The following is a 288,358-nucleotide window of genomic DNA, read 5'->3' on the forward strand; positions in this document are numbered from 1 at the left end:
AAATAAAAAACAAAAAATAAAATTCCTTTAATATCCCCATCCCAAATCATTTAATCGAATGTAGGGTTAGAACCCCATTTTCGTTCTTCCCTCCTCTTAGCCCTCACACCCAACCATCCACCTACGGTGGCCAGCATCTCTGGCATTCAATGGCGATACACACCGACCAACGATGATTAACAACGACCAACGACAGCGAATTTGCAGCGGCGACCATCCCTCACACCCAACCGACCACCTGCGGCGGTCAGCACCTCCAGCATTCGTCGACGACACACACCGACTAACTGCGACTAACGGCGAGTTTGCAGCGGCGGCCAGCATTTTTTGCGGTTTACCTCACTTCCAGGCTTTGCGGCAAGCAAGTTTGCAATGGCGGCCAGCACCTTCGGCAACGACTAGCGTTTTTTGCAATTTGCATTTTGCAACACTTCCAAGCTTTACGATAGGTGAGTTTGTAGCACTTCTTGGTAAAAATTAGAGTAATTTTTTTGATCAATTAGGTAAAATTAATGTCTATTGAAGTTTTTTATAGATCAATCTTGGTTGCATAGCAATTTAACATTCTAGAGTGAATGCTCATATTTCTCCCCTTTTATTTTGGTGCGAGGGGAATCTATCTCTATGAATCTTGATTTTAGGTCAAGGATTTTTGCATTTTAGGACTTAACATTCTAGAGTATTTTTCTGTATTTTTTGCAATTTTTTGTTTTATTTCTTTGTTTTTTTATTTTTATTTTTATTTTTTTTTGTGTTTTTTCTGTATTTATTAGAATTTTTTGTATTTTATTTTTATATTTTTTATGTATTTTGTAATGTATTATTTTTATTTATACGGTTCTATTTTTTGTATTTTTATTTAATTTTATACTATTTTTTATTATTTATAAAATATTTTTTATTTTTAATTTATTTATGACATCATGGGTCGAACCGTTTGACCTCGATGGTTAAACCGTTTAACCGGAAACCGGTCCCCTAACCGGTTTTGTTTCCGATTCGTTTTTAAAAACCATGGTTCCTTCGGCGTGACATCAGGCAAGTTCCTAGGCTTCGTCATTACATAGCGAGGTATAGAGGCCAACCTAGAAAAGATCTGAGCTATGCTCAACATGGAACCACCTCGGACGATCAAGGAGACCCAAAGGCTTACTAGTCGAGTGGCTGCACTCAACCACTTCATGTCGAAGTCAGCTAACTACTGTTTATCCTTCTTCCGGGCCATCAAGAAATTGAAGGACTTACAGTGGACGGAAGAGTGCCAGCGCGCCTTTGAAAAACCAAAGTCATACCTCGCCTCGCCTCCCCTCCTCACTTGGCCACTTCCAAGAGATGTGTTGTACTTGAATCTCTCGGCCGGGGGACGAGGCCATCAGTTCAATGTTGATAAGGGAAGATGGAGTGCATAGACTGATCTACTACATCAGCAAGGTCCTCTACGATGCTGAGACCTAGTACCCCGAAGTGGAGAAACTAGCCTTTGCCCTAGTGGTCTCGACTAGAAAGCTCAAGCTGTACTTTCAAGCCCACACCATCACGGTCCTGACTAACCAACCCCTTAAAGTCGTCCTCACCAAGACAGAGGCCTCAGGACGATTGATCAAGTGGGCCATCGAACTGTCAAAATTTGACTTGTAGTACCAACCGAGGCCTAGAAGAGGAGGAAAGGCCTCGGCCAGCTGATGAACCTCAACCTACCTGGAAGTTGTTCGTTGACGGATCATCCAACTCTAAGGGAAGTGAAGCCGGCCTCATACTCCTCACTCCAAACAACGCCGAAGTGGAATACGCGTTGAGGTTCGATTTCTAGACCTCCAACAATGAAGCCGAGTACGAATCCCTCCTCACCAACCTATAGTTCGTGAAGGACCTGCAGCCCTCGACCGCACAATCCGTGTGGAAAAGCTAGCTCATCCTAGCATCGAAGAAGTCCAAATGCTCCCAATACAGGCCAGGCTTTGTTGTATGGACCCCATCATCGCCTTCCTCTTGATCGAGCGGCTGCTTGCTGACAGAAACCAAACCAGATGAGTTTGACGGTAAGCCGCCTACTACACCTTGCTTGAAGGAAAGTTGTATAGAATATCTTTTACCTTGCCCTACCTCTGATGCCTCCGCCAAGAGGAGGACAAGTACGTGCTCCGAGAGATTTTTCCATCAAATTAATATTATGTTGTGTTTGGTTTGATAGAGAATAAGAGAAGAGTAAAAAGTTGTAAGATTTTTCCATTAACTTTCTATGTTCCTCACTTATTTCTCTATCAAACCAAACATAACTTTGGTTACCACAATATAGTAGAAATGATCCATGTAACTAACACCCTTGATTTATTCTTCTCTTCTATTTCAATTCTCATTTCACAACCTACCAGCTATTTAATTCATCCACCAACATATTTTTCACTAACCGTTTAATATGAGTTGATTAACTAATAAGTTTACTTTTGAAATTTTAATTGATGAAATTAACAAATGATAAATTCAAAATTAGGTTTATGAATAACTATATCAAAAACAATAAATTTTAAAATAATATGACAATAAGTATGACTAAAACAAAATGTAATAATGAGTAAAAAAAGAATGTAATAATAATAATAATAATAAAAATAATAAAAATAATAATGATAATAATAATAATTATTATCATTATTATTTTTATTATTATTATTATTATTATTATTATTATTATTATTATTATTATTATTATAATTCCATTACCTTGGTTGAATAGTTTATAACAAAGGAGAAATTAAGAAAAATGTCATCTAGATGGGAAAAATGGAGGACTATACCCGAAGTCTTATTTGATAGGTGAATACCATTTTAACTAAAAGGAAAATTCTATGAAACACTTATTGTGCTAATTATGTTGTATGAAGCATAAAGTGTTCGCCTAAATCAAAAAGCAATACATCCAATAAATGATTGTAGCAAAAATGCAAATACTTAGATAAGTGAGATAAAACCACAATGGAGAAAATGAAATAAAGTAAAAACATTAATTCCTTTCTTATCTACAAATATAAGAAGGGGGGTTGTTTTATAGATGATGGAAAAGTCAGGATAAGACATAAGAGAGAGAAGTAAATGGAAGTTTTATAAACACTTTTTTTAAGTCATCTGTTCTATCAAACCCGACCAACTCAAGCTCGACTAAGCCTGGCCCAACCAATCCAAGCCGAGCTTTGGTTCTTGTTGTGTTGGGTGAGGTGAGGTTCGGGTTGGACCTGGGTATAAATTTGAAATTGGCCTTAAGTTGGCTCAAGTTTAAACCGGAGATTTGCATGGCCCGGGTTCACACTCAAATCGACCCAACCTGCCCGCTTTTCACGGTTGCACTCCTACCACCGGGGCAGTATAGATGTATCGAAAGTTTTACTTGAAAGATTAGAGAAAGATGGTCGAGGTTACTGCTGCTACTGCTTCCTTCACCTCCACTCCTTCAGTTTCTCTGCCATGGAGAACTCTGAGGAGAACAACATCACTACCAAGAACAATAATACCATGGAAAGCCACCGCTGCTTCTTCTTCTTCTTCTTCTTCCCAGAAACAAACTGGTAGTGGGTTTTTATTGCCCCAAGGCTTCAATAAGAACACCAACTGCTGTGGCAACAACGACGACATGAGAAAGAGCAAGAGCAAACGACGGATATTCTTTTTGGACGTGAATCCTCTCTGCTATACAGGAAGTAAGCCCAGCTTACGCTCTTTCGCTCATTGGATCTCTCTCCTCTTCTCCGAAGTCAGCCACCGAGACCCAGTTATAGCTGTAAGATCTTGTTCCGTCTTTCTTTTTTTTCCTGAATTTGGATTGTTAATCATTTATTCCCAGACATCAATGTAATTGCTTGTTTATAGAAGAAATTATATTGAGCTGTTTTGCCCCTAATTGGACTTGAGCTTGTACTTGAATTGATTGATGGACTGCCCTATGAATGAGAATGAAGGATATCTGATTAGTTCAGGACCTTAGGAGCAATCACAATAATTGTTGACGGAATCTTAGAAGACCTATTTTGGTGCATTTGGCCTTTTTTGCTTCTGACTTGTCTAGAATGCGATCAGAGAATAAAGCCCTTTTTTGAGAGGTGAAAATGAAAATTTTATTAATCTGGAAAGAAAAAGCTAAGGAAGAGATTCCCTTAAAACAGCAGCATCGAGATTACCCAGCACAAACATCACAAGAGAACACCAGAGAACGGTCAAAAGACAACATTTTCATCCCAAATGATTATATCCCAATGGCTTCAAAATTGACTAAAGTTAAAACCTTTGAACAGAACAGGCTGTGGATTGGAAGCCCATTTCACCAAAACCCTCTTTACTTTGCCACAAATCCTCTCAACTGGCAGTGATTGATTACGGAAAGTCCTGCCATTTCTTTCTTTCCAAACTGACCACCAGATTGCTCCAAAGGACCTTTCTCCTCTTTGAAAGGCTGCCCAAGCTCCAGGATGAGAACAGAGATTCCAGATCTTGGGGAACATCCAAAGAGACCCCAAAGAGACCAAACTACAGCAGAGAACTTGCAGCGTACGAGAGTATGGTTCACATTCTCTGCTGCTGACCCACATAAGCAACAATGGTTAACAATGATCATCCCTTTTGACTGAAGCAGTTCAATTGTTTGAGCTCTTCCCCTCATAGCCAACCACATTAAAAATATCACCTTAGAAGAGATCTTCAATTTCCACATCCAGCCCCAGGCCACATGCTGATTTGAGGATCCAACCAGATTTTTAAACATTGATTCTACTGTAAAACAATTTGAACTCTCGCTTAACCACACTAATCTGTCTTCAAGGTTGGGTTGGGGTGTTACTCCTTCTAGCAGAAGCAACAAGTTTGAGTGGTCCTCCAAATCCCAGTCATTTACTTCTGTGCACAAACTAGGGATCCAAACCTGTTGTTCACCTAAAACCTCATAACAACCTCTGATCTTGGAAGATTTATTAGCTGCTAAGGCATAGATGCCTGGAAAAGCTTGGCTTAGGGGTAGAGAGCCACACCACCTGCCTTCCCAAAAGAGGACATTCTCTGCATTTCCTATTTTGAAGGTAACAAATTTGAAAAACTCCCTATTCTGCATGATTCCTTTCCACAAACTTGTGCCATAGGACTCATTTACAGGATTTGTTTCCCACCCATAGTTTTCAAGGTGCCAAGGCAAGGCTAGGCGACAAGGGTGTGCCTTGTTGCCTAGGCAATGGATTTTTTTAAGTGAAAAACATGTATCCTACAGTAATTCCCTAGGTTCTATAACTACATTTCCTTAATAATTATCCATAAACTACATAGTATAAACTTGATGTTGAAGTATAGAGAATCAACATATTCCAACAATCATATTCATGAGAAGTAAAAGAAGAAAGAAAAGAAATTTCAAAAAATATTGGGGCTGAACCCCTATTTCTGTTATAGGAAAAGAAGAAAAAAAATTATTGGTTCAGGTTTTGAAGTCTTTGAGGGTTCAATACAGCATTTAGCAATGTTTGTAAATGAATATTTTAGTTCAATAATGTTTATTTTATAATTATAACCTTAAAAAACTAAGAATATAAAAGTTTTTTATGACAACTGTACAAAACTGCTTGGTGATTAGGCGAGGCAAGCCCCCAAGGCCGCCTTGTCATCTAGGCATCGCCTTGACAACTATGTCCCCACCCCAAGTCATTTTCTCCATACTTTACAACTTATAATGGATCACTAGAAATCCTGCTTTTCAAGAGCAAACCTCCACAGCCACTTTCAAATAAGAGCTCTGTTAATCTATTTCAAAGGTCTTACACCTAAACCACCTTGGTTTTTTGGCTTACAAACTACTGTCCAGGCAACCAAATGAAACTTCTTCTCTTCCTCTCGACCATCCCAAAGGAAATCTCTTCGAAGTTTTTCTAAAGAAGCTAGAACTGAAGCATGACCCATAAAGAGTGACATAAAATAGGTAGGCAGATTTGAAAGAATGCTTTGAATCAATGTTATCTTCCCACCCTTTGAAAGATAAAGCTTTTTCCAGTCTGCCCGTTTTTGTTGGACACTCTCAATCACCAGATCCCAAATCTCTTTGGATTTGTAGTTTGTTCCCAAAAGGCTGCCCTAGGAATTTGGAAGGGAGGGAGCTGACCCTACAACCTAAGACTTCTGCAATATTTGTGATGTTTGGGACCTCCCCCACAGGTATCAATTCACTTTTCTGGAGGTTGATCTTCAATCCTGAAACAACTTCAAAACAAATCAGCAAACATCTCAAGAAAAGCAAGTCCATGGCTGCCGGCCTTGAAAAAATCAAGGAATCATTGGCAAATTGAAGTAAAGTCATAGGTTCACTGTTTGTTGCAACCTTAGAACCTTCCAAATGTCACCCTCCACAGCTTTACTTATTAAACCAGCTTAATCCTCATCACTTAGGTCACTTATTGAGGGATAAACACTTTCAGTGATTTTTTTTCCATAAAGATTCCTCATCTCCTCTCCTAACCTCTGCAAGCAACATGACTTTGCTTGAGAATCACATGAATCATCACCAAAGCTTGGTTCCGGTGGCGGAGACGAAACTCTGGCAATGGATCGTAGCTTTAGCTTCTTGTGGAAAATGTTTTGATGGGAGTTTTCTCAAAGAAGGCGGATAGGGAGAAGAAGATGGGAGGCTGATAACTGGTACAACAGGGGAGATTTGGATGCGAAGATGAGGACAAATTTTTTGTTTAGTAAGGCGGCGTTGGTAGGAGTGTGGTTGGAGTTTGGAAAATTGGAGGTGAAGAAGATAAATGAAAAGTTGGTAGTTGTCACGAACACAACTGGAGTGGAAGCAAAAAGAGCTTTTTTACTCAATTGCTTAGTTGGAAGATTTAGATGGGGGGGGGGAGTTAGAGAAGTTGAAGCATGGGCCAATCGTTCTTGCAAAGAAATGGGAGGGGTTAGAGTGAAGAAAATGGCTGATGAGCTCTTCCTCTTCATCATATCGTCGAGGACCGAAGCAAAGTGGGTCCTCAAGAATGAACCTTGGCAGATGGGTAGGAACCCTTTATTGCTTGACTAGTGGGGGGCTAGCACGGAGTGCTTCTACCCGGAATTTGAGACTGATCTGGGCAATGCCGAGCCGACTTGGATCAAAATATTTGGCCTCCTGTTGATTTTCCGGTGCCCAAGCATCATGAAAGCCATTGGAGATCTTTGTGGAGGATTCATTGAAACTGGCGATTCGCCCACAGAGCTCATTACGTGAGATGTAAATCAGTCCTCTAATATCAAGTTTAAATTCAGTGATTAGCAGAATAAAACAGATCTGAATAACTGTATAAGAGAAGAAGATGGCGAAGAGAAGAAGGAGTCGAATTAATTCTCCATTCTCCTCTAACCCTATTTTATTAAGATCTAAAAAATTAATGATGACTAGTATGCCCTTAAGTGGGCGGCCAGCTTGGCAGTTACATAAAGGAAATAAACAAGAATAAATAACAGGCCCATTAAGTGTGGCCCATCAACATAAAATAAAAGATATTACAAGAGAGGTTGTTAGGGCCCATTTAGCCCAGTCTCTTTACACTCCCTCTCAAGCTGAGCATAGATGTCAATCATGCCCAGTTTGCTTATATAGTGTGTCAATTTCCCCCTTGGAACTCCCTTGGTTAAGATATCAGCCAGTTGCTCTTCTGATGTGATGAATGGTAAACAAACTTTTCCTGAAAATACTCTTTCTCTTATGAAATGCCTATCAACCTCAATGTGCTTAGTTCTGTCATGTTGAACAGGATTATATGCAATGTTGATAGCAGCTTGGTTGTCACAATAGAGCATCATTGGTTTCTCATAGTCCACCCCCAATTTCTCTAGAAGGGATCGTAGCCATAGTAATTCTGACACACCGTGAGCCATTGCCCTGTATTCTGCTTCAACTGAGTATCTAGCAACTACTGGTTGTTTCTTACTCCTCCAAGACACAATATTCCTAGCAATCAGAGCACAATAACCAGAGGTGGACCTTCTGTCATCAATACATCCTGCCCAATCTGCATCAGTAAAGGCTTCCAACTTCATGTGACCATGCTTAACAAACAGAATACCTTTCCCTGGAGTACCTTTCAAGTAGCACAGAACCCTTTCTGCAGCAGCTAGATGAGTATCTCTGGGAGAATGCATAAACTGACTAATAACACTTACTGCATAGGAAATATCCGACCGAGTCATGCAAAGGTATAACAACTTCCCAAGCAGTCTCTGAAACATTCCCTTATCAGGCAAAGGTTTACCATCCGTGGCAGAAAGCTTATGATTAGGATCAATGGGAGTGGAGATGGGTTTAGCGCCAAGTTTACCAGTTTCAGCAAGAAGATCAAGGACATATTTGCGCTGAGATATGAAGATATCATCCTTAGGTCGAGCAACTTCAATGCCCAAGAAATACCGAAGATCTCCCAAGTCTTTGATTTCAAATTCAGAGTTGAGAAATCCTTTTAGTTTGCTGGCCTCTTCAATGTCATTACCCGTGACCACAATGTCATCAACATAAACAATCAAGAAGGTCACCAAAGAGTCATTTTTCTTCAAGAATAGTGTATGATCAGATTGTGTTTGAATGTAGCCAAATGAGACAAGAGTAGCCCGAAATCTCTCAAACCAAGCCCGAGGAGATTGTTTGAGACCATAAATAGATCTGTGTAGTTTATACACTTTGCGTTTCATTTCTTTCCCATACACTCCTGGAGGTAGAGACATATAGACCTCTTCATGCAGGTCTCCATTCAGGAAGGCATTTTTAACATCAAACTGGTGTAGGGGCTAGTCAAAAGTAGCTGCTAGAGAACGTAAAACCCTGACTGAAGTCATCTTAGCAACAGGAGCAAATTTCTCAAGATAGTCAATACCATACATTTGGGTGTAACCCTTAGCAACCAACCGAGCCTTAAATCTCTCAACAGAGCCATCGGAGTGATACTTAATGGTAAACACCCATTTACAACCCACTAGCTCCTTCGCTTCTGGCAAGTCCACAATATCCCAGGTATGGTTCTTATGCAATGCATCAAGTTCAGTCATCATAGCATCCCTCCATTCAGCTTAAGATAATGCTTTCGGTACAGACCTGGGTATCATATGGGAAGACACAAAGGCAAGAAAGGAGTAGTAGGAAGGGGAGAGAAGGCTGTAAGATAAGTGTTTGGAGATACAATGGGTTGTACACTTCCGCTTGCCCTTGCGAAAAGCAATTGGAAGGTCAAGGTCTGGGACAGTCAGAGATGGGTCAGTAGAGGGCTGACCTGTTTCCTCAGGAATGATGGGAGCGGCAAGACACTCTTCTGAAGGAGTGGAAACAACCTGCACATGTCTGAATCTCTGCCTTTGGTACCACCTTTGGAGAGTAAGAGCAGAAGGAGGAGGAGGAGTAGTTGGGATATCCGAGGTAGGTCTAGTGGAAGAGGTGGACACCCCATGATCGGACTCGCAGGGGATGGGAAGAGGAACGACTGGAGACACAGCAAAGGGCTCATCAGATTTCTCTCGCTCAAGAGATACTAAAGAAGGGAGTCAACTCGGCAAAGGTGACATCCCGAGATACAAAACGGGTGCCACGAACTGGATCAAAACAGCAATAACCCTTCTGTGGCGGGTGCCACGAACTGGATCAAAACAGCAATAACCCTTCTGTGTGGAGGCATATCCTAGAAACACACACTTATGAGCCTTAGGTTCAAACTTGTGCCTTTGGTGACTATGAATATGCACATAGCAAGTACACCCAAACACACGAAGAGGAAGAGAAAAGAGATCCTCATCCGGGAAGAGAAGACTAAAAGGAGTTTTAAAGCCAACGACCCGGGAGGGCATACGGTTGATCAGAAAGGTAGCAGTAAGAACAACATCTCCCCAAAACTTTACAGGAACATGGGATGCAAACAAGAGGGATCTGGCAACCTCAACCACATGCATGCTCTTTCTTTCCGCCACCCCGTTTTGTTGTGGAGTATTGGAACAAGAACTGTGATGAATAACCCCAAAAGTTTCAAGATAGGTGGAGAGGGTTCTTTCAAAATACTCCTTAGCATTGTCAGAGCGGAATATTTTGATACGAGTATTAAACTGGGTGAGGATGAATTCATGAAAATTTTTCACAATAGCTGGTACTTCATCCTTGGATTTCATGAGATAAATCCAAGTGTAACGTGAATAATCATCAATAAAAAGGATAAAGTACCTGTGACCCCCCATGGTTGGCATGTGATATGGCCCCCACACATCAGAGTGAACAATATGGAAAGGAGAAAGTGATTTTTTATTGCTAATTGAATAGGAATGTCTACAATGCTTTGCCAGCTCACATGATTCACAATGAAGACTCAATAAAGACACTCCTTTAAACATATCTGGGAACAGATGACTCAAAGCAGAAAAAGACAAGTAACCAAACCGAAAATGACATAATAAAATTTTGTTAACAGACTTTGACACGACTGACTCAAAGGCAACTCCATAAGGTGGTCCTAAAGCTTGATCTGGTGTGTTCAGCAAGTATATTCCGTTCGCCTCATGGCCACTCCCAATCATCCTCTGAGACTGCAGGTCCTGAAAAACACAATGAGTGGGAAAGAAAGTTATGCTGCAATTCATGGACTTTGTTAAGCTACTAACAGATAAGAGGTTTGTGTTAAGCTTAGGGACATGAAGAACAAAAGATAAGAACAGGGTGTTAGAGGTCTTTATATCACCTTTACCAGAGATGGGGGCAAGGGACCCATCGGCAAGGGATATTTTCTCTTTCCCAGAGAGAAGGTGATATGAGCAAAAAAGGTTAGATAGACTGGTCATATGGTCTGATGCACCGGAATCAATAATCCAAGGGATTTTATGATTACCTGAAGCTGAAGCATGATTTGTAGAAGCACGAGTACCTGAGTGAGCAAAAGCCGATGAGGATGATGTACTGTTGGAAGGGTGAGCTGAAGAAACTGTATCTTCTAGGTGATTTAGGAGTCTCCCATACTTCTCAAAATCCAGCTTCATTGCAACCAATTGTTCAATGGTTGATTTCTCTTCACTCTCCTTACTTCCCCCTTTAGGTACTGTAGCAGCATTAGCAGTCTTGGGTTTTCCCACTTGACTGCCCTTCTTAGGGTTATTATTGTTCTTAAACCTATCAAGGAGAAGTCCAGGATGAAGCTTCCAACATGTGTCCTTTGTATGTCGTGGTTTCTTTTAGTATTCATACACCTGTTCTCTCTTCTCAGTAGGGCCCTTTGGTTTCATTCCCGCATGTGCAAAATGTTCTATAGGTGGATTCTGCAATTGAACCTGCCGCCTACTCTCCTCACTACTTATCATAGCATATGCCTGTGAAAGAGTAACCTCATCCCTGGCCAAAATATTCTGTCTGATAATATCAAACTCAGGGTTGAGTCTAGTGAGAAACTCAAACACCCTATTTCTCTCCACTAGCTCTCTATACATCTCAGCATCCTTTTTACTCTCCCATACCACTGTCTCCATAACATCAATTTCCTGCCATAGGGATTTTAGTATAGAGTAGTAGATTGCCACACTCTTCTCCCCCTGTCTCAGGTTTTTCACATCACTTTTCAATTTGTACGCTTTGGCTACATTCAGTTTCTGTGAGTAGGTCTCAGTTACACTGGCCCATATCTCCTTGGCCGAAGACATCCAGAGATAGTGCTGGCTTATATGGGGTTGCATAGAGTTAACCAACCGTCCTATAAAAGTGTAGTTCTCTTGCATCCATTTTTCAAATTCAGGGTCTGTCTCTTCGGGTTTCACCTTACTACCTGTGAGATACCCGAGTTTTCCTCTACTACAAACATAGATTTTTATAGACTGTGCCCAAGCAAGATAGTTCGTCCCATCTAGCTTAATTGTGGTCACACCAGACAAAACGGAATCTACTGAGGCAGGTCCAGAAACCGGCACCTACTTGAACTCACTTCCGTATGTCTCCATTAATCAAATGGAAATCAAAGAACAAAAAATTTTGACTATGTAAACTTACTTGAAGCCAAACCAGAACTTGGGTGCTTGAAAAACTAGGGTTTTGCTCCGTCCAACAGATGGGAGGAAGAGAGAAGATGCTGTCACACCTACCAGACTAACCCAAACTCTTCCAAACCTGAACCGCCCTCTTTTAGCAGTCACAAGACACCTTCCAAGCACAGAGTGCCACACCCGAGCTTCACCTTTCCTAGTAACCTCGAAAATCTCTAGTCGGCTAGGGTTTCGGGCAACAACAGAACAACAACACTTCTTGGCAAAATCTAGCCAGAACTAAACTCTCCAAACCCTTCTACCAACTAGGCAAGTGATTCTCTATATTATAGAGAACGTATCTCTCCATACACTCTCTTGATTTTAGAGTGTACAGGAACGAAGAAAAAGAAGGAAGAGGAACTAAACCTGCTCTGATACCAAGATGTAAATCAGTCCTCTAATATCAAGTTTAAATTCAGTGATTAGCAGAATAAAACAGATCTGAATAACTGTATAAGAGAAGAAGATGGCGAAGAGAAGAGGTAAGAGAAGGAGTCGAATTAATTCTCCATTCTCCTCTAACCCTATTTTATTAAGATCTAAAAAATTAATGATGACTAGTATGCCCTTAAGTGGGCGGCCAGCTTGACAGTTACATAAAGGAAATAAACAAGAATAAATAATAGGCCCATTAAGTGTGGCCCATCAACATAAAATAAAAGATATTACAAGAGAGGCTGTTAGGGCCCATTCGGCCCAGTCTCTTTACAACGTGCGAGTGGGTTAGGATGAAAGTGGGAAGGGGCAGCGATATCCCTGAGAAGGTGGAGATTGTGGTGGGAGAGGTGGCTTTCTCAGTTTGCATCTGGTCAGAGGTGCTCCCGTCAACTCATAGGTGGAGAGAAGAGAGTTTGGGGACTGGAGTTAGCTTAAAAAAGGGAGGAGGCGGTTCAGAGGTCTCAAGAACAGTGGTCCTTGAGGAGGAAGGGGAGAGTTTCTTCTCAAAAGAAAACTAGAGGGGTTCTACGTTGAGCTTCCCGTTGGATCAGGCGATACAGGCGTAGTAGGCTTAGCCTTGGGTCACTAGAAGGGGAGAGGAAGAGGGAAGAGCGAATAGTGTTCGAGACCGTCCAATTTTGAATAATGTGGATGGCTAGGATGAAAGAGAAAAGGTTCCTTTTGAGGCACGTGTTCAAACTTCAAATTTTAAATGGAGAAAGGGGACAAGAGCTAACGCTCGAGAAACTAAAGGAAGTAATTAAAGAATGTATTTTGGAATTTCAAGGAGCCTCGAGTTTGGACAGTCAACCAAGAAAAGATCAGGAAACGGGTTTGTCTCAGGTGGGAGAGATGGAGTGGGCGACAGACACCCAAACCCGGAAGAAAGATCCGACTTCATACCCAGGTCGGTTGGGCCTAGGAAAAAAAGCTGTAAGCGAACCCTATGCTCTTGCTCATGGCTCAACTCGAGACAGACTAACTCTATTTGGACTTGGGTGGTTGAACCTCTCTCCAAATCAAGCGATGGGTGTTCGCCGACCTCTGTCTAGCCAGAACACCAGGGCGCCAGCAGCGGTGGAAAGAAATCTCAGGGCTGGAGGCGAGAAGAGTTCCCACACACACTTGCCATCATAACCGCTTGCAACTGGTCAGAAGGAGATAGGGGAGGCTTGATGATGACTGTATGGAGGTGACTCCGGTAGCTGTGGTCAGTGACAAGAAAGTTTTCCCCCCTCAAGATGGCACAATTCTTGTAATATCTGTTTTGGACAATGGCCTGGAAAGAAATCAAGAGATTGCGACATTTGAAGGCACAATCTCCCAAGGAAAGAGCAAACGGAAAAGGATGGAATCGATGGTCCCAGGAGGTAAGTTGATGAATAGCACCTCCTCTTCCTCTTCTTGGGTTACTTCTAAACTGCTGGGACTAGGTAAATTTCTGGGAGTTTCAATGGAAGGTTTAGAGGATGAAACAATAAAATATCTGGAAGGGGTGGAACAAAGAATTCTTATAGAGAGAGGGAAGCTTGCAGCCAAGAAAAGTGGGAATTCTTAAAAAAAGAGTAGGGAACTGATGAAGCTCACATGGGGGTTGAACGACAGGGTTAGGAGTAGTGAGGGGGTGTCGAGGGGAAATAAGTAGAGAGGTGAAGTAGGAGTGGGCGGGAGTTTTCTGTTATCTGTTTTTAATATTATGGAGATGAAACTTCTATCATGGAATGTCAGAGGTTTGGGGTCAGGAAGAAGGAGAATGGTGATCTGCGATGCTCTCAAGAGGTTCAATTCACAGTGTGTCCTGTTACAAGAGATAAAGCTAGAGTGTGTGGATGCAGTAGTAATCTGGAGTATTAGGGGAGGTGGGCAGGTTAGATGGAGAGAAAAGCCAGCTGTAGGTAGCTTTGGAGGCCTAGTAATTCTCTAGGATCCTCAGTTTGCTAATTTGGTGGCTTGTAAAATTGGCCTGTTTTCAATTTCTGCTGTTTTGGAGCTTGGCAGGGGGCAGATATGCCAAGTTATTAATGTATATGAGCCGACTGATTCAAACATCTGCTTTCTGGGAGGAGTTAGCTGAGTTGAGAGGTACCCTAACCTGTCCTTGGGTTATTGGGGGAGATTTCAATGTGACTTTCTCAATAGATGAAAAAAACTCACTGACCAGAAGAACAAGATCCATGAATGTGTTTGCTGAATCTATTAATTCCTTTGACCTGATGGACCTTCCTTTAGTGGCAGCAAAGTATACCTGGACAAACAACCAAGAGAATCCTACTTTGGTAAGGCTGGATTGCTTTCTTGTGTCCTCTAATTGAGAAGAAACTTTCCGGAACTTTAGACAAATTGCACTACTCAAATCCTTATCTGGTCCCATCCCAATCCAGCTGGTGTGTGGTGGGAGAGAGAGAATTAAGAATCCTTTTAAGCTTGACAATGCATGGTTTCAAGATGAGGGTTTCATTCCTATGCTGAAATCCCACAAAATGGCAAATGCTCGGAACAGGTCTTCTTTAATAAGTAAGCTGGAATGGGATGGAAACTTGGGAGAGTCGACTACTGAAGTTAAGCAGATTGCTACAGGCTTCTACAAGAGGCTGTATAAAGAGAACTGGTCTAGATTAGAAGACCCTTTCCATCGGATCTTCCCTTCAAGCACCCGAATGATGATCTAAATCAGTGGTTGGAGAGATCCTTCACAGAGGAGGAAGTTAAGGCTGCAATTGGTATGTTGGAGAATGAGAAATGTCCGGGTCCTGATGGGCTGACAATTCTCTTCTACACAAGTTGCTGGGAGTTTGCTAAGCAAGATGTGATGAATGTTTTTCAGTTCTTCTATGAGAATGCTTCTCCGTAAAGGAGCCTGAATGCCACCTTTATTACTCTAATTCCAAAGGTAGAGGGAGTTATAAGTATAAAAAAATTCAGACCTATAAGCTTTTTGAATAGTTTCTACAAAATCTTGGCAACAGTGTTGGCTGAAAGAATGAAAGGAGTTATGAGTAGTGTGATTTCAAGCAATCAGAGTGCCTTTGTTCCCGGAAGGCAGATGCTAGATTCAGTCCTTATTGTCAATTAACTTATTGATTCTAGAAGAAGGGAAGACTCCCCTGGCCTGATTTGTAAATTAGATATTGAGAAAGCTTATGATCATGTGAATTGGAGGTGTTTGGACTTGGTGCTGGAAAAGATGAGTTTTGGTCAAAAGTGGAGAAATTGGATCAAAGTCTGCATTTCTTCCCCCAACTTTTCTATTCAGGTAAATGGTCAGGCCGCAGTTTTTTTTGAAAGCTCTAGAGGGCTAAGATAGGATGGTCCCCTCTCCCCTCTCCTTTTCATTTGCCTCATGGAAATTCTTACCCAATTTGCCAGAAGGGCTGCTGAGGCTAGACTTTGGGAGGGTTTTGCAATTGCTATGAGTGAGGAAAAAGTTAATATTCTCCAATTTGCAGATGACACACTTTGTTTTCTTGATGCTGTTCCTGAGCAGTTAGAGGTGTTACTTGGAATTCTGTGTTGTTTTGAAGTGATTTCAGGTCTAAAGGTCAATCTGAGTAAAAGCATGATTAGTCCGGTGGGTCATGTTGCAAATTTGGAGGACTGTGCTAGAGTGTTGGCTTATAAAGTGGATCCCCTTCTTGTTAAGTATTTGGGCCTCCCTTTGGGGGCAAAATGTACTTCGGCTGCATTGTGGGACCCTGTGGTTGATAGGTTAGAGAGGAAGCTTTCTTCATGGAAAGCTAAATATTTACCAGTGGGGGGCAGAGTGACTCATTAAAAGCACATTATCTAATCTACCCACCTATTTTCTTTCCCTCTTCCCACTCCCAGCTAAGACTGCCAAAAAGATTGAAAGTCTTCAAAGAAACTTCTTCTGGAGAGGTTGAGAAGAAGAAAAGAAAATCCACCTCACTAAGTGGGATCAAGTTTGTCTTCCTATTGAAGAAGGGGCGACTGGGAATCCGGAAATTAAAAGTGTTCAATACAGCTCTCCTTAGCAAGTGATCTGGAGATTTGGTACTGAAAGGAACACTTGGTGGAGAAGCCTTATTGCAGCCAAGTTTGGTGTAAATTGGGGAGATTGGCACTCTCAAGATCCCCCTCCCAAATTGGGGTTGCTCTGTCTGGAAAGGAATAATGAAGTGCCTTCCCTATTTTTGTGAAGGGGTGACATTAAGATAGGGAGAGGGGACAGGGTAAAATTCTGGAAAGACCCATGGTGTTCGGACAGCTCCTTGGTGGAGGCCTTCCCTCTTCTCTTTCAATGTGCATCCAACCAACTGATTCTTACATTTTATCTGAAGACTCTATTAGTTTGGGTTCCTCTTTTTAGAAGAGATCTGTTTGATTAGGAGTTAGGTGAAGTAGTGGAGCTGCTGAATCTGTTACAGAGACGGTAAATTGTCTGCAGCAAGGAAGATGAGTGGTTTTGGAAATGGAATGGTGATGGATGCTTCACAGTTAGATCTTTGGCCTTAAAGTTAAGCAGATCTGGTTTTTCAGATTTCCCCTGGAAGCAGATTTGGAATCCTATCTCCCCATCAAAAGTGAATTTTCTGGTCTGGGCAATGACTTTGGACAAGTGTCTTACAAGGTCAAACTTGGAGAGAAGGGGATTGCAGATTCTGGATCAGTCTTGTGGGCTCTGTGTAGAGAACACTGATGTGCGCCCCACAGCAGTGGTCCCCACTGTGTTCGTAGGACAGCATGTGTAGTTATTTGTTTCAGTTATGGTAGTGTCAGTTTGGGTTAGTTTGTTAATTCAGTTGTTATTTATTTCAGTTTTTATTTACTTTATTTATCATGTAAGTACTAAGGGCAGATCTGTCCTTTCCATTATGTACTGAACATAACCTATAAATAATAAGAGAGTGGCGGCGGCAGACATGTTAGAATCTGTCCCTCCTTTCAACCCCTTGTGTTCTCCTGTTTCTCTTCTATTCCTTCTCCTTTCTCTCACTTTTTCTTCTGTTTTGTAAACCTAAAACCTATTAGGATTCAAGACTGATTACAGTCTTGATCTTCTACTTGGTATCAGAGCCTATCTAGGGCTTCTCATGTGTGTCTAGTCCAGCCGACCACATGAGGACTAGCTAGGGCTGGAAGCTTATGAAGAAGTATTCGGCGGCTGAATCTTGGAGATTACCAGGAGAGATTCGCAGCAGTTGAGGACTTGCCGTGGCTTGCAAAGAGTTGGTAATCAGGAAGAAGCAGCGAAGGTTAGGGTTCAGGTAACCCTGGAAGGCAGTAAACCGAAATCCATAAGTAAGTCTTTTCTTATTGAGTTTTAGAGACTGCAATCAGTCGAGATAGGTTGGACCTATCTAGAAGGAGAGGCCGAACTGTTTTAAGTTTGTTTCTAGGGTTTGACTGTTGGGCCGAACTCCCCCCCTCTCAGAGGTGATCAGTTTTAGGGTTTCATATTGACCCTACGACAAGTCCCACTTGTGCGGACTGCTTGGAGAGTGCAGCTGAGCACTTATTTCAGACCTACAGTTGAAACCCTAATTCTGCTCTCGCAGCAGTGGGTCCCACAGTAGTGATTTCAGAAAATAGCATCTCAGATTGACAGGCTGCCTGGTACTGTGCATGCCGATTGTTTTCAGATCATATTTGAGTTGATTTCTTGCATATACTGTGATAGGCGATTGATTTCAGATCAGATTTCATATCAGATTTGTGTTGGTTTCAAATCAGATTTCAGACCTGCTTGATTTTACTCAGTTTTCTGGTATAGTGGCTCTAACAGTTTGTAGCCACTGATTCTTGATCAAAGATGGAGTTTAAGGGACAGGGAGAAAGTAGTTTTGGAAACAACAGTTATGGTAGTGTATCTGAAACCGGGTTTCAGATTACAACTATGAGATTTGATAGGTCAAATTACTTGGAGTGGGCTCAATCAGCCAAGATGGCTATTGGAGGAAGGGGAAAACTGGGTTACCTCTTGGGAGATGTGAAAGAACCTTCCAAGGGGGACCCAACATACACCAAGTGGGTTCAAGAGAACTATTTGGTTATGGCATGGTTGTGTAATTCTATGCAGCCACATATCAGCCGAAATTACTTGTGGGCAAAGACAACCAAAGAGATATGGGATGTTGTGAAAGAAACTTATTCCCAACCCCTTAATGTTGTCAGAGCCTATGAACTGAAGTGTGAGGTGAACAGCCTTAAACAAGGAGAGAAGCCAATTTCTGTCTACTTCTCTACCTTGAAATCCTTGTGGCATGAGATTGACCATCTAGAGACCCTTGAGTGGGAGAGTCCCAAAGATGCACAGACTCACAGAAAGCAAGTCGAGACGAATAGGGTATTTGAGTTTCTGGCTGGTTTGAATTCAGAATATGACATTGTGCGACAACGGATATTGACAAGAGATAATGTGACCCTTTCTCAAGCATACTCCCTGGTGCATAGTGAAGAGACTAGGAGGAAAGTCATGATGCAGCCTTAGCCACCTTTCCCAGCCCTGTCAGCTATTAAACCCAAGTTGGGAGTTCAACTCAGCCATCTCAGTCACCATCAGCTCCTGCCACATCTGCATTTGCACATTCAGGTACTCGAGCCCCAGCTTACCATGCTTCAGCTCCAGGTAATACTGACCACTACTAGGTAATAGATTCAGGTGCATCCGACCATATGACTAGCTTGCCATCATTGTTCACTTCTTATCACTTGTCCTCTAGCCGAGATGGAGTATCCATTGCTGATGGCTCTCTTGTTCCCATTTCGGGCAAGGGGGACATCAAGCTATCAGATACTATCTCTTTATCTTCTGTCTTGCATGTTCCTAAGCTTGATACTAACCTGCTTTCAGTTAGTAGTATTACCAAATACATGAACTGATCAATAACCTTTTTTCCTGACCGATGTGTTTTTCAAGATTTGGAGACGAGGAAGGTGATTGGGACTGGTCGTGAGACGAACGAGATCTATCTTCTTGGAGAGAGTTCTCGTCGGTAGGAGTCAGTGGATAAGAAGTCTTTTGTTTCCCAGTCTGTGAGTCCGGTTATGCTTTGGCATAACCGATTAGGTCATTTGCCTTTTAAGTCTTTGAAGAGTCTGTTTCCTGCTTTATTTGAGTCTATTGAGTTATCAAAGTTGAGGTGTGAGAGTTGTGAGTTTGCCAAACATTATAGAACCTCTTATTCTTTAAGTAATAAAAGGAGTAATTCCTCTTTTGATATTGTGCATACTGATGTTTGGGGGTCATATCATATCTCTTCTATGGGTGGGTACAGATATTTTCTACTGTTTGTTGATGACCATACCCGCTTTTCTTGGGTCTATCTTATGCGTTCTCGGGATGAGGTTCCTGCTCTGACCCAAAACTTCCATCAGATGATTCTCATTCAGTTTGGGGCCAAAATCAAAGTCCTTAGATCTGATAATGCAAAGGAATACTTTGCTCAGCCATTGACCTCCTACCTTCTTAGCCATGGAGTTATTCACCAGAGCACTTGCCCTTATACACCACAGCAGAACGGCGTTGCCGAAAGGAAGAATAGGCATATCTTGGAGGTGGCTAGAAGCATTATGTTTACCTCCAATGTACCTATTCTCTTCTGGGGTGATGCTATCCTCACGACAGTTTATCTCATTAATCGAGTTCCTTCTCGGGTTCTTGATATGAAAACCCCTTTTTCCCTTCTATACCCAGACGAGGAGTTGTTCATTGTTCCCCTTAAAACCTTTGGTTGTACCTGTTTCGTTCAGTTTCTCGGGCCTCATCATTCCAAGTTTGAACCTAAGGCCTCCAAATGCATTTTCCTCGGTTATGCACAAACTCAAAAGGGTTATTGCTGCTATGATCCGGTTTCAGGGAAAAGGTTTGTCTCCATGGATGTCACCTTCTTTGAGGAGACACCCTATTATCCTAGGGTTTCTCCTCAGGGGGAGAGCAGTGAGAGTGGGGCTGTTTTGAGTTTCTTTCCTCAGGGGGAGAGCAGTGAGAGTGGAAGTGGGGCTGTTCCTTTACCTATTCCACTGGGTAATGAAGGCTGTAGTGGTGAGGGTGGTCAGAGGGAGCAGGAGTTGAGAGTCTATCACAGGCGATGCAGGCAAGTTGATCCTAGTCATCGGCAGTCTTGGCCAGCTCCAGTTCCTTATGCGGCTCCAGATCCAGAGCCTACTAAGACACCTCCCACTGTTGCCACTTCCCCTCTTGTGGATAACCTTGATCTCCCTATTGCCATTCGCAAAGGGAAACGACATTGCACCACTTCTACAGCTCACAACATCTCACAGTTCTTATCCTATGATCGTCTATCTCCATCGTACCGGTCCTATCTCACTTCCATTGCCGATGTCCCTATTCCAAGAACAGTGCAAGAAGCCTTATCAGTTCCAGAATGGAAAGATGCAATGCAAGTCGAAATGGATGCCCTGTTGAAGAATAATACTTGGGCACTGGTTGACCCACCAAAAGGAAAGAAACCGGTGGGATGCAGATGGGTGTTCACTGTGAAGTATAATGCTGATGGCTCTATTGAAAGGTACAAAGCCCGGCTGGTCGCAAAGGGGTTCACTCAGACTTATGGTATAGACTACTTGGAGACCTTTGCCCCAATAGCCAAGATGACCACCATCCGAGTTCTGTTATCCCTTGCAGCAAATCATTCTTAGCCCTTGTTCCAGATGGATGTTAAAAATGCCTTTCTGAATGGAGACTTACAGGAAGAGGTCTACATGCAGTTGCCTCCTGGATTCTATGATACAGAGACAGGTAAGAAGGTTTGCCGACTGAACAAGGCATTGTATGGTTTGAAGCAGTCACCTAGAGCCTGGTTTGATAGGTTCAGATTAGCCATTGGAAAGTTTGGTTGTGTACAGGCCCAGTCAGATCATACACTATTCATCAAGAGGGTGGAGTCCTCTTTGACACTACTTGCAGTATATGTTGATGATATTGTGGTGACAGGAAATGACAGCTATGAGATTGAGTCCCTCAAACAGCTCCTTCATCAAGAGTTTGAGGTGAAAGATCTTGGTGCACTACGGTATTTTTTGGGTATTGAGGTTGCTAGATCTAAGCAGGGGATTTTTATCTCTCAGAGAAAATATGTTCTGGATCTGTTGGCGGAAACTGGAAAGTTGGGTGTTAAGCCTGCTGATACACCCATTAAACAAAATCACAAGATTAATGCAGAGGGCGGGGAGCCTCTTGAAGACAAAGTTATGTTCCAACAGTTGGTTGGAAAGCTCCTATATCTCTACCTCACTCGGCCAGATATCAGTTATGCAGTTAGTGTTGTTAGATAGTACATGCACTCCCCTAGAACTTCTCATCTTCTTGCAGTAGAGAGAATATTAGCATACTTGAAGAGATGCCCGGGTAGAGGTATACTGCTCAAGAACAATAATCACATGAGGGTGGAGGTCTATACAGATGTCGTTTGGGCTGGGAGTGTTGATGACAAAAGGTCTACCTCTGGATATTGTGCCCTTGTGGGAGGTAATCTTGTCTCTTGGAGGAGTAAGAAGCAGAGTGTTGTTTCCCGCTCCAGTGCTGAAGCGGAATACAGGTCAATGGCTAACGGAGTGGCTGAAATCTTATGGCTGAGGTCACTACTTGAAGAGGTGGGTATTGACTATGAAAAGCCCTTAATGCTGTATTATGATAATCAGGCAGCTATTAATATAGCCCACAACCCAGTGCAGCATGACAGAACTAAACATATCGAAATTGATCGACATTTTGTGCGAGAGAGGGTCACATCACAAGAAGTGTGTCTTCCGTACATCACATCTAATATGCAGCTCGCGGATATCTTCACCAAGGCTGTACCAAGGAAGAAGTTAGAGACAGACCTATCCAAGTTGGGAATGATAGATATCTACTCCCAACTTGAGGGGGAGTGTAGAGAACACTGATGTGGGCCTCACAGCAGTGGTCCCTACTGTGTTCGTAGGACAGCATGTGTAGTTATTTGTTTCAGTTATAGTAGTGTCAGTTTGGGTCAGTTTGTTAATTCAGTTGTTATTTATTTCAGTTTTTATTTACTTTATTTATCATGTAAGTACTAAGGGCAGATCTGTCCTTTCCATTATGTACTGAACATAACCTATAAATAATAAGAGAGTGGCGGCGGCAGACCTGTTAGAATCTGTCCCTCCTTTCAACCCCATTTTGGTTCCATTCACCAAAATGGAAAGATTCACTGCTGATAGGCATACTCCCATCCACTTTTTCCATTTGGTCCCGAAACCCATTAGGAGATATTGCACAAAACTCCATTGGATGTGGTCATGAGCTTTCTCCATGCCTAATTTACAAATAATACCTGGCGACTCAGCTTTGAACCTTGAGTCAATACATTCATTTGCAATCAAAGAACCATCCAAGATCTGCCTCCCATCTACAAAAGCTCATTGGGATGGGGAAATAATGGAACCAAATACTTTTCTTAGCCTGTTTGCAACGACTTTGGATATCACCTTGTAGATACTTCCATTGAGGATATGAAAGTATTCATTGTTGCCTCGGCTAGAAATTCACTGGCATGGAAGTGATGAAACACCGCCATCAAATCCTGCTTAATGAAACCCCAACACTTCTTATAGAAAGCAATGGGAAAAACATCTAGCCCCGATGCCTTATCCCTGACCAATTCTTCAATTGCCTGACAGATCTCACCTTCCTCAAAATGAAGGCTATCCAGCTCTGGTCTAACCACATTGTGAGCTGCAAACATGGATTTGTAAAATTTAACTGTAGCCTCTCATGCCTCCTTTCCATCCTTTTCTCAATTACAATTTGAGAAATGGCATTGGTTCTCTGCCTGTCACTTGCTATCTTATGGAAAAAGGCAGTACTGTTGTCTCTTCAGCCACTGAAACCTTGACCTTTACCTCCATCAAATCTCTTCCATATATATGCTGTATTTTTTTTTTTTTGATAAAAGATAAGGTAAATTTTTATTCAAATGAGCCAAAAATGGCAGATTACAACCAATGCCCCTAAGACAAGGAGCCGAAACTCACTTTAACAACTACAATACACCATAGCTCAAGAAAATTCCTAGATCTCAGCTGAGAACAGAGGACTGAAGCTTGAAGGTCCTTCGCCGCAGCCACCCAGGAAACTAGCTTGCCAAAAGCAAATGCAATCAAGCAATCTATGCTAGAGGCCTTATTTTGAAAGATCCTTCTGTTTCTTTCCGTCCAGACTGTGCATAAGATGGCTGCAGGCAGGACACTCCAAATGCATTCCACCAATTTTGAACCACCCTTCAGCTCCCAACTCCATATCATGTCCAGCACTGAATAAGGCATACACTATTGCAGCCCTAACCCCGATAAAAAGTGGTTCCATATTGCAGCTGTAACCGAACAGTGAATGAACAGGTGCATGCCATCTTCATCCACTTCCATATATATGCTGTATTCATTCCTTGCCAACTCTCTCAATGACTTTTCTTCCCCTGATAAATCTCCAACTTCCTCTTTCTCATCAAAAGACTAAATCTTTTCAAGGTAAGCCTTTTTCCTTGTCTGAATGCACCCCATCTCTTCCCTGTACCAGGCCTTTATTTGCTGCTTTAGGTACTTCAATTTGCCCCAAAAACGTAAGGCAAAGGGGGCCTTCCTTGGGAGCTTCTCTCCACCAAGCCTCCAGTTTTTCATTAAAACCAGGGACTTCAAAGAGCATCAGTTCCAATCTGAAAGGTGTATCCCTTTCTCTGCACATCACCCACCTTTAAAAAGATCGATCTGTGATCTGAAGTTGGCCCAGGGAGGGCTTGGTGGGAATGGGATAAAGAGCCATACATATCTTTCCACTTGCTATCTACCAGGAATCTGTCAGTTTGTTGATTGTTTCCTGCTATTGTGGTTTTTTCTCTCTGGTCTAATGCTTTCTCTTTTGGGGGCTGGGACATATCCCCTTTTCTCTAGTCTAGGTGTTGTGTTTCCAGATGGGTTTCTTCCTTATGCTGTTGGTAAAATGTTTGGAGTAGCTTTCTTTTTGGTATGGTGTTTATTGTATATAGTGTGATGTGAAATTGGTAGGATTTGCTGACCTTTTCCTTTATGTTCATGAATGTGTTCTTGGTAAGTCTGTTGTTAATGATAGGTGCTCCCAATAGGTACCTGAATTAGCTTGAATTGGGATCGCAGACATGGCAAATTTTGGATTTTGTCCTGAAGTAGCTGCAAATTTGGTAAGGATGTCTTTAACCTTCAAACAGGCTGGATTTGTAGTTTCAGCAAATATAAGACAATTGCAAGCAAATTGCAATATTGAAATTTTTGGACTTCCTTCCCCTGCTTTACAGCCAATGGAATTTCCTGTCTCTAATGATTCTTTCTCAAGCTTTTTTGCTAGGGCTTCCACATAGAGGACAAATATGTAGGAGACTGTTCTAATGCATTCCATAACCCACTCAACCCATCTCTCATGAAACCTAAATTTCCTTAGAATTCTTTTTATGAATTCCCATCATAGGCTTTCTCCATATCAATTTTGCAGGCCAACATGCCAGTTTTTCCTTTTTTCCTTCTCATTGAATGTATCACCTCATGAACAATTAGGATGTTATCATTTATTTGTTTGTTAGGCACAAAGGTGCTTTGATATAGAGAAATAATTTTATCTAAGAAAGCCTTGGTTATGTTGACCAAGATTTTTGAAATAATTTTGTAGATAACATTGCACAAACTTATGGCTCTGTAGTTATTAATTGTTTCTGGGTTCCCATTTTTTAGGATGAGAGCTATAAAAGTTTTATTCCATATACAGCACAACTTCCCTAAGTGAAAGAAAGCTCTATCTTCCTTACATATTAATTCTTTAATGATGTTCGAATTTTGTTTTTTCAAAAACAAAGCATTTAAGCCATCTCGACCAGGAGCTTTAAGGTCATTAATTGATTGGAGGGTCTCAAAGATTTCTACTTCCGAAACCTCCCTAATGGTTCAATTATTCTGGTCCTCTATAATGTAGTTATTGATTTTCTCAATAAATTCATCAATCCCACTCGTTCCTTTAGTCTGAAATCTTTGCTTAAATTTATCACTAAGGTAATTTGATATCCCATCCTGATCCTCAATCCTCTCACCCTCCTCGTTTTTGATAGATACATTTTTTTTTTATGAATGAAGTAATTAACTTATTAATTAATCACATAAAGTAAGAGTTACAAGCATCCCAAGAAGAGGCACGAGGTGCAACCTTTTCAGAAAAACTAAATAAGGATTCTCAAATACAATCTGAATAAGTTACAAGGTCGTCCAATACAGACAGTCCCTAGAAACCCCTTGTTTGGCTAAAGAATCAACTATAGCATTTGTCGATCTGCTCACCCACTGAATACCAACTGTCATATTGCTAGTCAGCCAATTCACTTTTTTAAGGAGATCTCTATAACCCCAAATGGCAGAATCCGGTTTCAGGAGCCACCACCTGTGAATCGTCTTCAATTAATAAATGCTCCACCCCAAGCTGGTTTGTGATCTGAATCCCTTGTACAGCAGCTAGTATCTCTGCTCTTGTAGAGTCTCCCACTCCCACTGGTCCTGAGAATAAGGAGATAATGTTGCTATCCTTATTTCTTAGGACCCCTCCTATACCCGAAGGTCCTGGATTACCCTGGCTACTCCCATCAAAGTTCAGCTTAATGACTCCTTCTGGAGGGGGTGTCCAATCTACCGCTCTTCTAATCCTCCTAGTAGAGGTATTAGCCACTGCTAGCCAATTTCTCCAAAGATCATCATAGGAAAAGTCAGTTAATAGTTCTAAGGTTTTCACCCAATGGATTGTCCTTGTCAAAGTGCAATCCTTCACCTCAAATAGATTCATTTCCTTTCCTAAGAAGATTTTGCATTCCTTTCTTCCCAGATAGCCCACAAAAGATCTTCTCTGATACATTTCCACATATTTCTCCCTTGTCGTGTGTGCCACCCAAAAATAGATGGATTAAACAACATACTCACATCGGATGGAAGGTTCCACCTATGTCCAAACAAAACAAAGATCCAATTCCATAATGCTACAACAAAGGAACAAAATACCAATAAGTGTTGACAATCCTCATTCTGAGCTTTACAAAGAACACACCAGTTAGGGGAAAGACATAAGTAAGGTTTCTTCTTTTGCAAATTTTCCAAAGTATTGATTTTACCATAGTAAACTTTCCATCATAAGGCAACAATTTTAGGGCGGGGGGGGGGGGGGGGGGGGTAGGTCTAGCCCAAATTTCTTTAAGAGGAAACTCCCTAGGAGCTGAGTTGAAGCAAAGGGGTTTGAAGAAAGATGCACAAGAAAAGGAGCCTTTTGGGTTAGGGGTCCAAACTCTTTTATCAGGTTTAATAGGATCCAAGCAAGAGTAGTAATTCAGAAACTTTGATGACATTCCCACAAACGACTTGCTTAGAAAGTGGGAGGTGGCTGATTCTTCTCTTCCAAGAGTTGTTATTAGGCCAGTTTGGGTCCCACCTCCTAGTGGGTTTTTTAAACTGAATTTCGATGGTAGTAGTGAGGAGAATCCGGGCCCTTTAGGTATTGGAGGTGTTTTTTGGAATGAGGAGGGAGGAGTTATTGCCCTTTACTCAAGACCAATAGGTGTGGGAGACTCCTTGAGGGCAGAAACCCTGGTTGTGATGGAAGGGATCCAAAAAGCAAAGGAGCTTGATGTAACCGGTTCCCACAGATGACGCCAATTGATGTAACCGGTTCCGGTCATGTATCATTTTTTCGTGATGTGTCAATTTTTTAGCTAAGTACCTCATCATCTAGTCTGCTCTCATGTGGTCGGTGACTCAGAGGCTGAAGTGGAGCTCCCTGGTGGCGAGCTACCTTGATGCCGAGCTCCCTGGTGGTGAGCTACCTTGATGAGCTGCCTGGTGGTGAGCTACCTTGATGGGCCGCCTAGAGGTGAGCTACCTTGATGGGTTGCCTGGAGGTGAGCTACCGGGTGGGCTACTTGGCTTTCTAGATGAACTTCTTGGTGGTGAACTACCTGGTGGCTAACTACCCTGTGGTGAGCTACCTTGATGAGCTGCTTGGAGGTGATAAGAGAATGAGAGAGCTAGAGAGCAGAGGTTACCCATCCCCTTTCTTTATCATGCCTTTGCTCCTGGGGGGTGAGGTCTTTATATATTGGAGTCCTCATGGGTTAGGTGGAGCAGTTCCTGGATCCCAGCTGTGATGGGACTGGCTTGCGTGTTAGGTTGGTGAAATGCCATCAAACGGTAAAAATGTCCCTTCCCGTCAGAACTAGGGAGTGGGTGAGTTGATATAGTCGTTACAAGTCACAACCCGTAAAATGCAGGGTACAGAGGTGTGTTCCTCGAGGTTGTTAGGTTGGCGCCTGTGTCAGGCTGCTAGGTCGGTGCCTGGGCCAAGCCACCAGGTCGGTGCCTAGGCCAGGCCGCCAGCTCGTGCCAGGGCTAGGTCGCACCAGGGCCAGGCTGCCAGCTCGTGCCAAGGCCAGGCTGCCAGCTCGTGCCAAGGCCAGGTCACGCCAGGTGGGACACCATCAACTCAGCAAAGGCAAGTTGTTGTCAAAGTGGTCCCGGGTGTCGCCTAGTTGTTCTGAGGTGCTAGGCTACAAGATGGCGAGTTGCCTAGTGGCAAGCTGCCTGTGGCAAGCTCGAGCTGTCTAGCTGTCAAGGGGCTGCACTTAGTTGGCATGAGGTGCCAGGTGTCACGATGTCATTGGAGGGCCAAATCCACCCTCATCAGAGCTCAATATAAGAAAGTTGATCATATAAGGGGATTTGAAGTTGGTAGTTATCTGGCCGCAGAAAGACGAGACTGGCTAGTGGAAATTTGGAGGAAGTTTAAGTTTTTAACTCAGGATATATAGATCAAGTTGCAGTGGGTTAAAAGGAGTGCAAATGCCTTTGCCGATGTTTTGGCAAAGCAAGGGATCAACTCTTCTGGGATGTTCTGTAATTGTTGTTCCTTATTGTCATCTCGGAGAGAGTTAAGAGAGTTTATCTCTCTCCCAGATGTTCTCTTGTATCTTCTTCATTATTAATGAAATTTCAGGTTATTGATAAAAAAAAAAAGAGTAGTAATTCAGAAACACAAGCAGACCTCTCATCCTTTAACCCCCTATGAAAGCCAAAGTCCCAAGATAACAACAAAGGGAGAACCAGATTAGGAAAAAACTTAGAAATTGCATCTTATTTATAAAGTGAAAGAGAGTAGAGAGAGGGGAAGAGAGCTTTGAGGGATTGGTTACCCACCCAAACATCTTCCCAGAACCGAACTGAAAAACCAGAGCAAGCTTCGTACCTGATTAGGCTGCGGAAACGGGGAAGAATGCTATGAATAGCCTTCCAAGGTGTTGTGAGAGTTGCCTGACGAGATACCCCAGCATCCCAACCATCTTCTCCGTAGCCATGAATGCTAGCCACCACCTCATGCCATAAGGTGGCTGCAGTATGAAAGAATTTATTGTTTCTCTCCCCCAGCTTAACCCAGTTAATTCTTGACTTTTGAGCCCAATAAGCTTCTTCTATAGCAAGAATATTATTTAATTGTTTCTGGAAGGCACTCTCTAAATTCAAGAGAGATCTATTATCATTCTCCTCTACCAACCGTTTCTGAACATCCTCGAGGGAGTGGAGAATATTTTGTTTGTTTTTGAATATGTTGCCAAAAGTGCTTTTTGTTCCATTTTTCCAGGTTAGTCACTACATTGTTTCTCTTTTTAACAAACTGCATTGCTCTAGATCCCGAGACATCTAGATTCCATGCTTGATTGGTTACCTCATATAAGTTGGGGTCTAGGCACCACATCAATTCAAACCTGAAAGGTTTTGGTCCGTTAACTTGGGGGGAGTCTGTATGAAGAATAAGAAGGGTGTGATCAGATGCCAAGAATTGCAAATTTTGAAGGAGGGTGTTTGGAAATAGTCTCCTCCATTCATTATTAACAAGGGCCCAATCTATAAGCTCCCAAATGGTTTTATTTTTCAAAGTGTGTTGTGAATCCTTTATCTCTAAATCCATTAAGCCACACTCAGAAATGAGATTATTGAAATCCCTCGTCTGGCTTGCATTGACCTCCCTACCCCTTTTATTTTCTCTTAATCTGAATGAGTTGAAGTCCCCTATTAGACAACAAGGCTCATTTATAGTTTCTGCTATATCTTTGATCCAATCCCAAACTTGCCTTTGCTCTATTTTATTGGGGATGCATAAACAAAAGTGCACAACCAAAATTTATTTGAAGAGATTTCGTTGATAGTAACATGCACTAACCTTTCATTAGAGAAGATAATTTTCTGGGGGCGTATGGGTCTTATGGGACAAGAATATTTGCAAGGTCCTATGTTGATTCAGTGTCCATTTTGTGCATCCATTTTTCAGAACTATTTTCACATTTATTTTCCAAGTCAAAATTCATAAAAATATTGCACTTCTTGAGGTATTTTGCAATATGCAAACACTTAAGGTTGTTCTGTTGCACACCACTAGTGAATGATTTACTTTGCTTTCTTCCTACTGAATTTCTTATTTTCAGGTTCTTGATGGGGAAAGAGGGAATGAGTATAGGAGAAAGTTATTACCTTCATATAAAGCACATAGGAGGAAATTCTCCAGACAGTTATCCACAACACAACGTTTTTCAAGGTTTCATATTGGAAGTTCACATCATGTTATCATAGACGTCCTTGAGAAGTGCAATGTCCCGGTGGGTGAATGTTTCATTGTTTCTTTTCTTTTTAATGTAATTTTTCTTTATGGTTCTGTAAATTGAAGCAGCTTTAGCAAAATTACTTCAATGTCCAATCATTGTTGTTTAGACAACAGGGTACCCATGGAGGGTTGCCTCACTTATGTGCCTAGCTATTTTGTATGTGGTGCTATAAAATATTTTTAAATTTATTTTTGAGAGTATAATAATAAAATAGACGTTATAGCACTAAATTATTCATTTTGTGGGTTTACATACTAGCTTCTTTGTATTATTTATATACTAAATTCTCTCCCTCCTTTATATAGTAATTCTTATCATTTATCAAAAAATACTAGTTTTTTATTATTTTCTTTTTTATAGGATTTAATCAACACTCATGTTTTTTGATGAGTAGAATGTTGTTAACATTAATCAACACTCATGTATGCTATCTTGAATCTTTGAAGATTTTAAAACCTGAACCAATGAGGAAGAAAGAATTTAAACTTTTGTGCCATCAATGGTTCTTTTAATGTGAAGTTTATAGTTCTTTTGTGAAGATTATTGATAATCATTAGTGGAGGATGATTGCTTATTGCAATGGAACCTAGGGAATTACTCTATACTCAGGTTTTTTTGTATAAAAAGTTCATTTTCTAGGTGACTAGGCAACAAGGCACCCCCTGTCACCTAACCTCACCTTGGCACCTTGAAAAGTATGTCTTGTGATAGTTTTCTGATTTAGGATTCATGTTCTGGAATATTAAGCCTACACATCAGTGTAAAAATAGAAATTCATTATCAGTTTCAGCTCATTTGTGTCCATGATGTAAGGGATGTATAATTGCTAAAACACCTTCCACCAACCTCATATAAGAAGACACAGATACCCTTAGCATTCCTATCTTTTTTTTTTATTGGTTACTGTGACTTTATTTATTAATTTGTGAAAATAACGTATGGTATATACAGGAAGTATTTGTTTCATCCCACTTTTTAATCTAGTATTGCTTTCTAATCCATGGACCTTCCCTTCTAATCTACATAACAGTAATGTTCATTTTCCCTAGGATTGATCTCTTGAAACAATTGTGTTATGTTGGTCCCTTGTTTAGCCAATACATCAGCAATGCTATTTCATGAATTTTAAATTCAAGTGAAACTAGCTCCTACCTCCCTAGCTAGATGTCTGATTTGATAAACCCAAATAGTTTGGATTAAGGCTGAGCTAAGTTGAGTTAAACTGAAACTTGAATTACTTTGATGACCTTACCAAGTGGCACTACTATATTTCTAAATGAAATAATATAGCAACTAGATAGATATAAATTTATTTTGTCAAGAGTACAAATGCAAAAGACATAAGAACAGGAGGATATAAATATGAGGGCACAAATGCAAAGGGAAAAATGTTTTCACCTGCATCTAGATATTTCAATAAAGACTGTTTTTCAATAACTTTTTGACAGCTAAATTGAGAACATTTGTTGACTAAAAATAAAAGAGGGAAGACCTCATTCTTAAGCTACGGTTATGATGTGCTAGGACAAACTAGATTTGGATGCCTCCCATAAACAGTTCCACAATATCCTTGGGCTTCAGCGTTGGTGGTGGAAAACTAACCTTAATAAAAAGTTACCCTTACCAAGCCTCCCAATATCTTTCTCTTGATGTACCCCATTCCTGCTAAGGTGGCTACTAAACTGGACAAGTTGCAAAAGAAGTTCTTATGGAAAGGAACAATGGAAAGAAAACAATAAAATTCACCAAGTGTACTGGGCAAGAATATATCTCCAGAACCTATTGGCAGCTTGGACCTGCAAAGGCTGAAGGATGTGAATATTGCTCTCCTAAGCAAATTGGTGGTGATAGCTGGTGGCACCAACTGATTACAGCAAAATATGTTCTCAGCACAGGGGTTGGGACACTAGACCAGTCATGGATGAATACTGCTTTTGGCTCCAGAGCCCAGATTGTGATTTTGGCCGGGCTGCTGGTTTGGAGACAGGTTACTAGCTGAATCTTCATGCCTTTATACCATTGCAGAAAACAAGGAAGCTATAGTTAATCAGATGTGGCCAGGTATTGTGTGGTCGTCCAAATTCAGGAGAAATCTCAAAGATTGGTAGATTGGGCACTTGGTGGATATGCTCAGTCTCCTTGTGAAACATCATCAGCCACACTTAAATACATAAAACAGCAGAATTTGAAGATGGGACAAGACTGTCATTTTCTTTGTAAAATCTCATAAGCCATCAAGCACCTTCTTAGTTGGTTTCACCTATAAAATTATTTGGGTGCCTAAAGTTCCCTTTGCGGTGGCATTAATATTGTTTACTGCTGCCCTTGGAAAGTGCCTAACCAGGGACAAACTCATCAGCAAAGCTATTAATCTCCCCTCCACGAGCTGCATTTTCTGTAATTATGATTTGGAGATGGCTAACCACCTGTTTGCACATTGCTCCTTTCATCAACAAATCTGAGCTCATTTTCTAAGCTGCCTCAATGTGAGTTGGGTTTTCCCTAAAACAACTTGTGATTCCTTAGCCAGCTTGGATATAGGTGGACTGAATTGAAAAGTCAAAATGATATGGTACATTATTCTGGATGGAAAGAAACAGTAGGATCTTTGAATCCAAAGAAGTGCTGTTGGAAAGATCTTGTACTGGGTCTCAGTTTTCTACAATGCTCCTAGTCCTGTTTCTGTTAGCACCTGATCTCCTTTCCACTGTAATTAGTATACTTTATGTAATCATTTTGTGAGACCTTCTGAGCTGTCAGTTACTCATTATAGGGCTTTTTTCTGTCTCATACTTCACTATGTAATCAATCATATCTTACCTTCTCAAAAAAAGAAAAAAAAAAGAAAATGAAAATGAAAATGCTAAACTTGGTGCTCAACTTTAATAATTTGTAGGGAGATAATCCAGAAATTCTGGATTTCACCAATAAGGTCTCTATAGAGGTTCACCCCACCAGAAGAAAAGCATGTATTTCAAACCACAATCAAAAACATAAGCTTGGAGAAATGTTCTTGAATTCACTCACAGAGGTTTATCTCATAGATTTAGCCTTCTATAAAAAATATAAAAAAATCACATAGATTAGCCTCCACTCAAAGAAGAATAGGGATGGACCACCAGCCCATGGTTCATGGCTTTGGTTATGATTGATATCTCTCAAATTTAGAAAGCTATTAAATATGTGACAATGTGAACACTCAAACTTTAGAATCTCCTACAATTTACTGAAGCAAATTGAACTAAGGTGGTGTTTGATAACAATTTTCAGACCTCTGAAGTCTGAAAATGTTGCTTTTCAGACGCCACCTATGTTTGGGTTGAGTCTGAAAGTTCAGATCTGAAATGCATTTTTAGATCTGAATTTGTAAGAGGCAGGCCAATGACTTAATGCACTCAGACGTTTTTCAGACTGCGTTAAAAGACAAAAATGCCCATCAATTTCCCTCATCCTCTCCCTCTCTCTCCCATTGTCTTCCAGCCATTGCCCCTGCAACTCTCAGCAGCGGCGTTTCCCTCTCCCTCTCCTTCTCCTTCTCCCCTCTCTTTCTCTCTCTCTCTCTCTCTCTCTCTCTCTCTCCCTCTCCCCTTGTCTTCCCGCCACCACCGCTGCAACTCTCAGCAGCGGCGTTTCCCTCTTCCTCTCCTTCTCCCTGTCCCCCTCTCTCTTCCCTTGTCTTCCCGCCACCGCCGCTGCAACTCTCAGAAGTGGCGTTTCCCTCTCTCTCTCTCTCTCTCTCTCTCTCTCTCTCTCTCTCTTTCTCTCCTTGTCTTCTCACCACTGCCGCTGCAAAGAGTTGTAGCGCTATTCGATTTTCCTCACCCTCTCCCTCTCTTACTCTCTCTCTCTCTCCCCCCGTCTTCCCATCATTGTCACTGCAACTCTCATTAGCGGCGTTCCGGTTCCCTCTCCCTCTCCCTCTCCCTCTCTCTCTCCCCCTCCCTGTCTTCCCACCACCGCCGCTGCAACTAGCAAAAGCAGCGTTCGAATTTTATTCTTAATAATTTATTATTATTTTAAGTCTTAATGATTTATTTTTAATTTATAAATTTATACGTATGTCCAATTTTATTCTTATTTTATTAAATTATTTTTTATAATTTTTATTTGTATTAATTATTAATTATTTGAATTTTTTAATCATTAAATAGTTTAATAGGTTTAATTTAATAATTTGATAATTATTAAATATTTTTTCATTGCTTCATGGACTTAATTACTATTTTCGTTATTATTTTAACTTTTAATAATTTATTTTTAATTTATAAATTTATATATATTTAAATTTTATTCTTATTTTAATAATTTTTAAATTTTTTACAATTTATCATAATTTTTTCATATTTTTCAATATTGTTTTGAATGTAATAAATTATATTTTACGAAATAGTACAAATTGAACTCAAAATTACCAAATAGTATGTTCTAGGGGTAAAATAGTAAAATTAAGGAATTTCAGATGCTGAAGGTTTGATCCAACACAAACAACCTTCTCCGTTCAGAGCCTCTAAAAAGTCGAAAAGCATCTATGTCTCTTTTCAGATTTCAGATGCCATTAATATCTTTTTAACTTTTCAGATTTATCAAACGCCACCTAAGAAATTTCAAGATTAAGATAGAAGGTAAAGGTTCTTACACTAAGTGGTTTGGAACATAGTAGGATACCAAAAGTAAAGGTTCCCTTAGTATACCCAATGCTCTACCACATTTTGAGATCATGCCCCTGATTTTTGTGTTTTTAGAATCTCTGGATATGTAATTTGACATACCTTCCAAGTGCCAAAACCAAAGCACTTCTGCATGTTTTAACATAGGGATGATTTTTCTTCACACTATTTGGCATTGATTTTTTTCATCCTTCATGGGGGTATTGCCTTGCATTGCAACCTGGGTGACCAGGGTTCTAATCTTGGAAACAGCCTCTCTGTATGTGCAGGGGTAAGGCTGTATACATCTGTCCCTCCCCAGACCCCACATTGGTGGGAGCCTCGTACTCTCTGTATGGGAGTATTGCCTTGCATTGTAAATGTAACATGTCTTGATAAACATGATAAATACCCCTGCACTAACATATAGCTACAAGCATAAAACTATGTGGAGACAATCTGTGATTCTCTCCATTAGTAGGCTAAAAAGTTGTCAATAGGAATAGGAATGCAGGTCTTGGTTTTACATGCTGAATTTTTTATGGCTAACAGTTTTAGTTTAACCTATTCAAGGATGTAACTGCAAAGTAATGCAGGTCTTAAAAATTGAAGACCATGAAGCAGATGATGTAGTAGCTGCTTTAGTAGAACAGGTTTTGCAAAGAGGATTCCGAGTTGTTATTGGATCTCCTGATAAAGATTTCAAGCAGTTGATATCTGAGGATGTGCAAATTGTGATACCCATGCCAGAATTTGGTAGATGGTCCTTCTACACATTAAAGCATTACATAGCTCAATATAATTGTGATCCAAGCTGTGATTTGAGTCTTCGTGAGTACAAAATCCTTTACCTTATTTGTAATGATGAAAGTATTTTGTTAAATATGTCCTTAATGTAATACTATTATCTTTTTTTTTATCAAAAACTGATGGGCTTCATTAAATAAAAAACACTTAAATACAAAGAGTGGAGGGGAGATCAGTTTTCTTAGCCCCCCCCCCCCCCCAAGAGATGAAAACAAAAATTACAATATAGCCCAGAACAAATTGTTTCTGCCCACTCCTTATCCACAAAAAGAAATTATACTTAAAATAAAGTGATTGCAAGAACTTCATTATAGTTGTTGGATACTTGATTAGGGTGTCATGGGTAGATTTTAATATTAAAAATATTTAAGCTTTTGTCTAGACCAAATTATTTCAAACAAAATAATATTGTTTTTTGTCCCAGACAAAACAAAATGTAGTTGTAGGAAAAGGAGAGAAAAGCAAGGTTTCAGGTCAAAAACTTGTATTTCTCAATCAAACTTGACTGAATCATCACAATCACTGGGGTAAAATTACAAGACCTGAGGTCTTGTAATTTCAATCAAATTCTCATAGCTTTTACTATAGCCTTATGAAAGGTTTACAAACCCACTCTCTACAAGACATTTCTTCAGGTCATTGCGGACTTGGTGTTAAAAAATTGAATTCAAAAGAAATGAAGAACTATATTTTTGAAAAATCTAGAATTTTCTAGTTTTTTTTGTGATCAACTCCTTTAGCTAGAGTATCTGCCTAGTAATTTTTGTGATCTTTTAATGCAAGTGAACAACATTCATGTTTGGCCAAATCAAGCTTCTACAAGACAATACTGCATCCCTAGGAGAGAATGCTACTCTGCTCCAGTGTAGCCTATGGTTGCACAAGATGTTTCATTCAAGCTAGAAAAACCATGTGGTAGACCTTCAAAGCAACACAAGGTTCTTCTTTGAATTGCCCTTTTTTTGTTCTTTTAAAGCCCACAGAAGGAACAGTTCACATCTTTTCAAGAAGTTCCGTTCCTTGGAAGTGGTGTTTAGAGGAACTGGGACCAAGTTGGTGAATGGGCCTCTTTTAAGGAGTTACAATTGCATTAGTATCTTCTGTTTTCTTTTTTCCCTTCTTTCCCTGTCTACATTTTCATTAGCTGAAGTGTTATTCTTGATGGGAGTAAAAGCAAGTGTATGCTAAACATAGGATAAAAATAACCATCATAGTTTTCAAGGCGTCTAGGCAATTCTGGGCAACACTAGGGCGCCTAGTCGCCCAGGCGATAAAAATTTTATAATATAAAAAACTGACATTTGGTTACTAGTTTTATATACCATTCAGCATGTATGTTAATTGAAAAAATAGCAATTCTCTTTATAACATTAAATTTCCTCTAAAAATGTGGCAAATCATCACGTTTAAAAGATAAAAATCATTTACATATATTAATTTCATTATTTTCAAAAATAATACTACTATAATAAGTATTTAATAGAGCAAATTCATATTAATTAGTAGCTAAAGAAGGTTATTATGATAAATATTCAAGATGGAAAGTAAAATAGAAAAAAAAAACAAGGATGGAGTTTTTGTTTTATTTAATTAGAGAGAGAGAATAGAAAAAAAAAAACTTTATTATTCTATTGTTTCTTTCCTCTTTCTTTTCTTTCGTTTTTTTCTCTCCTCAAAACCCTTTGATCTTTTAAATTTTGATAGTAAAACATTAAAACAAAGTATAATTGATATATATATATATAGCATATAATAAAATGTATTAACACATACATTAATAAGATGCAGCAATATAAAAGGTGCCTGCCTTGTCACTTTTGTTGCCTAGGCAGGCGCTTAGTCGCCTAGGAGGGTGCCTAGTTGCTAAAAGTCAAGGCGTTTGGGTTAGGTGCCCAGCCAAGGGCACCTAGTCGCCTACATTAATAGCATATAATAAAATGTATTAACACATACATTAATAAGATGCAGCAATATAAAAGGTGCCTGCCTTGTCACTTTTGTTGCCTAGGCAGGCGCTTAGTCGCCTAGGAGGGTGCCTAGTTGCTAAAAGTCAAGGCGTTTGGGTAAGGTGCCCAGCCAAGGGCACCTAGTCGCCTAGGCGACGCCTTGACAACTATGATAATCATCAAATTGTGAAATGTCTCCTTAAGATAACTAAGTTAGGAACTTTGTTTCTTAATCAAGGAGGTGAGACTTCGAATTTTCCAGGCTTAATGTGAAAACAGAGATTAAGTAATATTTGAAGTGCTAGCATTGTTGCCGAGGCTCAAGACTACAATGGCCTTTCCAAATAGCTACTTCATGGTGGAGTTGGTAGCTTCTGCTTGAACAAAATAATTGTTGGGTTTTGGAGGTCCCTAGGCATCTTGCTAGCTTATTTGTTGGGTTTTGGAGGTCCCTAGGCATCTTGCTAGCTTCTGCTTGAACAAAATAATTGTTAAGGGCCTGGACATATTTTATAACACAGTACAGTGTAGGGGGCTAATAGTCATGTTGATAATTTTGGCAAGTTTTAACAATCAAGAAAAAAGAACTCCACATTGGCAAGATCTGGTGTAAATAGACAACTATTGAGCATGATGAATTATTTCTCATTCTTTCTCAAATACAGTTGTGGTGAGAAATAAGGTTACACATCTATCTTATTAAAATTTTCAGGCTGCAGTATCTCCTTTTTGCATCTATTATGTTCTTTTCCCTTCCAATTGTAAATCTTGTCTGGTTACATCTTGCATATAGTTCAAATTTATTTAAAGGAAATATACATTGATGATCTCCTTGAGGCATTTCCTGATGTCATTTTACTTATTTCCCAGTATTTGTGCAAAGTTGAAAAAAATTCCATGTCACATAAACCTTTTTTATCTATGATATGTCTTGTAGCTGTCATACAACTAGTTCGTACAAGAGAAGAGAACACAGTTCTGAGGTGTAAAACAGAACCAATCGACCCTCAGACACCTGATAAGCTCAGGGCTGATTCTTCTTCATTGTACCCTTAGAGGGATGAACTGGGCAGTCTAGGATGATACAACCATGTTGTTTGCAGTAAGTTCATACATTCTTCGTCTTGCAATGTAAGGCTATATGTCCAAACCCCTTACATTCATAACATTGAGTCTTAGAAAAATCCTTTCCACCAGATTTCTTACTTCCGTGCGCAATGAAAGCAATTTCAACCCCTAAATCAAGTTGCCTCTCCTCTATGTTTGTAGCAGTCATGAGTTTGGTTTCTTCCCTCAACTCTCCCATCACAGAGTCTAAATCCGGAAGGGTAACTCTACTCAAGATGTTAGACTTGATTATTTCATATTCAGGTCTCAGTCTCATAATGAACTAGTTCACATTTCTATTCTCAAAATGCTTTTGTAAATACTTAACACACTCTAGGGGATCAGAGGGATTAGTGTTAACTAGTTCATATTCTGCCCACAAATCAATGACGCCTACATAGTACTCTTGTATCTTTCTATCCCCCTGGCAATAGGCAAAGATCTCAAACTCAATATGATATTGTATTGGCATGTTGGACTGATGATAAACCTACTTCAAATAGGAATACATCTCATAGGTTGTTCACAGTCTTCTCATGGGAATAGAAAAGTGAGGTATAATGGAGCTTAGAATCCAGGAGACTAATTTCCCATTGTCAAGTTTCCATTGTTGAAAAGTCTTTGCTTCAGCTTTGTGAATAATCTTATTCAGTTCAGGTTTGAAGTATGAAAAGAAGAGGAAGGAGAAGAAGAAGAAGAAGAGAAGAGAAAGAGGAGAAGAAGGGTTCGGCAGTAGAGGAAAATTCACCCCTCTAGCCGGCCCACTTTGTATTTATAATGAATAAGTTAAGGTACAAAAAAGACAGTATTGTCCCTTACAAGTGATGGGACACAACTTAAACTTGAATAAAACAGACCTTTCACTTCTAACAAGATAAACCAAAAGACCAAAATACCCCTGTACTGCCGACTCTTAACACTCCCCCTCAAGCTAGAGAGTATATGTCATATAGTCCCAGCTTGTCACATATGTAATCTACTCTGCCCCAAGACAAACCCTTTGTAAAGAGATTTGCCCACTGGTTTCCTAAGCTCACATGATATGTAGTTATCACTCCACTAATCACTTGTTCCCTTACAAAGTGGCAATTTTCTTCAATATGCTTTGTTCTCTCATGGAAGACTGGATTAGAAGACATGTGTACAACAGCTTGATTATCACAGTATAATCTCATGGGTTTGTCAACTGAGAATCACATCTCTTGTAGCAAATTGTTCAACCATACTAGTTCACATGTAGTATGAGTCATAGCCCTATACTCAGCTTCTACACTGCTCCTTGCCACCACTGTTTGTTTCTTGCTCGTCCAAGTTACCATATTGCCACCAAGGAAGGTACAATATCCTATAGTTGATCTCTTGTCTGATACAGAACCAACCCAATCAGCATCTGTATACCCTTCTATCTCCAGATTTCCTCCACTTTTGTAAAGTAGACCACGACCTGGAGCACCCTTCAAATACCTAACAATTCTTGGAACTGCTTCCCAATGTGGAATCCGAGGATGTTGCATAAACTGACTCTCCATACTTACAGCAAATGATATATCTGGCCGTGTGATAGTCAGATAGTTCAGTTTTCCCACCAATCTCCTATACCTTCCAGGATCATCAAATTCTTCACCTGCATCCACACTCAGCTTAGCATTTAGTTCCATAGGTGTCTCGATTGGTTTAGCACCTAACGGCCCTGTTTCTTCAAGTAGGTCAAGGACATATTTCCTATGACATAAGTTAATTCCATGCCTTGACCTTGCAACTTCTATTCCGAGGAAGTACTTCAGGTTACCCAGATTTTTTGTGTTGTAGTGATCCTGAAGGAAGTTATTCAACCTGTCAATCCCATTACTGTCACTCCCAGTTATGACAATATCGTCCACATACACCACTAGCAAGATTTTCCCATCTTTTGAGTCATGGTTGAACACGGAATGAATGACCTGACACTGTTTCATCCCAAAGTTTTTCACTACTTCACTGAATCTACCAAACCATATACGTGGAGATTGTTTCAGCCCATAAATTGCCTTTTTAAGTCTACAAACCTTACCATCCTCCCCCTGAGCAACAAACCCTGGTGGTTGCTCCATATATACCTCCTCAATTAGATCACCGTGCAAGAAGGCATTCTTGATGTCAAGTTGCAATAGAGGTCAGTCATACATTGCTGCTAATGAAATCAATACCCGAACTAAGCCAATTTTAGCCACAGGAGAAAATGTCTCCATATAGTCCACACCATACAACTCAGAATATCCCTTGGCCACTAACCTGGCCTTTAATCGTTCTACACTACCATCTGGAAGATACTTCACTATGTAGACCCACTTACACCCAACAACATGCTTACCAGGAGGGAGAGTAGTAAATTCCCACATGTGATTGTGTTGTAAAGCAAACAATTCCTCTTCCATTGCTTGTCGCCACCCTAGAGAGGTAAGAGCTTCCTAGACAGTTTTGGGAGTGGAAACAAAGGATAGCAAGGATATAAAATGGCGATGGGAAGCAGAAAGATGAGCAACTGGAACATAATGAGAAATAGGATGAGATGTACAACTACGTTTACCTTTCCGCAATGCAATAGGAAGATCAAGGTTCGAAGGAGGAGGTGCAACCACAGGATCTGTCAACGATGACTGAATTGGAGGAGGGGTCGGTGCTCTTTTGTGAGTATACACTTGTCGGATTGGTGGCCGCTTAGTAGTAACCTGCACGGGAGAGGAAGGAGAACGAACAAGAACCACAGGAGGGGGATCCGCAATTAGAGCAGGAACCACGGAGAGGGGGTCCTCAACTGGAACAGGAAGGGGAACCACGAGGGAAGGAGAAGGGACCTCAGTACTCGAGAAAAATGGGACTGATTCAAAGAAAGTGACATCCAAACACACAAATGACTTATGAGAGTTAGGGTTATAGCACTTATACCCTTTTTGAGTCCTGGGGAGTATCCAAGGAAGATGCATTTAGTAGCACGTGCATCTAACTTGTCTAAACCAGGCCCCAAATTTTGAACAAAACAAACACACCCAAAGACTCTTGGGATAAGAGGAAACGGAGACAGAGTGGGAAACAAGACTAAGAAAGGGGATTGACTTCCAAGGATAGACATGGGCATTCGATTGATGAGGAAACATGATGTTAGGACAACATCACTCTAAAAACACTTTGGAACATTCATATTAAGCATATTGGATCGCGCAGTTTCAAGTAGATGTCAATTTTTCCGTTCAGCCACACTGTTCTATTGTGGGGTGTAGGAACAAGAAGTTTGATGAATTATCCCATGGTGCTCTAAGTATTGTTGAAATGGTGTTGAGGTGTACTCTTTTGCATTATCGGAGCGAAGAATTTTAATCTGAACTCCAAATTGGGTACGTATTTCAGCATAAATTTTTTGAAAAATAGAGAACAATTCACTGCAATCTTTCATAAAATAGAGCCATGTCATCCTTGAAAAGTCATCAACAAAAATTACAAAATACTTATAACCATTGTATGACACTACTTTATTTGGATCCCAAACATCAGAATGAACTAAAGAAAAAGGACTCAAGACATGGCTATCAACTCTTGGACTAAAAGACCCTGTGGTATTTCCCAAGCTGGCACGACTCACAATCCAACGATGAAAGATGACTTAAGGACAGAACCAGCAACTTTAGAGCCTTGAGAGATGGATGACCAAGTCTGCAATGCCATTGTAGAGGAGTAAGAGACAACTAAAATGCTACTGGCGGGCCACCACCATCAAGGTAATACAATCCACCTGCCTCAAGAAGAGGGACAAAAGGTTATAGAACAATTAAGTGATTTGGTTAATCTACTAATAGACATAAAGTTAAACGGGAACTTGGGAACATATGAAACAAATGATAAAAATAAGGAGGTAAGATCAACATCACCAACACCACAAATGGGAGATGTAGAACCATTAGCAAGGGTAACTGTTTGGGATGTGGAAGACTGAGAAAGTGAAGAAAATACATTTGGAGTCCCAAACATATGATCCGAGGCTCCAGAGTCAATGATCCAGTGTGAAGGTTTGGAAGCCAAGCAAGCCATACTTGAATGGGCAAGAGTAGTTGTGCTCTGTTGAGAGGATGTCTGAAGGAACTTCTCATATACCTCACGTGGTACACTCACCATCTCCTTCCCAGAAGCATCAGTAGATGTGGAGGGAGTCTGATCAGTTTGCTGATTTTCACTAACTGTACCACTGCCACTAGTCACAGCATGGTTAGCCCAAGTGTTGGGTGGACCATGTAAATCATAGCAGAAATTAACAGTGTGCCCCTCTAATCCACAATATGTGCATTTTCTAGGTGCATTACTTCTTCCTCTACCACGACCTCCCCCTAAATCTCGACCACCATTGCAGCCACCAGAACGATTAAACATAGGACTACCTTGGTTTCCTGGAAACCCATGGCCACCACCTCTATTTCCATGACCTCCCCCTCTAGTCACCACAAAACCAGATCTGCCCGAGAGAGAAGAAGACTCTATAGACTCAATAGATATCCTCCGAAGACGAGCAAACACTTCTTCAAGTGAGAGAAGAGCAGACCCCCCCCCCCCAGTATTTGTGCTCGAATAGGTTCATATTCAGCCTTCAGACCCACTAGGAACCTTGTCACATCAAGTTGCTCTCGCTGTTGTTGCTGAACCTAAACATCCGGAGTCGGAGGATGATATACATTAAGCTCATTTCGGATTTTTCTCATGCTTGCATAGTATTCCTCCAAGCTTTGGTTACCATGCTTCAAATTAAAGTACTCTTGGTACAGCTGATATACCCTAGTAGTATTATCTTGGCCGGAGTAAAGTTTCTTAGCATGGTCCCAGATTTCTTTAGCTGAATCTTGGAACATAAAATTCACACTGATTTTAGGTTCCATGCTATTCCACAACCAAGTCATGATTTGTGCATCCTCCTGTTTCCAATCACTGAACCCTAGAGAATTAGAGGAGGGTTTCTCCTCTCTCACATGTTTTGCCTTTTTCTTGGCTTTTAAAAACACCTCCACAGATTTGGCCCATGGCACATAATTCTCACCATTCAACTTAATAGATGTCATTTGAATTAGGTAATTTGGAGAAATCATAACACTGTTTTATTGTCATTCCCATCTCCAGTTGATGCCATCATAACTAATTCATCTCACTTCACAAAGGAATCACTGTTATAAACAAAGTATTCACCTTCAACTATTCAGCACCACGCCACAGACTACTCAACAGAATATAATTATGACCATACTACTGCTGTCATGAATTCAGCATTCAAAAAACCCTACTTTCAACTCACATATCCAGGTATAAACAGAAGTAAAAGAGGCTTATATGCATACCTATCGATTCACACCACCACATGAATGAAACCTAGACAAAAGATAGCAGCCGCAGTCCACTACTGGGCGAATAAATATTTCTTTTCATACCTGTCCACAACCAGCCCTCTTCGTATCATAGAATAGAGGGAATCTAGTACACCACTACAACGATCACCACCACAGAAACTGGAGGCATATTTACCTCCAAGAACAAAAAACGACCACTCCTTTTAGGCCCCTTGTCAAACTTCCAATCTGTCTAGAAGATATTTAATAAAAAACTGATATGGCTGGCGGCGAAGAAGGAGAAGAAGAAGAAGAAGAAGAAGAAGAAGAGAAAGAGGAGAAGGTCTCGGCAGTAGAGGAAAAAGTCACCCCTCTAGCCGACCCACTTTGTATTTATAATGAATAAGTTGAGGTACAAAAAAGACAGTATTGTCCCTTACAAGTGATGGGGCACATAAACTTGAATAAAACAGACCTTTCACTTCTAACAAGATAAACCAAAAGACCAAAATACCCCTGTGCTGTTGACTCTTAACAAGCTTCATCCGGCCCGGTAATTGTACCATCCAGATAACCTTCCAGACCCTTTCCCTCAACAAAGAAATCAAAATGGAACTTCCACATTCTGTAGTTAGTTCCATCAAACTTCACAGGTATGACATCAACCTTATCAGCCTTTTAGGTCAATAATTTCCAGTCCAGAACGACAATAGGAATGAGTTCAAGTCCGAGTAGAAGCACCGATAAGCTGTTCTTTGAGTAAAGCTGATTAGAAAGCCTTCTAAACACTAGAAAAAGTGTTCAATAGCCAAATAAAAGTGATTGTCGAAAATAATAATCCAAACAACTAGGTTTTAGGACTGACAGTCCAACAAAATGGAAGTTTGCAGGCCTGCTGAGCCAAAGAAGGGATCAAAACCCTTCTAGAACGAAGTAAATCTTCAAACTAATCAATGGAACATCTAAAGTAGGTCAGGGCGACACAAACTTTAGAATACAAGGCTGAACACAACAACCAAATGGAAGAAAACACAAAAAAACTCACCCGGTATGCGTTTTTTTTATCCCAAAAAAGTGAGCCCTCTTGTTTAGACCAGAACTCAGGAAAAATCCAATCTTCACGAGATTTTACAGGTGTAACAAAGAGGTTAGGGTGACCCAAGATGCAAAATCTCAGCCCCAACAGATAAGTCAATCAAGAGAGAAAGCAAGAACACTGATTCGGAGAGCATTTTTCCCAGAAAACGCAGTACACCTTGTACTGACCGAAACAGTCCCAAAGAGAAGCCTTTAGTAACTCCAACAGGCCAATTTGAACACTCAAATAACAGTCTTAACAACCAAGAATGAAACCTTGCTCTGATACCATGTCATACAACCAGTTCTTACAAGAGAATAGAACACAGTTCTGGGGTGTGAAACAAAATCAATCGACTCCACCCCAAGAGTGATGCAGTAGGGCTGGAACAAACTAACACAAGACAGAAAGAGAGAGGAGAAAGGGTAGAGAAAGAGAAAAGAGAAAAGAGAGAGAAATCCCAAGGAATCACTCCAAGGGGTCCTAGAATCACTCTAGGGTTTGTAGGAATCGCTCCATACAGCAAGAGAGCTCTTAAGAAATCTTCATTCATTCATTCGCCTCAAAAGGAAGAGAATACATCTATTTATAGAGTGACTTGTGTGGCCCGGAACACTGTTCACCATAATTACAAAAAGTCACTCTGTCTTGTGCAACAAGAAGCACAATAACTTTCTATCTACTAATGAAAATAAACTGAAAATTGAAAGACAAGCACTACTAAGCTATAGGAACAAGATGCTATAGCCCAAGTCCACATTGGGCTGGTCAAAATGACGAAAATACCCCTGACCAGATCAGTCCATGTCCCAAGAGTCTTCTCCATGCCAAATCAGAACCTGTTTGTTGGCCTTATTCTTACGAGAATAGGCCTTATAATGCATAGACCGATCCCCATCAAAGAGCCAGCCATTATATATATGAAATATTAGATATTTACAGAGAAGTACTTACAGGACTAAAGAAGAAAATAAATACGGAAGGAAAATACAGTACAACAGGTCAATTTCACTTACTGAACTGAAGATACAAAATTTCTATGTATTGCTTTCACTATTTTTGAACTTAGTCAAAAGTCAAAACGAAGTGCTATTGCTTTCTGCAATTTAATATGGTTGCAATCTGACACAGGAAAAAGAACTTGTAGATCATGTTTACAACTTACCAGAAGTGCCCATAAGATTCATTGGTTTAAGCATAAATTATATTTCTAGTTTACTATTCTGAGTGAAACTGAAAATCTGTAGGATGCATTATTGGTGATGAAGTAGATGGTGTTCCTGGAATTCAACATGTAGCTCCTGGTTTTGGTCGAAAGACGGCCCTGAAGCTCTTAAAGAAGCATGGTTCATTAGAAAATTTACTAAATGCAGCTGCAGTTAGAACTGTGGGAAAACAATATGCACAAGATGCTCTTACTAAGAATGCTGATTACCTGCGAAGAAATTATCAAATTCTTAGCTTTAGGAGGTAAGGATTTTCTCTGTATAATTGACACTACAACTTTTTAATGTGCAATTGGTAATCAGAATCCATGATTAACCATGAGACAGGGATGTTGATGTTCATCTTGAGGAGGAATGGTTATCTGAGAGAGATACTTGTAATGACATGGATGTTTTATCTAGCTTTGTCAAATCATTGGGAGATGAGAAACTTCATCACCAAAATGCTGCAGCTGCTGGGTGTTAGGCTCTACTACCTCGGACTTGTTTAAGAGGATGGCTGAGTATGTATTGATCAAAAAAAGGATGGCTGAGTATGCATGCTTTTTTGGAGATAATTCTTTGTTAATGATATATTGGTTCAATTTACATTGTATTTATGGGATTTTCTAGTTTTGTGTGCCTTCATCTTTTTTATCATTTCAATGGTCTAATACCCATCACCTGGAAGCACATGAACCTGCAAGCATCCATGCACACAGAGAACACACACATACAGAGATGAATTGGTCCATTACAACTTTACAAGTGTCAAAGAAAATGAGGGTAGGTTATAAATTAAGCAAGTAGGTAGAAACTTTAGGTTGAGTGTTTTATTGGTGCAATTTTGAGAATGGAATATCTTAGTAAAATATAGAATGAAATTTCTATGCTTATTTAGTTAATATGTAGGGTGCATGTTGAAGATGCCCTTGTTTTGTCTTTATTTTATTTGTTGTATATTGCCTTTATTGTGTGCTTACAGGGTGCATAATTGAAGATATACTTGCTTCTCTTTTTTTATTGTTTTTCTCTTTTTGGTATTGTCAAGTAAACTTGTTTTGTCTGGACTCCTGTGAAATCCTTAAATTAGAAAAATTACAGCCTTTCCTAGTTAGAGCATGAAGCATCTTCAACTACAATAGCATAACAATATGCAGGAAGCTTAATTGATAAACAGTTATTTAGAGAATAGAGAGCATATTCAAATTTGAGTTATTCCAAGTGATACAAAGGAATATTATTAAGAACATGGCCACCAGTTTTCTTGCTTTTATCCCAAAGAAAAATGTGATTAGCCCCTGATGACTTTAGGTCCATAAGTTTGACTTGAAGCATGTAAAAATTTGTATGCATAGTTATCTTTAAGAATTTAGTAGTGATGTTATACCAAGTTATTTCTTTCAAATCCTTGTATCACAGTAGTGTTATTTATACATGCATTCACATTATCCTGTCTAATATTTTTCTTCTACTTGTTAAAATTAACCTAGAGAATGAAAATTTTTTCCAATGCAAACTAATAAAGAAAATGTTAATCCCTCATTTCAATGCAACTATTTGCAAAATAAACAGGCAGGATGAATTATAATCCCCAAAATAGTTTGGAGAGGGTCATTTTCGTTTCCATTTTTATATTTGAAAGTTGGTCTACTTGGCGTTATTACTGGGATAACTTGAAGTATTTATCATGCTACCTTACAGAATTTCTCATGTATATAGCATCTGTAAAGTGTCTCAGAGAATGAGGGTTAGCAGTTATGATGCGTAACCCTAGGTTCTTTATGGTCTTTCCTGATTGAGAGACTATATTGTCTTCAGGAAAAAAAAAAAAGAGATTTATGGACCATTTGTTAACACAAACTTCAGTACTGAAACTACAGCCCAGTGCCCCAACCACAAAGAGTTGTAGCTGCTTTAGTAGTCAGTGCTTATGGAAATGGATATACTGCCTGGAAGAAGTTAAGGTGGCCTCGTATATCTGTCAACAGTAAGTAAATGTACCTGTTCTGTTATATTTTTCCTATTATATTACCTGTGCTTTCTGTAGATGATATTTCCTGCTAATGAATTCTTATGTCTTGATAGAAGGCCACAGGGGATGCTGGAGAAGGCAAGCAATATGATGCAGTCAAAGTTATTCGGTCACTGAAGATCAAATATTTTGCTAAGATTAGAACGAAGGGCCAATTCACCTTTAACTTACTGCATCCCATTTGCAAGAAAAACCGCAACACCCAATTAATATGCAGTAATGCCTGCTTGTTTAATGTATCAAATCTCAATGCATATTTCTCATAATAGAAAAGCTTTTTCCTCTCTCTCTCATTTTTTCTCAATTTTCAAAGGGAGTTGGACAATTATTCTTGTTTCCAGAGGTCTCTTAGGAGGAAGTTTACGACATTTGCATGGTATTCATTATTACTGCATGGTGCGTATAAAACGACAACTGGTTAAAAATAGGAATGTAACTATGGTTCTCTTGCACATGCTGACAGACGTGCAAGAAATGTGAGGTGGTGAGTCAAATTGCGAGGGTCCAAGCTCTTCCAAGTGAAGTTGGAGAAGACACTATCCATAGTAGTTCGTTCCCATGAATGTTTTGCTTGAATCAAAATGGACGGTAACTTTAGATGAATTTGGAGCTGGTTATGTTGTATTGATCATGGACATCAACAAAGAGTTTCTTGCAACCTTTCTGTAGCAGACAGCCTTGGATCACCATTTTTTGCTGAACCTTACGTACTTCAGTGGCGCTTATATGATCTTCGCCTGATTTGAGTCAAATTCGCATTGAAACTTTGAAACTGACTGTAGCGGCTTCTGAATTACTTTTGTGGATAGGAATTGCAAATCATATAGAAACATTTACTTAATGAAAACATTCAGTCTGAATTGTCAGGATGTGAAAGGGTTCAATGGCATTTTGTAAAACAGGATTTAAACACTTCCCCATTCCCTAGCAAATTCTACATGTCTGAAATGGTAGTTTGTTTTTTCTAACCCTATTATCAATTCGGGAAAAAAAAATGATCCCAACCCTATACTAGTAGGGACATAAAATCAAAACCCAAAACCAAAACTAATCCAACCATTGTCAAGACGTGTAATGTAGATCTTGACCCTATGTAATTGGGTCAGATGACTCAGATCACTTTGGTTCCATTGTCTATCTTAATAAAATGCAATCTTCTAAGAAATCAGGTGTATTGGTCTCTAGTTCCCCACAAAGTAAAACTTGATCTAACTATCTAAGGTATTTAGGTTGTGGGACCCATTGAATGTGGTTCAGATCTGTTACCAAAACACATATATTACACTTAGATGCAATCGCACAAATAAGTTTCTTTGTCCAGGTCAGAGAAGTCACCACAAATCACAATACAGATGACATTTCTAGTCAGCTTACGTGAAGCTGTGCATGAACGTATCTGTCAGTGGAAAGGCCATTTTAAGGCAAAAACAAATGACATTAGAGACACCATTGATAGATCCGTTAGACAATGAATATAATAAATAATAAAAGCATGCGTATATGGCATTTAATTAAGTAAATTATTTAGGGTCTATGATTGTATAAAGTTAAATAAGTAAATTAAATAAATTATACTATTTAAGATAATTAATTAAATTAATCCAACTGTGTAAATTAAGCAATTGAATAAGTAAATTAAATAAACAAAGTTAATCAATTTAAATAAGTAAATTAAGGCAATTAAGCATGGTTTTAAAAATCATTCACCAAATTGAAAAGTTTAGTAGTTAAACCTTCCAAAATCTTAGTGACCAAGTCAACATTTTTGTTTTGTTTTTTTTTTATTTTTGGAAAATTCTAAGCCAAATATAAAAAAGGAACTGGACAATTGATTGGTTCCTAGCTTGAACAGTTCGACCACCTGGGTCAACAATGAATTTATAACCATGCAATAGGTGAGTTACCTAATTGATTAAGTAAATTAAGCTACGCAAATAGATCAATTAAAGAAATTAAGCTAATTACACTAAATAAGCAAATTAAGCCAACTATGTAAATTAAGCAATTGAATAAGTAAGTTGAATTAAGCCAATTAAGTGAATTAGCCAATTGATTAACTAAATTAAGCTAAGTAAATAGAGTCATTAAATAATCAAAGATAATTAAGACAAATAAGTAAATTATGTTATTGTTAATTAAATAAATTAAAATAAGTAGTTAAAGTAATTAAAGAAACTAAGTAAATTAGTTTAATTAAGAAAATTGAGTTACTAAGTTAATTAAGTGATTGTTAATTTCATATTAGCTAAGCTAATTAAGTTAGTGTTTAAGTAATAATTTACTCTTAATTGTTGTTAATTATTTACTATTTAATTAATTATTATTAATTTAATGACTCTATTTTGGTAAAATCCTTAAGGCACTTTATTTCAAGGTTAATAAAATTTATTTTCTAACTAATAGATCTTTTAACATATAAAGCAGCCTTTTCAAACTTTAGGGTCTAAAGTGACCTTTTCAAACTTGAATAATCCCACATAAGCATGTTTTTATTATTTTATTCATTGTCCAACGGATCCATTGACAGCACTGTAACACCATCTTTTGTTTTTTTTTTTTTTTTTTGCCATAAAAGTGACCTTTCCATCATAGTTTGAGGGCAAAAGTGGAATTTTAATTCTTTAGGGTCTAAAGTGGCTTTTTGCAAAGTTAAAGGGTGTACGCACACACACACACAGTTTCATGCTCTCCTTTTCTTTTCATCCATGATCAAATTTTCGTTTCCAAGAATTACCCCCATCTATTAGGTAATACTTTCTTTGCAAAATTTATGAAACGATGGCTACTTTGTTTTTTCTCCTTCCTCTCTCTCTCTCTCTCCATATGAATTGAGAATCTTCCGCATATGGGGAGGCACCAATGGTTCAAACTGTATGCCGGTTTTTAGTTTTGTGGTTCCTGATGAGCTGCTTTCTCCAAGTAGCAATTTCTATTGAAGACCTACAAGAGAAGAATCATTGTTTAATTGAAAATGTTAGTTATGAAATATTATATAGTATGTTCATATTTTCATTGTTAGCTGAGGGTACACATTGAAGTTTCAGAGCTGAGTTTTCAAGTTGGCTTGGCTTGTTGATGAGATGGATTCTCCTAGTAGCGATTTTCCTTAAAGACCTACAAGAGAAGATTCATTGTTTAGTTGAAAACTGTAGATATGAAATTCTATATAGATATGTTCATATTTGGATTATTAGATGAGGGGTACACCTTCAAATTGTGATTCAACTCCAATAGTGGATTTTGTACATACAGTTGAAATAGTTAGGATAGTAGCCTGTGATTTTCAGCCTCCCAATTAACATTAGTAACGAATGTAATTATTGGGAAGTATTGTCCTGTAGGCTCAACAATAATGGTGTATGGTTTCCACATTTAAGCATGTCTCACCAGTTGTGTCCCATAAATGTGTATTTAAACATTATAGTAATAACAAAAAATGGATGTTTTTTAATAATAAGTAAAATTGTAGCAAACTAATTACCTGAGACTTGAGTTCAGGTAATTTTAATAATAAGTAAAAATGAATATGGTATGTGTGAGAAATTACCAAGACTTGAGTTCATTTGATTCAATGATTTCTGGATTCCAAATGATTTGTGTGTACTTGACAATCCTAAGTGGATGGTCAAAGGGGAAAATAAGTATAAACTAAAAACATATGTGAGAAAAGTGGATTTTGATCTAAAATAATCATTCAAAATCCAACTTTTTTAACTCTGGATGGGGTAGTTTAAGATAGTGGGACAAGTCATATAAAACTTGTTTAAAACTTATGCTAAATACAACTTCACTGTTAGTATCCTCCATGAATGCTGCAAAGACAACAAACAAATAAAAGAGAAGTACAAACAATTTAATACAACCAAACAAGTGAGTTAGAAACAAAAATCGAATAGTGTAGTTTGATGCCATGTAGAGTTTAGTACTCTTCATTAAATAATGGATGAATTTGTAGTTAGTGTTCCTTGCTTATGCCCACATGAGAAATTGTATTGGCACCATGACACTTATTTCTTATGCAACTTGTACCCTTTTTGTTTCTTTTTCTTTTTCTTTTTACAATTTCCATGTCAAAAAATAATTATTTTGAATATTTTTATGTTTATGTATTTCATGTAATATTGTATATTTTTCATTTTATCATTCCCTTCTTTTTTTGAAATTTTAATTCTTGGTTGGAATCGGGAATCGGGAATTGTGAATTTATATCATTTTTTGTATTTTTTGTTTTATCACCTTTGGGTTTCTTTTTTTTTTTTCAATTTCCCAGTAGGAATATAATGATTTTGAATTTCCAAAAGCATTAGTGGATCAAGGTGTGTTGTATTTAGGTCAAGGTGGCAAATTGCAAGGCTGAGCTTCCAAAAGCACGAGGATGATTTATTTTTTATATTTGTTGTTCAATATGAATGTCTTCCCCATTTTTGTTCTTTTTGTGCAAGGATTGGGCACGAAGCTACAGCTTGTCATATTCGTCATAAATTGAACGTGGCTATAGACTCTTGTTCGGATGCTGCTATAAAGAAAAAATTTCAAGCGTTGGTGAATGATCGTATTACAACAGACATTAGGACGCCTCTTTCTGTACGAATGTCATCTACATCCCGTGCTTCTCAGGAGGCACCTGCTGCGGAAGAGCACCCTTCATCAGATACATTATTGTAGACTTCAGAATTGTCGCCGGCGAAGACACCAGCAATTTCATCACCAGAGATCGGAGTTCGTATTACTATGGTGGTCATGAACGGTTACACCACGTCATAGTTAAAGACTCCTCAGCAACTGCCAATAAGCCCAAAGTGGTTACTTGTAAGTTCGTGCATTCACAAATTTTTTATGTTGATGACAGAATTACTCCTAGTCTGATGGAGGCCCATCTCACCATTAGGGGCGGCAGCTCATAGGATGAGGATAAGAGTCTAAGATAAGTCAAGAAAGGATTTTATGAAAGGGGAACAACTATGCATCCCTTGCACTTCCCTCCGCAAAAAGATCATCAAGGATCTACATGGGGGTGGATTAGCGGGACACCTGGGAAGGGATAAGACAATTGAAGCAGTTAAAAGGCGTTACTACTGGCCGAAGGTAAGAAGGGATGTGTCCACTATTGTAAGCAGATGTTATATTTGTCAGATAGCTAAGGGATAAACACAAAATAATGGTCTCTACATGCCCCTACACGTTCCTACTGCTATTTGGGAAGACTTGTTCATGGATTTTATGCTAGGCTTGCCAAAAACCCAAAGGAACATGGACTCCGTCTTTGTGGTGGTTGACAGGTTCTCAAAAATGGTTCACTTCCTCCCATGCAAGAAAACAGCAGATGTATCAGTAACAGCCAAATTATTTTTCAGGGAGATTGTTCGTTTACATGGGGTACCCAAGACCATCACATCAGATCGTGACACAAGGTTCCTAAGTCACTTTTGGATGACCCTGTGGAGGTTATTTGACTCATCACTAAATTTCAGCAGCACAGCCCATCCACAGACAAACGGATAGACAGAAGTGGTAAACCGGACCCTGGGTAATTTAATTCGTAGTATATGTCGGGAGAGGCCAAAACAGTGGGATTTCGCCATAACTCAGGCTGAGTTCGCCTATAATAATGCAGTGCACAGTTCTACAGGTAGATCCCCATTCTCCATCGTGTATATGAAGGTTCCTAATCATGCTTTGGATTTAGTGAAGCTACCTAGAGTCCCCGGTGTCGGTGCATCTGCAAAACAAATGGCGGACCAGATCCAATCCATCCAAGAAGTCGTGAAGCAAAAACTAGAGCAAACCAACGCCAGGTACAAGTTAGCAGCAGACAAACATCGTCGGGCCCAAGTATTTGACGTTGGTGATGAAGTTATGGTATTCTTGAGGAAGGAAAGGATTCCTGTGGAAAAATACAACAAGTTGCAGCCTCGGAAGTACTGTCCATACAAGATCATGAAGAAAATCAACGACAATGCCTATGTCGTGGACCTGCCAGATCATATGGGTATCTCCAAAACCTTCAATGTTGCTAACCTTCACCGCTACCTGCCAGAGATGACACTTGCCTATCCTAGTCATGACTCGGGGTTGAGTTCTTTCCAAGTGGGGGAGAATGATGGAAGCCCATCCCAAGGCCCATCTCACCATTAGGGGCGGCAACTCATAGGATGAGGATAAGAGTTCAAGACTCGTCAAGATTTCCAAGAATTCAAGATAATCCAAGATTCATGCATCAAGGGAGATCAGACGGTGGAGATCAAACCAAGAAGAGTTCGATCCTATTAGATTAGATATTTGGATCTATCCTAGTTGTTCTTTCCTAGTTCTTTTACAATTTCTAAATATATTATAAATACTGCTATTTTCCCAGTTAATAATCATCAATTCAGACTTCAGAATCAATTCAGATTTTCTCTTCAAATTTTCGCCACCTTTTCTCTCTCCTTTAGAGAATTCGGTTTTCTTTGCTAGGAGCTAGCAATCGCCCGGTGCTTGCAAAGCCAGCCCGGTTTTCCATTGCTTCCACGTTGCGTCATTGTCCCTCCAGTTGTAGTTCCGTCAAATCAAGGAAGTTGTAGTCTTATACTAATTCTCCATCCTTAGTTCATGTTGAAACTTCTGCCAACGTTCCTACATCTAGATGTTTTAATGTTTCTTCTTCTGATGTGTTGCCTACTCCCATGGAGAAGGAGTTCAATGCAGGAAATTCAACTACAACAAATGCCGAAGCTTTATTTTCTCTGACAATATCTAATGCTACCAATGTTGCCTTTCAACCTCATAAAGCAATTCGGATTTTCCTCTTCTCTCTACTAACCCACTCAAATCAGTTCACCTTCTCTCTCTCTAACTTTGGACATTCGAATTCCAAAAGAGAACGTAATTCTCGGCAGAATCTCGTCGCAAAAAGGAACTTCTTCCTCTTTCTTTCCTAAACTCATGTATTACTTCGCAGACCGAAACAAAGAGAGTCTGAGAAAACAAAGTGGAGAGGAGAGCGGACCGAATGGAACGGATGGTCTGACTGTTCGAACCAAACGGACAAGGTGGTAGAGGAGACCGGCTAGATGGAGTGCTAGAACCAGAAGGAGGTGGTGAAGACGGGGGTGCTCGATGTCGACGAAGGTGGTGGAGAGGGGGCTGGAGCTGCCAAGGGCAACGAAGAGGCGATAGGAGTTACTGTAGAGGTAGGATTGGGAGGCGGGGGGGAGACAATGGGAGATACAGGAGTCACCGGAGAGGTAGTATTCGTAGAAAGCGGAGAAGTGGGAGAAGGAGAGGCCACAAGGGGTGACGACATTGGCGGATTCTCGCCAAACAAGCTTCTAATCTTGCCTGCAAATGATCTCAATGGAAAAACATAAGCTAACAAGACAACCAGGACGGTGGGTGGGTTTTGTTTTATCCGGCAGCGCGTGTAGGAAAGCCAACGAGTTTCTGTCACTCTGGTAGCCCAACTTCATCTCTAACCATGTAGGGTTTACCTCTGCAAACATCTCTTGATGATGATGCTAATATGCAAATTGACACTGATCTTAGCCTTATACGATCTTCCTCGAAGGCTTTTGTTGATGCTGGTTCTGAAGGCAAATTTCTACTCACTCCTTGAATTTGTAGAAGCGATCTCGCCTTGCATTCACTATGAATTCTTCTACTGCAATTGGGGCTGAGGTGGTAGGCCCTCAAGTGCCACCACCCCAGCCATGAAGCTAATGTCTTGGAATTGCCAGGAAGGGGGGAGTCCCCTGGCAATTCGTCACTTATCTAGACTCCTTCAAACTGAGAAACCAGCTATCTCCTTCATTATGGAAACTCGGTGTAATATGTCTAAATCTAATAAATTACTTCATCAATTCCCCCATTTGGGCCATCATGTAGTTCCTTCTGTCGGTCGCAGTGGTGGAATCTAGTTTCTCTGGACTTCTGATATTTCTATCTCTATTTCTTATTCCACCTCCAACATAGTTGTTGTAGATGTTATAAACTCACCCACTCACTTCCGTTGGAGCATCTTCTTTGTTTATGGTCATCCAGTTCGATCTCAAAGATCAACCATTTGGGATGAGGTGAGACGTCTAGGACATTGTTCTAGTCACCCTTGGGTATTGATGGGTGACCTCAATGCTTTTTGTTCTGAGAATCATAAAGAGGGAGGACGACCTGTTTCAGCTTCGGATATATTTGGGGTTGAACTGTACTCTTTAATTGCTTATTACGGACTTCAAGACTTGGGTTTTCAAGGGCCTAGATTTACTTGGTCCAATCAATGACATATTACTGATTTGATTTCAGAGAGGATCGTTTGTGTTCTAGTCACCAACCAATGGTTACTCTTTTTTACTTCAGCTTGGGTTCGTCATCTACCTGCAGTGGGTTCAAACCACTGTCCACTACTTTCTACTATTCTTTCCCATTGTTGAAGAGATAGACCTTTATAATTTGAATCTTATTGGACTAGGCTGAATGGCTTCCATGACCAAGTGTCAAAGATCTGGACTTCCACTCCTAATGGGTTTTTCGACAAATGTTTATCTTGTAAATCCTCTCTACGCAATTGGGCGATTCAAACTCATGGTCTCTTACAACAGAAAAGAAAATATCTTCTCTCTAGAATTGAGGTTCTTCAATCTTCGGAACGCTCTTCTACTAATTTAGAAGAAGAGAGAGCCTTGCAAAAAGAACTTGATGAAACTCTTGAATTGAAGAGTTAAAGCTTGAAAGACAAAGATCTAAAAAAATGGGTCGAATTTCATTAGACAATTAAGAGCTTGTACAAGGCTGTATATATACAAGAAGAATAATGAAAGAATTAGAAGCAATTACAAGAATAGAAGTAACAAATTAAGGCAAGAGTTTCATTAGGAAACTTCCAAAGAGTAGAGTTTCCTTTTTGCTTTGATTGATATCTCTATGGTAGGAATTCTATGAATAGTACCTGGTGAAGACTAGAGCCCTCTTTGGTAAGGGATCTAGAGCTCTCTTTGGTAGGAGATCTAGAACCCTCTTTAGTAGGACGAGGAAGCCTAGGGCTAGTCGACTCCTCAATACGCCCCCTCAAGTGAAAATGGGCAGGAAGCACATGAAGCTTGGACCTAAGCTAGTCAAACTGTTGAGACGTCAAAGGCTTAGTGAAAATATCCACAACCTAGTCTTCAGTAGGAAGGAACCGCACCACCAAGGATTTTTTAAAAATAAGATCACGAAGAAAGTGAAAATCAACCTCAATGTGTTTAGCGCGAGCATGAAAAATGGGATGAACCGCGAGGTACGTGACCCCAATATTGTCGTAGTAGAGAACCAATGGCGATTGAGTTTTGACACCCAAATTGGAGAGGAGAGAGTTCAGACACAACAGTTCTGTAGCGGCATTAGCTAGAACTCGAAATTCAGCCCCTATGCTAGACCAAGCTATTGTAGGCTACTTCTTAGCGCTCCATGAAACCAAATGAGAACCAAGAAAAATACCATATCCGCCAATAGAACATCTGTCATTAGGGCAACCAGCCCAATTGGCATCGGAGTATGTTGTCAAGGTGTCTGACAAGTTTGCTGCACCCCAATGTTCCTTTGAGTCACCTCAGTATCCTCTTTACTGCACCCCAATGTTCATCAGTAGGAGCTTGTAAAAACTGACAAACTTTATTCACTGCAAAGGCAACATCTGGCCTTGTCAGAGTGACATACTAAAGGGCACCTACAATGCTCTGGTAGTGGGATCAAATAGTGGTTCACCGTTAAACCGAGAGAACCAGGATGAGGTGGCCATTGGACTAGAAACAGGTTTGGCCACAGCAAGGTTAGTCTTCAACAGAAGATCCAAAATATACTTACATTGAGAAAGAAATAATCCGGTGGCATCATGATGAGATTCAATACCAAGAAAGTAGTGCAACGACCCCAAGTCTTTCAAAGCAAAGGTTTGAGATAAAATGCTGATAAGTTGAGAAACATGAGCAGAGGAGGATCTAGTAATAATAATATCATCAATATAAACAATGATGTAAATGAATAGAGAGGGGTCACACTGGGAACCCCAAAAACCGAGATCATATAGATGATTACTCAACCAGGAAAACCAAGCCCGAGGAACCTATTTGAGCCCATAGAGGGCCTTATGAAGTTTGCAAACATGATAGGGATAATTGTTGTCCTCAAAGCCTTTCAGTTGATGCATAAAAATAGTCTCGGTAATAAATCCATTAAGAAAGGCATTATGAACATCCAACTGACAAACGTCCCAACCACAAGAAACTGCAAGTGCAAAGTAGCAGGTTTGACTACAGGATTGAAAGTCTCAATGAAGTCAACGCTCGGAACCTAAGTGAAGCCTTGTGCAACAAGACGGGCTTTGTAACGATCAATGGAACCATCAGGGTGTCGTTTGATTTTGAAAACACACTTGGAGCCAACCACATTCATAGAAGCATAATAGGGAACCAGTTCCCAAGTACCATTTTGAAGCAAGGCATGAAATTCGACAACCATGGCAGCCCACCAGTGAAGAGACTTGGAAGCCTGTCCATAAGAGAAGGGTTCCTCCTCATGAGTATGAACATCATTCAGTAAAGCAGCTGGAAGAGGATGGCGAGTGGCAGTTAATGCCTGAGTCGACCTAGACGCCATAAACCTTGTCATCATTGTATGAGTGCGCACCAGAGGATCTACAACAGGAGTTGTGTTGAACAGTTCCTGAATAGGGTGGGTGCACAGAACTGGCAGGGAATCAGCACTGAGAGAAACTTCTTGTTCTGGCTCAAAGAAAGAAGTAGCAGATGCCTCATTAGTAACAGATATAGATGATATGGGAGAAGAGGATACCTCAGGAGCAGCAGGAGTTGGACACATGTCATCACTAATGGTGCCCAAAGAAGGGAGAAGAACTCTAGTGGGAGTAACAGGGACGGAAAGCGGTGATGACTGTGCTGATCCGGGAAAGGAGTGTTCATCGAAGACAACATGTCTAGCAATTATTTCTTTGTCAATAACAGGATTGTAAAGATATAGGGAGCAGAGCGAAAATCCATCTTGTGTGCATAATAAGACCAAAGAAGAGGGTAACACTTACAACCAAAAACCTATAGTACAGAATAATCAAGAGACTTTCCAAACAAATTCTCATAAGGAGAGAGATTACCAAGGCCCGGAGTTGGCGGTCAATTGATGAGGAAAATGGCAGTTTCAGCAGCATTTGCCCAGAAGGATTAGCGGAGAGAGGAGAACGCCAGTAGAGACAACGTGGACTTAATAACATGTTGATGTTTATGCTCAACACTACCATTATGATCATGCATATGAGGACAACAGAGGCGGTGAATAATACCAGCATTATCAAGATAATGAGAGAAATTGCGAAATTCTCCACCCCAATTACTCTGAAACATCTTAATTTTTGTAGAGAAAAGATTTTTCACATAATTCTTAAAGTTAATAAAAGCATTAAACACATCTAACTTCCTTTCAAGAGGAAAAATTCATGAAAGTCGAAAATATGCATCCATAAATAGAACATAGTATTTGAAGCCCTTATTGGACAAAGTTGGGGCAGGTCCCCATACATCAGAAAACACTAGTTCAAGAGGTGCAGAAAAAGTGGTAGTTGAAGATGGTAGACTTAAACAATGGGCTTTACCCATTTGGCAAGCTTCACACACAAAATGACAACTGAAAGATCCAAAATAAGGTAAACCAAATTTACAAAAATATTTTTCACAACTCGGAGAGATGCATGACCAAGTCGTTGATGCCATTCTGCCATAGAAGTTTCTCGCCTACAAAAGCTGTCAAGTTCTCTATCTTGTGTCGAACTGCTCCAAGAAATTGATAGAGTTCGTCTCTACTGGGTCCTTGGAGTAAAACTCTCCCCGTATGGTCCTTCAAGACAAAGAAATCCAAATGAAATTCAAAAATCATGTTATTATCATTGGTAAATCTACTTAAATATAGCAAATTTTTAGTAAGAGAAAGAACATGAAATATATTCTTCAAGGAAAACTAATTATGATTGCAAACTAGAAAAGTCGACCCTGTATTATTTATAGTCAAACCTATTCCATTACCAATCTTGACTTGATCAGAACCTTAGTATTAAGTTCAAACTTGTAGGTTATCAGCATCCAGTGTCATGTAATGAGTGGTGCCACTATCCGGATACCAGATTTGATCAAATCCGGTTCGAGACATAAAGCCGTTGTCTGAGATGTCACTGTGAAAGGTGATGCATCCAGAAGCGCATCGTTAAACACTCCGGAACACCAATTTAAACATTTATAAATTTACCGTTTCTCACAAAAAAATATAAACGTAGTAAATGGGTGAGAACGGGTCGTATCCATAGGGAAGTAAGGGAAAAATAATTATGTACTTAAATCCGAGAGAAGAAACACAAAGGGGAGTTGTAGAAATATAAAATTAATTAATTAAAAAGAAAAAAATGGAATTCATTAAAACCAAATTCAAAAAGTACTGAGAATAACAAGTGCATAAAAATAAATAAATAAATAATATAAACAAAATAAAAATGTCTAAGAATCCGATCAGATGTAGCAGTTTCCAGTTCTCATTCCACCCTCGAACTTCTCAAGCTAGGCCTTCCGTCTTACCTGGTCGAATTTCAGATCTGCAGAAGAGAATTAAAACACAAATAAAATCTAATAAAAGTAAATTTGCATGAAGGAAAAATAAATTGAAATTAAAGAACATAAAGTAATTCTAAAACTGAAGAAAATATGGTTGGGATTCAAATCCAGAGGTGGCAGTAGTGGTGTTGGCGAACTGCAAGTAGGAACCCCTCTTCTTGCCTGGGCGTCCACCTCTTCCTCTACCCTTGAACTTCTCAAGATCAGTCTTCCTTCTTACCTGGGTGAATTGACCAACCCCTTCTACAGGGCCCCTAGAACCCTTTTTATAGAGAAGGGTGGACACAACTAGAAATAGGGAGAAAGATGGGGGTAGCAGTTGGGATTTAGTAGAGTTAGGGACGCCCTAGGGTTTCTAATGGATGACTTAGATGGTTTTGGGGTGATCCTATGGCTGAAAATGGAAGAAGAGGGCACCCAATATTATGTAGGGCTGAGATTTGGGCGCCCAGAAATGGAGGGTGTAGATTAGAACATCTAGGGTTAAAGGGTTAAGATTAAAAGAATTATATGGTGCCCTAGATTGAATGGTTGGGATATAGGATGGAGGGAGTGGCTGAGATTTAATGGTGATGAGCTGAATGGTGAGGATTAGTAGAATAGGTAGCTCCTAGGGTTAGAATGCTAAAAAAAGAGCACCCTACAATGGATGATGGAGATTAGAAGGGATGGAAGGTGAGGATTTAGCAGTTATGGGTGGCTAGGGTTTGTTAAGAGTGAAAAGAATGGGTTAAAATGCTCCATAGGGTTTGCTAATGAGAGGGGAGCATGGTAATACAGTAGGATGGGCGCCAACTGGGTTTAGTAGATAGAAGGCGCCCTCCTATTCTCAGTTCTTTACAAAAACACCCCCTCTCTCAGCTGGACTTTACACCGGCTTCCCAAAAACTGCATTTCAGCCATGAAAACTTCCCAGTTTTCTACATAATTTGCATAGAGACCCTTAGAGGTCACATAATTGATTTTAACTGGGAAAATGGTGCACTTTGACTACTCTAAGGCCGAAAATGCCCCTGAATTGATGCCCTTAAAGCATCAAAATGCAAGGTTATCAAAAGGCTATAGGATCTATCGGATGCGAAGTGTTCTCTCCTTGATACGAGAGATCAAATCTTTTGTAACACTTCAGTGCTCCATGGCCAAGTTTGTTACAAAGTTGACAAATAATACTATTTCCTCTTCCACGACCTTGTCCATGGCCTGAGGGCTGACCACCATGCCCCCTACCTCTGCCATGATTGTTGCCACCCCTGCCTTCATTATAAGAACTATGAGAGGACTGAAAGTTGTTAGTCAACTTTTTATTATTATTCATTGCAAGATTTGCATTAAGATTTTCACTAGAAAAATTGTGCTATAAAAGCCAGGCTTCATGACTCAGAAGTAACCCAAGAACATCACTAATATTGAGTTGATCTACATCAGCTTGATTTGTAATGAATATAATAAGGGATTCATACTCACTGCCCAAGCCTGATAGAATGTATAAAACCATATCTGCTTTCGCCACTGGTTTTAAGACTGCAGAAAGATTATCTGCAATTGTTTTGGCTTTCTAAACATAATCGCTGATGAGGTTTTGAAGTTAACGTCTAAGTTGATACGTCTCTATATCAGTTTTGCACAAATTCGAGCGCGCACGGACTCCGAGAGAAGAAGAATATAAGGGAAGGGACGAACAGCGGATGAAAGAAGGAAGGAGATTATTATTATTATTATGCTGACTTGATCTTCCAATACAATCATAGCTATTTAAATACTTCCACAAAGCATCCTTCCCTAATTAACTCACTGGTAATAAAAGTAAATCTCTCCTAAAATGTCTCTAGCGGCTCTACGATTGGCAAGGGAATCTTCATTGCTCCTGATTATTAGCTAGCCATCCATGCATAGTCCATTCAGTCATAAATATAATTTCCATCCATCCATTTCACTAGTTTCCTTATGCGGCCTGAGCGTCTGACTTGGGGATCTTCTTGTTGATTGAGTTCCTGAATGATTGGCGTATCAATCTCCTCCTCTAGTGAAGCCACCTTGTCCTCAAGATAGAGGGTCGGATAGAATTGCTTGAGTGACTCGAGAGGTTCCTAGGTAGCGTCATCCGGCGAGGCGTCACTCCATTGCACTAGTGCTTGGTCTTTGGTACGGTTGCCCTTCAGGATCTGTCTTCTGGCGCAAATAGCAACTGGAATCGCAACCGGTTTACTGTCGTGGGCTTCTGGTGGAAGCGACCGCGGGGCCTCTGTGCCATCACCCCAGAACAGTTTTAACACCGAAGCGTGGAAGACAGGATGGATTTTGGAGCCTTTCGGTAATTTCAATCGATAAGCTACTCTACCAATTCGCTCAAGCACCTTGAAGGGACCATAATACTTTTTCGCAAGTTTATGTGAGGAACGTTGCGCTACCGAAGTCTGTCGGTAGGGTTGGAGCTTAACCGAAACTTGGGTGCCGGGTTCCAAGAGTAATTCACGTCGCTTCCGATTGGCTTTTTGCTCCATGCGGTGTTGTGTCTCACGAAGGTTGGCTTTCAAGGTACAAAGTAACTGATCACATTCTTCCATAAGCTCGTCTAAGGCATGAACTGTTGTCGAGTGCTTTACGTACCAAGGAATGACCGGTGGTAGACGACCGTACAAGGCTTGGTATGGTGTCATCTTGATGTCGTTGTGATAGCCGGTGTTATAGCTAAATTCTGACCACCCCAAGAACTCATACCATGTCTTCGGCCGGTCTTGGGCGAACGCCCTTAAGTACTGTTCCAGCCTCCGATTCACGACTTCAGACTGGCCGTCGGTTTGCGGGTGGTAGGCAGTGATGTGGTGTAACGTTGTCCCACTTAACTCAAAAAGCTTGCCCTAGAATTTGCTCATGAAGATGGAGTCACGGTCCGAGACAATAGAGTTGGGAAAACCATGTAACTTGATCACCATGGTAGAGAATAATCCGGCTGCCTTTTCTGCCATTACATTCGTCGGAAGAGCTCTGAAGTGGGCATACTTCGTTAAACGGTCCACCAAGACCATAATGACCGTGCAACCATGCAACAGGGTAGGGCAACCACAAAATCCATTGTTAAGTCATCCCAAACTTGTGCCGGAATTGGAAGGGGTTGGAGTAACTCGGTCGGCGCTTGCGTGGAGGTCTTGATTTGCTGACACACAAGGCACTCCGCAATGAAGGACTCGACATCGCACCGCATCCTGGGCTAGTAAAAATTAGCCGACAACCTGACCAAGGTCCGTTTCACACCGGTGTGCCCGGCCATCGGCATTGCATGGAATTCGTGTAATAAACCAGACTTGAGAGATGATGAGGGACTAATGTAGAGCCTGTCTTTGTAGAAAAGAAGCCCATCTTTGACGGTAAAACTGGGAAGTAGTGAACCAGCCGCCATTTGTTGGTGTAGGTGTACCATATCCAGTAGTGTATGGTTTTCACTTCGCAATGTGTTGAGGAACTCCGGGATGGGGCTGCTTGCGATCATCATCAGTGTGGATGGTCCATCGGTTGAGGGCTCATCTTCGTGAACCCTTGATAGTGCATCAGCAACCTTATTGGCACAACCCGGTTTGTATTCAATTTGGAAGTGGAAACCGAGTAGCTTACGGACATAAGCATGTTGGTCCGGCGCTTGAACCACCTGTTGCAGCAGTTCTTTAAGGCTCCGATGGTTTGTCCTAATAATAAAAAAACGGCCCAACAAGTATTGTCTCCATTTTTGCACATCTTCAACGATCGCATGCAATTCCTTGTGGTACGTTGATGTCGCTCGCATTCTGATTCCCATCTTCTTACTAAAGAAAGTGATCGGACGGTTTTCCTGCATTAATACAGTGCCCACACCAACGTTTGAGGCATCCGTTTCAATGACGAACTGTAGTTCAAAATTTGGGAGTCTTAGAACGAGTGCATTGGACAGAGCATTCTTCAGTGCGATGAATGCTTCCTCGGCTAACTCAGTCCAACAGAACACGTCCTTCTTAAGCAACTCTGTTAACGGTGCCGCGATGCTTGCATAGCCCTAGATAAACCGACGATAATAATCGGTAAGTCCCAAAAATCCACGGAGTTGTTTTAATGTAGTGATAGCCGGCCATTGGAGCATGGCTTCCACCTTCTTGGGATCAGCATGGACACCCCGACTGTCGACAACGTGGCCTAAATAGTCAATTGACTCCCGGCAAAAATGACAATTAGATAGCTTGATGTAGAACTGTTGAGAGGCTAAACAGTCCAAAACTTGTTGGAAATGGAAGACATGAGACTCCTCATCAATGCTATAAATTAGGATGTCATCGAAGAACACCATGATGAACTTTCGCGAGAAAGGGGCTAGTGTCCGGTTCATGGCGGCTTGAAACGTTGAAGGAGTGTTAGATAGTCCAAATGGCATCACCAAGAATTCGTAATGGCCCTCATGAGTCTGGAAAGTCGTTTTGTAAATGTCCTTGTCATGAATCCGGATTTGGTGATAGCCGGCTCGCAAGTCCAATTTAGTAAACACAGTTACCCCTCCAAGCTCATTAAATAGCTCATCAATGGTGGGAATAGGGAATTTTTCTTTGATGGTTGCGGCGTTTAAAGCACAATAATCCACGCAAAATCTGTATGTACCATCTTTCTTCTTGACCAAGAGGACTGGCAACGAAAAAGGACTCTGGCTTGGGCGTATAATCCCCTGGTCTAACATCTCATGCACGAGCTTCTCCATCTCTGTTTTTTGGAATTGCGGGTACCGATAAGGGCGGACGTTCACTGGGAGCAAGCCCAGAAAGAGATGGATGCGGTGAACTTGAAAACGATGAGGGGGTAGGCCGGTGGGTGGTCTGAAAACGTCTTCATAATGCTGCAAAACTTGGAGGACAGACTTCGGCAATTCTTCTGGGAAGGATATATCTGATGCCGCCTTCTCCTGTGTACTGTCCTGTTGCAACTGGTACATCTCATACGCAGCGGCGATCCCGTCATGGGACACCAAAGCTTGTAATTGGTTGAAAGAAAGTCATTTCGGAGCTAGCGTGGCATCTCCTTGTAAGACCACCATTTGACCCTACCATCGAAACTCCATGGAAAGGGCTGCGAAGTCCTGAGCAACAATCCCTAATCCTTGCAACCATTGTATACCCAAGACAGCCCATGGATCGGTAAAACAAACAGGGCTACCGGAAAAGAAAAGCCTTGCATGTGAAGTGGAACCTCTGGGCATTGGCGATCACAAACCAAAAAGTCCCCATTGCCAATATAAACCTTAAATTAGGAAACGGGGGTAGCGTGCAACTGAAGTTTCTCTGCCAATCGGGGTTGAATGAGATTGTGCGTGCTGCCGCTGTCGATGAGGACATGAACTCGATGACTATTAATGTCGCCCCATATCCACAACGAACGAGGGCTGCCTGGGCCGGCCATGGAGTTGAGGCTCGAGATGTCACCAGTTATGACGGGGTCCTCTTCCCTCGTACTACAGTTGTCATCTTGAGCAGCTGGCTCAACCTCCTCGTCTTCGGAGATTAGAAGCATAAAGGATTTGCCGTGACATTTATGATTAGCGGACCACTTTTGATCACAATTAAAGCACAAGCCCCGTTGACGCCGTTCTTGCATCTCACTGGGGGTTAACCTTCGAATGGGTATATTCGGGGAATTGGGTGGTGCTGGACGGTTGGTGTTTTGCCTCGACGGTGGTAGCGCTGGTAAGGCGGGAGGTGGTGGAGTGGGTAGCAACGCCGGCTTTTGGCTCGTGGATGAATCCGTGATAATCGGAGTGGATGTCGTTGTATACTGTATCGGTTGTGAGGACCGTTGCTGCCAGCGTGGGCCTGAAGGGTAGGGCATCTGTGAAGCTTCATATTTATCTTCAAATAAGCAGGCTAAAGAAAAAACCTTGTTCAAGGATTTTGGTCGGGCGATCAACAATTCCCGCTGCAGCAATGGTTTTAGTCCGGATATAAAAAACGAGATTAACAAAGACTCCGAGATACCCGCGGCACGGTTCATAAGTCTCTCGAATTCTGCCTGGTATGCACTCATCGATCCACATTGAATGAGTTTTGAAAGTGCCCCTGATAATCCTCAAACTGAGACGGGCCGAACCGCAACTTGACTTGGTGAAGAAAATCGGTCCAATCACGGAGGAGGTTATTATTGGTCATCCATTGGAACCACTCCGAGGCCATTCCTTCAAGATGGAATGCCACAATCTGAATCCGTTGATCTTCTGCGGTACCGACAAAGTCAAAATATTGTTGAATACGGAAAATCCATGTGAAGGGATCGGTGCCATCGAAACGAGGAACGTTGAGTCGCAACGATCTGTTGGTGTCGTGAGCATTGGTTGAGAGCGGTCGGGATGGATGGTGTGTTGACAGAGGCATGGGCAACCTGCTGGACGAACTGCCGTCGGTGGTTTTTGGTTCCTTACCACGGACTTGAGATTGTAGTTGGTCGATCAATTGTTGCATGGCATCGATCGACACTTTCTGAGATGCGTATTGGTCCTGCATGGACTGTATCTGCACATTGAGCGAATCAAATTGTTGTTTCATAGCAGCCATAAAATTTTCTTGCATGGTTTGAAGGATTTCAGTTTGATCAGACATGGTTTTGGATGTTCGGGTTCACGCCTTCTCAATGAGATCTCCAGTTTGATACATCTCCATATCAGTTTTGCACAACTTCGAGCGCGTGCAGACTCCGGGAGAAGAAGAATAGAAGGGAAGGGACGAACAACGGATGAAAGAGGGAAGGAGATTATTATTATTAAGCTGGCTTGATCTTCCAATACAATCATAGCTATTTAAATACTTCCACAAAGCATCATTCCTTAATTAACTCACTGGTAATAAAAGTAAATCTCTCCTAAAATGTCTCTAACGGCTCTATGATTGACAAGGGAATCTTCATTGCTCCTGATTATTAGCTAACCATCCATGCATAGTCCATTCAATCATAAATATAATTTCCATCCATCCATCCATTTCGCTGGTTTCCTTATGCGGCCTGAGCGTCTGACTTGGGGATCTTCTTGTTGATTGAGTTCTTGAATGATTGGTGTATCATTGAAGTACCCTGGATCGAGAATGAGAAAAGAAAGATCTCTCCAAAGCACTCCAAACTTCAGCGGCTGTAGAGAGTCCAACGACTTGTTCTAGGACTTCTTTAGTTAAAGAAGCTACAAGCCAGCTTAGGACCAACTGATCTAACTGCACCCAGGTGGAAAATTCTGGTTTCAGAATTCTTACTGTTATCAACAGGATCTAGAATCACTTCTGAGGGAGGCTTGGCCGATCCATCAATGAGTCCCATCAACTTGTGGGCTCGAAGTACTGGAAGCAATTGAGCTTTCTAGAGAAGAAAATTTTCACCATTGAGTTTGATTGTCCGATAATGAGAAATATTATGAATAGAACCGATGTTCATTGGTAGGGAAGAATTATGGGAAGAGGTTGAGCTCGAGCTCATTATCTCAGAAGCAATGGAGGTGTTGTAGGCCATGGCTCTTATACCAAGTTAAATCTTGAAAGATAGATTTAAAAGAATGGGTTGAATTTCACTAGACAATTAAGAGCTTTTACAAGGTTGTATATATACAAAAAGAATAATGAAAGAATTAGAAATAATTACAAGAATAGAAATAACAAATTAAGGCAAGAGCTTCATTAGAAAACTTTCAAAGAGGAGAGTTGCATTTTTGCTTTAATTAGTCTCTCTATGGTAGGAACTCTCTGAATAGTAGCTGGTCCAATTTTAGCAGGAAGACTAGAGCCCTCTTTGGTGAAGTATAGTCAGTCAGGGCTGCCGCGGGAGCTCGGAATGGCTGCGCTGTAGGAGCTCGGAACAGTTGGTCTGGCCTCATTCCCCGAGCTAGGTCCTTCATCTTCCGGCTGTCCCCCTGGCTTGAGGATTCGCCCTCCCTCTTCCTCTTCTCGGGTGCACCTTCGCTCTTCTGGTTGATCTCCTCCTCTGTTGCTATAAACCTGTCCGCAAGCTTAAGGAACTCGGCTATGGTCGCGGGCTGGTTGACGACCATGTGCCACTTAAACTCCTTGTATGTTACACCTCTCTTGGCTGTTGCGAGTCGCACCGCAGGGTCTAGACGCGATATCTGCATACATGCGTCGTTAAACCGCTTGACATATCCCCGGATAGACTCTCCTTCCTTCTAGATTATGCCAAGGAGGTTCTCCTCAATTCGTGGGCACCGCTTGCTGGTGACGAAGTGGGAGGTGAAAGCTTGTGCGAATTGCGCCCAACTCTTTATCGACCCAGGGGCAAGGTTTCGGTACCACGTGCGAGCCACCCCTTTGAAGGTAGTGGAGAAGGATACACACATGCAGGATTCACAGGCTCTCGCCAGGTGCATCTGGGACTGAAAAGGCGTCAACGTGATCATTTGGGTCGAACGACCCATCATACTTGTCGAGGGGGGGGGGGAGCTTGAAGTCCTTGGGCATTGGAACAACAAGGAATTTGGGAAACAGGGGGGACGGAACAGAAAGGAGGGTAGCCTTTGCTTCACCTGAGATTACCTCCTCCTTACCTTTGAGCTTGGGCAGGTCGCGCGTAGCGGTCCGGCGAGCTCGCCTGCGCCTCCGTTGTCGCGCTGGTGCTGCTCGCCTCAGTGTCGCCGAGCTCAATGAGCTTGGACTGCTGATGGTAGCTTTGGACTGAGGGGCCTTGCCCGTGGTTGGCGGCTAGAGCCTCGAACTGGTTCTCTGTGAGTGGGAGCCCGAATTGGGAGTGTTGGGGCACTGCGGGCTTGACCGGTTGGGTGGCCCTCGACTTGCCTGCAGGCTGCGGCACGGGGGCGGCCGGCCTCTCCCTCCTACCATGGGAAGAGGCTTGGCTCTTGGAGGGATTTTGGACCCGGGAGATCTCCCCTTGGCAAGGGCGCTCGCTCCGGGGGGAAGGCTTGGCTTGCTTTGCGACTGGGTGCCGAGGCGGGAGCTGCTGTGGAGTCTGGTGTAAGGAGGGGAACTGTTGCTGGTACTGGTATTGTGAGACTTGGTGCAACACTTGCTGCTGGTAGAGTTGGAGTTGCTGGAACTACTGCATTTGAGCTTGCATGGATCGCATGCACTGTACTAAGTCTTCCATCTGGTTTTGGTTCATCATTGTACTAAGTCTTCCACCGTGAGAGGCACATTCAAACTAGGTACTCCATCCACAGAGAGGGGGACGGTGAACTGTCCGAGGCAGACAGTGGGGAGCTGGGGTTGCTCCCCGGAGACGTTCGGGTTGGCACCACGCCCATCACTACTGGAAGAAGCCATGAGTGTTGAGTTTTTAGAAGAGAGTTGCAGAAACTAGGGGGAGGCTTTTTGAAGCGTTTCCCACAGACGGCGCCAAATGATGCTGCGCGATCCAGGCACTCCTAGTTGGCCGAAGCTTGGCTCTTAATTGGCGATGGAGGGTACCTGAGAAGGAAGATGAGATGAAGGATTCCTGTGGGTTTTTGCCCAGTGAGAACACTCTGATGCTTAAGTTAGAGTTCTGTAAGGAAAATGGAGAGTATGGGAGAAGCTAAGAGTATGGAAAGCGTAGAGTTAGAGAGATTACCCTGGCCCCTTGGGGGCTATGCTTCTTTTATAACATACCTCTACCAAATCAAGCGTAACCGCCACTGCCATATCGGGTGCAACCGTCACTACCCTCCTGTAACAACTGTTGTTTCCAAGGCTGAGGTGGCGGGCGCAAGCCGTCTCTGCAGGGTGTGTGCCTGTCGGGTGTGAGACACATTTCAGGGGTGGCAGGTACGATGCCACCTTTCACTAGGCAGGGGTGCAGTCCTCTGGTTTGGCATGTGTTATTAGGGAGACGTTTTCTGGACCCTTGGGTTACCTCGGGCCGAGCTGTATTCTGTCGGGCTCACCGGTACTAAGGTACCAGTGATGAGTCGAGCTGCCTTCTACCTGAGGCGCATCCTCCGCGGAGGAGCAAATGGCGCCGGCCCGTGGTGTCCCCAGCTCGGGACACTCAAGTTGGATCGGGGTGCTCCCCTCTTGGAAACGGCTTAGAGTTCAGTGGGAAGAACTCAGGACTTAAGAGCTCGGGCCCTAAGAGGAGCTCGGGCCTTGAGGAGAGTTCGGGCCCTAGGGGCAGTTCGGGGTTCCCTACATGGTGGGAGCCAAGGTTGGCTGGGCGCTAGTCCCCGGCGAGTTGCTTAACCCGGCGAGTGGCTAAGTTGGACTCGACAGGTCCTTCCGTCGAGTCATAGTCGTGTTGTTAGGCTGAGCTGTTCGCCGAGCCAGGTCATGTGCATGTGTCCCTCTGTTATGAGGTCGGGCCAAATCACCCTCCATCAATAATAATAAAATTATTATTATTATTAATTTTCTATTTCTATCCTAATTATGATATATTTAAAACAGTAAAATTCAAATAATTAATATGAAAAAATTATGTGGTTTGTTACTAGAATGTTCGCAATATAAGATTGAAATATATCCCAATTCGTTTTGAGTCCGGTTGTGCTCCTCACACCGACCTCACATCATATTGCATATTCCAAAATCCAAATCAGCTATCCCCTTCCTTTTTTCTTCCTGGAAGGGGGAGGGACTGAGGGAGGCTCGAACTGCGTTCCATCGAACCAGCTTGAACGAAGCAACCCCATCTACATTTCTTTCTCTCCTCTCCTCCACTGTCTATTTTTTTTTTTTTTTTTTTGTTTCTTTTCACCTTCTGGGTTGAAAATTAGGCGTTTTGGGTTGTAGAACCTCCCTCCCCCCACTTGATCAACGTCGTCCACCCTCTCAACCATCAGCAGCAACTGTGAAGAGGAAAAACGTTGGGAAAGGGAGCTCGAACGGTTGTAGGAGCGGCTATTCAAGATTCAGGCGAAACAGAGCTTCTGCGATCCATTTCCAACATAAACGCAGACCCTTTATTGGTCGCTGCAACATCCCTAGAGTTTCAAGGCGAGTCAGAACCACCATTGGTACCAGTCCAGACGCAGGGGTAAGCTCTCTTTATATCATAGGCGTTTTTCTCTCATTCTTTCAACTTCAGCTATCTCCGGTTGAAGCTCAGAACAGAGAGGGTTGGCTTTAGGCAAGAGAGGTACGAAGGGGGAACCCCAGTACCACCCCACACATTGGGTTTCGAGGTTTCGGCTTGAAGAGAAATGAATTCGAACATGGCAATGCAACCCTATGTGTTATCAGTTAATACCTTCAAGGCTTACCTCAGTTTATGTCCTCTCTATTAGGGTTTGTTTGATCCATTCAAGTAATTGTTAGCTCCATGAGAGGTGTAAAAGGGGGAGAACCCCAGTACCACCCCATTCATTGGACTCCAGCCCGAAGCTTGGGTCATGAACAGGGAAAGCTTGATCTGTCTTCCGCCTGGCTTTCTCAGTTAATTCCATGGCAAGGTTGGATTGCATATTTAGTGTTTGATAGTTTTTCTCTTTGAGTTTCTAACGGAGCTTAGTTTCTGTACACAACCATAGGCCAGCGGCTCAAACATGCACCGTTGTTGAATCTGGCACTAAAACACTCTAGATAAAAAAATAGAGAAAAAGGAATCAAAGCAAAATAAAATATATGTACGGTAAGTAGAATGTGAAGTAGGACATTACTTTCCTTGAAAATTCTTTGATATCAAGAAAAAATGTCAATTGAGTCTTCTATTTTGTTTCCTTTCCATCTGAGAGTTTAAGTAGCAGCAAGTATTGCATTATACCTTCCCCCTTTTGATTCAAGAAAGAAAAAGAAGAAAAAAATGAATGTAGACTTAATAGACTTTGATATATGTTTGGAGCTGAGCCGCTGAGGACCTGATTGTCTACTTCTGATGTGTTTAGCTCCGTTTTTTTTTTGAGGGTTAATTTTTTTTTAGGGGGCTCTAATACTGTGTGTACAGCCTCTTTACAGATCTTTATACTTTTGATACTTAATACAATACTTTATCTTACTCACTATTAGCATTGTATTCAGGTACAATCGACCTCCAATGCTCATGTTTTTCAGATTTGATGTTTAGGGTATAAAATTTCTAACATGTAGGATTTAGGGTTTAACATTTTTTTTTGATAAATAAATAGAACCTTTTATTATTTGGAAATATTGGCACATACAAGCAGCCCTTGGAGATGCACAAGCTGCGATCTCTCCACTAAAGAAGAAAACAAAAGCAATAAGTTACAGTTGTGCCCAATACAAAACTTCCCTAGCCGCCCCTTGCTTGGCTAGATAGTTCACCATAGCATTTGTTGATCTCCCCACCCATTTTATTCTTAGGTCCATGTTTCTTGTCAGCACCTTAAACTTTTTAATTTCATTCCTGAAGCACCAAACTACTGACTTTGGGTCCTGCAACCCAGCTTATTACAACCTTTGAGTCATCTTCAACTATTAGCTGTTCCACCCTAATTGAGCTGCAAACTGTACATCTTGTTGGGCAGCAAATAATTCTGCTCTAGTAGAGTCTCCCACTCCTAAAGGACTTGAGAAGATAAGTATCACATTCCCGATTTCATTCTTCAATACCTCACCTAACCCAGAAGGGCCTGGGTTTCCTAGACTGCTTCCGTCAAAATTCAACTTCAAGAAGCCTATAGGAGGTGATGACCAATTTGTTCTCACTTTAGTCTTGAAAGAGGAACAACTTGCCACTGCTGCCCAATTCCTCCAAATGTCATTAAAGGAGAATTGGAGGAACAAGTCCAAAGATTTCAGCCAATGAATCACCCTAACCAAGACACAGTCCTTAATCTCTTGAAGGTTCCTTTCCTTCTCCAAAAAAGTTCTCGCATTCCTTTCTTCCCAAATTGTCCACATCAATGCAGTTCTTGCACACCTCCACATGATTTTACCCCTTTTCTGCTGCCAAACAAAAGTAGAGGGATCAAAAAGCAATCTTAAATTTGCTGGCAAGTTCCAACTGCTCCCAAACAAAGAGAGAAGTCAATCCCATAACTTTGCAGTAAAGGAACAAGAGATTAGCAAATGATAACAGTCTTCACTCTAAGATCTGCAAAGGATGCACCGGTTGGGGGAAATATAGAGAAAATGCCTTCTCTTTTGTAGATTGTCCAAGGTATTTACTTTCCCATAGTACACTTCCCAGCAAAAAGCCAAAATCTTAGGGGGAATAGGTCTGCACTCTGCACCAAACATCCTTAACAGGGAAGGCTTGCTAAGGGTTAGAACAAAGGGATTTGAAAAAAGAAGCACAAGAGAAGAATCCTTTTGATCGAGGTTTAGTGATTTAAAAGGCGTGCCTCAGGTGCGCCTAGGCACACAGGCGAGGCGCATTTCAGGGTATGTGCCTAGGACCTGGTATGCGCCTTGCCTAGGTCCTAGGCGCAGCCCTTGGTGCTCCTTGCACCTCAGCCTAGGCGTGCGCCTTTTGAAAATTTGACGCTTTTTTGTTTTTTTTTGAACATAGCGGCTGGGCCGGGGGCGGAGCCCTCGAACCCCCGTGTCATGCCCCTCGAGGCAAGCCCAAACAAGTCCACCTTAGGTCTTAAATTTTTTAGTATTCACACAAAAAATAATGATTTTATAGTTTTAAATTTTTAATTACTTTTTAAGAAGACATTTTATTAGGATGGATGAATGAACAACATTACCAAATTGGGGGTTCTCGGAGCTTCGGTGAGCGAGCGAACAAAGGCGGCTCGTAGAATCAGGAATGTAATATGTTTTACATTACATTAGCTACTTGAAGTAATGCAATTGAGTGAAAAAAGAGATTAGAGGTTTTACATGCTTGAAAATGTTTTATATGTTTGATTTTATTTTTAAATTCTCATTTGAATATGCTTTACATCTTATATTTATGTATTTTAATTTTAGATAATAGGTTTTTTAAAATTCAAGTTTATATTTTTTATTAATATTATGTTTAATATTTTTTTATTTTTTTTGGCATTTTTTTTTAATTTTTTGACTTTTTTATTGCTTAGCATTTTTTTTTGTATTTTTGCGCCTTGCTTCAAAAAGGCACACGCCTCGCCTTGCGCCTCAGGTGCAAATTGACCCCTACACCTTTTTTGCACCTTGCGCTTTTAAAACACTGTCGATGTGTCCAAATTCTTTTGTCAGGTTCAGTGGGGTTCAAACAAACTTTCTCAAGAAGGCAAAGTAAACTGACTAAGCACCCAATCTCCTCATCCTTAAGCCTCTACGGAACCCAAAATCCTAAGTAGGAGCCCAAGGGGTTTCCATGAGGAGCAAAATTTGGAATCTTTTTTGTACTGAGAAATAGAGAACAAGGAGGGGAAAAGGGTTTATAAGGGGACATCTCCAACCCAAATTTCCTCCCAAAAGAGGACGGAGTTGTCATCACACACATCATACCTGATATAACTGAGGAAGGAACTAAGGAAGAATATTGTGCACTGCCTTCCAAGGGGTTGCTGAAGTTGTCCGTCTTGATACACCAACATCCCATCTATTCTCTGAGCATCCATGTATGCTTCTGATGACCTTATGCCACAACTTGACTCTCTCTAAAGGCCACCTCCACAACCACTTCCCTAGTATGGCTGTATTTTTCTAAATTAAGTTCCCTAAACCAAGCCCCCTTCCTCTTTACTCCTATACACCACCTCTCACTTAATTAAATGATCTTTCCTATTTTCCCCTGGTTCCAAAGAAAGTCTCTAATAAATTTTTCCAAATTCTTAGCTTACCTAGTTAAGATCCTAAAGATAGAGAGATAATATGTTGGAAGGTTTGCAAGTGTAGCTCTTATTAAGGTGATTCTTCCCCCTGAGAAATGTAGTTCTTTTTCCTTGAAGCCAATCTCTCCACAAACTTCTCTATAACTGGGCACCAACACCTACTTTCCTGAGGATTTGCTCTTAGAGGAAGCCCCAAATAGGTCAAAGGCCAAGTAGAGATAGAACACCCTAAGCACTCTGCAATAGCCTCCACTTCTCTTAATTCCAAATTAACCCCTGCAATGCAACTCTTTTCAAAATTGATTTTCAAGTAGGGGTGCAAGTCGAGCGGGCTGGGTCGGGTTTTAGCTCAACCCTAAGAATTGGACCTAAAGCCCGAGCCCTATCCAAGCTTGAGGTCAAGCCTGAATTATTCAACCCAAGACTAGCCCGCACTAAAATATTAGGCACTCGAGTTGGGCCCGGGCTCGTGCTAAACTTGAATTGGTTAATCAGCCCAAAGGCCAAAGCCCCAGATTAAAATTTAATCAGCCTGATGAGTTTTTACTCGCTTTGGGTTTCCTTAATTAATGTTACCAACTTGCCATAATAAGTTTTCACTCGCTTTGGACTTTTGGGCTTTTGGCGGTTTGGCCTTTGGGTTTCCTTAATTAATGTTGCCAACTTACCATAATGGCATTCGAATTAAAAGAATTTGAAACATCAAAGTCTCATAGACACACAAAGAGTGAAAGAGGGAAGTCGTGTTTAGAAAAAGAAAACTTAAGAAACTAATTAATGACTTTGAGTAATGGCATTGACAATTGACACATGGCACCTAATATTAAATTAGTAATTTATTAATTAAACAACTACCATTAAGCCAACATAATAACATATTAACATACGATTCATTGATTCAACTATATACTACATGTACAATACATCGGGCCAGGCTCGGGTTACCCAAGACCTCAACCCAAGGCCAACCTGAAAAAAATAAAAACCCGCCTTTTCAAGCCCAAGCCCAACCCGAGGCCCAGAAAATCTAACCCAACCCGTGAAAAAAATTGGGTTGGGTCGGGCTGGGCTCTGGTTAAGCCTGCCCAAGTTGCACCCCTATTTTCAAGTAAGAAAGACTTTCAAAGTTTCAAATCAACATCTTTAAACTTCTCACCCTCTCAATCTCAGCCCCCTCACAAAAGATTAAGATATCATCCACAAACTGGAGATGGGTAACTGGGGTCTCATTTCTACCAACTCTCCATTCTCTAACTACACCTTCTCTATTAGCCTTAGAGATTAAACAACTAAGCACATCAGCCTTTGTGTTCTCATCTCTTTGCCATTCTTCACAATGACTATTCGTACCCTAGGGTTTAGGTTTGAACATTCCTAATGTTTAATGTTTAGGGTTTTAACATTTCTAATGGTCTATCTCCCATGCATCTTGCTTTGCAATATTACTTTTGGATTTATGGTTTTGGATCTTAAAGGTTATTAATTTCTGATTTTGTTTCACCATTAACTGCTTGTTTAATTCATTCTGAATGCATGTTACAGAAATGGAATTGATTTCTAGTTTTGTTTGATCATTAATTCTGTAATTTTCCAAAACTAGGCTCAAAATCCATTGTGAATGCATAATGATTGGACATATGCAAATTTTTATTGTGTTAATGAACAAATTGACTCCATCAAAGTCCATTAAAATTATCTTGAGTTGGATAGGGTCTGTTTTACCTGAGACAAAATGTTATGACTATACAAATATAAGAAGGAAAATGCCTAAAGATTTCAATCATTAATCTTGAAAAGCCAACTGACATTTATATGTTATTGTTTAACAGCATTAATAAATGTTAAAATCCATTATATTCATAACATTAGCAAATCCCTTTGTATGCTATTGTATTCCATCAAAATCTGTTAAAAACCAAGCTTCCCACCCTTGTATTGGATGCCATGGAAATGAAAGAATTTGCTTCCCCAACAATGCCTTCATAGCAGGAACTAAAGGAGAATTTTCATTTTTTTTTTCAGTATAATTCTTCATTCTCAATTTTTTGCTTTGTTTCTATACATGTTACTGTTTGAAGACCTTTCAAATCTGAAATTATTATTATTATTATTGTTGTTGTTGTTGTTATTATTATTATTATTATTATTATTATTATTAAATTTCTGTATTTATTTTGAGCTGAAATCTGTTATTTTGCCTTGCTTTATTTACATTTGATATATGATCTGTTTGAAGACCCTTCAAATTAATTTCTCATGTGATTCCCTCATGGATTTGCTACTATGAGATAAATTTCTTTAGAGCTGAAATATGTCATTTTGCTTCGTAGCATGGCCTGAATCTTGCTTGTTTGTATTTGCTATATGAGAAATATATATTTTGTGTATGTGTTTGCTGAAGGTCCTTTGTGTTAGGCTAAGGAGAAATATAAAAAGAAGAGATCCACAAATGGAGCAAAGGATTACTTGTTCTGTTATATTTCTTGTGAAGCGGGAGAGTTCAAAACAAAGAAGATGCTTTTTAAACTTACTGACTTAGTTTTTTTTTTTTCACCTTGATATCTGGATGCCCTAAAAAGAATATGGAAGGACTATTTGAATGGATATCTACATTCATTTATGTAGTGTTGAAGTTCTGTAATGCTTGTAGGACAGCATGTTTGGTTTTGTAGCCCTGGGAGACAAAGCATTTCTATTTCAAATATTCTTATGTCTATCTATTTTCTGCCATTATCTTTCATTATTGTTTGAGCACACTGATATTTCTGTTTCCTCTTTACAGATATCCCCTCTACAGCATTATAACAAATAATGGAAGTGGAAATTGACCATTATGAAGTTATAGGGTTACCATCAGGTGAGGAGGGTGCAAAGCTTACAGAAAAAGAAATATCAAAGGCTTATAAGATAAAAGCCCTTGAATTACATCCAGATAAACGTAGGAATGACCCTAATGCTCATGTCAACTTCCAAAAACTCAAATCCTCCTATGAGATTCTCAAAGATGAAAAGGCTCGCAAGCTATTTGATGATCTCCTCCGCATTAAGCGTGACCAAAACCTGCGGCAATCACAGTTGAGTGCCAAACGGCGCAAGATGATGGATGATCTTGAAGAAAGAGAGCGTGCTGCCTTTGCTCCAGATCCTGCTGCAAAAGCCCGAGAAGAAGAAGCGAGAATTGCTAAGCAACTTAAAGAAGAGATTTCCAGAATTCGTGCTATGCACTCTAAAAAGGCAAAAGGGGGAACAGAGGACCTGGATGCTAGGACAATGCGGATGGGATCAGAGAGCATGGCTAATGTTGAAGGTTTAGATAAGGAGAAGGTTTTGAAGGTTTCCTGGGAGAGCTATGGTGAGGATTATAGTGCTGAAAGGTTGAAGGAGATATTTGGGAAATTTGGGAATGTCGATGATGTTGTAATTCGATCAAAGGGGTCAAAGAAGAAAAGGTCTGCACTTGTTGTCATGGGATCTAAAAATTCTGCGGTAAGTTTACAATCCATTCAGAGTTGAATTATGGTACTTATAGTTTGATCTTGGTGCTAATTATGTTTTTCTATTTGTTAGGATGCTGCCACAAGAACTGTGTGTGGAGATCTTTCCAATCCATTACTTGTTCTTCCTCTTCATAAAGCTTCAGCTACTTCCAGTGCTTCTTCTGCCAAAATGCATGAAGAACAACCTGATGATGACAAGTTAAATAACACTGTCGGTGTTGGACATCAGGCATTTGAAGATTCCATACTAATGAAGCTTCGAAAGGTTTGGATTTTGGGACTAAAGACTAAACTATTTCTGGTTCTTTAGTTTCTTTCTGATGTCTTCAGTTCAAGAAAGCAAATCTAGTATGTGGGTTTTGGTTACTATGAAAATTCTTTATTAAAATAAATGCTAAATGGTTCTTAATGTTTCACTTTTTTGTGGTTGTCATTTTTTTTGTTCATTGTCACCATTGACTTCATCCATGCATTATCCCAAGTTCCCAACTATACGGGGTCAGCTACATGAAACCTGTTTTGCATTATATTTTGTTAATGACGTTTCATTTTATTTTATTATTATGATTACAAAATGCTGGTCCTCAGTTGGAAGCATAATTGTATTATTGTAGTACCATCATGGTTTAGTGGGTTGACAAGTTAACAATTAGTATAATCTTTTTGAGCAATGCTAGGATGCTGGGCCTTGTTCATGAAGCCCTTAAATTGTAGAAGGATAAGATTTAGATGGATCTTTTTTTTTGGCAAATACACAGGGTTAGGGGATGTTACCTTTCATCCTTTTGTGGTTAGGGCTCTATGATGCACACTCCTGTTTGTTTTGGAAATTCAGATTTCTGAGGGGTCTTGGACATCATAAAATCGTGGATGCTACCTTTTCTATTGATTTTTTTCAAAGATGTTTCACTTTAGGGTATGGGCTGGAGATCCAAAATACCTTTTCTCTTTTTTGTTTTTTAAGAAACTCTTGGTTCCTCAGTTTACCTGCCAAAGCAACCTGGTGAGGTCCTATTCCACTAAATAAGAGCTTTTGTAGGGAAATGGTATAAATGACATTTAAAAAAAAGAAAAATCCTAATATCAATTGCACATGCTGCACACGCAAGTTTATACATTCTCCTCCAAAAGCAAACCAAAGGAGATTTGGATATGCTAGGTTATCGTACTTTGAACATCTTGTTCTATTATCAAGATGAATCATGTGCATGAACTTCATTTTTTAGAAGTTGTGCCTTTTTATGGTTTTTATAGTTGCATATTTCTCCTTTTTATTTTTTTATTCTTTTTATATTTTTTATGTAGTTTTATGTTGCATATTACATTATGAAATGAAATAGTTAGAACCTCATGTCAGTTATTATATCCACCCTCAGAAAGATACCTTTCTCCTTCCCTACCTTTTCTTTCTAAAGGAAAATCAGAGGCTCCTTGTCTCTTGTGGCTGCTTGATGAATAGAGAAAAAATGATACAACCTAAAATTATCCACATAGAACCTTATTCTAGAGCTAATGCAACTTCAATAATACCAATTCAAACAAGTAGAATGAGCAATTTATTTTAATTGATATGAGAAATCCAAATAAGAAATTAGCATTGAATATTTTCTATGAAGACTGTAATGAGGAGAGAATAGGAAAGCTAAGGGACTTGGTCAATGATTTCCAAAGGATCTCAAGTCTAAAGGTAAATTGGGATTAAAGCTGTGTGGCAGGAATCAATTTGGAAGAGGGTAGCATTCAGCTATGGGTAGAAATCCCAAGTTGTGAGGTGAAAAGTGGCCCCTAGATTACTTTGGCTTACCGTTGGGAGGAAACCCGAGAGCAGAAAGCTTTTGGAAATTGGTCCTAGAAAGATTTGGCAAAAAGTTGGCTATGTGAAAAGGAGCTATATTTCTTTAGTGGGAAGAATAACTCTAGTTAAACCCACTTTAGCAAATCTGCTCATTTACTACCTATCCACCTTTGGGATCCCAACCAAAATAGCTAGACAACTAGAAAAATTATGAGGGACTTCCTTTGGGAGCCAGGGGAGGAAAGAAAGGATCACTTGATAAAATGGGAGCAGGTGTGTAAATCAAAGGAGTAGGGTGGCTTAAGTATTGGGAATCTGATTAAGAGGAATACGGATCTACTAGGAAAGTGGCTTTGAAGATTCCCCCTAGAAGGAGATGGGCTTTGGCACAAAGTCATTGAAAGCATATGTGGTTTAGGGGAGAATGGCTGGGGCGCAAAGCTGGACTCTCACACATTCAAGCAATAACAGAGGTACTCCCTTTATTCTTAAACTCCATTCGATTTGATGTGGGAAGTGAGAATAAAGTTCTCTTTTGGGAGGATCTTTGGGTAGGAAACTTGCCCCCTTGCCAACAATTTCCAATCATATACTCCTTGACAACTTACAAGGTTGAACCTATTTCCAACTTTGGTACAGAAGAAAAACAAACTTCTGAAATAAACACTGTTTAAAATAGTGCAGAAAAGTGATAGAGAACAGCAGAAACACAGAATCAAGAAGAGAGAAGAAGAAGAAGGTGGCGGCAATAAGGGTTCAGAGAGAGATTTTCGAAATCTAATCCTCTGTTACACCCTAACCCCTCTTCATTAACTTAATTTCAGTAATTACAGAGAGGCCCTTAACTGGGTGAATAATTTAAAATAGACATAACATAAGTAAGGCCCATTACAGCAAAGAACATAAAGAAAATAAATAAGAAAATAATTTATGGGCCATTCGGCCCATCTTCTCTAGACTCCCCCTCAAGCTGAGCGTAGATGTCAATCATGCCAAGCTTGCTAGTATCATGCTGAAGTTTGGCCTTGGGGATGCCCTTGGTAAGGAAACCAGTTAATTGTCCTTCAGAAGAGATAAATGGTAGACAAACTTCTCCAAAAGCCACTCTTTCTTGGATAGTGTCTGTCAACTTCAATATGTTTGGTTCTGTCATGTTGCACCGGATTGTGAGCAATGTTGGTGGCAGCCTGATTATCACATATAACACTAATGGCTTATCATACTTAATACACGGTTCCTCCATCAAAGATCGAAGCCAAAGCAGCTTAAAAACTCCATGAGCCAAAGTAGGAGGAGGCATAAGTCAGGGTGCAGAATAAAGAATAAGGTGTACAACAGGAGGAGGCTCCCGTGGTCAATCCAGGAGACAGAAAGGGGGGGGGGGGGGGCAGAAGGAACTGCCAACAAGAGGGGGGTGGAATTCAGTAGCTAGGGCTAGAAAGGTAAGTAGTCAAGGGGAAACAGAGGGGGAGAGTTGGGAGACTGGGAAGGGAAGTGGTGAGATATAATTAAAAAAGGGGGAACTAGACTTAAACAAGATAGTCGACAGAGAGGTTGTAGTAGGGAAGTCCCTTGGTCTGTTCTTTTGGGGAAGAGAGGGTTTTGCTAAAGTTGCTTTCAAACAATTTGAAAAAAGTAAAAAAGGATGGAAAGTTAAAAAGATAGAAGAAAGCAAGAAAGAAAAAAATCTGGAATGAAGAAGAGGGGGAGGAGGACCACGTTGTAATCGTAGAGTGAAGGGGGATACATCAAGGTGTCGTGAAGTTAAGAGGTGGGGGGGAATGAAGCTGTTAAGTTGGAATGTTAGGGGATTGAGGGAAGGGAATAAGAGGTCTCTGGTGAACAATTTAATAAGAAATCAGAAGCCTGATGTAGTCCTCTCTGCAGGAAATGAAGCTGGAGTCCTTTGATATAAGAATAATGAATGAGATTTGGGGGAGGGATGGTGGAGAGTGGGTGGAGTTGAATGCGGTTGGGCTGGCAGGGGGTTTGGTCATCCTGTGGAATCCAAGGGTTTTTTGGAAAGTAGGGGAGTGGGCTGGGATTCATTTGGTGTCAGTCTGCTTGCAAGAGGTTAATGGGGATTGGTCTTGGGGTGTGACAAATGTGTATGGGCCAGATGAGGAAGGGGAGAGAGCAGAGTTTTGGGAGGATCTAAGGGTAAGGCAGAGCTGGGAGGGCCGTGGTGCTTGGGAGGGGATTCCAATATTGTCAGAAAGAGAAGTGAGATGAAAGGGGGGAGGGAGAGGAGAGTTAGTGCGGGGATGAGGAGATTTGAGGATTTTATCAATGACCAAGAGCTGTTTGATCTTCCCCTGGAATGGTGGGAGATTCACTTGGTCGAATGGCCAATGTCCAGCTATCCTTAGATGGCTGGACAGATTTATGCTTTCTAGGGATTGGATTGATCATGTGGGAGAACTGGTGCAGGAACCTTTACTGATGTATATGTCAGATCATAAACCAATTGTATTAAGAAAATTTGTAGAGATTTCAGGTCCGAAGCCTTTCAGACTTGAGAATGTCTGGCTTCTTCAACCAAACTTTGTGGAGTGGGTAGAGGAGAAATGGAGAGTTCTACAGGTGGTGGATTCAGCTGGTTTTAGGGTGGTGAGGAAACTACAACTGCTCAAAGAGGAGCTGAAAGGAAGGAGGCAGGAAGAGTTTGGGGATGAGGAAGGCAGAAAGAAGGAGGTATTGGAGAAGCTTTCCAGATTGGAGAGATTAGAGGAAGAAGTCTTTCCGAGAGAAGCCGAAATGGAGAAGGAAGGGCTGGAAAGAGAATTAGAGAGGTTACTATTGAGAGAAGAAATGAGATGGAGACAGAAATGGAGGACATTATGGGTAAAAGAGGGAGACAAAAGTACAGCCTTCTTCCATGCATTTGCAAGTGGGAGAAGAAGAAGGAACTCGATTACAAGGGTACAGGTAGGGGAGGAAGTGGCTAAGAATTGGTAAGATATTCAAAGGATAGTGGTGGGCTTTTACAAGAAGTTCTATTCAGGGAGGCAATGATGCTGAATCTCTTTGGGAGATGTTGAAACAAAAAATAAAAGAGAGAGAGTGGCTGGGTGGTTGGGGAGGGAGGTTGAAGTAGGTGAATTTAAGGAGGCCTTGAAGAGGATTAATGGAGATAAAGCTTTGGGGCCTGATGGGTCTAATTTTAATTTTATAAAGTAGTTTTGGCATTTCTTGGAGGATCAAGGAATTCTGTGAAAATAAAAATGTAGAAAGGAGAGCCAATGCAACCTTTGTTTCTGTTGAGTGGGCCGACTCGTGTTTGTTTATTTTCTTTTAAATTAAGATGTTGTTGGGCCTTGGGCCCATTAGTTTTTATTTTTAAAGAGCTGTAACTATTTAGTTTGAGTTGCCGCCCTACTAAGGGCATCTTTGTAATATCTCATATTTAAGTTAATTATAAATAGAATGAGGGGCTGGCGGCTAGGGTTATGATACACAATCCTAGTTGACCTTCTTCTCCTTTTCTTCCTTTTCCTCTGTCTATTGCTGAAATCTACAACTTTCTCCTCTTCCTTTCACAAGAAGCTTGGCCAAATCAGCACATAAGGCTTTCTACTTGGTATCAGAGCAGGTTGAAGGTTCTTGAAGTGATTCTCTCATGCAGCCCTAGATCGGCCGACTGCATGGAGATTTAAGAGGCTGATCGAAGCTCTCAGGTAAGCCCAGTTTTTGATTTTCTTGATGGATCTATATGCCCTGTAGCTGGTCTAGGGTTTCTCATCAGAATCAGGAAAAACTGGAGAAAGGGGAAAAGTCATGTTTTTGTTGGACTCTTCAATTTTGACCTAGGTAGTGGCACTCTATTTTTTTAGGGTTCCTTGGAGTTTTTTATAAGGGGCGATTCAAGTCCCACGTGGTTTGGAGGCTTCTAGAGAGGGCGGTTGCCTTTTCTCTCTCTTCTCCCATCCTACAGAAAAGGAATCTTTCGTGGGGAGAAAGTTCAGGACACCAAAGGCGTGTCGTTGGTTCCAGAAGGTGTTTTGTTTGTTTTTGTTGCATTTTTTATTTGTTTTCTATATCCTTTTGAGACGCATGGAGGGACATAGAGTTGAATATAAGCCCGGGAATAAAATGGGACCTGTGGGAGGAGGTGCTGGAGACCCCTTTGGAGCTGGAACCATTACTACAGTTAGGTTGGATGGTACAAACTACTTGAAATGGTCCCAATCTACAAAGATGGCCATTGGGGCTCATGGAAAATTGGGGTATATTACTGGTGAAGAGGTGAAACCCGAAACTGGAAACTTTCAGTGGGTGCAGGAAAATTATATGGTGATGACATGGTTGTGTAATTCCATGTTGCCACATATAAGTAAAATTTTTGTGTAATTCCATGTTGCCACATATAAGTAAAATTTCCAGGGACAGTGTCACTCTCTCCCAAGCATATGCATTTGTGTCAGGAGAGGAGTGCAGGAGAGATGTAATGATGAAGAATCTCATGTCTGATCAATCCGCTATGGTAAGTGCTGTGAAATCTAAACAGAATGGCAATGAAAACAAGAAGGAAGACAAAGGGGACTTAGTTTGTGACTACTGTAAGAAGCCGAAGCATACAAGAAATACTTGTTGGAAGCTTCACCCACATCTTGTGTCGACCAGATTGAAGAATAAGAAAGGAAATGCACACATGGCAGTTACTGGTGACACTTCGGGCCCCCCTACTACAGCTGCCTTGGAGTCCGTTGCAGTTGCTGCAGTAAGGGCCGAGCTTGAGAGGTTTGGGTTACTTTTGAATCAGAGGGATACAGCTAGTTCCAGTTCAGCCGCAAGCGGACAACAAGGTACAGGTAGCACAGGTGGAGCTCACTCTACCTCCCTTGCCCACACAGGTAGTCCACATGTCACTGCAAACTATGTTTCTGCTTCAGGTAAGGAGAGATCTCCTTGGATTATAGACTCTAGAGCCTCAGAGCACGACCCATTGCTCCACCATTTTCTCCTCTTACCAACTCAATTCTGGCAGAGATAGGGTCTCCACAGCTGATGGATCCCATGTTCCTATTGCTGGGAAGGGATTTGTCAAGATTAATGATTCCATTTGGTTACCCTCTGTCCTCCATGTTCGTAGATTGAGCACCAATTTATTATCTGTTAGTTGTTTGACTAAGAATCTGAACTGCTCAGTAATTTTTTCTCCTGAATGTTGTATTTTGTAGGATTTGGATTCAAAGAGGACGATTGGGAGTGGTCGTGAAGTGAATGGAATCTACCTCCTGAATACTCTTCCAATTCACCAAAGTCATCATGTTTGCAAGGACAGTGAGCCAAAACCTGTGGATCAGATTATACTTTGGCATAATCGTCTGGGTCATTTGTCTTTTTCATCTTTAAGTTCTTTGTTTCCAAAACTGTTCGAGTCTGTGAGTCTGTCAAGGTTGAAGTGTGAAGGTTGTGAACTTGGAAAGCATTATAGACACTCTTTTAAACCGAGTAACAAAAGATGTTCTTCTCCTTTTGATGTTATTCATTCGGATGTGTGGGGCCCTTATCATGTTCCTTCTATGGGCGGCTATCGCTATTTTCTCCTGTTTGTGGATGATTTCTCTCGATATTCCTGGATTTACCTGATGAAATCACGCGATGAGGTACCATCCTTGGTGAGGCAATTCCACCAGATGGTATTAACACAGTTTGGAACTAGAATCAGGATGTTTAGATCAGTCTATCCCTCTCCCAGTTCCAGTTCCTGTTTCTACTACTGTGCTTGACCACCATCCGATGTCACCTACCTTGCCACCCCCTTTGTGTTCCGTCTCACAGTATTACTCACGGCAGAGACGTCATAAGGAGGTTGATTCCACTACAGCAGAACTCACACCACTTCCTGTTGATCCCTTGGAGACTCTAGATTCCGCTGATACAGATTCAGGTATTCCTCTTGATCTCACTACTATTTCAGTTCCCATTGGTCCTACTAACACTGTTACAGATAACCTTGATCTCCCTATTGCTCTTAGAAAAGGGAAGAGAAAGTGCACTGTTCATTGCATATCACAATACTTATCTTACAGTGCACTTTCTCCTTTCTATCGTGCTTTTCTCTCTTCTCTTGATTCCGTGTCTATACCCAAGGGTGTTAGTGAGGCTCTCTCCAAACCTAAGTGGAAGACAACTATGCAGGAAGAGATGGAGACTTTGATTAAGAATCAGACATTGGAGATTGTGGACCTACCAGAAGGCAAGGAGACAGTTGGATGTAGATGGGTTTACACAGTAAAGTATAAGGCAGATGGAAGTATAGAGAGGTACAAGGCAAGACTTGTTGCAAAAGGATACACACAGACCTATGGCATTAATCATCTAGAGACTTTTGCACCAGTTGCAAAGATGACCTCTGTTCAGATACTTCTTTCTCTTGCTGCCTCATACTCTTGGCCCTTGTTTCAACTGGATGTGAAGAATGCTTTCCTAAATGGGGATCTGCAAGAAGAGGTGTATATGGATCTTCCAGCTGGTTTTTATGATAATGCTGAAAAGGGAAAGGTATGCAAGCTAAAGAAGTCACTATATGGCTTGAAACAATCTCCCAGAGCATGGTTTGACAGATTCAGAAAGGCCCTGATTGTTTTTGGCTACACTCAAACTCAATCTGATCACACCTTGTTTGTGAAGCGCAGGGGATCCTTGGTGTCAATCCTAATTGTTTATGTGGATGATATTGTTGTCACTGGGAATGATCTGAGTGAGATTGATAGTCTGAAAAGGAACCTGCATAAGGAATTTGAGATTAAGGACCTTGGAGAACTGAGGTACTTCTTAGGCATCGAAGTTGCAAGATCGAAACATGGAATTTTTATCTCTCAAAAGAAGTATGTCTTGGACCTTCTCCAAGAAACAGGGAAACTTGGAACAAAGGCAGCTAGAACCCCCATTGATCAGAACCATAGAATCAATGCATCAGAAGGTGAACCAGTAAAGGACCTTGGGAGGTACCAAAGACTTGTGGGTCGGCTACTATACTTGTGTATGACAAGACCGGACATCTCCTATGCAGTAAGTGTAGTGAGTCAATACATGCATGCTCCACGAGATCAGCACTGAAAGGCAGTTGACAGGATCCTTGCTTATTTGAAGGGACATCCAGGCAGAGGCATATTGTTTACTGATCATGGACAGCTGAAGCTAGAGACCTATACAGATGCGGACTGGGCAGGATGCCTCGATGACAGAAGATCAACTTCAGGAGTGTGTACCCTAGTTGGGGGTAACCTAGTCTCATGGAAGAGTAAAAAACAAACAGTTGTGGCAAGATCAAGTGCAGAAGCCGAATATAGGGCCATGGCACATGGAGTTTCAGAACTTCTCTGGATCCGTTATCTGTTAGAAGAAATCGGTGTTCAGGCAGAAGAACCTATGATGCTATACTGCGATAACCAGGCAGCAATTAATAATGCCCATAATCCAGTCCAGCATGACCAAACTAAGCACATTGAAGTAGATAGAGAAAGGGTAACTTCTGGAGAAGTTTGTCTTCCATATATTTCTTCTGATTTGCAGCTTGCTGATGTCCTCACAAAAGGCATCGCAAAGAATAAGCTAGAGCATGATCTACGCAAGTTGGGGATGTGTGACATCTACTCCCAACTTGAGGGGGAGTGTTGAGTGGGCTGACTCATGTTTGGTTTATTTTCTTTTAAATTAAGATGTTGTTGGGCCTTGGGCCCATTAGTTTTTTTTTTAAAGAGCTGTAACTATTTAGTTTGAGTTGCCACCCTACTAAGGGCATCTTTGTAATATCTCATATTTAAGTTAATTATAAATAGAATGAGGGGCTGGCGGATAGGGTTATGATACACAATCCTAGTTGACCTTCTTCTCCTTTTCTTCCTTTTCTCTGTCTATTGCTGAAATCTACAACTTTCTCCTCTTTCTTTCACAAGAAGCTTGGCCGAATCAGCACATAAGGCTTTCTACTGTTTCACTAATACAAAAAAAGATGGGGGCTGTGAACATAAATGACTTTTGGCCAATAAGTTTAATAAGCAGTCCTATAAGCTCTTGGCCAAAGTCTTGTCACATAGGCCAAGGAAAGTGCTTCATGAAGTAGTGGGTGAAACTCAAATGGCCTTCGTGGAAAGAAGATAAATCCTGGATGGGGTAATGGTGGCAACTGAGTGTAAAGACTCAAGGTTGAGAAGTGGGAGACCTGGACTGGTGTGCAAACTAGACATAGAGAAAGGATATGATCATGTGGAGTGGGGATTCTTGGAAGAGGTTCAAATGAAAAATGGAGGGGTTGGATGTATGGGTGTATCTTATCTCTTTCCTTTTCAATAATTCTCAATGGGGTTTCTTCATAGTTTTTCCAAGCTTCTAGGGGGCTGAGACAAGGGGACCATTATCGCCATTATTGTTTGTTTTGGTAATGGAAGTTCTAAATTTGTTGTTGAAGGGAGTTCAGCAGGGTTGGTTAGAGGGCTTTAGTATTGGGCCAGAGGGGCCATTCATCTCTCATTTACAATTTGCAGATGACACTCTTATCCTTCTAGATGCAGATGTGGACCAAGTGCTGAACTTAAGAGCGTTACTAGCCAATTTTGAATTGCTAACAGGTTTGAAAGTGAATCTGGAGAAAAGTATTCTGATTGCAATCGGAAAGATTAGTCAAAGAGATGACATAGTTTGCAGCAGTTCTAGATTGTCGGATAGGGGAGATTCCCTTTCCATATTTAGGCATCCCAGTTGAGGCCAAATCTGGTTCAATAAGCACATGGAGACCCCTTTATAAAGGGTAGAAATGAGGCTAGAAAAGTAGAAAGCAAGATATCTCTCATTTGGGGGTAGACCCTCATCAGAAGTGTGTTGTTGAGTCTACCTACCTACTACCTCTAATTGTTGAAAATACCAACTGGTGTAGCCAATAAGTTAGAAAAGGTCCAAAGGGATTTCCTTTAGGAAGGGTGCTCTGTCCGGAAGCGTGTCGTTAACCAGTTCGGAACACAAGTTTAATATTTATAAAATTTTTTCGATTCTCAAACAAATAGAAACGTAGTAAATGGGTGAGAACAGGTTGTATCCACAGAGAAGCAAGGGAAAAACTGTTACGTACTTAGATTCGGGAAAGAGAATACAATTGGGAATTGCAGAAAATAATTAAATAAAATTTATTAATGCTGAAATTAAAGATTTGGAATTAAACAAGACAATAACTAAAATTCAGAAATTAACAGAGTATTGAAATTAACAAAAGAAATAAATAAAAGTGATCCGAAATTCGGATCCAGTGGCGATAGTTGCATATTGGCCGGACAGCTTGTAGGAACCCCTCCTACCAAGACCTGGGCGTCCTTCCCCTCTTCAGCCCTCGAACCCCTCGAGACACCTTAGCCTTGAACCGGACGAATTTAGATCTGCAAAACAGAGAAACGAACATGAATTAAATCTAAAAGAGTGCTGAAATAAAAACAACAGAAAACAAAATGAAGAAATTAAAAGAATGGTTGATCAGACCCAGTGGCAGTAGTTGCAGATTGGTTGAACAGCTTGCAGGAACCCCTCCTAACAAGAATTGGGTGTCCCCCTTTCTACAACCCTTGAACTCCTCAAGAAACCTTAGCCTTGTGAACTAGGTGATCTGACCAACCCCTTCTCCAGCGACCCTGAGGTCCTTTTTATAGAGGAGGGTGGACACAACTGGGAATAGAGAGAAAGAGGGGGGCGGCAGCTTGGTTTTAGCAAAGTTATGGGCACCCTAGGGTTTCTAATGGAGGGTTAGGATGATTCTAGGGTGATCCTAGGGCTGAGAAGAAAAGAAGAGGGCGCCCAATATTATGTAGGGCTGAGATTAGGGCACCCAAAAATGAATGGAAAAGATTGAGGTGCCTAGGGTTGAAAGGTGGAGATTAAAAGAGGTAGATGGATGAGATAGAAGATGGAATGGAGGGTTGAGATCTAGTAGTTACGGGTTGAATGGTGAGGATAAACAATTAGGTGGCGGCCTAGGGTTTAAAAGCTACAAAAAGAGTGCCCTAGAATGAATTAGAAGAAGTGGAGGGTGGAGATTAAACAACTAGGGGCGGCTAGGGTTTTCTAAGAGTGAAAAGAGTGGGTTAAAAGGCGCCCTAGGGTTTGCTAAGGCGTGGGGAGCATGCTAATACAGTTGGAGGGGCACCAAACTGGGTTTAGCAGATAGGAGGCGCCCTCCTGCTCTCAGTTTTTCACAAAAACACCCCCTATCTCAGCTGGACTTCACACTAGCTTCCCAAAAACTGCATTTCAGCCATGTAACTTCCCTAGTTTTCCACAGAATTTGCACAGGAACTCTCAGAGGTCACAACGTTGAATTTAACTGGGAACAGGGCATACTTTGACTATTCTAAGGCCGAAAATACCCCTAAAATGATGCCCTTAAGACATCAAAATGCAAAGTTATCACACCCCCCAACTTAACCATTGCTAGTCCCTTAGCAATGTAGCCTTAAAATTACACTGAGCATAGAGATCCTTCACATTCTCAAAATCATCACTGACAGAATTATTCAAGCGTCCTGATTCCAGCATTCTCAAAATTTGTATAGATCGGTATTGGGCTTTAGGGGTAAAATTGGCTTACTTTGAATATTACAGAAACTTAGCTTAAAAATCCTATATACCCTTCCATTTGCAGATTGTCTTGATAATCTGATATTGATTTTAAAATCAGACAGGTATTCTTCTTATCATTTTTTGACAGTGGATTTCTCCCCCTGAACTTGGTTTGCATACTTATTTCTATTGTTACCTTCCACCGTTTGACGCGAATCTCAACACTTGCCTTAGGTGAAGAGACTCGGTTACTAAGTGTTAGGTGATTGTCTTTGGGATTCCCTTTCCCATTTGACTCAAATCTCGACACTTGACTTAGGTGAAGAGACCCAGTTACTAAGTCTAGGGTGTCCGTTGACCTTTTATTCTCTTCTCTTTTTTTTTTGAAACACTATTCAGGGTAGCCCACTGCTTCTAACAATTTGAAGACTTTTTGTCTAATTTCTCAATCTTTCTCTTCTTATCTTGGTAGAGGCAAACTTGGGAGTATTTTCCAATTTCTAAACGGTTTTGACAATATTCAAATTAGACCAATTTTTACTCCTATCACTTGCTACTAATTTCTACAAAATTTGATATTTCTGTATGGGAATCTCTTTTAATGGAAAAGAATTAAAAATTTTTTCAGTGAAATTTTAATTCTACATACTTAAAGGCTTAAGTTCAAAAATTTTTGTTTTTTTTTTTCAATTTTCTCTGTCTTTCCTCACCCCCAACTTTAAATGCCATTGTCCCTAATGGCATGACTAGAATGATGCAAAAAGGATTTGGGCCAAAGGGAACAATCAATAGGGTTTTCTTGAGGGGTTCAAGGTCTGCCACATGGTCTCAAATCAAGAAATAAAAACTCTAAGCAAAAACAACTGAAAACTACATTGGTTTGTCTCCCAACCAACGCTAAGTTTAACGTCTTTAGCCAGACGCAACTGGATCACTCAGACTAAAGGTTTCAACTCCTCTACTCTCAAATACTCCTATGTATGGTTTAAGCCTTTGACCATTGACCTTGAACATGGTTCCATTCTTGGGATCAACTATTCTAACCGCACCATGCTCGAACACTTTATCAACAATAAACGACCCATCCCATTTGGATTTTAATTTACTCGGAAACAACCGTAGCCTAGAATTAAAGAGCCAAACTTTTTGATCAAGTTCAAATGTTTTTCTTGAAATGTTTTTATCGCGAAATGCTTTCATTTTGGCTTTATAAATGCGAGAGCTTTCATAAGCTTCATTGCGAAGTTCTTCAAACTCACTTAATTGCAGAGCCCGGTGAGATCCAGCTTGGGTTAGGTCGAAGTTGAACTTTTTGATGGCCCAATAGGCCCTATGCTCTAATTCTACAGGAAGATGACAAGCTTTACCGAAGACTAGCCTAATAGGAGGCATTCCAATGGGAGTTTTATATGCCGTCCGATAAGCCCAAAGTGCACCATCCAATTTGTCGGGCCAATCTTTTCGGTTCGGCCTACCAAATTTTTGCAGAATATTCTTAATTTCCTGATTGGAAACTTCCACTTGACCATTTGTTTGGGGATGGTAGGGGGTTGCTATCTTATGAGTGATTTCGTATTTGCGAAGCAAAGTACGGAATTGTGCATTAGTGAAATGTGACCCCCCATCACTAATGATTGCTTGCGGACACTCAAACCTAGAGAAAATGTTCTTTTGAACAAATTTCATTACAACTTTGTGGTCATTGGTCCGAATTGCTACTGCCTCAATCCATTTCGACATATAATCAATGGCCACCAAGATGTACTCGTAACCGGATGATGGCGGAAATGGTCTCATGAAATCAATACCCCAAACATCGAAAATTTCTACAGTTAGAATGGGGTTAATTGGCATCATATCTCTATGGGACATATTCTTGATAGCTTGGCATCTTAGGCAATTTCTACTGAAAGCATGGGCATCCTTAAATAAACTTGGCCAATAAAAGCCACTTTGCAGTACTTTGGCCGCCGTTTTTTTCCCCGAAAAGTGCCCCCCACAAGCAAGAGTGTGACAAAAATTAATGATACTTTGGTATTCAGACTCGGGGACGCATCTTCGGATTACTTGATTTGAACAGATCCGGAATAGCTCAAGGTCTTCCCAAAAATAATATTTGAGTTGTGAGAAGAATCTATCCATCTCATTTTTGGACTACCCCAGAATTTTACCCACCGTTAAGTAGTTGACGATATGAGCAAACCACGGGGGTGTACTATAGGAAACCGCCAAGAGGTGTTCATCTGGAAAAGAGTAGTCATGCACAGGTTCACTCTTTTCAATTTGAATTCTGGATAGATGATCAACTACTACATCTGATGAGCCATCTGATGAGCCTAGGTTTGGCCTCTTTCTTAGACAACAAATGTCTTAAGGCCGAGTAGTCAGAGTAGACAACCACTTTGGTGCCCAATAGGTACGGGTGAAATTTTTCCAGAGCAAACACTATAGCTAACAGTTCTCTCTCTGTGGTGGTATAATTCAATTAGCTTCCGAGAGGGTATGACTTGCATAATAGATCACCACAGGACGTTTATCCACCCTTTGTCCCAAAACAGCTCCAATGGCATAGTCGGAGGCATCACACATGATTTCAAAGGGCAAAGACCAGTCAGGAGGTTGCAGAATTGGGACATCTTTTGCTAGAAGGTTGCACAATGGTTTGGAAATTTGGGAGAAGTCCTTAATAAATTGTCGGTAGAAGCCGGCATGGCCAAGAAAAGAACGGATTTGCTTGACAGAAGTGGGGGGTGAAAGTTTAGAAATTAGGTCAGTTTTTGCTTTATCCACCTCAATACCCCGTTCAGAAACTATGTGACCTAAAACAATGCCTTCTTTGACCATAAAATGACTCTTCTCCCAAATGAGGAATTGTTATGGGCCTGGGCGTAGGATCTCGTCACGGGTCGGTCCACGGGCAGAACCTCTAGCTTCCCTATGCCCCTCCCTTTACATGCAGAACCTATTGTGGTGACCTAAGGGGTGATTTGTCCAAGAGATCACCCTAACTCTCCTCACTCTTTTCTTGACTGAAAACTCAATGCCTTTATTCCCAATTCGTAGCTCCTTAAATAAGAGATTACAAGAGGTGACTCCTTGTTGAATTCGACTATTAAGGCTAAGGTAGGATAAAACCAACTTTAAATCAAACTCCTACTCCTACTTCTAATAGATAAACAAACTCCTACTAAGAACAGAACTTAACTCCTATTTCTAATAGATAAAGTAAGAATAGATGAGATAAGATAAGCTGGTGGAGAGCTGGCAAGATAAGTTGTCGTGTGGGCCCTCCTCATTGCTGCTGCCGGCGGCGGTACGTCTTCCCCACAAATGCATCCATAACATCACACCCCTCCTAGGCAACGAGCTTGTCCTCAAGCTCGAGGTTTGGATAGGCGTTGTGAAGATCAGTCCAGGGGATCTAGGTGGCCTCAGCTGATGGTAGGTCGTCCCATTCCACTAGGACCTCGAAAGTACCTTGGTTGACGCGGGACCGCACAAGAGCCTGAGGTTGGAGAATGGGTCTGCCGTCCTTGAAGGGTGGTAGGGGAGGTACCTTACCGGGAGGAGTACCTGTAAATGGCTTGAGTAAGGACACGTGGAAGGTATCATGGAGTCTGTTGTGCTCTGGTAGTTCGAGCTGATATGCAACCTTCCCAATCTATCGTAAAATCTTGAAGGGCCCGTAGAACTTGGGAGCCAATTTAGGGGAAGCTCTGCGTTTGAGGGAATGTTGCCGATAGGGTTGGAGCTTCAGCCACACGAACTGTCCGGGTTCGAAGATTAATTCTCGGTGGCGCTGATCGTAAGCGTTCTTCATGCGTGTCTGAACCTGCTGCAAGCGGAGGGAGACTTCGGCTAGGAGGGCATCGCGATCTTGTAGACTTCGATCAACTTCTTCCAACCGTGTTGAATCGGGTTCGTAAGACAGGCGGGGAGGGTCCCAATCATAGACAACCCGGAAGGGAGTCATGCCAAGAGAGGAGTGATAAGACGTGTTGTAACAGTATTTGGCCCATGGAAGGTAATCCGCCCAACGCCGTGGCTGGTCTCCCACAAAACATCGGAGGTACATCTCTATTGTTCGGTTTACCACCTCCGTTTGCCCGTCAGTCTGCGGGTGGTAGGCGGAGGAGAAGGCTAGGATTGTTCCCTACAGTCGAAATAGCTCCTTCCAGAAGGTGTTAGTAAAAACCGGGTCCATGTCACTGACGATGGATTCGGGTAGTCGTGCAATCGGAAAATATGGGTGAAGAAGACGTGGGCAACTGAACTCGCGCTGTATGGGAGGGAAAGGGGAATGAAATGAGCATACTTGGAAAAACTTTCTACCACCACAAATAAGACCGATTTCCCGCCGACCTTGGGTAGGCCCTCAATGAAGTCCATGGAAATATCGGCCCAAATCTGTGTCAGGAGTGAAAGGGGTTGGAGAACACCTGCTGGGTGCAAGTTTTCCCATTTTTGTTGTTGGCACATAGAGCAATTCTGGATGAAGTCCCGCACCGAAGCCCTCATACCATGCCAATGGAAATCGGCGTGGATGCGGTGCAATGTCTTCTGAACACCTTCATGTGTGGAGTTATGTATACTGGAGATGACGGAGGGAATTAAGGGACAGTCGGCTGGGAGATATATCCGTCCCTTGTATAGTGCCAACCTGTCGTGCATGGACCAGTTTGGGTTGGTCATTCCAGACTGTATTTTCTGGACCAGGTCGTTCCACTCAGGTGATTGCGGCAACGTGTTCCAAATGTCTTCCAGCAGGGTGGCTCGGGGTTGTGAGATCGCATGGAGGGGCATATTGTCTTCTTCTCGGCGAGATAAGGCATCTGCGGCACGGTTTAAGGACCCCGCCTTGTAGTCCACCTGGAAATCAAAACCAAGCAGTTTGTTGACCCAATGCTGTTGCGGCGAAGTGGTAAGCAGTTGTTCCAACAAATATTTGAGGCTGTAGTGGTCCGTCTTGACGACGAAGGACCTTCCCCATAAGTATGGCCTCCAGTGCTGTACTGCCTTAGCCAACCCAATCAGTTCGCGTTTGTAGGCGGGTAATCTAAGATGGCGGTTAGCCAGTTTGCGGTTGAAGAAGGCGACCGGGTGTCCTTGCTGCTGTAGTATGGCGCCAATGCCGGTGCCGGATGCATTGCATTCTACTGTGAACTCGAGGTCAAAGTTCGGCAACTGTAGGACTGGCATGGAGGAGAGGGCTTCTCTTAAACTCGCAAAGGCTGCATCGGCTGTATTATCCCACTGGAAGGCATTTTTCTTGAGCAGATTGGTTAGTGGGGCCGCCAAGAGTCCGTAATTTTGTACGAACTTGCGATAGTAACCCGTCAGCCCTAGGAACCCACGGAGAGCCTTAGCGGATTGTAGTTTGGGCCATTCCTTGATCGCCTGAATCTTGGAGTCATCCACCGTGACTCCTTGCCCGCTGATCACATGTCCTAAGTAAAGGACCCGGCGTTCCCCAAAGGAGCATTTGGATCGCTTAAGAAAGAGTTGGTGTTGTCGCAGGAGTTCAAAAACGGTCCGTAGATGCTGTGCGTGTTCTACCCACGACTTGTTGTAGACTAGAATGCCATCAAAAAATACTAAGACAAATCTGTGGAGGTGGGAGTGAAATACCTCGTTCATCAGGGGCTGGAACGTGGAAGGAGCGTTGCTGAGGCCGAATGGCATAACTAGGAATTCAAAATGGCCATGATGTGTTCAGAAGGCCGTTTTCTCCACATCTTCGGAAGTCATCCGAAACTGGAAGTAACCCGATTGGAGTTCTAATTTTGAGAAGTATCGGGCGCCATGGAGTTCGTCCAATAGCTCATCTACGACGGGGATAGGAAATTTGTCCTTGACCGTCTGGCCGTTAAGCTCTCTGTAGTCCACACAAAATCTCCAAGTTCCATCTTGCCTGGGTACCAACAGAACCGGCGAGGAGAAGGGGGAGCGGCTAGTACGAATGATTCACTGCTGCAACATATCCGCACACTGCCTTTCTATTTCATCCTTCTGTCGGTTGGGTAGCGATAGGGTCGGACAATGACGGGATCTGATCCGGCTATCAGAGGGATCCGATGATCGTAGGCTCTGGATGGTGGGAGCCCCTTGGGTTCCTGGAATATATCTGAAAACTCGGCGAGGAGTCTTTTCATGGCCGTCGGTTCTGTCTGAAGTGCATGGACTTGTGGTGTCCTCTCTTTAACCCTGCAACCGTGCCACGAAACTTGCTTCCCATTTAAGTGGAATGTCATAGTGAGTGCGCTGAAGTCCCATAAAATCGGGCCTAGGGTAATTAACCATTTGACCCCAAGAACAATATCAAACCCATCCAAGGAGAGTACAAATAAATCGGCAGAAAATAGTTCAAAATTGACCTGTATCTGGACGTTCTTACAAATTCCCGGACTGTGAACTCTTTCACCCTTTTGCGACGGCTACCTGTAGTCGTGGCCGGAATTCCATTGGTAGTCTTAACTGACGGGCGACATGTTCGCTTATGAAGTTGTGTGTGCTCCCTGAATCAACAAGAATGCGCACCGGATTACCTGCTATTTGTGCTTGTAACTGCATGGTTTGAGAGGTTTTTATACCGGTGATCGCATGGAGAGAGATCTCCGGCTCGAATACAACGGGTTCTTCTTCCTCCTCTTCTTGCTCATAGACTAGGAGGCAAAAAAGCCTCTTGCACCTATGTCCCGCCGAGTAGAGGTTGTCGCAGTTGAAACATTGGCCTCTCGATCGGTGTTCTGCCGTTTCCGCCCTGGTCAAACGTTTAATAAGGTGGAGCTACCATGTTGCTTTCTGCACTTGTCGCCGATCTAGAGGTGGTGGTTGAGTGGGATCTCGGTTCTCGGCTGGTTGCAGAAGAGGGGGTCACTGTCGCTGATTTTGGGGGTGCCCATGAGTTTGGTGGTCGACCCATATTGTAGGTCCCGCGGCGGAGCTGCAGCTTGCGCTCGAACGCGCGGGCTAAGTTCATGGTTGTAACCAGATTTGGGGGATTCTGCATTTCGACATCCACCCGCAGGGGTTCTGCTAACCCTGCCGTGAACATGTCCACCTGCTGGCCCGGTCGCACTAAGGATGCCCTTGCGAGGAGGGTTTGGAACTGGTGCTGGTATTCTGCCACCGTGCCGGTCTGTTTAAGGTTAATTAGCTCGCCTAGGGGGTTGCTGGTCAGTGGGGGTCCGAACCTAAGAAGGCAGTAAGACTTAAACTGGGGCAATTGAGCCCGGGTTCTTCCTGTTCTAACCGATAGAACCAAAGTTGTGCTTCCTCTGTTAAGTGAAAGGCAGCTAAACTTACCTTATCTTGGTCGTCTGTCCGCTGATTCCGAAAGAACTGCTCGCACCGGTACAGCCAGCCGAAGAGGTCGCCGTTGTCGTTGTACGACGGGTATTCTAGCCTGCTGTACTTGGGGATGATTGCGGCTCCTTGGCTAACGAACTGCTGTTCGCCGGACGACTCTGGCAGGTCTGGTCGGCGGCCGCTAGTGGTTGTACCCCCTTTAGTGTTCCTTTCCTTGTTAGAAAGGAATAACTCCATCAGACGCCGCAACTCCCTTCGTCTTTGATCTCACGTACTTCGGAACTGGTCTCCACGAGTTTGTGCTCGAGGTCGTGGACCCTAGATGGCAGCTGCTCCAGATCTCCCATGAAGGTAGGCTCTGATACCAAGATGTTATGGGCTGCGTAGGATCTCGTCACGGGTCGGTCCACGGGCAGAACCTCTAGCTTCCCTATGCCCCTCCCTTTACGTGCAGAACCTATTGTGGCGGCCTAAGGGGTGATTTGTCCAAGAGATCACCCTAACTCTCCTCACTCTTTTCTTGACTGAAAACTCAATGCCTTTATTCCCAGTTCGTAGCTCCTTAAATAGGAGATTACAAGAGGTGACTCCTTGTTGAATTCGACTATTAAGGCTAAGGCTAGGATAAAACCAACTTTAAATCAAACTCCTACTCCTACTTCTAATAGATAAATAAACTCTTACTAAGAACAGAACTTAACTCCTATTTCTAATAGATAAAGTAAGAATAGATGGGATAAGATAAGCTGGTGGAGAGCTGGCAAGATAAGTTGTCATGTGGGCCCCTCCTCATTGCTGCTGCTGGCGGCGGTACGTCTTCCCCATGAATGCATCCATAACAGGAACAAGTTTGTCTTTATACATCGTTGAAGAACTTTTCGTAAGTGTTCGAGACATGTTTCGAAGGAATCCCCAAAGATAGAAATCATCTATAAATATTTCCAGGAAATCGCCCACCATTTCTGAAAAAATTGTCGTCATACATCTCTGAAAGGTTGCTGGTGCATTACATAATCCAAACGGCATTCGTTGGAAGGTGAATGTTCCATAAGGGTAGGTAAAAGTTGTTTTCTCTTGGTCTTTGGGTAAATGGCCACTTGGTTATACCCAGAATACCCATCTAAGAAGCAGAAATATTTTTGCCCGGCAAGTTTTTCTAGAATTTGGTCAATGACGGGCAAAGAGAAGTGGTCTTTTTTTGTGACTACGTTTTCCTAAAGTCGATGCACACATGCCATCCCGTGTGTGTTTGGTCGGGTCCTAAAAACACATACTTAAGGGAGTTTGGTAAGGGCTTCAGTTCCAGTTGCGGGGGAGATTCAAGAGAAGGCGCAGGTGGTTCACTCTTTAGTTGGGGTAGAGGTTCAATAGTAGGCCAAGATTGAAATGGGTGAGGAGACTTCATTAAGGCAGTAGCTTCTTCCGTCAGGTCATCTACAGTGACCAGGTTGGTTTCTCTGGGGTTTCTCTCTACATCATACAACAATTCCTATTCTGTTCTAGGTAGGTGGAAGGAATTCCAGACTCATATAGGTCTTCACACTTTTCCTCCCTTTAAAGAGTTGAGATTCTTCAGCATTCTTTAAGTATGGGACATGAGAGGTTGTAAGATCTTGGTATTGGGGAAGACCTAGGGATCCGTTTCTAGGGTCTACAACCGGCTGACTAAGCATTGAATCATTTTTCCATTGCAGGTTAGCTTCCATGAGCTGAATTACTTGGCTCTCTAATCTTAGGATTGACTATTGCTGAGCTAAGATCAGCTGTTGGAGCTGCAGAAGCCTATCATCAAGTGAATCGGTTTGATAAGGCTGAGCCGGTTGAGTCCCAGGGTAATCATTGCACTTATAGTGAATTTGGGCTTCAAGCCATTGAGAGTGCACCTCTAGCAAGGTGGTTTCTTGGGCTCGGGCCCAATAAGCGAAATTGGGCTGATTTTCCCACCCAGGGTTATATGGACTAAAGGATGGGTTAGCATTGGGTTGGAAGAATTCGTTAGCTGCATGTACTTGCTCTGGAATGACTAGTTGACATGGACCCGCCGTAGGGCACTAACTAACATGATGGGCCGGGCTTGCACAGATGGAACATGTTGAGCAGAATGACAAGGTTGGGAATGGGCTAAATTGTTGGGCCATCCCATTGATCTCGTCTAGTTGTTGAGACACATGGTTCCAATCTATCTGTGGCTTAGGTTGGAAGTAGTTTCTCACTCCACAAACTCTAGCCATTGAAATTTTTTTTTGAAATTTGAGTTTTAAATTTTTGAATTTTGATTTCAAATTTAAATTCTGAAATTTAAACTCAATTTTGATTTTTTTTTTTATTTTTCTTTTTTTTTGAAATTCGAAATTTAAATTCAAATTCAGATTTTGAAGTTTAAATTCCTGAAATTTAAATTCAAATTTGAATTTTTTATTTTTTTTTTAAATTGCAAGTAAATCAACCACACAACCTAGGGCCAAGTAAGAGGTGGTTCAACCAATGTGAATCCTTTTAGGTTCACTTGGAATTACACCACTTCCTTTGGTTAGCCAAGTAAGAGGTGGGGATGTGGGACTCTTGCTCTCGCAAGGACCTAATTAAGTATCCACAAAACCCGCTTAGGCGTAGCCGTTTAATTAACTATCCACCAACCACCAGTTATGGGAAATAATCACAAGTTTCCCTAAAATTCAGCACACCTTTGAACCAAATGTGAGGCTCCCTAAAGGATCTTGCTATCCAAATTTTAAATTGGGGTTAGGGTGAACCGCACGTGAACGGTGGTGATTTTTGGGCCAAGGAAGGGTGATGAAATCCCCACCTTATCTTATTTAAGTTGGATGCCCTTAAATGGATTAACGGAAAGACAAAATAAATACAATAAATGCAACTAATTACAATGCACGAACAATTATTTCTAAAGTGCAATTCAGCAATTAACATAAAATAATAAATTATTTCTAAAGTGCAATTCATAAAATAATAAAGCAAACTAATTAAGCAAAAGGAACAATTAAAATAATAAAAAGAAAACCTAACACATTCACAACTAACAATGATAATTTCAGCAATTAAATAAACCTATATGATGCATGCTCTAGAATATGAAACCCTAAATGTTGGGATGCAAATGCAAAACTTTTAAAATATGAATTAAATTTTTTTTAGTTTTTATTATTTTTATTTATTTTTTTTAATTCGAAATTTTAAATTTAAATTTCAAAATTTGAAATTCAAATTTAAACTCAAATTCTAAAATTTAAACAATTTCCTATGTAACAATTAATTATTTAATTAAATAACTAAAAAAGAATTAAATAAGGCAACAAATAATTATAACAAAGAGAAAATAAAAGAATTAATTATGCTAAAAAGATTAACAACTACCAAAATAAATTCTAACAAGAAAATTGCTATTCTAAAAATTAAATCGAAAATAAAATTAACAAAAGAAAATTATGTGGCAATAAAAAATAAAATAAAAGAAACGAATTTTTTTATCCGAAAATAAAATAAAAAACAACCTAATAAAACAAAAATTCGAACAAGAAATTAAAATAAAGAAAAGAAATAGATCTAGAAACAAAACGACAAAAAATTAATACTAAAAAAATAAAATAAACTAAATCGGATCTAGAAAAAAATTAATTAAAAATTTGAAAATCACTACTCTACCAAAAAAAAAGAGTTCGAAAATAAAAATAAAAAAATAAAAAAAAAATGGGATGACTACACTTGAAACGCAATCCAATAAATCTTCTCTTCTCTTCTCTCCCGTAGTCCCGCAACACTTCGCTACCCCACCTTTCGCTATTCCGTCTTGTAGAATCAAAGAGAAACAAGAATTAAACTGAGATAACGGATCAAGTAGTAAAACAAAAATAAAAAAAAATGAAACATATTCGGACAAAGCAAATAAATTTTTTTCTCCGTGCTTTCTCGGCAACGGCGCCAAAAAATTGCTCTGTCTGGAAGCGTGTTGTTAACCACTTCAGAACACCAGTTTAATATTTATAAAATTTTTCCAATTCTCAAACAAATACAAATGCAGTAAATGGGTGAGAACGGGTCGTATCCATAGAGAAGCAAGGGAAAAACCGTTATCCGGGAAAGAGAATACAATTGGGAATTGCAGAAAATAATAAAATAAAATTTATTAATGCTGAAATTAAAGATTCGGAATTAAACAAGACAATAACTAATATTCAAAAATTAATAGAGTACTGAAATTAACAAAAGAAATAAATAAAAGTGATCCGAAATTCGGATCCAGTGGTGGTAGCTGCAGATTGGCCGGACAGCTTGTTGGAACCCCTCCTGACAAGACTTGGGCGTCCTTCCCCTCTTCAGCCCTCGAACCCCTTGAGACACCTTAGCCTTGAACCGGACGAATTCAAATCTGCAAAACAGAGAAACGAACTGGAATTAAATCTAAAAGAGTGCTGAAATAAAACAACGGAAAAGAAAATGAAGAAAATAAAAGAATGGTTGATCAGATCCCGTGGCGGTAGTTGCAGATTGGTTGAACAGCTTGTAGGAACCCCTCCTGACAAGAACTGGGCGTCCCCCTTCTACAACCCTTGAACTCCTCAAGAAACCTTAGCCTTGTGAACTGGGTGAATTGACCAACCCCTTCTCCAGGGCCCCTGGGGTCCTTTTTATAGAGGAGGGTGGACACAACTAGGAATAGAGAGAGAGGGGGGCGGCAACTAGGTTTTAGCAAAGTTATGGGCACCCTAGGGTTTCTAATGGAGGGTTAGGATGATTCTGGGGTGATCCTAGGGCTGAGAAGAAAAGAAGAGGGTGCCCAATATTATGTAGGGCTGAGATTTGGGCGCCCATAAATGATTGGAGGAAATTAAGGTGCCTAGGGTTGAAAGGTGGAGATTAAAAGAGGTGGGTGGCACCCTATAGTGGATGGCTGAGATAGAAGATGGAATGGGGGGTTGAGATCTGGTGGTTAGGGGTTGAATGGTGAGGATAAGCAGTTAGGTGGCGCCCTAGGGTTTAAAAGCTACAAAAAGAGTGCCCTAGAATGAGTGGTGGAGATTAGAAGAAGTGGAGGGTGGAGATTAAACAGCTAGGGGTGGCTAGGGTTTTCTAAGAGTGAAAAGAGTGGGTTAAAAGGCGCCCTAGGGTTTGCTAAGGCGTGGGGAGCATGCTAATACAGTTGGAGGGGCGCCAAACTGGGTTTAGCAGATAGGAGGTGCCCTCCTACTCTCAGTTTTTCACAAAAACACCCCCTATCTCAGCAGGACTTCACACTAGCTTCCCAAAAACTGCATTTCAGCCATGTAACTTCCCCAATTTTCCACAGAATTTGCACAGAGACCCTCAGAGATCACAACATTGAATTTAACTGGGAAAATGGCATACTTTGACTATTCTAAAGCCAAAAATACTCTTGAAATGATGCCCTTAAGACATCAAAATGCAGAGTTATCAAAGGAGCAAAGGGATCTAAAAAGTTTCATTTAGTAAAGTGGGAAAAGGTGTGCAACCCTAAAGTAATGGAGGAATTGGGGTTTAGAAGGATAAAGATCTTCAATAAAGCTCTCATGGGCAAGTGGTTGTGAAGGTTTGGATTGGAGGAGTCATTATGGAGAAGAGTGGTGGTGGGGAAGTATAGGGTGGTGAGGTTTGGGTGGAAACCAAGGGAGGTTTCAAACTCCTATGGGGTGAGTGTTGGAAGCCCAAGACTGTATAGGTTGGCTGATCATCAGGTATCGATTGCTCACTGCTATGACATCAGAGGTATCAGGTGGTTTGGAGTCCCAGGTTCAGAAAACCCCTGCTTGATCAAGAGGTGGAGTGTATCCTACTGCTGGACAAGCTAGAATAAACCAAAATTTCTTCAGCTAATGAAGATGGCTTGTGGTGGAAGGAGTGCAGGAACGAAAAGCTCACAGTGAAGTCCTACTTGGTTCTCACGAAAGATGGTGTGATTACTGATCAGTGATCAAATGATTGGAGTGTGGGGAAATCCAGTTCCCCCTGAGAATTGAAGCTTCTGCTTGGCTGGTCGCGCTGGACAGTGTTCTCACAACAGATCACTTGAAAAGTAGAGGTTTCAGCATGGTTGGTTACTGCTATATGTGAAAGTCCGAAGAGGAAACTGCTTTTCACCTGTTCTTTTCATGCAAATTAACAAACTTCATATTATTGATCAAAAAAAAAAAAATAGCAAACTTCATATTGGAGGTATTGCTCCTTCCTATTTGGGATCCCCATTTTCCACCCAGCCTCAACAGCAGAGATATTCTCTGCTTGGCCAAGGTTCAGAGGAAGCAAGAAAGCTAAAATCTAGAGCTGCATCCCATTTGCAGTGTGTTGGTCTCTGTGGTGTGAGAGGAACAGGAGGCTCTTTGAAGGAAAAGAAAAGAGTTTTGAAGTGATTGTTGGCTTCGGTTGGAAAGCATATCACAAGCTGGGTTCTCTCCCTTGAAGAATTTGAGCAAGTCAGCATTTCAGATTTTGCAGAGAACTTCTGGGATCTTCTTGAGATTCAAGTTTGTAATGTGAATGTTTTTAGTCTAGCTTGATGAATTGGTGTGTTGCCTTGACACCTGATCAGATTGTACTTATTTTTTATTTTTAATAAAATTTTCTTCATTACTCTTCAAAAAAAAAATAACTGAACAGAATGGAACAGCAAAACAGGATTCATGTGGCATGCCCCCCATATAGTAGGGACAAGGTTTAGATGACAATGATGATGGGTGGGGTGGAGTGTGGGAGTCAATTGAAGGGTTTGTTGTACTCTCAGGTATATTTCTGGATCCATACCTTTTCTTGATTTATCAGTTATATTCTAAAATAAATTTTTATCAGATTCAGCATCTATTAGTAGCCCTGACAATTGATAAAATGAAGGAAAGTAGACTAACATGGTAAGTTCTTGTGAATTGAAGACCATCTGTGACTGCGACAAAACCAGTATAGGAAAAGTTACCTATTGCATGTTGAAGAGTCTAGAAGAGCTAAGGGACACTGACCATCTCAGCTACTGTGTCATCGGCTAACTGGGAGTGGGCCTAATCCACCATATTCTTCCTTGTGAGAAATCTGACAGCTACCAAGTCATTCTCAACATTTGGTTTGAAGGCAAATCCTTATTTGAGCACAAGAACCATGGACACAAAAGTTCACTTTTGTAAACAAGCACTTTGTACAAATGGGAATCCAATGCAATTTGCCAAGGGACACTGACCATCTTAGCTACTGTGTCATCGGCTAATTGGGAGTGGGCCTAATTCACTGTATTCTTCCTTGTGAGAAATCTGACGGCTACCAAGTCAATCTCAACATTGGTTTGTAGGCAAATCCTTATCTGAGCACAAGAACCATGGACACAAAAGTTCACTTTAAATAAACACTTTGTACAAATGGGAATCCAATGCAATTTGTTTTCAACATGATTTGAAACCTTTACTACCTGCATAATTTATTTCACCAAATTTAAGTTGATTTTCAATGTTGTCTTTTCAAAGAATGTTCATGTCAAGCCATTATTGGAATCTCTGCAATTTATTTCTAATTTTTCTGATGGCTTGAAATCGTGTTGATTAACAGGCTGCAGAAAAGCAGAAAGCAACGTGACAGATCATCAATGAGCACTTTTGAATGTTTGCATGATTCATGAGTTCTTCATATTTAGGTGCTGAGGATGTGTGGTCTTAATGTATTGGTAATTCTCCATCATCTCATTTTTATCTTCATGGATATTTTAGATGGGTTTGTTTAATCTGCTTATGATGGTTTGCAGGGCCCTAGTTTAACTGGTGGTTGCACTTGCTGGGGTAATCAGAAGCAGAAATGGTGGTGGGAATGCCGGAGGGGTGACAATCGTAAGTATGGTGGTGGGAATGCCGGAAGGGTGACAACTGTAAGTTTGTAACTGATTGGAAATTAGGGTTTGTATCAAATTTTGATGTAGCTCACAAATCACTTTGGAGAACGAATGATCAAATGACTTTTTTTGTGTTTTACATAATACATTTTACTGGGGACAGAGCATGGTGCACATGAGCTTCACTGACCGTACCACGGAGAGCCTGTTGTTACTTTTGAACCAGCGCCTCCATTTTAAGAGGATGACCAGTGACTATCTCAACTACTGGGTCATCATCGGCCCCGTCTCTTCCGAAGCAACATGCATCACATAGAATATTTGCCGGTTTCCTAGCGTAGATCTCTGCTTTCACATTTTCTACCACCCCAGTATACGCCAGAGGGATTAGGGGGTGTTTGTCAATGTGTGTAGTTTTGTTTTCTGACAACGTAATTGCCACATCAGCAAGAACGTAAAAACGAAATCATACACATGGATGAACACCCCTTTAGTCTTCTATTGTAATCTTTCTATTTGCCATTCTCCCTGACAAAGGATCCCATAGAATGGGAGGGTTTGCATTAACATATAAAGATGATTTCATCAATAAAACATCTCAGAAAGTAGAATATGAAGCATAATAGTTATGGGTTACCCACCACCTAAAGACAACTTCCAACTATAGAATATTTGCAAAACAATTTGCTTTTGGATTCAAGTGAAGTTGTTAACCCACCACCAAATCTCACAACATTGAGAATTGGTGAGTGGATCTTTACCTATATATCTGTTTCATACAATAAGAAAAAGGAATAAAACAAAACAAAATACATTGCCCATGTATCTATCAAAATCTCAATATTTGTTCAACATTTCAGTTCAGCCAAAACATGAATAATTGGGTCTACATGGGTCACATATGCATTACGGTTCAGCTTCTACAAACAAGACAAATCACTCATAGTTCTTAAATATATATGAAAGTAGGGATGCAACAACACAAGAAATGACTATAAACCTAATTGTCTTCATCCCTTGTAATTGTAGGTTTTGAGGTGCCACCATGGTCCTCATCTGTCTGAGACACTCCGACACCCCTCTCTCTAACTCATGAATGTGTTTAACAATATTCCCGCCATTGTTCACTGGCGAAGTTACTTCACCTTTAGTTACAGTGAGATTTGCCCAATAAAAAAAGTTGCGACGACCATCTATTCTTGCTTATATCTGACTTCGGTTTGACTACTTAGGAATTGGTGGATTACCTTGTTCACATTCCAACTAAATAAATGTCAATACAAACATTAAGGCTTTAAACTTCTAAGCAATGAACTATATTTCGGCATTTACAATACTTCACATCATACTTCAACTGTTTGTAGGAGGAGCAACCTCTTGTTAACTGAGAACTCGTGGCTGTAACACAAACAAGATGTTAATTGCCAATATACATACTATAAAAAATGTGCACACACACATTCCATTTTGGATCGGTGTCATGCAGATCATATACCTGATACAATGACCTTAAATGCAAGATTCAACTTCCGCTGTATACTTCAACGGCATAAATTTACAAACCATTTGTATATCACAAAATACCCATATCCTTAATCAATCAATAATGCATTATATACTATAAATGATCCAATAAAACATTTTTTTAAACTGTTATACACATTCTTTTGCCTAGGGCATTAGCATCCCAGAACAATGTTTCAATAGAACCAAAAGAATGTACATTAGCCAAACAAGAAGCAACTCATTCCATTGATGACCAAATCCACAATCCACCACCAAATTCCAAGGTAAAGCAAATATTCAAATCCAACTGATATGTTTAATGATTTCAGAAAAAAAAAAATAAAAGTAATCTACAAACATTTAAATTACCTCGATGGCGATTCAAAAAAGTTCACACTTCTTGCCTCCTTGTCTGACTACAGGTCCGGAGAAGAATACCCAATAAAGGAGTTCAGTCGATTTTTCAGAGCTAAAGACAAAATGGGAGTGAGTGCAGGTGCACAGCTTGACTATGTTTACCACCGGTGTGCGCCGATGGAGATCTATGGCTTACCGCCAACCCACAACGATCTATTCCTTTCAACTGAGGAATATGCCGTGATAGTGAGGGAAGAGCTCGAGAGAGAAAATGGAATAAGCCACAGTGCGTAGGGATAATATGATGTGGCATTACCCAGGGAAGTCAGCCTTGCGGGAATATTTTCGTTCCATTCAAAAGCGTTGGTGCAAAGCTGTGGACGCTACTCCGTTCAGTGGGGAAGAGAGTGCGCACTGCGCAGGGGAAAGAGGGAAGGGGGAGAGTAGTTCAAGTTTCGTAGGTACATTTTGGAAATTTCTCATTAAGGTTGAGGTGGCGTTACCCAGGGGCAATATGGGTATTTCTTAGAATTATGTTGTCGTGGATGTTTCATAGGTGGGCTCGTAGAGTGACTTCAAATTTGTTAATCTCAAATTATGGCCTTAGGTTGTTTTCATTTACGTACATTGCTTCCATAGGCAAAATTTTTCTACGGTGGCTTGGTCCGTAAATTTTTCTTATTTTTTTGGTAGAATTAAATAAGGGCTATTGATGGGATACATATCTGCATGAGTCCCTATTAACAAGTAGACACGATAGTAGACACGATACTGGTATAGAAAAGGGCCTTGCATACAAAAATGTAATAATCATATTTAATTTCAACATGCAATTTACATTTGTCGTTATTGGATGGGAGGAGACCGCACATGACTGTCACATATTTGCAAAAATCGTACATAATCCAAAATATAATTTCTCATATCTACTATAGGGATGTATGCATACATTGCAATTTTTTCGTGTATTATTTGATTTTGTGCAAAGAATAATATTATTGTTCCATACACATTCTTAGGTAAGTATTATGTTATTGATTCTGCATATCCCAACATGACTAGTTATATGGCACAATTTTGTGATACACGGTACCATTGTCCAATTTTTGGAGGGGAGGACGGCTTATAACCAAAGAAGAATACTTTAGCAATGCCCATGCCTCATTGAGAAGTGTCATCAAGCGGAGTTTCGGTGTGTTGAAGGCTTGATTCCATATGCTAAAGTGTATGTCATGTTTCCACTTAAAACATAGCGACTAATAGTTGTGGTTTGCATGGCAATACACAACTTTATCATGATAACTAGGACATAGACACCCTACTTCACGAGTTTGAGAATGATGAAGAGTTCAAAATTCAACATCCGTCTGAGACAAATGAAGAATATATTGATGAGATTGATATTGGCAATGAGAATTAGCAACAAGAGATGTTGTTGCATAGGCAACAACTTACAGATGCAATATATGCTGACAATAATAAACTACCATTGAGGAGGCGTAGGTCAACATAATCCATGTTGGTGGTTATGATCTTTGTTTTTCTCTGGCTTTGATAAATATTATGCGGAAAAGTACGGACATGCCCACTATAGAATTTTGATTTCCACTACAGATCTACAACATTTCAAAATGTCAATTACCACAACCCCATGCACAAATGCCTGCCCATGAATTGGCATCAATTTCGAGCTAGCATCTACCCCAACTGTACTTTGGGCCTATGAATTCTAGCGCTAGGTTGAACCGTAATTCTCCTAATATTATGCAATGGATAGAGATGTATTTGACTTTATTGTGCGTAGGAACTTTGTGTTTTGGATACTTTATTATATATAGATACTTTGTGCTTTAGATACTTTATTTTAATTTAGTACTTGATAATATATATTCTCTCATTATAGGTCAATCATTAATGACTGATAGGAAATATTATATAGTGTTCATTGATCATTACCCAAGTATATATGATACCTGGGCCAAATGGAGCTTGTTGGTCAACTAGTGTGGTTTAGTGTTTTGCTCATATAAAACATACGAAGAAGTAGATTATCAATTTCGTCATTTCATTTCTTCACATGATTCTTCAACTAACGGGCCATCTAATAGGAATGATGCATCTAGATTAACCTATGTATATTGGGCATCCACGTCTGTTACACTAGTTGATGGGTTTACACTGGCACGATGTACATGTCTAAGTGAGATGCACTTTCACAAACATATGCACGAGGCCTGTAAATGGAGCAAATTCGAATCGAAACAAGCCATCCTCGAATTCGATTCTGATTACCTAATAAGTGATTCAAATTCGATTCGAAATCCAGGGGATATTTAGAAATCCTAACCAAATTCGATTTCGATTAAAATGTCGAATATTCGACTATAACTGATTTTGCAGAGAAAACTATAAATCTAAAAACCAAAATAAAGAGGAGAAACAACCATTGCATGTGGGCACCACAAAAAAAAATAAAAAAAAAAAACTCAAAAAATAAAATCATCATGTGTTAACTATTTGGGTTATGGTTGAGCTGGCCCCGAGTTATACGTGGCACCTTCGTGGCCGCCTTATCACCACGGTTGCGTCAGCATCACGCCACCTTCGCGTCCTACCTTATCTCTTCAGCCACATCGGCACCACATCATGTGGATAAGCGCGACCAAGACAGGAGAACGAATGGGGACAACTCCACTGGGGATTAGGTCTTATCCTGAAGACCTCGGCGGACAACCTCATCCTGACAACCCGGAAGCTTCATCCGACTAGGACACGGACCTTCAGCTATAAAAAGGTACCTCCCGCTCAAGATAAGGGGTCATACTCTGAACCCCCATACTGTTACTCTGCTCGAATCAGCACCGTTCTCTAACTGCTCGGCCCGACCACCCACCTTTATCAACTGACTTGAGCGTCGGAGTATCTACCCGGGGATAATTGCTCGGGCCTCTAACCACTTTCTTGGTTGTAGATCTTGGAGTGCGGCTTCGTCCTTGCAACTCAGTTCCGCCCAATTGGCAGGATTATTTAACTGCTACCGCCCAACTCAGCTTCCCACTTTCTTGTGGTAATTGCACAATAAGTCATTCCTAATTTCTCTCACCACACAATCAAGAAAGATGCCAAGAAAAGCTTTGAAATGTTTAACATGTCGATCTCCATCTTGGAGATCCCGCTCTCACCGTAACCCTCCACTACGAGAATCTCAACCACCCCAGCCTCAAGCCGCGGTCAACTCTGCCCAGTTTCAAGTAATGTAGCAGAAGGTCGACCAAATCTTGGCCATATTGCAGACGTTGGGCTTCGCGGCGCAACCAACACAGACCATCCCTCTTGCCACGATGCACCCTCACCCTAAGGACCCCAAAAAGCATCGGTCGGACAAGGGGAAGGCATGGTCCGATCAAGAAAATCAATAGACATCAAGAAGATTGAGCTCCTTAACCTGGTCCCGCAGACACGACGACCATAACGAAACGCACCAGACCACCCAAGTACCTGCCAAAGAAAGGCTCGGCAAACGGACACCACATCAATCGGTCTCCACCGTTGAGTCAAATTCGGTCAAGGTTCACCCAACGCCGCCCAAGAAGGAAAGAGCCATGCACATTGTGGCCCTGGACAACAGAGACATAGAGATTCGAGAACTCCGACAACGCCTGACCGAGTTGGAGCGTAGCCAAGCCCAAAGAAGTGTGATGCCTCCCATGATCCAACCAGGGGAGTCGAATAGCCAGCCTGCCAAGGAGTCGCCATTCCCCCAAGAAATTGTGGACTAGCTCCCCCCGATCAGCTGGTGAGCACCACAGTTCGAGAGGTATGATGGAAGTGGAGACCCTAGCCACCATCTTGAAGCCTTCAAAGCCCAAATGATACTGCACGACACATTCGAAGGCTTGATGTGTAAAGCCTTCATGGCAACTTTCAAGGGCGTGGCCTTGACATGGTACTCCTCCCTTCCTCCGCTCTCCATCTCTTCTTGGGAGTAGCTAGAGAACCAGTTTCCGGCCCAGTTCACAGCCAGTAGAAAACACTAGAAGACTTCGGTGAGCCTCATGCAAGTGCGGCAAAGGAAAGGAGTCTCTCAGGGAGTATCTTGCCATATTCAACACCAGAGCTCTACAGGTCCGGTCCTTGAACCAATCAGTGACAGTCACCACCATCCAGCACAGCCTCCACCCCTCTCCATTCAACTTCTCGATCTCGAAGAATCCTCCTCAAACCATAGCTGGGCTAAAGAACCACATAGAAATACATCAACTCAGAAGAATCACAAGCACAACATAAAGATGATGAAGAATGGCCTAACAAAAAGAGAAGGGATTCCGAGGAACGTAGGACATAGAGGGCGGACCGAGATGACAAGAGATAGGATCGTCAATCAAACCGAAGACCGAGGACCCCGCCACCGACTTACAGAAATTTCATGACGTTGAATACACCGCGGTCTGAAATCTTGACGCAAATTTGTGACCATAACTACGCCTGATGGCACGAGAAGATGAAGTTCGAGAGCAATAAGAGAAACCGCAACAAATACTATGCATTCCACCGAGACTACGGCCACGACACCGATGACTGTTACAATCTGCCCACCACATTGAGGACCTGCCAGGCACGAATACCTCAGTGAGTTTATCGACAACAAGGACGAGAAAGCAGAGGAACAACGACCAGCACCCAAACCCCCACCCCGGACTCCCCTAGTCGGGGTCATCACCGTGATCTCAGGCAAGATGACTACCAGAGGAGGGAGCAGCTCGGGCCGAGGAAAGTGCCCAACCGCAAAAACCCTAACAACGGAAGGCCCATACCGAGGAGTTGGAATATCGGGAACCTAAGAATGTACTACTAGTGACTCCACATCAATAAAGACAACTTTCTTTTGCACTTAGTTGTTCAACACCCCGCATTGCATGCACCGCACAACACACACCGCCCGACAGATCGCACGATGCACGATGCGCATCACACATCGTCCAGTCGAACTCTTAATGGTTGGAACGCCCAGACATTGACTCGGCCGACCGATAAGCCTACAACGTATAGCAACACGCTAGCCCAGCATCGTATAGCCGACCAATTCAGCTGACTCAACTGTTGACGGCAGAGCCCAAAGCGGGGAAGAATGCTCCCACCTCCAAAGGCTAGAAGGCAGTCACCGAACTCCGCACACCCTGCTGATGAAGCATCATATCAGAGCTAGCTAAAGAACGACTAGACCACAAAGCGTCGAAAGCTCCCCAAGACCTTTAACTGAGCATCTCCCAAGAGATGAGAGCTTAGAAAACACTTCGACCAAGAAAGTCGAAGACAAATGATCTCGACCACTCTCGACCTCGGCCATGATAAGACCAAGGCCTACAACTTGGTTCAACAAAATAAAAAAAAGGAAGCAAAAGTACACAAGCTTAGAACCAAAAAGCATCGTTTCCATTAATTAAAAGTTTGTACAGGGTTTTAGGCTCAGCATACCGATCTGTTTACATCACCAAAAAAAGGAAAAAAGGACAACATCGACGAAGCAAAACAAAAATCATATTAGCAATAGTAGCAGTAGACAGGCACCTTAGTCCTTGGCAGGGCGATCCACGGCCTCCTCAGGCTCCTCGGGCACTTCAACATCAATGGTGTCGCCCTCATTTGGAATATCAGGATCATAAGGGCCCAAGCCTTGCACGGTCTCGATAGTGTCGGGGAATCGCCGTAGAACCTTGTCTCGGCAAAGGTTGAACCTCATCTCGAAGGACCATGCCGCAAAGTCATCCATCTCATTCTGATACTCCTAGGAGGCTTTGAACTGAGCAATTGCCTCCTCCCTTGCCTGAGCCTCCCTCTCATCGGCCTCCTTCTATAGCCTCTCACGCACCTCCTTCAGCTCATTGGTGCGTGCTTTCAGCTTGCAGACCGTCTCAAACTACTCATCTATGTCGCGCTTCAGCTCGACAATTTTAGCTTCTAGCATGGTCGTCCACGCACCTGCCGCCTCGAGCTTGGCCAACCGAGCCTTCAGGTTCGTAACTTCGGTGTGGCTCGACTCATAGAAGCGCCACACCGACCGAAGACGGTCAACTACCGCGATTGCTGAGCAAGCATTCTGTAAAAAGAAGCAAAGTATCAACACAACAACTTTAACCGACAAAAAAAAAACTAAGTGCAAACGAAGACATACCGACACAGCTTGAAGGATGAGCACGCTCTCCGAGGTGCTGCTCTTGGACTCCACTGCCTCCCACCTCATGGCTTGCGTCTAGAGGCCACGGAGAAGTTGCTTGGGCACACCCTCTGTTCTAAGCTCGTTCTCAGTACTGACGTTCCACCGCAGCATATGGATGTGGTCTACCACCCTCTGGCATGTTCCCTCACGGGGAAGGGGGTGAATGGCCTGGGTGCCCTCCTTCGAGTCGACCACCATGACCTCTTCCTCGGCCTGCTGTCGTGCTCTCTTTTGTTGCTGGGGAGTCCTCTCTGCAAACCTCGGTTGTAACACCTCAGATCAGGGCTGGGCCCCTTGAGCAGTTTGGCTACGCCTGTCTTGCCCAACCCTCATCCGACGAAGAATTTCCTTACGGCTTGCCATCTCAGCACCTGCATGTGATAAACAACATATCAGTACCAGTCAAACACCAAGTAAACGAAAAAGAGACCAATAGAACCGAAGCGACAAAACGGACCGGCCTCCTCACTCATCAGCCCAACACAAATCAGCATCGAGAAGGATGTGTAATGCATTACATTGACTTCCCCGATCATTCCTATTGCTGCCCTTTCTTCCTCGGTGAGCCAGGCTAGCTCAGGTTACTTTACCTTCGTCCTCAGCTTCTGGAGCTCGGCTGGCAGAGGCGAGCCTCCGGGACAATGCACAAAGAAGAACTTCTCCTTCCAGTGCTTCACCGAGGACGGGGTCCCAACCAACACCTTAATACGCAGTCGGGCCAAGAAGTAATAGTATCCCTGTTGTTGGTGCTTCAGTTAAAGGAAGTAAGAGCCACCCTTAGGCTAATCTCAATGTCATGAATGAAGCAATAAGATATGAGACTGATCAAGAACCTAAAAGAGTTTGGCATCAGTTGAACGGGCTGTACTCGGTACCACTCGAACACTTTGACAAGATCCTTATACAGAGGGAACCTCGGCCCGAATTCTAGGCTCTTCTCATACACACAGAGCTCACTCGACTGAGCATCTGTGGGCCTCTCAACGGTTCCTAGGCACCTAACTTCGTACCCTTCTAGAATGCAATATAAAGCCCGGATCTGAGCCATGTCCCCGGGTGACAAACAGCACTACATGGTCCCAAATCGGTGACCAGCCTGCAAAGGAAGGTCAACCTTCTTGGTTGATAGCCATGCCTTAGCCTCCTTGGCCTCGGAATCCCTTTCAAAAGAAATCCCCTGAAAGTCCTCGGCCTTGGCCCCCTGGCCATTAGCCTCAAGAACATCGAGCGTGGCAGCCTCGGTGAGAGACCCTATCTCGGACTCAAAATAGGAAATGAAAGAGGAATTGGAAGAGGAAGAGGCAGAAGCAGAGGAAGAAGAGTGGGAAGACGAGGAAGACATCTTACCAAGAAAGGATTAGATTCGTGAAATTGAAGCAAACACCGAGCACCAAAGACTACTTCTCGCTGAGCTCTAAGTGCAACTTCTTTCACAAATGAAAAAGTATGAATGTTCTTCACCCCCATTTTATAGGGCTCCCAATAATCCAGATCAAGGCAAGATCAACAACGTGGATCAAACACAACCCTTTGACAGCTCGGGAAAGACGAAACGACGCCACTAACCTTCGTATGCGTGTAACCTCGGGAAGACGAAACATCGCTTCTGTCAACATGACATGAGCACCGAACCGGCTGGCCCGCCCAAAAACCGATTCAATTCCAAGGTCCTCCGCTCAAAGGCACCCTCAACCTACTTCAAACTTGAGTTCTTCAGCCAAGGACCGAAGAGCTCAACCACGCCACACCGTGGTCGAGCACTACACTCCTCGACTTCAGAACTGGGGGAGTGGTGTTTGGGTTATGGTTGAGATGGCCCCGAATGCCACTTGGCACCTCCGTGGCCGCCTTATCACCACAGCCGTGTCAGTATCACGTCACCTCGACGGACAACCTCATCCCAACAACCCCGGAAGCCTCATCTAACTAGGACACGGACCTTCGATTATAAAAAGGTACCTCCCGCTCAAGGTAAGGGATACAACTCTGAACCCGCATAATGTTACTATGCTCGGACCAGCACCATTCTCTAACTACTCGGCCCCACCACCCACCTTCATCGACTGACTTGAGCGTCGAAGTATCTACTCGGGAATAACTCCTTGGGCCTTTGGTTGCAGATCTTGGAGTGCGGCTTCGTCCTTCCACCTCGGCTCCGCCCAATTGGCATGATTATCTGACTGCAACCTCGGTTCAAGAACTACCTTGGATCGAGAAGCATCATTAGCAATGCACAAAAAAGCCTCAAAAAATCTAAAACAAGAAAGAAAATAGACAAAAAAAGCATAATCTAGAAGAAAGAAGAAGTGGGAGATAGATAGATAGATAGATAGAGATAGAGAGAGAGAGAGGGAATAGTTTTATTAGTGTCGGATGCTCCACACTAATAGTTTTATTAGTGAGAAGAAATGTGACTTCTCAACTGCAAACATTGTTTCCGCCTTTCCCATCCAAACACAAGCATGACTCCGGATCTGCCCACGAGAACCCTACCCACAATACACCACCCCCCGTGAATTGGGAACACCTCCCCATGCATAATGCTATGCAGAGGGTGAGATGTTCTCCATGTGTGGCTGCGATAAACGTGGGCAGGGTTCTTGTGGGCAGGAGATCTGAGCTCCACAGGCATAGATATGCCATCTTGACCTCCTCTTTGATGAGTTCTTTGGTGGCGTTGTCATAATGAAGCACGTGGTCACAACCTCGACTGTTGTCTGGTATCATTTTAAAGGTTCAAGGAGAACACTGCAATGTTGTTTTACTATTTTCAAATTGTTTAAGAAAAAAAATACGAACATGTGATATATTGTGCAAGGAAATTATTTTTTGTTAATTTTCAAACAAGAGTATTTATGTTAATTTGCAAAAGGGTAAAACGGGTATTTGAAAAATTAATGTATGGGTCTAATGCTTTCCATATGGATCATTAATGGAAAGGAGATTTTTGTTGAGTTCTTTAAGGGATGTTTTTGTTAAAATAAAATTGTAAGGGAGATTTTTATGATTGTTAGAAACTTTAGAGATGTTTTTGTATTTTACCCTTTACTAAAAACCCAAAGTAACAAATACCTGAATTCATGCTTAGATTCCATTTAACGAGCATATCTTGCCTAAAAGTTCCAACAATTGTGAAACTAACACCCCTCTATCCTTTCCTTTACAATTAGAATTACATATTTGTCTTTTTCTGTTAATATAATGTAAATACATGCAAAATAATACAAAATACAAGGTTTTACACCGTACTTATTTATATTTATATTTTATACATACCTAAACAGTTACAAATTTGTCTTATAATGATGGATGTACCATGATTATAAAAAAATTGAGGGCCTATTTGGAAGGGCCTCTGTTTATTGAGCGCTTGAGCCACTTCAGAGAAATTACAAAAAATAGCTTACTGAAAAGTCGATTTCTCAGCTCACAGCTCAGTTCATGTTAGGCACTAAGGCCTACAGTGCAACGCCAGAACTCAGTAGCCCCAAACGGGCAAAGAAACGTGCACAATTCAATTCAGTCAGTAAGACATATAGTGATTCTCATCCGGTTTATACTGGTCAATCCAGACGCCACCGTTTGCTCTGTTAGGCTTTTAGGCTTGTTTCGCTCTAATAAAAAAGAAGTCCTCTCTCTCTCTCTCTCTCTCTCTCTCTCTCTCTAGATTCCTTACTTCCTCGCCTGCAGGTCTCCTTCTGAAACCTCCGATAACTAAAGCTGCAAACCTCCTAAACATGGCGGCCTCTGCTCAGTGGCAGCCCGCCGAAGAAGGTCTCAGAGAGATCTGCCACTTACTCGAACAGCAAATTTCTCCTTCCCCTGATCGCCCCCAGATTTGGTTGCAGCTCCAGCAATACAGTCAGCACCCCGATTTCAATAAGTATCTTGCCTTCATCTTTGCCCGTGCGGAGGTACTTTCGGTTATTTGATCATAACCGAAAAAGATTGGGCTTTATTTTGTTTGTATTGTAGTTCTGCTTGTTTGATTGGCATTACATGCAAGTTTATTCTATTTCATTTTTGCTCGAGTTTTTTTGTAGGGTTATGCTTTGGGTGTTGTGTTTTGTTGATGAAACTGAGAATTGGGGGTAGCTATTAGTTGATTGGATGAGTTTTGTTAGTGAATTGGGATCTAGGACTGATAATAGGAATGCCTTCTATTGGATTATAGTGGTTGTTGCTCATAATGTCAGGCTTTCTTTAATTGCACCCTGACATTTGCTTCTAGGTCTTCTGACTTAAGTGTACTGTTTGTTTTAGTAAATTCCAGATTCAAGTTAAATTTGGAATTAAAAGTAAGAAACGGAGGACATATTAATGGGGGGGGGGGGGTGATGGGTAACTTATCGGAAATGTTGCCCTCAGTTGACGCTATACCTTACTGTGTAATGGTATGCAATCCTTTTATGTGTAGGTCATCCTTCACCTTGCCGCTCTGCGTGTTTTGCTAACTGAGGGGGTTTAGGATGTTTTCAAGTAGAACTATCATCTCATTACTTATGGAAATATTTTGCTTTTCCCGTGCACATTCGTGATACTGAAGTTAACTCTGTCGCAATTTGATGTCAACTTAAGCTTGGTTCTCGATTCTCCATATCTTCTCATTCTTTTTCTGTATCATCTTTGTGATGTTTTACTCTTGCAGTATTAATTTACTTTATATCTTACACATATTTCCTATGGTCTTGGATTGTAACATGCTCTATTTGACAATAATGGTTTTTCTCTTGAAGTTGTATGACATATTTTATCTAAACTTTTGTTACTCTTCCAATCCAATTTGTTAGCAAATAGTCCAGAGCATATAAGCAGTCATCATATAGTATTCATACCCCAACATTTCTTTATTATAAACTTAATTTGTATTTTTTTGATAAGCAGCAAAGAGTTCATTAATTTAGAGGCATATAGAAAGAATACAAGGCTGGCTGGAAGACAATCCCAGTCGCCCAAAATAAATCCACTCAGCCCAAAACAATTGATCCCTATGTGCCCCTTGCTTGGCCAAGTGATCTGCCATTCAGTTTGCTGTTCTTCTTATCGAGCTGAAGGTTGCCTCCACCTCCTTAGCTAAAGATTGAATTTCCCTGATGCCTGATTGTCTGTCTATATTCCCAAGCTCTTGGAGTTAAGGTTCAACGTATCGATACACCCCGATGTGTGGAAGGGGTGTATCGGTACTTTCTACCTAGCATAAGCCTTATTTTAGTTTTTTTTTTCAAAAATGGGTCAAGGGTAGGTCTTAGGCCTCTCTACCTGCTGAAATGGGTCAAAAGGACAAAAGACCTGTATTTACTGTTTCAGACTCTCACCGATATGATACGATATGCCTGATATGGGGTGTATCGTGTTAAAATTTTGAACCTTGCTGGAGTATTGTTATTTAACCAAGAAATGATCACCTTGGAATCTCCCTCCACCTCCAATAGTTGTATTCCAAATTTTATGGCTAACCACAACACCTGAATACAGAGCTTTGATAACCCTTGTTGCATCTCTAAATACCCCTCCAACTCTTGCTGGTTTTGGGTTATCTAGCGAAAGTTCCATCAAAGTTTAGCTTTAAGCCCTTGATTTATTGGTGGTTTCCGTTCCATCACAATCTTATCTTTTGTCTTTAAAGAAGTAGCCACTTCTCTCCAAGATCTTACTATTTCGTTGACATTAAATTCCTTGAAAATCTCCATTGTTTTTACCCAGTTGGCAACCTTTAACTTTATGTTCTCTGCTATTTCTTCTACACTCTTTGTTTCTTCTTGAATATTCTTCCATTTTTCTCTTCCCTTATTATCCATAAGACCATTGTTCTTGCTACCTTCTACAATATTCTTCCTATTTTTGTAGGCTGCCTTAGGAAGTTAGGACTAAGCAAACTTGCCGCATCTTGGGGAGCCACCCACCTACACCTGAAGAGAGAGCACATTCACTAGTATTTAGTAAACGGGACCGGATTGGCTGGTCTAACTGGTTGAATGGTGACTTGGGCCTATATCCAGTTCGGTCATGCCCTAGGAACCAGAAAAGGTAGAAAACTGCTCAAAACCGGCTGACCATTTGGTTTAATTGGAAAATCGGTGAACCGGTCTACCATCATCATCCATGCCTTATCCCAACTATATGGGGAAAACTGGTGAATTGGTCCAAGTTTCCTAAAATTGCCCGGGTCTCAAGTGTGTGGAATTTTCAAAATGCAAATGGAAAGATTTGAACCCATGACCTTTTTTTCATGCATATTGTCTTGTTACCATTAATCCATGTCATTATTTGTGTTCATTTATGAATCTTTAATGTACATATTGCATTAATACACATGTATTTTAAAGAATATGTGAGGAGGTTTGCACCCTGGTTAGTTACTTAAAAAAACAAAGAACTAGCCATCTATCCACCACATTCAGGTATAATATTATTCGTATAATATATTATTTATAACATTTATGTGACCCATGGTATATATATATGTATATGCTACATTATCACGGTTCGACCTTTGGTTTGACTACTGTTGAACCTTGGACCCATGAACCTCTCCGCTTTCCGGTTCTATGTCCGGTCTGGTTTTCTGAACATTGCAATTCACAAAGGTACAGGTGTTTAGTAATGGGGAATAGTTTCACTGGCTGCTTTGCAAAGGGGATATATATGAGGAGAAAGACACGTAAAAGGCCTTCTTGTCTATAGCATATTATAGATAGTGATCTTGCCTAGAACCACTTCCCAATAGAAAGCTTGAATCCTAGGATGGACAGGTCTACTCCAAATTTCTTTCACTGGGAAGTTTATCCCCAAGGTATTTGATTGGACTAGAGAATTGAAGAAAGAAGCACAAGAAAATAGACTCATGGGAGAGGGGGACCAAATTCTATTGTCAACAATCTGGCTGTCAAAAAAAAGAAAAAAGCAGAGTCAAGTTTGGACAAAAAGGTGATAAGGGAGTTGCATTGCAAATCTCCAATACCTCTTCAAAACCCAAAATCCCAATTCAACCTAGACAAGGAAACAAACTAGAATTTACAAAAAGAGAGAGAGAGAGAGAGAGAGAGTACAGAAGAGGACATTGTTCTTTGAGTGGAATTGCCAAACCAACGGTCTTCCCAAAACAAAACATTAAAACAACCACCCAAATCATACCTGATAAAGCTTAGAAAGGAAGGAAGAACCTTGTAAATATATATATATATATATATAGGGGGAATTTGCTGAAGAATTAAGAGCCACATTAGCATCCCACCCATTGTCCAAAGCACCATGAATACTCAAAATGACTTTTACGCCAAAGCTTGCATCTTTCTAAAGGTAGGCACCACAACCATTTCCCTAGCGAAGTAGTGTTCTTGTGTAACAAATTCCCTATCCCTAACCCACCTTGCTCTTTGGCCCCACACACCACTTCCCATTGGCCAGATGGTCTTTGCTCCCTTGGTTCCCAAAGAAAATCCCTCATATATTTCTCTAACTTATTTGCTACCTTCGCTGGAATCCTAAAAGTGGACAGGAAATAAATGGGTAAGTTGACCATTGTGGATTTAATCAAAGTTATCTTGCCTCTGAAAAGATATAATTTCTTTTCCACAGCGCCAACTTCTTAGCAAATCTTTCCAGTACTGGTTTCCAAAAATCTTCTGAGCTTGGATTGCCACCAAAAGGAAGCCTGAGGTACTCCAATGCCCAAGTTTTTCTTTCATAGCCCAATAGCTCTGCATAATGCAACTACTCCTCTTCTTGCAAGTTAATTCATGCCACTCCACTCTTCCTTAAGTCCACTCTTAGATTGGAGACCTTTTTAAAAAGAGAAATTATCTCCTTCAGATTCCTGCCCACCTTCACAAAACAGGATCAGGTTGTCTGCAAATTGAAGGTGTGTAACGACAACCTCCTGCCTCCCTACCCTCCAACTTAATTTGTATTTTCAATTACAAGTTGTTTTAACCTCAGTACTTCTAAGAATCATGCATCTCAAGTTGGGTAATATGTACATAATATGTACTTATTTTTGGTATTACATACTATACATTACAGTGAATTGGGGGTGGGGCAGAGCAGGCATGTGATGCCCATTGGCCATACCATTAAGAGCCTGGAGCTTCACGGGTTTGAACCTGCACCTCCTATTTGGAGGGGTACCAAGTAGCCATCTCGACAATGGGGTCATTTATATTATGTAAATAATGTGTACTGGTTGTCTTGCATTGTAATGCCCACTTGTGATTACCATTGCCATGAAGTCTTCTATGGTTGGTTCTGCATTATTGTTGAATTGCTTTGTTGTTCCGCAGGATTTATATAGCCGACCCCATATGGTTGGGATAAGGCTTAGATGTTGATGATCCAATTGTTTGTTTCATTGTATGCTTGGAGAAGAAGTTAGTATTTGGTTTAGGGGATGTTTTTTTTGTTTCATGCTCTTTTTACGTTTGGTTTTGAAGATTTTCCTTTTATTTTCAAACAGGGTACACCAGTGGAAATTCGACAAGCAGCTGGTTTGCTTTTGAAAAATAATTTGAGAACTGCTTTCAAATCCATGGAGCCTTCAAATCAGCAATACATAAAATCAGAATTATTACCTTGCTTAGGAGCAGCAGATAGGCACATCAGGTCTACAGTTGGAACAATTATAAGTGTCATTGTTCAACAAGGGCGGATATTAGGTTGGCCAGACCTCTTGCAAGCCCTCTTACAGTGTTTAGAGAGCAATGACTTAAATCATATGGAAGGTGCTATGGATGCTTTGTACAAGGTATTTATAACTTAATGGTCACTGATATGAGTAACTTATTTATTTTTTTGTTTGAGACGTAACTTTTGTGTTGATGGCGTAAATGAAGTACAAGTTCCTTTAAGTGCTTGTTAAAGCTTCTTGTCTCCTAGTGTACTGGATCACTATGTATTTATCAAAACATAGTAACGTGTGTATGAGCCTGCATTGTGGGCTAACATATAAACATAGGGTGCCAGAAATAAGTTATGGGTAATTACATACAATGAGATATTTGCGCAACTCCATTTAAATTGTCAATAACTAGTGTTATACGGGCAGCAATCTGATATTCGGAAGTGGCATTTTGCAAAATTGATATATGGAATATCCATAATCAGATGAAAAAGGGAGCATCTATTGACATAACATCATCTGTTGCCTATATAATTTTAGCATAATCAATCGAGAAATTCCTAAAATCTTACTACTCTGTTCTGTTCTTTGAAAACTTTATGCTTGCACTTTTTATGTAGATATCATATTCATTTCTGACAAATTAATCATTTGGTGCACCTCAGATTTGTGAAGACATCCCTCAAGAGCTTGATTCAGATGTACCTGGATTAGCTGAACGCCCCATCAATATATTCTTGCCCAGATTGTTCCAGGTGACAGGATAGCTTTTTCTTGCCATGATTGAATGGGCTGGTCTTTTTTCTATGCAATTCCATATGAGTTTGAAGTTGAATGATATATTTTTCTGTGCTATAGTTTATACTGAAAATCATTATTTGGTTTGATTGATTTTCTGTGCTATAGTTTATACTGAAAACCTTTATTTGGTTTGACTGGTGCAGTTTTTCCAATCCCCACATGCCTCACTCAGAAAGCTTTCCTTGGGTTCTGTGAATCAGTTCATTATGTTGATGCTGAAGGCAAGTACATCTGATGTTCTGTTCAATGTTGTAAGATTCAGATCATTCATCAAACTGGAAAGGCCATCTCTTCACAGGTCAAGCAATTCAACCATGAGGTTGACCTAGTGACCCGTAATGTCTAGAGATATAATTATGTATACTATAACATGTATGTCTGTGGTTTAGTGCTTGAAGTGCAAGTCTTGTAAATCATATTTTTGTATATATATATATATATAAGAGTTTTGACCAATCAAAACCCACCCATGAATTTTGATAAATAACACCTAATTGGCTACCACATTTATGATTCTAGTTGACTGGTCAGACGTTTTTCTGACCAGTCAACTAAAAACCAGTCAAAAATAGTGTTGTGGCTTAATGGTAATATTCAATTCTTTGTAAATAGGAGGTTGTGAGTTCAGCTTTCGAGAAAAACTAAAAACCAGATTGCCCTCTCATTACTGAGTTGTGCAGTCCAGTCCAAGTCTTATAACATTGATTCTATTTTCTTCATTTATATTGTTCTGCTGTTGTTGGAAGCACCAGTATTTACTTCTGTTTTTTTTTTTATTTTTTTAAAATTTTTTAACACAGGGTTTATCTCGATCAATGGATCAGTACCTCCAAGGTTTGTTTGTTCTTGCTCTTGATCCTTCTGCGGAGGTGAGAAAATTGGTGAGTATTTCTCAATGCTATTACATGGTCAGGAATGATAGAAAGTTGACTACAAGTATGTACTTTTATCTGAGATGCCTTGCTTTAGAAAGCACATATGTTATGTAGATACTTTTAACATTTTCTCCAAATTGAAAACTCTACACATTTTCGAAACTGTAATTTCGAGTAATACTTTTTGATTACTTTAGTTGCATGATTTCAACTTGGGATAAAGATGAATATTTGATTACTTAAGTACTTGTATTAGATATAACATTAGGGGCTGGTAGATAACATGCACGGTTGATGGGTAGCTTTGCTTCAAAATTCCATAGTAGGTGTTGAATCTAGGGGAAAATCCAGAGAATAGTTGCTGGTTTTCTTCTAGTAGTGGAGAACTACCAGAAAATAACAAAAGAAAAAAAATAGAAATCACTTGTTTCTCCAACCATGATTTCAAGAGGAGAAGAAAAGCAGCTATTAAAGAAGAGCAGAAATTGGTTTTCTCAATTATCACTCTGTTCTTCTGTTCTGCTGTTGCTTCTTTATATCTTTTTCAGAAGGGCTTTAGATATACAAAATTGAAGGTACATGGAGAATCGCTTACTTAGTGTTTTTTTTTTTTTTTGCTTCCTTTATTCCATACTTTAATGTTTTACACCATTAGTTTTTTTTTTTTTTTTTTTGATTAGTAACTTGATCAAAAGATACCAATGTTTTGCAACTTTTTATTAATTTAGGAATTTATGACACTATGGTAGTGTTCTGGCTTTATCAAAATTTTATTACTGTGGTATTTGGCTGCTATTTATTTGCTTACTTTTTTACAGGTTTGTGCTGCCTTTGTTCAGCTAATTGAAGTTCGTCCAGCTTTCCTAGAGGTGTGCTCTTATTTATGTTTCATAGAAACTTGATTCCAATTTTTCTTGTTGTTATGTGTGCAATGACATGATGAGCATGGACAGTGAGGTTGGGAGGAGCCTGAAACTATAAAGGAAAGGAGAAATGAAGAAAATGTGACTTTCAGTCATTCCCAAGGGAATGTCTTATATCCAAGGGTTGCAAGAGGCTCTTGCTGGAGTCTTGGGGGGATAGAGGAAGGGTGGGACTGTGGGAGGGGCAGGAACTAAGTGGTGAAAGGAGGTTGGATCCTTCCTTGCGCGGCATTGGGTTTATATTGGGTTGTGTTTTTGTGGATGTTAGTTTGTTGGTATTTTGAGGTATTTATAATGGAAGTGGTTGAGATTTTAGAGTGATATATGGGACTGTTGTTTCTTCTGACCTCCTTTTCTTCTACTGATACTCCTTGTGTTGTTTTCTTAGACCTTATTCCATTTTAAGTGTATTCAAGATGGCAAGATAGCTAGAAGGATATGGAAACTATTGCAGATGGTTTATTAGAATTACTTCCTTTAGATCTAGATTTAAGTATTATTTCTGTCCCTTCTATTATCGACATTCCATTCTTACAGACTTGGGTCTTCCCATTGCTAATTCTTCTCTTACTCCAGATTTGATATTCCCACTGAATAATGAAAAGAAGTCAGAAAATGTATCTTACACCTTATTTCTAATTTTGTTATTTATGCTAATTTTTCACATTTTTATGAGACTTTCTTTGCAACCATTTCATCTATTACTATTCTAAAAATTGTTTCAGAGGCTTTATCTAAGCTAGAGTGAAAGGCAGCTAGATATAGTGAGATGGAAGCACTTATTAAGAATGAAACTTGGGAGCAGATAGTTCTCCCTAAAGGGAAGGAACTAGTAGGGTGCAGATGGGTTTTTATGGGCAATTAGAAATCAGATGGATCAGTGAAGAGATAAAGCCGGACTTGTGGTAATAGGGACATACTCAAACCTAAGGAATTGATTTTACTGAAGCATTTGCTCCTGTATCTAGAAATGAATTCTATTAGAGTTTTGTTGGTTGTTGCAACTTGTTGTTCTTGGCCTTTATATAAACTTGATGTACAAAGTGCCTTTCTACATGGTGATTTGCAGGTAGAAGTTTAGATGCTCCTTCCTCTAGGCATTAAGGTGGTTCTAGGGAAAGTTTGCAAACTTAGGAAGTCTATTTATGGGTTCAAGCAATCAGCCAAAGCTTGGTTTGATTGGTTCATCAAAGTCATTAAGAGAATTGATATAGTGCTTAATAAAATTTACCTTTACTGATAAAAATAGGTGAACTCACTTTCAGCCCTCATTGTTTATGTTGATGATATTGTGGCATGACTCATGAGGCAATTCAATAACTGAAAACCTTCTTTGCCTGAAAATTTAAAATTTTGGAGATCTTAGATACTTTCTTGGTATTGAGGTTGTAAGGTCAAAGTGGGGTATCTTTATTTCTCAGAGAAAGTACACTCTTGATCTACTTGAGAAGAAATAAGAAAACAAGGGTCAACACTTGCAGGCACAAGACCCAAATCATCACCTTTATAGTAGGGATGGAGACTTAAGTAGCGCTCGGTAGCACTGAATAGACCTCTGAATGCTGAAAATATTGCTTTTTCAATGGCTGGAGGTTGTTTGGTTGCACCTCTGAACTGTTCCTCTGAACATCGAAAATACCTGAATCGTTCAGCGATTGAGCTACCTCTGAGTGCATTCGGAGGTAGCGGACAAAACTTCGCTTCCAACAGTGCTCCTTTGTGAAAATCAAAAACCCAAAATTGCCCAGTAGCAGACAGTGGTGACCGGTCTCCCCACCATTCTCTCTTGCACAATGGCAACAACTGAGCTCTCTCATTTATTTGCTGCATTTTCTGTCAATTAAACAGAAGACAAACCAGCTCACTGCTAGCTCCCCTCCCGTTTTTTTTTTTCCTGTGGCCAGTGGCAACTCTGTTCTTCATTTTCGGGTTCCACTCTCAGTTTTTCTTTCTGCATGGTGGCCACTCTGTTTTGCATTTCGGAAAAAAGAACTACTATGTTATGTGTTTTCTGAAAGGAGGAGCAGAAAAAGAATAAGAAGGTGGAAAATGAGAAAGAGGAGAGATGGGGAAGAAGAGTGGCTGACACTGCTCCGTGTCACCGCTTGTGAAGCAGACTTGGGATGGGTGTGCCCTTCTAGAAAAACAAGTAAAAAGATTTTGTAAGAACTTACCTTATCTGTGCCCCATGTAAAAATAAATCAAAATTTATTTCTCTCCATACCCTATTTTTTATCTTCTTGCCACAGCACTTTTTTGACCATTTAATTTTTTAATATTTATATTTTAAACTTATATTTTACCTTTTTCTCTCCAAAATTCTAATTTTTCTATAAATAAATTAATATGATTTTATAATATTTAATAAAATATTATAATATTTGTTCAATTAATATTATTTTTATAATATTAATCTTTTTATTAATGTTTTTAATCTTGTTTATCATTTTTTAAATTTTATTCTTTCTTAATATTTACTTTTTTTATTATTTATGATATCATAATATTTTAATCATTTTTGCTATTGTTATTTTAAATGACAATTTGAGGGGTAAGTTTGTATAATGCACATTTTTCAGATGTCACAACATTCAGATTGTCGAACAACTCCACTGCATTCAGATGAGTGTGAAAGCGGAAAAGCAAATTTTCCATTGAATGCTTTCAGAGCTTTTCAAAGTTTTTTTTTTTTTTGTTGCTTTTCAGATTTGACTTCAGATTTACTGAAAACCACCTTAGACTTGCTAGAAGATAAAGGGATTTACTAGTGATTAGCGGATTGATTATTATATCTATCTCTAACTTGGACATTGCTTGTATTAGAATATTTTTCTGGTGCAGAGCTTGAATAGTTTGTGGGAGTTGTAATGCGTGTTTTATCTGGAGGGGCTCCTTCTTGCTTGGATGCTTGTTGTATTGTATTATCTCTTTTTGGTTAGCAATAAAATTTTACTTTACCTTTCTTCAATAAAAAAAACATTGCTTGTGCAGTTGGGGTGATAATTCACTATATGCATGCTCCTTGTGTTCCTCATCTAGAAGTTTCTGAAGATATTTAGATATTTGAAAAACTCTCCTAGGAGAAGATTGCTTTTTTCTGATCATGTCATTTAGAGTTAGATGCATGCACTGGTGCTGTTTGGGCTGTTTCTTACAGATGATTGACACTCTTAGGGATGTTAATGAGTTGGGTTTGTCTCAACCTAACCTGACCTGTAGATCAATATTGAGCATACCCCAATCTGAAACTCGTTTTAGACTACCCGACCCTAACCTGACAGGGTCAACTGACATCCCTAGACATTCTACATCCAGATATTGTACCTTTCTGGGAGGAAATTTAGTTACTTGGAGGAGCAGAAAACAGAATGTGGTGTCTAGATCAAGTATTGAAGTTGAATTTTGGTATGGCTAGTGGTATCTTATAATTGATGTGACTGGAATTGTTGGGCAAAGAGATGGGCATTGTCATAAATGAACTGAAGAGACTGTCTTTCATGTAGAGGTAGATTGACACTTAATTAGGGAGGAGGTGGACTTGAAAGAAATCTTTCATATGTTAAAGGACCAAGGACCAAGTAGCTGATTTTCTAACTAAGGGTCTGAGTAATAAGAAGTTAAATCATGTTTTCAGCAAGTTGAGTATGACAGATATCAATGCTTTACTTTAGGGGGGGAGTATAGAGATGTCTAGAGAGTTGAGTGCTTGTGTTTGTCATTTATTTTTAGGAGGGGTGCTATTGTAATTTTCTCTTAGTTAAAGCTTAACTAGCAAACATGTGGGCTGACCAAGGCTAACACCTATGAATTCTCATGAACAGATTTCTCCTTCTCTTCCTCTATCACTTCTCTTCTATTTCTTCTCACATACATGAATCAAATCAAGGGTGATTGCCGCTTGGTTTATCTCTACTAGCATGTTTCAAATTGGAAAGGAAAAATTAACGATAGTAAACCTTTAATCTTCCAGAGTTTACTCACTACCAAATTTTTCAGTCACTAGAGATCCATTTTTCTAGAAAATTGCAGCCTGGGCTCTGTTTGACCAAATTGACCCATTATATATTTCTTGAGCAAAATCTCCCACTCAACTTCTTCACCAATCGTTTCACTCAGTAGACTGCCCTTCCTCTACCTGATTTAATTACAGAAACCAGATTTTCAGAATATAATTCTTATATTAATTATTGGTTTGAGTTAGATTGTCTTTTATTTTTCTGGATTGATTTATTTCTGTTCTATTTTGTGCTGTGCGTTATATGTTGTACTAATCTTCTATCACCAGATTTTCCAGTCACTGGAGACAAATTTTTCTAGTGAACTGTAGTCTAGGCTCTGTTTGTGCAAATTGTCCCATTAGACATTTCCTGTGCAAAACCTTACTTCTCAACTTGTTTAGTAAACACCTATATATATCACTGGACAAGCTTTCCTGTCATTGATATTTAGTAACAACATACAGATCTATGAAGTTTATATCTTGGTCTAATTATCGGTTGGAGACTTGGAGTTAGGCTATGCTTGGTTTATTTTTTGGGATTGATTTATGTCATTTATTTTGTTTTGTATGTTATGTGTAATATTCCTTTATTGCAATTCTTAGTATGATCTTTATTATTTATTGCAGCCCCACTTGAGAAATGTTATCGAATATATGTTGCAAGCCAACAAGGATGATGATGATGAAGTTGCACTTGAAGCTTGTGAATTTTGGTATACCTCTGCTTTTACTTTGGATAAAATTTTCTGGTTGATAATATTTATTTTTATCATGTAGTTGTGCTGTATAGTATGGATGATGATGAACTCAAGGGTGCAGTAGGATGGTTTTGTAGATTTCCTATCAAGTTTATCTTAAAATTACTTTCTGTTTCCAGGGATACAGGATACCCTTATAATATGTGTTGTGCTATCCTGCCCAAGTTATGGCTTCTGTCTATTAAATTATTAAATATGATATTGAGAAGTCAGTTCACGTGGTGCTGTTATAAGATGGGATATGCACTTATTGAATCCTTGTGCCCCTTTGAGAACCTCTATGACTATCAACGATGTCTTCCACAACATAGTTTTAGATGTTGTTGATCTCAGTAAAAAACAATGTTTTAAAACGCGGTGGCGTGATGCTAGGCGTAGTTCAAAATGTAAGAGGCATAAGCCTCCTTAAGAGGGGGAGGAGGAGGAAGAGGGCGGGGGACTTTTTTTTTTTTAATGAAGATATTTTATATTAAGAAGAATGAAGATGCATAACACTAGCTGAAAGGGGGGTTGTTGAAGTGGAGGTGAGCGAGCCAGGACGGAGCAAGACCCTCCCAGAAGAAACAAAAAAGAAAAACAAATTGAGGTGCATTGAAAAGGGGTTGGGGGTGATGCCCCCGGCCAAGGGGGTCCAGGAGCTCCACCCAGTCCCAAACTTTCTTTCCCCTTCTCTTTCCTTCCCTTCCCTTTTCTTTTCTTTCTTTTTCTCTTTTTTTTTTCCTTTTCTTTCCCTTTCCTTTCCTTTCTTTTCTTTTCTTCTTTTTTCTTCTGTCTTTTTGTGTGAGGCGCATGAGGTGTACACCTCAGAGGCATCTATGCTTCTGGCATTCACCTCAGGGCATTTTGGTGGTGCCTCACCTGGAGGCGTGCCTCCAGTTACATGCCTCCCACACCTTTTAAAAGACTGGTAAAAACACTGAAATTGCATTCCTGTAGGTATTGTATTTTTGCAATTCTTTTTTCTGTAATCTGAATCCAGAAATACATTGGCAAGTTATGTTGAATTCCTTTTTGTGGTTTCTGAATGCCATGTAAGCTGCAATTGGTTTTTGTTTTTAAAAGCAAATTGAGGCATTTGCAAACAACTCCTGAACCATCAAGATTGATTCATAAAAGAAGGAAAACCTCAAAGTTGGGCTTTCAAAAACATGTTAATTTCTTGGAATCTACAACAGATATCTTCCATTTGATTTCAACAACACCCTACAGAGAATTAATTTTCATGTTTTTGGGGTGATTTAGATTAAAAAATTGCTGAATACCCCCTTAAAGTTCTCAAGATTAAAAAATAACCTGGAAGATCGTCTTCTTAGGAACAAAGTGAGCTTAGTCACACTTGAAACTAGGGACCTTGGGGGGCAGGGATGCACAATATCAGTCCAAGAGCATTTACAATTTTACATTTGCATATTGAAAAAAGTTAATGGTAGATGAGTTGCCTTGTAAGGGAGCCTTCTTAGCCTACCTAGGTAGCTAGGTAAGATCTCCGTCTCTCTTTCTTCCCCCTTCATTTCTTCCTTTATATATCCCTATCCTTTCCTCCTTCCTCAGTTCTTCCCAGGGGTGGATTCGAGCCAAGCCGAGCTGAATAGGTTGTTATTCGAGCTTGGCTCGCCAAGACAGTATGAGGCTTGAGCTCGGTTCGAGCTAGAGACTTGAGCTCGAGTCAAAAGCTCATAAGCTCGAGCTCGATTGTGAGTCAAAAATTATATATAAAAAATGTATTTTTTATTTGATATTTAAAAATTAATAATTATAATAATTAGTTATTATTATATATAAAAAATATTATGTATGTATGTAGAAGCTTGATTAGGCTTGCGAGCCTCACGAGCTGAGCTGTATTAGGCTCGAGCTCGGATCGATTAGCAAACGAGCCTATAAATGAGGCTCGATCCCGACTCGAAGCTCGGTTTAAACTGAGCTGAGACGAGCTCGAATAGCTCGTGAAAAGCTTGGCTCGTTGCATTCCTCCTGTGTGTTCCTTCTTTTAACACATTGTTTTCCCAATTTAACTAATGCTGGAGTTGGAGATTCTGAACTGATGGAAAAGTGAACTGCTATAGTGTGAAATGGTTTGTAGCTAAAGTAAAACCAGGTTAGCAAAAGTGGAATATTGATATGAGAATCCTCTAATTTCTCATTGATTTATTGGAACTAGGCCATACTAAGGCTATGTTTGGTTAAAATTCTGCTTAAAAAAAATCACTATTTGAAGAATGAGTTTTAAGCCAAAAATGATTCTTTTTTGATGTATTTTTAAACTCAAAAGAATCAGTTCTTAAAAGTTAATATGAGTTTCATCCCTAAAGAACTCTCTGGCAATTTCCTACATCCAAATCACAAAACTCATTAGATTAATTCTCTGAAAGTATTTCAAACATAACCTAAGATGCACTATTTGACATTTCAAACACTCAAAGTTGCTCTGTGCCTTGTTTGAGATACATTTTGTTGCTTTATTTATAATACACTGCTATTAGCTTAGGGATATTTCTGCTGTACTTGGCAAAGTGGGAAGCAGGTTCACTGTCTATCCTCTGGTTCCTGGTGTTAGGTTGAAGGTTTTGTATGTATGGATGGTTCGGCTGATAAGAGTTCTTATTAGCCTGTATTTGAGTTTAAGTTGTTATGTACTGGGCCTGTGCTAATGGGCTTAAGTCTGTTTAGTGTTTTAAGTTGTCTGGGTGTCCCATCACTAATCAGGGGCATCCCAGTCATTTCATGTAACGTTGTACTGTACTTTAATATAAATAATAGTACTGTCGACTGGGGAAGACTAGTTCGACATTTCAGCATCTCTTCTTCTTCTCCTCTTTTCTGCTACTTCGGCTACAGTAGTTTAGCTTTCATGGTATCAGAGCATTAGCTTCTTCCTGGTTTCAGCCGGCGCACACTCTCTTCTCTTGCTGTTTTTTCATCTTCTCTCTTCCTTTTCTGGGTTGCTGCAGTAAAGACCTAGGGGTGTAAGAGAGTAAAGCAAGTTCGAACCTAGGGTTTCTCTTGGTTGTAGGACTCAAGGGAAGTAAGACCCAGAAGTAGATGTCCTACTAGGTTATTTCCAGCAAATAGTAGCTATTTGGCTACTAAGAGAGGTCTGTATAGGACAGACCTAGTTGAGGACTGATTTCAGCAGTCCTAGCACTAGCCGAAAGGGGGGGAGCTTCCTCTACAGTTGCAGCTTCGGTGCTCCAGCAAGACTTGCACAGACTTAGCTTCTTCTACAGAGCCCACTGTTCACTTGCTACTGTTGCAGCCTCGAACTGTTCACTTGCTACTGTACCCGAACTGTTGCAGTTTCAGTTCAGCCCAAGTGAAGTCTATCTAGTGTTCTACCAGCACTGTGAACACTTCTACCAGCATAGCAAAATGGTAAACAGCTCCAAGTTCAGGTTGGTTATCAGTCCGAAATCCCTCACCACTGCTGTGAGATTACCTAGGGAGCTGCCAGCTCCAGATTGTTCAGCACTGTGAACCCTAGTTGAGGACTGATGTCAGCAGTCCTAGTATTGGCCGCAAGGAGGGGCACTCTCTTTACAGTTGCAGTACTCGAAGTTCAAGTGGAGTCTGCATAGCACAATAGTTGAGAATCCTTAGCTTCAGGTCGGTTACCAGTTCAGAACTCCTTGCTTGCTGCTGTAACTGAACTGTTTCAGAATTGTGACAGTCTCGGCAAGTCTGAAACTGTGTCGAGTGCTGTCAGAACCTGCTGTGATCATTTCGGCTAATCAGAATCTGCTCCAGAACTGGTTCAAAATCTTCAGAACTGCTTCGGCTAGTCTTAATCAGTGTCACCTGCACAGTGGCTGCAGTCAAGATGTCTTCAATACCCAGAGAAGTTTCTTCTAGAGATAACAGGCCTATGGCAAGTGGGAATCTTGTCACCAGCAACAATGATGACGACTCACAAAATACACCAACAATGTCTCCTTCTCCTATGGGACAGGTTGCTGATTCCTCTGGAACTGGTACTTTGGGCTTCACTGCTAGCGAGGTAGAGGACCTTAGCAGGGCATTGGCCCGTCTAAGGAATAATTCTTTGCTTCTACATCTCTTGCCAGATCACTTACAACCTCTGCCTTTAGTGCCACTGGATCTATTGACTCTACTTCTTGGGTTATTGATTCCGGTGCAACTGACCACATGACACATATGTCTTCCCTATTCTCTTCATATCATTTGTTGTCTGGTCAGGATAAGATGAGAGTTGCTGATGGGTCTTTCTCCACTATATCTGGAAAGGGAATGGTTGACCTAAGCAAGGACCTCTCTCTAAAATCAGTTTTGCATGTTTCCAGTCTCACCTCAAATCTTTTGTCTGTTTCAAAGCTTACCAAAAATTTGAACTGTAGTATAACTTTTTTTCCTACTCATTGTGTCTTCCAGGACAGATTGACAAGGAGAACGATTGGGTGCGGTCATGAGTATGGAGGACTCTACTATCTTGATGCAGACATCGGTTCAGCCTTACAAGCATCTGCTGGTAGTAGTTCGGAGAGTGTGGAGTCAAAAGCTAAGTTGCATCTTTGGCATGCTAGACTAGGTCATGTGTCTTTCTCCTCATTAGAAATGTTGTTTCCCGAACTGTTTAAGGGCATTTCAAGTCAGAGTTTAACCTATGAAGTATGTCAAGTGTCAAAACAATGTAGAACTGTGTATCCAATTTCCAGTAATGATATTTGTGCTCCTTTTGATTTGGTTCATTCTGATGTCTGGGGCCCTTCACCCATTGTTTCTTTTGATGGCTTTCGGTACTTTATCAGTTTTATTGACCACTACTCTCGATGCACATGGATTTACCTATTAAAAGGACGGGATGAAGTACCACGGATAACTATGGCATTTTGCAAGATGGTTGAAACTCAGTTTAATAAGAAGATTAAGCAATTCAGGTCAGACAATGCTGCTGAATACTTTGAAAAATCCTTGAACTTATTCATGGAAGATGTTGGCATACTACATCAGTCATCCTGTGCTTATACCCCTCAGCAGAATGGGGTTGCTGAGCGCAAGAATAGATATCTATTGGAGACGGCTCGAGCCTTGCTATTCCAGCACAAAGTCCCCAAGCAATACTGGTCTCAAGCGGTTCTTACTGCATCATATCTGATAAATCGGATGCCATCTAAGGTGTTGGGTATGAAAACCCCTTTCTCTGTTTTGTGTCCCACTCTTCCAGATTTTTCCCTTCCTCCTCGGGTCTTTGGCTGTATATGTTTCATACATGTGAAGGATCCAAAGAAGACCAAGTTGGATCCTAAGGCTACAAAGGGAGTATTCCTGGGGTACTCTCCTACACAAAAGGGTTACAAGTGTTATGACCCTGTCTCCAAGAGAAAGTATATCACCAGAGATGTGGTCTTCTTTGAGTCTCAACCCTATTTTCAGTCTTCTCAGAATCCTCTTCAGGGGGAGACTAGTGGGATGGAAGAGGATTCTCATTCTCCTTTTTTTGTTCTCCTATCTACCTCGGATCTTCCATCCTCTCCTCCTACTCCTTGTTATGGCATTCCAGGTCAACCCAGTGAGGCTTCCACTGTGCCGGTTACCTTTCCTGAAGGCTCTAGTAGGCAACAGAAAGAGATACTTACATACAACAGAAGAAAAATGGGCCCTCAATCTCATGACAGCAACCAGTTGGACTCGGATCAATCTGTCTCTACAATCCAAGGTAATTCCAACTCACATACTTCTGATTTGGATCTTCCTATTGCTCTCCGTAAGCCTATTCGCTCTTGCACCACCCGACACCCCATTGCTGATTTTGTTTCTTACTCACATTTATCTCCTGCCTATCACTCCTTTGTGTCTGCTCTTTCCTCTGTGCGTGTTCCTTCTAGGTACTCAGAGGCTGTGTCTAATCCAAGGTGGAAAGAAGCTATGAATGAAGAGATTGAAGCCCTAATGAAAGCAAGAACTTGGGAATTAGTGGATCTGCCAGAGGGGAAGAGCACTGTTGGGTGCAAGTGGGTGTTTACTATAAAGCACATGGAGGACAGGTCTATTGAAAGGTACAAGGCCAGACTTGTGGCATAGGGGTTTACTCAAAAAGAAGGGATTGACTACAAAGAAACCTTTGCCCTAGTAGCAAAGCTCAACACAATTCGGGTTCTTTTGTCACTAGCAGCAAATTTTTCATGGGAACTTCATCAGCTGGATGCGAAGAATGCCTTCTTAAATGGTGACCTTCATGAAGCGGTATTTATGGAACCTCCACCAGGCTATGATTTTGGTAGAAAGGTGTGCTAACTAAGGAAAGCATTATATGGGTTGAAGCAATCTCCCCGTGCATGGTTTGAGAGGCTTTGTGGGGCCATGAAGAAAGTGGGGTACACTCAGAGTGGTGCAGACCATACCTTGTTCATAAGGAGACAGGATAGCAAACTTACTGCACTCATTGTTTATGTGGATGATATGGTAATTACCGGGAATGACTTGGAAGAGATAAGAAGGCTGAAGGAGTTTCTAGCTTCGGAATTTTAGATCAAAGACTTGGGTCATTTGAGATATTTTCTTGGGATTGAAGTTGCCAGGTCAAGAGAGGGAATCTACATATGTTAGCGGAAGTATGTTCTTGACCTCCTAGAGGAAACAGGCATGATGGGGTGCAGGCCAGTAGATACTCCAATAGAACAGAATCATGGCCTGCAGGAATTAGTAGGGGAGGACTACTGTAATAGAGAGAGATACCAAAAATTGGTAGGGAAGCTGATTTTACTTATCCCTCACTCGGCCAGATATTGCTTATGCTGTGCATGTTGTCAGTCAATTTATGCACTCTCCAAAGACCCCTCATATGAAAGCAGTTGAAAGGATTCTCAGGTACTTGAAGACTTGCCCAGGGAAGGGAATTCTCTTCAGGAAAAACAATAGAATTGAAATTGAAGCCTACACTGATGCAGATTGGGCTGGGTCTGTTGGAGCCAGGAAGTCAACCTCGGGTTACTGTACATTTGTGGGAGGAAACCTGGTCACATGGCGCAGTAAGAAGCAGAATGTAGTGGCTAGATCAAGTGCAGTAGTAGAATATCGGGCTATGGCCCATGGGGTTGCTGAACTCTTATGGCTCATAACTCTTCTTAATGAACTTGGCATTTAAGGCTAAAGGTCCTCTCAGGCTATATTGTGACAATAAAGCTGCCATCAACATTGCCAACAATCCCGTGCAACATGACAGGACAAAACATATTGAGATTGATCGGCACTTTGTTAGAGAAAGAATTGTCTCGGGTGAACTCTGTGTGCCTTATATTCCATCTGAGATGCAAATTGCAGATGTATTGACTAAAGGGTTGGTTGCAACAAAGTTCATAGACCTTCTTGGCAAGCTAAACATGATTGACATCCATGCTTAGCTTGAGGGGGAGTGTTAGGTTGAAGGTTTTGTATGTGTGGATGGTTCGGCTGATAAGAGTTCTTATTAGCCTGTATTTGAGTTTAAGTTGTTATGTACTGGGCCTGTGTTAATGGGCCTAAGTCTGTTTAGTGTTTTAAGTAGGTGTCCCATCACTAATCAGGGGCATCCCAGTCATTTCATGTAACATTGTATTGTACTTTAATATAAATAATAGTACTGTTGACTGGGGAAGACTAGTTCGACATTTCAGCATCTCTTCTTCTTCTCCTCTTTTCTGCTACTTCGGCTACAGTAGTTTAGCTTTCACTTGGGATGTGGTGAGAGAATCTCTAGAGTCTTCCATAACTGTGTGAACTCTCTAAAGATGGTTGCATATTGGCTTAAGATAATGGAATCTTTTGGAAATTTATGAGTTGATTCAATCTCAAGAGATTGTTTTTACATGTCCATGTTGATATTTTTAGCAAAAAGTTTCAGCAAAATGGGCCTCTACCTCTTTTCACGCTATTCTGGTTAACTTTGGTGATTATGCAATGGGGGAACCCAATGCACCTTACTTGAGTCCAGGTGCAGCCCCTTTGAGAAGGTGCATGCCAAGTGTGCCATGCAACTCAGCCTAGGCTTGTACCTTTTTTAAAGGTGGTTTTTATTGTGCAGACCTCGCAACTTGATCTGTTCTTTATCTGGCTTGGACAAAGTTTTAGGCCCATGGGCTTGGGCTTAGGTTGACTATTTTTTGGGCCGAGCTTGGGCTTTCTCAAATAATCTCATCCCAATAATATTATATAATAAAAATATAATATATTAATAATATATAATTAATATGTTATAATATATCTGTCCAGATCATAGTTGTCAAGGTGATGTCCAAGCGGACACCTAGGTGACAAGGGGCCCTTGGAGGCTTGCTTGCCTAATTGCCAAGCGGTTTTGTACATTGTGCCATAAAATACTTTTATGTTCATAATTTTTTGAGATTATAATTATAAAATAGACATTATTAAACTAAAATATTCATTTTGTATGTTTATATACTAATTTCTTTTTATTTTTTTCTTATTTGTTAGGGTTTAATCAATACAGACATTGCTAAATGTTGTATTGAACCCTCAAAGACTTCAATACAGACATTGCTAAATGCTGTATTGAACCCTCAAAGACTTCAAAACCTGAACCAATAAGGAAGAAGTTACAAGTTTGTATAATCAACAGATTTTCTTCTTCCACTTCATCATCATCTTCTTCTTCTTTTTCTTCTTCTTCCACCTTTTCTTTTCTTTTTTTCCTATAACAAAAATAGGGGTGCAGCCCCTATATTTTTTGAATATTCTTTTCTTTCTTTTTTTCTTTTCATGAATATGTTGATTGGTTGGAAAGAAAATTGGCCTCTTGGAAAACTAAATACCTGTCTTTGGGGGGGGGGGTAGAATCACCCTTCTAAAGAGCTCCCTATCCCTATCCAACTTGCCATACTATTTCCTTTCTCTATTTCCAATCCCAACAAAATTGACTCAAAGTTTAGAAAGGCTCCAAAGGGATTTCTTGTGGAAAGGCTGGGAGGAGAAGAAGAAAATCCATCTTGTATTGGGGGTGAGGAAGCTGAAAATTTTTAACAGGGCCCTTCTGGGGAAATGGATATGGACATTTGGTAAAGAAAGAGACAGCTGGTGGAGGAAAATTTTAGCAGCCAAGTATGAAACTGACAGTGGGGATTGGCTAACCATTTCTAACCTCACTTCTTTGGGATGTTCTCTTTGGAAGAAAATCATGGAAATCTTTCCTCTTCTAAATAGTGGTCTATCCCTTAAACTGGGTTCTGGACATCGCCTGAAATTCTGGAAAGATAAATAGTGTAATAACAGATCTTTAGAAGAGATGTTCCCATGGCTTTACCAGATTGTAGAGAGTCAAGAGGTAATGATTGCTGACTGCTATGAGCTGAGAGATAATGTTATTTCCTAGAATCCTACTTTCAGAAGGGCTTTCCAAGATTGGGAAGTGGATCAAGTGGTGGATCTGTTTGATCTGCTTTCAAATCAGACCTTAAACTTGCTGGAAGAAGACTCCTGGGTTTGGAAGTGGTCTGCAGATGGTGTATTCTCAGTGAACTCTTTTGCCAAAAAGTTATAAGGGGGGAATAATGAGAATTTCCCGGCTGATTAAATTTGGAGCCAGATTCCCCCTCATAAAATAAACTCTCTACTTTGGGCTGTGGCCTTGGATAGAAACCTCACTAAGCAGAATCTGGTTAGAAGGGGAATGCAAATTCAAAATTTGGGTTGTGTGCTTTGTGGTCAAAATGAAGAGGACAACAACCATCTCTTTATCCATTGTCCTGTTTCAACAGCCTTGTGGGATCATTTCCTTTCTTCTATGGGCCTTTCCTGGGTCATGCCGAATAAAGTGATGCATCTGTTAAGAAGCTGGGAGCTTCAAGGCCTCTCCAAGTTGGCAAAAAGTGTGGTTGGCTATTCCTGCAGCAATGATCAGCACCATCTGGGCAGAAAGAAACAGAAGAATTTTTCAAAACAAGTCCAAGGATGTAGACAGTCTTTTATCTTGTAGTGTGGGGAAACTAGTGTCTTGGTCTGTAGCTGTGAAAGGGCTCCAATCCAGGGCTCTTGGAGCACAATTGAAGTCTAGAAGTTGTTTGAGTTGTAATTTAGTTTTGGGGTTTGTTCCCTGTAATATTGATCCATTTTTGTAGCCCCTCTGTAATCTCTGATGTTTTAATAAATTTACCTTACCTTCAAAAAAAAAGTGTTGATTTTTTATACTTTAACATTGTTAGACAGTTTTGTATGCCCTTAGCTTCAATCAGAATGATGTACTTTATGAATTTATTGTAAATGAATAAAAGTGCATATTTGATTCAAGTCCACCTCCTCCCTTAATGAGACTCGTGTTAGTTTAGAATGTTCACAGCCAGTGGGTCGGTCTGGGGAGACCTATCCTGATAAGGCTGACACTGTGGTGCCACCAAGTCGGTTGGGGTGGCCTGTCTCAGCTGCCAGGGTGAGACCCTAGGCACATATAGTGTAGGATAAATTTAATCTTTGAACTGAACCAGATTTCCAGTATTGCCCTGGACCTTGGGGATTAATGGGCAAAGTTGGAATGTTACACCCGACCCCTAGACTCGATTATGATACTGCATTGGGTGTCGGATTGGGCTGTCTTTGATATACCAATCAGTGAGATCCTTAGCGGGGGTCAAAACCTGGGTATGTTGGGACAGTCTGAGAATTCATTTGAGTGGGTGATCGTAGTGACAGGATCAACCCCTTTGTCGGACAAAGGTAATGATCGGGGATGCACTCTCACTGATGGAAACCAAGACTGCCGGCAGTCGATTTCAATCGTTGAGATTTGTTTTGCAAAGTATATTTTATATGAGATATAAAAGTATATATATTATGGTTTATAAAATGTTTGCAAGAAGGTTTTAATTCCTGGGATCCATATAAGTAGAGAGTGCAACACTGTTCCTTGCAGCCGAGGGAGAGGTCCTCTCTTGTCAGGCAGTGTATGATCATTATGGGCAGAGAGGTTGTGTAAGACCATTGAGGGTAATACCTGATGGGCTAATCTTGCATCTGCCCACAGTCCTTGGGTGTTACAAGGTGGCTTGGCCCAGGGACCACTTAGGGTAAGTGTTGGGCCCATAGAGCCCATTTGATGGGTTTCAGGGGGTGCACTGTCCATAACAGTGTATTCGGCCAGGCCTTGTAACAAAGGCTGGGCCGAACCCATGTGGCTGATGTGTAGATCAATGCTTGGGTCCCACGCCATACAAGGAAGCCCAACTGGGCAGCAGTTAGGAGGGTTAAGTGAGCACATAAGCTTAATGGGCCTAAAGCCCATTTCGAACTAGGCTATTTAATTAGTTAATTATGGGGCGAATTCTGAGATGGATTAGCAGATAGGATAGGGTCTTGACCCTATCCACTCAGAGAGTCCAGATCTGAATGTGATTCAGATCTAGAAACCTCCTAATGAGATTAGGAGAAAGCTAATCTAATCTGCAGATAAGATAAGAGTTTATCCTTATCACCTAAAGAGAGGGCTGATCCAAATATGATTTGGATAAGCAGCTCCTAATTGGATTAGGAGCTGATCTTTTAGGTTAACAAAAGAAGGAGGGGGCGGCAGCCTTTAGATGACACACATAATCAGATCCTCTTCGGAGTTGAAATCACAGAAGAAAGAATTAAGCAACCCTGCAGAATTCTTTCTTGCCGTCTCCTTGTTCTTGCCGCCCTGTTTGCCAGTTCGATCTCCAGTTGTGGGAGAAGTCAAGATTCGATCTTGACATCAGTTATTTGAGAAAGAATTGATAGGAAGTTGTGCTCATGTGCCATCCTGCTATTTCTTGCGAAGGACAGAATTCTTGGAGAAGAATACTGCTGATTCTGTTCCATCCTGCACTGTGCCATTTTCAGTGGGAGCAGTCTTTGGATCCTTCCTTGGGCGTGAGCACCTTCGTTGGGGAATACTATTTCTCCGTATCAGGTATATTCCTCTCCTACTCCTTTTGGTTCAGATCTGGTTCAGTTTATGGTTCAAGAATGATCATTGAAAACATGATTTTCTAAATAGGGAATGCGATTCCCAGTTGAAGGGAGAGAAATTTTTTTTTTTGAAATTCGCCCCCTTTATTCCGCAGATTTGGGCGTCCATACGATGGATATCTCATCCCTTCAAACATGAAGTTTATACTTACGAAAATTATGAATAATTCTTAAGGAAATATGATTGTGGAACCTAGGTAACTTCCCTAGAATATATATTTTTTACTTAGAAAAATCCATCGTCTAGGTGATGCCTAGGTGCCTGCTTACGTGACTAGGCGACAAGGCAACCCCTGTCGTCTAGCCTTGCCTTGGTGCCTTGAAAACTATGGTCCAGATTGGGCTTTGGGCTTGGGCCAGGTTTTGGGCTTTATATAATGGTTTGGCTTGAGCTCAAAACCTAGGCCCAATGGTTGGATGGCTCAGGCTCGGGCCTGATCATTTTCTGTTAATAAAGAGGCAGATCCCACCCAGCTTGGTCTAGCCTATGAACAGGTCTTTTATATATATTGTGGATTCACATTTTTGTGATGGTTCAACTTCTAAATTACCATTTAATACTTTTTGTAGATTAGTAATGGTTTATTGGTTTATCATCAACTTTATAATAGACGATTTGTAGATTAGTAATGGTTTATTGGTTTATCATCAACTTTATAATAGACGAAACCATCGACTTTTCAAATAGCTGAAGCCTTTGTTTGCATCCTTGTCCATGCTCCTTGTGGCAAGCCTAAACAAGTCCAGGCAAGTGTCCCACAAACCACCCCATTTTGCTGGTGTTGTTTAATCATCCTTCTCAATACAAGACATTTTTCATCAAATAACATTTGATTCCTAATCCTAAAATATAATGAACTGCAACTAAAATCACACAACTTATGGTCCCGTTCGTTTACAAATTTCTCACTTACCCAGGTAAGTTCACTTACCTAGGTAAACGTTTCTTGGGTAACACTTACCCGGGTAAGTTCATTTACCCATGTTCTTTTGATTCCCAGGTAAGTAATACAATGACCTTTTTACCCATAAAAAGCTAATGTTAAAAAGGGCAAACTTGTTCCATCATGTTTTATAAACTTTTCCCCCAGGTGGGAAAGTTACTTACCCACTTGGGAGATGGTTAGTTTTACCCAGGTAAATGAAGCTCTCTTTACCGTGGGGCCCAATACTTAATGCAAAGAAGAACACTGTAAAGTTGGTCAATGGGATATTTCCCCATCTTATTTACCGGTAAACAAACGGGGCCTATATGGGATATTTGATTCCTAACCCTTGCTTGGATTTGTTTGGGCTTGTCTCAAGGGGCCTTTATGGAGGCATAGGGTCAATTTCGTAGAATTAGGAATGTAAGATGTTTAACGTCACATTAGCTACTTGACATAATGCAATTTGGAAAGAATAAACTGATTGAAAGTTTCACATGCTTGAATTGTTGAGTGTTTGAATTTGTTTTATATGTTATGCTTATGGAGTTTAATTTGAGCCAATAAGCTTTTTAAAACATTTAACTTCTTTTAAAATTCAAGTTTGCATTTTTCTGAATTAATATTATTTTTATGTTATAGTTTGAATATGTTGAATGTTTTAAAATATTTGTACTTTGCTTCAAAAAGGTGCATGCAAACACCTTGTGCTTTTCTTGCACCTTCTGCTATTAAAAATTTGTCTACTCTTGTGTGTTCTTTGCATAGAGGACCATGCATGTATACTTTCGTTTTAGTTAACACATTATACTTTACCTTTCTCAAAAAAAAGTTAAAATATTGGGGGAATCTAACACTATGAGATTTTTGGGAGTTTTAGAGACTATGTTTTAAAAGCGCAAGGCGCAAAAAAGGCGTAGGGGTCAATTTGCGCCCAAGGCACAAGGCGAGGTGCACGCCTTTTTGAAGCAAGGTGCAAAAATAAAAAAATGCTAAAAAATCAAATAAATGTCAGAAAAAGAAAAAAAATGCAAAAGAATTGAAAAAAAAATAAAAAAATATTAAACATAATATTAATAAAAAATATAAACTTTAAATTTTAAAATAAATGTTTTAAAAAACCTAATATCTAAAATTAAAATACATAAACATAACATGTAAAGCATATTCAAATATGAATTTAAAAATAAAATCAAACATATAAAACATTTTCAAGCATGTAAAACCCACAATCTCTTTTTTTCCTCAATTGCATTACTTAAAGTAGCTAATGTGATGTAAAACATATTACATTCCTGATTCTTCGAGCCACCTTTGTGCCATGCCCCTCGAGGCAAGCACAAACAAGTCCATCTTAGGGTCCTAAATTCTTAGTTCTCGCACAAAAAATAATGATTTTATAATTTTAATTTCTTTTTAAGAAGATATTTTAGTAGGATGAATGAATGAACAACTTTACCAAATAGGGGTTCTCGGAGCATGCCTGGGCTGAGGCGCAAGGCACATTAGGCGCACCAGGCATGCACCTTTTGAAAGGGCTGCACCTAGGACCCAGGCGAGGTGCCTACCCTAAAATGCGCCTCGCCTGTGCGCCTAGGCACGCCTTTTAAATCACTGTTCAGAGATGATAGAGAAGAGGTTATCTTTCAGCGTTATGTACTTCTGAAGTTCGCAACCGTAAGTTGTGGTTCTTCAGGTCCTCAGGTTATCTCCGTCCTTTGTCTATGAGTATTTTGAAGCATAAGGTGACTATTCACAATGATTAACTGGATGATGTCCTCTTGGGGTTTGGAGCCTAGTTATAATATTAGAGAAGTTCTAGGGTTCCTTCGAGGAGGAACATCTTGTTTAGATGGATGCCTAGGCTAGGCATCCTTTTCTATTGGTGGCTTGAGCTGGGGTTCTTTGCTGATGTAGGATTGGTCTGTTCTCCTTCTGAGAGCTGCTGTCCTTTTCTGTTGGTGGCTTTTCCTGCCTTGCCTTTGTATTTTCTGCCTTTCTTGCATCTAATTAGCAGTGAGACACATGCTATTGGAGTCTGGATTGGATGGGTATAGGCTTATCAGCAGTTGGGGGGGAGAAAAGGGGGATAGTATTGGAGATAAGATGAAAGTAACAGGTATAAGTGGATGGGAAAAAGAAGTCCACTAAAAGGGTGTCAAGCTCCTCCTGTTGTGGGTAATAGATGTAACTTCTTCATTATATATTGAAAGAATTTAATGTTACGGAGTCTCATTTAAACTACATATGCTAATTTAAGGGATATTTCACATAATTAGAATCTAGATAGTCCTCCAAAATATAAAATTTATCAAAGATGATAGATAGGATCCTGCACCATCTTCTTTAGTTTCATTACCTTGTGTTGGCTTCTCCCCTTTCTCTCTTCTCTTGGTGAGATGAAGCTTCAATTTTCTGACAGCTCTCTAGGTAACATCTGCAAGTTGGAATTAGTGGGTGACTGATAACAATATATTTTTGGTTGTCTAGGGGGTCAATTTGGGATATGGACTTTACTAAATATGAGGCTCTTGTGTTCCTACTGGTACTAGGGTTTCCAAAATGTAACATATTACTTAATTTGCCATTGAAGGGACACATGACTGACATGATGTCAAAAGTGTCAGGACTGGCCATGGGATGCTACCTTAAAGAGAGCACATGTTTCTTATAAGCATCAAGTAAGAATGGATTGAGGCGATGATACTTGAATTCAGTGGTAAATAGCCTTGTCGTCCAGGTGAAAATAGCTCTTTCCTACACTTCAACCCCTTGTGTACACTATTTTTTGCCTATGTAATTAATATGATCTATACTGTTACCCTTTTTCTAGAAAAGGTATAGGCTTTGAGTTCTGGAACAAATAGATGATTAGGTTCGTTCCATATGGTTTTGCACCATTTGTTTCTTTTTTTTTTGAAGAGTAAAGAAGAAATTTTATTAAAATAAAAGGGAAAGATTCAAGCTGATTGGGTGTCAAGGTCCCACACCACACCAGTTAGTCACTAAGACATGAGTTTACATTACAAGCTGGAATCTCAACAACCTCCCAAAAATTTTCCACCAAATCTGCACTGTTTACTTGCTTAAATCTGGTCGTTCAGTTTTGCACCATTTGTTAAGATCTGGCAGTTCAGTTTTCTCATTTCTCCTGTCTGATTAGGAAAAGGAGATACAAAATAATTTGCATTTGTTCTGCCCAAACTAACAAACTGATTTTCTAGTTTATGTAGACATAGTTTCAACTAGGACGATTTTGAAGGCTATCAAGCTGGTTTTTGTTACTATGAAAAATTTGCCTTCTTTTATTCCAGGTCAGCATACTGCGATGCTCAATTCCAGACAGAATGCTTAGGAGAGTTTCTACCACGTCTAATTCCAGTATTTCTCGCCTCCTGTGCTGGTTTCTGAAAAAAACTGGCCTTTTTTTTTAAATTTCTGGAGTTATTTTTACATTGTTCATAACCACATGTGTAGGTTCTGTTGTCAAACATGGTTTATGCTGATGATGATGAATCACTGGTTGATGCGGAAGTAAGTTTTATTGTTTTAAAGGGTCATTTTTATTGTTCCTAAATCTTTCTGAAAAGACAGTTGTAGAAAGCCATTTTAGTAATCCCTATTACATATGCAGGAAGATGAGTCTTTCCCTGATAGAGATCAGGTCAGTATTTTTGTTAATGAATTCCTGTGTCTTTGGGTTTAAATTCATTCCTCAATGACTATATGCTGATAAGAAAATCCATTTGTTGTAGGATCTGAAGCCTCGTTTTCATTCATCAAGATTTCATGGGGCAGATAACATGGAGGATGATGTATGATCTTTAGCCTACCTTGATACCTTCTCATTCCTTTTATTGTTTCTGATAAGCACCTACCTTCTCATTCATTGGATCCAACCTTATTCATATTGCTTATTGTAATTAAATTTGCATTATGGTTGTTTGGACAACTGTTTGAAATGGGTGATCAATAATTTGTTTTTATGCTTTATTAGCTGTAAGCATAATCGTTGGTTCATGATATTGATTTGCTTTTATTTGGTCATTATGTGATTTGTCATTTCCAGGATGATGACATTGTCAACATTTGGAATCTGAGGAAATGCAGTGCAGCTGCCCTAGATATCCTTTCAAACGTGTTTGGAGATGAGATTCTTCCAACACTGATGCCTCTTGTTCAGGCTAAGCTAGCTACTGCAGATGACAACACCTGGAAGGATAGGGAAGCTGCTGTTCTAGCTATTGGTGCCATAGCTGAGGGTTGCATTAATGGTCTTTACCCTCATTTATCTGAGGTATAGGTTTCAGCTGCTGTTAGAGTCGTATCCAAAGGAGTTCTTTGTATGATTATTATGAAAGGAAGTTGATGCATATATCATGGTTCTTCAGTTAGAATTTTCCATGTACATGTTAATATTTGACAAGTTAATGGATTTTCCTCATGTTTATGTTATATTTAATATGCTTTTCCCATTATTGTGGATGCTTCATTTTTACTTGAACTTCTGAAGTAGTGCAACTCCAAATGGTAGGCTGTATTTTAATTGACTCACTAAAATTCCTGGCACAATCATCTTAGCGCAGAAATTTAAGGTAAGATTAGAGCTTCTAATTTGTGGAACAATGTCTAACCCTTGTGTCAAGTCTATCCTAGTCTTTTTTCAAATTTTCCAAAACAAAGAAGCCTTGATTTCTTTGGTCCTTACTAGAGCAAACCAATGCCTGTCCTTTAATTTCTAGTTTCATAGAGCCTTGAATGACTGGGAAGCTACTGAGATTTCCCATCTTTTGGCTGCTTTAAATGATGTCCTTTTGTCTTCTTCCATCCCAGACAAAATAGTCTGGTCCCTTACCTCACCACAAAATCGTTTTTATCTCCATCTTGTTGCTGGGCCCATGAACATCCCCCTTCAGGTGAAAAGACTCTGGGCATCGTCTGTTCCCATGACAATGTCCTTTTTCTTTTGGGAGGCGGCTTGTGGTAGAATTAATACTTGTGATCTGATTTGAAGGAAAAGAAGCGGTACTCTTTATTTCTCACCTCATGTGTCTATGTTGTGCTTGAGTGATGGTGAATCAGTGAGCCATCTTCTCATCAATTGTGTTATTGCAAGAAATTTGTGGCAGTCTATCCTCAAAGATTTTTCTGGCAGTGGTCCCCCCCTCCCAAAAAAAGTAATGTTACTGATTTTTTGCTTCAGTGACCTAAATGCAAGTTGAGCTTTCATGCATAGTAAACTGCTTGGGTTTTCAGTGGGCCGATTAGCTTGGCAGACTCTTGAGAAGCTGAAACAAGAGCCCTTCTCTTAGTCTAAGGTTTGCCAAATCTCTTGGTTCTAGACCGATGCTGGTGGAAGGTGATTTTAGAAATGTCATTGGTTGGGTTTTCTGTCAATAGACCCAGAGCAGAATACAAAATTCTGGGATGAAGAATGGATGCTTCGACCCTACTCCAAGGGCAACACAATTTAGAGAATTTACAAGGAGGCCCTTGCAGGGCTGAAATGAAAATAATTGTAGGTTTTCAAGACTGCTATTCAGTCTTGATCACTAAGAGATTTCAGGTTCGATGAGAAGAGAAAGTGAAGAAGATGTAGAAGAAAGAGTGATGGAAGAGCAAGAGAACACAGATTTTGAGAACAGAATGTCAATGTTCTGCCGCCGCCACTTTAAGTTAATATATATAGGTTATGCTAGTTACATGAAATGACATATCTGCCCTTGGTGTTTACATCATAACTGCTAACAAATAATAACCAATATAAAACTAAAACTAGAAATAACAGAACAGAAAAATAACCACAGCTGTGACTAGATACATTCTACCCTACGGGCAGAGTGGGACCACAGCTGTGGGGCCCACATCAATGTTCTCTACACTCCCCCTCAAGTTGGGAGTATATGTTCATCATTCCCAACTTGGACAGATCCGCCTCTAGCTTCTTTCTTGATACGGCTTTAGTAAGAATGTCGCCTAGTTGCATACTGGATGTGATGTAAGGGAGGCATACTTCTTGAGATGAGACCCTCTCTCGCACAAAATGGCAGTCAACTTCAATGTGTTTGGTTCTGTCATGCTGTACTGGATTATGTGCTATATTAATGGCAGCTTGATTATCACAGTACAACATCAGGGGCTTCTCATACTCAATACCCAACTCCTCAAGTAGACATCTTAGCCATAGGATTTCAGCCACTCCATTGGCCATGGACCTGTATTCTGCTTCAGCACTTGACCGGGAGACCACACTTTGTTTCTTACTTCTCCAGGAGACAAGGTTTCCTCCCACAAGGGCACAATATCCCGAGGTAGACCTTCTGTCATCAACACTCCCAGCCCAATCTGCATCAGTATAAACCTCCACCTTCATGTGATTGTTGTTCTTGAAAAGTATACCCCTACCTGGGCATCTCTTCAAGTAGGCTAAGATTCTTTCTGCCGCAAGAAGATGTGTGGTTCTAGGAGAATGCATGTACTGGCTGACAACACTAACAACATAAGTAATATCTGGCCGAGTGAAGCAGAGATATAGGAGCTTTCCTACCAGTTGCTGGAACATAACTTTGTCTTCAAGAAGCTCCCCACTCTCGACACTAATCCTGTGATTCTGTTCAATTGGTGTATCTGCAGGCTTGACACCTAACTTTCCAGTTTCTGCCAACAGGTCTAGGACATATTTCCTCTGAGATATAAAGATCCCCTGTTTGGATCTAGCAACCTCAATACCCAAAAAATACCGGAGTACACCAAGGTCCTTCACCTCAAATTCTTGGTGAAGAAGCTGTTTAAGAGACTCAATCTCATGGCTATCATTCCCTGTGACCACAATATCATCAACATATGCTGCCAACAGTGTCAAAGAGGACTCCACCCTCTTGATGAATAGCGTATGATCTGACTGGGCCTGTACATATCCAAACTTCACAAGTGCTAGTCTGAATCTATCGAACCAAGCCCTAGGTGACTGTTTCAAACCATACAAAGCCTTGTTGAGCCGGCAAACCTTCTTACCTACTTTTGCATCATAGAATCCAGGAGGCAAATGCATGTAAACTTCTTTTTGCAGATCTCCATTCAGAAAGGCATTTTTCACGTCCATTTGGTATAAAGGCCAAGTGTGACTTGCTGCAAGGGACAAGAGAACTCGAGTAGTAGTCATCTTGGCTACCGGTGCAAATGTCTCCAAGTAATCTATGCCATAAGTCTGTGTAAACCCTCTTGCAACTAACCGAGCTTTATACTTCTCAATAGATCCATCTGCATTATGCTTCACCATAAATACCCATCTGCATCCAACTGGTTTCTTTCCTTTTGGCAAATCAACTACCTCCCAGGTGTTGTTCTTCAACAGAGCATCCATCTCAACTTGCATTGCATCTTTCCATTCAGGGACGGATAGGGCTTCTTGCACTGTTCTTGGAATAGGGACATTGGAAATGGAGCTAAGGTAGGACCTGTAGGTAGGAGATAGGCGATCATAGGATAAAAAATGGGAAATACAGTGGGCTATGGATGTGGTACAATGTTGTTTCCCTTTACGGACTGCAATTGGAAGGTCAAGATCATCTGTAGGGGAAGTCTCTGTGGGTTCTGGGAGTGAAGTATCTGGACCTGGAGCTGCAGATGAGATTGGAGCTGGTCTGGACTGCTGATGATCAGGATCAACCTGCCTGCACCGCCTGTGATAAACCCTCAACTCCTGATCCCTCTGACCACCCTCACCATTGCAGCTTTCCCTCAACTCTTGATCCCTCTCACCACCCTCACCATTGCAGTTCTCATCACCCAATGGAATAGGTCAAGGAACTGCCCCACTCTCACTGCTCTCCCCCTGAAGACAAGAACTCAAACCCCCACTCTCACTACTCTCCCCCTGAGGGGCAACCCGAGGATAATAGGGTGTCCCCTCAAAGAAAGTGACATCCATGGAGACAAACTTTCTCCCGGAGACAGGATCATAACAGCAATAACCCTTTTGAGTTTGTGCATAACCAAGGAAGATGCATTTGGAGGCTTTGGGTTCGAACTTGGAGGGATGGGGTCCGAGAAGCTGAACAAAGCAAGTGCAACCAAATGCCTTAAGGGGAATAGAAAACAAGTCCTCACGTGGGTGTAGAAGCGAAAAAGGAGATCGCATATCAAGGACCCTGGAAGGGATCCGATTAATAAGGTATACCGCTGTGAGGATAGCGTCCCCCAGAAGCGAATAGGGACATTGGAAGTAAACATGAGGCTTCTAGCCACTTCCAAAATGTGCCTATTCTTCCTCTCGGCAACTCCATTCTGCTGAGGTGTATGAGGGCAAGAGCTCTGGTGGATAACCCCATGATGAAGAAGATAAGATGTCAATGATTTAGCAAAGTATTCCTTTGCGTTATCAGATCGGAGAACTTTGATCTTGGCATCAAACTGGGTTAGGATCATTTGGTGAAAATTTTGGGTCAGGGAAGGTACCTCATCTCGTGAACGCATGAGATAAACCCAAGAAAAGCGGGTATGGTCATCAACAAATAACAAAAAATATCTGTACCCACCCGGATATGATAAGGCCCCCAAACGTCAGTATGCACAATATCAAAAGAATTATCACTCCTTTTATTACTCAATAAATAAGGCTTTCTACAATGCTTAGCAAACTCACAACTTTCACACTGTAGTTGAGACAACTTAATGGACTCGAATAAAGTAGGAAACAGACTCTGTAAAGATCGAAAAGACAAATGACCTAATCGGTTATGCCAAAGCATAACCGGACTCACACTCTTAGAAACAAAAGACAACTTCTCTACTGACTCTCCCTAACGGAACCGCTCCCCGAGCAGATAGATCCCATTCGTCTCACGGCCAGTCCCAATCACCTTTTGCATCTCCAAGTCCTGAAAAACACATTGGTTAGGGAAGAAGGTTACTGAGCAGTTCATATGCTTGGTAATACTATTGACTGAAAGAAGGTTAGTATCAAGCTTAGGCACATGCAAAACAGATGATAGGGAGATAGTATCTGAAAACTTGATGTCACCCTTCCCAGAAATAGGAACCAGGGAGCCATCAGCAATAGATACCTTATCCCTACCAGAAGACAAATGGTAAGTAGTAAACAGTGAAGGCAAGCTAGTCATGTAATCAGATGCACCTGAGTCTATTACCCAACAAGGTTCAGTAGTACCTGGAGCTGAGGCATGATAGGCTGAAGCTCGAGTACCTGAATGGGCGAAGGCAGATGTGACAGGGGCTGATGGAGGCTACGGTGGCTGAGCTGAATTTTCAACCTCCTTTTCTAACTGTATTAGGGCAGCCCGAACTGCAGCTAAGGTCTCCAAAGATGTTCCTTTTGTGCCAGATGAGGATGCTGAATCAGTGTTCATGGCTACATGAGCAGCGCCCTTCTTGTTTCTTAACTTCGCAGGAACCAAGTGGGGATGCAGTTTCCAACATGTCTCTTTTGTATGTTTGGGTTTCTTACAATGTTCACATACTACATCCTTCTTGTCTTCCTTCCTCCTGTCCTTCTCTGAATCACCCCCTGATTTGGGTGTAGCCGCTACAAAGGCTGATATGGGTTGCATCATAACCTTTCTTCTGGTTTCTTCACTGTGTACAAATAAGCCTGAGAGAGAGTCACACTGTCTCTAGTCAAAATCTGCTGCCTCACAATATCATATTCTGAGTTCAGTCCCGCCAGGAACTCAAACACTCTGTTTGTCTCGATGTGCTTTCTATGGGTCTGAGCATCTTTGGGACTCTCCCACTCAAGAGTCTAAGTGATCAATCTCATGCCATAGGGACTTCAAGGTAGAGAAGTAGACCGATACCGGTTTCTCTCCTTGTTTAAGGGTGTTCACTTCACATTTCAATTCATATGCTCTGGCAACATTAAGGGGTTTGTAACATCCCATATCTCCTTAGCTGTCTTTGCCCACAAATAATTCCGGCTAATATGAGGCTGCATAGAATTACACAACTATGTCATAACCAAGTAGTTTTCTTGCATCCACTTGGTATATGTCGGGTCTCCCTTGGAAGGTTCTTTCATATCTCCCAGGAGGTACCCTAATTTACCTCTTGCACCAATAGCCATCATGGCTTATTGGGCCCATTCCAAATAATTTGATCCATCAAACTTTACGTCGTAATCTGACCACCCATCTCAGAAATACCACCATAACTGATGTTCCCAAGACTGCCTTCTGCCTGAATTTTAGACTCCATTTCTGTCAAGTCTCAAAACAGTACTTGAATCACCAATCACAATCAAAACAGTATAGGCCTGATCTGTATTCTCAGTGTATGTGCACAAAACCGAAGTAATTCTGATCTGAAACCAACTAGCCAACACAGCAGTAGCTGTCCGTAGATCTCTAACCCCCTCAGAACTCTGAGAACAACTTTAAAACAAAACTGATATGCTAGGGAATGTTAGGGTTTTAATCAGTCCTGAAAGGAAGTAATTCAGTCGCACAGTCCAAACTATATAGATGAGCTTTCAGTAGGGTTTTAATCAGTCCTGAAAGGAAGCAATTCAGTCGCACAGTCCAAACTGTATAGATGAGCTTGCAGTAGGGTTAATAAGAAACCCTAGAATCTGATCGGACCTACAATCAACTTAAGAGTAGCTCTAGGTAGATCACAGGGTTCAGTCAACCACTAGGGCTTGCCGCAGATCACTTTCAAACCCTAGAGTAGAGAGAAACACAGTTCGGTCCAGGGTTTGATGTAAAACCCTAGGAAACCGAAGAGAGAAAGAGCTAGAATGGTTCGGCCTTCCCCTCCATATAGGTCCAACCTATCTTTTCTGAAAGAACTTCTATTAAAAAGTAACAACTTACAAGGAAAAAATAGTTCGCTGCCTTCTAGGGTTACCTGAACCCTAGTCTTCTCTGATCCTTCCTGACCACCAACACTCTGCAACCCTAGCAAGTTTCCAACAGCTGCTAGTACCTCTGGTGATTTCCAAGAATCAGTCTGCGAACTCCTCCTTTTCAGCTTTCAGTCCTAGGAGATTCTCATGTGGTCGGCTGGTATTAGACTCACATGAAAAACCCTAACTTGGCTCTGATACCATGTAGGTTTTCAAGACTGCTATTCAGTCTTGATCACTAAGAGATTTCAGGTTCGATGAGAGGATAAAGTGAAGAAGATGTAGAAGAAAGAGTGATGGAAGAGCAAGAGAACATAGATTTTGAGAAGAACAGAATGTCAATGTTCTGCCGCCGCCACTTTAAGTTAATATATATAGGTTATGCTAGTTACATGAAAGGACATATCTGCCCTTGGTGTTTACATCATAACTGCTAACAAATAACAACCAATATAAAACTAAAACTAGAAATAACAGAACAGCAAAATAACCACAACTGTGACTAGATACATTCTACCCTACGGGCAGAGTGGGACCACAGCTGTGGGGCCCACATCAATGTTCTCTACAATAATAATAAATAAGAAAACAATACAATAAGGACTACAGTAAAATGGTACATTGGGGAGTTTCTTCACACTACACCTCAAATTGATGCAGAGGTATGAGCATCAGTTTGCTTACAAGAAATAAGTGTCTGGATCTCGTCATGGCCTTTGTGAAGATGTCAACGACTTGCATATCAGAGGCAACATGAGGGAGAGAGATTGAGTTTGCAAGATACAAATCACGAATAAAGTGGCAGTCCACCTCAATATGTTTTGTCCTTTCATGAAAGACAGGATTAGAAGCAATTTTAATAGCACTAGTGTTATCTGCATATAGAGGAATGGGCATAGGAGAGGAATGTCCCAACTCCTGAAATAAAGATTGAAGCCAAACAACTTCACTACAAACAGATGACATTGCTCTGTACTTTGCTTCCGTAGAGGACTTCGAAACAGTTTGTTGTTTCTTGCACTTCCATGATATTAGAGAGTCACCCATGAAGACACACCATCCAGTAGTGGAGCGTCATGTGTCGGGGCATCCATTCCAATCTGCATCAGCATAGGCTTTCAGTTGGAGAGAAGAAGATGAAGAGAAGAAAAGACCCCGTGATAAAGAACCTCGAATATAGCGGATGATTCGATGCACCACAGTTAAATGAGGTTGACGAGGTGCAGAGATAAACTGACTAACAACCTGAATTGCATGTGAGATGTCAAGATGAGTCATGGTCAGATAGATGAGAGATCCAACAAGTTGCCGATAGAGGGAAGCATCAGGAAGAGGGAGCTTTTTGATTTGTATAATTTGACATTCAACTCCAAGGGAGTATCAACCTGTTTATTACCACTGAGGTTGGCCAACTTAACAAGATCAGAGGCATACTTGTGTTGGTAGACAAAATAACCTCGAGAGCTCCGTTGCACTTCAAGTCTCAAGAAATAGTTAAGAGGGCTGAGATCCTTCATGTGGAAGGAACTATGGAGAAGAGACTTGAGGTCCTGGATTCCTTCTATATCATCTCCAGTCAATAGTATGTCATCCACATACAGTAAGAGAATGGTAAGGCCCTGGAGTCTTTTCCGAACAAAGAGAGAGTAGTCCGGTGCACTTTGGCTATATCCGGCTTGTACAACAATATCTTTGAATTTTTCAAACCAAGCTCGAGGGGCTTGTTTGAGCCCATAGAGGGACTTCTTTAGTCGACAAAAAAGGGAGGGATCTCTGCAGTACGCTAGAGGAGGTTTCATACATACTGTTTCCTTTAGATGCCCATGTAGAAAGGCATTTTTCACATCCAGTGGAAAGATTGTCCAAGAGTGAGCAGTAGAGAGAGCTAAAAGAACACGGACCGTAGTAATCTTGGCTACTAGAGCAAAAGTTTCTTCATAGTCAATGCCATACTCTTGCTTATATCCTTGTGCCACAAGCCTGGCTTTGTAATGGTCCAGAGACCCATCAGATTTCAGCTTGATAGAATAGACCCATTTGCTCCCAATAATAGAGCCATCTGAAGGTGTTGGGACAAGGTCCCAAGTGTCATTCTCATGCAAAGTTTGAATCTCTACATCCATGGCTTCTTGCCACTGAGGGCTGCTACTAGCCTGCTGGTAAGAGCGGGGAATATTTGTAGAGGTCAAAATAGTAGAGAAGGATCTATGGTTTGAAGGAAACCCATAGCGGTCAGGTGGTTTGGAGATATGAGTAGAACGGCGTAAAGGAATGGGAGGAATTATTGAGGAATCTAAAGTTGGAGCATCACTTACAGGGTTGTTTGTGATGGGCGAGGGATCTAGACCAGGAGGAAGAGGGGTCGTAGGCGTAGGATGCTGGACCACAAACCTGCTTGCGAGAGGACGAGAAGTTCCTTCTCAGTAGTGGATGATGGAGAATCCTGTTGTTCAAAATCATGCAAAACTGAAATAGAGGGTGCAAATAACTTGGCAATTCCTGAAAAAAAGGAGATATGCTTAAGAAAAATCACATTTCGAGAGATACGAATTCGACGTGCTGAGGGATCGTAACAAATGAATCCCTTGTGGTTCGGGCTATACCCTACAAAAGCACACATGACAAACTGAGCTAAAAGCTTTGAACGTTCATGAGGAGGAAGATGAAGAAAGCATAGACACCCAAAGACATTAAGACAAGAAAGATACGGGGGGGGGGGGGATCCAAACATCTTTTGATGAGGAGAAATGTTAGCAAGCGCAGATGATGGGATACAATTGATCAGATATACTGTAGTGCTAGCAGCCTCAACCTAGAATGTGGGAGGCGCATGTGGTTCTTGTAGGAGAGCCCTTAAAACACTGAGAATGTGACCATTCTTTCTCACCGCCACACCATTTTGCTGAGTGTTTGGGCAGCATCGTTGGACTTGTATGCTATGATGTTTCAGGTAAGCCAAAAAATCTCCGTCACTGTATTCTCCCCTTGAGTCTGAGTGTAAGATTTGCACATTCACTTGAAAACGAACTTGAACCATGTTATGAAACAACCTAAAGGTTGGAAACACTTATGGTTTGTGTTTGAGAAAGTAGATCCAAGTGTACCTGGTACAATCATCAATAAATAGCACAAAATACTTGTATCCCATCCCAGAGACAACAAAAGAAGTCCAAACATCACTTTGAATAATTTCAAAAGGTGAAGTAGCATGTTCAGTTCGGTGAGTGAACGGTAAAATATACCTCTTACTCAAACAACAAGAAACACAAGATGTATCAAAGGATTTCATAGAAGGAATTTTAGTTTTAATAAAACCAGACTCAAACAAGTATTTAAGTTTATCAGAATTTGAGTGGCCTAAGCGTTTATGCCTTAGCTACTTGGGGTTTTGGGGTGTGAGATTAAAAGTTGGCCAATTAGCTACTTGGGGTTACCATTAGGTGGGAACCCTTGGTCAGAAGGTTTTTGGAAGCCAGTCATTGAAAGATTTGCTAGGAAGCTAGCTCTATGGAGGAGGAATTACATCTCTCTTGGTCGAAGGATAACATTGATTAGAGCCACATTGGCAAGCCTCCCTATTTACTTCCTCTCAACCTTTAGATACTCTGTAGAGTAGCAAGGGGGTTAGAAAACTACATGAGAGATTTCCTTTGGGACCCAGGTGAGGAGAGGAAGGATCACCTGATTAATTGGGATCAAGTTAGAAAGCCCAAGGATAAAGGGGGTTTGGGAATAGGAAACATCTCAATTAGGAACTCAGCTCTGTTAAGAAAATGGTTGTGGAGATACCCATTTGAAAGAGATAGGCTGTGGCACAAAGCCATTGTGAGTATTCATGGTTTGGATGGCAATGGTTGGGATGCAAAAGTTGCCCCTCATGTTTCCTCATCTTCTCTTTGGAAAGCAATTTATGAAATTTACCCAACATTCCTTAATTCCATTCGGTTTGATGTGGGCTAGGGTAATAAAGTTCGTTTTTTGGAAGACCTTTGGGTGGGAGATAGTCCACTCAAAGACCTCTTCCCTGACCTATACGCTTTGTAAAATTTCAAAGGGGAAACAGTAAGCATTTTGGGTAATCCTGGCCTAAGTGGGGTCAATTGGAATCTGGGTTTCAGAGGGGCCTTAGGGAAAATGAATGTGCCTCTTTAATTCAACTACTGGATCTAATAGGACAAGTTCATTTGGACCCATCCTTGGAAGATTCTAGAATTTGGAAAGGGTCCTCAGTTGGCCTCTTCTCTTGTTCCTCTTTCTTTAATGTTCTTGCCACACCTAGCAACCCGGTTGGGGAATTCCCTGTAAAAGAAATTTGGAGTAAGCCTATCCCCCCAAAAATTCAAGCCTTCTGTTTGGAAATTTTCCTAGGCAAGGTTAACGCGTGTGATATGCTGCAGAAAAGAAGGCCTTTTGCTTGCCTTTCTCCTCACATGTGCTCCCTTTGTAAGGAAAGTGGCGAGACCTTGACACATCTATTGTTATCTTGTTCCTTTGTGCATCATATTTGGGAATCTTTTTGTCTTCTCTTTGGTTGCAGGTGGGTTTCCCCTCAAGATGTGGCAGGACTTTTCAATCGAGACTTTTTGTGGCAATCAAAGAAAAGAGGGAAGGTTATGTGGAAAGCTACAAAGGCAGCTATTTGTTGGGTGATATGGGAAGAAAGTAATAACAGAATATTCTTGGATAAGAGTAGAACAATGGAGGAGGTAATTGACACAATCAAAGGTAAAGTAGCTCATTGGGTAAGATCTTTGCATATTTTCCAAGATTTCTCAGTCACAGAAATTATAAGATCCTGGACAGAAGTTGCACAATCTTCAAGAGTGAAAGAGAGAGTAAGGATGGAATGGAAACCTCCAGATGGTAACAGAATTAAACTGAATTTTGATGGAAGCTCATTTGGAAATCTGGGATTGTCAGGCATCGGGGGAGTAATCAGAAATTCTGAAAGGAGAATATTAGCATTATTCTCTAGACCTATCAGCATGGGCAACTCTCTAAAAGCTGAGGTAATGGCATTGCTACGAGGATTGAAGATAGTCAAGCAACTAGGAATGAGGCATATTGAGGTTGAAGGGGATTCCAAGGTGATCATCTCTTGGGCTAAAAACAATAGAACTACTCCGTGGACTTTCAAACAAGTGATAAGGGAAGTGGAAAAGGTTGCAAGGGAGGTAGAGGCAGAATTCAAATGGGTTAGGAGTGCAAATGGGCTAGCTGATTATCTTGCTAAACAAGGGGCTTTGAGGCAACATTTGTTTTGGGCTGCAATGTAAAAATGGACAGAAATATGTAGTAGTGTGGGACTTCTAGCCCCATACACAAAGTTGTAAAACTTTTTAACTTTAATTTCAAATAAAATTTTCCTTCAGTGATAAAAAAAAAGGTGTAAAAATGCCTGTTCAGGTTGGACTTAGTTGTTTTGTTGTTAGCTTATTTCTATATTTGGTTTTCTATATTGGAAGCTCACAGATCAAATTCAGGTTTTCTAATCATTTTTTTTAATTTTTAATATATAGGTCTACTCTCCATTTTGTGCACCAGTGTAAACTTTAGGATATGCTTTATTCTTCTTTGTTACTGAGAATCATTCTTACATACTGATTCATTATACTCTATTTATGTAAAGTAGCTGTTTTTTCTTATGTGCAGATGGTGGTATTTCTCATTCCTCTTTTGGATGATAAATTTCCTCTCATACGTAGCATCACATGTTGGACACTCTCTCGATATAGTAAATTTGTTGTTCAGGTATGGATGAAACTATTTTTTGATGATCTACCTGTTCTAATGTTTATTTCTTCATTGGTGAAGTATGGCAGTATATATTAATATATCAAAACATATGAAAGGGCAAAGGCCCTTTAGAGCTGAACCCCCTACCCCCCTGCCTGGAAAAGAGGGAAAGAAAATATTAAAATATTTTACAGAAATGCAAAAAATTTGAAATTTCAAGATCCACTGAGATTGATGCACAGAAATAGTCTGTTTTCTCTACTTTCCTGAAGATGCGCCACTCAATTCACATAATCTGTGTTCAATCTTATGTTTCTCTCCTTCTAGAGGCTCTAACTGATGGCAACTGGAATCATATTCCAGATAACATTACCCTGAATCCCTGATGTAACCTATCACTGGACAAGAGTTTGTCAGAACAGCCATTGAGTCCAGGACAACCTACTGTTTTCTAAAATCTAAAGTCAACAAAATGGCTCCATACTTGTAGTTATAAATGAGCAAGGGTTCAAACAGAAAATGTATCTTATCTATCACAAAATAAAGCAGAAAAAATATCTCTTGATAGATCATAATGGTGGGATAGGATTTTTGGGATAGGATTTTTATGATGAACTCAAATAGTTGTTAACTTGTGATTAAAGAATCCCTCTGGAAATCTCTTTTTGCAATTTGCAAGTAATGACTTAAGGGTTCAAAGAAGGAGGTGGTGGAGAAGAAATGTACCGAGTTCCAAGTTACAGTAGGGGCAGTGACTCAATTGATGGAGGTATCCGAGGAAAATCTAAAGCCAATTGCTGGGTTTGAGGAGAAGGAAAAGGAGGGTGGAGTTGCTAAAGAAAAAGAAGTCCAAGGAGGTTTTATCTCACAGCAAGGAACTAAAGGGAGGAATGCTGGAGATTGAGAACCTGGCTGATAGAGTTGTTAGAACTGGAAAGAGTTTAGGTTTGTTTTTGGGGGTGAAGAGGAGTTTGCCAGGAAAGCTTTCAAGGCTTTTGAGAAAAGCAAGAGGGAAGAGAGTCTGAAGAAGATCACAATAGGGGAAGGAGGAGAGATGCGGAATGAGGATGGAGATGGGAAGTTTTTTGGAGCAGCTACAGTAGTCCGAACCAGTGAAGAAGGAAGAAGAAGATGAGGAAGAAGACAAGAGAAAAGTGAGAACAGAAGGGTTTAGTCGAAACTGATTAGTCTCACATTCAGTCGACCCCCAAATGTTTATTAGGTTCTAATTACACTAACAAAGACTAAACTGCCCTCACTTAAGTGTGGGGCAGAGTACTCTAATAAAACAGCCACAAAAGCAAAGTACTTAACTAACATGAGATTACTAAACTACCCCTATTCGGCTCACTCTAACACTCCCCCTCAAGCTGGAGAATATATGTCATATAATCCCAGCTTGTTACATAGATAGTTCACTTTCCCTGAGTTTAGAGCTTTTGTAAACAAATCTGCTCATTGATCATTCGAGCCCACATGTTCTGTGTTTATCTCTCCAGCAAGGACCTTCTCCCTCACAAAGTGGCAATCAACCTCTATGTGCTTTGTTCTCTCATGAAATACAAGATTGGATGAGATATGGAGTGCAACTTGGTTGTCACAATACAGTCTCATAGGTTTATCCATGTGAAACCCAATTTCTTGTAGAAGATTCCTCAACCACACTAACTCACAGGTAGTATGTGCCATGGCCCTATACTCAGCTTCAACACTACTTCTGGCCACAACCGTCTGCTTTTTACTCTTCCACGTCACAAGATTTCCTCCAAGAAATGTGCAATAGCCCGTAGTAGATCTTCTATCATTCACTGAGCCTGCCCAGTCTGCATCTGTATACCCCACTACTTCAAGTTTTCCTCCTGGTTTATACAATAGTCCACGGCCTGGAGCTCCTTTCAGATACCTCACAATTCTAAGAATTGCATCCCAATGAGGTATACGAGGGTTTTGCATGAATTGGCTCCCCACACTGACTGCAAAGGATATGTCGGGTCTCGTGATAGTTAGATAGTTCAGCTTCCCCACTAGTCGTCTATACCTTCTAGGATCTTCAAATACTTCTCCTGTATCACTACTCAACTTAACATTTGGTTCCATAGGGGTCTCAGCCGGTTTTGCACCTAACAGTCATGTTTCTTCCAATAGATCAAGAACATATTTTCTTTGGCACAGATTTACACCTTGTTTTGACCTGACAACCTCTATTCCCAAGAAATACTTCAATGTTCCAAGATCTTTTGTTTGGAAATGATTTTGCAGAAATACCTTTAATTTTCCAATCCCCAATTTATCACTGCCAGTAATGACAATATCATCCACATAGACCACTAATAGAATCTTCCTAGCTTCCGAGTCATAGCTGAACATTGAGTGATCTACCTGGCACTGCTTCATTCAAAACTCTTCACCACTTCACTGAACTTCCCAAACCAAGCACGCTGTCACGGGGGTAATCGTTGGGGCCCCGTGCGGCACTCGAAATGGGCGAGTAAGCCTACGAAACAAAGCAAACACACACACAAAGGCAACAAGAAGGCACACGAATTAGCAAAAGGCTACTTGTATTGCATTAATCAGTGGTAAGCACAAGCACACAGCACAGTGTCGAGGGGATCTCGTGCTTAACCTTTACACGCTTATGAGCTCACTCGACTACCTACCTCCCCTCAAAGAGTACGTTAAGCTTTTGGGGGAGTGACAATAGGAAACATCAAAATGATGGAAAAGCATACTAAGTAATTACAATAACGCCATTGGCGGTCCCCCTTACAAAATACAAGTAAAGCCCACCCATGACACACATGTTGACACCATGAAGGCACGCGGTTGGCACTCGGATGGCTCACTGTAGGTGCTTGATGGCGCGGCGAAGGAGTCACTTGTGACATTCTCCCCCACTCAATTCGATCTACGTCCTCGGAGATCGGCTTCGGCTGGTCCCTTAGAGTCACTGTTGCGGAAGGAGGGTTCTTCTGCTGCTCCCCGAACCGGCTGTCGTCCAAGGCCGAGGTGTATATTTTGGTGGCATGGTCGGGTTGGCTCATTCTGTAAGGGTTTCCTATGGCTAATTCCTTTCCTGGCAGCCTCAAGGTATGTTAGAGGCTGGTTCTGTTTGGCTAAGGGGTAGGTTTGGGCCAGGTAAGGATCAAAATGGTGTTTTGGATTATTAAGGTGTGGATTCCCATGCATTTTTCCCCAAGGGTATCTCACCGGGCTACTACGGGAACTAGCCTTTGGGATGATGTGAATGTGGTCCCTGAATGGCTTGGGTGGCACTCGCTCTCCCCGATGGTTGTGGTAGTAGATGTGGGCAAGGTTTGACACGGCCTTGGGTCTTCTTCTGTTGGGTCCACCAGTTGCAGGCACTTGCGGCTTCTGCTGCGAAGTCGACTTCTGCTGATGTGGTTGGCGCTGAAGTTGATGCTGGTGCTGATGTTGATTTGGGCGCTGGCATTGGTGTTGGTGCTGAAAATGGAACTGTCTTGGGGGTGACTTCTTCCTGGTGACGACTTCCCAACCAGTTCCAGTGTCGATGAGAGGTACTTGACAGGGGTTCTTCCTTGCTGACGCAGAGCTGTCTTCATGGTTGATAGTTTCTTGGTACAACTGCAAGGCTGAAAGCTGCTTCCCAAGTATCTGCAAGGCTGATGAGACAGGAACCATGCAAGGGGAGTGCTCGTCCAGAATAAGCAAACTGTTGATGTGTGGCATAAGTGCTGCTTCCGCCTGCTTGAGGAACTCCACTCCAAGAACCACCTGAAAATCATCCAAGGGAACCACAGATAGATTGATGGGTCCTTTCCATGGTCCAACTCGGAGTTCTACTCCACGGGCCGTGCCCTCTACTGCTTTGGCCCCGGAGTTCACAGCCTTGACCCACCCAGTTTGTTTGGTGGTGGTCAAGCCAAGTCGCTTTGCCTCCGCAAGCGAAATGAAGTTATGGGTGGCCCCAGTGTCCACCAAGGCTTGGGTCGGCCTCCCGCCGAGGGTGATGTCTACATAACTCAGCCCCTTGTGGGCTTTGGTGGGCCGCTTTGATGTGGCCTCTTTCTTGACCATGGCATTGATGAGTTGGAGGGCGCCTACTCTGGGCGCCGCTGTGGGTTTCTCCTCATCACTCTCTTCACTATCGCTGAGTTTGGCAATGAGGGCAGTTATTTTCTTTCGGGTTGGACAGTCACTCGTCCAATGCTTCCCGTTGCAAAGGTAACACGGCGCAGGAGGAGGTCTTCTAGTGGATTGGTGGCCCTGGTAGCTTGGGCCTCCTTGTGGCTTCTTCCCTTGTTGGTAAGTGTAGGGCTTGTTCACGGGCACTGGCTTCTCCTTTGTAGGGGTTGATTGTGGATCTCCCCCACTCAAACTCATGGTACCTGGGCTGGATGGTCTTTGCACATCTTCTTTAGGTGTTCTCAGATCAACAAGCTGTTCAGCTATGGCCATGGCGGTGGCAAGGTCCTCAACCCCGCGTCGCTGGAGTTCAAGCTCAGCCCATGGCCTGAGACCGTCCATAAAATTGAACAGAAGATCCTTGTCTGACATGTCCGTGATTTCCAGCGTCAAGGCCGAAAACTCCTTGACATAGTCATGTAGTGATTCTTGATGTCTGAGATTCTTCATTCTTCGGCGCGCCAAGTACTCCACGTTTTCTGGGTAGAACTGCCGCTTGATCTCACGCTTGAATCCAACCCAAGTGTCGATGGTACGGGTTCCACGTTCAATGTCTTGGCAACACCTACGCCACCATAACATTGCTATATCAGTCAAATACATAGCAGCTGTACGTACCTGAGTTTGGTTGTCAATGATGCCAGTGGCAGAGAAATATTGCTCCAATTGCCACAAGAAGTTGTCAAGCTCCCTAGCATCCCGGGCACCCGAGTAAGGTGTTGGCTCTCGGATCTTGATGTTCATGGAAGCTAGGGTGGAGTGAGTGCTTGGTGTGTTGGCCACTGCCCTCTTTAGGAGAGTCATCTCATCTCTCATCTCATCCAATTGCGCTTGGAATTTGTCTAGCAAGCCCTGTAGGCTGCTTTGGGAAGGCCCAGCTCCCGAATTCTGTATGGTGGTGTGCATGTCTCTGAAGGCGCCATTGAAACGTCCTTCTAGTTCCACCACTGCATTCTCAACCGTCTCTAGGTTGAGGTGGAGTTCATCAACCCGATCTTAGGTTTCTCCCACTGTCACCTCGCAACGTAGGAGGCGCATGTCCACTGTAGCTAGTTGGTCGACTGATTTGTCGTGCTTGCTAGCTTTGGTTGTACGCCCCTTTGGGGCTTGTGTCTTGGTAGGTTCGTCAAGTGGAGCTTCGTCGGTGTCGTGGGCTTGAGTCCGCCCATGTGGTGTGTCATCGGAAACGCCCCGATTGCTCTTCATTGCGTTGATGTAGGGACGAAGACGGTCCAGAGTATTTGTAGGAGCACCTGCTCTGATACCAACTGTCACGGGGGTAATCGTTGGGGCCCCGTGCGGCACTCGAAATGGGCGAGTAAGCCTACGAAACAAAGCAAACACACACACAAAGGCAACAAGAAGGCACACGAATTAGCAAAAGGCTACTTGTATTGCATTAATCAGTGGTAAGCACAAGCACACAGCACAGTGTCGAGGGGATCTCGTGCTTAACCTTTACACGCTTATGAGCTCACTCGACTACCTACCTCCCCTCAAAGAGTACGTTAAGCTTTTGGGGGAGTGACAATAGGAAACATCAAAATGATGGAAAAGCATACTAAGTAATTACAATAACGCCATTGGCGGTCCCCCTTACAAAATACAAGTAAAGCCCACCCATGACACACATGTTGACACCATGAAGGCACGCGGTTGGCACTCGGATGGCTCATTGTAGGTGCTTGATGGCGCGGCGAAGGAGTCACTTGTGACAACGCGGCGATTGTTTCAACCCATAAATTGCCTTCTTCAATCTGCATACCTTACCATCCTCCCCTTGAGCAACAAACCCAGGTGGTTGCTCCATATATACCTCCTCCACAAGATCACCATGGAGAAAGGCATTCATTATATCAAGCTGAAACAGAGGCCAATCATACATAACTGCCAGGGAAATTAGTACATGAACATAACCAATCTTAGCCACCGGAGAGAATGTCTCCATGTAGTCCTCTCCATACAACTGTGAGTAACCTTTAGCAACAAGTCTGGCCTTCAGACGCTCCACACTACCATCTGGCAAGTATTTCACAGTATACACCCATTTACATCCCACAGCATGCTTACCGGGTGGGAGAGTAGTAAGTTCCCACGTTTGAGTATGTTGAAGAGCAGAAAGTTCCTCCTCCATTGCCCGCCGCCAATCAGGTGAACTGAGAGCTTCTTGAACATTGTTAGGTATGGAAATAGAGGATAAAAGGGAAACAAACTGGCGATGTGATGTAGAAAGACGAGATAATGAAACAAAATTGGAAATGGGATGGAGGGTAGAACTGCGTTTACCTTTCCGTAAGGCGATGGGTAGGTCAAGGTCTGAAGGTTCAACAATAGGAGCCATGAGAGGATCCGCAGATGAGGTAGAAGCTGGAGGAGGGGCCGGTGTCATTCGACGTGTATACACTTGCCGGATTGATGGACGTTCGGTGGTGATCTGCACGGGATGAGGTGATGAGTCTACTCCAACAACAGTATCTGGAACTGGATCACTGACAGGGAGAGGAAGAGGAAGTACAGGTGGAGACGAAGGCGCTTTAGGACTTGAGAAGAAGGGGACTGACTCAAAAAAGGTGACATCAGGGCAGACATAACACTTCCGGGTAATGGAATTATAACACTTGTACCCTTTTTGAGTCCGTGAGTAGCCAAGGAAGACACATTTAATTGAGCGTGCATCTAGTTTGTCTATTCCAGGGCTCAGATTGTGGACAAAGCACACACAACCAAAGACATGAGGAATTAATGAGATCGGAGATAAAGTGGGAAACAAGATAGAGAAGGGGGACCGACCATGAAGGATGAAGGAGGGCATCTGATTAATGAGAAAACATGCAGTGAGTACAGCATCACTCCAAAACCGTTTAGGAACATTCATGTGGTGAAGAATAGACTGAGCAGTTTCAAGAAGCTGACTGTTCTTCCGTTCAGCTACCCCATTTTGTTGAGGGGTGAATGCACATGAGGTCTGATGAATAATGCCATGCTGTTCTAAATACTGTTGAAATCAAGTAAGAAAGTATTCACGACCATTATCTGAACGAAGAACTTTGATTGGAACACCAAATTGTGTGCGTATTTCAGCATGGAGTTTTTGAAAAATGGAAAATAGTTCACTTCTTTCTTTCATTAAGTAAATCCATGTCATTCTTGAACAATCATCAATAAAGGAGACAAAATACTTGTACCCATTATAAGACTCTATTTTGATTGGACCCCAAACATCTGAATGAACCAAAGAAAAAGTATTCAACATACGACTCTCAACTCTTGGACTGAAGGACACACGACGATGTTTCCCAAACTGACATGACTCACATTGCAAAACTGACAAATGACTCAATGATGGAACCAATATCTTGAGAGCCTTGAGAGATGGATGTCCCAATCGGCAATGCCATTGTAGAGGAGTAAGTGAAGTCTGAAGAGCAATTGAAGATCCACCACCGTCAAGATAATACAATCCACCAGCTTCATGCCCCCCACTAATCTTCGTCCCCGTCTTGAGATCCTGAAAAGCACAAGTGGAAGGAAAGAAGGTAACAAAACAGTTAAGAGCTTTGGTTATTTTACTAACAGACGTAAGATTGAATGGAAACTTAGGGACATATAAAACAGATGATAAGGGCACAGAAGCCATGTCAACATTACCAACACCACATATAGGGGATGAGGACCCATTGGCAAGTGTAACAGTTTGTGATGTGGAGGTTTCAGAAAGAGAAGAGAACACACCTGGAGTCCTGGTCATATGATCTGAGGCTCCAGAGTCAATAATCCAGGGAGAGGTTTTAGATGACATGCAAGCAATACCTGATTAGGCAAGTGTGGCAGTGGTATGCTGTGAAGTAGTTTGAAGGAACTGTTCATACTCATCACGCTGTACACTCACCGTTTCCCTCCCAGAGGTAGATGTAGATGTGGGAGGAGTTCGGTTTGCCGGTTTACTGTCACTAATATCAACCTCACCTGCTACAGCATGATTAGCCCATTTAGAGGGAGGGCCATGTAGATCATAACAGAAATTCACTGTGTGTCCCTCTCTATCACAAGGCCTCCCCCTGAGTCATGACCACCCTGACTAATCATGGAATTGCCACGGCCTCCTCGGGGAGCATGACCTCCCCCTCTTGTACTATGTCCAACCCCTCTAGCTGTCACAAGTGTTGATCTATCAGACTGTGTGGAGTTCTCTGTCTGTCCCAAAGAAATTCTACGAAGCCTTGAGAATACTTCCTCAAGTGTAGGAAGAGTAGAGCCCCCAATATTTGGGCTCTAACTGGTTCATATTCTGACTTCAGCCCCACTAAAAATCTTGTAACATCTAGTTGCTCCCTTTGCTGTTGCTGAACTTTAATATCTGGAGTAAGGGGGTGATAGACATTGAGTTCATTCCTTATATTCTTCATGCAGGCATAGTACTCTTCTAGTGTTTTGGTTCCTTGTTGTAAATCAAAATACTCCTGATAAAGCTGATACACTCTTGTTGTGTTATCTTGTCCAGAATATAGCTTCTTAGCATGCTCCCATATATCCTTAGCCGTATCAAGGAACATGAAGTGGTTCCATACTATTCCACAGCCAAGTCATGATTTGAGCATCTTCTTGTTCCCAATCATCAAACCCTGGAGAGTCTTCTGGTGGCTTCTCATCTCTTACATGCTTTACTTTCTTCTTTGTCTTGAGAAACACTTCCACTGATTTAGCCCATGGAACATAGTTCTCCCCATTCAGCTTAATTGAGGTCATTTGTACCCGTAGGTAGTCGGAGGAAATTACCACACTAGGTTTCTGATCATTGTAGCCATCTCCTATTGCTGCCATTGTACTCTTTCACAGTTGCCTCTAACCTTACTTCTCAGCTACAAGCTGATTGATGTTGTTCACAGTTTGATACTTCAGCACCTATTGCAGCCTCTAAACACAACAGTGGGAGCACACACACTTGTTCTTCTTCACACTACTGCTGACTTCACACACCTACGACCCACATAAGCATCACAAGCACCACAACACAACAGTAGGCCCTCTTACAACCACTCAATAAAAAAAATTGTGCATCACAAGCACCACAACACAGTCAAACTGCTACACCCAGTTCAGACTTGTTTAACACACTTAAGAGGGCATTACACAACCACAAGGAGCTTGGCAAGGTCACTGCATTCCACCTTACACCACTCGGCCACCTACAGCAGCTCTAACACCACTCAACAACTCACAGCAGCCCTACACCATTCGGCTACTACACACACAGCCCTTCTTAGGGCAACAATGAACCTAGTTCTCTAGGTTCTAATCAGTACTAACTGATTCTTGAAGGGTTCCTACCCAGAAATACCAGCAACACAAAGGGGCTAAATAACCAACCTTCCTTTGAGAGTGTCAGCCAACCATTCACTGCTGAATTCACCTTCCTTGATGAAGAAAACTGTGCGCAGCAGAGAGCAATGAGTTGTGATGTCTCAGACCTAGGGCGAACCAGCTCTTTCCATTAACTAACCAGAAACGAAGAAGAGGGTGTCACGAGCACAGCTGAGATGCTTTACAAGCGGAAGCAGGTCAGAAACCTCGCTCTGATACCATGTTTTGGAGCAGCTACAGTAGTCCGAACCAGTGAAGAAGGAAGAAGAAGATGAGGAAGAAGACAAGAGAAAAGTGAGAACAGGAGGGTTTAGTCGAAACTGATTAGTCTCACATTCAGTCGACCCCCTAATGTTTATTAGGTTCTAATTACACTTACAAAGACTAAACTGCCCTCACTTAAGTGTGGGGCAGAGTACTCTAATAAAACAGCCACATAAGCAAAGTACTTAACTGACATGAGATTACTAAACTACCCCTATTCGGCTCACTCTAACAGGAAGGAATAATTGTTTGAAGGAGACAATAATGATTTTGGGGGAGAAGCGTGGGGCTACATGCATCTGTTTGTGTGTTTTGTGGAGGTTTAATCATTGTTTTCCTTTGAGATCTCTGTAGTATTTACCCTTTCTTTCTTTTATGCTGATGTTTCTTTGATGTATTGGATTTTGATGATCTGGGTGCTGCCTAATCACCCTCTGGTGATTGCATGAAGACTCTCTTTTTTATTTAATGAATACTTTTCTTTTTACTCTTCAAAAAAAGTAATTACTACTAGAGTTATCTCTATCTCCAACCTTCAAATATCCTACTAAATGTTTTAGCCATGACTATCCAATGAACATCCATCAAACTGTAGTATGGTGGAGCCAAGGTTAGGAAGTCCAAGTCTATGTAGGAGTATGTTGCAAGACTAAGAGGATAACATAAATGACTGGCCTCTTATTATATCGTGAATGTTTAAATACTTGAATTCGTCAGTTGTGCATAACCAATGTTCTACCAGATGATAATGAGGTCTATCAAAGTTTCCTGCACCTTTCTTTTGTTGTAAGAAACTTGAAAACTTTAGCATTTATTCTTTTCAAATCAACCATATGTTCGCTGTTCTGAGGCATCTCTGCATGTTTTATCCTTTGTCACCCTGGAGGGAAACCACGAAGGATTGGGATCTTCTGAGGGGGCATCCATTTCATCCTGGGTAGTGCAAAAATGAATGTTGCATGTATCTTTGGTGAAAATGGTGGGATAACCAACAACTCAAGGAACTGTATCCATCCTTGTACATGGTGGCTAGCGAGGAACACTTGTAGCTGGATGATTTGTGTACAAAATGTACCTGATAGCAGAAAAACACATCAGAAAAGCAAAGAGGAGAGAAATGAAGGTGTGCAGCCTAAGGTTGAGAAGAAAACCTAGCTGCCAATTGAGTCAAGAGAATAGTCTCTCAATTGGACAGTAGGTATTTATATTAACCTGATATAGAGTGAGGTAATTTACACTAATAACCCTGTTTAATGAAAATTACATGATGAGACTAAACTATCCTCACTCAAGTTATAATGAACAAGTGACTCAAATAACCCTGTCCCTTACAACTGAGACACAAGAAATAAAACTAAGAAGAAAGGATAAAGGGAGCAAAGCAAGATCCAAACAGAATAAGAAGCTACCGGCCACTCCATTAACACTTTGAAAACTAAGGGCATTATCACTTTTTTTTTTTTTGATCAATAACAGAAAACTTTATTGGATTCAGTTAAGAATAAGTTACTAAAAAGCGGAGGGAGGTAAACTATCTTAACTCCCCGAAAACAAAGAAAAGAAAAAAGTACAGAGTTAGAAATAAGCCCAAAACAAAGAATCCCTATTCACCCGTTGCTTAGCTAGCCCATCAGCGAAGGAATTTGCAGTTCTTTTCACCCAGCTGTACTTTATCTCAACATTCCTTGCCAACCAGTTGAACTTTTTTCCTCTCATTGCTGTATTTCCACATTCCAATCTTGTCTTCCTTTAACCAATTTACATCTACCTCCGAATCACCTTTAATAATCAGTCTCCTAATATTCAGTTCTGTTGTTCTCTGAATCCCTTCCAAGGCTGTTAAAACCTCACCCCTAAGGGAGTAACCCCACCAATCGGGCCAGAGAAAAGGGCTAAGGCATTCCCTTTCTCATTTCTGAAAATTCCCCCAATACTTAACAGCCCTGGATTCCCAATGCTACTACCATCAAAATTCAGCTTTATATAACCAGCAAAAGGGGAAATCCGAGAAGGATTTATGACCCTTTTAACCTGGGCAGAACTCGCTATTTCTTTCCATCTCAACAAATCATCCACAGTAAAGTCTGAAAACAGATCCAGGGATTTCAACCAATGTGCTACCCTTATGTGGATCAGCTCTGTTAAGTTCCCAGCATTCTTCTCCTTATCTAAAAATAATCTGGAGTTTCTTTCTTCCCACAAAGACCAACACACAGCTGCCCTTATACTCCTCCACATTATCCTTCCTCTTTTCACTGGCCAGCTGAAGAAAGATGGAGAGAACAACCTCTGTTCATTCAAAGGAGGGTTCCAACTGCACCCAAAAAGGGATAAAGCCCAATCCCAAATAGCTTTTGCATAATGGCAAGATAATAATAAGTGGTACCCATTCTCCCCATCTGCCTTGCAAAGAATACACCTGTGCAGGGATAAACAATTCTTGGGTCTTTTTTTTTTTTTTCTGAACAAGATCACAACTGTTGATTCTTTCTAGGAAGATTCCCAACAAAAACTCCCAACCTGAGGAGGGATAGGTTTGCACCATATCTCTTTAACAGGGAAAGACATGCTGAGGGAGGTAGGTTGCTGAGTTAGGTTTTAAAGAAAGAAGCACAAGAGTAAGAGCCCGAGGGGGAGGGGGGCCAAATTCTACAATCTTCCTTTTGGGGGTCCAGAAAAGCATTTTCAAGCAATGCCAAAAGGGACATAGTGTTTTCTAACTCTGTATCCCTAACCACCCTTCTCAAGTTCAGATTCCACCCATAACCAGAGGTTGCATCTGAGGGGACTAAAAAAAGATGAAATGGGCATATTCTTTAGATCAGAGAGAGCATACAAAGAGGGGAACTGGATCATCAAAGGGGAGTCCCCTACCCAAGTTTGTTCCTAGAATTTGATAAGGTTGGCTGAGTTCAAGTCATACCTGGTCCACTGCGAGAAAATTAGAAGAAGGTCATGGATGGCTTTCCAAGGAGATGTGCTTGTAGTCCTTGCCATGATTCCAGTATCCCAGCCATTGTCCTCCATCCCATGAATGCTAGCCACTATCTTTGCCCACAATTTATCTCTTTCTAAAGAAAATCTCCATAACCACTTCCCTAATAATGCCAAATTCCTTTTCCTGATATTCCCAATCCCTAATCCTCCTTGTTTCTTGCTTCTTGTTACCGCCTCCCATCCCACTCTATAGTCCCTCCTTTCCTCTCCTAGCTCCCATAGAAAATCCCTCATCAACTTTTCCAACCTATTAGCTACCTGAGAGGGGATTTGAACCACATATTATGAAGAAAATCAAATGACTTGGAAATTGATTCCATCAAAGAGATTCCAGCAAAAAATTATTGATAAAAAAATCGCAATTAGAAACCAATTCAAAATCAATATCCATCTTATTGTTTCTAACTCTTAACATAGGATCATAAGAGCAATATCCCTTTTGATTTTGTGCACAACTTAGGAAAATACAATTACTGTTTTTAAGATTTAATTTAAAGTGATGAAAACCATGAACATGAGCAAGATAGTACAGATCTGCTACCCACAAGATGCTATCCATAGGGCTTCCAAAATGATCTATGGCTGCATATCTCAAATATATGCTGTCTGAAAAGTAGACAGTATGAAAATGCTTCAGATATGCAGTTGTAGATCATGTTAGAAGCTGTGTGTAGCAGATCCAGTCTTGAGGAAAAATGTGCACTCTAAAACTCTCAAACTCAAGGGAATAGAAAACAACTTGCTCTTGAGATCTTGCTGAAGTTCAAAACACGAGACAACATTCTTAACTATTATCAATCTCATTTTTCTTAGCATAACAATAGGTACTCTGATATATAATGTCATGTTCAAGTAAGCATGGTTCTAGGGACTTCTCAAAATATTCCTTGGCATAATCAGATTTGAAAAATTTTAATTCTTAAACTTAATGAGTGATGTCTGATGGAAATGATGAGCCAATGTACATTCATCAAATTAATAAAATTAATCTTTTTTCTGATCAAATCATAAAAATATGTACATTTATAAAAACAAAATGATGAGTCAATGTAGGAACCTCATTATGATATAACTGGGAAAATCTAGAAAAGTCATCCCCAAACAGTAAGAAATATCTATACCTTCTCATGGTGGGGATATGCCCTCAGAATTAATAGGCACAATTTGAAAGGAAGTCACTTTTTCATTACTTGATAAAAAACTAGTTTTAAAATGTTTAGCAACTTTAGAACCTTTACACTTCAAATTGTAAGGATATATTTCCATACAATATCATACTAAAGGTGTAGTCTAACTAGAAATTCAAACACCTTGTTTCACTTCACCAATTTTCTATGGGTTAGCAACATCCTTGGGATTTTCCCATTCAACTGCTTCTAGGTGATCTATTTCTTACCATAGAGGACTTCAACATAGAAAACTAATCTGATAATATTTTCTCCATTGCTCTTCAAATTATTAATTTTGAAACTATTAAGCTTTGGCTACATCTAGTGCTTGATAATAGGTTTCTAAGACATTATCCCAAATCTCCTTTCCTTATTTCATTCATAAACAATTTTCACTAATGTGGGGAAGCATGGAATTGTGCAGTTAGGTCATTATCTTGTAGTTTTTTTAACCCATTTACCATGTGAGGGATTTGTAGGATCTGGCTCACTCATTGTTCTAGTCAAATAGCCAATTTTACCTTTCCAATCAATAACTAGGGGTGAGCAAATGGTTTATTCGGTTAAAAACCGAACCGAATAAATCAAAATTTTAAATGGAAAACCGAACCGAAACCGAAATATTAAAAAACCGAAATAACCGGAACCGAAATTTTCGGTTATTTTGGTTAAAACCGAATTTCAAAACAATATGTATTTTAATATATATTATAGATAGTAAATATGTATTATATATTAAAAAAATATATTATACAATGTATATAATAAATTATATATTTTAATATATAATATAATACAATATAATATATTTTATACATATTATATATGTTTTATATGTTATATATATTATAGATAATAAAGTTCAGTTAATTCGGTTAACTGAATTTCTAAACCTGAAAACCGAAACCGAAACCGAAATAACCGAATCGAAAAACCAAAACCGAATTTTTGGTTTTAACCGAATAATGCTCATCCTTATCAATAACTAACTATACATGCAAACTGCATCCATTCAAAATAATTTTTGCCATTGAGTTTCACAGTGTTTATTTGTGTGTTGGGGCTCTTGCAAACACCACTTGTAACCACCCTTGGCTCAATGTCTGCTTTGAAATTGCCCCCAATTCATAACTCCATAGAAAACACAAAGCCTTCATGATCAGGACAAATAATAATTCCTAAGAGCTTCTCACTGGTAGAAATGGGTGATTGGCTGGGTGCTTACTCTAGCTGCCCAACTTAAAGAAATCAGAAAATAAAGGTAAGAGCTGAAAGCATGGAAAACATAAATAGTAAACAGATTTTTTTTTGATAAATATAAATAGTAAACAGATTTTTTTGATAAATATAAATAGTAATAGATTGTTAATGTATGCAATTATTTTTTTCCTTTTTCGGGTCCTAGCAAGTAAATCATCTATTGAATATGAAATGGTATACCGTACACCCTAAACGAAAGTAGACCTTATGTTTTGCTGGATTTGTATTTGTCGATTGCATTGGCAAGACCTGTTAATACAATTGATGCCAGTTCTGTGGGGGTTTTGAATGTGAAAGTAGGTCCGTTTGGAGACCCTCACAGAGTGATAGGTGGATAGGTGACAACACACAATGGAATGGTTTTATTGCGTGTGTTGAAGCAGCTGCATTTATGTTCTTCTCATGTATCTCCTGATTTTTGATTTTGTTTCTTTTGTCTTGTGCTTGGTTGTTTTTGAAATTTAGAGGTAGGGGTTGGTTTTCTGGAGGTATAGTCTTGTTTCTCTTTTCTCAGGTGACTTCTGGGTGCCTTCCGTTGTATTCTTCTTGTTTTTTTTTTTAATATTTTTCTTCTTTTATTACCAAAACAGTGTTATCTCCTAATTTCTTTCCTCTAGGCATTTGGCTAGGGTTACATATTGCTTATAAGATTCTAAATGACTTAATTTTTGGGAGCTATTTTTTACTTATATTTTCTAGGAACTATGTGTGTTAATATGGCAGTTTTGGTGGGTTTACCTCTGTTTTTTGGATATCTATACATAGGTGTTGTATCATTCAAATGCTTCAAATTATAGTATATATTCATCTTTCAACATCTTGTCTAGCTATGTCCTTGTCATATTTGGGTAACATATGTTGGAGTAGAGTTAGAATCCATCAGATGGATGGCTGAATCATACTAGATGTCTGGCTGAAATTTCAAAAATTTTTCTAACCTTTTTGGGAACCGATTTCCCGGTAAAGTTGAAATTTGAAAATTCAGGATCGTTCTTGCATTGAACCAGACCAGATTTGAAACCAAAGAGAAGGGAGATATCAGTCCTAAAACCACAAGTTGCAGCTCCTAAGGTGGTAGTTCATGCCCAATATCAGTCCTAAAACCGACCTCCAACTAAAGATGGCGTAGTGTACAGAGAACCGACTCAGCAACACTTGATTTTAGAATCTGCTATCCAACTTTCTTGGATCGAGTAGGGTAATTGAGCCTGCTATTCTTCTATGATTTTCTTGCAAAAACAAAGAAGAAAACTGATCTAAAACCAGTTCTTGAAAGGCTAGGTCATTGTAGGGTTTCTTGGGAGACAAAAGAGAGAAGAAGAGAGAACAAGAGAGAGAGGTTGTCTAGTCTTGTTCGCCCTCTTCTCCTTTTATCTCTTAATGGATTACATTCCTAATCTAATTAGGAGATTATCCAGATCTGAATTGGATCTGGACTCTTTTAACAATTAAACATTATCCTCTTGAGAGGATAAGTGCTCCATACCCAATACCAAACCCATATTTGACCCAAATCACATGACAACTTACATCTTAATTAATCTAATTAATATTAGGCCTTTGTCCCATTTTCTTCAAAGGCTCATGACCTTAGGTGTTGCATGGTCACTTTAGGCCTGATACTATATGGCGTGGGGCCCCATAAAGGTCTCACTCAAGTCTATAAGGGTCCGGCCCCACCTCTGAAAGAGGCTAGGCCAAATTCACTATTCAGAGTAGTGAACCCTTGAGGCAATCAGCATGGTTTCAGTCTGGGCCCAACCTTTACACCTAAATGATCCATGGATTTAGCCACCCTATGAAGAGTGAAGACTTAAGGATAATGGACTTAAGTGAGATAAAGCCCATAAGGTAATCAGCCCTGTAATGGTCTCTTACACTTAACCTCTCAGCCCATAATGATCAAAACACTGCCCGACAGGGAAGGACCTCTCCCCTAGCTGCAAGGTGCAATATCACACTCTCTGCTCAGATGGATCTCGAGATTAAAACCTTTTGCAAACCTTTTTCATAAAATAGTAGTATATATAATGTATAAATACATTTTGCAAAACCAGATTTCAAATACAGTTGAAGTCCACTGTCTTCAATTTAGGTTTCCATTAGAGAGAGTGTAAACCCTGATATTCACTTTGTTTGACAAATGGGCCAATTCTATCACTATGAGCACCCCCTAAGGTGATTTCCTAATTTGCCCCAACATGCTAGGTATTTCACCCTTGATGGATCTCACTGATTGGCACATCAAAGACAGCCCAATCCAACACCTAGTGAGTACCATAATCAAGTTTGGGGTTATGTGTAACTTTTCAGTTTTGTCCATCTATCTCCAAGGTCTACGGAATAACCGGAAATCAGTCCGGGTTCAGTATTTCTTCCAAACACACACTTTGGGGTCTAACCCTATTAGCTGAGACAAGCTACTACAATTGTTTGGTAGCGAACTACTGTCAGCCTTGTCAGGATAAACTTCCAAAGTCTATCAAACGGTTAGAACATCCTAAAGTTACACGAGTCTCATAAGTGTCCAGTTTAAGGGGTAAACATACCAATATCAACATGAAACAATAATGTACTTTATTCATTTACAAATAAATGTTTATGTACATTAGCTTGATTAGAGCTAAGGGCATACATTGTCTAATAAAATAGGTGTTTACATCACTAATTACTTCGAAAATAATAGTGGCCCAGGATTTAAATTTTTGTAGGTTGGATAATTGGATTATGGATTGCCTCATATCCATATGGAATTGATAATCCATGGTTGGGGCTTTCATTATTTTGATTCTATTGTTTGTCATTTTTTTGCAGAAGTCCTATTTTCTTATTTTCATTTTGATAAGTTATTCTTGTGAGAGGATATTCCTCTATTGCTTTCGAAACATACTTTCTGATATGTTTGCTATGGATTTCTCTATGAAGGGTGTCATGTGAAATTGTTTGTATCTAGTCACATAAGATAAGTTGATGGTTGCAATTTATACTTAATAAGTGATTCAATAATCTGATTTACATATCTTGTATTTAATGCAAGTTGCTGCAATATATGGTTTGAGTACATATCTTGAATTCTTCTTTTAAATCAAATTTTATGTCCAGTGTGAGCTGTTCTTTTTCTTTTCTTGTACTTTTTTCTTGTTTGGCCTCTATTTTTTGGTGCCATAAATTTTGAATTTTATTTAGCTATTCCTTTTTCTTTGTGCCAAATTCAGGGTATTGGCCATCAAAAAGGCCATGAACAATTTGAGAAAGTTCTTATGGGTCTTCTGCGAAGAGTATTAGACACTAATAAGCGGGTCCAAGAAGCTGCTTGTTCAGCGTTTGCTACACTTGAAGAGGTTCCTTATCTAATTAGTGTTGAAAAATATATTTATTATTGTATAAAGTTTTATAGAACTAAAGATATTATTTAATAATAAGCAGGAGGCAGCCAAAGAGTTAGTACCACGCTTGGAGGTTATTCTGCAGCACCTCTTGTGTGCTTTTGGAAAATATCAGGTCTTTCTTTTTTCTTGTTTTTTCTTTTCTTTTTGCATGTATGTTCTACATTTCATATGTAGGTTCTGGTCAACCAACTATAAAAGCATTTGCTAAATGTGAAGTCAATTACAATCTGCTTGTTATTCTTAGAAGTCATACTTCTTTTTTTCTCATTTTTATTTTGTTAAACTGTTGTTTAGAAACGGAACCTTCGGATGGTATATGATGCTATTGGTACATTGGCAGATGCTGTTGGAGGGGAACTCAATCAGGTATCGTTTCTCTCTCTCTCATGCAAGATGGTGCTTATAACTTTCTTGTTTATTTTTATTTCTTTTTGTTTTTTAGCCCCTTCAAGATGGGTATTGTGCGGTTGGGTCAAAGTTTAATGGTCAAAAGTTTAATTTATGTGATGCTTACAATCAGATGGTGCTTGCTTGCTGACTCTCTGACGATTAATACAGCCAAGGTATCTTGATATTTTGATGCCTCCATTAATCTCGAAGTGGCAGCAACTTTCAAATTCGGACAAAGATCTTTTTCCATTGCTTGAGTGCTTTACATCCATTGCACAGGTATTTCTTTCTTTCTTTCTTTCTTTTTTTTTTGTCTAATTTCATCATATTTTTGGGCTTAACCTATGCTACTCATGGTACCGGTAGATAATTTCATCATATTTTATCATGTTCTGTTCTGATATCTATCTGATGATTCCGATTCTAGTCCAGGTAAGATCAAATCTCTAGTGTGCTGACAACTTGACACAATGTTGAAGACATATCTTTGCATATCCACCAAAACTGAATTATCTTGCTCATGTGTGGTTTGGTGTCACTAGAATTCGGTGTTCTTTGAGTACAAATATTTATAGGTTGTAGACATTTTTTTTTTTTGATCAATAACGCTTTCATTAAATCATCAATAGAAGATTTACAAGAGGAAGACAAACACACTTATCTTCCAAGAGCAACAAAGAACCTCAAGAAAGCGAAAAAAAAAAGAAAAAAACACTAAAGTTACAGCTTAGCCCAAAATAGTGAATCCCTTTCAGCCCCTTGTTTAGCTAAACCGTCAGCTAGGGAATTAGCCGATCTTTTAACCCAACATGTCTTAACTTCCATCTCCCGCACCAGTCACTTGAATTTCCTCCTCTCATTGTTGTACTTCCATAAGCCATTGTGATCTTTAATCAGCCACCCTATCACCACCTTTGAATCCCCTTCAATTATGAGTTTCCTGATGTTCAACTCCGCTTTCCGGACTCCTTCCATAACTGCAAAGATCTCAGCTCTAAGGGAGTCACCCACTCCAATTGGGCCTGAGAACATGGCAGAAATGACCCCATTTTCATCCCTAAAAATACTCCCAATCCCCGATTGTCCCGGATTTCCCCTACTACACCCATCAAAGTTTAATTTCAAGAATCCATTAGGTGGAGGGGTCCAAGCCACACTCATTACTGACTTGGTCTGTGTGCAATTTGCAATTTCACCCCACTTCCTCAATATGTCATCCATAGTGTAATCTGTGAATAGCTCCAAAGATTTCAGCCACTGTACTGCCTAATATGTATGATAGCCCTCAGTTCTGCTGCTCCTCTCTCTGCTTCTGAGAATATCCTAGAGTTTCTTTCTTCCCAAAGTGTCCAACATACTGCAACCCTTAGTCCTCTCCACGTAGTCCTCCCCCTTTTTATCCGCCACCTGAATAAAGAAGGGGAAAAAAGGCCCTGCAAATCTGATGGAGGATTCCAGCTACATCCAGATAGGGAGAAAGCCCAATCCCAAATTGACCTCGCAAAATGGCAAGACACCACTAGGTGAAAACCAGTCTCCCCATCCGCTTTACAAAGAACACACCACTGAGGTGACAAACAAGTATTGGGTCTCTTCTTTTGGAGTAGATCACCAGTGTTGATTCTTTCCAGATAGGCTTCCCAACAAAAACTACCAACCCTAGGAGGTATTGCTCTGAACCAAACCTCATCAACAATGAAAGGGGGGAAAGTAGGACTGGTGGACTGACTTAAGACTTTGAAGAAAGAAGCACAAGAAAAGATGCCATTGGGGGTAGGTGTCCAAATTTTAGAATCCGCCCTAGTGGGGTCTAAGACAATGTTATCAAGAATTGCAATAAGGCTCGAAATACTGTCGAAGTCTGATTCCCTCAAATCCCTTCTTAGACCCAAGTTCCACCCAATCCCAGAAGTGGAAGAGGACGAGGTGGTGAAAGACGAGATTGGCTCATTTTTCAAATCAGAAAGAGCAAACAAAGAAGGAAACTGATCCTTTAGAGGGGCACTCTCCACCCAGGTTTGTTCCCAAAATTTTATGGAGTTACCGGAATTCAAATCATACCTGATATTAGGGGAAAAAACTGGTAGCAGGTCATGAATGGCTTTCCAAGGAGATTTGCTTGTGGTCCTAGCTCTGATTCCAGCGTCCCATCCATTGTGCTCCAGCTCATGTATACTTGCCACTATTCTAGCCCATAGCTTCTCCTTCTCCAAAGGGAACCTCCACAACCACTTTCCCAACAGAGTCATATTCCTTCTCCTTATACTCCCAAGCCTCAAACCACCACAAGTCTTACTCCTACACACTATCTCCCAGCTAACTCTATGATCCTTCTTCTCCTCTCCCAGCTCCAATAGGAAGTCTCTCATTAGCTTCTCCAATCTATTAGCAACCTTCACTGGGATTTTAAACACCGACAGGATAAAGATGGGTAAGTTAGCAAGTGTGGCATTAATTAGTGTAATTCTCCTACCAAGAGAGGTAGTTCTTTTTCTAGGATACCAGTCTTTTTTCAAACTTTTCCACCACTAGGTTCCAAAAGCTCTCTCTCATGGGATTATCACCTAATGGAAACCCTAAGTAGTTCAAAGGCCACCCCGAGACCACACACCCCAGCACTTCAGCACTCTCCCTAATCTCTCCCTCCAAATTCACCCCCACTACACAGCTTTTCCCAAGGTTAACCTTCAAGTTGGACATTTGCTCAAACAGTTGTATCATCGACTTCAAGTTCCTGATAAAGCTCACATTACCGCCTTCACAAAACAGAATCGTGTCATCAACAAACTGTAAGTGAGTGAGGGGGGTTTCTACCCTCCCAACTCTCCAACCTCTAATGAGCCCCCTAGAATCTGCTCTGTGAATCAGTTTCCCCAAAACCTCCGCAAATAGAATGAACAAGAAAGGAGAAAGGGGGTCTCCTTGTCTTATACCCCTACTGGCTGGGAAGAAATCTACCATTGTCCCATTCACTAGCACTGAATAATGACAATTCCGAACACAACCTATGATCCACTTACACCATCTAGCCCCAAACCCAAATTTAGTCAAAACTTTCCTCAAGAAATCCCAGTCCACCAAGTCATAAGCCTTTTCCAAGTCCAACTTACAGACCACTCCCTTCTTCTTATCCCTCTTAAAGTTCTCCACACTCTCATTAGCAATTAAAATCTGATTAGTAATTTGTCTTCCACTCACAAAAGCTCATTGATAGTGTGCAATGATATCTGGCAATACCTTCTTCAGCCTCAAAGACAACACTTTTGCAATGATCTTATACAAGCTATTAACCAAGCTAATTGGCCTAAAATCCTTCGGGTGGGATGCATCTTTCTTTTTTGGAATTAAGGCTATAAATGTAGAGTTCACACTCGGATTGACAATTCCTCTCCTGAAAAACTCCTCAAACACCCGCAAAAGATCATCTTTCAAGATATCCTAATAGTCCTGATAAAAAGCCATTGTGAACCCATCCGGCCCTAGAGCTTTTGTTCTATCCATAGAAAACACAACCTCCTTGATCTCTTCTAAATTAAAGCTTCTTTCCAACCTTCTCCTGTTCCCCACCCCTACATCTGGCCAATCCAATCCTTATACCCTCACCCTTCTACTCACATGCCTTCTTAGAATAGATTTGAAGTGCTCCACACAGGCCCCGACAATCTCCTCTTGTTGTACTAACTCAACTCCATCTACTACCAATTTGGAGATAAAATTCTTCTTTCTCCTGCCATCTGCTGAAGAGTGGAAATACCTAGTGTTTCTGTCTCCCTCTTGCAACCATTTACATCGAGATTTTTGCCTCCAGCTAATTTCCTCCTTGTGCAGGCTGTCCTCTAACTGTCTTCTCAAATCTCTCCTGAGATCATTGTCTTCCTCTCCAAATTCTCCCATTTCTTCTTTAGAGTCAAGGCTTTCAATCTTATCCATCAGATCTCCCCTTCTTTCTTCTATCCTCCCAAACTCCACCAAATTCCACTCCTTGATTTTTGCTTTCAAGAATTGTAGTTTCTTATGGAATCTCATCCCCTCCCATTCCACCAGTGGGTTACACTCATACCACCACTCCCTCACTTTGTTAGTAAACCCTGGATGAAGTAACCACATATTTTTAAATCTAAAGGGGGTAGGACCTCCACACCTTTCCTCCTTACATAACACTATGGGCCAGTGATCCGAGGTCACCCTTGGGGGAGCTCTAGAAGCCAAGGTTCCCCAATGTTCTTCCCAATCCAAAGAGAACAGGAATCTATCCAGCTTAGAGATGGGTCTAGATTGGAGATTTGACCATGTAAATGTCTTATGGGCTAGGGGAATCTCTTTGAGCTCAAAGGCATCCACAAAACTGTTAAACTTCCTCATGCTTTTTGTCCCCCTCTGATTAACCTTATTGGATTCCTCCGAGAATCTGATCACATTGAAATCCCCACCCATGCACCAGGGCCCTTCCCACAACCCTCTAACATCAGCCAATTCCTCCCACAACTCCTTTCTCTCTCTATAGTCATTCGGTCCGTAAACATTTGTGAGCACCCACATATAATCATCCTCTTGCTGCTTAAACTTCATGGAAACCGAGTACTTTCCGATCAACTCCTCCAAACCTTCAACCACATCCCTCTTCCACATTGTTACAATCCCCCCGGAAGCACCCCACGAGTGAGATGCCACCCAGCTAATCCCCCTGGCTTTCCATACACTCCTTGCCCATTTGTTATTAAACTCCATTCTCTTAGACTCTTGCAACAACACAATGTCTGGGTCATACCGTCTTATTACCTCTTTTATTGTCGCTCTCTTCCTTGCACTCCCAATTCCCCTCACATTCCAACTAAGAATCTTCATTCCGCTTCTTTTTTAAACCCCTTGCCACCTACCCACTACTTTCCCCCTTTCCTTCTATCTCCTTTTACCCCGAGCTTCTTGTCTCCTTCTACATCTCTCTTCAATCTCTCTATTTCACTCAATCTCCTCTTCTTTGTTCTGATCTCCTTCCTCTTTTGTAAGCTTTCTTTCAACACATTCAAATCTTCCAACCTACAACCTAACTTCCCTACAAATTCTGCTATCATGTCTTCTCTCACCGAGTCCTCCACCCCTACCCTTCCTACAGAATCCCCTCCATCTCTGTCCACTTGCCCTTTCTTCCTCTCCTCTGGTCCCACCTCTGTTCTTTCCTCTTCATCCATCCTCCCTCTCCTGTTACCTCCCTCCTTCCCTGTTCTCTCCCCGTAATCCTCTCCATCTCTACCCTCATTCCTTTCCCTCCTCTCCACTAACCCCTCCCCTCTTCCTTCCTCCCCTTCCCTCCTCCAGATCAACTTTCCTTCCACTTCCTTAAACACTCTTTCAATGATTTCCCACACTTTTTCACTCTTATACCTTCCTTCCCGCACCTTCCCACTTTCCTTCCTTCCCCTTTCCCCCTCCTCGGAGAGCCTGCCTACTAGCTCGGCTACATATTAATGGGTTACAGGACATGGAACAGAAACGAAATCTGGAACCAAAGACACAGGAGACACATTAGTAGCACAAACCGAAATCACTTGGTCACCTGGGACTGATGGACAAGCTAGAAAAGGACTGCTCCCGGCCTCCCTCTCTTGTTCCAGAGGTTGGTAAACATCTATCTCCCTGAGTTGGTTGGGAAGTACTTCTGTCCTTTGGTCATCCTGGTGATCTTTCCACTCTACCCCTGGTTCACCCCTAGATGGTGTGTTCCTGCTCTGCTTCCGGTTTGCCCTTTCTGATAATCCTTGCACACTCTGTAGTCTTGGGAATGAGATAAACTGATTGCAATCTTCACCCTGTAATAAGCTTGCAATGTTCCACCCATCCATGTCACCTCCAGCACAACTACCTTCGTCGTTTACACTGCCCATGTTAGTACCATCAACAGAAAAGTCCTCCGATTCTTCTTCTCCTTCACTGCACTGCACCCAGCCTTCATCCTTCTCTTCCCTCTCCTCAGTTCTTTCCCTAGCGTATCTTGGATTCTGCCTCTCTGAGGAGCGTCACAGGGGGCTAAGCTCCTCCAGACTTCGTCGGGAAACCCATTGCAAATCCAGCTTCTTCTCCATTTTCCGCCGCTGCACGCATTCCCCCCCTTTCTCGTGACTTGGGACGATGATAGACCATTAACATCGTCTATCAGCGACCCAATAAGAGTCCCCATACCCCGACCCACGTGACATTTTAAGTTATCACGTGGGTCCTTCAAGTGGAGCCTCCTTTTGGTGTTACACCCACCCGACCCGCCCGCGTGACCTTTTAAGTTGTCACGTGGGCCCTTCCAACGCTGTCCCGGCTCAACCTTCGCCCCGCCCGATCCACCTGCCATCTTCAACGGCTCAGACCAAACCTTTCGGTTCCCCAACCCATCCTGCCTCTTCGCCACATCAGCATAAGAAGAAGAGCCCGCCATTAATTTGTTTAATTCAAACCCATTTGAATTAGTTTTCTTAATTAGGATGCTTGTCATTTGGTTTTCCCCAACCGGCTCAGTAACCCCAAAAATATCTTTCATCTGCTCCACCTTTTCATCTCCCAACCTCTGCCCTCCACGTGTCCACCACCCAGCCAGCTCATCATCTTCTACCTTAGGAGCACCTTCCCACCATGACCGTTCAACTTCGGAAGCCACCCACACCTTGTACCAGGCTTCATCCGAGCAGATTTCAAAGAACCTCGGCAGGTTCTCATGCCTTACACCAGCTACCTGTAACTCCACGGCACCCAGATTTCGTTTATCAGCATTCACCAAGATGCCTCCCAGACTTTGCACGATGTGCTCAAGAACAGAGTCTTGCCATAGGTGAAATGGAAGGCCTACAAACTTCAGCCGGGCACTCCCATCTTGGACTTCGACTTCATTGCAGATTGGGCTCCAGTTCTGAACCTGTATCAGACCTCCATCCACCACAACTGCTTTAAAACTTAGTTCCTGGTCGCCTACATCAAGCACTGCTTTCGTCTCTGCAAAAGGGAACAGCATAGCTTCACTCCCAATACCTATCTCCCCTGCAACTGTACTCAGAACCCTCCTCCAATCTGTCACTCCTTTATCAGCCACTAGCACCCTTCTTTTCTTCCACTCATCCTTCCCTGCTCCTACCAATAATCTTCGATGAATAGAAGCGCAAGCAACCACCATTTCAGTCGGAAGGCCTTGCACTTCTACACTCCCAGAGGAACTAATCGAAACTGCCCCCTCCTGAACTTTTTGACCCTGGTCTTTGGATTTTTGACCAGTTCTCTTCACTCCATCCACTCTCTTAACTTCCAAGGCTACAAGGAAAGACTGTAGCACCTTCACAAAATCCATCCACCCTTTCCGTAATCTCCCTTCCGGCACACATAGCATTTGCTTTCCATTTGTTCCAAAGAACTCCACCACAGAGATAAACCATCCCTTTCTGTATCTTTTCAATTCTGTTACATATTTCTTACCTAGAACTGACATTGAGTTTTTCCAGCCATTCACCTTACCAGAGTTGATAGCCCCATCTATGAAACCTTTCATCCAGACAATGACCTCATTTGACACCAACACAGTCGCCCTGTTATTCTCTCTGATTTTCATTGCATCCTCACCTTTGATCCTTTCCTCTTTGAACTTGAAAGTCTTGGCTTTGATCGACACCTCAGACCTCCACCTTCCTACTACTATGAACCTTCTCTCGTCCTGTTGTAGACTTTCAATCAGAACTTCAATCAAAGGCTGTTGGAGGCCTACAATTATAATTGTTATTTCAGGTCTGGTTTAGCCACTATGAATGCATGATCTTTAGGAGGAAGGACTATGGATTTGATAGACACAATAAAGAAGGATAAGATTAATATTTTATGCATACAAGAAACTAAATGGAATGAGGAAAAAAACTAAAGAAATTGATGGCTACAAACTATGGTACACAGGAAAAGTAATTAATGGAATTGGAGTAACATTAATAGTATGCAAGGGCTTAAAAAGTGAAAGATGAAAATGTTAAAAGTGTTGGATATAGAATAGTTTTAGTCTCATGGAGGATTAAGACACAATCTATTGTTGGTCCCTTCATTGTTGAGGGAGTATACAACAATGACTCATGGTGTTTCAGGATTATTTGGGGTCTGATCGCTATTGGAAAAGTTGGGAGTCATGAATGATGATCTTATGGGATTGTGTTCTGATAAGTAGACTTCTTATTAATATAGGCCATAATCTGTTACTGCATTATGTGACAAAACATATAGAAGGTTTTTTATTTTTATTTTTTCTATTTGATAAGCAACATCATTTTCATTAAATAGAAAAATTACAATAAACTGGACAAAGATCCAGTAACCCAAAATGATTCCCAAACAAAGTAATTATAGAAGTTGAAAAAACATTTTGTTTGAGAATAATTCATCAAAAAACATTTTGTTTGAGAATAGGTAACTTCTAATGAAGTTTGCCTCATGTTAGTTTTAGATGGGCAGCTTGCAGATGTGTTTATTAAGGACATTAATGAAGTATAGTTTAATAAACGTATAAACAAGCTTGGCATGGTTAATCCTTATCAGGGAATGTCCTTGTTGGAAGGGCTGTAGGCTGGGCAGAAGGATCCAGCCTAGTTGTGGAGGGTGATTCTCAAATGCTGTTGACCGGTTGCGAGCAGGCAACAGAGGAACTGTGCAGCTGTGGCACCTAATTTGTGAAGCCAGTGTCTTTGTTGGTCAAATGAGCATCTTGTTTAGATGGATGATACGATCAGAAAGCTCTTTTGGGTGATTTGCACTTGCTCTGTGGACCTACCTCTCAAGATGAAGGACTTCTAGTTATTGTTTCTTGAACATTTAGGTTCTTTTAGGTGAATAGGGAAGAGTGACATGTTGGGCTACCCTCTATATCCTCTTTTATGGCGTTTTAACTCCAATTTCCTCTGATCAATGAGGCCACTGATCCATTTTTGATGAAAAGAGGAAAATAGGTAGAGAAATTGCTAGAAGTTTTAAGGTTCTTAACAGAAGCAATATGAAAGAAGAATGTAGTAAACAGTCTACAAGAAGCTTGAGAAAAGAGAATAATCTGTTTTTGTAAATCCTGAATAATTTCTCTTCGTTGACATCTAAGTTAATTTCTGTTCATTGGATGCTGTACCATAGGAACTCCTTAACCAGTCAATGTCTTATATTCCAGAAGAAAATCATCAATCTGTTTACAAATAAATTTCAGAATTGGGTATTTAATTGAAGACCAACAATAGGGCAGGTTTTCTTTTGGTATGGCTCCTCTATGTTTTGGAAGTTTTATTATTGTTGTACTTTGTTGATGACCTCTTCTTGTTATTTACTTGTAGCCTACTAGTCATACATATAGGATGTTGTCTTATATTCCTTTTGTTTTATGTGCAAAAAAACAAAAAAGAATAGTAATTGAGAATAACAAAAATATATTATGTTAATTAAAGAACAATTTTATCTTACCTGTTTTCAGGCACTAGGTCCCGGATTCTCTCAGTTTGCTGAACCTGTATTTCAGAGGTGCATAAACCTCATCCAGACTCAACAACTGGCAAAGGTTTCAACAATTTGATATTCTTTTTTGTTACTCTTTAAGGCCTTTTATTTTCATTTCTTGCAACCCATCCTTTATGCTTGTATAAGATGTCTTTTGTGTTGAATTCTTCCGACCATTACTATTTAATGAAGGTTTGACTTCTATATGTCATTTTAAGAATAATGTTCTTTATTTATCTACAACTCTCTTGTAGATATCATGTTTTCTGCTAAATAAACTGTTGCAGAAGCATAGGATGTGTATCATGGAACTATGATGGTATTTTACCTGTTCAATGGTGCCATATATGCCAGATACTTAAATTTACTTGAAGTTACTGCTGTTAGCAGAACTTTCAGGTTGAAAAGTAACCCAAAGAAGAGAAAGGAAGAGAGAAGAGAGAAGAGAGAAGAAAATAGAAGAAGAACAAGAGAGGAATGGGCGAAAATGTTACATTACTGCCGCCCTAAGCAGTATTATTTATATGTGTTTAACATAACATTAGGTAAAAGGACAAAAATTCCCTGCTACCTATAACAGTACAAGAAAGCAAGCATAAAGCAAAAATAAGCAACAAAAGACTGAACTTATGGGACCACATGTAAATATATCAGGTCTGGTCCACTGTATCAACATTCCCCCTCAAGTTGGGAATAGATATTCATCATTCCCAACTTGCATAATTCTGATTCCAATTTGACTTTAGTAACTGCTTTGGTGAAGAGATTAGCAAGTTGCATATCAGAGGCAACATAGGGAAAGCAAACATCTTGAGAAGCAACTTTATTTCGGATGAAGTGACGGTCAACATCAATATGTTTAGTTCTTTCATGCTGGATGGAGTTGTGGGCAATATTTATAGTAGCTTGGTTATCACAATACAACCTGTTGGTGTGAAAATTTTAATAAATTCTCATGCAACATAATTCACTTAATCAAGTGATTGAGTTTTTATTATTTTGGGTAAGGCCCATTCAGGGAATCATACGGATTGTTCCCCTTAATTACATCTCCACAAGAAAGTAGAGAATGCCTTTTGATTCTGACTTGGAGAAATGAACACAGAGAACAAAAGAAAAGAACAATATTGGTACTTAAAAAGAACTTTTCATTTGCTTTTCTTTTACATCAAGTGTACAACAATGAGAAGAAAGAAAAAGAAAATACAATCGAGAAACTATACAGCAATACATTTCTCTTTTCTTTTTAATACAAAGAAAATTTCCTTCTCACTCCTTTCTTCACAATAAGCTATAATCAATCAGATGAAGTTCTGATTGTAGACAACCTTAATCCTTGGAATTTTGCATACAAAAAGGGAACCGTAGTCAATCAAACTGAATATTTGATTGCAGACGATTTTCATCTCTCTGCTCTTCATTTTCATTTGAAAGAACCATAATCAGCCTTAGAGAATTAGACTGTAGATGGTTTAATCCCTAACTTTGTCTTGGAAGAGGGACCATAATCAACCAAGTAGTGGCACCTAGTTGTAGATGGTTTATTCCCCTCTATTCTTCATTTTCATTTGAAGGGAACCATAATTAGTCTTTGAGAATTAGACTGTAGATGGTTTAATCCCTAACTTTGTCTTGAAAGAGGGACCATAATCAACCAAGTAGAGGCGCCTGGTTGTAGATGGTTTATTTCATTCTATTTCCTTTCTCAAAAGTGAAAATAAAGGGAGAGGAAGAAGGATACAAAGCAGAAGACATATATAGGAAGTATTCACAAAGAGGACTTTCTTTTTTCTACCTGTATTAGTGAGACTTTTCCTTCCCTGCCTTCCCTTGAGCACTTCTCTTTTCTTCTCTCCTTATCTTTGCTTTTTCTTAAGAATTTCTCGTGAAAATGTTCTTCGAAGAGTCTCTTTGTTTGTGCTTCTAACATCCCCTTAAGGAGCTTAAATAGCGAGTGGGGTAGTTATGTAATTACCTCTTCCTCCTAGGTGAAGGACACCTGTTCCTCCCACTTAAAGAGCAGGCACTTCCATTCGGGATACTTTTTTATAGTTTTAATGATTTGGCTAGCAGACTAGCCAACCCATTTCCTTGAGTTCTAATTTATTTAAATATTATTTGGATTAAAAAAATGCCTTCAACATAACCACAATGGTTTCACATACTCAATCCCTAGTTCCTCAAGAAGGGATCTTAGCCATAACACTTCAGCCGCACCATGAGCTATGAACCTGTATTCTGCCTCGGCACTTGAACGAGCAACAACATTTTGCTTCTTGCTACGCCATGACACTAAGTTACCTCCAAAAAATGCACAGTACTCTGAAGTCAATCTTCTATCATCAACACATCTGGCCCAATCAGCATCAGTATACACCTCGATTTTCATATGACCATTATTTTAAAGAGTATACCACGACCTGAACATTTCTTCAAGTAAGTAAGGATTCTTTCTACAACCAATAGATGAGTGTTCTAGGAGAATGCATGTATTGGCTGACAACACTAACAGCATAGGAGATGTTATGACGAATAAAACATAGATAAAGGAGCTTTCCGGCTAGTTGTTGGTACATGGCTTTGTCTTCTAGAGGCTCACCCCCTTTGGCATTTATCTTATGATTCAATTCAAAAGGTGATGAGGGTAGATGTGGCCCTCCAGTGAAATTGCGACACGTGGCACCTCGTTACAACTAGGCAAGCACCCAGGCAACAACTTACCAAGTTGGTGTCCCCACCCGGGCACCGGTCTGGCTGGCCTAGCGCGACCTGCACGCGGCCTACGGGCGGTCTGCAAGCGGCCTGGCCCGGCCCGCGCGTTCTGCGCGTGACCTGGCGCGGCCTGTGCGCGGCCTGCGCGACCTGGCCGGATCAGCCTGCCACAGGCGCCGACCTGGCAACCTGGCCCGAACACAGGCGCCGACCTGGCAATCTGGCCCGGACACAAGCGCCGACCTGACAACCTGGCCTGGACACAAGCGCCGGCCTGGCAACCTGGCCCGGACACCGACCCGCCGACTGACACAGGCGCCGACCTGACAACCTGGCCTGGACACAAGCGCCAACCTGACAACTTGGCCCGGACACAGGCTTCGACCTGGCAACCTGGCCCGGACACCGACCCGTCGACAGACACAGGCGCCGGCCTTGCAACCTGGCCCGGACACCGACCCGCTGACTGGCACAGGCGCCGACTTGACAACCTGGCCCAGGCGCCGACCTGGCCGCCTGGCACAAGCGCCAACCTGACAACCTCGAGGAGTTCATCACCGTACCCCGGTTCTGACGGGATATGACGTCTTACCGTTTGATGGCTTTTCACCCACCTAACCCGCGAGGGCACCACTATATAAGGACTCTGACCCCCAAAGCCAAACGGGAGGCAAAAGGATGGTAACCCCCGCTCTCTAGCTCTCTCATTTCTCTCCAAGCCCTCTGTAATCAGAATGCTAACTTAGGTATCGGAGAGTCCCCACCGGGAAAATACCCCCGGGTCCTCTGATTCAGTTCTCGCAGGTCCCTCAGCTCCCGCCGTCTACAAAGGAGAGAAAATCACCTCACGCGGAGGGTAGTCGGGTTGCGCTGCACCAGGGAGCTCCACCATCCTCTGAGTTGCAGACCACCTAGGAGCAAGTCAAGTGACGAGTTCTCCATCAGGCAGTTCGCCATCAGGCAGTTCGCCACCAGGGAGTTCACCACCAGGCAGTTCGCCACCAGGCAGCTCGCCACCAGGCAGTTCGCCACCAGGCAGTTCGCCACCAGGCAGTTCGCCACCAGGCAGCTTGCCACCAGGCAGTTCGCCACTAGGCAGTTCGCCCCCAGGCAGTTCGCCACCATGGAGTTCGCCACCAGGCAGTTCGCCCCCAGGCGGTTCGCCATCAGGGAGCACCACCAGGCAGTTCGCCTCCAGGCAGTTCGCCACCAGGCAGTTCGCCCCCAGGCAGTTCGACACCAGGGAGCACCACCAGGCAGTTCGCCATCAGGCAGTTCGCCACCAGGCAGTTTGCCACCAGGCAGTTCGCCCCCAGGCAGCTCGCCACGAGGCAGCTCGCCACGAGGCAGTTCGCCACCAGGCAGTTCGCCACCAGGCAGCTTGCCACTAGGCAGTTCACCATCAGGCAGTTCGCCATCAGGCAGTTCGCCACCAGGGAGTTCACCACCAGGTAGTTTGCCACCAGGCAGTTCGCCACCAGGCAGTTCGCCCCCAGGCAGTTTGCCACCAGGGAGTTCGCCACCAGGCAGTTCGCCCCCAGGCAGTTCGCCCCCAGGCAGTTCGCCACCAGGGAGCACCACCAGGCAGTTCGCCACCAGGCAGTTCGCCTCCCGGCAGTTCGTCACCAAGTAGCTCTCCACCAGGGAGCTCGCCACTGGGTAGTTCGCCACCAAGCAGTTCGTCACCAAGCAGTTCTCCCCCAGGGAGTTTGCCACCAAGTAGCTCATCACCAAGGCACGTCACCACCGGGTCAAACAACGAGGTACTTAGCCAAAAAATTTATACATCACAAAAAATGGTACGTGACCAAAAACGGTTACATCAATAGGTGTGTCTGTTGGTTTAACTCCTAGTTTCCCAGTGTCCTCAAGGAGGTCAATGACATATTTCCTCTATGAAATGAAGATACCATGTCTAGAGCGGGCCACTTCAATTCCCAAGAAATATCGCAGGTCACCAAGGTCTTTCACTTCAAATTCCTCATTAAGCAATTGTTTGAGAGAATCAATCTCATCAACATCACAACTGGTCGCACAATGTCGTCAACAGACACTTCAAGAAGGGTGAGAGAAACACCGTTTCTCTTAATGAAGAGAGTGTGATCGGAGTGGGCCTGTACATAACCAAACCTTTCAAGAGCCAATCTAAATCTGTCAAACCATGCCCTTGGAGGTTGCTCTAAATCATATAGAGCCTTTTGCAATTTGCAAACTTTCTTCCCTATAGCTTCATCATAAAATCCAGGAGGTAACTCCATATACACCTCCTCCTGCAAATCACCATTAAGGAAAGCATTCTTGACATCTAGTTGGAACATAGGCCATGAAAAATTTGCTACAAGGGATAGTAGAGCTCTAATGGTATCCATCTTGGCAACAAGTGCAAAGGTTCTAGGTAGTCAATGCCATAAATCTGAGTATACCCCTTTGCAACCAGCCGAGCTTTGTACCTTTCAACTGAGCCATCTGCATTATGCTTCATAGTGAACACCCATTTGCACCCAACTGGTTTCTTCCCTTCTGGATTGTCAATTAGCTCCCAAGTCTTAATTTTAATGAGAGCACCCATCTCTTCCTCCATTGCATTCTTCCACTCAAGTAGTGCAAGAGCTTCCTAGATAGACCTAGGAATAGATATAGCAGAGATAGATGCCAAGTAGGACCTATAGGATGGTGAAAGACGATCATAGGTGATAAACTGAGATATGCAATGGGCAGTAGATGAAGTGCACCGACTCTTTCCTTTGCGAACTGCAATGGGAAGATCAAGATCATCTGGAGGGGGTAGGGGATCAGAAGGTGAGAGTGATGTATCAATAGGCAAGGAGGGAGAAGTACCTTAATCTGGAACTACAGTGGAGAGAGGGATTGGCCTAGACTGATTATGAGCACCAAAATCAACCTACCTCCACCTCCTGTGGTAAACTCTCAACTCCCTACACCTTTGACAAGCACCCTCATTACACAACTCTCCTTCAAGAATAGGAATAGGTAGAGGGACTTCAGGACAAGGAATATCTTTCTCACTATTCTCCCTCCGAGAAGAAACACCTGGGTAATAAGGGACATCCTCAAAAAAGCTAACATCCATGGACACAAACCGAGAGCTAGAACTAGGATCATAGCAGCAATATCCCTTTTGATTCTGTGCATAGCTAAGGAATATACATTTAGTAGCTTTAGGATCAAGCTTAGAACGATGAGGTCCTAAAATTTGAACAAAACAAGTGCACCCAAAAACTTTAAGAGGGATGGTGTACAAATCTTTCTCAGGATGCAATTATGAAAAAGGAGCTCTAATATCCAGAACACGGGAAGGGATTCGGTTGATGAGATACACAATTGTATTAATAGCATCCTCCCAAAAACGAATGGGAACATTAGAATTCAGTGTAATACTTCTTGCAACTTCTAGGATATGCCTATTTTTTCTCTCAACTACCCCATTTTGCTGAGGTGTATGGGGACAAGTACTCTAATGAACAACCCCATACTCAAGAAAATATGAAATTAGGTGTTCAGTGAAATACTCTTTGGCATTATCAGATCTGAAAATTTTGATTCTAACTTCAAATTGAGTGAGGACTCTTGGAAATAAATCCGATTGAAAAATCTGGAAGGAGAGAAGAGAAGGGAAGAAGAGAGAAGAGAAGAAGAAAGGAAGAAAAAAAGGTTTGGAGCAATGGAACGGTGCTGGTGGTGCCAACTTCTATTATATTATATAGGGCGATAGAAATAAGAAGGGAAAAGACTCTTGTGCCCTTGCTGTAAGTGAAGTACAATAACAGAAAATAAAAAAGGCTTTAACTAGCCAAACAAACCCTAACAAAAATAACTAAATTATTTCAACACTCCCCCTCAAGTTGGAGCATAGATGTCAATCATGCCCAACTTGTCACACAAATCATTGTGCCGCACATGATGAAGACCTTTGCTGAAGATATCTACAAGTTGTTCTGAGCTGACATATGGAGTACACACTTCTCCATTCACAAGTTTCTCTCTAATAAAATGCTTTTCTACTTCAATGTGTTTCGTCCTATCATGAAGGACTGGATTAGCAGCAATATTGATGGCAGCTTTATTGTCACAGTAGAGTGACATAGGGTTGCTCATTGCAAAACTCAGTTCACCTAATAGATTTCTTATCCACATGATTTCAGCAACCTCATGAGACATCGTTCTATGTTCTGCTTCAGCGCTAGATCTAGCCACCACACTTTGTTTTTTACTTATCCATGTGACTAGGTTTCCTCCTACAAAGGTACAATACCCATTGGTAGACTTTTGGTCATCAACTGCCCTTACCCAATTAACATCAGTATATACTTCGACCTTTAAGTGTCCATGTTTCTGGAACAACAAACCAGTTCCGGTAAACTTCTTGAGGTATCTAAGGATCCTCTCTGTAGCTTCAAAGTGAGTTGTCTTAGGATTGTGCATGAACTGACTAAGGACACCCATTGCATAAGCAATATCAGGCCTGGTCATAGACAAATACAAGAGTCTCCCTACAAGTCTCTGGAACTTCTTCACATCTTTCAAAACTCTCCTTGACTGTCTCCTAGCTGATGATTAGATTCAATTGGTGAGTCAATTGGTTTTACCCCCAACTTGCCTGTATCTTCTAATAGATCTAGTACATATTTCCGTTGGGAAATAAAGATGCCCTTGTGAGTGCGGGCAACTTCAATTCCAAGGAAATAACGTAAGGGGCCTAGATCTTTCACCTCAAATTGAGTGGCTAAGAATTTTTTTAGTCTCTGTATTTCAGCCTCCCAAATTCGTGTGACCGCTATGTTATCCACATACACAACTAGAGCTGCAATTTTCCGTTCACCTTTTTTCACAAATAGAGTGTGATCTGACTGGCATTGTTTGAACCCCATCTGTTGAACTGCTAAGTGGAACTTTTACTAAACCAAACCCGAGGTGATTGTTTCAACCCATATAAAGATTTTTTTAATCTGCATACCTTTTGTTCATTGCCTTTGGCACAAAAACCTGGAAGTTTGGTCATGCACACTTCCTCTTCCAAGTCACCATTCAAGAAAGCATTTTTGATGTTCAATTGGTGAAGTTCCCAGTCAAGATTTGCTGCCAATGAAAGAAGAATCATGATAGAGTTCATCCTGGATACTTGAGCAAAAGTCTCTGCATAGTCCACTCCATATACCTGTGTAAAACCTCTTGTTACTAGTCTAGCCTTGTACCTTTCAATAGTTCCATTAGCCTTGTGTTTCACTGTGAACACCCACTTGCAACCCACTGGTTCCTTCCCTTCAGGAAGATCCACCAACTCCCAAGTGCCATTTTTGTGTAACGCATCAATTTCTTCGTGCATTGCATCTGCCCATTCAAGTTTGGATAAAGCTTCTACCACATTCTTAGGAACGGGGACACTGTCCACAAAAGAGAGGAATGCATGGAATGAAGGTGAAATGTGATCATAGGACACAAAATTAGAGATAGGATGATTAGTGGTACAAGATCTAACACCCTTTCTCTTAGCAATTGGAACATCAAGATCATTAATGATAGGGGAATCAACATTGAGAGGAACAAGCATATCAATAGGAGCAAGTGTACTTGGCTGATGAGAAGGATCTGCCTCTGGTGAATCCGATGATGTTGGTTGCATAGTGTTAGGTTCCATGACTCTTGAACTCTGTTGGCTTTTATGGCGGCGATGAAAGACACGGAATGGAGGAGGATCGGGTAAAGGAGGTGGTTGAGTTTGAGTTGCCTGTTTCTCCTCAACCCTACTCTCCCCTTGAGGAGAAACCAAGAAGAAAGGTTGATTCTCAAAGAAGGATACATCGATGGAGACATAGTACTTGCGAGAGGTAGGATCGTAGCAACGATACCCCTTTTGAGATAAAGGGTAATCAAGGAAAACACAAGGAATAGCCCGAGGATCAAGCTTACCTCGAGTAGGGGATAAGTTATGGACAAAGCAATGACACCCAAAAACACGCATTGAAATGGTGGACAACGGAGCTATAGGAAACAGAAGCTGATGTGGGTGCTTATGTAGCACACAAAACTACATCCATCCAAAAACGTTTTGGCACATTCATATGAATTAATAAGCCACAAGCTGCTTTGAGAAGGTGACGGTTCTTTCGTTCAGCAACATCGTTTTGTTGGGGTGTCCTAGCACAAGAGCTTCGTTGAAGTGACCCACTCGAAGCAAAAAACTCTGTGAGATCACTATGGAAGTATTCCTTCGCATTGTTCGACTGGAAGATATGGATTTCAGTTTGGAACTGAGTGAACACAATGCGTTGAAAGTCTTTCACAATTTTTGGCACTTCATCTCTAGATTGCATAGGGTAAACCCAAGTGTATCTAGAGTAATCATCAATCAAGGTAATGAAGTACTTATATCCAGCCTCAATAGGTAGAGTAACAGGGCCCCAAACGTCAGAATAAACAATATGAAATGGAAATTCAGATATTTTATTTCTCAAAGGAAAAGAACTTCTACAATGTTTACTTAATTGACATGTTTGACACTATAACTAACTCACTCACAGGGACTCGAACAACTTTGGGAACATAACTTTTAATGGCTCAAAAGAAAGATGACCAAGACGACTGTGCCATAAATAGGCTTGACTCTCACTGGACGAACTCATGGACTCTATAGCCACAAGACCAACTTTATTCTCCAACATGTAGAGACCATCCACCATGCTTCCTCTACCAATCGTCTTCCCCGAGGCCAAATCCTGAAACACACATGAAGATGAAAAGAAAGTGATTGAACAGTTCAAGGAGTGAGTAATACTACTAATGGAAAGCAAATTTATAGGTAATTTCGGAACATGCAGTACATTAGAAAGGGTAAAGCCGAGTGGGAGAGGTATGGTGCCTTGGCCAGCTATGGTAGAGAAAGAACCATCAACTAGTCTCACCTTATCTCTCCTAGAGAGAAGGTTATATGTCTGAAATAAATTTGACTTACCGGTCATGTAGTTTGAGGCTCCGGAGTCAATAACCCAGGGAGAATCAGTGGTATGAGATGACACATGGAAGGCAGTGGCAACATTACTTGATGTAGACACGAAAGAGGTATTGGGAGTAGGACCACAATCCATCTGGCGGAGAGTCCTACCATATAATTCCAAATGATCATGAAAGGAGTTGATGATTTCTTCCTTAGGGTCAGAACTGGGATGCCTCTCCTGAATTACCAATGGACCAGTCCCTTGAGATTCCATATTAGCTGAGTTATACTTTTTCTGATTCTGCTGACTTGGTTTCTTGCCCAGATCAGGTGTTGATTTCTTACCCAAATCCTGTGCCCATTTAGGTTTTCCATGGAGATCCCAACATGTATGTTGCTGAATCTAGGCAGAACAAAGGATTGAATTTGGGCTGATCAAATCAGATCTGCAACTGGTACAACCTTAAAGTTTTTTTTTCTTCTTTTATTTCTTTCCTTGGTCGTTTACCAAGTGGAGAACAAATGAATCCAAACCACTGAATGTCGGCAGACTTTTGTGAGGGTTATACCTCTTTTATTTGTTGGATCGTGTGATCCTGTACTTAAACAACTCTCACACTTTGCAACTCCTTTATCACTTCCAGGTGGGTGCTCGAACAGGTAGATTCCATTCATCTCATGGCCAGTCCCAATCACCTTCCTTGTCACCAGATCCTAGAAAATGCAATGGTCAGGAAAGAAGGTTATTGAGCAATTTTGGCTTCTTGTAAGACTATTGACTGAAAGTAAATTAGTGCTAAGCTTAGGTACATGCAAAATTGAGGACAAGGTAATGGCATCAAAGACTGATGTTTCCCTTACCAGAAATGGGAAGAAGGGAGCCATCAGCAATGGATACTTTATCTCTGCCTAAAGACAGATTGTATGAAGTGAATAATGAAGACAAGCTTGTCATATGATCTGATGCACTAGAGTCTATAATCCAAGTAGGGTTAGTGTTACGTAGAGTAGAGGCATGAAAAGCAGTGGCTCTTGTACTTGAGTGGGCAAAGGCTGATGTGGAGGAAAGAGGTGTAGTGGTAGCAGAGATAGGCTGAGATGATCCTGCAAACCTAGCTTCATTCTCCAATTGAGTCAAAGCTGCCTTGACTGTAGCTAAGGTCTCCAATGAAGAAGACTGAGGTCCCTGAAGGGAAGAACTATCCGATGTAATAGCTACATTTGCATTTCCCTTCTTATTCCTGTGTCTTTTTGGTACAAGATTGGGATGAAGCTTCCAACAAGTGTCTTTTGTGTGAGTAGTTTTTTTGCAATATTGACAAAGCACACCTTTCTTTCCTTCATTCTTCATCTATTTCTCCCTCTCACCACTATACTTGTGTCTTGCAGCTGCTAATGCCACCTCCATTTGAGAATTTTGTAGCATAACCTTCCTCCTACTCTCTTCACTATGTACTAGGGTGTAGGCTTGAGACAAGGTAACATTTTCTCCAGTGAGAAGCTGCTGTCTAACAATGTCAAAATCAGAATTCAGACCCGCAAGAAACTCAAAAACTCTATTTCTCTCAACCAACTTATTATAAGTTGCTGCATCTTTATTACTCTCCCACTCAATTGTTTCAAGATGATCTATCTTGTGCCATAAGGATTTCAGAGTAGAGAAATAAATTGATACGGGTTTCTCCCCCTGCTTCAGTTTGTTCACTTCAGTTTTCAACTAATAAGCCCTAGCCACATCAAGTGGTTGTGAGTAAGTCTCTTTCATATTATCCCAAATATCCTTCACTGTCTTTGCCCAAAGGTAATTTCTGCTAATATGGGGCTGCATTGAGTTGCACAACCTTGTCATCACAAGATAATTTTCTTGAGTCCATTTTGCATAGGAAGGGTCCTCCTTGGCTGGTTCCTTAGTATCTCCAGTCACATAGCCTAACTTTCCCCTTCCTCCAATGGTCATCATGGCAGATTGAACCCACTCAAAATAGTTACAACCATCAAACCTGATTGTGGTAATCTGAAACAGGTTGTTATCAGTCATACTAACAGCCCTTTCAGCACCTTCTCCAGTAGGTTTCTGTTCACCCCCAAAGAACTCCATGCTGAGTTCAACATAAAGAAGAAAAGGAACACACTTGGCTCCCCTTTCGAATAGAGAAGGTTGAGAACAGAAGTGAAAAGACTACCCAGTCCAGTAGATTTCAAAAAAGAGCAGCCACACCTCACAGAGATTTCAAAAAACCCTACTTCCTGTTACAAACTTCAGGAGAGTTGAAAAGACTACCCAAAGACTTTTTGGCGGCACCTTCAATATGAGATTTAAACCCTAAGTCTCACCTCAAAATAAGTTTTCTCTGATTCTTCCTGACTGCTGGGCAATCTCCAATAACAGAAGTGTCATGGGCAAGGCTTCGAACTCCAACAATCTCCAAGAATCAGGCCACGAACAAAAGAACTAAATCTCCAGGCCTATTAAAATCTCATGTAGCCAGTTGGGAAGAGCTCACATGAGATTCACGAGCAGAACTAAACCTGCTCTGATACCAACTTGAAGTTACTGTTGTTAGCAGAACTTTTAGGTTGAAAAGTAACCCAGAAATCGAAGAGAAGAAGAAGAGAGAAGAGGGAAGAAAATAGAAGAAGAACAGGAGAGGAATGGGTGAACTGAAAATTAGAATGTTTGGTTCTTTGATCAATTTGCTGTTGCTTTTCAAATATAATTTTTTGTATGAATTATCATATAATGCTATTTGTTTGTAAGGGAGAAAGGGAGGTGTGTAGGGCGCTGGTGGTTGAAGGAGGGAGGAGAGGGGCAACAAACTGATTGAGAATCAGGAGAGGAAGGTTCCAGGGATTCTAAGGTTTGAGGAAAAGGAGGAGGGTGAAATTATCAGAGAAGAAAAAGGGGTGACGAGAGAAGGGGAAGAAAGTGGGGAGAAGGAGAACGGGAGGGGGCAGGTATATCAGAGAAAAAAATATAGAACGAAGCCTCTAGAAGATACGAGAGAAGGGGAAGAAGAAGACGAGCGGAAACAGGTGGCGATAGATGAAACCCATCAGGTAAGGCAGACTGCGACTTTGATAAAGTTATTGACACGGAGGTGAAAGTAAGCAATATCCTGGGATTGTTCTTTCTAGGGGTAGAAGAGTTTGCAAGGGAAGCATTCAAGGAAGTGGAGGAAGAAGATAAGAAGTGTGAGGAGAGGAAAAACAAGTTACAGGAGAGATGACTAGGGACTTTGGAGTTTGATAAAAAAAAGGAGAACAAGAAAAGAAGAGACAAAGTAGAGATGGAAGAGAAGAAGAGGTTACGAGAATTTGTTCTTGGAATATAAGAGGGTTGAGAGACCCAAAAAGAAGGGAGGTTGTGAGGAATTTCGTTAGGAGTTTTAGAATTGAGATGTTGTTGCTGCAAGAATATAAGCTGGAAGAGGTGGATTGGAAGTTGTTAATGAAGTTTGGGGCCCTGAGAATAGGGACTGGGTAAACGAAGGGTCTGATGGCCTTTCTAGAGGGCTGGTTTCAATTTGGGACTCAAGTATGATGAAGTTAGTGGAATGTGTAGTTGGATCATTCTCTGTCTCATTTGTGCTAGAACATATTCCCTCAAAAATCAAGGTTTTGGTCTCAAATGTTTATGGACCAAATCTGGATAGGGAGAGGGGTTTATTGTGGGAAGAGCTTGAAGGGTTCATGATGTAGGGGTTGTTCCTTGGTTGATTGGTGGGGACTTTAATGTAGTCTGGAGGTTAGGGGAAATGAAAGGGGGGAGAGATGGAAGGTGGTCAGGGGCTTCTAGGGATTTTGTGGATTTCATCAGGAGGAATGAGCTGGGGTTGGTGGGTTCTGTTTTTTCTTAGTCAAAGAGCCAAGACCCCCTAATTCTGAGGAGGTTGGACAAATTTCTGTTCAACCAGGAATGGGAAATCATGTTTGAAGGATTGATTCAAGAAACTCTTGCCTACTTATTTTCAGACCACAAGTTGATTTTGTTAATGGAGTTTGTGAGATTGAAGGGGCCTATACCTTTTAGATTTTAGAGTATGTGGATGGGACATCCAAATTTCTTGGAGTTTGTTGAGCGGAGATGGAACACTTTATCATGTTAGACAGCGTATGCCCTTAGCTCCAATCAGATTGTTGTACATAAGCATTTATTTGTAAATGTATAAAAGTACGTTGTTGTTTCATGTAAATATTGGTATGTTTCTGTGTATTACCCCTTAAACTGGACACTTAAGAGGCTCGTGTTAGTTTTGAATGTTTTCAGCCATTGGATAGATTTGGGGTGTTTATCCTGACAAGGCCAACTTTGGTGTGTTGGCAAGGAGTTGGAGTAATTTGTTTCAATTGCTAGGGTGAGACCCCAAGCTCAGCCAATGGGTGTTTATTAGAAGTACTGGACCCGGACCAATTTCTAGTTATTTCCTAGACCTTGGAGATAGATAGGCAAAACTGGTAAGCTATACATAATCCCAGACTTGATTATGGTACTACACTAGGTGTTGGACTAGGCTGTCTTTGATATGCCAACCAGTGAGATTCATTAAGGGTCAATTACCTAGGGCTGGGTATGTTGGGGTAGTCCAAGAATTCACCTAAGTGGGTGAATTCACCTGTGTTTGAAATCTGGTTTTGCAAAATGTATTTATATGTTATATACTACTATTTTATGGAGAAAAGGTTTGCAAAATGTTTTAATCCCAGGATCCATCTGAGCAGAGAGTGTGGCATTGCACTTTATAGTTAGGGGAGAGGTCCTTCCCTGTCAGGTAGTGTTTTGATCATTATGGGCCGAGAGGTTGAGTGTAAAAGACCAATACAAGGATGATTACCTGATGGGCTTTGTCTTACATGAGTCCGTTATCCTTGGGTCTTCATAGGGTGGCTGAATCCAAGGATCATTTAGGTGTAAATGTTGGGTCCAAATTGAACCAATGCTAATTGGGTCAGGGGTTCACTACCCTGAGCAGTGAATTCGGCCTAGCCTCTTTCAAAGGTTGGGACGAACCCATATGGGCTCATGTGAGATCATTGTGGGGTCCCACACCATACAATATTTGGCCTAAAGTGGCCATGCAACACCTTGGGTCGTGAGCCTTTGAAGTAAATGGGCCTAAGGCCCAAAATTAATAAGATTAATTTAGTTGTCACATGAGAACTTAAGTTGTCATATGCTTTGGGTTGAATCTAGGTTTGGTATTGGGTATGGAGCACCTATACCCTTAAGAGGATAAGGCTTATCTATTAATAGAGTCCAAATCCAAATTAGATTTGGATAATCTCCTAATTAGATTAAGAGAGTGTTCCATAAGGAGATACAAGAGAAGAGGGCGAATTAGGATAGGAGTCCTCACACTCGTGCTCTCTCTTTTTCTCTCTTGTCTTACAATAAACCCTAATTCGACCTAGGCTTTCAAGAACTGATTTTTGATCAGTTTTTCTTATAGTTTTTGCAAGAAAAACGTTGAGGAAGATCAGGCTCACTCTCCCCATTTGATCCAAGCAAGTTGGATAGCAGTTTTGGAGAAAACAGTGTTGCTGAACTGGCTTAACCTATACATTGTGCCATCTTCAGTGGAGGTTGGTTTTAGGACTGATTTGGGCATGAAATTCCACCTTGGGATTTGCGTTTGTGGTATCTGTATCAGGCATATTTTTCCCTTTTGATTTGGTTTCAAATCTGGCCTGATTTAGTGCAAGATTGATTTGGAAAAATGCAGTTTTTCAAAACATTGGGAAATCGGTTCTTAGAAGGGGTAGAAAATTTTTGAAATTTCGCCCAACCATCTAGCATGGTTCGGCCATCCATAAGATGGACTCTAACCCTTCCTACATATTGTGTGGAGGGTTCAGCTGAATATAAATTTATGAAGTTAAAATTTTTAACGGAATACTTAAAGAGTTGGAGTTCCATACTTTTTGGGAATGTTGAGAGGAGAAAGAAAGAGGTTCTGGGCAGTGATATAAAAGGCGCGCCTAGGCGCACAGACGAGGCGCATTTTAGGGTAGGCGCCTCACCCAGAGCCTAGGCACAGCCCATTCAAAAGGCGCACGGCTGGTGTGCCTTGCGCCTTAGCCAAGTTGGATAGCAGTTTTGGAGAAAATAGTGTTTTTTCCATTCATTCATCCTAATAAAATATCTTCTCAAAAGCAACTAAAACTATAAGATTATTATTTTTTTGTGTGAAAACTAAGAATTTAAGACCCTAACAAGCCTTGTTTGGGCTTGCCTCGAGGGGCATGGCACAAAGGCGGCTCGTAGAATTAGGAATGTAATATGTCACGTTAGCTACTTGATGCAATTGGGAAAAAAGAGATTGTGGGTTTTATAATTTTAGGTAATAGGTTTTTTAAAACATTTATTTTAAAACTTAAGTTTATATTTTTGTTAATATTATGTTTTATAATTTTTTGATTTTTTTGATTTTTTTTAATTTTGCGCCTTGCCTAAAAAAAGCACGTGCCTCGCCTTGTGCCTTGCGCCTTAGGTGCAAAATGGCACTTGTGCCTTTTTTGCACCTGGTGCTTTTAAAACACTGGTTCTGGGTAGAATGGCTAGATTGGACATATTGGAGGACAATCTTTTTCAAGCAAGCAAGTTGGAAAGAGGATTTGGAAAAGTTAACACATTTTGAGGAAACCTCATGGAGGCAGAATGTGGGGGTTCGGTGTCTCAAAGAAGGAGATTGAAAGTTGAAACACAAGATTTTTCCAAGCCATGGTAAGAGGGAGAAGAAGGAACACAATTTTGAGGTTGGAGGCTGAAAAATTATTCATGATCAGAAGGATATTGCAGAAAAGATTAGGAATTATTTTGAGAAATTATACAAAGCTTTACCTAATCGAAAATGTCATCTGGGGGATATGGAGTTTGGGAAAGTGGAGGATGGGATTAGGGAATGGTTGGAGAGAGGATTTGAGGTGGTGAGTCCAACCCAAGTGGCCTTGGCTCAAAAGGAAGAGAAATTCTGGATGGGGTCTTGATTGCAAGTGAATGTATTGACACGAAAATTATAAATGGGGAAGAAGAGGTTATTTGCCAAATTGATCTGAAGAAAGCTTACGATCATGTGGAGTGGGGCTTTTTGGAAGAAGTGATGTGGAGTGGGGCTGATTTCTGGTTTCAAGATTGGGAGAGAAGGATTCAGTGATTTAAAAGGCGCGCCTCACTTGGGCTTGGTTTGCCTAGGCGTGTGCCTGATGCGCCTTGTGCCTCAGCCCAGGCCTGCACCATTTGAAAATTGGACGCTTTTTTGCTTTCTTTGAACCTAGTGGCTGGGCCAGGGGCTCCACCCTTGGATCCCCGTGCCACGCCCCTCCAAGCAAGCCCAAACAAATCCATGTTAGGGTCTTCAATTATTGGTTCTCACACAAAAAATAATGATTTTATAATTTTAATTGCTTTTTAAGAAGGTAGTTTTTTAGGTGATCTAGATATCATTACAGTATCTTCTTAGTTCTCACTTACATATAAAGTAAAATTACAATTCAGCCTAGAAAAAGTGATCCCTGTTCACCCCTTGCTTAGCTAGTAGGTTAGCCAGCTTATTTGCCAACCTCCTCTCCCACTAAACTCTCACAGTGAGATTAGAGGTAAGCCACCTGAATCTCCTCATCTCTCCCCTAAAAGACAAAGCTATTGTCTCCGGTTCTTTCAGCCACCCAGTTACCACTTTAGAGTCACCTTCAATGGTCAACCTCCTAAAGTTCAACTCTTTAGCAATTTGTTCTCCCTGTAGAGCCACTTGCACCTCTGCACTAACCGCATCCTCCACTCCGATTGGGCCAGAGAACAGGGCGACAATCTGTCCCTCTTTATTCCTGAATACACCCCCCAATACCAGAAGGTCCAGGATTTCCAAGTGTGCTGTCATCAAAGTTGAGCTTTATAAAGCCTTCTTTTGGGGGCTTCCAGTCTGCTACAGGTTTGTCCTTAATTGAATAAGAGTTTGCAACAGATTCCCAGTTTCTCCACATATCATCAAAGGAGAAAGTTGAGAGTAAGTCCATAGATTTGGCCTAGTTAATGGTCCTTATTAGGAGACATTCCCAAACAGTAGTTATATCCCTTTCTTTGTCATTAAAAATCCCGTAATTTCTTTCCTCCCAAATTGTCCAAACAAAATCAGCCCTTGCACATCTCCATAATGCTCTAGCTCTTCTCTTAGACCACCTGAAAGTTGTAGGGTCGAAAAGCCCCCTGATTTGTAGAGGCATCATCCACCTACACCCAAAAAGACCAAAATTTTTTTCCCAAGATTCACAACAAAAGGACAAGATATTAGAAGATGGTAACAACTCTCTCCATTTGCTTTGCAAAGGATACACCAGCTTGGGGATATGTAAAGGTTGACCTTTTCTTATCCAAAGTGTTTAATTTCCCAAGAGAGGCTTCCCAATAAAGGATCCAACCTTAGGAGGAACCGGCTTAGACCAGACTTCCTTCCAAAAGAAAGGTTGAGGGTCAGGAACTGAGCACAACTGAGAGAAAAAAGAGGGACAAGAAAAAAGGCCCAAAGAATTGGGAGTCCAAATTCTAGCATCAGGTTTAGAAAAGTCAAACAAACGGAGTCTAGGGTTTTGAGTAACAAACTTGACCATGTTCGGAGTCTCTCAGATCTCTTTTAAAGCCCAAATTCCAACTGAAGCTAGAGGATTGGGAGGAATAAACAAAATCTTTAATGGGTTCGCTTTTAAAATGGGAAATGAAATACAAAGAAGGGTAAAGGTCCTTACGGATGGAATTACCAATCTAGGTGTCTTCCCAAAATAGGATCCTATCACCAATACACACATCATACCTGATAAGGCTGAGAAATTGAGGAAGAATACCATGAATAGCCCTCCACAGAGAGTTTAGAGTAGCCTGCTGAAACACTCCAACATCCCAACTATTTCTTGCATAGCCATGAATACTCCCCGCAACATTATGTCAAAGTCTCTCTCTCTCTAACGGTCATCTCCACAGCCATTTACCCAGAAGCTTCATTCTTCTTCCCTATGTTGTCTAACCCCAAACCCCCTTGCTCCTTACATCTACAAACTAGATCCCATCTCACCAGGTGATCGTTCCTACCTTCGCCAGGCTTCCACAAAAAATCCCTTGTGATCTTTTCTAGTTTTAGCACCTCCTTTTGTGGCATCTTGAAAACTAAGAAGAAGAAATCTTGAAGATTTGCTAAAGTAGACTTAATCAGAGTAATACGATCCCCTAGAGACATAATTCTTTTTCCAAGCTGACAACTTCTTGGCATATCTTTCTAGAATTGGGCTCCAAAAGCTTCCTTCCCGTGGGTTGCCTCCTAAAGGCATACCTAGATATTTCAAAGGCCATCTTTCTGTTAGACAACCTAAAGATTTTGCAATTCCAACCATCTTCACCTCTCCCAAGTTCAATCCAATTATACAACTCTTTTTAAAATTGATTTTTAACTTAGAGAGAAATCAAACAGTTTGATCACTTGCTTCAGATTGCTTGCCTTCTACGGGTCAACATTCTCACAAAAGATAATTGTATCATTAGCAAACTACAAATGTGTAACAATTGTGTTCTCTCTCTCAAGTCTCAATCTTCCAGCCTTTAAAAAGTTCCAAACTATCAGCTCTTGTGATAAGCTTACTGAACACCTCCGCTACCAAGGTAAATAGGAAAGAAAAAAGAGGATCCCCTTGACTCAAACCTTCGGTTGCTGGGAAAAAGTCTCTGACCACTCCATTGACTAGGACTGAGTAATGACACGTCTTCAGGTACCCTTTTATCCAGCCACACCATCTCTCTCCAAACCCAAAATTTTCAAAGTGTCCAAGAGGAAAGACCAATCAACCATATCATAAGCTTTCTCCAAGTCTAATTTACACACAAAACCTTTCTTTTCCTTGTTTTTAAATCCTCCACACATTCATTGGCTATCAAAACTTTATTTATGATCTGCCTACCCTTAATGAATACCCCTTGGGAGTGTCTTATCAAACCAGGAAGGACTTGCTTTAATCTTAAAGACAACACTTTGGCAAAGATTTTATAAATGCTTGTTACCGGGCTAATTGGTCTAAAATTTTTCGGTTGATTGGCACCTCCCTTCTTTGGAATCAAGCCTAGGAAAGTTGAATATATTACCAGACTAATAAAGTGTTCCCTAACAAACTCCTCGAAGACGGCCCAAAAGTCCGCTTTAATTATCTAGCAACAATCTTGATAAAAAACCATAGTGAAACCATCCTGTCCCGGAGTTTTAGATTTATCCATTAAAAAGACAGCTCCCCTTATCTCCTCCAAATCAAAATCCCTTTCCAACACTCTTGCACAATCTGGGCTCAATCTTGGCCAGTCCAGTCCTTCTAGAGTAGCACCCATGTCCTCTTGTCTCTTAAAAACTGATTTGAAATGAGCCACAAAACAATTTGCAATCTCTTCTTGATCAACCAAAGATTCTCCATTTACTTCTTAATTTCTCCACAAAAATTTTTGTTCTTCTTCCGTTTGCAAGTGTTTGGAAGAATGTAGTATTCCCATCCCCCTCTTTGATCCACACGTTCCTCAATTTCTGCCTCCAACTGGTTTCTTCCCTCAACAAAATTTCTTCTAATTCATTTTTCAACAATCACGTTGGGGTCTTGTCTTCCTCACTTATTGATCCTTGACCCTCCTTGGCATCCCAAGTGTTCAATTTGGGTGGTTACCAATAATTTCCTCTCCTCTATTCTTCCAAAATGATCTCTGTTCCACTGCTTTGATTTTGCATTTAAGCCTTTAGGTGGGTGGTTGTGGCGGTTATCAGCTATTGGTTGGGTGTTGGTGCTTCCTGAATTTCAAGGACTGAAGAAAGAAGACTTCAGTGCTGATTTTTGGTGTTCTCTGAATTCGTAAAAGGAGAGCTGGTGTCTTTCATTTTTGTTCTATGAAGTTTCTTAATTTTTTAGGTCTCTCTTTTTGCTTCAGATTTTGTTTGGTTGGGGTGACCTCTTGTGACCTGGTTATGTTGTATTTGCACTTTTTTAGCAATAAAATTTTCTTCTTTATTTATCTTCAAGAAAAAAAAATTGTTTCTTCTCTGTCTAAATGGAAGGAAAATATGTAGATGCTTTCTTTCTTGCTGTCTTACAAAAAATTTGGAAGTTGTTATCATTAGTCTTTTATTTGCAATTAATGGCATCATTTATAGTATTATTACGGACTTATGGAGTTTATTTGTTGCTTGTTAAGAGAAACCTCTTTTTATACATTTATGACTTGGGCATTGTCAATTCTCTATTGAAAACAACCCTTATAATTGGGTCTTTCTTTGCAGGTTGATCCTTTGTCAGCTGGGGTTCAATATGATAAAGAGTTCATTGTTTGTTCTTTGGACTTGCTTTCAGGGCTTGCAGAAGGTCTTGGGAGTGGGATAGAGAGTTTGGTACTCCCTTTTGTTATATTTCTCTTATGTGCCTAATTGAATTTAAGTTGTATTTTTAACTGTTCCAAAACTTTTTTTTTTTTTGAATATTTTGGACTTAGGTTTTGATGATGGAGGAATTAATTTGTCAACAAATGGACTTCCTTTTTGTCATTTTAATTTTTGGCCAACAAGGGTGTTTTTCTTGTTTTCTATTTATTGGTTGTGGGGTCAGGATAATAGGACTCATTAAGTTAGCCATTCAAGTTATTTGTCAAGTCTCATGATATAAATGAAATATATTAGTCAATATAGTGGGAACCTCTGGAGTATGGTGTGGAGCACCTTTTTGTGAAGTAGGGGGAATCCAAACTTGACTGAAGCATGGCTATGGATTAGGAAGATAAGAAAACTAAGACCTGGTTTTGTGTCTATGGGTCTTGGGGACAATAGTGATTTAGTGATAACAATTGCTATGTTGGAGGGTACTGACTACCTAAAGTAGGCATGCTCTATTAAACTCTCATTGGCGGTAGGGATAAATGGGTTACTTCACTTGGGAGGTAAAGGAGCCCAGTCTTGATCCTAAGCATTCTAGGTGGGAGCAGGAGAATCTCATGTTGATTTGTTGGCTTGTAGCATCAGTGCAACTACATATTGCTTGGAGTTTTGGTTTCTGGATACATCTAAGGAGATTTGGGACGTACTATCATGAACATACTCTTTGGTGGAGAAGATTGCTAAGAGTATAGTAGCTAAGAAGGGAAGTGAAAAGTCTTCGCTAGGGGGAGTTGCTTGTATCTATGTACTTCTCATCTTTACATCATTATGAAAGGAGATAGACCACTTAGAAGTTGAAGAGTGGCACTGTGACAGGGATGCAAAATGGTATAGGAAATTAGAGAAAATCTTTCTCTTGTTATTATTCATAATTAGGGGCGGGTTAATGTCTTTCTTGCTTTGTATTACATTACTATTAAAATTAATGGAGTGGGGGCACCGCACATGACAGTTTTCTTCTCCTAACTATGCTTTTCTTCTCTTTTCTCTTTTCTTCTTCTTCTTCAGTGTTAATTCTATTTTCTTTGAATCTTATCACAATCTATAACAGGCTACTATATGGTCACTTAACTCCAAAATTTTGGAACATATTATAATGTTTTCTTTCCATTTCATTCAGGTAAAATTTCTATTTTACTTGTGTTGTGAGGATTATTTAATTGTTATTTTACAGTTGCTGTTAGTGTGCTGTCATCTTAAGATGCTGTCAGCCAGTTAGTTTCTTTCTTTCTTATTAGTTTGTTACTAAGGAGTGCCACCGGGGGCATACTTGTAATCTCCCATTCCTTTTATATTAAGTTAATATAAATAATTAAACTGGCGGCAGCCAGAATAGTTTTTTTGTTCGTGTCTCTCAATCATATCTTCCTCTTCTCCTCTTTTCTCTCTTCTCTTCTCTCTCTCTCTCTCTCGTCTCTCTCTCTCCATGAATGATTACATGGTATCAGAGCCCGGTTCTGGGCTATAAAAACCTGTTTCTCCCATCTGAACCTGCTTCGTCCTCTTTCTTCTTTGATTTCTTGGACGTGGAAGACAGAGAAACCCTAGCAGGCCACTTGCGGCTCTTCCTTTGGGTCCTTCCTTGGTCGTAACATCAAGGAGACTCTAGCAGAAGAAGGGCGATGCAGTAAAGACTCCCTTCCTTTCTGTTCGGTGCTGTGAAGTTAATTTCTGGGTTGGCACCTTCGTACAGGTGCTGGACAGGGTATTTGTTCTTGTGTTTTTCTATGGCCAATGGTGCGAAGGCCTTACTTTTTTGGTTTTATACCTTCGTTTAGATGCTGGACTGTTAGATTGCATGTGCTGTAGTCGAAATGCTAGTATACTATTCTAACAGCTGGTGCTGGACTGATTACTGGGCTGTTTTAATGGCTGAACCATCACTGAGTTGATTTTGGCAGTTCTTTGTTTTTCCACATTCCAGAAGTAAATTTCTTGGGGGTTGGTATTCTGATTGTGGCTGTTGTGTAGTTGTGTGGGATTTGGTCTGATTCAGTAGTACTCTATGGCAAACTAAGATTCAACTTCATCGGGGGTTACACCAACCCGTGCCGGTATGGGAAGTGAAAACATGATGTTTCTCATGCCCATTACCCCTTTAAATGGTCTAAACTACCTGGAGTGGGCTAAAAGTGTAAAACTTTATGTAACAACAAGGGGAAAAGCTGGTTACATAAATGGAAGGGTGAAAGAACCCAAGAGTGAGACAACTGAACATGATAGGTGGGACCAAGAAAACAATATGGTGATGTCTTGGCTCCTTGCAGCCATGGAACCTGATGTGAAGAACTTTATGTGGGCAAACACCGCTAGTGAGATTTGGGAACAGGCCAAAACCACCTATTCTGAGCAAAGACATTATGCCAAGGTTTACCAGTTGCAAGCTGAATCCTCAACTTGTAAATAGGGAAATCGTAGTTTGTCTACCTATTATTCAGCCCTTACTTCTGTATGGAAAGAATTGGATCATTATCAGGCTATAGAGTGGAAACATGATGATGATGCTAAGGCCTACAGGAAGTTGGTTTCTCAGCAACGTGTGTTTGCCTTCTTGTTGGGACTGAACCCTGTCTATGAACCCTCGAGAGTTCAGATCTTAGGAAGTAAAGAGTTGTCGTCGGTTCACGAGGTATATGCCCTTGTTCAATTTGAAGAAAGTAGGCGGAGTGTGATGGTTACAACCGAGGGGGAGCAACAAGTTGCATTGACTGCAATGAGTAATAACATGGGGAAGAAAAGTGACACCAAGAAGGCTGATGATAAAGACAAGTTGTTTTGTACCCACTATCGGTGCTCACAACATACACGTGACACATATTGGGACATTCACGGGAAACCCAAGTGGGCAGTGGAGAACCAAGAACAGGGTAAAGGGCAAGGTCAGAAGAAGACGAACACAACACATAATGCAACACATGTAGCAACCCAAGATACTCAGGTTGTTGGTACTACCCGGGACCACCTTACTAATTCTGACCCCAAGGAAGATATCATGAATTCCTTCAGAGATCACTTGGAGTCATATGGTAGGGCTTTGCGACAAATGGATAGTTCAGTCGCTGGTACTCCTACTTCATTTGCATCTACATCAGGTAATGCGGCTTCTGCATTCCATGTCACTACTACCACTGATTCCCCTTGGATCATTGACTCAGGGGCCTCTAACCACATGACCGGCAAGCCAAACTTGTTTCAGACTTATAGCCTTTTGTCAGGAAGGGATAAAGTGAGGCTTGTAGATGGATCATTCTCCTCCATTGCAGGCCAAGGATCAATATCTCTTCCCTATGGCCTTAACCTGAATTGTGTATTGCATGTCCCTCAACTTCCTATAAATTATCTTTCAATTAGTAGTATCACAAACTCTTTAAAATGTAGTGTAACCTTTTTTCCTGGTCCATGTGTTTTTAAGGATCTAACTTCTAGGAGGACGGTTGGTAGAGGGAGCCTAGTGGATGGTCTCTACGTTCTCGACAACAAAGCTGGTCTCTCGATGTCATCCTCAGAGTCATATAGTCAATCAAATAAGTCAATTTTTTTTGTGGCATAGTCGATTAGGTCATGTTTCTTTTGAAATAGTAAAGTCTTTGTATCCGGTTTTATTTAAGTCATGTTCAGTGTCAGAGTTCCAGTGTCAAACGTGTTAGTTGAGCAAACAATGTAGATCATCTTTTCACTCAAATAATAAAAGATCAAGTGTTCATTTTCATGTTGTGTATTCTGATGTATGGGGGCCTACTACTATAATATCTGAGGGCGGATACAAGTACTTTATCACATTGATCGATGACTTCTCTCGCTATACATGGGTATTCCCTATGCGTAGTAGAGACGAAATTCCAAAGATTGTGAAAGACTTCCAGAGGATGGTATTTACGCAATTCCATGTTGAAATACAAATCTTCCAATCAGACAATGCAAAAGAATATTTCCATGGTGAGCTAAATGAGTTCTTTGCCTCCCACGGATCTATTCATAGAAGCTCATGCGCAAGAATACTACAACAAAATGGTGTTGCAGAAAGAAAAAATAGACACCTCCTTGAGGTAGCTCGCGGGATGATGTTACACATGAATGTTCCAAAAAGGTTTTGGATGGATGCTATACTTGCAGTTGCTTATGTCATCAATCGCATGCCCTCCAGAGTGCTGAACTGCATGGCCCCTCATCAGTTGTTGTTCCCTCAGTCCCCTTTATTTTCCATTCTCATGAGAGTTTTTGGTTGTCGTGCCTTTGTCCATGATTTGTCTCTATCTTGAGGTAAGTTAGACCCTCGGTCCATTCCTTGTATCTTTCTGGGGTATCCTTCATCTCAAAAAGGGTATTGGTGCTTTGATCCCGTTAGTCATAAGTTTTTTGTGTCTATGGATGTGTCCTTCTTTGAGTCTGAACCATCTTTCCCTACTTCTCCTCAAGGGGAGAGTAGTAGTGTGGAAGAGGAGAAGCAGGTTCAGGTCCGCCAAGTCTCTCTTCCTTCTATTCCGGACCTTGCTCCCTTTTGTGTTTTCCAATGTACACACCGTAGAGATCAACAATGTGATAGAGATGTGGAGCAGCCAAGCATTGAGCAACCAACACTGTTAGACTCCCAGGAGGTAAGTCCAAACCCTATTGCACCTACTGATACTCCTACTCCTATTGTGGATGACCTTGACATTCCTATTGCTCAAAGAAAGGGAGTCAGGTCATGCACTACCAAACACCCCATTACCCAGTATGTCTCCTATGATCACATTTCCCCCTCATACCGATCCTTTCTATCTGCAGTTGATTGCATCCCTGTTCCCAGAAATGTTGTAGAAGCCTTAAAATGCCCTGAATGGACAGATGCTATGAAGGAGGAGATTAATGCCCTTCATAAAAATCAAACTTGGGAATTGGTGGATCTTCCAAGGGGGAAAGACCTAGTGGGGTGTAAGTGGGTGTTTACCGTTAAACACAAGGCAAACGAGACAGTTGAAAGGTACAAAGCAAGATTAGTAGCCAAAGGGTACACTCAAGTGTACAGGGTTGACTATGATGAGACTTTTACTCCAGTACTTAAGATGAACTCAATTAGGGTCCTCTTGTCATTAGCTGCTAACCTTGACTAGGAATTGCATCAACTGGACATAAAGAATGCTTTTTTAAATGGTGACCTAGAGGAGGAAGTATACATGGTTCAACCCCTTGGATTCTGTGCCAAGGGAAGTGAAAATAAGGTATGCAAGCTGAGAAAGTCTCTTTATGGTTTAAAACAATCTCCTAGAGCTTGGTTCAGTAAGTTTCACATGGCAGTTCAGCAGGTAGGCTTCAAACAATGTCAGTCTGATCACACACTCTTTGTGAAGAGATGTCAGGAACAGGTTGTTGTATTGATAGTGTATGTGGATGATATCATCATTACAGGAAATTGGAGTTCAGAAATACAAAAATTGAAACAATTCCTTGCATCTAAATTTGAAGTGAAAGATTTAGGTCCCCTGAAGTATTTCCTTTGAATTGAAGTTGCCCGCTCAGAAAGAGGTATCTTCATTTCTCAAAGGAAATACACCCTTGATCTATTACAAGACACAGGAAAATTAGGCGCAAGGCCAGTAGATACTCTCGTGGATGTTGATCACATGTTGGGTGAATGTGATGGTGAACCTCTGAAAGATGTGAAACAGTTCCAAAGGTTAGTCGGAAAGTTGATTTATTTGTCCATGACCCGTCCAGACATTGCCTATTCAGTTGGGGTTCTAAGCCAATTCATGCACTCTCCTAAGAAACCACACATGGAGGCAGCAAAGATAGTTCTTAGATACTTAAAAAAGTATCCCGAAACAGGTCTACTATTTAGTAAATATAATCACCTAAAGATGGAAGTCTTTACAGATGCTGATTGGGCAGGTGCTGTGGATGATAGAAAGTCCACAATGGGTATTGCATATTTGTGGGAGGAAACCTAGTGACTTGGAAAAGCAAGAAACAAAGTGTGGTCGCAAGGTCAAGTGCTGAAGCTGAATATAGAGCTATGGCACATGGGGTGGCTAAAGTCCTTTGGCTAAAAAATCTTCTAGGGGAGCTTGGAGTTGTTGTTCATAATCCTATGTCTCTTTACTGTGACAACAAGGCAGCCATAAAACGTCGCTAGCAACCCTGTCCTACATGAGAGGACCAAGCACATTGAGGTGGACAAACACTTCATAAGGGAAAAATTGGAAAAAAGGGAAATTTGCATCCCTTATGTCAACTCCAAGGAACAACTCGCTGATGTTCTCACAAAAGGACTTCCATACTCGCGGCACAATGAGTTGTGTGACAAGCTGGGCATGATAGACATATTCAGCCCAATTTGAGGGGGAGTGTTGTGAGGATTATTTAACTGTTATTTTACAGTTGCTGTTAGTGTGCTGTCAGCTTAAGATGCTGTCAGCCAGATAGTTTCTTTCTTTCTTATTGGTTTGTTACTAGGGAGTGCCACCAGGGGCATACTTGTAATCTCCCATTCCTTTTATATTAAGTTAATATAAACAACTAAACTGGCGGCAGCCAGAATAGTTTTTTTGTTCGTGTCTCTCAATCATATCTTCCTCTTCTCCTCTTTTCTCTCTTCTCTTCTCTCTCTCTCTCTCTCGTCTCTCTCTCTCCATGAATGATCACAACTTGTTTGTATTTATCAATCTCTATTTTCTCCTTTCTTAGGTAAAATCAAAATTCCACACCAGCTGTAGGAAACACAGTGTCTAGCTTAGATAGTTTATTAGTATCATTTTCAAGGGAAAAATACAAACTTTATTTCATTCAAAAAAGAAAAATGTAAGAAACACATTGTCTAGCTTATCTAGTTTATTGATATCATTTTCAAGGGAAAAATAAGAACTTTATTTCATTCAAAAAAGAAAAATCAGAATTTTATGACCTTGAAAGTAAATTAAGTCTTAGGTAAAATCACAATTGCACAGCAGCTGTAAAAAATACTTTTTTTGTTTTTTGATAAATAGCTATAGAAAACACATTGTCTTGTTTAGCTAGTTCATTTATATCATTTTCAAGGGAAAAATCAGAAACTTATGACCTTGAAAGTGAATTAAGTCTCCCTGTACTCTACTGAAACTTGAGGTATCTTTCGCTATCTGGTGCCACAGAGACCCTATGTAAGTGCCTTGTATAGTTTGGCTGAGGATAGAGTGAACTGACTGACATTGTTTATGGATGATCTTTGATGGTTGATCCAATGGGAGAGTATAGGTGCCCAAGTGTTTTAAGGCAATTAACTTGAAGATGATATAATGATGGTTATGGAAGGAATTTGCTTTTACCTTAGGCAGCGGGCTTTATTAATTGAATATAGATGTTTATGTGGAGAGTTTGAGGGGGAGTGTGGAGAGTTTTGGTGTATTGTATTATAATAGTCCCTGTTGTATCTTGTATCTTTCTCTTATTCTTTCTTATTTTCCTTCTGTCAGCCCTGTAATGGCTTTCCTGTAATTATACATATTTTAATATAAAAAAGGCTCTTTGGGAGTGGGGGTTGATCTATTCTATTGCCACCCCTAAACTCTTGTGCTCTCTCTTGTTTGAACTGGTAGAATAACAGATGATATTGGTTGAAGGCATACTGTAGAATCTACAGTCCATCCATTGGCTCTCTTTTAATTAAGATTTGAGTCTGTGCACAGTTTAGGAAGATACTTAAAAATTAAAATCACTTCCAGATATTTTGTTTACCATTTTAGGCTTGAATATGTAGTCCTGGGCTATGCCTTTATCCAGTTCATAAATTCTCAAATTCATTATTCTGTTAATAAATAATTTTTACCTACAAGGTAAAGTTGCTTTATGGTTTGTGATTTTCTTTTACCTTTACAACAAAGAATTTGTCATGCATTCTGATGCAGCCTTCTTTTTTAGGTTGCGCAAAGCAACTTAAGGGACCTGCTTCTTCAATGCTGCATGGATGATGCTTCTGATGTTCGTCAAAGTTCCCTTGCTCTTCTTGGGGACCTTACAAGGGTGTGTTAGAACATTTGATGATTTCTTATATAATGGTCTCATGGTTTTGTTAGCTTGATTTGTTTGTTCATGTGTAGTTTATCTTTGTTCTATCATGTTTTATTGCCAGGTTTGTCCTGTTCATTTGCGTCCTCGTTTGCCAGAATTTCTTAATGTTGCAGCTGATCAACTGGTAAGTATGAATCCTTTTCATTCATTCTTTATTTCTGTTTGGATACAACTTTTCTTTGTAGTCTGACCATCGTAATCTCTGCACAGCGTACTCAAGAGATGAGAGAATTTGTTTCAGTAGCAAATAATGCTTGTTGGGCAATTGGAGAATTAGTAGTTAAGGTAGGATATCCTTTATTGCTTAAGTCTTTCCATCACAGGCCATGCTGTTGGTAAACTATAAATTCTGTCTGCTGAACACGTCCACTTAAATAATTGCTAAATGGAAAAGGAAAAAATTGAAATTGATATAATCCCTATAATTTATCAATTGAATTTTAATTTGGAAAGATAGAAGTTTACAATGTCTAATATGCTCCTACTTAAGTATGGGACATGTAACTTAAAACAAAATACAATTGACAAAGCACAACTTAAAATAGAATGAAAAGACAAAGCTACCCCTACTCAGCTGACTTAACACTCCCCCTCAAGCTGGAGAATATATGTCATATAATCCCAGCTTGTTACATATATAGTTGACTCTTCCTGAACTTAGCCCTTTTATAAACAAGTTTGCTCACTGATCACCTAAACTCACATGCCTTGTGCTTATCACTCCTGTGAGGACTTTCTCCCTTACAAAATGGCAACCAACCTCTATGTGTTTTGTCCTCTCATGAAAAACTGGGTTAGATGAGATGTGGGTTGCAGCTTGGTTGTCACAGTACAATCTCATAGGTTTGCTCATCGATGATCCAACTTCCTTCAGAAGATTTTTCAACCATACTAACTCACATGTAGTATGTGCCATGGCCTTGTGTTTAGTACACACTACTCCATGCCACAACAATTTTCTTACTCTTCTATGTCACCAGATTTCTTCCAAGAAATGTGCAATAACTTGTAGTGGATCTCTTGTTAGACACTGAACCTTCCCAATATGCATTTGTATACCCAACTATTTCAAGACTTTCTCCTGCCTTGTACAAAAACCCACGACCTAGAGCTCCCTTCAAATACCACACAAATCTAAGAACCACATCCCAGTGAGGGACTCCGGGGTTTTGCATAAATTGGATCACCATATTGACAACAAAGGATATATCTGGTCTGGTAATGGTTAGGTAGTTCAGCTTTCCCACTAACCGTCTATATCTTTCAGGATCATCAAACATTTCAGTACCCGCATCATTGCTCAACATTTGGTTCCATGGGGTTCAAGAAATACTTCAACTTACCAAGATCTTTTGTTTGGATATGATCTTGTAGAAAAGCCTTTTGCCTATCAATCCCCAGTCTGTCACTACTAGTTAGGACTATGTCATCCACATAAACCACTAGTAAAATCTTCCTAGCTTCAGAATTATAGTTGAACACCGAGTGGTCAACTTGATATTGTTTCATTCCAAAGTTTTTAACTACTTCACTTAACTTACCAAACCACACACAAGGAGACTATTTTAGCCCATAAATTTCCTTCTTGAGCTTACACACCTTACCATCCCCCCCCTAAGCATCAAACTTTGGTAGTTGCTCCATGTAAACTTCCTCAAGAAGATCACCATTGAAGATGGCATTTTTAATGTCAAGTTGAATCAATGGCCAATTGTATATAACCCCTAATGAAATCAATACATGAATTGAACCAATATTGGCTGCGGGAGAGATGGTTTCCACATAATCCATTCCATATAACTGAGAATAACCCTTAGCAACCAGTTGGGCTTTTAACGACTCCACACTACCATTTGTCAAATATTTAATAATATACACCCATTTACAACCTACAACATGCTTACCTAGAGGAAGAGTGGTGAGCTCCTACATGTGATTGTGTTGAAGTGCAGAGAGTCCCTCCTTCATAGGTTGACACCACCTTGTTGATGTAAGATCATCCTAGACATCCCTAGGTATAAATATAGAGGACAACAGAGAAACAAACTGGCGATGTGAAGTGGAAATGTGAGAGATAGAAACATAATTGGATATGGGATGTAAAGTATAACTACATTTACCTTTCCACAACACAATGGGAAGATCAAGTTCAGAAGGAGTAGGCAACACTGGGGTAGGAGCCACTGTAGGATCTGTTGATGAGATAGTAGCTGGAGGAGGTGCCGGTGTCTATTGATGAGTATACACATGTCGGATCGGTGGTTGTTCAGTATGAATTTGCATTGGAGGAGAATGCTCAATCACAATAGGAACAACCGGAATGGGATCATCAACTAGAAGAGGAAGGTACATAAGGATTCAAGACTTGAGAAGAATGACATTGACTAAAAAAAAGTGACATTAGAACAAACAAACGTCTTTCGAGCGATAGGGTTATAGCACTTATACCAAGATGTGAGTTTGTCCTTCAAATCGGATATAAAACTGATAAAAGAAATAAGAAAAAGTGAGAGAAAGAAAGGTTATAGCAGAATAGAAGAAGAGAAAGAAAAGAGTTTGATGGTTCTCTTTCTCCCTTCACTAATCTTTTATTTAACTAAATTAATAATGCTAATTACAAGTCTGCCCTTTAAGTGGGCGGCTAGCAAAGCAGTAACTTAAAATGGATATAACATTACTTAAACATAAAAGAAATATTAGGGCCCATTCGGCCTAGTCTCTCTACATTCCCCTCAAGCTGAGCATAGATGTCAATCATACCGAGGTTGCTTATATAGTGTGTTGGCTTTCCTTTTAGAACACCTTCGGTCAAAACATCATCTAACTACTCTTCTGAAGCAATAAATGGCAAGCAGACTTCCCCTAAAGAAACTTTCTCCCTTATGAGCCAAAGCATAATTCGACCCACTAACTCTGACTCATTATCCCTATTGACATGATAACTTTGATGATTGGGAAGCACATCAAGAAAATAGATTCCATTCACTTCACAACCACTCCTAATCGTCCTCTTTGGTTCCAAATCCTGCAAAACATAATGACCAGGAGAAAAAATCACTGAAAAATTCAAATTCTTTGTCAAACTACTAACAGATGAAAGATTAGTGCTCAGTATAGGGACATGAAGTACAAAAGGCAAGGTAATCGTATCGGTTATCTTGACAGACCCTTTCCTAGCAATGGGAACATGTGATCCATCATTTGTGGAACCTCTATCTGTACCAAAGCAAAGGTGGTATGAGGAAAAGATAGTGGAAACATTGGTCATATGTTTTGAGGCTTTTGATGGGAGGTGCCCCCTTACTTGTAGTGGCATGTGAACTACCTATATGTGCAAGCGAAGTAGAATAACTACCTTCTGATCCACCTGATGATGAGCTACAACTGGTTGTATCCCTTAACTCAGAAATTGCTCATATCTCTCTAACTTGGCCCTAACTGTAGTTGCTGCAACAGACTCTAGAGAAGTAGTAAGTGGTCCTGATAAATCACCAATCATTGCCATATTCACATTTCCCTTCTTCTTTTTGAGCCGACTCAGTATAAGGTATGGGTAAAGCTTCTAGTAGGTATCTCTAGTATGCATGGGTTTTTAACAGTAGTCACAAAATGAGTCATTCTTGTCCTCAAGGCGTGGGTTTCTCATCATCACATTCTTACTACTCTCCTCTCTAGACACAAAAGCATATGGCTGAGAGAGAGTTACACTGTCTTGGGAAAGAATATGCTATCATGCAATGTCATATTCAGGGTTGAGTCTTGCTAAAACTCAAATACCCTATTCTCTACTAGCTTCTTATAAGTTGTTGCATCTTTGCTACTTTCTCAAACCATGGTCTCCAAATGATCTATTTCCTGGCATAAGGTTTTGAGGGCTAAAAAATAAATTGCAACAGACTTATCTCCCTGCCTAGTAGCAATCACCTCGTTTCTCAACTGGTAGGCTCTAGCACAATTGTCACTTTGTGAATAAGTTTTTGCTACTCCATCCCAAATCTCCTTAGTTGTGTTAGCTCATAGAAAGTTCTTACTTATATGGGGTAACATGGAATTGCACAACCAGGTCATTATTATGTAGTTCTCCTATACCCAATGGGAGTAGTTAGTCTCGGGTTTCTTCTCTTCACTAGTGACATACCCCAATTTTCCATGAGCTCCAATGACCATCATTGCAGATTGTGACCATTCTAAGTAGTTTGTACTATCCAACTTGACTATAGTGATGGCCCCTGCCCCGAAGGGGCCACTACCACCTCCTCCACTTGGCTTCAATTCACTTGTAGATTTGTATTCAACTCCATAACAGGTCAGGAAATCAATTGGAGATGAAAAAAAAAAATTATCCCCTTTAGAAACCTCAAACAGCTTCCAAGTATCCTAGAAACCCCTCCCACCAAGATTCCCTTCTCCGTGGTAGTAGGTAGAAGGAAGAGAAGAGGTTGCCGCTCCCACCAAAGACCTCTAGAAAATCGGGGACTTGAACCATCCTCTTCAAAAAACATCTAGAAACGTAAAAAAAAAAAATGGTGTGCCACTTCCTAGGTCAAGGTTGAAGAGTCCTGCAATCAGAATTCTTTCCCTTTCTCCAGTTCTTCCTGATTTTGGTGATAAACCCTAGACCTGCTACAAGGTATTCTAGATCCACAAAAGAAGAAAAAATCCAAAAACCGGGCACTCTTAAAGTCCTTGATCAGGTCTTTAACTCATCATGCAGTCGGCTGATCTAGGGTTGCATGATGAAACAGTTCAGAAAATCCCTAAAGTTGCTCTGGTACCAAGTTGAAAGTGCAATAAATCTGATCCAGTTTGAATTTGTGATAAAAAGAAGAAAGGAAAAATTTGAGCAGAGAAGAGAAGAAGAGAAAGGTTGAAGAGAATGGGGAGAAGCCAAAATATCTAATTTGGACACCCCTTTAACTATCTTATATACTCGTAATTAAAAATGGATACAATGACAAGTATACCCTTAGTAAGTCGTCTATTCTAAAACACAGGTAAACACTTAAACAAAATGTAAACTAATGGGCCTTGGGCCCAGTAACTCTCTAGCTAAACTTCAAAAATAAAAACAGGTGTTATGGGTTTGTATATTTAAATACACATTTTACTTCTTCCATTATTTTCAACAATTTCCAATTTGTCCCTATATATTGTTTAAGATTTATATATGTTTCCTAGTGTGTCCATGTGCTTTTTCATGAGGCATATGCCAGAAGCGCTAATACCTCTGAGGCATATGCCTCATGTGCTTTTTCATGAGGCGTGCTAGAGGCTTATGCCTCGTGTGCCTCATGCACACCTCATATAAAAAGACTAAATAAAAAGGAAAAAAAGAAAAAAAGGAAAGGAAAAGAAAAGAAAGGGAAGGGAAAGAAAAAGAAAGAAAGAAAAGAAGCAAGGGACCTACTGGAAAATACAAACGTTCATCTGTGCTGGATTCCAAGGGATTTTAACGCTCTTGCAGACAGGTTAGCAAAATTAGGTGCTCTTTTAGAAGTGCTGTACTCTGATGAGATCTCTCCTGTGTAACTTTCAGGGGTTTGATCCCCGTTTGTTTGTTTTCTTTGTACACCCTCTTTGTGTATCCCTCTTTTTTCTTAATGAGTTCAGTTAACTTTTCTCAAAAGAAAAAAAAAAAAAAAAGAAAGAGAAGAAAAAAAAAAAGAGAAAAGGAAAGGGAAGGGAAGAAAAGATAAGGGGAAAGAAAGTGGTCTGCCCCCGGCCCCTTTGGCTAGGGGGCTTCACCCCCCCGCCCCCCTTTTCCATGTAGCAGCCCAATTTGTTTTTTGTACTATGCATCTTTATTCTTCTTAATATAAAAGAATTTTATTAAAAATAAAGGAAAAATGAGATCCCCCATCCTCTTAAGGAGGCTTACGCCTCTTACGTTTTGAACTACGCCTGACATCTCTAGGGAGTGGAACGCCTTGCGTTAGGCCTCTGTGTTTTAAAACATTGCTTTGAACCTTGTGAAGTTGTGTTGAACCTTTTTGTTGAGCCCTCTATAGTCCCTTCTATTCCCGTAAAGGGGTCCTCTTCTCCTCCCAGCTCTCCAATTCCTGTTCTTTCTCCTCCTCCTTCTCCTGCAAGCCCTCCTTTTTTATTGGAGGCAAAGAAAAAGGTATGCACAGGTTGTTCCCCCACCTCCAGTTGTGGTCTCAGGTGCTTCCAATCACTGAAGAGAGGATTGGTCCTACACCATCTCCATTATCTTCCTTCCCAGACCTTGACCTACCCATTGCTGTGAGGAAAGATAAGCAGAAATGTACAACTCATTACATTTCCAAACACCTTTCTTACACCACCAAGTACTATTCTGCTTTACTTTTGCTTAAAGATTTTATGAGGAGCAAATTAGGAAGTAAAATTTCCTTTGTGTTACATGTGATGCCAGAAAATGGAATTGTAAGTTGTAAATTCTCATCCTTTATATTTATTTAATTATTTTTATAAGAAAAATGTTTTTGTTATGGAAAAAGGACTTTGAGCATAATTTACATTCATTCATGTTATGAGACTTATATAGTTATATTTACATGTTTTTAATGTGAAGTTTAATCATCTGCATGGGGTTAATTTTGGAGTCTTAATTAGTATGACAGTAATAGTTTTTGAGCATTTTCATTACTCCCAAATTTCAGGTTCAGCAAGACATATCTCCTATTGCATTGAGAGTTGTTGAATGCCTAGTTCCAATTCTTAAAAATGCAGAGGTAATAACTCTTCTGTTGTTGCATCAGTTGGTACTATTCTTCCTGAATGTTCTTATCATTTTCATGGTTATTGATGCCAGGGTCTCAACAAATCGCTTGTAGAAAATAGTGCCATTACTCTTGGTAGGCTTGCATGGGTCTGTCCAGATCTTGTTTCACCTCATATGGATCACTTTATGCAACCGTGGTGTACTGCTTTGTCCATGTATGAAAAGTTCATTCTCCTTTTTATTGGTTTCCCCAAGCCTTGTTTCCACTAATAATGAAGGGATAGTTGATGCCATTATCTTCCAATATAAGCATACAGTAAGTTATCCACAAATAGTTATGTTTGTGATTTTAATGTTTGAATTACTAAGGGGATCCTAAATACTTGTTGGGTTGATCTTCAGGTTGTTTTACTAATGGTATTAATGGTTTTGGGTTCCAGCCCTCCTTTTCATCATACTAAGATCTCATTGTTGCTTTTAGAAAAAAGGAAAAGAAAATCAATTGTTGATGTAGTGGTTCCTCGATACTAAAGTTTGAATGATTCCATAGCTCCACCAAGAATTGATGCTTTTTGGTTGCAGGTGTTGCATAACAAGATAAGCACCTGTAATATATGATATAGTGCAGGAAATTTGTTGTCTTACATAAGTGGAACGCACATTGGGTAATTGTGCATCTTTGTTCATAGTCCAATTTCCCCCAAATTTAGTGTTATATTTTAATTCCTTTAGCATGGCCTGGTTTATTCCTAAGTGGTGCAGTATTCTACGAGATCTCTATTGTCTCCTCAGGGTGAAGGAACCAGTTTTTATTGCAACCCTTATGGATGTACTTTGAGGTATCTAGAAAGATGGAAATGGAATGTAGCGGATTGGATGCTTGGGTGTATCAAATCTTGTTACTTCTCCATATTAGTTAATGGGGTGGTTAGAGATTTTTTCTGGCGTGTAGAGGCTTAAGGTAATCTGTTCTCCATATAGTTGATGTTTATAGCAGATTAATATCCGAGGTTGATAGGGAGGAGATTAGGGGTTGAAGGGTAAGTAGAAACGACATTCCAATTACCCACCTTAGTTTCTAATGGTATAATAATTTTTTGTGAAGGATACCTTTGAATTGGTCTCAAATTTGAAAATCAATCTTGAGAAGAGTTGCATTCAGGGCTCAATTTGCAGGAGGGGGAGATTGATTTTATAGCAATCACTCTAGATAGTTGCACCACCAGTTGGCCCTTGACCTAATGGGGTTTCCCCCTAGGGGCAAATGTCAAACAAAGTAGCTTCTGAAACCCAATCTTTGAGTGGTATGCAAAGAGATTGACAGTTTGGAAGAGGAATTATATTTCGTTTGGGGGGGGGGGAGGAGGTGTAAAATTACATTGATAAAAGCCACACTTGCAAATTTGCTAGTTTATTACCTATTAGTTTTCAGGATTCTACAGAAGGGGGAAGAAAGATAAAGTCATGAGCTACTTCTTGTGGGAATTGAGTGAAGAGAAGAAAGATTTTCTAGTTAGGTGGGAGGTTGTTTGCAAGGGCTTACAAGAAGGTGGATTGGGGGTAGGTAATGTAGAGAAGAAGAATGTGGCTTTGTTAGGGAAATGGTTATGGAGATGGCCATTAGAGAGAGAGAGACTTTAGCAGGTAGTGGTAGCCAATATTCTTGGTAGGTTGGGTACTGGTTGGGATGCAGGTGTATCTTATCGGGCTACTTTGCATCACCTTAAAAGGTTATTCATGGCATTCTTGAATCTTCATCACTTTCTCAAATTTATCAGGTATGATGTTTGTTTTAGTGATTCAATCTATTTCTGGGAGGATGTTTGGGTTGGGTGTTCTCTGAAGGACATTTTCCTTTCTTAGTACTTTGTGTCTTTTCACAAGAATGAGTTTCCTTCAAAATCCATTGCTCCTTTACTTCCTGTGGGTCATAATTGGGATTTTAGTTTCCTTGGTCTGAGGGGTGATGTATTGCTTTCTTCGGTTTGTTAAAGCTTCTTGATAGTATGTGTTTGGACCCCTCTAAACCAAATAAATGCATTTGGGCCCCCAAACCAAAGGGCATTTCTTTTTGTGCCTCCTTGTTTAAGTCTCTTTGTACCTCAACTCTCTTTGTTCAAAGAGGTTTGGTGTAAACCCATTCCACCTAAAATAGGAGCCTTTTGTTGGGAAGTGGTTCACGGGAAGATCAACACTATGGTCATGCTACAAAAAAGAAGACCTTCTCTGTGTGTTTTCTCATCCCATTTTCACATTCTCATTTCATTAATAATGGAATAGATTCAGTTATTTCTGAAAAAAGATGTTGGGAAGTTCATCTATTAGTATATATTAAAACAAAACTGACCACGTTAGATGGCCTTTCATTTCTCCCCTTCCCCCACCGAGGCTTCTCCTTGGTTGCCTCTCTCTCTCTCTCTCTATTTCGCATGTCCATTAAACCGTATGCCTCTTTCCCTCCCCCTATATCTCTCTATCTATTTCCATATCTTTCTCTATCCACTATGCAAATACATGCGTTTATTTTTTCATCAATGTATTAAAATATTAATGTTTAAGTTAAAACTTTTTTTGAAAAAAGTTTAAATTAAAACTTAAATATTGAAATAAGATGTGGACAAAATATCTAAAATACTAATACTAGAAAAAAATAGATAATACAATAAGACAATTAATAAAAGTAAAGAAAAAAATACTAATTAATTTAAAATCTTATTATAATTATAAATAATATTTAACATTGTCATTATAAAATCTCTCTCTCTCTCTCTCTCCACGGGATGTTTTGGGCCCCACGTCACTATTTGTATTGATGCTGAAATTTGGCAAACACTATAGCAAGAAGATGGGTTAAGAAAATACAAAATTTTGTTTACCAATTTGAACAAATCTTGATTGATCTGGTTTGGTCTGCCAAATTTGCTATATAAATTTTCAGAAAATGTCTTGAAAATAAATATTAGAAACACCATTAATTAACATGTTTTTTTAAATATTAATTTATTCAAAAGTACTTTTGTGCTATATTTTGAAAAACAATTGTTAAAATTCACTAAAAAATTTGTCTATAAATTATGTGAAAATTTCACTACTACATGAATAGTTTCCTGTCTTATAGCCCCATTGCAGTGAACTTAAAATTGGATTAGGTTGTTTCCCTAGCTTTGCTAATTTCCTAGGAGAAGACAAAGTTCATAGGTCGGGTTATTTGAATCCCTAAAAACTATTCGACCTGCTAGCTTCAGTTACCAGTTCATACTGGTAATACTGAACTGGACTAATCTGGTTAGACCTAGTTATGCAATTCTGAAAATATAAAGAGCAAATAAAAGAAATTAAGGGAAGATAACAGAAAAATAAGGGAAATTTTCTGAAAACATAAAAGATAACAAAAAATATTAGAAACTTATTTTTTTAATTAATTGATAAAATAAGAGAAAGTTTCACAAACAATAACAGAAAATTTTAATACATTAAAAGTAATATTTACTGAGAAAATATTGAAAACCAAAAGTAACAGAAAAATACAAATAAGAGAAAATTAAAGTCAGCAACTTACTTTACACAATTAACTTAAAATAAGTATAATAACTTAGTTTTATTAAATTACTCAGGAATTACTAAAATTAATTTTATAAAATTTGAAAAAAATTAAAATTTAAATGATTAATAAAAATAACATAATTAAACAATAAAAAATTGTTAACAGACTTAGTAAAAATGATTTTATTAGTTAAATTTGATACAGAGCAATGTTTTAAAATGCGGAGGCGTGATGCAAGGCATTCCACCACCTAGTGGCGTGAGGCATAGTTCAGAATGTAAAAGGCATAAGCCTCATTAAGAGGTGGGGGGGATGTGGAGGAAGGAGGATCTCATTTTTCTTTATTTTTAATAAAAATCTTTTATATTAAGAACGATGGTGATGCATAGCACTAGTTGAAGGCGGGGGGGGGGGGGGGGGGGGGGGGGGGGGGGGGGGGGGGGGGGGCTAGGGGGTGAAGCCCCAACCAAGGGATCCAGGGGCTTAGCCCCCAACACTCTTTCTTTCCCCTTATGTTTTCTGCCCTTTCCTTTCCTTTCCTTTTCTTTTTCTCTTTTTTTACTTCTCTTTCTTTCTTTTTCATTCCCTTCCCTTTCTTTTCCTTTCCTTTCCTTTTTTTCTCTTTTTTTTTTCTTTCTTGTTTCTTTTTTTTGTCTTTTTACATGAGGTGTAGGCCTCTAGCACACCTCATGAAAAAGCGTACGAGGTGTTTGCTTGCACCTGAGGTGTACGCCTCAGTGGTGTCAGTGCCTTTGGCATATGCCTCAAGGCATTTTGGGGGCGCCTCTCGGCATATGCCTCCCACGCCTTTTAAAACACTGATACAATGTAATAAAACATAATTTAATTAAAACAATATTTTAAATTTAAATTAATAAAAAAGTAGCTCTCCTTCTCCCTGACCCCTTCTAGATTTTTTGTTTTATAATTTATTTGACAATACATAACCCAATAATAATACTAATGGATAGGGTTCGACTTGGCCCAATTAGAAATGTCCTAAGACTCCTGTCTCATTGTCACTTAACAAGGCCTGTGCATAGCAATTAAGAGTAATATAATTAATAAAATGTAATGAAAATAGTAAAAATGAAAATAAATAATAAAAATTAACACAAATTTACCTAAAATGTAACCCGAAAATAGTTTATGTTGGACTTGGTACCACTTGACCCGCTTGATACATTTTCATAAGTAGTCCACATCAGCATGCTTCTCCTTTCTCCCTTCCCCCTTTCCTACTTCCTCCACTCTCTAACCTTTGTCTATTACCCCTTACCAGCCCTCTCGTTAGGCCACATCAGCAAGGCTCTCATTGCTCCTATTAGTCCCCACTTCCTAATTACCTAAAAATCTTCCTAAAATCTCTCTCTCTCTCTCTCTCTCTCTCTCCCCCCTTTAAAACCCCTCCTAAATCTTCCTAAAATCACTCTCTAGTCTCTAATTGATCCATGTTTTCTCCCGTAATTACTTTCTATTCATTTATATGGGTCAATTAGAGGGAGATAACTATTTATGGGTGTAACATAATATGGGTTCCATGTGTTGGCATTACCCGTACTACTGTATGTGTAGAGAACACTGATGTGGGCCCCACAGCAGTGGTCCCCACTGTGTTCGTAGGACAGCATGTGTAGTTATTTGTTTCAGTTATAGTAGTGTCAGTTTGTTAATTCAGTTGTTATTTATTTCAGTTTTTATTTACTTTATTTGTCATGTAAGTACTAAGGGCAGATCTGTCCTTTCCATTATGTACTGAACATAACCTATAAATAATAAGAGAGTGGCGGCGGCAGATCTGTTAGAATCTGTCCCTCCTTTCAACCCCTTGTGTTCTCTTGTTTCTCTTCTATTCCTTCTCCTTTCTCTCACTTTTCTTCTGTTTTGTAAACCTAAAACCTATTAGGATTCAAGACTGATTACAGTCTTGATCTTCTACTGTATGTTAAACTCAATTAACAATAACAGCGTGCAAAATTAATTAGTTAGTTAACTAGTATTAGTAATTCACAAAATTATTCATTTAATTTCCATTTAAAAATGATTAACATAATAGAAAATTATTAACACAATAATAATTGTTAAATATTAATTTACTAAATAAATTAAAATTTAATAAAAAATTAGTAGTTTAAAATTGATTTAAATTTAATTTAAAATAATGGAAAATAAATACAACAAGCTGGGTTCAGCATAGGTTTTCCTTCACCCTAACCCGATCCTGCAATGCTTCTACTCGAACCCAACTTATTGATATATAGTTTCCGAACCTGACCCAACCCTATAGGGGTTCACCTGATACCAACCAGACTTTTATCTTTTCAATTTTATTTTTCTATATTGTATTTGATAGCCCAAGTAAGGATGACAACCCTGCTAGGGCTCCGATTCGCCATGCCTTGATTGGGGAGGTTTTTTTACTGTTGATCGGTTTCAAGACAGGTTTCAGGGAAACCCAAACTTTGGTGACCGTGGACAGGGTGGGGTGCTATTTGTCCAGCCCACCCTGAGTCCTGCCCTGCCCCCCCCTCCCCCACAATCCACCCCACCCCCAATAGATAATGCGCATGCTATATTATTTTATATATTATGTTTACATATATTATAATATGACACCTATAATACATATTATATATAATAGTTTCTATATGTATTGTATAAAATAGATTTTGTGCAATACATAATATTGTATAATCAACCCTAATAAGCATTATTAAAAATAAAAGTTTAATGAAAATTAATACAACTTTATCAAACAATACATACCACAAAAATAATGCTTGCGATGGATTTTGTCTGAATTGCTGATCAACAAAAAAAAGGGATTTAGTCTGACTTAACCCAATTAGGAATGACATAAGACTCCTTGCTCAATTTCCTACACAAAAGCCCTTGCATCACACGGGTCCTGACTAGTATTGAAATATTTAAGGCTTTCATATTTGGTTTACCCAGAAAAGCAGTTGATTTATATCCAAGATACATTTCATATTTGGAAAGAATAGATATACTCATTAATATATGTTATACTAGTTGTATGGACTTGTTTCTGTCAAGTTTCTCAGAACAATCAAATTGTTTCAGGATACGAGATGATATTGAGAAAGAGGATGCTTTCCGTGGTTTATGTGCTTTGGTATGATTTTTTTAAAGGTAGAAAAGATTAAGTAGATTAGTTGCAAAATTTTCATTTTCTAAAGGTTATTGTCAAACTTTTTCAGGTTAGAGAAAATCCAACCGGGGCTTTGAGTTCACTTGTTTATATGTGCAAAGCTATTGCAAGTTGGCATGTAAGAATGGAATAATCCTAAACTCAGAACCAATTCACTACTAAGATCCTTTCCCCTTTTGACTTAATCTTTACCCTTTTTGCATTCAGGAAATAAGGAGTGAGGATCTACACAATGGAGTTTGTCATGTGTTAAATGGGTATAAGCAGGTCAGTTGTTATCTTTGCTTGTGAATGTCTGCAGTCTGCTTGTAGCATTTCATAGCTTGACTATAGACTAGTAATTTTTTGGGTTCCTTTTATATGAAATTGTATGTTAGCCTATTTCAGGAATTCGAAAAATGGTTTAGCAGGGCCCCAAATGGCCTCATAACAATCTAATAAAGGAATAATTTTGCAGGTATAGTGGCAAGGATTAAAATCCCATTGAGATTTTAAAACATTTGATGTTTCTTTCCAATTCTGAGGGTAAATGAAAGACAATGTTTAGGAGAAAATATAAATAATGACAAGGAACAACAAAGATAAGATGTAAGAAATGGATACAAGAGAATAAAGTTGGAAGTGATAAATATTGAAAAAAAAGAATGGTTTCCTTTTTAGATTGTTCCAAAAATTTCTGAAGTTTTGATTATATCTTGAAATATCAGTAAAATTTTGGTAGAAAAATTTCTTTGGACCAGTTTGAAACATGGTCTATATTTGAATTTTAAATCCTTGACCTGCCTGCCATTTTAATTATGCTGATTGACAAGCAGCCACTGGTAAAGATTTTGAACTGGTTTTCTACTGTAGTGGTATAAAATTGCATAGAGGGGATTCCCTGGATTTTGTTGAAACATATATACTGTTCTTGCCCACCTGCCCTACTAAACCCAGCAATCTGCCTGGCTTATCCATTGGAAGTCAATATCTTGAAATTGAAGTTCATGCATTGATAACAGGATGAAATCTTTACATTTATTAGCAATTCATACATGACTAGAAACTATACGTGAATGTAATAAAACAGCATCTGCATAAATATTTGGACAGATGCTCAGGAATGGAGCGTGGGAACAGTGCATGTCTTTATTAGAGCCTCCAGTGAAGGACAAGTTGTCAAAATATCAAGTATAATGATGTCCCATCAAAAAGCGTTGTATCACCATGCTGGTAGTTGTCTCCAGCTTGCTTCTTCCTAGGTGTATGTCTGTGTGAAGCCATGATTGGTTTGAGCAAAGGGTTTTCTCTTGTCTACATTTATCCAAGTGAAGTTACGCCTAGGATGGAAGCCCAGAGTCTTAAGACTGGCCATTCTAAAAGAGTGTTGAATACATGGGACAGAAGAAGCTAGTTTCAAATTGGATGGAAGTTGGAAGCAGGTCCGAAGGTGCGGTTTTTCAACTACAAATATGGTTTTGAATTTTGATATAGGTGTCATTCAACCCTTTTAATTCATTTACAGTTCATCGTTGTCATGTTTATACGTCAGTGGTGAGTTTTTTTCCCCTTAATTGTCTGTAATTTCCATTGATTTTTCAATTTTTTTTTTTTTTTGGGGGGGGGGGTACCATAAGTTTCATTTTTTTCCTTACTTTTGGGGATTGTTATTTTAATTTAAAGATGTAACAATGTTTCTGTGTTTTCCACCAGCTTATCGGCATTAACCAGATGGTCAGGTTGGTATTCGTGGCCTTTGGATTTCATTATTTGATTGGAAGTACATTTTATTTCACTTTTAAATCAGTTGAGTGTAAGCAGTTCCTGCTTTTGTTTGTGACAATTAATCTGTTTTAATCAAGGTTCAAAATATCAGTATCACAAAGTCACAGAGTGTATTTAATACTTGGAAATGGATTGATGCACTTTAGATGTGCATGGATAGTGGAAGATTTGGATACACTTGGATGCATGAAGGAAATTCTCATATATACAGACAAGAAACTTTATATGAAGAGATACATTACAATTAATATAGCAGGACATGTAAATATTGTATCCATACCACGATACTAAATAGCAAATGTCTCAATATAGAGCTATTGTATACATCAATATTCTAGTGTTAATTGTGTTTCAGGTAACGCCACTCTTCCTGTCATTAATATTAATATACAATTATTAATAATTGAAAATAGCAAATGTTTCCACGGTTCAAAGTATCGACACATATCGGCTCGTATTGGTTGATATGTATTGTTCCGGGACCCCTTTGATACGCTCCTATAGTGGGTGTATCAGGGTCTGACCGGTTCAGGGGATGGAGGAGACCTAAACAGGCCCCCCTGAACCGGTTTCAGAAAAAAAAAAAAAAAAAACATAAAAAAACAGTATAGATTCACCCAATACGCTCATACTAGTGTATCAAGCGTATCGATGTTTTGAACCTTGAATGTCTCATCCTTGTATAAGCGTAACAGTTAATGAAAATTGATATTCATTTCTGGTGAAAGTTGGTACTTTGAGCATTGATAGTTAGTCATCATACAATTTGCAGGTTGAATCCAACTTAACGTGACCACGAACAAAGCCATTTCTGACAGGCAGGCTTTGATGAATAATAATCTCCAAATGAAAAGGTGCACTGGGGTGGGAGGGGGGCGGGGGGCTGGGATGATGCCTGTATTCCCAAAATGAAGTCCCAGTAGTGTTTCCAAAGGCTTGCTGGGCAGTAGTTGAGGTCCTTGAGGACTGGGGAAGATTGTAATAAAAGGCTGAGAGCTGAACCCGGATTTTTTGTACTTATTTGGTGTGGGGCGTGGTGCACTTCCAATCAAATTCAATCACGTCACACACCACATGCTTCCCTATCTCACAGGTGTGGATTAAGTTAAACGACAAGTTTGGGGTGTTACGTCCCTAAAATTTAATTTTAGAAACTTAAAAGAAAAGTGAAAAGGAAATCATTTTCTAGGAGTTAGTTATTTTGCCAAGTGGCAGAACAGATCGTTCTTCAGTCAACCTAACGAAGATGCCATTAACCAGCGATTTGCAGCAACAGATCGTTCTTCAGTCAAAAGATGGAAATCGTTTTGTAGTAAATGGGATTTCTTTACTGTTTTCTTCTCTTCTTCGGGCGCCATTAACAAGAGAATTACATGAAATTGTTTTGCAAATAGTTCCAAGGGACAGAAATCATTTTGCAAGGGTGTGAGTTTTTGCAAAGACAACGTATAGGTTCTCCCCACCAAAGTGCATTAAGAGTTTTAATCATCTCAAATGGGTCTTAGAGAAATTTTCTGTAGCTTGATGATGCAGAATACTATTGCTATTACTTCATTTGGAAAAAGCAGTGTCCTCAAGTGAGAAGAAAAACAGAAGAAATCAAACGATTTCTTGTAAATGGCTTTTGCCTTTTGCTGAAATCTTGTTAATGGCACCCAAAGGAGAAGAAAATGAAACAGTTAAGAATCTTGCAAAACGATTTCTGCCCCTTGACCAAAAGAATGGCTTATTCCTATAGATTGCTTGTTAATAACAGTTGTACCTGTTTAGTTTTGTTTAGTCAACAGTCAAATTTCTTTTTTTTTTATTTAAAAAAGTTGGAGGCATAACGTCCCAAATTTATTGTTTAACTTAATCCACACATATGAGATGGAGAGGCATATAACATGTGATTTGATCGAATATGCATTTGGCATTCCTTATTTTAAGGACATATCTCCTTTTCGCAATTAAAAACTCATTATTTATAACGGTATTTTAACTGGAAAAAGGTGATAAATACTTAAAGTAAGGAATGCCAAATGCAATCTAAACCATCCAAGCTTTTAGCATGAGAGGGGAGGTTGATGCAAAGAAGTGATAACGATCTTGATGGGAAAATAAAGATTGATTAAATCACCCCTCCAACAGTGAATAGTGAGATTTACAAGCTCGGCGACTTTACAGTTAAAATTCGCACCACCTTCTTTTAACTTCACCCCTCTATGCAAGGATCTTCAAGAACATTAATCTGCCATCCTGACCTCACCCATCCAATGGAGAGCGTGCTTAATGAATTTAAGCACGTGGAACTTGGGCTCACACATTGTGGATTTGACAAGACTAGACGAGACGCCCATTGTTGCAAGACAAAGGCATAAGATGTGGCTGTAAATAGTTGGCATCGCTGGTTGTTACGGCCGTACGGATGTTGGTTAGCACTGAGACGCGTAGGGGTGTCAATTGGACTTGATCCAGTCCAATTGAAGTCTATTATAAATGGACCAGGTCCAATCCAATCCAATGAATGTTTTGGACTAATTTGGATCAGTCTAATTCGATGTTTGGACCGTCCAATCTGTTCAAATTAATTTTGATTTAGATTGATTTCAACTCAAACCATCTATTGACACATATTCTTATCTTATATCAATGGATCAGATACTGGCTTAATCCAACCCAAATCTAATATAAATTTGTTATGGACGGACCAGGTCCAATCGAATCTAATAAATATTTTGGACCAACTGGTCCAATCCAATGTCTTGTTGGTCTGTTCAATCTGTCCAAATTGATTTTAGACTGGACGGATTCAATCCAAAACCGGTCCATTAACACCCTTAGAGACGCATGTACATGTTTGCCATCATTTTAGTATTCGCTGAATGTATAAATTCATCATTTTGTATACAAGATAGGGAATGGAAAAAATTCTCATTTCTCTTATTTCTCTTTCTCTGCTCTTCTCATTAGAATTTTCATCTCTGGGTAAGCCAACCCACCTTTCATTCGCTCAAGGCCCTTTCTTCTACTTTGGACCTTTTGTGAATGTTAATAGTGACCGTCTTCCTTATTCAAACTCTGCAACGCGCAACATTTGGTATCAGAGCTGTGGTCCTTGGCCATGGTGGAGGGAACAAGGTCGCAAGATTTAAGGAGATTGGACAAAACCCTCAAGATTCTTGTCCAAGAATTCAAGAAAACTGAAAAGCAAGAAAGGGCTATTTCTGAGTTGGGATCATGTAGCTGGAATGAATTTTCAACAAAGTCAGTTTCTGGCTGAAGTTCAAGCAGCTTAGAATGCATCTGGGGTAAATTCTCCAACTTTAAATCATCAGAATTTTACTCGGTATCCCAAGATTTAATGGGGAGGATTTGAAGGGATGATTTTACAAATGTAAACAGTTTTTTGAATTAGACAATACTCCAATCGAATCCAAGGTTAAATTGGCAGTTGTGCATTTGGAAGGTAAGGCTCTACAGTGGCATCAGATGCTAGTGAAGCTTAGGAAGGGATTGCCGGATTTTTTTGATAGGAAAAACGAGGAGTTCCACAAGACTGTGTTGACAAGCATCCAAATCTGTTCATTTTAATGAACAAATGGTCAATATTTTTCTCCTTACCACAAAGATGACAGTCCAGATTAATATTAAGATCTCTACGGAGAAGAAAGAGAAAAACTTTAATCTTAGGACTTTCAGTCTCCAAATATTATTCTGACGTCCATTGGTATTGCACCATTAATACTACATTCTTCATTATAGGTCGTCTTAACAGAGAATTTGCTATTTGGAGTAAACTTCCAATATTATTCTGACCTCCATCGGTATTGCCTATTCCACCATTAATACATTCTTCATGGTCGTTTTTAACAGAAAATTTTCCATCCGGAGTAAACTTCCAAATTATCTTATCCTCCAAATTATTAGAAGGGATTAAGATGGATTTAATATGGTGCAACACACAATCGGGCACCAAAGATCTAATGAGATCTTCCTTTCAAACCCTTTTATCCTAATCAATCACATTACTAACAGACATCTTCAAATTTGGGATACTATATGGGTTGACATCATCTAAAATTGGAGTATTTTCTGCCCATGCGTCCTTTCAGAAATTGACCAAATTTCCATTACCAATCTGCCACCTCATTCTTCTTTTAATCAAATCAGTTGAATCAAGAATTGCTCTCCAAGCCCAAGAGATACCCTTTTTTAATTTAGCTTCCCAAAAATTGCAAATGGACAAGTATTTACACCTCAATATTGTTACCCAAAGATTGTCATGGTTGTTAATAATTTTCCACCCCAACATGGCAAGCAGGGCCTTATTGATCCACCGAAGATTTTTTAAACCCAAGCCCCCTTTAACTTTGGAAGTACAAACTTGCTTCTGGTTAACAAGGTGGATAGGATTTTGAGATTTTGAGTTTGACCAAATAAACTCTTTCTGAGCTTTCTCAAGATCATTGATAACATTAATGGGGATTTTAAAAGATTGCATCACAAATTGAGGGATCATGTAAGATGAATTGTTAATTAGGGTCAGCTTACCTGCAAGTGAAAGAATGTTCTTTTTCTATCCCACAAGTTTCTTAGTCATTTTCTCCCAAGAAATTTAAAGTCCTCTTTAAATACCCTGCCCGAAATAATGGGAGCACCTAGATACTTTTTGTTTTTAGTCTCAAGGGGAATTTTGAGAATTCTGGACATAATCTTTTGGTGTCTATTAGGAATATTTTTAGAGAAGGTAATAACTGATTTTAAGAAATTTGGGAGTTGACCCAAAGCAATGGTAAACTTGTCAATGATTTCTTTAATTTTGAGAGATGCATCAATTGAGGCTTTGGCAAAGATAATGCAATTGTCATTAAATTGGAGGATAGGGATGGTTGGACCACCCCGAGAAGCCTTACAACCAATCAGCTTTCCCCCGTTTAAGACTTCCCCCTCTAACTTCTTAGAGAGCACTTCAGCACATAACACAAAAAATATACGGAGAAAGAGGGTCATCCTGTCTAATGCCCCTGCTGGCTTTCACCAATCTAGTGGCAGACCCATTAATTGGAGTTTGAAATGAAACAGATTTTATATATTCCATTACCCAATTAAATCTATTTTTTTTGTGAAAACCAAATTTATTTAATACATTTTCAATAAAATCCCATTCTAATGTATCATAGGCTTTCTCCATACCAATCTTGCAAGCCATAATGCCCATCTTACGTTTCTTCTCTTTCATGGTATGTAACATCTCGTGAGCTATAAGAATATTGTCAATAATTTGTCAATAATTTGCTTGTTGGGAACAAAGGTACTCTGGTAAGGGGAAATTATATCACCTAAAAATGGCTTGATACAGTTCACTAAAATCTTTGAAATGATTTTGTAGACCACATTGCATAAACTAATGGGTCTGCAATTGTTCACAGGATTCTCACATTTAGGGATAAGGGTGAAAATGTTTTATTTAGATTCCGATTCATTTTCCCAGAATGGAAGAAGGCCTTTATTTACACACCAAGTCCCCAATAATAGTCCAAAGGTTCTTAAAAAATAAGACAGTAGTACCATCTAGACCGAGGCCTTCAACTCTTTCACAGAGAGAGGGTATTATAGATTTCCTCGTTTGTAACTTCCTGACATAATTTGTTATTGGTTTCCTCAAAAGAACAATGATCAATATTGGAAATGAAGCTACCCACCTCACTAGTTCCTTCAGATTTAAACCTCTCTTCAAAACTCTTGCAAAAAAATTCTTTAATGTCTTCCTCATTTTTGATCCAGTCACTATTCTCATCCTTTATTTTCCTAATTTAATTTTATACCTTCTAGTGATAGCAATAGTATGAAAAAATTTGTTATTCTTGTCCCCAAGCTTGAGCAAATCGACTCTCAATTTTTGGGCCCAAAAAACTTCTTCACGCGAGAGGGTGATGTTCAGGAGTTTTTGGAGAGCTTTTTCTTTATTGATAAGTGCCACATTGTTTGGATCACCCTCCAACTGCTCTTGGACATTTTGAAGATTTTTGATGGTTTCCTCTTTTTTCTTTTTAATATTCCCGAAATGATATCTATTCCATTGTTTTAGTTCTTTAACAAGATTCTCTCTCTTTTTATTAATTTGGAAGGCTCTAGTACCACTAACCTCAATGTCCCAAGCTTTCCTTATCACTTCATCAATACTAGGATCTAAACACTACATGGCCTCAAAACAAAAAGGCTTTGGGCCCATTGGAGGTGGTGTCAAAGACAAGAGGAGTATGATCTGATCCCAAGAAGGGAAATTTTACAGTTTACTTGATGGAAATTCACATCTCCAATTAGCAATAGTGAGAATCCAATAAATTCTCTCTTTGGTTGAACTATTTTTCCAACTAAATTGAGAATCCTCCATCTCCATATTGATTAAATCACAATAATCTATTATTTGATTAAATTCTCTAATATGGTGAGGGTAAACTTTCTTACCATCTTTTTTGTTTTCATTACTCCTAATGAGTTAAAATCACCCATTAGGCACCCCACCCCATTGGTGTTATCAGAAATATCTTTTATCTAATTCTAGACCATATTTTGTTTAGTTTTACAAGGTGGACATAAATGAATGTATTAAACCAAGAGTTATTGGAATTCAAATCAGTGATAAGGGTATGCACTAAATGATCATTGGATAAAATAACATTAACAGAGCACAAAGATGAGTCCCACATCACCCAAAGACCCCCAACAAAACCAATAGACTCTACTAAATAATTCTTATCAAACTAAAATGAACTGACAATTTTCCTTGTTCTAATAGGGTTAATTCGAGTCTCCATAAAAAAACATATACCAGGATTATATATTCTAATTAGTTGCTGAACTTGCTGTTTAAGTTTGAACTTACCAGTTCCTCTTACATTCCATATTAAAATTTTCATTAATTCCATTAATAGTAACAGGACCATACTCGTCCTCAAATGTGCTTGGACCAACTTTCTCATTGGGGGCAAAAGCATTACCAGCTTCACTATTGTCGTGATCCTCCTACTCCGGATTCCTTTCTTGACCGTCCTACTCATCATCCATAGCCTCATCATTATCTCCTTCAACCTTGCCAGTGCTAGCTTCATCATCAATGTCCTCCCTAGTCCCAAAATGCACATCCTTGCCTTTGTTCATAGTTTGAGGCTGGATGAGACATTCATCATTCTTATTCTGATGAGAACAGTCAACTGGGTTGATTGATATGTTAGTTTTCCTCACCCAACGTTGATTCTGTGTCACTCCCATGAGCCGAAAGTATAGTAGCATGACTCGAGTTAATGAAACGGGTTTGAAATTTTTTTGCTTGTTCTTGTCTTTGGACTTTCAAGTAGTCCCAATTAGCTGATTTCTTGGTGCCATGGTAAATCCTAGATCTCTCCCCACTAAGGGTGTCAACTGGCCCATTTTGGATTGGATCCAATCCGATCCAAACCTTATTAAATCGGTTTTGGATGGTCCATTATAATTATTGGATTGGACCAATCCAAAATAAATTGGTCCATATTCTTATTGGTCTGAGTTGGACCTAAACCAAATTTACAATAATTTGATCATAAGGCTAAGCCCATGTCCAATTTGAAACTGATCAAAATTAAAGCTGGCATAAAATCACTTTTATGAAAGTACTTTTACGAAAGCACTTTTATGAAAACGCTTTTATAAAAACACATTTATAAAAGTAATTTTATGAAATGTACTTTTACGAAAGCGCTTCTACAAAAATACTTTTACGAAAGCACATTTTATAAACATACTTTTATGAAAGCACTTTTATAGAAGCAGTTTTATGAAAGTACTTTTATACGAAAGCACTTTTATGAAATCACTTTTACAAAAGAACTTTTATAAGACCACAAAAGTACTTTTTACAAAAACACTTTTATAAAAATACTGTTACAAAAGTACTTTTATAAAAGTACTTTTACAAGCTATTTTCTTTTTCTTCAATATGTTCTTTTGCTTTTACCTCCGCGTAAGTTATTTGTGTTCTCTTTGCATAATTTTGCCCTTAGGCCCATCATAGTTTCATTAAGGCTATGTTTGGTTTGAATGAAAAGGTTGGAATCAAAGGATTCCCTACCTTTTCTTTCAAACCAAACACAGCCTAAGGGTCTCTTGCAACAACCTATGGAGGCATTTCAGTTCTTTCACTCTTCTCTATAAGATCAATATTTGAAAGTATTTCAAGATCCTCCTGTTTTTTAATTTGGATAGTCCCATGTTTTCCTCCATGAGTTGCAAAGATCAAGTAAATTACTGAGTTTATTTTTGTTGTGTTATATAATCTGGATATTCCATGTTATTTTCATGTCGTTTTATTCTTGCGGGACTTTTTGCAGGTTAGGAGTAGTTAAAGAAACTTATGTTATTTATCTCACAAACTTATGTTATTCGTTCACTCTTCACTCGATGTTAAAACTCTTATCTTGCTAACATCTAGGCTATTTATTTTGCTTTTCTTGAAACTTGGATAAAGGAGATATTCTTTTACTTATGAAAATTAAAACTGAAAGAAATAAATTGATGGCTTGAAGTCTCCACGGTACTGAACTAAAACTGGAAATATGGTCACTTTAGATTTTTGCTTCATAGAGAGTTCAGTTGTATAAATTTTCATATTTTTTGGCATATGTTTGGATAAACAGTTTTGATTCTTATGTTTCTTCTCATTTTTTAATAATTAATTATGCTTTCATTAATGGAACTTATTATATTCACGTGTGCAGGACATTGCGAGGTAATGGCATAACTGGTGAGAAATCAAAGGAGTTTAGAAACTTGTCTGGTTTGACACGCTTGGATTTGCAAGGTAGCCATTTAACTGGTGAGATATCAATAACTCAAAAATGGGACTGGTAATTCAAGTATTGGACCCAAGAAATTTTACTTAATGATGCTGGCCTATAAGATTTTTGTTCAGTGTTTATATCAAACTTGAATTGAATGCTACAGATGTTTAGCATACAGAACTTTAAGAGTAACTAATTGTTATTTGTTCCTAGCAGCCTCTTTAATTCCTTTTCCACTCTAGAAAATGTGTTCAATTAATGAGTATGATATATTTGGATTATTTTCAGATCCTATCTCATTTCTTGGATATCTGCTTGCAGCATTTGAAGTCCTATTAAAGTGCCTTGGTTTGCAGTACCACAGAGAGAAAAGCTCTTCTCGACCTGAAAAAAGGGTTTCAAATATCCTTCAAATGGCTCTCCTCTTGGGATTCAAACAACAAAGTTGTATTTGTGAAGGGATCAAGCAAGCGAGATGAGGTTTGATTTTGAAAAACTCCTAAAATGGCATTGTGAAGAGAACATTTCTTGTACAAACAAAGAATTTATAAAATTGAAATTAAGATGTATTTATGATTCAAATATTTTGAATGGAGAATGGGTTTTTAAATTTTATTTGTAATCGATATTTTTTATTTTTGTATTTCATTTCAATTTAAGTGAATATAGAGAAAACAGGTTATTTGAACCTAATTAGAAAAAAAAAAATTAAAAGAAAAGGTTATATGAAAAAAATTGCTTTAGCGGCAATTACTACTGCCGCTAAAAGTATTTTTAGTGGCAGTTTGGTATTTGTATTGACAGTCTTGAAAAGCTGCCGCTAAAACTTCTAGTGATAGTTTTTTATTGACTGTTTGCCGGCTGCAGTTAATGTCTCTAGCGGCAGTTTTAGGGACCTTTAGCGGCAGTTTTGACTGCCACTAAAAGTTATTTTTCTTGTAGTGTTAATTATGTATACCCCTTACTCTCTGGTATTAGAAACCCTACCAATGTGTCTACTTCCGAAGGCTAATAGGATTATCACATTAGAAGACCCCAGGCATTTTGTACAAGAAAAATCCAGTACATGATAGAGAATAGTTATGCACAATTTCCAACTGGAGGGAATGGTATTTTCTTGTACAAAGTAAATACAAATGGAGTTATAAGCATAAATTTAAAATCTTGATTACTAACCCAACTTGGTTATGGATTTGGTGATTGGGTCTCATGTTTGGGAAGACTACTGTCGTTGAGATCACCTTTTCGGCGTCTTTCAGTCTTTTGTTCCGCTTGCAGTGGTTTCACGTACCAGTTGGTGCTCAATGATTTCTTCTGTTTCATCAACGATTAAGTAGCTGCTTGGTGATGGTATTTATAGTTGTTTACTTATCACTTTGTTCTTAATTTTCTTGCTGTTTGTAGCATTTTTCTTTTTTTTTTTTTGAAGCGAAAAGGCAAATTCATTCTATCATCAACAGTTCTTGCAGATCACCTGGCCCATGAGAGAATTCAAAAGGAAATCTGGTGTAGTGTTCCGGATATGATGACCCGCATGGGAGATAGGAAATTGAGCTAAAGTATAAGCCACTTTATTACAAGATCCGGGTGAAAAACAAAAAGAACATTAAGATCAGGTTGCACACTGATTGATAAAATTGCAGAACATATTTTGGCTTCTACAAAACAAAAAACAAAGAGAAAAAGGAGAAACAACGTCGACCCAGTTTCATTTCTAGCTATGATATGCCTGGGAAGCGGCGTAAGGAGGGTAGTGGTTGGTGGTGGAGGAACTTTTCTTCCTTGAGAACAAGAGATCTCCCACAAGAGGAATTATAGGCTTCTTCTTCAGCATCTTTCTTTGCTCCTTGCTTATTCCAAAATAACCTTCTTGGTCCAAAACACTTAGTACTTCAGCTAGTGATGATGAGTATTCCATCCTTGGTATTGGGTCCTTTGTAATCTCTTCTTTACTTATACCATCCCGCCGACAACCTCTCTCTCCTGTTACCGCTTTCCCTGAAGCGGCAGCCTCGGCCTCTGCCAACTTAGACATGTTGTCGTGAAGTTCTGCATTCAGTGAAGCCAACGCTATCACGGTTTCTGACTCCTTCTCCTTCAGCGATTTTAGCTCTCGTTTCGTTTCCTCCAGTTCAGCTTCCAGCTTCTTCAATGCATTTGCCAAAGAAGACTCGTCATCCATAGCAAGCCTGTGATTCGATAATGGAGGCGAAGCTGGTGATAGCTGCAGGAACGTGGTTCGTTTTGTTTCCCTTTTGGGACTTGTGCAAGGCTTTTGATCAGAAGAGTTGATCTCATTATGTAGAAACAGCTCACCGAAGATTGAGATGGCTTCCTTGACTGAACGAAATGGGCGAGAACTATCAACCATGTATTGATTATTAATGGACGTATCCTCGGAGGGTTGGGTTTCCATGAGTGGGAGAGAGGAGTTTACCGAGTGAGCATGTGTTCTCAGTGAGAATAATGATGAATGCAGAAGAGGTGCAAATATTTGATCATGGCTAGCTGTTGGTTTTCTTTGCTTGCACTTCACAGTAAGACAGACGAGTATATGAGAGAGAGATATAAGTGGTTAGAAACTCTTGTTTGAAGGTAAAGGAACAGTAGATACAATGATGTTTGGTGGTTTTGGGGACTTGGGGAGACACGATCACGCAACTTACGGTTAGATTGTGATCCACTGTGAAACAGAAGCTAATCTTGAGCGTCGATTAATTAATGAAAGTTTGTTCGTACAGTTTGGTTGATCACTGATTAGTGATTAAGCATGCAGTACATAGCTGTTGGTGGTGTTTTAGTAAATTGAATAATTCCTAACTCCTATAAATATCCTTGCACTCCTTCGTTTTCATTCCATAAATTCTCATATTTTTTCATATTTTCATATACTTACGTACTCTTTCATACATTTTCATACACTTTTATCTTCCTTTTCTCCTTTTCTCCTTATTTCCTAATTCTCAATTTTATTCTAAGTTTTAATAATAAAAAGGTTTGTTCAATTGTCTAAAGATAACAGTTTGGGAGGTTTAAAAGTTTTATTAGTTGAAATCAAGTTAGAATAGCACATTGTTGGACTATGTAAGTATAATTAGTTTTCATTTTTTCTAAACTTAGAATTTTAATATTTGAAATTTATTAAAACGGTCATTTTTTCTCAAAACCATTATCTTACAATTTCGATGGCGTCCAATCATAATATCGAAGTAGATGTCAATAGCAGGTACCAAGGAATTGGATGACAAGAAAAATTATATGAATAATGAAGGCTTGGAAATATGCCTGGTTTTGAAGGATTGGTTAGATGTAGAGGACAAATTGAAAGGTCGGACATATAATAAATCAACTAATGATTCACTAAATGGTGCGAATCAAGTACAATATTTTTTACAATATTCAATAATTGAACAATATTTTTAACATTATTGCAAATTTTGATTTTCAATTTTATTTGAAAGTTATTTATGATTTTCCAATCTCAATTTCATTATTATTCTTTTCCAAATTACATTATAACTTTTTTCTAAATTTAATTTATTATTTAATATATGTTTAATTGATTGAATAAATTGCATACATTAAATTTTAATGAAATAATTTTTTTAAGACTTTCTTTTGAATTTGATGTATAATTTGTTAATTGTTTGTGTTTTTGTTAATTTTTATTTTTAATTTTCTATAATTTTCTCTAAGCAAACAAAAAGAGTAAAAAAAGATTGGCCCATGGGCCTACCTGGCCTGGGATGGGCCCACTAGGGCTCGGGCTGTGTTGGGCTTCCCTCTTGAAGAATTCATGTCGAGAAGGTAGGGAAGGATCCACTATATTGTGGGTGGTCGACAAAAATGGCTAGCACAACCCACACTACAACTCTACTGCTTGAAATCATTAAAAGTAAATTTCCAAGATTACAACAGTCAAAATATTTTTTGAGGAATTAGGATCTCCTAATAATACATGTCCCAACTCTTTTCCAACATGATTTGACACCGCACACCTTACCATGAACCTAAGGAGTTCACATCTCTGCCCCACAACACATCCCTGTCGTGTATTGGGAACATCTCCCGATGATAGTACCAGTCTCGATGATGTCATCATCGGGAGATGTTCCCAATACACGACAGGCATGTGCTGTGGGGCGGAGATGTGATCTCAAACCTAAGACCCACCATAAAATTGGAGCTCGCCATGCATGAGATGTGTGGTGTCCATTGGTGTTGAAAGGGTGTTGGAACATGTTTCTTTAGCAAGAGAATTGGGACCCATAATAAAATTGGGAGCCCCCATCTCATGCCCACAAAACTCATTCCATCACCTTTATAGTTTGATTTGACATGGCACATCTCATCATGAGTCTATGACCCACCATAAAATTGGGGCCTGCCATGTAAGGGTAGTGCCAAATCATTGTGTGCTCATAGAGACTGAATCTGCTCCTCACACCTGGCACCTCACATGCACATCCTATCATGCATTGGGAACATCTCCCTTACTTATTAGTTATTATTTACAGGAGATGTTCCTAATGCACGGTGGATGTGCCTGTGAGATGCCCATTTGTGAGGAATAGATCAATAGTGAAAAAAAAACCCCAAACTTGGGATAAGTGGACTGAAATCCACCTCAGAAATTTAAAATTACATCCCCCCCTATAAACCGCATCCTGCCCATAAAGTTGGCATCAATCCACAGGCAGGATTCATCTGGCATATACGATGGGGTCAGATTTCTGAGGTAGACTGAACAATAAAAACCCCAATAAACTTTTGCTCCTATTATAAAAAGAAAATTGTCCAAAATCATGGTGAATGATAGGGTCACTACCTCCTTGTTTCTAAATAGTTTTGTACTTTTGTGATGAGGTGGCTTCAACATCCACGGTGAATTTGATTGTTTCCTCTTTTATAACAAGAGTGAAAGCTCCAAAATGTAGCTTTTTGTTACTAGAGCTATATATGATCACCTCACAACTATCTTAGTAAGCCGCAAGACCATAGTGAGAGTATAATGGTTTTGACTAGGGGTACATATTGGTGATGGTGCAGCTTGAAAAGTTAAAACAATGGTCATCTCTAATTCAATCATGCATCTAAGCCATTATACCTTAAACATGTATTTCATGTAATTTCCCTTTCTAAAATGTTGCTATTTAATCTTTTCTTTGAACGAAAGACAATAATGTGATTTGAAGGACCTATACAAATGAAGTAGATACTTCTTCAAAGAAAGAATAGGCAAGTCCTCTACCATTTATCATTACCATAAGCTTCAATAAATCATTCTAATTTGGCACCTTGACCACTTCGTTTCACACATTTGATCTAGCAAGCAATGTACTTTGCTTTGTTATCCATGTATCCTAGGCAAGAGTCATTGATTGTTCTTCTCTTTAAGACCATTGTCGAAAAAGAATTTGGTACGTCTATCAAATGCTTCTAATCAGATAATGGTAAAGAATAATTTAAAATCCATTAATACATGGATTTAAATGGTATTGGATGTCTATCATCTATTCTGCCCACACAACTAAGTGTAGAATTCTATAGTAGAAAGACCTCATTGACATACAGTGGAACATGGCCTTGCAATACTCTCTTGTGCCTCGGTCCCTCACTCTTATTGGTGGGAAGCTTTTGCAACTATTGTTTATCTCAGGAAAAGAACTCCGTCTCAAGTGTTGGAAGGACTTAAATCTTAATTAAACACCGCCTAACCTGTTACAGTTGTTGGCTGAATTTAAAAAAAAAAAAAAAAAAAAAAAAAAAGCCCAAGAACCAATTTCTTGGTATTTTGAAATCTGAATTTCTAGATCGAATCTGTACGAAACTTGGACCAAATTTGAAAGAATAATTAGAACTGAACATACTTTATATGGATTCCATAGATTGTAGCACCTAGAGTGGTAGTTCACACCTAATATCACACCTAAATCAACCTCCAATTGAAAATGACACAATTACATGTGAAGTCGATTCAGCAATACTCTTCTAGCCAATTTAAACTCCAACTGCTTGGGATTCGACACAGCTAGATGAACCGCCTTTTCTTTGAAGTTTTTCTTTAAAAACACAGTAAGGAGTTGATGGGAATTGGATTTTTCTATGCTGGTTTGAACTAGGGTTTTGGGTGCAAGGGAGAAGAGAAAGAGAGCAAGAGAGTGGAGAGAATGCAAGGTTTGCCCCCTTCTCTCTAATCCCTTTTATAGAGGTCTCTCTCTTAATTAGATTAGGTCTTAATCAAAATCAGATTTGGATTAGGACTTAATCCTCTCATTAGAATGGAGTTCTATACCCATTTTCATACCAAATTTGACGTATACCACATGACAACATAAGTTGTCTTGACCTCTTTAATTAGTCCTACTAAAAATTGGCTTAGGCCCATTATCTTTAATGCTTCATATACATAGGCACTACATTGCTTCTTAGGCATGATTATTGTATGGTGTCGGACCCAAAAAAGTCTCATACATGTCCATATGAGTTCATCCCATATTTGGAAAGAGACAAGCCAAATTCACTACACAAGGGAAATTAACCCCTCAGCCAAACAAGTTGGGCTCAGTTTAGGCCCATCACTTAAGTCTAAGTGATCCTTGGGTTCAACCACCCTATGAAACCCAAGGACAACGAACTGATGTGAGATAAAGCCCATCAGGTTATCATCCTTCTAATAGTCTCTTGCCCTTAATCTCTCAACCATAAATAATAAAAAATAGTATTCACATAGAAGAACCGATTTCTTAGTATTTTGAAATAGGAATTTATAGATTGAACCTGCACAAAACTTGGTCCAAATTTGAAACCATAATTAGAACTGAACATACCTAAAAGGAATTCCCTAGATTGTAGCTTCTATAGTGGTAGTTCACACCCAAGATGACATAAATCGACATAAAATTGAAGATGGCACAACTATATGTGAAGTCAATTCAGCAATACTCTTCTAGCCAATTTGAACTCCAATTGTTTGGGATTTGGTGCAGCTATGTGAACCTCCTTTTCTTTGAAGTTTTTCTTCAAAAACACAGTAAAGAGTTGATGGGAATAAGCTTTTTCTGTACTTGTTTGAAATAGGGTTTTAGGTGTAAGGGAGAAGAGAGAGTGGAGAGAATGCATGGTTCATCCCCTTCTCTATAATTCCTTTTGTAGAGGTTTCTTTCCTAATTGGATTAGGTCTTAATCTAAATCATATTTGGATTAGGACTTAATCCTCTCATTATAATGGAGCTTTGTACCCATTCCCATATCCAAATTTGATCTATATCACATGTTTAATGGTTCACATACATAGGCATTACATGACTTAGGTAAATATTGTATGATGTGGGACCCAAAAAGGTCCCACACAAGTCCCTATGAGTTTGTCCCATGTCTGGAAAGAAATAGGCCAAATTCACTGCACAAGGGTAATAAACCCCTGAGCCAAATAAGTTGTATTCAATTTGGGACAAACACTTATGTTTAAGTGATCCTTGGGTTCAACCACCCTATGAAAAACCCAAGGGCAATGAACTGCTATGAGATAAAGCCCATCAAGTTATCATCCCTGTGGCTACCCGACTCAGAGGGAGGATGGAATGTGGATATGGAGTGGAATTGCAACCTAAATTTTTGTGAAATAGAAATCTAGGAAAACCCGAGATTTTTCAAGTTCGATTTGGTTAGGATTTACTTCAGACTATTTCTCTTTGCTCTTGTTTTGGTGGCCATTTGTCTGCCCCTAGAGTTCCTTCGTCGATCGCTCTTCCTGGTTCATGGTGTTAAAAGACTTCGGTTGGCTCCCTTCAACCTGGGTTTCAACTGTTTGTTTCCTCCGCCACAAGAGCTTTTGATTTGCATTTACGATCATCCGCATTTCCCACCTATACCCTGATCCAAGGACCTAATCCAGCCATTTCCTCCATCCCCTCTACTTTCTGTTTAGACTAACCAGTCTCCATAGCTTTCCCATCCACCTTGGTTTCTCTGCAAGATCTTTCTAGGTGACATAGAATACCACACCAATAGTAGAAAATCAACGAGTTTTCATATTGAAAGGAGAGCCAGCTCTCCTTGCCATCACCAAGAGTGCCCTTTGAACTAGTGACTAAGGGCTTTCTCACATCCACCCTAACTCTTATTCTACTCCTCTATTTTTTTTCTTCCTCTCATCCTCTGGATTTAAATCCACAATTTCACCAGCTTCTTTATCTAATAGAATACCTGATTCTCTAGTTCTAAGCTATTGGGACATTTAAGATTCTAACCCACAAAACAACCATATTCATCTGCACCTCCGAGAGTAAAGCTTTCATTAGTATGTTCTTCAAGTCTTTCTCCCTAGAAAAGGATATCCACAAGAGGTCAACACCGGCTCTCCCGATCAGCATCTCTCCTTTAATCCACCACCACATGCTCTTGATTTGATCCACAACCCAGAAACGATCATAGGTTTATCAGATAGAACTTTGGCGTAGAGTCCGATCTTCCAAACTGTGCTCATTGTCAAGATCTTCTTCATTCCTTCTGGCCTCTCTTCTCCGTGCCCCTCCATCAATCCCACTTTCAAACAGAACAGGAGTTATGTAATCTTTGTCTTACTCAGAAGTTCTAAGGCTTTTAGAGATATCCTTTGTCGGTAACTAACAGCTTGTCTCTTTGTCGACTTGATGTTTTGACAAAACATCTTGTCGGTAACTAAGAAGTGCTTTCTGATTATATGTTAGAGAACACATTTTGGATATTGGAATCAACAATCAAGAACCTGTATAGGGTTTAAATTGGTGTCAGAATTTGACTTGAACTAGGTGGGACTCGTCAAACAATCTCAAGATGAGCTTTCTAACTCTGGATGCAATAACCAAATGGCATTGTGTAGCCAATATGTATGTTGACATCTAATGTTGGAACCTATATAGCCAAAATTCGACTTGAATTGCATGAGGTTCATCAAACAATCTATTCATATTCAGATTTATCATCTCTATGGTTCTTTTTGAAAATTTGAAAGAAATTGAAGGATAAAAGAGTCACAAGATATATTTAAGTCCTTTTGAAAAACATGAGGTATGTTTAAGTCGAATAATGAAAATTGAGAATATGTTTCAAGTATTTTACCATTGTTTTTTTTTTTTCAAACCTTCACCCCAGCCTTTGATTCTGATTTTAAGTTGTTTAGAGACTGACCAACTAGCAATTGCTATCTCACTAAGAAAGCAGACAAAGTTCCCAATTCACCCTCTTAGCTCCAACACCTGGCGGCGCTTCACATGAAAATGTAGCCTCTGAAAATGGCTACAAAATAACAAAGTGGAATGGAAAATCTTCGCCTATCTCATCACAATTCAATTTAATCTAAATAGTATAAAGGATTAGAAATGTCTTAATATAAAGTCATCCTCCACTACGTTATTAGGAAGGAACATTACAACCTTCTTGATTTTCCTATTAAGTATGAAAATGCTTTATTTTCTGTCATTAGATCTTATAGTGAAGATTACAATGAACAAAAACATGCTTTATTTATTTATTTATTGTCATTAAAATCTCAAGCGTAGTTCTAGTTGTATGCTTAAATTCATGATCCTACGATATTTGTCTTCTAGGAAATCATCACAAAGTAAAATATATTTAAGGATTCTATGACCCTATAGCTAGGAATGTTAAATCCTTGGGGAAAAAGACTTTTGATTGTTTGGACATAAATAAGAAAACCTAAATTTGAATTTCTAACAGTAATTTGTCTTACAAAATGCAGCTTGATTTGGGTGTATTTAGTACTAAATCATGGTTGTTAAGAGAGATCTCAATTACCTTGTCTACTTGTATTAGTTGTCTGGTGGAGGTGTTCGATCAACATCCGTCTAAGACTCTAAGTAGGTCTTGGTCTAAGAAGTAAGATTTAATCTGATGGAAAAAAAATGAAAAGCTACCGGTTAGGAGCTGTGAGAGAGAGAGAGAGAGAGAGTTTTTGTTGAAAGAACTAATTTATGCCAAAAAAGGTTGAACATTGCTTGTATTACAGGTGTGAAATTTTAATTCTTTTATCAGTCCAAGAAGTGTGGAATTCGAAATTCCTATGGAGAAACTATTTTCTCCTAAGATCAATCTAGGATTAGGTGACCAAATTTCACTTTTAAACTAAGTTAGGATCATACCTGATACGGATACAGGTTTAAGCTCGCAAAGTGGTAGTTTACACCTAAAATTTAGGTCCAAGTTGAGTCTAAAGCTGAAGATGGCACAGTTCTATTCAAAAACTCAATCCAGCAATTCCTATGTGAATCAATATGCATTCAAAGATGTTTCTTTGTGTGCAGTGTGAATGCCTTGAGCAATCTGTGTTTTTTCTAGGAAAACTCAAATAAGAGAGAAAAATCCAACTATCCACATGTCTTGTTAAATTAGTCGTATGACTAGTCACACTAGTCTATAGTATGAAGGGGACGTGGACCCATTACTAGGGATGGCAATTTCCCCCGCCCCGCCCTAAATGGGGCGGGTTTACCTCAACCCTAAACAAGGACGGGACAAGGACAGGGAAATAACTTTTCCTCAAATCGGGTACGGAGCGGGGGTTGGTTTTGTATATAATTCCTGAATCCGCCCCAAACCCGAAAGTAAATTAGTAAAATATATTTAGGTTTAACATTGATATTTAAAATATCTTTAAGTTTTCTTAAATTTTTAAAATCCTAGGATCCTGTAATTTTATTTTTGAATTATCCCTAAAGTATTATAGTTCAATTCTAAAATACCCCCAAATTCCTATATCCTATGAATAAATTGTCCATAAAATATATATTTTTTAAGTAATTGCCTTGGAGCGGGGAAAATTCAGATTCCTCGTCCATGATGGGGAATGGATGTCTCGCCCTGAATCCACCCCGCTACCAGGAATGAGGCAAGGTATCGTGACTTCGGGGCGGGGACGAGGAGGGGGTGCCCCACCCCAAACCTGCCCCATTGCCATTCCTACCCATTACTCAAATAATTTTAATTCACACAATTTGATAGTCCATTAAACTTGAATATTATATGGTGTGGGACCCACTAAGTTCTCATATTAATCCATATGAAACCGACCTATGCAAAGAACTACATGGGCCAAATTCACTAAATGAACTTAATGACCCTCTAACTCAATCGTATTGGGCTTAGAATAGGCCCAATATGTAAACATAAGTGGACTTTGGTTTTAATCGCCCTATGAAGACTAAAGTCAATGAATTAACATGAGAAATAAGCTCATCAAGTTTCAGCCCAAACAGTCCTTTGCTCTTAACATCTCAGTCCATGATATTTATACACAACTCATAGGGAAGGACCTCTTCCATGGTTTTAAAATGTAATGCCACACCCTCTACTTAGATTGATTTCAGGATTAAAAACCCTTTAAAATTCTTTCAAAATAAATTATTTATAAATATAAATATATTTTGTAAAATTAGTTTCAAAACTCTTTGAAATCCATTGGCAATGGCTTTGCATTTCCATCAAAGAGAGTATTAACAAGGATATTCTCTTTGTCTAACAAAGTGGTATTATTATCACAATGATCGTCCACTCAACTGATATTCCAAACTTACCCAACATACCTAGGTATTTGACCCTAGAGAATCTCAATAGTTGGTACATCAAAATGAACTCATTCCAATACTTAATTTAGTACTATTATCAAGTTTGGGGTAAATACAATTTTCTAGTTTTGCCCATTTGTCTTCAAGGTCGAAGGCGTAACTGGAAATGATCTTTGTTCAGTGTTTCAAAAAACACCCAATGATTATACCTAAGGTCGACCCGAGGGATGAAGGCGGGCGCCGAGATCGCCCCAGCGCCCACTCTAGAGCCGAGGGCCGGCGCCGAGCCTCTTCCCCTCATGTCACCGACCTCTAAAACATCTTCAACGACCGTCGCGCTAGGTGCAAGGCGCGCAGCCTCAACTCTGAGCACTATGGCGTTCGTGGTGATCATCATCACGTCCTAGAAGATCGGGACAGTGTCTAGGTCAGGCCCGACCCCATGTACGTTGAACTCTAAGCCAAGCCCGGTGCAGTCAAGGCCAAACTCAAGCAGGTCAAGGAGGGTCGAACCAACACCTCGGCCAAACAAAGCTCTTGCAAAGGGAGAATGGATGCCTTCTTCCTAGATATCATCATCGAGCCCCTGCCTCCGAACTTCAAGGGCCCCGCCTTGGAGATGTACGATGGGAACTCTCACTTGGACGACCACTTGGAAAGCTTCAGGAAATTCATGATCCTATATGGGTACTTTGACACCTTGACGTGCCGAAAATTCCAGGCAACCTTCAAGGGAGCCGCCCGACAATGGTTTTCAAGCTTCCCACCTCGATCCATCAATTTGTGGGACCAATTTTCCAGCATGTTCCTTGCATGCTTTATTAGTAGTCGGCATCCTCAGAAGAGCATTGTCTCGCTGATGACTGTAAACCAGAAGCGAGGAGAAAGCTTGCAGTCATATATTGACCACTTCAACAAAAAAGAACTAGAGGTCTGCGACCTCGACCCCTGGTCTCCATGCATGCTACCATCAACAGCCTCCTCCTCGGCTCGGCCCTCAAATGCTCCATGGTCAAGAGCTGGCCAAAGACAAAGCTGGAGTTCTTGGAAAGGGCCCAGAAATACATTGCAGTTGAGGAACCCTCAGCTACGGACACCTAGGAGAGGGGCACGGAGCACCAGGATGGAGCCCCCAAGAAGAAGAGGAAGAACGGAGACCAAAACCACACCAGCAACAACAACAGAAAGCCTTCGGCCTCGGCCTTGGCTTACAACCAATACATATCACTCAACTCCACACGCATGCAGATTCTTATGCAGAACGGGTAGGAGAAATTCATGAAGTGGCTTGAGAAGTTGAAGAAGAACCCCCATCAGGGGAATCCCAAGAAGTACTGCAAGTTTCATCGAGGCACTGGCCACGATACTGAGGACTGTTACGATCTCAAGAATGAGATAGAGTCCCTCATTTGTTGGGGGAACCTCAAGTAGTACGTCGGGGGCGAGGCTAGCACCTCGTCCCCTTAGTAGTAGCATCAGTAGCACTAGCAAGCAACAGGCGTCACTGACGTCATAGTGGGAGGCACGGCCTCGGGTGGAACCTCAACTTCAGCTTGAAAAGCCTACGCCAGGCAGTTGAACATCCAGGGGCTGGCCCCCAAGAAGTTGAAACAAGAAGCCCTCTCCTTCACGGATGAGGACCTGAAGGGGTAGAAATCCCCCATGATGATGCATTGGTGGTTTTGTCCGTCATTGTGAACTTCGTAGTCAAGCGGATCCTTGTAGACAGTGGCTCTCCGCCGACATCCTCTTCTACGAAGCCTTTGAAAAGATGAAGATAGCTCTGGAGCGCCTTCATCTAGTAGATGCCCCACTAGTCGGCTTCTCTAGCAGCATCGTCAGGCTAGAGGGCAAGATCTCCCTACTGGTCTTGATAGGAACTGAGCCCCAATAGGTGAAGAGGATGACAGAGTTCTTGGTCATGAAGATCGGCTCACCCTACAATTCTATCATGGACGACCGACCCTCCATGCACTCCGGGCAGCCATTTCCTCCTACCACCTTGTCCTGAAGTTCCCCACTGAGCACAACGTTGGAGTTGTTCGTGGGGACCAACACGTCACCCGCCAATGTTATGTGGCAGCATTGAAAGGTAAGAGAAAAGAGGCCTAACCGGCCGAGGACCTCATCTCGGTTCCCCTAGACGAGGATGAACCTGACAAGACCATCCGCGTTGGGTTCAACCTTCCCCCCGAGGGCCTATCCGAACTAGTAAGTTTCCTCAGGCTTAATGCCGACGTCTTTGCTTTGTCCACCGTTGATATGCCCGTAATTGACCCTTCAGTCATTACACACAAGTTGAGCGTGGACCCGGGCTCTAGACTAGTTTGGTAGAAGAAGAAGAACTTTGCGCCAGAGCGTTGGAAGGCCATAGAGGAGGAAGTTGAAAAGTTGCTCGACGCTGGCTTCATCTGAGAGACCTTAATCGAGCTTGCCCCAAGGACAGTTTTCCTTTGCTAAGGATAGACCGCCTCGTTGAAGCCATTGTAGGGTACGAGCTACTCAGCTTTATGGATGCCTTCTCTAGATACAATCAAATAAAGATGCATCCAGATGATGAAGATAAGACCTCGTTCATCACAGAGCATGGCACATACTACTATCGTGTGATGCCTTTTTGCTTAAAAAATGTTGGAGCTACTTATCAGCGCCTTGTCAACAAGGTGTTTAAAAACCAAATGGGGAGGAATGTTGAAGCCTACATGGACGATATGGTAGTAAAGATCCTAAAGGTTGAGGCCCATGTCTCGGACCTAGCCGAGACCTTCAACACCTTGCGGAGGTATAATATGAAGCTCAACCCCAGTAAGTGTGCCTTCGACGTTACGACGGGCAAGTTCCTAGGTTTCATCATCATTTGGCGAGGCATTGAGGCTAATCTAGAAAGATACAAGCCATCCTAGACATGGCTCCCCCTTGGATGGTGAAGGAGACCCAAAAACTCACCGATCGAATAACTGCCCTTAATCGCTTCATGTTAAAATCAGTAGACCGCTATTTGCCCTTTTTTCGTGCCATCAAGAAGCTGAAAGAGTTCCAATGGATGGAAGAATGCCAGCACGCCTTTGACGAGCTCAAGGCCTACCTTGACTTGCCTCCCCTCCTTGCTCGGCCGGCCATAGGGAAAACCCGATATCTGTACCTTTCGACCGGGGATGAAGTAGTCAGTTCAGTTCTCATCAGGGATGACGGTGAACAGAAGCCAGTTTACTACACCAACAAGGTCCTCTGCAATGCTGAAACCAAGTACCCCGAAGTAGAAAAGCTAGCCTTTCCCCTCGTGGTTTCTGCAAGGAAGCTCCGGCCGTAGTTCTAGGCCCATACCATAGTGGTCCTAATGAACCAGCAGCCCCTCAGAGCTGTCCTTGCGAAACCCGAGACCTTAGGACACTTGACGAAATGGGCCATCAAGCTATCAGAGTTTGACATTCATTGCCATCCGAGGCCTACAATCAAGGCACAAGCCCTGACAAAATTTATAGTGCAATGCACCTTCAGCCGAGCCCTTCATTGGCCCTTAGAAGAGGCCGAAGGGGACCAATTTGATGACGAGACTCAGCCCCGATGGAAGCTCTTTGTTGATGGTTCCTTCCACGCTAAAGGAAGTGGAGCAGGCCTCATCCTCCTCACCCTAGACAATATCGCCTTGGAGTATGCACTAAGGTTCAACTTTCCAGCATCAAACAACGAAGCCGATTACGAGGCCCTCCTCGCCGATTTATAGCTGGCTAGGGACCTCGGCTCCTCATACCACGAAGCCTTCAGCAACTCCCAACTGGTGGTGAATCAGGTGAATGGCGAGTACGAGGCCAGGGAACAAAGCATGTCCAAGTACCTCGCCAAAGTCCAAGACCTAGCCCACCACTTCCAATGCTTCTCCCTGCAACGAGTCCCGCGAACCAAGAACGCACGAGTCGATGCTCTCTCCAAATTGGAAAGTACCTCAAGCGGAACTCCTAGATAGGTCGTGCACGTAGAGAAGCTGCTTTGGCCCTCCATAGAAGATGTCCAAGTATTCCCCGTAGAAGTTGAAACCTCATGGATGGACCCTTTCATCCACTTCCTATCAACTGGGCAGTTGCCTGAAAATTGAAACAAGGCAAAGCGACTCAAGTGACAGGCAGCCCACTACACCTCATTGGAAGAAAAGCTATACCGAAGATTCTTTACCTTGCCTTACCTCTGATGCCTTCATCCGGAGGAGGGCAACTATGTGCTACGGGAAATTTATGAAGGCATCTGTGGTAATCAGCTCGATGGAAGAGCCCTAGCTCAAAAAGCTCTGAGATAGGGCTTCTTTTGGACTACCCTCCACAAGGACACGACAAAATTGGTGCAAAAGTGTGATTCTTGCTAGAGGCACGACAACCTATGCAACCAACTGCCCACCACTCTCTTGGCCCTTAGCATCCCATGGCCCTTCGCCAAGTGGCTCATGGACCTCCTCGGCCCCTTTCCTCAAGCCACGGGGGGAAGAAAGTACCTTGTTGTAGCAGTAGACTACTTTACTAAGTGGGTCGAAGTCGAGCCCTTGGCCGTCACCACGGCGTGAGCCATCTTGAACTTCTTTTGGAAGAATATCATTTACCGCTTCGGCCTACCCCACATGTTGGTAACTGACAACGGGAAGCAATTCGACGACGCTAGGTTTCGGGAGTGGTGTGCCTCCACCGGCATTGGGTAGTATTACACCTCAGTAGGCTATCCTCAAACTAATGGCCTAACTGAAATCACCAACAAAACAATACTGGTCAGACTAAAGACTAGGTTGGATCGAGCAAAAGGCCTTTGGGCCGAGGAACTGAGTAGTGTACTCTAGGCTTATCGAACTACACCTCGGACAGACACGGGAGAAACTCCCTTTGGCTTGACCTACAACACAGAAGTAGTAATCCCAGCAGAGGTTGGACAACCAACACTCCGAGTCAAAACATACAATGAAGCTGAAAATGATGAAGCCCTCAGAGCAAATCTAGATTTGTTGGAAGAAGTCCAGGAACAAGCGCAGATAAGCTTACCGCTTATCAGCAACGTGTGGCCCACTACTACAACTCAAGGGTAAAAGAAAGGCATTATCAAGAGGAGACCTAGTCCTCAAAAAGGTCATTGTCCCCGAACTAGGAGTAGGGAAGCTGGACCCCAACTGGGAAGGCCCCTATAGAATCAAATGAGTCCCTAGCTCTGGCACCTTCCACTTGGAACACCTAGATGGAAGACCTGTACCTAGGACATTGAGCTCGGAAAACCTCCGAATGTATTACCAATGATTGTTATATCTTTTGTAATTAGTGGGTAAGTGAAGAAAAGTTCCTCTTCACCTCAGTGTTCAACACGTGTACCTACTAAGTTCTGATAACTCTTCAGCCTCGCGATTGGCAAGGGCACATAGCTTCCTCTAAGGACCATATCCCCTCACTGGACCAGCGCCAAGATTTAAATAATAAGTAGCGAACACCCTATCTAAAAACTTAACGCATAAGAATAGACCAAGACGGTGGAGGCCTTACATGCCTAAACGCCCCATCTCGATGGCAACTAATCTCTTGGACCTTCACACTTGGTGCTGCCACCAAAAGAAGCCAGCTTCCTTGGAGCGTTGTGTTTGACCTCGTCGAAACAAGTGCGTGGGGATGCAGGAGCCAGGCGAGCCCTAGTTCAACCTAGGGCCCATTGAGCCAGACGAGCCCTAGCTCTGTCTCGGCCACCCCTCAATATGGCAGGCCATCTCGACCTCACTAAGGCTAGTACACGGGGGTACAGGAGCCAAGCGAGTCCCACCTCAACCTCGGCCCCACTCTACATCAATAGGTCACCTCGCTATCTACTTAAGCACAAGTAAAAGGAAGAGAGCGAAGCGAGCCCCATGCTCCACTTCGGCCTCTCCCCATCACAGGCCTCTTCGGCCTTGCCTAAGTAAATGCCTAAAAGGATGTTAGGCCAGATAAGCCTCAGCTCAGCCTCAAAGGCTTCACCTCAGCCACTCCTTGGCCATGCTTCAGACGCACAAAGTAGAACAAACTGAAGGAAACTACACTGGTCTTACGCTGTGATTACCCTTTAGAGGGACAAGGACCCTTCGACAACAAAGCAAAAGCACAAGTTTAACAAAAAAAAGAAAAACAACACAAGGAATAGCAATGCAACAAAAACATAAACACACAAGGCGTCAAAAAATGCCCACTAAGTTTCATTCATTTCAAGTATTCCTTCGGCTTTACAAAAAATTTCGCGGCCCCTCAAGCCGAATACATATGCATGTACAAAAAATAAGAAAGAAAAAGGGAGAAAGCCTAGGTTAAGCCTCGCTGCCAACTGGAGGGAGCATGGAGTCGGCAACCAATTCAAGATTATCGGGGATCACTTACAGAGACTCAACATTGAAATCTGGAAGCACCGCTAGGAATGCCTTCTTGGTGTCCTTGATGCCATCCAAATAAGCCTTAGAAGTAGCATTAGCCAGCTTGTCGCCCCGCTTCTTCGCTTCCTGGACCCTCTTCTCAGCACTAGCTGCCTTCTCCTCAGCCTTGGCAGCCCTCTTCTACGCTTCGGCCGGCTTGTTCGCCTCGGAGGTAGTCGCCTCGGCTTGACGAAGATGCCACTCGGCCACGGACATAAGGCTCTCAACCCGAGCGCTCTCCATCTCTTCCTTGGCAAGGAGGTCCTATGTCTTCCTTAGCTTCTCCTCGACCTCCTTGCGGAACTTCTACTCATCCACGGCAACCCGCTGCATCTCCCTCTGCTTCTCCACAGCATGGGCGACCGTCTATTGGAGCTTCTCCTCCTCCGCCTTCATCTTGTCCATACTGGCCAGGGCCAACTTCAACTGGTCCCCTAAACCAACGTAATGAAGGCAAACATGCGACAGAAGAAAGCAATTAGCACAAAAAAAAGGAGATAGGGGGATAGAGGGAGAGAGAGAGAGGAAGACAAAAGAACGAAGGAAAAGAAGAAGGGACAAATTGCCACCTTGGCCAGGTTCTGCAATCCCTGGTTATATAGCTTCTCGAGGACCATCCCCAGCATCCGAAAGCAGTCCTGAAATAGCAGGGCCCCGCTCACCAAGGTTGGGCCAACCCCCTCATTGCAGACTGAGTCCCCTTCGTGGACCTCCAACTGGGGACGGTAGATCTGGTTGGACTGCTAGGCGAGCTCTTCCAAAGGTGTAGGGGACGAGAAGGGTCCCATTCGCTCGTTGTACATCCTCTCAAAGGTGTCACTCGCAGAACTCGCACCACGAGCAATCTTCTGTGTTTGACCCTTTGCGAGCCCCTCGGCCATTCTCTTCCCCCCTCGGTTGGTCTTCTCGGCCTCCTCAGAAGGTCTTCCCCACCCCACGACCGGCTATTGCGACGCCTGCTCCTTGCGCCCCAACTGGGCCTCCTCGGCGAGCCCCTTCCCCTTCGTGGTGATTTGAAAGGTAGCCCCCTTTGCTAGAGCCAAAGAAGAAGCCCCTTGGTGAGGGCCTGTGTCTTCATCCCTTTGGGTGGGACCTATCGAGCCGAACCCCCCTTCATTGGAGGCAGCACCTTCTCCCTCAAGGCGGAAGCATCCTCAGTGGCCCTTTGAGGGGTCTAACCACCGGTCTTCACCCGCTCCTTCTACATGGCACGGGCACACTCCACTATGGTCTTCTGTGTGTCCATCGGTAGATCTGTAAGCAAGGCAACGGTTAGTACCACTATACAAGAGCAAAAGATGAGGAAGATGCAGAAAAATGTGGTGCGGCCCGTCCTACCGAGGGGGACAGGGCTAAACCCCGTGAAAACTAATGGCATCTCCTCCTCCACCAAGGGCTGGGCTCGGATTCTCCCCAAGTTGAGCAATCACACGAGATCATCACTCTCCTCACTAGTAAGTAAGGGGACATACTTCTCTACAGATAAATGGGGTTCTCCCCACCCCGATTTGAAGGCCCAGCCCTCGGGGCAAGACAGAAAAAAATACTTACTCGTCCAGTTATGTACAAAAGAGGGGTTATCTACAAGCTTGGACTTACGGGTTGGAAATAGAAAACACCGACCTCAGAAGTATGGTTCTTCTGCACAAAAATTGCTCGAAAGAGCTTCGGTGTTATCTCCACCCCCTGAAGCCAAGCCGCCACCAACATTGCCACAATGGTCCCGACTGCATTGGGCGCAAGCTAGCTAAGGGTAACCCCATACATCCTCAGCAGGTCGGAGATCAATGGATGTAAGGGAATTTGAAGACTGAATTGGAGGAAGTGCTGATAAATGCAGATCTCCCCCGCCTTGGGAGTCAACGGCCGACCGTTTGACTCAGGCACCCTCACCCCGTAGAACGAGGGAACAAAATACTGCCTGGTTAGGGCCTTGACTTGATCCCAGTCCAAAGAACCTCTAAACTCTAGATGAGAAGGGTCAATCTCGGCCACCGCCCTAGCAGCACTCTCAACCCTCCTCTCAAGGACGGGGTTCGGGTCCTGCTCCACCTTGGCTTGGGGGGACACCTCAGCCTCCGTCGGCGTCATGGATGCGATGCTCTCACACAAAGGGTCATAGCCTTGACAGACATGTTCGACTTCCCCAAAGGCTACCTTAGCCCGGAGCACATCCACCTCACGTCGAGGGAGCACGAAGATGGAAGGACTCTAGGGGGAAAGGGAAGAAGGGGTTTGAGTAGAGCTCCCTTCCGATACATTCAGAAGTTCATAGCACTCAGATCCGGAATCCAAGAAAGACATTGTTGATTACCTAGAAAGGAGGTGGAAGGAAAAAGGAACAAAGACGGAGTGTCAAAAACTGGAAGATTTGGGAGCTGAATTCACTCGAAGAACGAAGACGCTTGGAGGCCAAATGACAAGAATTCTGCCATCGAAGGCACTATTTAAAGAAGAATGAACGGCCTAAATCTCTCAAGATCCAACGGTTGATAAGCCACTGCCTTCACGATCCAAATCCAACGGACAAGGAGCACCTCTGCACTTGCGATCCAGCTGTGTTGCACCTCCGAGTGCTCACCCTTGGAAGATGGAACGACGCTCAAGACAAACCAATAAAGTCCATCCAAAGCAACCCGCTGGTCTGAGCGACCCGTTCTCACGGATGCGCACATCAGTTTGACCGGAAAGTCATCTCACACATGGATCCTTGGGCCCCCTCGGCTTCACGGGTCTTCAGCCTAAACAGCCTTTGACTCCCTTTGGTCCTCAGCCCAAGCAATGACGCTCGAACATTCTGCATCGAGCACGCCCTCCAGATCACCCTACCAATCGCCAAGATTTCGTGATCCGCTGCCGAACTTCTTCCAATTCCAACAGCTCGGACTCGGATCGTGGGGATCGCCGGAATACTTCGTATCAACAGATACTCGGTATATCAATATCGATTCGATCCAAGATCTCTTATTGAATTGCTCATTCAATGAGAATTCTCAATATTATGCCTTGAAGAGGGCTCGAACCTCCACGCTCTTTAGCACGAGATTTTGAGTCTCGCGTGTCTACCATTTCACCACCAAAGATCACTCGTAGGTGGGGGGCAAGTGATGTGGGGTGACCCAACCCAACCCATTCGAGGCTAGGAGGCCCAACTCACGAGTGCCAAATTAGGAAATGAGATCCGCTGCAATAGGGGTTACCTCTCTCCCTTCGTATGGAGCCAACTATAGCTCTATCACATGGCCCTGCCAGAACCGCTGACGACCCCCGTACGACTCCCATCTCAGGCATTCATCTCCACCTACCTCTAGGCAGCTCAAGTATAAATAGGGGTGCCCCCCTCCATGTAAGGGGGTTACAATTTGAGAATCGTATAACTATTGTCATAATTGCTCTAGCCTAGAACTAACCACCAGGATCCTCTACTGGTGCTCTCTCTTCGTACCCTGTACTAACTTGACCGTCGGAGACTTTGCCTCGAGTTCTCACCCGAGGTCCTTTGACGAACTCCTATCTTCTAGCAGAGATCGGCTATCTACCTTTGGCTTCTACCATGCTCGGAAACCACCCTGCCTCGGCCTATACACCTCGGCCTCAATAGCATCCTCTGCAAGCCCTCAAATCCTTCGACCTACCATCGGAGTTCAAAGACGAAATTACCTTATTGTCCTCCGCCATTCCGAAAAGGAACAGAAAGTCTTATATTAAAATAGAAAAAAAAGATGATTAAAATCGTTCCAATTCTGAGGAAACAAAGGAAGAAAAGCCAAAATAGATTTTTATATATAATTACAATTTTGTCATTCAACAACATACCATATGTTAACCCCCAAATCTGAAAGCTACATTTATACAAATTCAGGTAATATAAACACCCAATATGCATATCTTCCACTAGTTATAAGTACTTGCTTCTAAGTTGTTCTAACAAATAATAATTACTTGCTCTTGGGTAATATTTAGAAGAGGAAGTTATATTAAAATTCATGGTTGTGCTTAATTTGTAAGTACGTACATAGCACCAAAGCTTTGATAGAATTAAATTGAAGTAAAACATGTTGATGATGATAAACATGAGCTTTGTTAGTTCATAAGCCAAAAAAGTAGCTTTTAAGTCTATGGCGTAGGATCACTATTGACATCACCATATATTGAGGATAGGCAAATAAAGATAAATAACAATTAAATATAAAAAATCAAAAAGAAATAACCACACCCGACAACCCTACCTTTAAATGTTTGCTACAATACAATGATTTATCTTCGGCAGTCAAAACTCAAATGAGCATGATTTTTGGACTAGGGTTTTAGGTAATAAACATCTAGGCCATAGGTTTTATAATTGCATAGATTTAGGTATTACCAGAATTCTGTGCCGTTGGGTATCCAAATGTGGGGCCATAGCGCACTCACATCGCAACATAAGCCTAAATCCCCTAGGATACAATTCACTATTAAACAAAACGTCATTGTCACAACATAAAGTATATTGCTACAATTTACTTCTAACACAATCAACTTTAATTTAGTAGTCTTGTCATCACATACTTGACATGTGATTTGGTACATTTTCGCAACAATCTCGAAGGCCTTCTCATGCTCATTTGTCTACTAAAAGTCTTTTATGTTTTTAATTGCTTGGAAAAGGGAAAATTCCGAGTTGTTGACTGAGACATGAATCTACTATGGTCTCTTATTTTATCTATCAACTTCTATACATTATTGATCAACCTCAAAGGTTTCGTGTTGAAGATGGATTAGATCTTCTTAGGGTTGGCCTTCATGTTTCATTATGTCATTATACAATCAAGAATCTTTTTCGAGGTTACTCTAAAGGGATATTTGGTTTGGTTCAACCTCATTTGATATCTTCGTAGGATGCCAAAAACCTCATCAAGGTCAATAATGTAATAGTTGGAATATTGAAGGGCCTTCATAACCATGTCATCAATGTAGATTTTGACATTACGACTAATCTGATACTTGAAAATCTTGATGACCATCCTCTATTGGCTTTAGCGTTTTTGAACCCAAATGACATTACCTTATAATAGTACGCACGAGTCTTTGTGATGAAGATTGTTATCTCCCTGTCGTCTTGGTGCATTTTGATCTGATTGCAATCAAAGAAGACATCCATACAATTGAGGAATTCATACCTTGATATGGCACTAGTGAGACGATCAATCATCGACAAGGGAAAGTTGTCTTTGGTGTAAGCTTTTATTTAGGTCTATTATGTTAATCCATATCTACCACTCCTTATTATCCTTTCTTACCATAACCACATTAGCTAACCAATCAGGGTGATGTACCTCTATAATGAAGTTGGCTTTAAGTAGTTTGTCCACTTCTTATTTATTAGTTCCTATCGATCTGGTGTGAACTTCCCATTCTTTTGCCGGACTAACTTACAACTTGGGTTCACGTTTAGCCTATGAGTCATGAATGAGGGGTTAATTCCTCACATATCAACGGCAAACTAAGCAAATATATTGGTGTTGGATTTGAGGAAGGTTACAATTCTGAAACACTTTGAGAGGAGGGAACCAATCTAAATAGTCTTCTCAGGCCATTGGTTGTAGCCACAATAGCAACCACTTGGTCAAGACCTTTGACCTCAAGGGCCTCACTGTTAAAGCACTGGATATAATCTTAAAGGGGTTCCTTAGGTTGTTACTTTATTGTCATTAGTGCGACCAACTGTCAGTTCCTCACAAAGTAAGACAGGAAGAGGTCTGTGAACTGGTCCCATAACCATAAAATAATAGACCATAGTAGGAGAAATGAGAACTATCACCAACCAACTTTTTTGAGCCTGACTTGGAAGGCTCAACACATCAAAGTGTTGAAGAATCCATAGAAGCATGGTGGTATGGAAACTCTCTATGTGATCCTCTAAGTTGGTAGTTTCGTCTTAAGTCGCTAAATTGGGAGTCTCGAAGTTTAGAGGAAGACTCTGTAGAGAAGCAGGATGGCTTGAAAACTCTTTATGTGATCCTTCGAGTTGGTAGTTTCATCATAAATTGTTGAATTAGGAGTCTTGAAGTTTAGAAGAAGAGACTCCAATATGATCGTCGAGTGGTAGTTGTTTTTGGAGGAATCCACCCTACCTTAATCTCAACACAAATAGTGTCAAGCTCTGCTACTAGGTCAATGAACCTCTCTGATCATGATCCCTTCACAAGACGTCAATTACGGGTGTCTCAAATATTTGAGTCATTTTGGAAATGTCCCGAAGTGGTGGGGACACTCCCTCTTCGGACGTGGTGGTTGTTAAGATTCTCATACATGTCTAATACCTAAGCACGCGGGACAAATCGATGATTAACATAGTCCTACTAACTAGGGGTGGCTCATTCTCTATTGTTCAAAAGTCAAATGAGAGGCGTGGTAGTCAATGTACGTGTAGGTGCATTGTCCACTCCCTAGGCAGCTACTACTATCAACCTTAGAGAGTTCATCTTCAGTGTGGATTCTGAGGCATTGGCTCAAGGATAGGGGGTTAATTAGCGTCCTACCATGGCTCTCATTAGCGCCAATGGGTCAGGCATTTTGAGGTTGGCCTTCCACTGGTTGCCGTAGATCACACACCTCATCAGTGTGGAGGACTATTTGCTCCATTAATTGTTGGATTTGCTCTTTAGTAATGTGATTTTGAGGCATATACAAGAGGGGGTGGGTACTTTTTCATCCAAGAGTTGTCTTGTGGATTGGGCATGATGATATAAAGATTCAAATATTATCATTCTCACAGACGACACCAATTGATGCTATCAAGAATTGTAGTAGAGATGATTTGGCCAAATGTTTCACCTATCAACAGAGAAAGACATTACATTAGAGGCCCCAAAGTATGATTGTAGGGTAAGGACTCCGATAATTAAGTTAATAAAGGTAGTTGATAGCCAAGGTGCTGACGTGAGACAAGAGCATAAGAAGTTTACTTGTGGCTCTTGGCTCTTATTTATAGGTTCATATTGATGGTTGTGTTATGGACACCTTGAAATGGTTTCGCACTTCAAGCCATCAAAAAGGCAAAGCTCATTAAGAGGGTGGCTTCATGGCTAAGTGTTATCCCGACATCAAATGAGCTCGAGAGCTTGGCCGTGTTTGTAATGCCTCCCAGGGGGTTTACCATTAAGGCCATTGGTAAAATACCAAAGATGCCCCCCCAAGACCTATGAAGTGATGAGGTTCCCCTTCAGGTATGCCACGTGTCCAATGGGGATTGGACCAATAACTATTGTTGTATCAGAGTTCAAATCAAAGGAAGGAAAAAGAAAAAAGGAACAATATAAATATAAAGAAGATTCTACATCACTGCTCCCACAGCAAATAAGTTGACAATAAATTGAGTACATAAGTATAATCAAGAAACATATATGTTTGGTATTAAATACTTAGCACCATGCCCACCTCACTTGTAAAATAACACTAAGGTTGTGTGACCCTCAAAGTGGTAGAAACGCAAAACGCCACAATGGGTAAAGATCAAACTTGCTAAGGTGAAACTTGGAGAAATTCTTTCAAGGGTAATCATGATTTTCAATTTGATTTCTAATGTCTAGGATTTTCAATTAGAGGATGTCTTCTTAACAATTTGATTCCTAACCTTTGAAATTCAACTTCTTAGTCCCCCAAAAGTTGTAATCATCATTATTTTCAATCAACATTTGAGCTCAATGAGATCTGATAATTTGCCTAAGAGTTTGGCTAAACTAACCATTGATCTTTAAAGTATTGGTTCAACCAAGGTTGGTCTAATTTATGATCCCACTTTGAGTTTCTTGCAACTGATTACCTCAAGTTCCTAGATGATATGATTCTTGATCTCCCCTTAAAGAATGAAAGATGGGAAATTCATTTCTTGTATTTTTTGCACTTGGACTTTGGAAACTCAAATTTATCTACACACTTGCAATCTATTTACGTCAGAACTTCAATGCTCACCCACTGACCTAATTGATAGAAGCAATAGCATTGGCCTTAGAAACCGTTTGATAACAGCCAAAACAAATGAAGTGAAAGTTTATTGTTTTGTCTTTTTAGCAAATAAGATTTTAAGGAGATTGTCGAATCTTTAATGGATGAAGCATAAGTTGGATAGATCCTTAAAAGTTTTATTATTTTAACAACTAAGGCTGCATTTGAAAGTGATGTAAATGTTTAAGCTGGTTAGGTTTTGTTGACGTTTGGAAGGAGTGTAAATCAACATCGAGTAAAACTCTACTCCATTTTAGATTTATTAGAGTTTGGATGGAGTGGAGTTTTACATCGCAAGTCAATGTAAAATCTCATCACAATGTAAAGTTTGACATTGATTATCAATGTAAATAATATATTGATAAAATCGATGTAAAACTTCATGTTTTCTGAATTCATGCTTTTCAAAATTAATAGTTACTTTTTTACGATTTGGTGTAAAACCTCATCGATGTACTTTTACACGATGAAATTTTACATCGGTTCCAAACGAAGCCTAATCAATGTCTTTCAATTCAGCAACTCCAGCCATTATCAAACGATTGGCCTCTATGAACTATGTTGGCATGATGAATCTGAGGTTGATCTTCTTGGAGGACTCCTTACAAGAATCTGGTGGAAGCTATTGGGCGTGTTAGATAAATCATTGCCGATTGTAAGAAATTAAACTAATGGAAAATTTTCCACAGAATTCAGTACACTTGCTTGGAATGGCAATGAAGCATCTCATTTCTTTGCCAAGCAAGAAATTCACTTTAATAATCTCTCATACATATGGCAGCCACACGAGACTCTACCCATGATGACTCTACCCTCGCCTATCCACACAAGATCACAGCCACACATAAGGAATATCTCATGCTCTTATATATTATTATGCACGGGAAGATGTTTTTAATGCACGGAAGTAGTGTATTGTGGATAAACGTGAGAAGAGTTATTATAAACAGGAAATCCAAAATCATACTGCAGTGGACTTGTTTCAAACTTTTTAAAGGGCAATGCTTCGGTATTTGAATTTGGAGTTCAGATCTGCGCCCCCAAAGGGGCACCCTACAATGTCTCACAGCACATCTCTGCCATGTATTAGGAATATCTCCCGATGATAATACGAGAAATATCATCGGGAGATATTCCCAATAGACAGCGGGAATGTGCTGTGTGACATTGTGGGGGCACAGATGTAAGCTCTTAAATTTGATGATTAATCATGAAAAATTGAAAAAAATTGAAGAAAATTTTGCCATTTACCAATGTATAGTGACATTACAATTATAGAAGACTATCATGCTACTTTATTGAAGATCACCAGTGCCCCTTACAAGGGAACAACATTTTCTATTTCAGCTCAAAATCTAGTATAGAATCCGTAATACTGTACTGATTAATTTAGTTATTAGTTGAGGGGCCCTGGGCTGGACTAGAATTGTAACATGCTATTTGTTATATAAAAAAAGGTAATGGTTTTTTAATAAAAAACTTACAATTACAAGTATTGAAGTCTTGAAATTTATATAAAAACTTAAAAAAGATCATCATGTGCTTGTTTTTTAAATATTGTTTTAGCAAATCATCTCATATAAAAGAACACGATCATATAGTGATAGTTTTGGTTTCTACTTCATAGTTGTCCTTTGTTTTATATCGAGAACTCTCAGTTGACCTAGATGATAGGACCGTTTGGCCCAGAACTGTCTAGGCAACTGGTTCCGTTTTACCCCAAATCCGGTCCCTGGCAAAAAATCGTTGAATCAGTTAACGACCTGTTGACCCGAGTGGTCGAACTGTCGACTCGTTAACCCATTCAATAGTTTTGGCCATTTTTTATTTTTAATTATTATTTTTTTATTTTTTAACTTTTGTTGTCAGAACGGGTCATCTGTTCAAACCGTATGGTCGAACCATCTACTTAGAAATTGATGGCCAGAACGGGTCAATTTTTGTGTCATTTTTTCTAGATGTGAAGGGTGGACATTGCAAGGGATTCCAAAACCTCAAAAGATAAATCTAAAGTGACCTTAAACACAGAAAAAAATGGTGGTAAATCCACTAAATTAGAAAACCAAGGAAAAAAATTCCGCTTTGAGACGAAGCTAAACATACATGCAATCAAAGAAAGAGACAAAGCAAATCTTGTAAGAAAATAAGAAAAGGAAAAACATTGCACAAGAAAACCCAATGAAAAAAAACAAAAGGGAATAAATAAAATGGTGGTAAACCCTAGACTGATTTGGAGGATCATGAAGAAGAAGACCAAACACAAAGAAAAAAAAAAACAAAAGCAAAAAATGAAAAAAATAAGGAGCATACCACACATGCTCGAATAAAGCCCACATTAGAAGAAATGAAAATCCAAAAGCATAAAAACCATAGTTTTCGAACTGTTGTTGACTCGAACGGACAGACTTTTTGGCCTGGGAACCGTCCAAGCAGTCAGTTCTATTTCACCCCAATCCCGGTCCCTATCCAAAAACCATTGAATCGGTTAATAACCCATTGTCCCGGGCAGTCGAACCGTCAACCCATTGACCAGTTCAATGGTTTTTGGCCATTTTTTTTATTTTTTTAATTGGGAACCATCTAGGCAACTAATTCCATTTTATCCCAATCCTAGTCCCTAGCCAAAAATAATTGAACCGATTAATGACCCATTGACTCGAGCGGTTAAACCGTTGACTCGTTCAATGGTTTTTGGCCATTTTTTTATTTTTTTAATTTTTGTTGTCAGAATGGGCCGTTCGTTTGAACTGGACGGTCAAATTGTTGACCAAAAAATCGGTGGACAGAGCGGTTTCATTTTCGGGTTGTATGAGTCGCACGCTTGAATGACATAACATGTATGATACTGCTTAATGAACCTAACACACTTAATTTTTTGCCTACAATTTTTGTTATAAAAAATGGGTCATCCGTTCGAACCGAAGGTCAAATTGCCTTTTTTTTATTTTTTTAATTGGGAACCGTCCAGGCAACCGGTTCCGTTTTATCCCAATCCCGGTCCTTGGCCAAAAATTGTTAAATCAGTCAATGACCCATTGACCCAGGTGGTCAAACTGTTGACCTGTTGACTCGTTCAATGGTTTTTGGCAATTTTTTTTCATTTTTTAAAATTTTTGTTGTTAGAACGGGTCGTCCGTTCGAACCAGATGGTCGAACCGTCGACTCGAAAACCAGTGGTCAGAACGGTTCCATTATTGGGTCGTATGAGTCACACTCAAATGACATAACACGTACAATACTGCTTAATGGACCTCACACACTCAAAATTTTGCCTGTAATTTTGTTGTCAGAACAGGTCATCCGTTCGAACTAGTTGATTGAACCATTGACCTAAAAAGTGGTGATTAGAACGGTTCCATAATTTTTTACCTATAATTTTTGTTGTTAGAACAAACCGTCCATTTAAACCGAACAGTCAAACCATCAACCCAAAAACCAGTGGCAAATAAGATATATAAGATTCCTTATGTTTGTTTCTAGAATTTTCAATGGAGAATCTTAAATATATTATAGTGAATCAAATGGGGCCTAAATGTTATACTCCAAGACTTAAGTTGCAAATCACAAGGTAAAGTGTATTTATGGTTTGGATCGAAAAATTTAAAAAAGAAAAAACGTGGTTTCATAGCATTTGTAATATGAAACATATTTTTGGCCTCAAAAAGGTAATATGAAACATATTTTTATACATGTAGAATTTTCTAATTACTACACATTTGGATTCTACTACATGACCCGCCCCATCAATTTCCCAATCGATCCAGAGAAGGCTTTATACCTATACTTGTATTAGCATTTTCCTCGAGCGATCTCAGCTATCAAAACTGAGTATTCTAAATTTAAATTCTGAACACAAAGTACGGGTGGCAACCTTTGACCCAATCCATGTATGCCACTCAAACCACCCACTTGTAATCCATCCACATTCATCCATTTGTTTGGTTGCACAATATGAGTTGGAAACCCATTTGATCAGATGGATTGGTTAGGTTGCCATGAAATATTGGATTTCTGCACATGTTTAATTTCATCTTATCTATACACGACATCTCCATTATGACTAATTTGAAAGATACTACCTCCATCGTTATTTTACCAAGACGAGATGATTAGGTGGTATTTAATCTCCATATTTTTGGTAGGTAACCTTATAAATTTATAATTGATTTCTGAGATGTGGAAACTTAGGGAGGCTTGGATCTAACTAAGGTTCAGAGTATCGATATGTATCGGATAGTAGTCGTCGATATGTATTGTATTGGAAGCTTTTTGATATATCCTTATAGAACGTGTATTAGGGTTTCGACAGATTTAGGGGTAGACGGATTTTAAACCGACCCTTTTGAATCAAATTAAAAAAAAAAAAAAACTATCATTACTATCCGATATGCTCGGGTATGTCAATATTTTGAACCTTGGATCTAACAATCAATAAATCAGATATCGTAGGTTAAAAAAAAAAGAAAAATAAATCAGATATCGTTATTTGATCATATCCAATGGCTTTATTGGGTTTGAGGACGGAGGTCAGCCTGATATAATTTTTTGAGCTTTTTTTTTTCTGATTTGGTGATAATGTAAGTGATACATATACAAATTCATCTTTCATTCACCTCATGGATAATTCACATATCCAATGGCTTTATTCCATAGGCATGAACTTGTGTATTGGGTATTTCAATTGCTTAATTCTTCTTTTAGTTTTTCTTTTTTTAAAAAAATCACTCAGGGGTCTGTCTTAGGCCTGCATAATCTAAGGGGGCTGTCTTAGGCCTCCTAGAAACAGTTTAAATCTAAGGGGGCGTTTAGTTTGTGACAACCACTGTTTTTAAAATCGGACCGGACCGGATGATTGGACTGAAAAAACTGGAAACCGATCATCTGACCGGTTCCATTTTCCTCCAAAACCGTTGATTTTGGTCAGTAAATTGCTGAACTGGCTGGTTAATCGTTTGAACCGTTCGAACAGTTTTGACCGTTTTCCAATTTTTTTATTTTTTTGTCAAAACAATCAGGTCGAACAGTTAGATTGTTCAAACCGGTAACCGGACCCCTGACCGGTTCATTTTTAAAAACCATGGTAACAACTATTTGTTTGATTGGAATTAGAATCTCATTTTCATTTCTGGTGAAATGACATTTTTCCATTTGAGGGAATGGACATTAATTCCCTCTTTCTCTCTTGGAAATGAAATCCCATTCTAATTCTTATTTTAATTCCTACTTGAACCAAACAGATTATGAGAATAAATCATTCTACTTACAATTCTAGAAGATTTTGATTCTGATTTCAACTGTAAACAAAACGGACCTTTATTTTGCGTATCAAAATTTTGAAACTTGGGCGGATCCCATGATGACTTACCATACTTGATATATCACCTATCATGCCATTTCCCATGAGCTTTGCCATCAAGCCCACTCTCTTAGGACCACATATGTTTATATTCTTGTTTGACTCTTGTTGGCCCATCCTTTATTACACCCAATAATGGATTAATGGATATATTAGGTTGGGTTGTAAACCACGTGTAAAGTATTGAAATGAGTCATAAATAGATGCGAGTGCCTAATGGATGGATTGTTCTTCCACACATCCAACCCAATCCAAACTCAACAATTTGCCACCCCCAAAAGGAAGTAGTACACAAAGAAAATTTGTTACAATTGCATAACGAAGTTCATTGCACTGAAATGTATCTCATGAAAATAAAAGTGGAGGGATTATTTGTGGCGTGCCTTAATTTCTTAGGCCCATCACCATGTTTCCTTGTGGAATCTAGGCAGTTGATACCTCTCTAATTAACCCAACTAGTAGGCAGCAGCATGTCTAAATGTTTTATCAATAAGCTATTATAATGGTCTAGGTGCAACATCAATGGGACTAGCTAGGTATTTATTATTTCAATACATATCGTTTTGGGAACTCCCCAATATAGTCCTAAAGGGGGTGTATTGGGGTTCTAGTAGGTTCAGGGGGTGGAGGAGTCTTAAACTGGTCCCCATGAACCGATTTTGAAAACAAAATAAAAAAAAAAGTACCGATATGGCATGATATGCCCCTACTGACATATCGAGTGTATCAATATTTTGAATATATATATATATATATATATATATATATATATATTGTTTGTCCAACTTAGATTGATGAGATTAGGTTTGGGTTATAACCCACTTCTATAGTATTCAAATGAGTTATTAATGGATGGGCGTAAGTGACTAATTGGTGGGTTGTTATTTAAAAAACATCCAACCCCACCATTTGCCAAAGAGAAAACTTGTATCAATTGCATGACAAAGTTCATTGAACTGGAATGTACCTCATGAAGAAAAGTGGAGAAATGATTTGTGGCGTGCCTTGTTGGGCCCCAAAACTATGTTGCTTTGTGGATTATTTATAGGTTGTTGATACTTCTCTAAGGAATCAGCATGTCTAAAGGCTGCATTTGATATTTTATTTTAAGGACTTGTCTCGTTTTTGCTGTTAAAATGATGTAGGTGTAACACCTAACAACATTGATAGTACTAGCTAGGTTTTTATTGTTTAAACTCTTCCTCCATTTTCGATTCTTGTTTACAATTTGTTGTGTCTTAGAACAGCCATCAAGAGATCTGTTTAGCTATTGCTCATTAGTTATGCACTTCTAATTAGCGCCGTGCGGCCAGGTTAGGTCTGATTGACGTCAACCGAAGTTGTGGAACTCTCAACCCTAATCCTAACCCAACCCAATTGGGTTGGGATCAAGTTGGGTTAGGGTTAACCGAAGTTAAGTCAGATTCGTGTTTCCTGAATAAAACTTGAACCCAATCCAACTTTTTTTTGGATTGGGTTAAGCAAATTGCTATAAATAAAACCCTAAGAAGAAAAATATCACAAACATTCCATGTCAGATTAGGAGAAAACCTAAATTGTGACCAAAAAATAAATTTCAAAAAAGTTCCTTTAATGAAAATAAGAATTAAAAAAAGGCAAAATGAAAATGCAATCAGATAATTAGCCACTAGATACACTTCGAATTTAAATGAAAATGCAACCAAATATGCATATTCTCCATTATATGCTACCAAGATATGTAGGCAAAATGCTGTAAATAAACCCCGAAAAATATCGTGAAATTTCTTTGTGAGAAAATAAACTAGAGAAAACTTAAATTAATGTGACAAAAAATTTGAAACTTTGAAAACATTTATTTATAAAAAAAGACGTAAGAAAATGAAAATTTTAGGTTGTATTTTGTTTGAAGGAAAATGTAAGGAAAGGAAGGGAAAGGTTGAGAAACCTATACAGGGTTTGTAAAAGTTTCCCTACTTTTTCCTTCAAACCAAACACTGTGTATAATGTCTGAAGCGGTAGAACTGAGTAAGTTTTTAAGAAGGTCATGAGCCCCTTAAGTCTAAAACCGAAGTACTATGCCTTTGAGTATTTTAAAATTTACTTATTTTTTCCACTAAAGGCGAAGCAATAAGTAATTAAGTTCAACAATTTCAATAGTTTTCAAACATCCCCAAGTCTCAACAGAATTTGGGTATATTGAATGGATGGCTTCATAATCATAAATAAGTAGCAGTCTTGTGTTAGGGTTATTAGCAACTAAACCGATACAATGCATGGATGAACTGAAAATTTGGTTAGGTTTTGATTTAGGGTAGGGCGATCATTTTCATCCTGGCCAAGGTCTGGGCCCATAAGTTATTTTAATATTTTACACATAAAAGCTATACGCCTAGAACCAGATTAGGCCAGGATAGGTAAGGGTGTCAATAGACTGGTTTTGAATTGGACCCCATCCAGTCCAAAATCAATTTAGAGGGATTGGATGGACCAATAAGACATATTGGATTGGATCAATTAGGTCTAAAATAATTTATTAAATTGGACTGGACCTGGTCCACCCATAATAAATTTATATTGGATTGGATTGGATTAAGCCAATATCTGGTCCATTGATATAAGATAAGAATATATGTGTGAATGGACCAGATTTGAGTTGAAACCAATCTAAATCAAAATGAATTTGAACAGATTGGATGGTCCAGACATTGAATTAGACCAGTACAAATTGGTCCAAAACATTCATTGGATTGGATTGGACCTGGTCCATTTATAATGGACTTACGGACTGGATCGGATTGGACCAAATCCAGTCCAAATCCAGGTTATTGCCCTTGTTACAGGTACAAAGCCTACCATGGTCCGGCCCATGATAAAACCTGATTCAAAGCTACATGTTGGGTTGTCAAATTTGAAGAATTTCAACTATATAAGGCTTCAGTTGGGGTTCAGGGTCATTGAAAATGTATCAAATTCCAAACCAACTTGACCCTAGTTGCACCATTGAAAATGCCATTCTGGGTCTGAGTCCTAGCTATGGTCCATTTTAGGGTTGGTCTTGGTTTGCCTTTATCCTAATTCAATTCATCAATTTTATACCCCTACTTTGTTAAGGGGATATTAGGAATTTAATGGGTTGCAAACATTAGTTGAGAGAGAGAGAGAAAGACTAACAACGGATTTTATTAGAAACAACTAAAGCCTCTGATGGTTTTTATTTGGGGGCATTCTTTTTCTGGATTTTGAGGGGGGAAATTTGGTCATTGACCAAGAAACCCATATTCTTTTTTCAGATTTATGTGGGGATCAGGAAATTAAAGTTTATTTTCCTAGGTGAGTAAATAACTTACTTGGGTAAGTGATAGCCATCTCCTAAGTGAGTAAATAACTTTCCCACTTGGGGGAAAAGTTGCCAACACTTGAATGGAACAAAAATGTCCCTTTTGATATTAGATTTTTATGGTTAAAATGGTCATTGCCTTTTTACATGGGAAATAAAATAACATAGATAAACACACTTACCCGAGTAAGTCTTTCTATGAAACACTTATCTAGATAAATAACTTACCAAAAAACAAGTAATATAAATTTTATTATAGATAATTAAGACCTTAGAATATTTTTATTTTGAATTCTTATATTTTTATTTTTGATAATTTAATTTAAAAATAGGTAGCCACATATAAAAAATGAGAGGTCTGTGTGAAGTGTGGAGTGACAGGACCCCTCACCTCAACTCTTTCAATTGCTCTGTGGAAGAATAGTTCCATTGCTTTCTTTCTTTGTGGAAGAAGTCATTTCGATTTTGCTCTTTCCGTCAAATATACAATCATTTGCGGATGACTGAGTAATTAAGATGGTGAATTGACATCACTCTAACAAAAGAGGCACGACATCAAATCCATGAAAACCTACAGTTTCGTTTGTTATGTCCTATACTCGTGTGCATCTTGCTCTGTCCCCTTCCCCAATCCATTCTCCAAGGAAATAAAAATTTAAAAATAATGCAGAATTGCAGACATGCTGTCAAATTCCCATTGCAAAATGGCATGGAATGGAAGGATCCAAAATGAATAAGCAAATAATTTTCAATTGCAAACATAGTATTAAAAATATTAGAAATATTTTTTGATAATGACATCAACGAGAAAACATTATGGGGGCACAGATGTAAATTCCTCCAGCTTTATTACGCACCTCAAAATGCTTTGGTGGTTGCCACGTAATCTAGAAACACAAAACCCTCTCTTTCTCTCTTGAGTCTTGATATGGAATTAAAAGATGGTTGAAAATAGTCAGTTGAAGGCTAGTATCAATTCAAGATAAGGAATTCATACAACACTTGGATACAAGGTGCGGCGTAAATTTTCATCTGTCTTTTCATGCATTACGATTTGCTCTGTGGGAGTGGGACTGAGCCACTGAGGGTCTTTTTCATGCATATGTATAAATGCTATTTGAATCTTGTTCTGTTCAGGATATTGTATCCAAAATCAGAAAATATATGTTTTTAAGATTAGAAAAAGAAAAACATAGGATCCGTTTGATTTGCAGGAATAGGGGTTTGGAATTGGAATGGGCTATTCCGATTCCAACTGTTTGGTTAGACAGAATCAGAATCTCATTTCCATTCCTGCTGGAATGGCATTCCCCTATTTGAGGGAATGGTTATTTCCTGCCCTTCCCTTGGGAATAAAATTCCATTCCGATTTTAATTTCCATTTCTATTCTTGTTTCACCAAACAGACAATGGAATGGATCATTCTGATTCCGAATTGGGAAGATTTTGATTCTAATTCCAATTCTGATTTTAACTAAAAACCAAGCAGACCCTTAAAATGAGTCTTGCTTGAACTTCATCCCTCTGCAACCCTAAATCCACATGTAAGCAAGGATCAGTAGGGAAGAGATGTTAAGTAATTGTATACACTAAGGCAGATACTTGGTAAATAAGAAGAAAAAGGGGAAATAAAATATTGATGGTTTGTACCAAGAATTGATGTCGGCAGGCTTTGACTATATTTTGTATGAAAAACCTTTAAAACGTTTAAAAAATGTCTATATCATGTTCGGAAAAATAAACGTGTTCCACAAGTTATATAGAAACAAATATAATAAAACATTTTAGCTTCAAAAATCAAAGCCAGTGGTCTAGTCTCCATGGCATCTAAGCATATTAGCTATTTACTTGTACAATTAAATTATTGAGGTTTTGAAGTACAGAAGAGCATACAAGAAAGTAACTCGTGATGATCTTGGAGGACAAAATCCTCTAATTTGAAATTTACATGCGAAATAACCACCCATACCAGAAATACCCATTTAAGGTTCGGATAAAGGCGAACCGTTGTTGACCCGGATGGTTCGATCATTTGGCCCGAAACTGTTCAGACAATTGGTTTCGATTTATCCCTAACCTGGTCTTCTGTAAAATTATTTAATGATACGCTGATCCAGACAATTGAACCACCAACCCATTTGACCTAGACAATAAATCTATTGATTTAAAAACCGGTGGCTAAAATGGTTTCAGTTCTAAGTCAATTTTTAAAACTTTGATTCAGAACATTAAAGCTTGAAAACTAACACTAGAGATGGAAGTATGATCCTTCCTAATTAGAGTTTAGGGTAGGTTTTCAAAAACCCAAAACTCTGGTGATTAGGGACGGGGCAGGGATGATATTTGTCCATCCCATCCCACCTAGGTGCCCTTGACTTTCATTAGGGGTGGTCATGGGTCAGTTGGGTAAATATTGCATTGAAGCTAGAGCTGAGTTGCTCTATCCTTAAAAACAAAGCAATAAGTATTTCAGTAATTAAGCTCATATTTATTGACAGCTGTCATGAACATTTGGATCTCGTGCAAGAATAAAATGATGTTGAACATCGATGTTAGGAATATTGTATCATTTTCTTATAAAAATGATGTTGAACATGTAAAGTCATGATACTTATTTTTTGTTTGGAATAAGTGCAGCAACATTTTTAACATAGTCTATATTATCCAACGTCTAAAATGACGCCATACTAACGTTATATTATTGCACCACTGGTAATAATGTATATTAAAAAAAAAAGAACAGTTGCTCCGAACCACGTTTTTCAATTTCCAAAGGGTGTTGAACGTTATGTGCCTTGTGGCGCCGTTTAGCTCAGTCCACTGTCCACCTCTGAGAGCAAAAACTTTTATTGCTTAATCCCACCAATAAAGAATCTTTTGTGCAATCACGGATGGATTACAAGACATGGCCACGCTTCCTTGTTCCTGAAAATTTTTGCACTATCCGACGATGTTGCTTTAACTTCCACCTTCAACCTTCCCTATTATATAAAATTGGCAAATAGTCAACCTATCTTTTTTTTTTTTCTTTTTTAAAACCTACACCGTCTCAATGGAGGAATCTTTCAATACAAATATACTGTGGGCCCCTCTGTCAAAGACGTGGGCCCCTCTGTCACTATATATAGATTCCACTGGCCGTAGTCCATAGCCCATAAACTAAACCTCATCACTCAAAAGACAGAAACCATGTTACAGTTGCAGCTGTTAGCTTTTCTTCTGGTTTTTCCTCTGTATTTCTTGTTTCGTCTGCTCAAACATGGCAGATTTCATGTTATTCCAAGAAATGGGATTCTTCCACCAGGTCCCCCTAAGCTTCCCTTTATTGGGAACTTACATCAACTGAGTGGCTCGTCTCCTCATCGCGTGCTACGTCAACTTTCTATGAGATACGGCGCGCTCATGTCTTTGCAACTCGGTTTCGTGCCAACTCTGGTGGTTTCTTCTGCAACAATGGCGAGGGAGTTCTTGAAAACTCACGACCTTAACTTCGCCACTAGACCCTCCCTCCTTTGCCAGCAGAAGCTGTCTTACAATGGCTCCGATTTGGCTTTTGCACCCTATGGCGATCACTGGAGGGAGGTAAAGAAGATTTGCACTCTTGAGCTCTTCAGCGCCAAGAGGGTGCAATCTTTTCGGTTCATAAGAGAGGAGGAGATTTCTCTACTGGTCAAGTCCATTTCCCAGCTTGCTTCTTCTTCCAGCTCGGCCAATCTAACCCAGATGGTGTTTGATCTCACAAACAACATAATTTGCAGGATTGCTTTTGGTAAAAGCTTTAAGCACGAAGGGTGCCAGAAGAGTTCATTTCATGAACTCCTCTTTGAAGCTCAAGCCTTGATGGGTCGCTTCGCTTTCACTGACTATTTTCCAGTGGTGGGATGGCTGTTTGATGCTCTCACTGGACTTCATGCTAGGCTGAAGAGGAACTGCCGAGGCTTGGATTTATTCTACCAACATGTCATCGATGATCACCTCGACCCCAGGAGGCCAAATCCTGAGAAAGAAGACATCACCGACATATTGCTTCGAATGCAGAAAGATGGATTAAGTTCAATTGATCTCAACATGAATGACATCAAAGCTATGATCATGGTATTAAATCTTCTTTCGGGGTTTATTCCTTTAAATAATACAACAAATATATACATCATTTCGTTATTTGTTCTGTCCGTGTCCGTGTTAATTTGAGATGAGAGAACTCTTAGGTTCTGTTTGTTTAATGTGCAAATCTGAACCAATACAAATTTTGTTTCGCACCAGTTCGGTTTCAAACCACTTTTTCTACTACACTGTCATAGTGCAGGGTCAAATCTTGAAATGATGTAATGATGCGGCCTCATCTTGACTTCAAGATGAAGTGACGTTTTGGTTTTGGTGAGACCACACTAAAACATTCAAGCCTAGTTAATTTTTCCATTTTAGCCCCGTGATACGATTGGCATTGTCGTATCAATTTTCCTTTGTATCGTACCAATCTCCTGTTTGACAAAAAAAAACATGTGTACGTTTTTCTATCTTATTTACACCTTCTAGCAGTAGAAATTTTGTATCTCAAAAAATTTATACAAAATTTGCATCACCATGATTGGCCCCCTCACACCAGATTTCTTCTCCCTCTTATTTCCATTCTCTTTTTCTTTTTCATACATTTTTCTTCCTATGCTTTTTTTACAAACAAAAAAGACAAATAAAAGCAAAAAGATGTATGTTTTATTCTTTTTCATTTATTTATGCTTTTTCATTTTAAATGTTTCATGTTTTTGTTGTTTGGTTAGATTTCACTTTAAACGTTTTTTATTCTTTATCTCAAATTAATACCCATTAAAGTATGTCACATCAGCATTTGGTTTCAAGAAACGGGGCATTAGAGGAAATAAGAATTTGATGTTTCTCCAAATGTTCCATGCACAAAAATCAAAGTGTTTCAATTTTTTATCATTTATTTGATAAACGGTAAAACTGAACATTTGTTTTATTTTGTTTCATATGCATTAAACGCCAACGCGTATGTGGTGCTGGTGCAAGGGTATTTTTTCAATAAACTCCCATGAAATCAAACACATCCTATATCAGAATTTACACTTCGCCTATATTTTACACTTCCATGTATTGACATCAATCGAAATGAATTTTGCACTGCAAATAAACTGACTCTTAGGTTTCATTTGGAAGGAGTATAAATACAAATGTATAGAATGCAAAACTTTATATTTTATATTATTTGTATGTATTTATACTATACATATTTGTATTTGTAGTCCTTCCAAATTGAGCTTTAATGGTGATTTCTGTTTTCGTTGCTTCTATCTGCAGAACATTTTCTTTGCCGGAACGGACACAAGCAGTGCAGTCGTGATTTGGGCAATGACAGAACTTTCCAAAAATCCAAAAGTGATGCAAAAGGCACAAGACGAAATTAGAGGCCTCATCGGCAATAAAGGATACGTAGATGAAGACGACCTACACCAATTTCATTACCTCAAGTGTGTAATCAAGGAGACGTTGAGATTGCACCCTCCAGGCCCATTGCTGGTTCAGCGAGAAGCTAGAAACCACTGCACTATTGATGGGTTTGATATTTATCCCAAAACTAGGGTCATTATCAATGCATGGGCCATTGGAATGGATCCTGAGACTTGGGAGAACCCAGAAGAGTTCCTACCAGAAAGGTTCTCAGATGGCTCCGTAGATTTCAAGGGACAACACTACGAATACATTCCATTTGGTTCGGGCCGAAGAATGTGCCCTGGAATGAATCTAGGAATGGTCACTGTGGAACATACACTTTCAAATCTTCTGTATTCGTTTGACTGGGATCTGCCTGTTGGGATCAAGATGGAAGATATCGACATGGACGAGCTACCAGGCGTAGCTGTGCACAAGAAAAATGACCTTCGCCTTCTTCCAATCAATTTCAATGGACATTAAGGCTATGTTTGGTTTGAAGAAAAAAGAAGAAAAACATAAGAAAACCTGTATAAGGTTTCCTTATAGTTTTCTTCCATTCCCTATTTTTTCCTTCAAACCAGACAGCATAAGGCTGCATTTACTTCTAATTAATGATGCTTCGTGCTATGGAAGCACTACCAATTTAAGACCAAAGGAACCGTATCCAAGACGACGATATGTATGGTCTGGAAATTCTACGTTGTGTTTAGGAAATACAAATATATATATATATATATATATATATATATATATATATATATATATTGACTCTATTTCTATGTAATGAATCTAGTTTTTTTTCTTTTTCTTTTATTTTTCTAATCTGATATAAGTGGGTCCCATCTGTTAAGTAATATTGTAAGATAATAGAAGAAAAAAAAAATGTTTGCCACTAAAGCTCAAGAGTACAAAAGTGGGTTCACTGCATATATCTAGTTTAATTGGTTCACCTTATATTATAATGGTGTTTGGTATTAATGCATTTATCTACCAAAAGTGATGATGACAGTTTTTATGGTGGCATTAAAATTAAATGAGATCAAAGTTTGCATCCAAGAAAGGCATATATATTTCAACGTTAGAATTAGAATTGTATTGCATGATTACAACTAAATATCTTTTGACAAGCAAATTAATTTATGAATGTAAAACTAAATTAACTTTGCATTTATATGGACAAAAATATATTTGTATTTATACTTTATTTGCATTCTTACTAAATAGAGCTTAATCATTTTGTTAGGACTATGTTTGATTTGAAGGAAAAGGTAAGGAAAAGAAGGGAAAAGTGAGGAAATTTATATAAAGTTTGTAAAGATTTTCTTATCTTTCCTTTCCTTTTTCTTTTCCTACTTTTTCCTTTAAACCAAACACAACCTAAGAATTAATTATTTAAATATGCCCTTGATTTCATAGATGACTCCGCTTGACACATATATAGGCCTTCCAGCTATTAACATGGTGTCATATCTGTTACATTTTGTCATAATATCAGTTTTATCCCTTCTATTTCAAAAATCCAAAGCTACGTACCCAACATCTAAGTCTCCGAATTGATGATGAGAAGACCTTGAAGTTGTTCCATTAAATTGATTTCATACTTCTGAAGGAGTTTAGGACCACTCCTACGTGCTAGGGTTCCCAACTCAGACGCTGTGGACGTAGGAGCGGACCACTCCTACGTTCGCTCTTGTTTCTGACCACTAGTTCATTGTAGTTTGGATATTGGATCTTATATTACTGGTTCGCTTTAATTATATAATGTTATCTTGTAGCTTTACTAATTGTTTGTACACGTTCCCATTATACTTGTATAAAAAGTAGGATAGAAAGTAATATGGTTTCCATGCACAAATTTATTTTGCTTAATCAGTTTGTTAGTTTACCCATTTTATTTATAGTCTCAGCTATAAGAAAATAGTATTAAACTTGATTCATATACAGTAAAATGTTCAGAAGGCCTATATTGGGTAATGTGACAGAATACAGATGAATAAAAATCAGGGTTTTCCTTCTTTGAAATTATTACAATTAGGGGTGGCAAATGGGTGGGTTGGATTCGGTTGGGTAAGTGTTAAATATCAATTCACTCATATTGACCCACCAACCCATCATGATCCATCACCAATCATAGCTAAAGGGTCATAACCAACTCTAACCCTAACCCACCCTGACCCACCCATATTGACCCACTGACCCATCTATATTGACCTTTAACCACCCTCACCCATACTAATCCACTTACCTTCACTTATAAATACAAAAATGGGTCAGGATGGACCCGTATACACAAAATAATGAATTTTGAGAGATTAATCTCTTTCAAGATTGTCACGTGACAAAAACGAATCAAGTCAACTTGTATACCCAAAAATTCAAAAAATGTAGATAAATGCAGAAAATTGAAGAAAAATTACAGAAAATGCAAAAAAAAAATACCAAAAATTGTAGAAAAATACAAAAAAGTTACCAAAAATTATTTAAAATGCTAAATAGATTTAGAAAATTCAGAACTTTTGCAGAAAAAATCAGAAAATATGCAAAAAAAAACAAAAAAATGTATAAGAGGTGTTTTAATAATGAACAACCTAGATGATAGTTTTAGTAAATACATGAAATTATAGGGGGTGTCAACATTATATAACTAACTAGCCAGTGGACCATGCTTAGGGGGAAATTGTTTTTTAAGAAGCATATTTTTAAAATATTTATTATCTATTTCTATTTTATTTCAATTGTAAGTCATATTAAACTTTATAGATTTATGCCAATTAATTAACAATATAGCTAGTTGAAAGTTTTTGGGAGGAAAGATGAGTTAGTTGAATGCTAGCTTTCCCTTGAATTAGATGTATATTTTATCAATTGGAGAAGTAGATAAAATTTAGGAAGTCTTATTTTTATGATTTTATTTAGCATATAAAAAAAGTTCAGGAGTGAACAAATGAAAGAGAACTCGAGCAATTTTAATTTTCATTTTATGAAAGCCCAAGGCTGATTCCATTAACAATAGAATTAACAGAAAATGAAGCTAGTGGTTTAGTTCATAGAAAATAACTGCTTCATTAACAGAGCTCGAATCTCCTATCCATTCATAGGGAGATGTTTCCAATATACAGTTGTAGTGTCATGTGGATAGATGTGAATAGGATTTTTGTGGACAGGAGATCTGGAGTCCTATTAACAGCTTCATTGTTTGATCTGAATAGGGATGTACTTTATAAAAATATGTTGTGTATTAATTGTATTTGAACGACAATCTATATTTACATGCTTACAAATATTTTCATATAAAATTGGGATCACCTATCAACTAAATACTCTAACACGTTCCAGCACTCTATCAACAAGATCTGATACCACATATCTCACACTCTTATAAAAATGAAATGCAACGTACTTTATTGGCAGGAGATCCCGATCCCTTCAAAAAGGGAATACAGCAATGGATCCTGCTCATGGGAAGGAATTGAAACGAGATGGAATCAGCCCCCATAACGTCCCACATCACATCTCCGCCATTTATTAGGAATATTTTCTGATCATGACATCATCATTCCTAATATTACCATCGGTAAATATTCCCAATAGACGACGGAAATGTGCTATGAGACGTCGGTGGTTCCAACTGCACGCAAGGATTGAATAGAATAGGGATCAAGTTGCGTAACAATTTGTAATTATTGGTGTTGCAGTTAATCTCTGACTACAAACCCAGCGCCTGAGTCTTTAAAAGCAAGCTCCATCTACATTGACTATCTGATTGAATCGTGTGGTGTTGCGATTTGCGAATATCTCTTCCACAGTCAAATTTTTAAGGCAGTACTTATCATAGTAAATTGGTTTGTTTTTGAATGATATAATAATATTAGAGAATTAGGATACATTAGCCACGTGGCAAGTTTTTTAAATAAAATGGTAATTAAGTGTTTAACTTGAATTGTGCTTTTAATCAGTAGGAGCAGTCCGGACCTTCCAAGTCCAAAGTTCCTAACACTTTCAGATCTACTTCCTACAAGTAGGAATGACAACGGGGCGGGGCGGGGCGGAACGGGGCGGGGACGGGGAGCCTTTTCCATCCCCGTCCCCAAGAAAATCCCCATCCTCGTCTCCATCCCCATTTCCGCTAACGGGGACAAGGTTATCCCCATCCCCATGCCCACGGGGATGGAAATCCCCGTGGGAATCTCCATTCCCCGTAATTTTTTATAATGTTAATAATTTTGTTTTTGTATTTTTATTTTATTTAAAAAATAAAAATAAAATAACTAAAATTTATAATTTATTAAAAAAGATTCAACCATATTTTTAAAACATTAATATATAGACGTATGTGTACATATATAATGTATACATACATACATACATATATATATATATATATATTAGTGGGATCCCACAGGTGGGGATTGGGGTCCCCGCTAACGGGGATGGAAATTTTCCTATCCCCATCCCCGCGGGGGGGGGAATCATCCCCATCCCCGCCCCACTCGGGGCGGATCCCCACGGGGATCGAGGAAATGGGGAAAATTGCCATCCCTACCCACAAGCATCCTAGCAATGTCCTGATAATCCAATATGGCTGTACATTGGCTTGCTGGAAGGCTTGTTGGTAGAAGATCCGGTTTCCACTAATACTTTATAAGTTTATATTGGCCCCAGCCTGAGAAGCCCGGGTAACACAACTTCTCTAATACTAAAGACTTCGGATTTATAACATCGGAGCTACCTGAAAGACTATAGCTGCACATCAGAAATATCTATTATACCTACACAGTCACTTAGGCTGTGTTTGGTTTAAAGGAAAAAGTAGGAAAAGGAAAGAAAAAGGTGAGGAAACCTTTACAAACCTCGTATAAATTTCTCTATCTTTTCTTTCCTTTCCCTGCATTTTCCTTCAAACCAAACATTAGGACAAAAGTTCTGAATGCCTCGTGCTAGTGGCACACAATTTGGATTGAGAGCCACAGATCTAGTGTTGTTGGATGGACTTTCTTGGAATAGCTTCAAGTTGAGATCTAGAACAAGGAAGAAGCTTTTCAAATCTCCCAGTAAAGTAAAACCATGAGAGTCGCTCTGCTTTGCACAATGAATTACGTCTTGAAAAACACATCCCTTATTGAATTGAAGGGTCAAATCCTTATCTCTTCTATTCAAGAAAGTTGGGGTCTCTAGAATGGACAATTAAACGTGATTCTAACTTTTTTAATGAAAAAGACAAGGACTTGGGACTATTATTATTTTGTCAACGTTTAGATAATTGATAAAGAAAATTAAATTACACTTAAAATGCATGTGTCTTTTTCCAATACCACTTAACAGCTGGTTAACAGCAGATATTGAATTGTTACTTTTTGAAAATTTGAGTACTAAATTATGAAGACCAAGGTAACACTAAGCCCAAAATACAAATTATTAAATGAAAATTATACAAAGTCAGTAAGAACATAACACCCATCTGCACATTGGAGATATATCCTCCTATGTTAACGCACATGGATGCCGTGGGACTGTGGGAGTTGGGTTAATGATTATCGAAGGATCTTTCGGTATCATACCCCAACTTTGACGTTTGAAAATTTGACCAATCAAAATCCCCCTTATAAATTTTGATGAATTTTCATTGTCCATTAGTCAGTTGGACTAACGTCATTTGATAAAAAAAAAAATGAGTCTCCAAAGTCCAAAGATAAGGTTGGGTGTTATGCGTGACACAGAGGTCCAATACAGAACGTTTGTATGGTTAGTTTATTTTTCTCCAGACATTTATTTTGGTTTGGGGTGTTTTTTATCTGTTTGAGCGAAATGACGCCACGGGAGAGAACGTTTCAATCCATGCTTCAAGTGCTGCTTCAACCTCTCCATTCATTTTATTCACTCCCATATTTAATTTTTTGGTATTAAATATGATTGTTTTATCAAAAGGAAAAAAAAAAAGAAGATATTAGAGGGTTTAATTGTCCAAAGATACACCTCTACCCACAGAACACGCGCTACAGTACATTCCAACCCTGTATTGGAAACATCTCCAATTACAACCATGTAATATGTCCCCGGTGCACGCTGAGATGTGCATGTGTGACGTCGATGTCAACTCCACCCAAAAAACATTTAAACCTGAGTTCACATCAGTGGGACCGGATCTGCTCCTCACACATTACACTTCACACCGAATTCAGAGGCATATCCCATCATGCATTGGGAACATTTCCGGTATCTGTATTATTATTTATGGTACATATTCCCAATGTATGGTGGGATGTGTATGTGAGGCTCCGTGTGAAGAACATATCTCAATTCCACATCAGTAGGGGTGGATTTGAGTTGAGTCAAGCCAAATAGCTAGTTTGGCGAGTTCGGCTCGCTAAGGCAGTATGACGCTTGAGTTCGAGCTCGGTTCGAGCTAGAACTTTGAACTCGAGTTCGGCTCGAGTCAAAAGCTCATAAGCTTGAGCTCGGCTTAGCTCAAGGTCGACTTGAGAAAAATGTTCTATAAAAAAAAAAAAAATTATATATAAAAAATATTTGTATATGATATTTAAAAAATTAATAATTATAATAATTAGTTATTATTATATATAAAAATAAAAATATTATATATATTATTTTCTATAATTTTATTATTATTATTATTATTATTATTATTATTATTATTATATGTATGTAGCTATTCAAGCTTGGCTCG

General features: G+C 40.4%; 4 protein-coding genes and 1 long non-coding RNA gene across 14 annotated transcripts; 3 read left to right on the forward strand and 2 right to left on the reverse strand.

Annotated features, from left to right (window-relative positions):
• The first annotated feature begins 3,365 nt into the window (after window positions 1-3,365).
• LOC104596893 (5'-3' exonuclease family protein) lies at window positions 3,366-48,565 on the forward strand. 7 transcript variants are annotated; one of them, XR_002022631.2, is made up of 8 exons: window positions 3,635-3,772; window positions 24,552-24,626; window positions 29,940-30,110; window positions 35,359-35,593; window positions 46,287-46,509; window positions 46,593-46,768; window positions 48,066-48,234; window positions 48,333-48,565. XR_002022631.2 is itself a non-coding variant. In XM_010258212.3 (5 exons), the coding sequence occupies exons 1-5, from the start codon at window positions 3,401-3,403 to the stop codon at window positions 46,729-46,731; spliced, it is 1,140 nt and encodes a 379-aa protein (XP_010256514.1). In that variant the 5' UTR covers window positions 3,366-3,400; the 3' UTR covers window positions 46,732-46,769. The 7 variants fall into 7 exon arrangements, 1 of the variants encoding a protein (XP_010256514.1); XR_016076457.1 differs by lacking the exon at window positions 24,552-24,626 and having other exon boundaries at window positions 3,366-3,772; window positions 47,949-48,234; XR_002022627.2 differs by lacking the exon at window positions 24,552-24,626 and having other exon boundaries at window positions 3,366-3,772.
• A 58,743-nt stretch (window positions 48,566-107,308) lies between these two features.
• On the reverse strand, window positions 107,309-109,029 carry LOC104596757 (uncharacterized). Its single transcript, XR_735092.2, has 2 exons — window positions 108,389-109,029; window positions 107,309-107,911 (listed from the first exon to the last, which is right to left on the reverse strand). It is a non-coding gene; the product is annotated as an uncharacterized LOC104596757 (long non-coding RNA).
• A 9,125-nt stretch (window positions 109,030-118,154) lies between these two features.
• LOC104596758 (transportin-1-like) lies at window positions 118,155-233,128 on the forward strand. Of its 4 annotated transcripts, none has more exons than XR_735094.3 (29): window positions 118,155-118,507; window positions 123,046-123,333; window positions 123,873-123,962; window positions 124,152-124,229; window positions 124,809-124,889; window positions 125,702-125,752; window positions 130,434-130,519; window positions 146,733-146,799; window positions 146,896-146,952; window positions 147,053-147,082; window positions 147,174-147,233; window positions 147,488-147,715; window positions 159,932-160,030; window positions 178,449-178,574; window positions 178,660-178,734; window positions 178,917-178,988; window positions 179,181-179,291; window positions 188,473-188,556; window positions 209,448-209,555; window positions 217,470-217,571; window positions 217,681-217,743; window positions 217,830-217,904; window positions 224,261-224,332; window positions 224,413-224,537; window positions 230,951-231,002; window positions 231,088-231,156; window positions 231,246-231,305; window positions 232,131-232,467; window positions 232,731-233,128. XR_735094.3 is itself a non-coding variant. In XM_010258037.3 (28 exons), exons 1-28 carry the CDS (start codon window positions 118,331-118,333, stop codon window positions 232,212-232,214), a joined length of 2,670 nt encoding a protein of 889 aa, XP_010256339.1. In that variant the 5' UTR covers window positions 118,155-118,330; the 3' UTR covers window positions 232,215-232,820. The 4 variants fall into 4 exon arrangements, 1 of the variants encoding a protein (XP_010256339.1); XR_735093.3 differs by having other exon boundaries at window positions 232,131-232,571; window positions 232,731-232,820; XM_010258037.3 differs by having other exon boundaries at window positions 232,131-232,820.
• Window positions 233,129-243,117: 9,989 nt separating this feature from the next.
• Window positions 243,118-244,049, reverse strand: LOC104596759 (uncharacterized). The gene has a single exon (XM_010258039.3). It carries the CDS (start codon window positions 244,014-244,016, stop codon window positions 243,315-243,317), a length of 702 nt encoding a protein of 233 aa, XP_010256341.1. The 5' UTR covers window positions 244,017-244,049; the 3' UTR covers window positions 243,118-243,314.
• Window positions 244,050-279,337: 35,288 nt separating this feature from the next.
• LOC104596760 (cytochrome P450 71A9-like) lies at window positions 279,338-282,570 on the forward strand. Its single transcript, XM_010258040.3, has 2 exons — window positions 279,338-280,317; window positions 281,539-282,570. Exons 1-2 carry the CDS (start codon window positions 279,412-279,414, stop codon window positions 282,151-282,153), a joined length of 1,521 nt encoding a protein of 506 aa, XP_010256342.1. The 5' UTR covers window positions 279,338-279,411; the 3' UTR covers window positions 282,154-282,570.
• Window positions 282,571-288,358: the final 5,788 nt, after the last annotated feature.

This window comes from Nelumbo nucifera, chromosome 5 (assembly GCF_055504915.1).
Source record: "Nelumbo nucifera cultivar China Antique chromosome 5, China Antique-T2T, whole genome shotgun sequence".
NCBI classification, from domain to species: Eukaryota; Viridiplantae; Streptophyta; class Magnoliopsida; order Proteales; family Nelumbonaceae; genus Nelumbo; species Nelumbo nucifera.

Excerpts from the sequence above, each read along its gene's own strand:
- LOC104596893 (XM_010258212.3), top strand. The coding sequence starts at position 3,401 with ATGGTCGAGGTTACTGCTGCTACTGCTTCCTTCACCTCCACTCCTTCA. Across the intron at positions 30,111-35,358 it reads TTGAGAAGTGCAATGTCCCG|GTCTTAAAAATTGAAGACCA; the intron begins GTGGGTGAATGT and ends AAAGTAATGCAG. Across the intron at positions 35,594-46,286 it reads AAGCTGTGATTTGAGTCTTC|GATGCATTATTGGTGATGAA; the intron begins GTGAGTACAAAA and ends GAAAATCTGTAG.
- LOC104596760 (XM_010258040.3), top strand. The coding sequence starts at position 279,412 with ATGTTACAGTTGCAGCTGTTAGCTTTTCTTCTGGTTTTTCCTCTGTAT. Across the intron at positions 280,318-281,538 it reads ACATCAAAGCTATGATCATG|AACATTTTCTTTGCCGGAAC; the intron begins GTATTAAATCTT and ends TTCTATCTGCAG.
- LOC104596758 (XM_010258037.3), top strand. The coding sequence starts at position 118,331 with ATGGCGGCCTCTGCTCAGTGGCAGCCCGCCGAAGAAGGTCTCAGAGAG. Across the intron at positions 146,953-147,052 it reads AATCACTGGTTGATGCGGAA|GAAGATGAGTCTTTCCCTGA; the intron begins GTAAGTTTTATT and ends TTACATATGCAG. Across the intron at positions 147,234-147,487 it reads CAGATAACATGGAGGATGAT|GATGATGACATTGTCAACAT; the intron begins GTATGATCTTTA and ends TGTCATTTCCAG.
- LOC104596759 (XM_010258039.3), bottom strand. The coding sequence starts at position 244,016 with ATGGAAACCCAACCCTCCGAGGATACGTCCATTAATAATCAATACATG.